Source organism: Macaca fascicularis, chromosome 7, assembly GCF_037993035.2.
Source record: "Macaca fascicularis isolate 582-1 chromosome 7, T2T-MFA8v1.1".
Classification (NCBI taxonomy): domain Eukaryota; kingdom Metazoa; phylum Chordata; class Mammalia; order Primates; family Cercopithecidae; genus Macaca; species Macaca fascicularis.
In genome coordinates this window covers 169,396,773-169,684,226 of record NC_088381.1, presented here as the reverse complement: position 1 = coordinate 169,684,226, position 287,454 = coordinate 169,396,773, and the positions used below count along the sequence as shown (strand labels likewise).

The 287,454-nt window shown below is 48.5% G+C and overlaps 2 protein-coding genes and 4 long non-coding RNA genes across 6 annotated transcripts; 4 read left to right on the top strand and 2 right to left on the bottom strand.

The window, feature by feature from the left end:
• Nucleotides 1-22,312: 22,312 nt before the first annotated feature.
• On the bottom strand, nucleotides 22,313-24,268 carry DIO3 (iodothyronine deiodinase 3). Its single transcript, XM_005595998.4, has one exon. It carries the CDS (start codon nucleotides 24,264-24,266, stop codon nucleotides 23,352-23,354), a length of 915 nt encoding a protein of 304 aa, XP_005596055.3. The 5' UTR covers nucleotides 24,267-24,268; the 3' UTR covers nucleotides 22,313-23,351.
• Nucleotides 24,269-29,096: 4,828 nt separating this feature from the next.
• Nucleotides 29,097-33,326, top strand: LOC141407330 (uncharacterized). The gene is made up of 3 exons (XR_012416138.1): nucleotides 29,097-29,412; nucleotides 29,849-30,301; nucleotides 32,770-33,326. It is a non-coding gene; the product is annotated as an uncharacterized lncRNA (long non-coding RNA).
• A 53,570-nt stretch (nucleotides 33,327-86,896) lies between these two features.
• Nucleotides 86,897-95,985, bottom strand: LOC135971683 (uncharacterized). Its single transcript, XR_010587938.1, has 2 exons — nucleotides 95,788-95,985; nucleotides 86,897-87,295 (listed from the first exon to the last, which is right to left on the bottom strand). It is a non-coding gene; the product is annotated as an uncharacterized lncRNA (long non-coding RNA).
• An 8,709-nt stretch (nucleotides 95,986-104,694) lies between these two features.
• On the top strand, nucleotides 104,695-116,008 carry LOC102125418 (uncharacterized). Its single transcript, XR_010576944.2, has 5 exons — nucleotides 104,695-104,833; nucleotides 105,180-105,291; nucleotides 112,773-113,104; nucleotides 114,900-115,046; nucleotides 115,747-116,008. It is a non-coding gene; the product is annotated as an uncharacterized lncRNA (long non-coding RNA).
• Nucleotides 116,009-116,420: 412 nt separating this feature from the next.
• On the top strand, nucleotides 116,421-119,629 carry LOC141407329 (uncharacterized). The gene is made up of 2 exons (XR_012416137.1): nucleotides 116,421-118,239; nucleotides 119,177-119,629. It is a non-coding gene; the product is annotated as an uncharacterized lncRNA (long non-coding RNA).
• A 13,805-nt stretch (nucleotides 119,630-133,434) lies between these two features.
• On the top strand, nucleotides 133,435-254,654 carry LOC123574614 (uncharacterized). The gene is made up of 7 exons (XM_065547616.2): nucleotides 133,435-133,525; nucleotides 133,658-133,785; nucleotides 137,009-137,112; nucleotides 138,261-138,407; nucleotides 141,045-141,340; nucleotides 250,640-250,791; nucleotides 253,898-254,654. The coding sequence occupies exons 1-7, from the start codon at nucleotides 133,435-133,437 to the stop codon at nucleotides 254,120-254,122; spliced, it is 1,143 nt and encodes a 380-aa protein (XP_065403688.1). The 3' UTR covers nucleotides 254,123-254,654.
• The last annotated feature ends 32,800 nt before the right edge of the window (nucleotides 254,655-287,454 follow it).

Genomic DNA, 287,454 nt, shown 5'->3' with positions numbered 1-287,454 from the left:
CGACAGGGAGGTTCCTCCTCTACGGAACTGGTGTCAGGGACTCCTGGACACAACTGTGCAGAGAAGCTAGGACGACACCGGCATGTGACAGGGTGGCGGGGGTCTGTGCCTTGAGCAGGAACCCCCAAGGCAGAGCCTGAGACCAAGCTTCGGTGCAGTTTTATTTGGGAAGTGGCCAGGGGGTGTAGTGGAGGCCAGGGGTGAAACAGAGGAGGGAGGGGAGCTCCTACTGTGGGCACCGGTGCTTGGCCCACCAAGTTCTCCCGGAGGCTGTGGCCAGGTCTTAGGATCCTCCTCCCTGGTGTGAACGGGAGCAAGTGTCCCCAGCTCTGTTCTACTGTGCTGGGAAGAAACTTTGGGTTGACATGTAATGCAGAGTGGATTTCCATGGAGAAGACCTTGGGGAGGGGTAGGAGGAGAGACAAGGGGCCTCCTGAGGCTCTGTTAGGTGTCCCCAGCTGCAGGTGAGTGGAGGCTCATGTGGAACTCGTGACTGCAGTCATGGCTGGTGTAAGAGGTGCCCCCAGAGGGTCTCCGGTGCTGGCCACGGTGTTGCCCTGTGCTGTGGATCCCAGGCTGCTTTACTTATTCTAAAACTTATTATAGAACACTTGGAAAACACAGAAGAGCCTAGAAAATGAAATGAAAATGACCTCAATTCCACCCACGAGGGAGAACCCCAGTGAAAACTTTGTTGCATTCCCTTCCATCTTTTCTCTCTGCATACGAACACTGCGTACATAGGCATATGTCTGTCTGTCTGTAGCTGAGACCATGCAGATTTTACAAGATTATCATGGATTTTCTGCAACTTTTCCCGTTTCGGGTCTGCTCTTTCTCTGCTTGGGGCCAATGCCTGCCCCTGTAATCCCCTGGACACCTCTCGGCCATCCGTCAACACTGGTCTCCTCTGAGACCGTCCCTGCTGACCAGCCCTACAGAGTTGTTGTGACTACTCTGTTGTGAGCAAGGCTCTTCCACTGGGGGTTGACACATCTGCCTCTACCCAACTGGACTGCAAGTTCAAGGGTCTACGTGGCAGTCCAACTGCACTGCTGTAACAAATAAGTGAGAAAATGTATGAAAAGTATCAAGAATGATTCTTGGCGCAGAGTGGCGACAGAGCGGTTAATGTCTGCCACTGAAAGAGGAAAGAGATACAATTGCTTGGATGGGGAAAGCGGGTTTTACTCATTGGTCTCAGCGCCCAGCATGGACCTTGGCATACAACAGGCACTCAATAAATGTCTATTGACTAAACACAGCCACAATGTATCTCATGGACTAAACACAGCCACAATGTATCTCATGGACTACTGCAAATGACAGAAACACAACTCAGACTACTTTAGGAAAAAACAAACAAAGAAAAAACAGGCTTCCAAAATGAGGAGCTCAGTGTGTGGCTCTGGCTTCAGGTACTGCTGAGTCTAGGAGTTCAGGGTGTTACAGGAGCTCAGTGTCTTTGTCCATCTTCCGGGTCTCTGTGCCTCTGCCTTGGCTTCTGCATGTGCGGGACAAGAAGCTCTTGGGGCTGTATTTTTGTTACAGTTTATGATCCCAGCAGACGAGATCTCCCAAGGGTCCATCTAGCCGATCCCCAGGCAGCCCGAGGAGCCGGGGCTGGGTCAGGCTCCCCGTCCTGTGGTAGGGCTGGGACTGGCCCCTTCTCCACACTGAATGAGGTAGTTTCCTACAGGAAAGGCGGCTCATTGTTGGAGGGAGGGAGGGAAAGAAGGGAGGGAAGAAAGGAGGGAGACGGTGCTGCGGCAAGTGAAAGCCAGTTCCATTAAAATCTCCATCTTAGGACACGGATTTGGGGAAGGGGCCGCAGTAAACACCCACGGAAGTGCCTGTAATGGCTACTGCCCGCCACGACTCCAGGCCAATCAGCAGCCGCCTACTGTGCTGGCAGGTGATTGGCTCTGGAGAGTCACGTGGCCCAGCCGTGGCCAATGAAACAGAGGGTGCCCTGAGAGTTTTCCGCGTCCGGGAGGGTGCCGGGAGCGAGGCCTCTTCCTCCGTGCAGGGCGCCAGACCTGCAGGCGATGACTGCGGAAAGGCTGCTGTCATATCGCCCCCAGCCCGTGGACGGCCCCAGCTCGGAGGAGTCAGGCAGCAGGACGCTGGGCCAGGGTCCGCATCCTGAGGCGCTCACAGTCGCCAGGAATGCTGTTGGAATCCGAGGCAGCCGGCGCTAGAGGCAGGAACCACCCTAATTGATTACAGCTGTCATGTTTTCTGCGGCTCCGAACAGAACTGAGACGTCTGTTTCACAATTTACTAGCGGAGTTCATGAGCTTTGACAGCTCGATCATATTTCCGGAAGTGATAAAAATGTTTCTCCTCGGGGAACGCGGGTGCTGGTTCGCGCCACCCCTGCCCGCCCCGTCGGCCCCGCCCTCCAGCCTCGGGGGAGAAAGGGTTTTGCTGCACAGATGGAGCCCCCAGGATGTGCAAATCATATTTATGTGAAAGGAATCCCATTTCCTTATCGACCCCCATAGGACTGCACAGACGCCCGGATCTGCAGACCTGGCTGAGCCTCGGCCCAGTCCAGCCACTGCAGGGCTCCCCGAGTTCCAGCTAAGGGGACACTGAGACTGGGGGACCCGCCACGGCAGTCCCAGGGCCCAGCCCGGAGTGAGGGGTCGCCAAAATATTTGCTGCAGCCCACTGGACTTTGGGTAGGAGAGAGGGACGGATGTATGGACTGTGGTGTTTGGATGGACGTATGGAATGATGAGCGTAGCTTCCCGAGCCGTTACCTGATTCTGGGAGAAGTGGTCAGAACTGGCTCTGATTCTTCTAAGGGTATCACAGCATTTTTGCCTCTAGTCAAGGAAGGAGCATTTCCCCACTCCACCCTGAGCTCTGGACACTCTTGGTCCTCTCAGGTGAGGATTCAGTTTGCTAACTCAGGGCCCAACACCCTCACCCAGATGCCCCCAGGCTCTGTTCCAAAAAACTAGGGAGGAAGGAGAGAAGAGGGGAGGTGCGGGACCTGAGCGTGGAAGTCTGTGGCTTTGAGTAAAAGGGGCCGTGTGTGTGTGTATGCATGTGTGTGTGTGGTGTGTGCAGGTGTGAGGGTTTGTGTGAGGGCATGAGGGTGTGTGCACATGTGTGTGGGAGGTATGTGTGCCTGTGTGCACACCTGGCCCGTGTGTTGTCTGTGCTTGTACGTTGGAATGTAGCATGTGTCTGCGTGTGATGCTGAGACTGCACCTGAGCATGGGGGGCCGTGTGCTCAGAAATGCGGGGTCTCTGGTGCCCTTGCAGAGTCTGCTCTGCATGAAAGGGAAACTCTTCCCTAGGCTCTGAACTCCACGTCTTAGATCCACGTACATCTAATAATCAGAAATCGTTGTCTGCTACGGGCCCCAGGAGCTGTTTCTGAATATTTGAAAACAAGAAGCCCCAGGTAGGCAGCTGAAAGTCACCCCAGCCTCAAAGGAGGGCTGTTTGAAGGATGGGGGTGGGTCTGCTGACTAGCCCAGTTTTGGGATGGGGGTGGTGGCTCCTAGTTCCCTCACCCTCAGCTGCAAGCTCTCCCAACTTTGGGAGGGCCCAGGTCCTCCCCTGTCCGCAGGGTCTGTCAGTCCAGGGTCTCCCACTGATCCTCTTACCTTGGGTCCCGGGGATCCCCTATATTCCTAGACCCTGTAAATCTTATGCTGTTTCCTATGGTTCTCTGGGCATTCTGGTGCTCCCTGACTCAGTTTCCCTTAGATGACCAGGTGGTGACTGGGCACATGGGCCTCAGTGGAGACACCCGCCATCTGCCACAGATAGATTCCTACTGTGGTCAGAGCGATCTTTTTTTTTTTTTAAAGACAGGGTCTCACTCTGTTGCCCAGGCTGGAGTGCAGTAGCATGATCACAGCTCACTGCAGCCTGACCTCCTGGGCTCAAGCCATCCTCCTGCCTCAGCCTCCCAAGTAGCTGGGACTACAGGCATGCACTACCACACTCGGCTAATTTTTTGATTTTTTGTGGAACAACTTTGTTGTTCAGGCTCGTCTCCAACTCCTGGGCTCAAGCAATCCTCCCGCCTTGGCCTACCAAAAGTGCTGGGATTACAGGCATGAGCCACTGCACCCGGCCCAGAGTGAGCCTTTTAATGGGTTTGGCAAGACATCTTGCTGAGAAGCCAAGGCAGGCCCTCCGCCACAGTGATAGCAGCTGGCCTTCCATGAGCGCTTGCTCTGTGTAGCCGGTTGCCTGCATTCTCTCCCACGAATACTCACAGTCACCTTAGCAGGCAGGTGCCAGGTCTGGGCTCTGAACAAGCCAGATCCACATGACTCCCATCTTCTATTCTGCCCAAATCCCTGCCCCTGGCGGCCCCCCCTCCCCCGCCACTGCAGCCCCATCTCTTGCCTGCTCTATTCCTTCCACATCTCTGACATATTTTCCCTCACTGTCTCATGGGGCAAAGCCATCCAGTGTTGGCCCACCTGGATCCCAGGTAGAGACCACTCTGATCGAGGCCGCTGTCTGTACAGCACTGAGGGAGCTTTTTCCCTTAGACCAGCTCCTCCAGCCTGACTCAGTGGTGCTCAACATCCTGGCCTTGGGCTTGGTGTGGAGCAGGGACCCAGGACACGTGGGAAGAACCAGGTTGGCCCTGAGAGATTCCAGATGAAACTAGTGCTACCAGACCGCCGAGAGCCGACCCCTCGAGGGCAGGGATTGGAGCCCACTGTCTGGCCCAGGACTCTGCTCTTTGCAGCTGGCCACTTGATCAGACGCTTCCCTCCTTCCTGTGTGGCACAGGGTGTAAGGAGCCCCAGAAGCCCCCAGGCTGATGTGCCTGTTGTCAGGAAGTACATTTGCCCAAATTATGGCTATGGAAAGAAAGTCATTAGGTGAAGAAAAGCCCTTTTCCCTCCAAGAGGGAGGGGAAAGAACCTTGCAGGGATGGCTCCAGCCCAGCATTGCGGAGAACCTCTTTTCACTTGTATCAGGCTCACAGCATGCCAGACTCTGTGACACAGCCCCCAGGTGACTGCTCTGCTTTCTTCCTGCCTCTGTGTGCTTTAGAAAGTCTCACTTATTTATAATTTTTCTCTTACAAGTGCTGCTGCTCACCTTTGCTGCCAGCCGGGGGCTGCAGGGATGTAGCAGGAGAAGGCTTTAGTGGGTATCACATCCCAGCTCGAACCACTGGCTGCTGGGTGGCCCTGTCACAACAGCATTCAGACATCAGGCATCCCCTGTAAGATGAGGGTCTTGGACAAATTCCTTTCTAAGCCCCTTTTTACTCAGGCATCCAAAGACAATTTATAACTCTAGGAATTGTGCTGAGCTCCCTCTTCCTGATAGCCACTGGCTGCTTTTCCTTCTCAAGTGGCCTGGACAATATTTGAAAGAATACAAGATGATTACTGGTACAGAAACAGACACATAGATCAATGGACTAGAATAGAGAATCCAGAAATAAAGCTGCACACCTACAACCATCTCATCTTCAACAAACCTGGCGAAAAGCAATGGGGAAAGGACTCTCCATTCAATAAATGGTTCTGGGATGACTGGCTAGCCATATGCAGAAGATTGAAACTGGACCCCTTCTTTCTACCATATACAAGAATTAAGATGGATTAAAGACTTAAATGTAAAACCCAAAACTATAAAAATCCTGGTGGACAGCCTAGGCAATACCATTCAGGACACAGGGATGGGCAAAGATTTCATGATGAAGATGCCAAAAGCAATTGCAACAAAAGCAAAAATTGACACATGGGATCTAATTAAAGAGCTTCTGCATAGCAAAGGAAACTCTCAACAGAGTGAACAGACAACTACAGAATGGGAGAAAATTTATGCAAACCATGCATCCAACAAAGATCTAATATCCAGCATCTATAAGGAACTTAAACAGATTTACCAGAAAAACAGCCAACCCACCCCTTTAAAAAGTGGGCAAAGAACATGAACAGACACTTTTCAAAAGAAAAATACATGCGACCAACAATCATATGAAAAAAAGCTCAGTGTCATTGATTATTAGAGAAATGCAAATCAAAATCACAATGAGATGGCATCTCACACTAGTCAGAGTGACCATTATCAAAAAGTCAAAAAATAACAGAGGCTGGCGAGGTTGCAGAGAAAAAGGAACACTTATACACTGTTGCTGGGAGTGTAAATTAGTTTAACCATTGTGGAAGAAAGTGTGGCGATTCCTCAAAGACCTAAAAACAGAAATACCATTCCATCCGGCAATCCTATTACTGGGTACATACCCTAAGGAATATAAATTGTTGTATAATAAAGACACATACACACATATGTTCATAGCAGCACTACTCACAATAGTAAAGACATGGAATCAACCTAAATGCCTGTCAACAATAGACTGGATAAAGAAAATGTGGTACACGTACACCGTGGAATACTATGCAGCCATAGAAAAAGAATGAGTTTTTTTTTTTTTTTTTTTTTTTTTATATCAGTGCTACTATTGTCCTCCCTTTTACAAATATGGACACAGGCACGACAGAACAAGCTCTTACTTGCTTACACAGTTCATAAGTGGTAGCGCAAGATTCAGCCTTGGCAACCTGGCCCCAGAGCCTGAATGCAGCGGTGACTGTGCTCTTTCCCTAGGAGGGGGAAGGAGTGGGGCTTCAGAGGTCCACAGCCCTGAGCTTAAATCCCACCTCTGCAGCTTCCTGGCAGTGTGAGCACTATGGACACCCCATTGCAGGAATCCTGCCTCACAGGGCTCTGTGGATGTTTGCTGGGGGACAGCCAGGGAGCTCAGGCAGGGCCAGCTGGGGGGATTGCCCATGAGGCTCTGCTAGGGATCACAGCAGAGGGGACAGGGGCTCTGGGAACATCAGGCTCTCCAGGGATCCCAGCTGGCCCAGGAAGAGGGAGGGCTTTCAGCCTTAGGGCAGAGTCTGGGCAGCTCTTCTGGCTCCAGGCTGTCTATTCACCCCTTGCACTGATGTGAGCACTGGGTCTAGGAGGGAAGGAGCTTAGCACACTGATGGTGGCAGCAAAATTGAGAGCAAACGCTTCACCAATGTCCAGCCCAGGCCTCTCCTGATCAGTAATGGCAACATATAGAAATTTCAAGGCCGGCTACCACGTACTGCTCCGGGAGCTTTTTGCAGGTACCAGCCCATTCAGTCCTTACACACCCAGTGAGGCAGGCAGGACCATCCCCATTTCACCGGGGAGGACAACTGAGGCATGGCGAGACAGCAGCTGCTTGTCCCCTGCACTTGCTACTCAGAGCCTGTGCAGTGGCGTCAGGGGCTTCCCAGGCTCACAGCTCAGTGGCTGTCCACCAGGTTCAGAGGAGTGGCTTGAACACCCTCCTTGTACATGTCTGTGGGTGACAGTGAGTGCAAGGCACCCCAGGAGTCACAGCGGAGAGTTGTCTGGACTAGGAGTCAAAGGTGATCACTGAGCCAATTTCAAAGTCCTCAGACCCTATCTGGGGGCCTCCAGGGGTTGTGGGGTTCACCTGTTATTTCCTCTTCCTTTGGCTCATCTGAGGGTGGGTGCTGGAAGTCTGTAGACATGAGGCTCACAGACAGTGGGTTGGTGAGGGCGGCACATATTCTGAAAAGGAAGTGCCAACCCCCAGGACTTCAGGTGCAGCCCAGGCAGACGTGTGCAATCACTTGGACTCAGGTGGGACAGTGTCTGGGATGCCAGGCAGGGTAGTAAATGCAGTCAGGCGTGCCCTTGGGAGCTCAGCTGCCTGGGGTGGAATCCCAGCTTGTCTCCTGCCACCTGGGTCATGTAACTGCCCATGCCTCAGTTTCCTCATCTGCAAAATGGGAGTTATAATCAGGCCTTCTTTGGAGTGTTGCTGTAAAGATGCACTTAGGGGGCCCAGCTGCAGAAAGCACCATGTGTCAGCTTTTCCTGGGGTGAGCTCCTCCAAGCCTGCCCGCCCTAACCTTGGCCCTGTGCACCACCCTGGGCGAGAAGGGCCTGAGATCTTCCCACAGAAGAGCCTCTCGGAGAAGCCTGACAACGTGCCAGCGCCAGGGTGCCTCTTTTTTGAGAGAACAGGGAAATGGGATTGGGTTCTGTTTTCTATGCTAAATTATGACATATTTCAAACATACCGAAAAGTATAACCCCATCCATGCCCACTACTCAGATTCAATGCAGAGCAACATTTGCTTTTGGTTTTTAAACAGGAAATAAACATTTGATTCGGCTGGAACCCCACTCCCTCGCCGTTGCCCCATCCTCTTTCAGAACTCATTCCCCTCTCTCTCCCTGGATGAGACACTCTTTTGAGGTTGATTACCACATTTCCTGTAGATGTTTTTATGTTTTTACTGTGTACATCCATAAATCCATTTGAGATTATTTGTGTACTTTTTCATACACATCGGTTCGCACATATCCTTCTGCAAATGGCTTTTTCCACTCCACATAATTTTCTTTTATTGAGGTAAAATTCACGCAACATAGAATTAAGCATTCTAAAGTGTATGCTTGAGAGGCACTCAGCACATTCACAACGCAGTGTGGCTGTCACCTCAATCTAGTTCCGAAATATTTCTGGCACCCCTAAAGGAGACTTCATACAATTAAGCAGTACACCAGCCCCCTGACCCGGAGTCCCCCTTCGGACAACCACCAATCTGCTTTCTGTCTCTGGATTTATCTCTGCTGGAAATTTCACATAAATGGAGTCTCCAACAGCCATGTGATACCTCTGAGGCTCAGCCATGGTGGGACGTGTTGATCCAGCTCCTTCATCCTAGCTGCTGTGAGGAGTCCACTGCTCTGTAGACCACAGGTGAACCCAACTACGCCCAACCCCTTGCATGCCATTCCAGGGCTTCACCAGTGGGGGGATTCTCCTTGTGCTTCTGGGGAAGGTCCCCGGTCCAGATTCTCTGATTTCCTAATGCTGCCTAACACACCACTCAGAACCCAGTGGCTTAAAGCAACCTGTTGATTATTTGTCTTGCTTCTGTGGCTTAACTGGGGTCAGCAGGCTATTCTGCTGGTCTCACTCACAGTCAGATGGCGGCTAGAGTGGAAGGCTCAGGGGGACACTGGGATGGCTTGGCCTCTCTCCCTCTCCCCGTGGCCACTCCAGCAGAGTAGCTGGTCCATCCATTGGGGTTCTGGGTCCACAGAAGTATGAAAGCAGAAACTGCCAGGCTTCCCTATGGCCCGGACCCAGACACCCAGGCTGTGCCTTCCCCTGGTTAAAGCAAGACACAAACTCACCCAGCACCAATGTGGGAGGGGCCCACACATGCGTGGCTACTGGGGGCCATCCCTGAGACCACACTGGGCTACAGGGCTCACAGTAGCTTCGCCAAGTTGTGGGTGTGGGCGCGTCCAGTGTCCTGGAATGCTGCTAAGCTGTTCTCCCAAGCGAGCCTCCTGTCCTGCACTCCAGCTTCTCTGTGTCTTGGACCCTTCGGTGTCACCTGTTTGGTGTGAAATGTGTGCCATTGTCATGTTTGTCATTTTTGTTTGCTTCTCCATGATTCCTGGTGAAGGTGTATGAGTTTCCTGTTGCTGCTGAAGCAAATCAGCACCACTTAGTGGCTTCAAGCAACATAGATGCTGTACTCTTTTACAGTTCTGGAGGCCAGATGTCTGACACGGGTCTCACTGGGCAAAGCAAAGTGTCGGCAGGACTGCACCCTCCTGAAGACTTTTGGTAAGAATGTTTTTCTTCTCCCTTCCCAGCTTCTCGAGACACCTCTCCTTGGCTCGTGCCTCCTTCCTCCATCTTCAAAGCCAGCAGTGCAGTGTTTTTAAATCTCTTTCCTTTGCTATGGAGACTTCTGTGGCGACACTGAGCCCACCCAGGTCATCCAGGATGCTTTCCCCATCTCAAAGTCCACTTCACCACATCGGCAAAGCCACTTTTGCCATACGCGGTGACACAAAAATAGCTTCTGGGGATTAGGATGGGACATCTTTGCTGAGTGTGGAAGGTGGCTCTCCCCGACGTGTGGTTGTGGGCCACTCCCTTTTCCACTAGGCAGTCAGCAGTTTTCACTCTGTCGTCTCTCTATTGTGTTGTAGACATTCACTGTGTGCAGACATCCCTGGTATCCTGGGGGATCGGTTCCAGGCCTCCCACAGATACCAATATCCACAGATGCCCAAGTCCCTGATCTAAAGTGGTATGGTATTTGCTTATAACCTATGCACATCCTCCCTGTGCTTTAAATCATCTCTAGATTGTAATAGACAATATAATGTAAATGCTATGTGCGTAGTTGTTAAAGGGTATATTTCAAACTCGTATTATTATTTATTTGGAGATGACATCTCACTCTGTCGCCCAGGCTGAAGTGCACGGGTGCGATCTTGGCTCACTGTAACCTCTGCCTCCCTGACTCAAGCATTCTCCTGCCTCAGCCTCCTGAGTAGCTGGGATTACAGGTGCATGCCATCACGCCTGGCTAATTTTTGTATTTTTAGTGGAGACAGGGTTTCACTGCATTGACCAGGGTGGTCTTGAACTCCTGACCTCAGGTGATCCACCTGCCTTGGCCTCCCAAAGTGTTGGGATTTATAGGCATGAGCCACTGCACCCGGCCTATTATTATTATTTATTTTAAAAAATATTTTTGATTCTCAGCTAGTTGACTCTGAGGATGCAGAGCTATCTGCAGATACAGAGGGCTGGCTGCATATCCTCCCATGGCTTACGTGTGCCAGGAATATGCTTCCAGTGTTGGCCTTATCCCTTTCTAACAAACAGGGAAACAACTGGCACCCTCAAATTTGGTTTTTGAGGAGAGTTTAAGAGAGGGACTAACAGCAAAGGCACTGAGAAACCAACAGGGGCTGCTGCAGTTCCCCAAGCAGGCACTGAGCCACAGCCCTGCCATCCCCAGGTCTGGAAGGAGACGGAGCTGCGTGCAGAAAGCTGCCCAGCTGGTCTTATGCAAACCCACATGGTGCTGTCGAAGGGTCCTGGGACTAAGATTCCTCACCTGGCCCTTCTCAGCCCTACAGCCTCCTGCCTGGGCTCCTGCTGGCCAAGTCCCAAGCCCTCCCACAGGGCCCAAGGAAGAGAGCTGTGGCTGGAGAGTCCAGACGACCACCTGTCTCATAGGGCAGAGAGATGCAGAGGTGACCACAGGTGTGCAGGGACAGGGGAAATGCAGTGCATGTCCCAGCTTTGTGATAGCATCTTCTGTTCCAGAGAAAATGTCAATTTGGTCATATAGCAATATTTCCTTTATGAGTGCTTTTTTTCCTGTTTTAAATAGGACAGTTTTCCCTATCCTAAGATTATGTAACACCACGAAGACATTATTTTAAAAAGTTGTATATACATATACAATTTGTTATATATACACACAATTTATTATATATATGTATGCATGTCTATGTATAATTTTTAATTGTGGTAAATTAAAAATCCCCAGAACTGTCTTCATCTTACAAAACTGACACTCTACACCCATTAAATTGCTCTCCACTCTCCCTTCTCTCTCTGCCCCCACCCATGGCAACCAGCATTGTACTTTCTGTTCCTATGAATTTGACTACTCTAAGTACCTCATGTAAGTAGAATCATACTGTATTTGTCCTTTTGTGTCTGGTTAATTCCACTTAGCATAATGTCTTCAAGATTCACCTGTGGTGCAGCTTGTGTCAGGATTTTATTCCTTTTCATGGATTAATAATATTCCATTGTATGGAGAGACCACATTTTGTTTATCCATTCACCAGTCACTTGGGTTGTGTGTTAGGCCGTGCTTGCATTGCTATAAAGGAAATACGTGAGACTAGGCAATTTATAAGAAAAAGGTTTAACTGGCTCCTGGTTCTGCACGCTGTACAGGAAGCATAGTGCCAGCATCTGTTTCTGGGGGGGCCTGAGAAAGCTTTTATTCATGGTGGAGGTGAACCAGCAGCGAACATTTCACATGGTGAAAGCTGGAGCAAGAAAGAGAGTGAGGGGCGGGGGATGCCACACTTTGTAACATCCGGGTTTCACAAGAACTCACTCACTATTGCAAGGGTATCACCCAACCATGAGGGATCCGCCCCCATGACCCAAACCCCTCCCACCAGGCCCCACCTTCAACACTGGGGATCACAATTCATCACGAGATTTGGGCAGGACATTCAAACCATATTAGGTTGCTCCCACATTTTAGCTACTGTGAACAATGCTGCTATGAGCGTGAGTGTACAAATATCTCTTCAAAACCCTGCTTTGAATTCTCTGGGGTATATACCCAGAAGTGGAATTGCTGGATCATATGGCAATTCTATTTTTAGTGGTTTGAGGAACCTCCATACTGTTTTCTATCACACCATTTTACATTCCCACCAAACTGCACAAGGGTTTCAATTTCTCCACATCCTCCCCAACACTTACCTTCTGTCTTTCTAAAAAATATAGTAGCATCCTGATGGGTGTGAGGTGGTGTCTTGTTGCAGCACACAGATACTCTTCTATGTATTTTTCTAGGAGTTAGAGCAGTTTGTTGTTCATATTCAGGTCTTTATCGACGGGCTACTTATTTCTGAGGATTGCGTGGGATTCCTCCACTGTGCTTTTCTCCTCATTGGTCCCCAGGAGATTTATGGAGCAGACGTCCGTTCCCGCTGATGACTGACAGTCCCTCCGCTGCAAGCCGCGCCCCCACATGCTGAAGAGCCTCTCTGCGGGCTCTGCTCTATCCTGCGGTCTACCTGTATATTCTGCGTGTTGCTGGGCCTCCTCATTCTGACTGTAAGTCGCTCTGTTCCCTTATGCTGGACTTGGCAGAATGTTTTTTCCAAAGGTGCCAGCCGCCATCTTTCTTTTCCCCATGCTCTTTCCACAGTGTGACCTTGGGACTTCTTCTATCAAATGGGGGTCCATGCCCCCTACCTGGAGCCAGGCAGACTCCTGTGACTGCCCGGACAAATGGAATTTTCAGAAGTGATGCTCTGTAACTTCTGAGGCTTAGCTGTCACAATGCCACCCGTGGATTCTCTTGGGATGCTCACACAGAGGGCAGGCTGACCTGTGGTCAGGAAGCCAGGTTGCCTGGAGAGATACCATGTGGGTATTCCAGCTTCAGGCCTCGGGAGTTCCCAGCAGCCAGCCAGCCAAGGCCACCAGAAATGTGAAGCCCTCGAGATGACACAGCCCAACAGCCATCTGACTGCAACTTTGAGAGAAACCTCCAGCACGAACCATCCGGCAGAGCCCAGTCAGCCTCCAGAGCTTCAAGAAATGGTGATAACATCCTTGCTGTTGGTTTAAGCCACTGTGTTTTGGGGTGATCCATTGCATATGAATAAATAACAAAATCACTGACCTTATTTTTCTTCATAACACCTTCAAACTATTTAATGTTGACTTATTATTACCACCCAAAGCTTATGTGTTTATTATTGTTCTCCCCTAAGCTGAGTGTGAGCTCCATTTGGGTGGGATTTTGCTGGTACTGTTTCCCGTGGAGCAGGAATCATGACTGGCTCATTTTAGGCCTTGAAGAAATATTTGTCAAAGGAAGGAATGGGAGCATAATGTCTCTCCAATTATTTCTTCTCCAAAATTTCTCCTGGCTACGCCTGGTCCTACTCTTTCATGTGAATGCTGGGATACACTTGTAAATAGCCCTCTTGGGATTTTGTGTGGAATTGCATTGAATTTAGAGATGAATCTGGGAAGACCAACAGTAGGCAAACTCCTGCAACCAGTGGAACTTTTAAGTGGAATCTTCTCTGGGCCTTCAGGGTATTCCATACAAGAATAGTGCTTTGTGGTTTCTGGTTCTGTATTGCCCTTAGAGGAGGATGGGTCCCCACTGGGATGGCTGTGAAGGTCGGGGTGCAGCCACAGGCAGGGGTGGTTAGAGAGGGCTCAAGTTCTTTCTCCAGGGAGAGTGCTGGGGGGCTGGGACATGTAGTACACATGGGGCAGAGCCTGGTGCTGTCCTCACTGCTGTGCACGTGGAGCTGAAGCCTGTTGCTGCCCTCACTGCTGTGCACGTGGAGCCGGACCCTGGCGCTGCCCTCACTGCTGTGCATGTGGAACTGGAGTCTGGCGCTGCCCTCACTGCTGTGCATGTGGAACTGGAGCCTGACACTGCCCTCACTGCTGTGCACGTGGAACTGGAGTCTGGTGCTGCCCTCACTGCTGTGCACGTGGAGCAGGAGCCTGGTGTTGCCCTCACTGCTGTGAATGTGGACCTGGAGCCTGGTGTTGCCCTCACTGCTGTGTTTGGCAGTCCTGAACTCTGCCCAGAGCATCAGGATTGGGCCCAGTAGTTCCAAAAAGTGGAGGAGGAAGTCCAGGCCAGGGAACACAGGGCTGCGGCCAAGATGGAGCTGGAACCCAGCATCTTCCTTCAGGTGATTAGGCCATCATGATGTAGAAGCAGCCTCTCAGCACAGATACCCTCCTCCTTCCCCCTCTGCTTATGTGCATGGCGCTTTCCTATCTCTCCCCTGGGCCTTCAAGGTAAAGCGTCAACTCCATACAGTGTCTTCCAGCCTCACCTTTTGTCCTTGCCCTCTCCCTCCCTGGTCTCATGGACTTCACTGCCATTGCCGACACCTGCCAGGATGTCGACACCTGCCAGGATGGCCCTCGCTGCCAAGGCTCCATACACGACATTTCTTCCATCCCGGAGGTTTTCCCCCAATTCTTCTTCATGATACAGCTCCTCCAGGAAGCCCTCCCTCACCTCCCTCCTTGGGTTTCCCACCTCTCAGGCTTTCTGTGTTGTTGATTTCTGTTTCTCCAGCTGTCCTGCCTGCTCTGTTGGGATGGCACTGGGGACAGGGACAGGCCTGGTGGGCATCAGGGACTCAGCAAGGCTGTAGAGAGTGATGATGTTATGTGGTATACCCCTATACGTGCTCACACACATGTGCAAAGACATGTACACATTAGACATTACACATCCTCACACATGAACACACATGCAGACACACATGCACAATCACACATGCATATGCACAAAAGCACACACATGTGCAGATACTTGCACATTACACACATGAACACATGAACACAGACAACACACACATCACATACAGGCACGCACCTGCATTACATCTCTGATTGAATGACGTGTTTTGCAGTTTCTTGGCCTTTGTATATACAGCTACGTCTCCCTGGTACCTTCCTCTGCCCAGCCCTGGCCATGACCTCCCTGAGTCACTGGTGCACTGTGGTGGCAAGCGTCCACTGCTGCCTATACAGTGCTCAGCCCAGGGACAAGCACACATCTGCCCATTTCTCCACCACCCTCAGCCCCTGGTAACTACCCTTCTACCCTCTGCTTCGATGAGTTCAACTTTTTTAGATTCTACACGTAAGCGAGGTTGTGCGGTATTTGTGTTCCTGTGTCTGGTGTATTTCACTTAACATGATGTCTTCTAGGTTCATCCATGTTGTCAAAAATGACAGGATTTCATTCTTTTTTTATGGCGGAATACTATTCTATTACATATATGTATCACATTTTCTTTATTTATTCAGTGATGGACATTTAGGCTGGTTCTGTATCTTGGCTATTGTGAATAGTGCTGCAGTGAACCTGGGAGGGCAGAGCTGTTTTTTGGCACACTGATTTCATTCCCTTTGGATATATACCTGGAAGTGGAATTGCTGGATTATACGGTAGTCTATTTCTAATATTTTGAGGAACCTCCGTACTTTTTTCAATATTGGCTACACCAGTTTACATTCCCACTGACAGTGTTGCAAGGGTTATCTTTCTCCATATTCTGGCCAACACTTGCTGTCTCTCTTGGTTTTTGACAGCCACTGTAACACGTGTGAGATGATGGCTCATTGTAGTTTTGATTTGCATTTTCCTGATGATTAGTGATGTGGGGCATTTTTGTTTTCACATATGCTCGCCCCTCTGTGTACACAGCGGATTGGGTCCAGGGATTGGGTCCAGGGCTCGCGGATTTACAAAATCTGAGTGTACTCAGGTCCCTCAGTTGGCCCTGTGGAACTCAAATAGACAAAAAATCAAGTTAGCCTTCTGTATATGCAGGTTTCACATCCTGCAAATGCTGTATTTTTGACCTGTGTTTGATTGAAAATATTCTACAGATAAGTGGACCTTTGCAATTCAAACCTGTATTGTTCAAGGGTCAGCTGTATCTGTTGGCCATTTGTATGTTTTCTTTTTGAAAGATGTCGATTTTTTTTTTTTTTTTTTTTTTTTTTTTTAGAGATGGGGTCTTGCCATGTTGCCCAGGCTGGTCTTGAACTCCTGACCTCAAGCGATCCTCCTACCTCAACCTCTCAAAGCTGGAATTACAGGTGAGCCACCAGCTTCAGCCTTTGCCCTTTCTTTAATTTGGGTTATTTGTTTGGTTGCAATTAACTTTTTTTGTTTCTTATATACTTCAGAGATAAACCCCTCATCAGATATTTTCTCCCATTCCTTAGGTTGCCTCCTCCCTCTGGTGATTGTTTCTTTTGCCTTTTAGTTTGATGCAATCGCCTTTGTCTATTTTTGCTTTTGGGGTCATATTTATGAGCCAGTTCCTTGCAGTAAATTGAAGTCTCTCTCTCTCTCTCCCCCCCCATTAGCTATGTTTCGCTGGATAACCCAGACTAACACATAATTGAAAATGTTACTTTTTCTTTGTTTATAATGAATTATATAGCAAATAAGCACCATGACAAGTTGAGATGCCATGGAAGAAAGGAAAAGGCTTTATATTTGGTACCTTTAATGGCACCCTCCCCTGCTTTTTGAAAAGGACCCCACATTTTCATTTTGCACTGAGCCCTGCAGCTTATGTAGCTGGCTGTGCTGATGGTGATTTCTTCCTTAGCCCCAGGTCATCAGATGCAGTCTCTGGAGAGTCTGGGGGCCTCTGTCTGGCCACAGGCATTCAACCATTTCTGAAAATTGGAACTGAAGACCTCAGGGACCATGGCTTCATTGTTCTCAACCCATCCTTTGAGCTCTGAGACTGCTCCTCCCAGGGCCTCAGATTATACCATTGTCCACTCTTCCTCCACTCAGGGCTGTTATATTTAGAAAAATAAACAAACAACCCAGACTGTCCAGCTGAATGTGAATTTCAGATAAACAACAAATCATTGTTTAGCACAAGTGTGTCCCAGATACTGCATGGGGTATACTTATACTAGAAACATTTTGTATTAATTGTTTATCTGAAATTCAGATTTAACTGGGTGTCCTGTACTTTATTCAGCAGCCCTTACCCCTGCCATCCCCCCAACCCCCCAAGCCTTTCACTGCCACAGCACCACCCTGCCCCCTCTTCCCTTCCCCTGGCCCCACCCCCCTATCTCCTACCCTCGGCCTAGCCCGGAACTCACCATCTCCAGCCTGAACCTGTGTCTGCCTCATGCCCTGGCCTCCCTGCCTCCAGGATTCCACTTACCAAAGCCACTGTTTTTGCTGTTTTGCATTTTATTTTTCTGCCATAAGAGGAATACACATTCACTATAGAAAAATCACAGGCTACATAGAAGCAACAAGAAGAAAGTAAGAAAACGCTCATAATCCCACCCACACAAAGACAACTACTGCGAATACCTCGGGGTAGATTTTTCTAGAGCTGTATGTGTGTGAGTGTCTCTGCAGATATTTAAAAAAGAGCACACACACTCACTGCCCCAGTTCAGACCTGCTGTCCTATAAGCTGAGTTTTCCTGTCACCCTAGAGTGCAAAATCTCAGTGTCCTGAGTTGTTTTAGCCTCTGGAAGGGATGCTGGGGAGCCTGAAGTGAAACCCCCAGACACTGGGGTCAGACAGGCTTATGGTCAAAACCACTTTCTAGTATATGACCTTGGTATTGGTTTGCTGGGCCTGCTATAGTAACATACCACAGGTGGGCGGCTTGAACAAAAGAAATTAATTTTCTTACAATTATGGAGGCTGGAAATCCAAGACCGAGATGTCAGCCAGGATGGTTTCTATTGAGGTCTGTTTTGGCTTGTAGATGGCCGCCTTCTTACTGTGTCCTTATATGGCCTTTCCTTTGTGTGTCTGTATCCTGATCTCTTCTTATAGGGACACCAGCCATGTTGGATCAGGGCCCACCCTAATGACCTCATTTCAACATTCTCACCTCTTTCTAGGCCCTATCTCCAAATAACCCTCATTTCCTCAGAAATGCAGGTTAGGACTTCAACATGACTTTTGGGGGAACAAAGACTTTTGGGGAACAAAGTCTTTGGAGGAACACAGGTCAGCCCGTGACGCCTTGCCCAGCTCACTCCAAACATGCCGAGCCTCAGTGTCTTCATCAGTGAAATGGGGTGAGTGATCACATTCATCTAAGAGGAGTGTTAGGATGACCAAATCAGGCCGTCCTGATAACTCACTTGCGTAGCACCTGGCCCCTGGAGCAAGTGCGCCAATGTCACTTCCTACTCTTCTTGCTCCCCTGCAGGTGGATCAGAGGGGTCCATGGACCTCCTGGTACTTCACCCCTTTGTTTACCAGTTTGGTTATTCCCTCCAGGTAAGTTCCTAGAGGAGAGTTGCTGGGTGGAAGGTGGAGAGGCCAGCCTGAGCCCTGAAAGTACACCTGCCTACCCTCATCGGGGTGGGTAGATGGATGTGCCCCCATTCCCATCCTCGGGCCTCCCATGGCTCCTCCCCATCTGACTGCCTGCCCCACCTTCCTGTCTGAGGCTCCTGTCCCCAAAGGCTCAGCAGAGTTGCAAGCTGGTTCCTAAGGCTCTTCCCAAGCTGGCTGGGCCCTTCTGCCTCTCCTCCTTTTCACCGCCCTTGTCACCCTGCTGCTTTGTAGCCACACTGGGGACTCCTTGCTTTCTGAACACGACATATGCCTTCAGGCCTCCAGGGCTTTGCACTGGCAGTGCCCTCTGCCAGGGATGCCCTTCCTTCTATCTATGCCGTCCCGGGAAGCCACCTGTGCCTTCAAGGGGCAAATAAGACCCTTTCTATGAACTCTTTTAATGCCCCTCCTCCCTCTCCTTGCTCAAGGCTAAACCATCTGCTAAGGCCACACTGGACCTTGAAAAGATACTAATTGTGAGGGTGATGATGACTGCGACACCAGCAATGGCTGTCTCCTCACCCTGCTCCCCACTGATCCCAGCATTCCTCAAGGGGCCTCAGCCATCCGGATGGTGCCAGGCACAAATCAGCCTGCAGGTGAAGACCTGCTCGGATTAGACGGATTGACAGGTGAGGGGGCCAGGGTGGGAGAGGCATGAGAACAGTGTGTGTGTGTGTGTGTGTGTGTGTGGGGGGGTGTCATCAAACACTATGTGGCGTGATCCCAATTAGGGAAAATATGTCTGAGAATGTGCTTGTTGTCATCTGAGAATATGACATATCAGATGATCAATATGTGAAATAGAATCTGGAGAGAAACACACCCAACAGTCAACAGGGGCTGTCCTGGTTGAGGGAGGAATGGTGATGATCAGGTGGTGGCTTGCAAACATTTTCGATCCCTCAGGAGAAATACGCTTCATTTCAACCACCTGGTACACACACATACATATGCTCACACATACACTCCCACATACACATAGGCACACACACACTCACACATGATATGTATAACTGAAGCCAAAGTTGCAGAAACTCCAGCTACCCTAGGTGAAATATACGCTGCTATTCTTACTGTGTTTATTTTATTTCATCCTTCCAAATGCTTGACTTGAGCTGATAAATTGATTTCATGCCCTGCTGCTGGGCCCTGATGAATAGTTTGAAAGCTCCCGCTCTGAGGGAGGCTTTGCATTTTCTGCTCTGTTCTTCTGTATTTAAAATTTAATATGGAGGATGGATTCAACCATTGTCTTTGTAATTTTTCACTTAAAAATAAAAGGAGAGAGAGGGAGCAATAGGAAAATACAAAACAATAAAAGTCAAACAGGCTTCCTGAAGGCAGCTCCAGAAAATGTGGCAAAACAGGTATCTTTAAAGGTGTACATACTTCTCTTCGGAGCTGCTTCACTTTAAGACATGTTACTAGCTGGGGTAACGGGGTACAGAGCTGCGCTTATAGGCTGCTCACCCCGACTTTGTTTGTAATAATGAAACATCCCTAACATCTGGGATGCGCACCCATGGACTCCTGCTGTTCATCCATTTGAGTGCGAGGCTCGGCCATTCAAGACTTATTTATGGGCATGGAAAGAAGGGTGCAGGAAAGAAGGGGTGCCCTGGGAGTAAGAAGATACTGGCAGGCTACAAAAGGATAACATCACCCTGCCCTTGTTTTCAAAATATGTATTTGCAAGTGTGAGGGAGAGGGACACAGAGAGGCGAGTGTGGAATGAGGGGCTCCACACTCATGAGGGAGAGGGACACAGGCGAGTGTGGAATGAGGGGCTCCACACTCGTGAAGAGTCGCCTTGGGTTGGTTTTAGTTCCTTCCCGGAGTTCTGTTATATTGGCAATGAGCGTGCATTGCTTTCATAGAGGACATTTTCAAGGAAAAGAGAGAAGAAAGGAAAGGAAGAAACAGAAAAAGAAGGGAAAGTAAGAGAGAAAGAAAAGGAAAGATGAAGGGGAAGAAGGGAGGAAGGGAAGGAAGAAGATGAAAGAAATAAAAAGGTGGAGGTTCTGGGACTTCCCTGGAGCTGCGACCAGAGCGTGTGCGGCCCGTGCGGGGAGTGGCTGGCGCTGCAGGTCCCGGCGCTGTGGCGCGAAAGCGCGTTTCGGAGTTTCCATCTGGGAAGCTCCAGGAGGCCCAGGGGGCGCGGGCTTTCCGGGTAGGGGAGGTCGTTTGGCGCGTCCCAGGAGACCCCCAAGCCACCGGTGGGGACGCGGAGCAGCTGGAGCGGTCTCTGCTGGGCCGGGAGGCTGACGCTGTCCCGGACCGCCCTCCGCGCCACCAAGCTCCAGTCCCTGCCAGCCGCGCAGGCGGGGAGGTCAGGCAGGGCTCTCCCAGGCGCCGGGCCGCGTCCCCGCCGCGATCTCTTTTTCTTCCTGGCGGTTTCGGGATGAGAAGGAGCGTTCGCGGAGGTAGGGTAGGGGGTGGTGGTAGTGGGGAGGAGATGCAGAAATTTCGTGGGTGCCAAATTTTTCTTTAAAGTTATTTTTCAATTGAGATACTTTTAGAGGAAAAAAAAAATCCACCAATTTAGGATGTCAGTTCCAAAAAGTTTTTACGGAGGAACAGCGTAGGGGCTGGGCGCAGAACTGGGGACGGCTTTGGCTGAACGGGGGCGTCTCTTCCATCCTGCCTGCCGCGCCCCTCCCCAACCCTGCCATGTGCACCCGCGCTCACATCCAAGCGCGCAAACCGACACTACTCACCCCCACCCCAGGCAAACCTGAAAGTCCTGGGTTCCCAGCCGTTGTCCCGGCGCGCCAGGGAAGTTCAGGGGCCCAGTGCCCTCACCTGGATCCGCACACTCCCGCCTCAGCGCCCTTCTCTGTGTCCCCAGGCTCTCACTTCCTGTTCAGGGTTTCACTGGCGCAGGGGCTGCGGGCCAAGCTAATCCCGAGCCCCCGGGGTCGCCCTCACTCCGGGCGCAGCAGGCCAGACAGTGAGGGCGGAGATTGCGCCGGAGCCCCTGGCCGTGACTGCAGGCGGGGACCTGTGCCTAAGGCCCCGAATCCCCGCCTCAGCCCTGGACTCCACCATTGCCCTCTCCCTGGTCTCTCTGTTCATCCCAGTGGTCTCCCACCTCTGCTTCCCAGCCCAGAGCGGGTGGTGGGGTTTGACTGGACCTTGGGGAAGCGGAGGAGGGACAGGAGGAGGGGGTCCTAGGCAGGGGGCACACCCAGCAGCACGCTGGCCCGGCAGTAAGAGCCGCAGCTGCAGTGTGGGCGCCCCTCTGCCACGGCGCGCTTCCCGCGGACCTGAGCAGCCTGGAGCGGGTGGGCCAGAGGCGAGGTTGCAGGTGCCGGAAGGGAGCCAGGGAGCAGTCAGGTGCGCAGTGGTGCCTGCGGCGGTCGGGAGCAGGGCTGTACCGGGTCCAAAGACCCTCTCGCCCTCCACCTCACCCGACCCCCTCCACACACCGCCGGATACTCAGTTAAGTTAGACGGGCGGCTGCAGGGGCAGCTGCATCTGTTCGGTGTGTGTGTGCGCGCGCGCGGGAGGAAGAGAGGACCCTCTTGCCTCTCCCGTGGCTCTCCAGGATCCCGCGGCGCTCCGCTACCTCGCTCTTCTTCCGCAGCTGAGCTCCCCGTCCAGGTGTGTGCGTGCGCTTGTAGGAGAGCCCCGGGCGCCGCCGCAGACCCTCTTCCTCCTCCATCCTCCTCCAGCGCCCCTGCCAGCCTAGGCTCCTTCCCGCTCCCCTTCCCAAGGTCACTATGGGGACGCGAGAGAGGGATTTGTGTTTAATTCCTGCCGCTATTCAGAGGGAAAAGAAAATAAAGGGACCAAAGGCAACCAGAAAGCAGTTTACTTTAAGCCTTTATTATTGTAGATTGAAAGAAGTTTATATACAAGAAATATTTCCAGCAAAACACTCACCAAATGGCCTTCGAATCAGGGGCCCTCCACCTCCCAGCCCCACAATCAGCAGCTCTGCCTAGGACTCCCCTCACTTGGGGACCTCAGGCTCTCCCCCCACCTCTCTTTCCCCGGACTCCATCACCCCAACATCATTCCCCAGGAGTCTCGGCTTTTTCTCTCTCTCTGGGGCGCTGCGAACCTCGCCAATGCCTCTCAAGCTATCTTCCTGTGGTCCCAAAGCAGACACCCCAACTTCCCTCCCATTTAAGGTGGCTTCCCCCACGGAAACCCAGAGCACTCTCCCCCTCAAGGTTTAGGTGCTGTTTTGAGGCCCCTGCAATTCAGAACTAGCTCGTGGTCAAGACCAGTTAGAGACAGTTCGTCATCAGCAGTGGGGCTCCTGTGCACCCAAAACAAGTGGGGGAAACTACCCTGCCCACCCCCTCCCCATCCCCGACATCCCTTCCCCTACCAGGGATAGGAAATAGACACAAAAGCAACAGGGAACCCCCTCTCCCCGCGCGACAGGTGGGTGCCAGGCAACTAGCTCAGGTGAGCTGAGAGTCTCCTGGAACCCAGCTGCGCTCAGGGCGGGCAGGCGTGGCCAAGGTGTCTGTGTGCTGCGGGAAGCACCCGGCCAAAGCACTTGGCTGAGGGCACGCTGGGGAGCGGGTGTAAGAAAATGCTGTAGAGGCAAAGTCCTGGGGGCATACGGACAAGGGCAAGCCGTATCCCGCGCTCAGAAGAGGATTTCCAGTGAGCCAGGCAGGTGTGAATGACATAGTTACAGAAGCAGAGTCCCAGGGAGGTAGGGGAGACTGTTCATTTGGCCGAGGTGCAGACTCAGTCTGAAATGGTGGCTCAGCACATCAGTGTCACTGGGGCCTCACCAAGCGTGACTTGGTTTGAGGCGCTTGCATGTGGGCTTCGAAGGCTCGAAGGCCCAGCCCACCAAGTTCAGTCAATTGTCAGTTGGATGTTTACACCCTCCGGGGCCGAGCGCCATGCAGTTGCTCATCATAGCGTTCCAACCAAGTGCGCAGCTCAGAGACCTGGTAGCCGTCGGGGCCACGGCCACCTTGGTACATAATAGTGCCACTCTGGATGACATAGAGACGCTCGAAGTAGGCGCCATAGGCCGAGCTGCTGGAGTTGGCCATGGTGTCGAGGACCAGAGCGCAGCCGGGCGCGCCTTGCTGCAGTACCCTAGCTGCGCTGACCCGGTCTTCCAGGCTCCGGTGCTGCGGGATGATGTAGGGGGAGTCAGTGGTGACCCAGCCGTCGGAGGGGTGCGCTTCCTCGATGTAGATGATGAGGAAGTCGACGTCGCGCTGGTACTTGGTGACCAGGCGCTGGAAGGCGCTCATGCGCGCCATGAACGGTGGTCAGGTGCAGCTGCCGAAATTGAGAACCAGCGGGCGGTTCCCTTGCGCGTAGTCGAGGATGCGCTGGCTCTGGAAGCCGTCGGGCAGAACCACCTCGGAGTTGGGCGCCGGACCGCCCTCGTGAGCCTGCTTGAAGAAATCCAACTTCTGGCCATGCCACACCGCCTTGAGCGACGCCAGGGTGCACAGGCGGTTGTCGTCGGACACGCAGATGGGCGGGTCATCGGGAGGCACCTCCTCGCCTTCACTGTTGAGCTCCACTTCGGGCTCGGGCTGCCCCCGGCGGCGGCGGCCCAGGAAATGCTTGCGGATGCACAAGAAATCGAGGAGCCAAAGCATGAAGGCCGTGCCGAGGAAGCGCGGGAAGAGCACGAGGCACGAGGCGGTCTGGGCGCAGAGCCTCAAGGAGTGAAGCAGCAGGGAGCGGAGCATGGTGGCTGCAGGCCCCGAAGCCCCCTGGGACCCCTCGCCCTCTCCGACCACCAACCGCGACGCGGCCTGGCTAGGCATCTGGGCTTCGGCAGTGCAGGGAGTTCAATTTATAGCCGAGGCTTCAATTGGCGGGAGACTCCACCTCCGGCCCGGCCCGCCCCCTTGCAACTTGAGCCCGGAGGGATCACCCAGCGGCGCGGCCAATGCCCTAGAAATCGTGGGCTGAGGGCGGGCGCAGGCGGGCGGAGGGCGGAGCGGCCGGGCCTGGGGCCGGTGGGGGCGGGCCCGGGCCCCGCAGCCAGCTCTCGGGGCCGGGGGACTCCGGTCGCCGCTGCCGCTGGGGATCGGGAGCCCGACCCGGGACCTGGGCGTCCGCTGGGGAGGTCCTCCAGCTGGCGCGAGCGCTGCACGCCGCCCTGGTCCCCGCCGCCTGGCTCCAGCCCGCGCCCCCCTCGCCGCGCACCTGAGCCGAGCTCCCCGGCGGCCGCCGAGCCGCGCCGGAGCTCCGGTTCGCTTCCCGCGCGCCGCCGCCAACGCCGCCCACGCCGCTGCCGCTCGTGCGGGGCCGCTGCCCAGGTGCCGCGGGAGGCCGGGTCCGCGGCCGCCGCTTCGGTGGCCCCGGCTCCCGCCCCACCGAGGACGCTGGCCCGCGAGGAGGCAACTTTGCGTTCCCGCCGCCTTCCCGGCTCGCCCGCGGGCGCCGCTCGCCTGCCGGAGCCCGCCCGCCCGCCTCCCGCGCGCGCTCACACTCGCGCCTCGCACACGGCCGCCCCCCGCACCGCCCCGCCACGCACACCGCGCTCCGCGCCCCCCGCCGCTGCCCGAGGCTGCCGCGCGCTGCCCCAGCCCGCGCCGCCCTGGCCGCGCCCGCCCCGTCCCATCTCGTTCCAGCGGGGCGCCGCGGTTCCTGGGTCAGCGGCCGCCGGGGCCCGGCTGAGAGGTGCGGAGGGCAGAGCCCGCTGGCGGGTTACCGCCGGGCACCGGAGACCGGAGGGCTGGGGAAAGCGGCGCCGGCCCTGCGCCCCCAGCCGACCCGGGCGCGGGGCGCCACGGGCGTGGGGCGCGGGGCAGCGGGCGCGGGGCGGCGCCGGCCCCGGGCGGCTCTCCCACTAGGGGTAGCTGTTGCCTGAACGCCGGAGCGCTCCCCTCTCGCCGCTTGCCTCGCCCAGCGCAGCCCCGGCCGCTGGGCGCACCCGTCCCGTTCGTCCCCGGACGTTGCTCTCTACCCCGGGAACGTCGAGACTGGAGCGCCCGAACTGAGCCACCTTCGCGGACCCCGAGCGCGGCGGCGCGACTCACCGCGGAGGCGCCCGGACGCGTCAAGTGCGTACTTTCAACCGTAAATGGGTGCTGAGCGTTTAGGGGTGCGGGGCAACTCCCTAACCCGTGGGGCCCTGGCCGGCCCTGCCGCGGCGTCCGAGACCTTCTGATCCCTCGCTGCGCGCGGCGCGGGGTTGGCGACTTGGGCTCAGGGGCGGCGGGGCGGGGAGGTGCCTTGACCTAGGGTCCCAGAGGCCGGGAGCAAGTCTCCTTTCGCATTGGACCGCTGTGTCCCCCAGGGCAAAGCCTGAACCAGGCCAGGAGGGTCTGTCCCCCGTCTGGGGAGCTGAACTGCCCGGGACACTGTAGCAGTCGCGGCGATTTGTCTGGAGCGGCGGGGCTTGAGCCCAAGTCCGAAGCCGCCGCCGCCAGCGTCCCGTGCGTCTGCCGCCCCGGGACCTGCCGCGGAACTTCTTCTCGGGACGCAGACCGCGCTAGCCGCCCGGGCCGAGGTAGGAGCTGGCTGGGCTCGATAGGGCGCGGGCGAATCGCTTTCGGCAGCGAAGGAACGTGTCGGGAGAAGCCAACCACAGGACCAGGGCCCTAGCGGGCGCGCGGAGACGCCTGCCTTGGGCGGAGGTCCCCCCCTCCAGTTTTCGTGGCTCTGGCAGGGCCCTCTGTCCCGTGAGCTCCCCACTGGACCTGTGGCTCCAGGCTTCAGCAGGTCAAGCGCCCGAGTGTGCTTGGAGGATTGGCGGCGGGGTGGCATGAGAAAGTGGCCCCTCTTCTCCATCTCCCAGTCCGGCGATTTCTCTGCTGTCTGGGGCAGGGGCGCACACCCCAGGAACTTACCACCTAGAGGGAAGCCAGCCTGGTCTCTCCCCCTTGCCTCAATGCTCCCAAGCTGCCCCTCACCACTCTGGGTAGGGGTCTTTCAGGTGGGCTAGGGAATTCTCCTTGGAAGGCCCCCTGTCTGCTGCCCTCCATCAGGGCACCTGTGAGTTAGCTGGTCATCTCCTTTTCTGGCCTTTTTTTTGCGGGGAGGAGAGTAGAGAGAGAAGCCTTCTACTCGGCGGGTCTCTGAGAGGAGGTTTGGGGGGACTTCTGAGGTTGCCCCTCCTGGGCAGAGTCAAGGGGTGTTGAGGGTTCCAACTTTTACTGGACAATCTCTCAAGCTCGGACTCCCTGATTTCTGGGAGGTTTCAGTGTAGGGCTTGTGTCCTGCCCCCACCCACACAGCATTTGGTGCAGGCACATAGGATGGTTCCCCAAGCCCTTTTTCCACAGTTAATTTCAGAAAATGCATAAGCCACCTAAGGCTGGGAGAGCCTTTCTGTGCTGCCTGAGATCTGGTGGCATGTGCATGCATGTGTGTGCAAGTGTGTGTGTGTGCAAGTGTGTGTGCGCATGTGCATGTGTGTGGAAATGGTCTGGGTGGCTGTAAGACTGGCCCCTCTAGTCCCCTCTGCAGGCCCAGCCCAATAAGAAGCACCTGATCCACACTCTTTCTAGCCCCAGGGATGCTCAGGGAAGCAGCCCTTCTTGAGGGCTGTCATCTGTTCTGGGGATCTATGGCTGCTTCTTGGGCCCACAGACTATACTCCATACCTCCGGACTCCATAATATTGGACAAGGCTGGAAGGCCCATTTGGCTCCTGCAGCCTCTTGTGCAGTTGAGGACAGACCCAAGGTGCAGGTGATACTGGCCTTTGGGACACAGAACCTGGCTCAGTAACTCCCACTCCGGTCGCCTTTTCCCTCTTCTCAACCCTCTCTCCTCCGGAGCAACACTTGTCCCTCCTTCCTTCCTCTCTCTAGGGCTGCACCCCCAGCTCACCTTAGACCTGGCCCTTCCTACCTGTTGCCCCTACTGTCTTGTCCTGTCCCAGTGGTCAGGAGGGAGAGTACTGGCCAAAGGCCCAGCTCCACCTGTGACTCAGGGAAGCACCAGGCATCACCCGGAGGTCTCGGCCCCCAGAGGCCTGGCAGGCTCTGCTGTGGGGGAAGCAGAGTTTGAACTGGGGCTGCTTCTCCTGCCCTGCAACCTGACTGGGCCTCCCCCGCCTCCCTTTCTGTCTGCCCTCTTACAATTCCAGCAGGGGGCGGGCAGGGGAAAGAAAAGGAGGGACAAGTTGGACGGGGTCCATTTGGTGTCCAGGAACAACTTGGAGAGAGGCAGGGAGGGGACAGGCAGCAGGGCCCTGGCAGAGCGAGGGGAGGGCTGGCCTTTGGATGGCCTTCTGATTCCAAACGCATCCTCCTGGGGCAGTCTGCCCTTGAAAGGTAGGGCTTGGTGAACCCTGGTGCAGAGCCCCCCCGCCCTCGCCACCTCACTGCCCCAGTGCGGGGCATGGTAGACGGGTTTGCAATGGGTACAGTCTCTCTCTCCATTCCAGTAGAGCAGCTCCCAGGGCCCAGAGAGGCTGTCACTGAGACTTCCCTCGGGTGGGGTGGGTCCTGGTGGCCCTGCGTTCCCCTGCAGGAGGACCTCCTGAGGCTTCGGGCAGGAGCTGGTGCACACCTGGAGGAGAGTGCTGGTGAACGACAGGTGTGTGCCTCAGTGTTCTTGCTGCCTGGGTGTCAACCCTGCTTCACCACTGGCCCTTTGTTTCCGTCCCCTCCACTGACCTCTTAAAGCACAGAGACCCTCCGGGTACTTTCCTTCCTCTGGGCTTCCGCTCATGCTATTCCCTGCTCCCTTCCTCTACCTGGAGACCCCCATTCCTCCTCCTTCTCCACTGCCCTCACCTCCACCTGGGCCCTCTCAGCTCCCGGGAGATGGCTGAACCCCACTCCCTGCCCGCTAGTCATCCTCTTCAGCGGTCCTCCCGGAGCTGTCCTCAGCATGGCAGCCTCCACAGCCCCTGGGTTTCACCCCTGGTTTCCAGTCTGTCTTGGACTCCAGACCTGCCCCTCCCACGCTGGCCCAGATGGATCCTCTGCAGTGACTAACCCGAACTGGCACCGGGTGAGGACCCAATAAACCTTTGTGAATGGAGTAAATGAGTGCAGTGTGTACTTACTGAAAACTCTTGTTTGGGGAGAAACTCAGGGTATTTCACTCTGTCCTTTCGTGCACCTGCAGCAGTGAGCCGGGGCAGCATGTCGGCAGCCAGGGCTGAGCACCATTGGTCAGGACCTGCCGCTGTGAGCAGACAACACTTCCTGGGAAGTCCCCTTGGGGCGTGGTGTCTGGTGAATGCACCTGTCACCTGGTCACCGGGCCAATCTGTTTCCCTTTCTGGGCTAAACAGGTCTTCCCGGGTACCTGGGCCCTCCCATGGAGGTGTTTACACTTCTCATTTGCTTCAAAAATGAATTCTTCTATCCACACGCTTGTCTAGGTTGAGCATGGGGACACCCTGCAGGGGATGGGGCGGGAGATGGCCGAGGGACCCAGAGCTCCGGTCTGAGAGGTGTCCTCAACATGACAGATCTTCATCCCTCTGAAAGTTTGAGGCAGGCATGGGGGAGGTGGCAGGACTCTGGGGTGACTGGGCAGGCTGGGATCCCAGCCAGGACGGCTTGTCAGGGCCCCAGGGCCTGGATCTAGCAGGGGTGTTTGGCAGCATTTGGGGGTTGGAGAAGGTCTGGGACTCCCGGCCAAGGAAAGGAGAAGGCCTAGGAGGCAGTGCTCTGGCTACTTGCTGTGTGACCCTGGGCATCTCTGGCCCCTTCTCAGGTCTCATCTGCATCAGGTGTGGGTTGGGTGGCGACTTTCCAGTGCCTTTCCCATGCAGTCATTCTGCAGGCCAGAAGGTTCTAGGAAGTTCTAGGAGACCCTGTTCTGGCCCTGCCTGCTGTTCTGCAGCTGCTGAGAGCCCCACTTGAGGATGAAGGTGCCCCAGTGCTGGTCCTACCTGGCCTCATGCTCTGCCACTTCCACCCAGTACCGCCTTTGTCTGCCCACTTCCTGCTGCAGCTCAGGGCCCTCCAGCCCGGCCTGGGCTCTGACTCGTTCCTGGTATGAGTGCTGCTGTGCTCCCTGGTGCTCAGCCAGATCCCAGGGCACAGGACAATGCCTTGCCAGAGGTTGCCTTTGGGTGCCTGTGTCCCACCTGGAGCTGGGTGGGGCACTGGGATGCTGGGCTACTTGTGCCAAGACAGACCCTGCTCTCAGCTGGGCCCTGAGGCTGGCTGGAGGGCCACCTTGCGAGTCAGTCCCTCCTTTCCATCTGTGATCCTCTCTGGAAAAAGGTGGGGTTCACCTGACCAGCAGATAGGCATCCCAAGTCCATGTGCTTCTCTGAGCCTCAGTTTCTTCACTGGAGAGGCGGGCCTAATGTTTGAATGTGTTGTGTTCACCATGACATGAGGGGCAAGTGTAAAGTCTATATGTGTGCATGTGTGAGTTCGTGTGTGTGTGTGTGTCTATTTACTTAAACCCAGCCTTGTTCCAGAGTGGATTTCAGGATTCCTCTAAGAAGCTTTGGAATGCCAGAAGATACCACAAGTGAGAAGAAAAAATAAAACAAGAGGAAGGACATACTTCCCATATGGGGACAAAGTACAGCCACAGTGTCCTCCGCTTGGGCCATGGAACAGCCGCAGGTTTTGCCCTGATTACCCTGGTGGTAAAGTCTGATTGGCTATGACTCCCAGTGTCCAAAAGATAAACACGGGCTGTGCAGTGGAGCCGCACACTGCCTGTGCATGGCCATGCCAGGTCAGAAACCCAGCCCCTCTGCTTGGGAGGCACACAGGGCTCTGGCTGAAGCCTGAAGCTTGCGATCCTCAGAGCACAGACGTCCCAGGGCTGTGTGAAGTTAGTGAGACGAGGTGTACAGAGAGAGCTCAGGGAGGAGAGGGAGTCTCGATTGCCGTCACCCGTGGCTCGGAGATGCCTGTGACAGGTGACAGTGATGTGTGTGGTGGTGTGTTCACTGATGATGCTACACTGTAGGCCCAGGGCTGTGTTGTGGTGACAGGTGTCCTCCTGAACCGTTTGACCTTTAGGGAGGCCCCCTTCACTCAAGCACTGGTCATGGAGGGGCTCTGGTCACACAAGGACTCAGGCACGTTTTTGCCCCCGAGGAGCCCCCAGCCTGTCAGGACCCAGGGGCAGGGCAGGGTGGGATGGGTGTGCTCCAGCAGGTAGCAGGGACACCTGGCAAATGGGGTCGAATTGGGAGGCGTCTCAGGAGGTGGCCATGGGCAGAGGGACAGGCTTCTGGTTCTTTGCCACTCTCCTCTTTGAAGTCCGGCGCCTGGGAACAGACCTGTGGTAGCTGCACCTGCTTGGGTAGGAAGCTGTGGGCTCTCTTCTCGCAGGGGGACAAGAGTCATTTGCGGTACCTTCTGAGCAGGTGGGGGACAGCAAAGGACAAGAGGAGGCTGTGCCTGTGCAGCTGTGTGTCCCGGCACAGGCGCCACTTCACTCCCACGCCACCACATCCTCACTGGGTGACTTTGGGCAAGTGACCTGAACTCTGTGCCTCCATCTCGTCTTCTGTAAAATGGATGGCACATCCAAGCCCACCTCCCGGGCAGGGTGTTATGAGGACAGGTGGGGGCACGTTCGCACAGTCCCCAGAATGGTGCCCATGGCACCGGAGTGCTCCGTAGGGAAATAGTGGCAGCTGGCACTGAGTCCCCAACATAAGCCAGCACTGTGGGCCAGTGCTACGACTCCTGCTTTTGGGCACTTCACAAGCTATGGCCAGGGGCCCACCACCTTTGGCCACTCCTTCCCCACAAAATTCCTGCCAGGGCCCTGCCAGATAATAAGTCACAGGACTTCTCCATCACAGAAGCCCAACTCTGTGACACCTCTTGGTCCCAAGCATTTTCCTATCCCCCATTCATGTGTTTTGCTAGGACCGTTTAGGGTTGCACGTGGCAGAAACTTAATCCACACTAACTTTAGCAACTTTAGCGAAGAAGGAATGTACTGGCTCCAGTCAGTGAAAAGTCCAGGAGGAGCCATGCCTTCAGGCACGGCTGCATCCAGGCACTCAACAGGTGCATCCAGGCACTCACCAGGTGCAGCCAACACCTTGGCCCGCAGGCTGTCAGCTCCTGCCTTCTGCTGCATCCGCGTCACTGTAGGTGGATTTCTCCGCACATGGGCGAGATGGCCCCAGGAGCTCTGGCTCATGGAGTCCTTGTAGCACCTGTCCTGGCCATCCCCAGAAGAGAAAGCACCATTTCCCATGGCAGAAATCTGGTGGAAACAGGAGAGAGGGGGTTGGCTCTCTTTGGTCGGATCTGGGTCTTGTGCCCATCTCTGGGAGAGAAAGGTCCTCACTCACAGAAACTGAGCAGATCCTGGATTGGATGGGGAGAGATGCTTTCAGACACACACACATTCACTGTACTCACTGCAAGGATAGTGACAATAGTAGAAGCTGCTCTTTCTTGAGAAGTTATGACGTGTGCCAGAAAATTCTACCTTTTAAGGATATAGAGAGGTTTTTATCATCCCCATTTTACAGATGACAAAACTGAGGCTCTGAGAGGTGAAGTGATTTACCTATGGATGCATAGCTAAGGTCTGACCCCACAATTCACACTCACAAGTTAGCAAGAGATGTTTCTTTCACCAGGGTAGTCTGGGGGCAGAAGGAGTCTGCCTGGTGAGGGAGGGGAGGTGGAGATGTGGGGAGTGGGGAGGCCAAGAGGAGGGGACGCCAGGACCTGGCCTCTGGCTTGCACAATGGGGAGGGAACCCTGGAGAAGAGGTTTATGGGGGAGGCTGCTGAGTTTTTTGGGCACATATGCTAAGTTGGAGGTGTCCATGGTCCTCAGGAGATGTTCGGGATTTGGGGGACAGAGGTGAGCCTCGGCATCCTGGGAATCATGGCTGTTTGCTTTGCTTTGGGAATTTCACAGTGGGTGGGGGAAGGCGGCTGCTGACAGGAAGCACTTCCCATTTGGTGGAGAAGGCAGCCAGAGCCTGCATGGCACAGGCTACGACCTGGGCCTGTGACAGCGTCTACGACCGGGGCCTCAGGTTCAAGACAGACGCAGGGCCTGAAGTTCTCTGGCAGTTGTTTTAGGGCAAACATGTTGAGAATGGCATTTCCAAGGGCCTTGGACTGTGCCGGGGCACCAATGCCAGTAGGCCGGGGCCATTCCATGAGGACCACGCCTTTCTGAGGGATGCTTGGAATCCCAGACTGGGGTTCAAATTCCGACTGTGCTTCCTAGAGGCTATGTGGCCTTGGGCATGTCTGGAGCCTCTCCGGGCCACAGTTTGCTTATCTGGGAAGGAGTCATGGTAGCTTCTTCTCATGGGTTTACGGGGAGCTTGGGAGATGGAGGGTGGGGCAGCACACGGGGCTCAAGCTGCAGCTCTTAGTTAACTGCTTTTCCTTTGCAGGTGTCCGATGGATCTGATGGAAAGGTGGCAGGCGAAATGCACCTGGCCTCAGCATCAAGGGCCGTGAATGCCGTGGCAGTCGTAGCTATGTGGTCGGAGTGGACTAGGATGGTCCTTCCACCAAGAAGGCTGGGCCTTCCTGCTCCTCGTTGTCCAGCTGCAGAAAGTGATTGGGCTTGACACAACTGCCCCTTCCTCCACACACTCCCAAATATACCTACCCCTCCCCAACCCAGTCCTCCTCGCCAGACTGTGGCTCCCGGGTGACAGGGCAGAGTTGGACTCACCTCTGTCTGCCAGGCCAGCTCTCCATGGGGGCAGGTCCCAAGAGGCCTCTGGATTTGGACCAACTTCAGTGTGAGCTTGAGCAAGCCCTTAGCCTCCCTCAGCCTCCGTTGCATGAGGCGTTGTGCTGGTACGTCTCAGAGCAGGTGGCGCTACCTGGTGAGCCTGTCCATCAGACAGGCTGTCCATCAGACAGAGCCTGGGTGGCTCTGCCCATCATCTTTGTCACTGTAATGCTGGTTAACAAATAAACATGAAACAATGAGTGGTCATTTCTCAGGTGCCATGGAATCGATTTAGTGGGTCCAGGGCTCAGCCAGGGCAGGCTCCCTGGTGGGCCCGGCTGGGACGGTGGCCGCTGTGCTCTGCTCCATACCTCTGATCTTCTGCAAACTTGCCCAGGCCTGATCTCATGGCAACGGCAGAGGCACACGAAGGAAGCAGCACCCACACCTGAGCAGCAGGGAGCCCCTTGTGCTGCGTCTACTCACCCTGCATGGGCTCACGGCAGCCGTGGGTGAGCACTCACATGGGAGCAGAGGGCCTGGCGAGGCTGCTTGGCCAAGGGTCTGGGTGCAGGGAGACGTGAAGACTAGGGCTCTTTGCAATCTGTCACAGCGAGTGAGCCAAGGTGTCACCCGGGGACTTCTGATGGTGATCACCCACCACCCGGGTACTCCAGCTGGACCAGACCTAGCCCTGTCTTGAGGGAAAGACAGATCCTTGCCTCATCTCTTACCACAACCGCACCCAAGGCTGGTGGAGTCCACAGCCGTAGGGAGGCAGCTTCGGGGACAGGGTGGGAGGCTAGAGGCCTCTTGTATTCCAAAGGGCACAGATGTATGGGACAAAGCAGGGAACGACCCAGCATCCCACTTGGTCATGTTCCTGCCAGGAGACTTAGGTGCTGTCCGTGGCTTCATCTCTACCACAGAGACTGGACTTGGGCTTTGTAAAGGTAGCCCCCAGGGCTATGGTTCAGTCTGTTTGTAGAGAGACAGAGAGTAAGGGTGAGAGTGAGCCATGGAGAGAAAGAGGGGGCAGGCCTAGTCTCTGCCTCTAATTATTTGCCTCTTCCTCTTCTGCAAGTCCCCCTCAGTGGAGGTGGGATGGAGTGTGCAGGGGTTGAGGACTGGGGGATGGGTATGTGATGTGAACCCTTTTCCATGGTTCTGATGGCCTCACCCTGGGAGCCTGGGAGCTGGTCTGTGGGGTAATTCCGTGGGCAGAAGGGTTGGGGTGGGAGTGGGGGATCCCTTGGAAGCAGGGCTCTGTAGCCTTGTCTCCCTTCCCTTCCTGGGGGGTGGCTGTTCCTGGGAGGGGCGGGTGGTTGTATTTGGAACAGGAGCCTGTTACAGTTAAGCAGTTCAAGATGCTGGAAATGGAGTTCCCGGGATGACTGGAAAATCCATGCTGCGTTATTTTTCAGGAGCACAGTGACAGTGGCACTGACTACTCTGCCTGGCAGACGGAAGTAGCAGGGATGTTTTCAAACTCATATTGAGCTTGGTGTGTTTTCACATGTTAATCCTGCAGTAGGGATCTCTGTGCCCTTTGTGGAGCTGTGAAATGAAGTCTCTTTGAGGGGAGCATGTGTCCAAAGTCCAACTAAGAGGTGGAGAGGCAGGATGGCATGTCTACCCACCCAGCCTTCAGGCCATTCATCAACCCATCCACTTATCCACCCACCCACCAGTTCATCCATCCGCCCATCCACCCACACCCACCAGTCCATCCATCCATCCATCTGTCCGTCTGTCCATCCGTCTGTCCGTCCATCCATCCATCCATCCATCCATCCATCCATCCATCCACCCAACCACCTACGTGTCCGTGCGTCCGTCCATCCATCCATCCATCCATCCATCCATCCATCCATCCATCCATCCATCCATCCTTCCTTCCATTTGTCTTTGCATCCACCTGTCCATCCATCCATCCATCCATCCATCCATCCATCCATCCATCCATCCATCCAACCAACCATTCATCCATTTGGCACCTGCAGCACTTTCACTTTTCTGATGACCTAGACCAGGGCCTGTTCTGGGGGCTCTTGCTCTGGGAGGTGAGTGCTGGAATGACAGGCTGGCTTGGATGCTGGCCCCAGAGCACCGACTGAGGGTCCAGGAGGAGGTGGCGCCGTAACCCAGAGAAGACTGTGTAGCTGTCCTTATAAACCCGTGCACAGCCTGGTCCTGAGTCTACCCCCGTGGCCAGCAGCACAGGATGACGGTACTGGGGGCTTCTGCAGGGAGTTGCTTCCTACAGGTAGTTTCATGACCTGTACAGCAATCTCTTTGCTGGAGTTTCATGTGATGCGTTTGGGGATGTAGAGGGTTCTGTGGATTCCCACTGGGGATGGGGCGGGGGACAGGCAGAATAGCCTCATGGCCACCCTGTGGTGGGGCTCCCTGAGGTCACCGTGGACATCCTGGCCCTGTGTCCCCTGGTGTCCTTGGTGGCTGGACCTGAGTGCTGTGAGTCAAGCTGGAGCAGCATCTGGGGCCCTAGCACGGGCACGGACCCAGTCTCTAGTGACAACCTCCCTCGTCTCACAAAGCAAATCTCTCCCACGGTGCTGTCGCCTCAGGTCCTCTAGTGATTCCTGTTGCCCTGGAGATAAAATTGCGGCATCTCAGGGTGGCCAGGAGCTTTCTCAGGGAGACCTGCTGGGAGGCCAGGAGCATGGAAGTCCCTCAGAAGGGAAGGGACGTGGCACATTTGAGGGAGAATCTCTTGGAGAGCCCTAGAGAGCTCACCCTGAAGGACGAGGAGGCTGCCACTCTCTGGGACGTGTCCCACGTGGATGAGAAAGGCTGCAGTCCCCAGGTCTGGGCACCACACCTAGGCAGGTGGGGCCTGTATCATTCCCCAGGCAGGTGCCGGGCACTCAGCGCTGTCCCCGGAGACACAGCCTTGGGGGCGATGGACTCGCTGTGCCTGAGCTCCAGCTCTGTCAGTTCCTTTCTGAACATGGAGGCCGGGAGTCCCTCCTTGGGGATACTGTGGGGGCCTGGGGAGTGGGTCCTGGGTAGGTTGGCCTTGATGGGCCTTCCAGGCCTGTGGGATACACGGGTTCACAATTCTGGGACATAGGCTCTAGGAGACCCGAGAACCGAGGCCTCCCGGGGGTCCCTGCGAGAGGTGAGTACAGTGGGGACCTGGAGGAGCTGAGGCAGCCTGGGGGAAGGGACTGGAACCCTGAAAGGGCTTAGTCCAGCTGCAGGAAGCTGTGGGCAGGAGATGCAAGCACTGGGTAGAGAGGCCAGGACAGGTGGGCCGCTGTTGGGCTAGAGCACATTTTCAGAGACAAGGGCAGGGAGGCATTTAGGCAAGTGTAAGGGGAGTGCTTTGGGACAGAGGGCCTGAAGGAAGAATGATGGTGTGTGTGGACACCGAGCCGCCACCTCCCCTCCCCCATCCTTTCCTCTCCTTCCTTCCCTCTCTTCTCTTTCTCTCCCTGCTTCTTCCTTCTCTCTTCCCTTTCCTCCCCCTGCCTCCTCTTCCCTCTCTAGCTCCTTCTTTGCCTTTTCCTCCCTTCCTCTCCCTTTGCCCTCCCCGTCTCTCCCTTCCTTCCCTCTTCCCTTCTATCTCATCCCCTCGTGCCCCTTCCTACCTGCCCCTCCCAGCCTCTTTCCTTCCCTCCTCACGTGGCAAGCAGTCCCTGCACCCGCCTCCCCGTGCTCCCCAGGGCCTGGCTCTGCAGGCATTAGGAGATGCTTACAGGGAGGGCTGTGCTCCTTACAGCAAGAGACTCCTGCAGCCGCGACCACTGGGGCCCTGCTGTCATGGGGAGGGTGGCAGTCTGGTGGAGACCGCGGACCACCCCCCAGGCACCTCCACCAGGCAGGCTCAGTGACTGTCCCACTCCTGGGAGCCACAAAGCCTGTCGCCAGGAGCCAGGCAGGGATAGCAAGTGGGGTCTTCTGAGGCCAGGGCGGGTGGTCCTGGGTTGGGGGACCAGGGTGTGCTCTGAGCTCTTGGAGTGCCCCCAGTGCTCCTTGTCCTGGGTGAACAAGGGTCCCCGAGACCTGGCCTCTACAGGCAGCATCCCCGCCCCCCACCCGGCCGGTGCTGGCCTTGGAGGGATTCCGGGGGCACCTCTGTCCTCAAGAAGGGCTCTTTGGAGAGGAAAAAAGAACACATTTCAACACCTCCAGATTCTGAAAATGGATTTCTCCCAGGGAAACAGAGACTCAGAGCATGTTCTTTTCCCTGAGAGGGAGCCAGGAAAACAGCAATGGTTGGGGGGGGAGGAGGGGTAGGAGGGGAGAGAAAGGCCTCAGCAAGAATCACCGAGAATCAGGACATGGAGTCAGAAGGACCTGGACTCAGGTCCTGCCGGCCACTGATGGGCCACGGACCCACGCGTGCGACTTCACCTCTCGGAGCCTCAGTTTGTTTCTCTGTCCAATGGGGTAACTCCATCTCTATCCCTGCCTTGTAAGGAATGGCTGTGGATGGGATGTGGATAGAGCAGTTCTTGCTCCTCACCCCTTCTGGAGACCAGGATGATAATGTCAGAGTGTTTCTGAATGACACCCCCAGCCCCAGGAAGGGTCAAATGGTGCTAGGTACACTGGTTCTGACTGCCGGACCCAAATCCTTGCTGTGTGACCTCAGTGAAGTGGCCGACCCTCTCTGGGATCCAGCTGCTTCTTCCATTGATTGGGCAAGGATCTCCACCTTGTGAAGTCATTGGGAAGATTCGCTGGGATGTGGATGTGGTGCCAGGTGCAGCCTGTGCTCTGGGATGTGCTCAAATTGGCTGGGGTAGGGGTATCTCTAGGCAGTGGTGGGGCTTGTCTGTCCCCGGGCATGGCCTGGCTTTGACTAGTCCCTTCTTCTGTGGCTGGTCCCCTCCAGGGCAAATCCTCCCCACAATCCCACTCCCTGGGCTCTAAACAGCTCTTGCTTTGGCTGGCACAGCTTTGGGCTGCCTCCTCCAGGAAGTCTTCCCTGACTGCCTGGTTGGGATGGAAGGGCTCCTTGGCTCTGGCCTGATCCCCTCCATGCTGTCTCTCTGGGAACTTTGCAGCTGCCTCCTTTTGGGTTTCTACATCTCTGATCTTATCTCTTCCTCTCTGTCTTCTAGATGTCTTCATGTTTTAGAGCTGCTCTCTGCCTGGGAGGCTGCCCTGCCATGGAACGGACTGCAGCTCTTCAAAAACATCCAGACTGCTTGGCCTGGCCTTCAGGGCTTCCAGATAGGGTCTCTGCTTCCCTTTTCAGCTCCAGCCCCTGTCCCTGCTTGACACTGAACTGACATCCCCCGCAAGGGAAATGTTGCCATAGCTGCCCCACCACATCCCCGCCCTCCCCAGTAGGCCTGCAAGGGAATGTACTAAGGACCCCCAGCCATTTAGTAAGGAAGCCATCTGAGGCTCAGGAAACCCAGGCATGGCTGTGCTGGCTGTGTGTCAGCACTCAAACTTGGGTCACCTGGCTCAAAGTTCAGGCTCTCTCACTGAGCTAGAATTTCCCACCCATACAAGTTGGTTACTTGCACCTTCTCTTGGAGTTCCCTTTCATCTCATCTTCCCAAGTCCTACCTGTCCTTCGAGGCTCAGCCCAAATGTCGGACCTCCCAGGAAGCCTCCTCTGATTCCTCATCCAATCACTTCTCTCCTTCCCAGATGGCAGTCACCCTTTCCCCATGACCTTGGCTCACCGTGGTCCTGGCTAAGGGGTGAAGACTGTGTCTCAGTGGCAGAGATTGCTGGCTCCCCACAGTATCCCTTCTCCTCTTCTTTCAAAAGTAAAGGAAATCCCAGCTTTGAGCTGGACACATGGCTGCTCATCTAAAGATTCAAGTTTTCAGCCTCTCTTGCAGCTACACATAGTTATCTGACCAAATCCTTGCCAATGATGCAGAAGAAGTGACCTGTGAAACTTTGGGTTCTTGCTCTTAGGGAGAAGAGAGCTGCCTTCCCCCGCTTCTTCTCCCTGTTCCCACTGTTGGATTAATGAGGTGATGGCAGGAGTGGGGCAGCCGTGGGACTATGGAAGGAAAGCTGGGTGTTGAGGATCACAGAGCAACAAGCTGCAAAGAGTCCGTGTCACCACTACGCCAGCTTAGACTGCTGAAGCTCAGTCTGCTATGTGCGGGGGGGCCTGTCCCGTGTAATCCCGGTATTTTGGCATTTCTTTACAGTAGCCGAAATGTATCCTAATTAAAATAGATCCAGATAGAGAAGTTGATCAACTGTTTGCGGAACGATCAAGTGGTTGCTAACCAGAGGTTGGCAAGCTGCGGCGTGGAGATTGCTTTTTAGGGCCTGTGGTGCTCTGGAGTTGCGGAGGGATGTCTGTGTGTTTGAGTGCTGGCCATGCCACGTAATTGTGGGATGCTGGGGATGTCAGGAATGGCTCAGTGACCTTGATGCCTCTTCTGTGACATGGGGGTGACAGTCCTCCTTGCAGAATGAGGCTCGGATGACATCACACACATAAGGGCCCGGCGACAGAGGCACTCCTGCATGTTGGTTCCTCTCCAGATTGAATTCTGCAGGTGAAAGGGCTTTAGTGGGAGCACCCTTCTTCCTCCACCCTCCTCTTTCCTGCAATCCCCAGCTTTCCCTGGACTGGGGCGGGGCGGAGGGCGGTGGAGTTAATGAAACCGAGTGGAAACATTCCATTTGTAACAACAAATATTTTCCACCAAGGCTTTCCTTACCCTTAAATGAAGGATCTTGGAATCCCTGGAAATGGCTATAGAGGAGGAAGGGGGCTTTTCTTTCCAGGAGTTTTGAATTTTTCAGAAGGATGGGCCCCCAGAGGCTGCCCGTGTGCCCCCTTAGCCCTGGCTGCCCCTTCAGGTGAGTCCCACTTACTGTCCCATCTGCCTCATCTCCCCCATACCCGTACTTCCTGGCTCTGTGGGTCATACCTCATCCCTCAGAAACCTCCAGATGAGAACAAAGGGCTCTTCCAACTCTGGCCAGGAAAGTCAGGAAAGGATGCGTTTGTCTACCTTTGGAGCCCTCGATTCAAAGACCCACCAGCCTGGAAGGGGCTGGAGAGGTGTGGAGATGGGAGTTCCAAGTGCCAAGGGTCACCCGGTGTGGTGGTAAGAGTGAGGGGCTGAGAAACTGGGCTCTGAGCTCCCATCTTGATATGGTTTGGATGTGTGTTCCCTTCGAATCTCATGCTGAAATGTGATTCCCCAGTGTTGGAGGTGGGAGGCGTTTGGGTCATGGGGGTGGATCCCTCACGAAAGGCTTGGAGCCCTCGCCATGGTAATGAACGAATTCCCGCTCTGTCAGTTCACGGGAGAGCTAGTTGTTTAGAAGAGCCTGGCACCCCCTCCTCCTCCCTTGCTCCCCACTCTGCCTTCCAGCATGAGTAAAAACCTCCTGAGGCCTCCCCAGAAGTGGAGCAGATGCTGGGGCCAGGCTTGTGCAGCCTGCAGAACCATGAGCCAAAGAAACCTCTTTTCTTGATAAATTACCCAGCCTCAGTATTCCTTTATGGCAAAACAAAACGGACTAACACACCCCACTGGACTAACACACCCCACTCCAAACTGGGCAGCCCTGCTTTCCCCTGCTTTGGGAATGGGGTTCCCTTCAGCTTTGGTGTAATACAGCAATCAACGGATACTTCCTTGACTGTACAAAATTAGTCTGAGTGGATGGTGCAGTTCAAAGCCACTGCCTTTTTAAAATTTTTAATTGTGGTAAAATACATGTAACATAAAATTTACCATCTTATCCATTTTTTGAAGAGAAAAACAATGAGCACTGTGTTGCCCAGGCTGGACTTGAACTCCTGGGCTCAAAGATCCTCCTGCCTCAGCCTCCTGAGTAGCTGGGGTGCCTGGATTGTGCACTGAGCCTGGCTACCGTCTTAGCCATTTTTAAGTAGCAGCTCAGTAGTGCTAAGGGTATTCACATTGTTGGATAACCAATTTCCAGAACTCTTTCCATTGTACAAAACTGAAGGACCGAAACATTAAGCACCAGCTCTCCATTCTGCCCTCCCCCCAGCCCCCGGCCAGCACCGTTCCATTTCCCGTCTCTATGAGTCTGACTACGTCAGGTGCTTCTTATTGGGATTTGTCCCTTAGTAACTCGCCTGTTTCACTTTGCTTGATGTCCTCAAGGTTCATCCATGTTGTAGCACGTCTCAGAATGTCCTTCCTTTTTAGGCCTGAGTACTATTCCATTCTGCGGATTTTCCACATTTTGTTGATCTGTTCACCTGTCGGGGGACACACGGGTAGCTTCCGCCTTTTGGCTATTGTGAACGATGCTGCTGCGAACATGAGTGCACAAGTATTTCTTCGAGAGCCTGCTTTCGATTCCTTTGGGCATATACCCAGAAATGGAATCGCGGGGTCATAGGCTCATTCTATTTTTAATTTTTTGAGGAGCTGCCACACTGTTTCCCATAATGGCCACATCATTTCACATCCCCACTGACTTAGTGCACAAGGGTTCCAGTTTCTCATCTTCACCATGATTCTTTCCTTCGCTTTCTTTTTCTGGGAGGATATGAGGTGGTAAAAGCCAGTCCTTTCACAGCTGGTAAACTGAGGCCCAGAGAGGGTAGGGACTTTTCTGGAGGCTCCTGTGGATCTGTGGTGCGTGTGCTTGGAATCCATACTCCCAGTCTCTTTTGTTCCTGACATAGGGCCTTGTCCTGCTGCAGGGAGTTTCATGCCCCTCCCGAGACCTCAGCCTCTGAGCTGACCTGTAGCAGCAGGTGACGGTTCCTGGCAAGGTGTCCTCGGTTCACTCCAGCACCTGCATCTGGAAGCATCCCTGCCCAGCCTGCTCAGGAACATGCCAGGCAGGCTGTCTCAGCAGGCCACACCCTCAGCCACCAGGGGCACGAGTGGGCCCATCTGAGGGTCCCCAGCGGCTGAGCCCCACTGGCCTAGTGTACCTCTCTTGGTTTTCCGCCCCCACCCCAACTCCTCCTCATCTTCACTTTCTCATGTGAGCTTCCTGGGTTCACTACCTGCACCCACATCCTCATCTCAGGTTTTGCTCTGGGGGAGTCCAAACTGCAACAGGCCCCACTCTGACCCAGGAGCCAGCCTTCAGGAACCCATAGTTGGGTGAGGGCACACAGGGGTGCCCATGTAAGACTTACTCTGACGGGGTGACTGAGCCTTGGGAGGTGGACCAGAGAGGGCAGGGGCACCTGCTAACTCTGCATTCCTGAAGTTCCAGCCCTTCCCTTGGCCCTTAGATCAGGGTGGAGCCATCAGCTAAGGGGCTTCACCCCATCTTCACCCGGGTGGGCACATGGCCCACGATGAAGCAGAACTTGAGTCTTGAGTGGTGATCCAGGGCCTGGGGATGGTCACTGCTAAGCCCTGAGCTGATGGGGGCCCTCCTGAGGAAGAGACACTGGGATGGGCATGTGGGGGAGGAGCTGCTGGCCAGGCCTGGGAAGGGTTGTATCAGGTCAAGGGGATCGCCTGAGCAAAGGCCAGAGGCGCAGTGAGCCCAGGGAAGTAGGGGAGCGGGAGCAGGGAAGAAGGAGCTCACTGCAAGCGGGAGGGGAGAGGCTCTTCCAAGGCTGGGACATCAACAGGGCTGGATCAGAAAGGCCTTGGGGACCTGGTAAGGAGTTGCCTATGGTTGCTGTAATAGCAAATTGCCTCAAACAAATGGGCTTAAGACAACACCAATTTATGACCTTACAGTTCTGCAGGTCCGAAGTCCACAGCGGATTGGCAGGGCAGTGTTCCTTCTGGAAGCTCCAGGGGAGATCAATTCCCTTGCCTTTTGCAGCTTCTAGAAGCCACCTGCGTTCTTTGACCCATGGCTCCCTTTCAGTGTCAAGGCCAGCGACACCCTGGAGTCTGACGCCACTCCCACTTTCTTGCCTCCCTTTCCATACTGAACAGAGCCTTGTGATGACACTGGGCCCGCCCAGATAATCTGGGATCGTCTCTTATCTCAAGATCCCTGCTTCATTCACCTCTACAAAATCCCTTTGGCCATGGAAGGTAATGCAAGCACAAGTCTAGCCACGGGGTCTAGCCTTATCCGAGGGTGACGGGGAGCCATGGGAGGCATCAGGAAGAGGAAGGCCATGGCCAGATGTGGATGTGGGTAACACTCCCTGGCCGGGCTGCCTCAGCCTGGAGGCCGAGCGGGTGGAGGGGCTAGGACGTGGCTGTTACTGATGGTCTTCCACGGGGCAGGGAGAGGCTCCTCTCCTTCAGGGCTGGAACCCAGCCTCTCACCTAAAAAGGGCTAGGTGAATGCTCAGAGGGTGAATGAAAGCACTGGCTGCAGCTGGGAGGCGGGGGCTGGCCTGGGGAGGGGCTGGGGGCCAGGATGCACAGGGGAGGGAAGGGACTTGGAAGCCAGGAGTCAAGGGCCACCTACAGGTACTGCTGGCTGAGACCCAGAACCACTCCGTCACGGAACAGAGGAGCTGAAAGATGCCTGCCAGGCTCGCCAAGGTCTGTCCCTGCCACTGCGGATGTGTCACCTTGGGTGTCATTTTAGAAATCAAAGTCAATCAGCTCTGGCCCAGCTCAGGTGCTGAGAAGTTCCACTCACTGCACCCTCCACACCCTCACCTGCCTGGTACCTACCCTGACCGCCCAGGAGATCTGGGCTCTTTGGGGAGCTAGGGGAGGTCTCTGATTGGATGAGGATGGGCACCTGACTTGAGGGCTGGACTCTGCCCAACAGATATACCAGCTAAGCTAAGCCAATCAGATGGCTCTATGTGGTTGGAGCAGGGATAAGCATGTCAGGAGCTGGAAGGGAGCTCACAGAGGGGCGTGCAGGGCCCAGCAGACAGCAGTGCGTTCAAGGAGTGCAGGTGCGGCTCTGCCAGCCTTGTGCCCACCCTCAGTGTCTGGGGAGGCTGCACCCGCTGCCTCATCAGCCATCTGTGCAGACCAGCTGCACTCCCAGGAATTCCCTGCCACGGAGCCACTCTCTGCAGGCTCCTTTCACCTCCCTCCCCCACTTCTCCTGGCACCTACTGTGTGGCGTGGTTTGAAGCACGAGGCTCTGTCGTCAATTCTGTGAGTTCCTGGGAGCAGGGCCTGGCATGGGGCAGCCCTGAGAACCTATTGAGGGTCTGGGGTCTGGAGCCTGGAGTGTGGGCCAGGAGCAGGGTGGGGTCAGCCAGCTCACCGGGAGGGCCCCAGAGGCCCTGCTCAGGGCTCTGGACTTGAATCTATGGATTATAGGGTCCCGATAGCATCCCCCAGTCCGGGATGACAATTCTTTCATGAGCAAGAGAAGACAGTATGGCCAAGCTGGGCCCGGGGCAGGGCAGCAGGTCCTCTGAGGGCCACTGGGGCCCAGGCTCGCCAGCTGAGAGGATGGCCTCTCTGCTCGTTCTCAGGTGTAGTTTGCCCTGAGTTGAACCAGCCTGTGGCCCCAGAGGCCCTGGCGGCTGAGGAGGGACAGACAAGGAGATGTCATGGGAGCCCCAGCATGGGGGGGTAATAATGGCAGCACCTTTGCCCCAACCCCACCCTGGGGCCGCTTCCCCTCACTTACTTCCTCCCTGGTCCCACTCAGTGCTGTGAGCTGCAACTCAGCTCCCAGTCCTGCCCCCGGCAGCCTCTGCTCCCACACTTCCGAGGGAAGAGAGCCCACGGTCCCTGGCTGCCCAGGCTTTCCTGGCTCTCTTTGGTGCCCTTCAAACATGGCTGACCCTCTGCCCACTGGATGTTTGGAGGCAGAGCTCACCTTTTCTGCCAGGTGGGTGCTGAGTGCTGGGAGGCTGATAACACGAACTTCACCCTCGGGGGGCTTCCAGCCTCTGCAGACACAGACAGTCTCACAGAATGAATAGATTCTTCCTGGGCCACCACAGGGAGGGGGCAGGCAGGCCAGGCTGGTGGGCTCTGGACCGCCTGGCCCCGTCCTGTTCAGCCCTCTTGTCCTGCTCCGAGTTGCTCCACCGGCAGCACTCCAGGGCTGCATCTTCAGCAAGGGCAGAGCCCCAAGGCTCCAAAGACGGCTCAGCTCTTTGTTCTCTCTGCTTTGAACGTCTTTCCTCAGGCTTCTGCGTGGCCTCTGGTGCGAGTAAGGCAACCAGGTTGGCTACCATGACAAGATGCAAAATTACAGTGATGTAGGCACGGGGAGATTTTAGTCCTTGCTCAAAAAATACAGGCCAGCGGAGTCTCACAACTTGATTTATGTTGTATTCTTGTATCGTCAACTTGATTATTTGCTTAGTTTTTTAAAAAATCAACTTGCTTTGTAAACATAAATACTGATGGCTTACGTGATAGATTCTGAAACCCTGGGTTTGATATGTTAGTTATGTATATATGTTCTCAACACTTACAGATAAACAACTACTGAAATAGAAAACAACTTTTTCTGGATACCCTTCAAAATCGTCGTTACTTCCTTTTGGGAAATTCTGGACTGCCCGGGTGGGGAAACGGAGGTTCCACGAGAACGTGTGCTGTACCCAAGCATCTGGGAGTTTCCGCTCCAGTTGCCCAGTCCCGTTTGGGATGTGGAGCTGAGGGTGCAGCCTGCCCTCAGCGGGAAGGGCTTACACAGGGGGAGGCCCCAAAAGACTGGCCGTCCTTGAGAGCTGCTCTCCCCCGACTCCGCAGGGTAAATGGATCCTGGCTCCTGCCCTGTGAGGCTGGCCTGTGCCTGGGAGAGGTGGAAGCAGAGAGTGGGAACAGTCTCTGTCTATTCCATTGCAAGAAGGTTCCAGATCGTCAGAGTCTCAGCCACCCTCCCGCCAGGAGGTGCCCACCCCAGGAGCTGGCTGCCTCCTCCCTGCCCTCCCTTGCCTACCCTGAATGCTCCCAGGGTGTCCTGGCTGCAGAATGCCTGGGGATGCGCTTGGTTGGGGGATTAGAAAGCCTCCTGTGGCATCTTCCCAGCTGTCTCCCGCTCCCCAATACTCCTTTTTAGGCCAATGAGGGAGCGATACGAGGACCATTTGTTTTTTAAATGTTTTGCAATTTTCTTGGAAATGTGAGGGATCCCAGAGGGGCCCGGGGCTGCCGCTTGGGCTGACCTCTGCACACTGTTGAGGTGACCTGGGCTGGGAAGACAGCAGTTCCAGCTTTCCAGGAACAGTTAGTCTTTCCAGGAACTGGTGGTCTGTGGCCAGGCCAGGCCCCCGGAGTTGCATGGGGAGTGGTGGAGGCAGCCCAGGCTGTGGCATTGTTGGCAGGAGGGGAATGGAGCAGTGGGGTAAGGAAGAAGGCACACAGCCCCCCTCCAGCTCTCTGGTCCCCAGATGAACCCCTATGGCGTTTTCAGACCAACTGGACCTCCCTGGGGGATCTGCTAGAATCTGCTAGCTGGGGTCCTGCTAGAAAGACAGTGACTGGGGTGACTGCACCAGGACTGGCACAGACCTGGCCTGCTGTGTGACCTGGGGGGAGGCTGTGCACCTCTCCGAGCCTCTGCTTCCCTGACTTCAAAAGGGCAATGGGAGTGTTTGTCCTGTGCCACCACCCGGCCAAGGGTTCCACCTCACCTAAGTGGGCCACCGTGGGCAGCCTTTTTCCCACTCTGGGCGTCGGTTTCCTCTTCTGTAGGATGGATTTTTGTGGGGTCAAATAAGATTGTGAATATGAAGCCTTTGTATAGGACCCCACTTGGGGTTAGCACCCCTCCCCCATGAGCTGAGAGTGAGGTGGCTGACCTGGGTCCCCTTCCCCAGCCCAGCTGTCACCTGGGAGGGGCCTGGGATGTCAAGGCTTGGGAGTTGGGCCTTGATGTCCCAAGGAGTGAACCAGACTGTGAACCTTGTCCCAGCCCCTCAGGCAAAGGGCTGGCTGTTCTCAGGTGGGTCGGCGGCTCTGCTTCTGGGCCTGCATCTGGGGACCTCCCTTCCTGTCTTCCTCCCCACCTCTTCCAGAGGGAGCCCTCAGGCAGGTTGTAGGAGGACTTACTGAGAAGGGGACGCTGCTGCCCCTCCCAGACAGCCTCTGCCTCTTCCTCTGTCCTCCCAGAAACAGTCCCTGAAGACAGTTTCCCTCCCCGGTCTCGCAGCGGTCCCAGCCTCTTCCTTGGAGTTATAGGAGGCACCCTTTGCACTTTCCCCTCCTTCTCGTGAACCCCGAAGGGTCCCCTCTCTCTCCAGCCTTTCCTGGCCCAGCCACCACTCAACACGGCCCTCTCCCTGTAGGTGGGTCCCACACCTCAGCCTCACCTGGACACCTCCAAGGGATGTTCCTTAGGCAGCTCACTCTCAAGAAGGCCCAACTCACCTCCTCAACCCACAGTCCTCCCTCTGCCAAATCCCACACTGGCCGTGCTGCTCTGGTGCTCCCCATCTCACAGGCAGCCCTATCACACCCCAGCCTCACTCAGGGACCTTCTAGAAGCCTTCTATCCCCAGCCACCCTTGGCCCAGGCCCCATGCCTCCCCTCCAGAGGGAAAGCACAAGCTGTTCCCTAATCAGTGTCCATGATACAGCCTGACAGTTGTCCCTCCACAGCCTCTCTCCCATCTTCCCTAATAACAAAATTCCTCCCGGAACCTGGCTGCCCTGGAAGATTCCTTTCCCAGCATCCCTTACAGCTAGATGTGGCCATGTGACTCTGTCTGGCCAATGGGATAGGAGCAGATTACCCACCCAGGAGGAGCCTCGCTCTGGGGAGTCCCCAAGACAGGAACGAGGCCAGGCCCTCGTGACCTGGGGGAGTAGAGGGCACCTTTCAGCTCAGACTTTTCCTTGAGAGGTAAACTTATTTTTTAAACCACTGTTATTCTGGGCCTGCCGCTTGCAGCCAAACCCACTGCATCCCCTCAGGTCCATCCTTGTCCCCGGCCCCAGGGCCTCCCACGTGTTGCAACCCGTTCTTGTTCCACAAGACAAACCTGGTCCCATTGCTCCTTGGCCCAGCGCCCCAGGGTCTTCCCGCACCCTCCACAGAATTGCAATCACATTGCTTAGCCCACCTGTGCCTTCGGGGATGCACCCTGCTTTCCTTGCCTCCTGGCTGGCCCTGGACTGGCAGATCCATTAGCTGGAAATGTCAAGGGCTTGGCCTGGGGACCTCACCTCCAGGAGGTCTCTCCTCACTTTCCTTCCTCCACATGCTCTTGGAGCTCCTCAGCCCCCAGTGGGGCCTCGATTACAGCACTTAGTCATTCAGCAGATCTTTGTTGAGCACCTGCTGTATGCCAGCCCTTGTGCCTAGTATTGTGGGGTACAGTGGTGGACGAAATGGAGCTTAGTGTTCTAGACAGAGATCGTTTATTTCTGGGTCTGTCAGTCCACGGGCTGGGAGCTCCTGGAGGGAAGCGCTGTCCCCAGTCCACCCTGTGCCCCCAGCCACTAGATCCAACTTCTGAAGATCTATCACAATAGGGCTGAGCACCTCCTTGTTGAATGAATGAACAGGTAATCAACTCATGAGTTGGAAGCGAGCTGGCAGGTCTTCAAATCCAACTCCTATCGAGGGCATGCATGCTCACTGCGTTTCTGGTGTATGAGGCAGGACTGGCACACCTCTGGGCATGGGGTGCCCCCTTTCACTGCCTTGGGCAGCTCTGTCCATGCTGAACACTGTCCTCAGCAGGGCTGTGCATCCTCCAGCCCATTTCCCTGCTGGCCTGGCTGACCTGCAGGCCCCAGCACTTGCCTGGATCCTGCAACAGGGGAAAGGGCTGCTTCTTCCAGGGCAGGGCTGGGTTGCCACCACCCTGGGAAGGCTGGCTGGACCAAAGCTGCTACACAGCAGGTGCTGCAGCAGGCCTGGCCCTGGGGAATGTGGCCAAGAGTGGCTGGTCTCTGGAGGTGGGGGTGGCGTGGGCACAGATGGAGTGGAGGCCAAGTTCTTTTGGTGAAATAGTTTCCTGCTAAGATTCATCAGTTGAGCTGGTTGCTTCAGTTCCCACAGACATGTTGAACAGAAGATGTGAAAGGCACAGAGGCTGTAGATACAGCCCTCCTTTCCTAGGGAGGCCCAGGGCAGGGCACATAGGTCCTGGGATCCAGGGGAAAGCGAGTCTAGAAAAGGAAAGACTTGCTAGAGGAGGGGCCCCTGAGGGGTGAGTAGGGAGTTCACTGCATGGAAAAGCGGAGGGAGGGTGTCCAGGTGAGGAACAGCGCGTGTGAGGGAACGGCGTAGCCAGGGAACCACAGCGTGGTTTGGAGTTGGAGCTGAATGAAAGGTGGGAAGGAAGGGGAGAGAAGCAGCCCTCCACCCCGTCCTGCGGGGCCCTGTGCAGGCAAGTGAAGGCCCCAGAACACCATTCCAGGCAGTGGGCAGGGAGGGAGGGGCCAGATCTAGGGAGTAGAAAGGGCAGCAGCAGGGGGTGGGGCTGAGGAAGATGGGCTCTGAGGATGACACCCGGCTTTCTAGCTTGGCAGTGGGGGTCCGATGTATGGGGAGGGGCCCTGGAGAAGACCTGTGTGCCACATCTTCTCTTGGGGAGGCATCACCCACGAGGTGGTCTGGGCCCAGCCCTTTCCTCCTGGGCCCCTGTCTGTGTCCTCAGTCCGAGAGCTGGGCCAGGGCTGGGCGGGTTTAACAGCCATCCGGAGCCTGTGGCATCTGCCTTGCCAACCAAATTCTGACCTTCTGGTGTTTAGGGTTGCAAAGTGTAACTTCCTGTTTTTAAGAGAAAAGGATTAGAAATACTTATAAAAAAGCCTTTTGAAAGGCATCAAAAGGCTTCCTGAACGTCAGATGACTCTTACAAAAGACCCAGTTAATGATTTAAGCAACATGAATGAGAACCATACTGGCCGCACCCACCATGGTCTCACAGCTCCTTACAGAGCCCAGGAGGGCTCAGTGGCCACATGCGGTGGGGATGGAGGGGACCTGGAGAAGCTAAAAATAGTGCTGGGGGCAGTGGACGTCCTTTCTCTGGACACAGGTGTCAGAGGGGATGGTCGGGGAACATGGAGCTTAGCAGTGGCTGGGCAGCCCTAGCCAGGTGAGCCCTAACCTCTTGCCCCATCGGCTCTCGGCTCCGGCATTTCCAACCTCCTCAGGTTCCTCAAAGTTCCACCAACCTCTCCCGATACTAGTTCCAGTCCATCTCGGCCGCCCACTGCCCTCTCCTCTGTGTCTAAGCTATTGACATCCAAGTGTCCCCTCGGCCTGGTGGACTCGCCACCTTGGTGTGGTCTGTCTTGAAGTTTCCCCTGACCCCCTCCCCAGCCCAGACCCCGCCGGCCATGGTGGCTGCCTCCCTGCTGGCCTCTGGAGCTGCCCTCTGTTCTGTCTGCTCATCCTCGGCCCTCTGCTGTTGCCTGGCATCCCTGTGCTGGATACAGAGGAGGTGCAGACCCTGTCCCACTCTTAGTAAGACAGGGTCTCCTCTACCCTGTCCCACTCTTAGTAAGACAGGGTCTCCTCTACCCTGTCCTGTGGTCTGGCCTCTGAGAAGGCGTGGGAAAGGCCTGGCAACTCCTTGCTGGGGGCTGGGACCACCCCAGGAAGCCTGTGGGCCACAAAGCTGGGCTTAATGGGGATTCCGAGCTGCAGACGCTAGCCCCCAGTTCCCTGGAACCCTGTCTTCACGGGGAGTGGGAGCTCTGAGGACCCCCCTACCCTCTGCATCTCAGGTATGGCACATCTGCCTCATCTCCCCACCAACCCAGAGGCCCCTGACTGCTTCCTCTGCCCAAGCTCTCAGGCTTTTCAGAACCACCTGCAGGCCGGGTCCTGCCCACTGAGCCAGCCAGGTGCCCCTCGGTCCTGCCAGCCTGTCTTCATTCCCACACCTGGGCCAGCTGACCTCACATGTCCTTCCAGGACTTCCCCAGTTAGGAATCTTTGCTCCTCAGTTTTGCTCCAAAGAGGGCATGCCGTTACTTAGGCAGCTATTAAACACTTCAGTGGCTCCCAGAAAATGCCAAGGAATTCTTGGAATAAAAATAACAATGAATAAAGTTGCCTGGAAATGAGGCTATGGGGCTGAATTTGATTACGCCCCATTTAGAAGAGAAAATTAGCTTATTACAGCTGAGGTGAGGCGAGGATTTCTGTCTTCTTCAGGAAAAAAGGCACTTTTTCAGCCTCTTCTCCCCCAGGCCCAGTGCCGCTGTCCCCCACCCACCCCGCCCAGTCCTGAGGTTTAAGGTGCTCTGGGCCTTAGCTAAGGTCACGCCCTCAAGGGCTAGCGCTCCTAGGCTGGGGCTGGCGGCTCTCCCAACGCATGGGCCAGTGTCCGGTGGCCACACTCGCCAGGTTAGCACATCCCCGTGACGGGTGTCTGTGCAGATGTCGGGTGGAGAGGTGAACGCTGTGGGTTTCCTGGTCACTCCTGCAAAGCGAAACTCACAATTCCCCTGCTGTCTGCCTGCACCTGTCCCAGGAACCTGCATGTCACCCCTACTCTCCCTCCCTCGCCACACAGACCTGCTCATCCCACCTCCTAGATAGATTTGTGTAGAGTCTCTCCATCCCTCTGTCAGGCCCGGGCCTCCTCCCCATCTCTCTTTCAGCCACGACACACAGCATCTCCCTCCTGCCCAGCCTCACCCTGATGTATCCCTGCTGAATACGCTTCTATGGCTGCCCACTGTCCTCGGGACAAAGGCAGAGCTCCTTATCCTGGCACACGAGGCTGTGTTCGTTTCCTTCAGCTGCTTTGATGGCTGGTTTTTATGTGTCGCCTTGACTAGGGCACAGGGTGCCCAGATATTCACACAAACATTATTCCGGGGGTGCTTGTGAGGGTGTCTTTGGATGAGCTTCCCATCTGAATCTGTGGGCTCAGTAGATTGCCCTCCTCAATGTGAGTGGGCCTCCTCCAATCTGCCGAAGATCTAAATAGAACAAAAAGGCCAACCTTCCTTTGAGTGAGAGAGAATGCTTCCTGTCTGTCTCTGAGCTGGGATATTGACTTTTTCTTGCCTTTGGACTTGGCTGTCATGGGCTGGATGGGGCGGCACCCCTGGGCCTTCTAGGAGCCAGTGTGGGAGTGGGGACTTGAACAGAAACATCAGCCTCTCTGGGTCTCGAGGCTGCTGGCCTTCTGGATGGAAACCACACTGTTGGCAATCCTGGGACCCTGGCTTGCCTGTCAATCTCAGGATTTGCCTGTCTCCATAATCTGGAGAGCCAATTCCTTACAATAAATCTCTTTCTGTTTCTCTCAACCTGTCTCCCTATACAGCCTGATGGTTCTGTTTCTCTAGAGAACCCTGACTATTGTAACCACTAACAAATCATCACAAACTTAGAGGCTTAAAACATCAGAAATGTGTTGTTTTCCAGTTCTGGAGGCCGGAAGTCCAAAGTCAGTTTCACTGGGCTCAAGTCAAGGTGTCTGCAGACTGTACTCACCCAGGTAGGTTTGGAGGGGAACCTGTAAGGACGCCTCCTCCAGCTTTTGGTGGCTGCTGGCCTTCCTTGGCTTGTGGCCGCATCCCTCCAGTCTCTGCCTGTCTTCACAGTTCTTTCTCCCTCTGCCTGGCTCTCATAGGGATGCTTGTGATGGTGTTTAGGGCCCCTTTCCGACAAGTTAGGATCATCTCTTCACCTCAAGATCCTCATTTAATCACATCTTCAAAAACTGTACCGTATGAGGTCTCAGGGATTCGAAACTGCTTGCCTGGAAGCCACCATTCACCACATTGCCTGTCACCATCCCCACCCCTGTCTTGGCCAGGAGATCCCCCAGCAGGCCACAGTCCAGCACACAGTAGGTGCTTAATAAACATTTGTGAAGGAATGAGTGAGCATGTGAAAAGCGGAGGCCTGTGTGGAGCCTGCCTCTCCCGAGAAGGCGTCTACACAGCCCTCTCAGGGAAGTGAGCACATTTCTGGGCTGGCGGAGTCTCCAGGCTGGTTCTGACCGAGCGGTTTCCTAAGATCTCAGCGGCCACGTCTCAGCAGCCTGCAGCTTTCCTGGGCACAAGTCACAGATGAGTCTTTCTCCTTCTTCACATTTTCCTTCATTTCCCAAAACTTTCTGCAGTATTACATCTTATTTTAATAATCAGGAGGAAAAGTTAATTGTTACAACTTCCAGATGCCCACGGCCCTGGGGAGGCCAGGCATCAGCGGTGCCCAGTGTCTGCTGCTGCCTCCTGAATGCTGCCTGAGGTATCCCTGACTGGATTTGCTCCTAAGGTAGGGCTCTGATGAGACCTCCCAAACGGCGCTCAGGTCTGGAACAGGTTTTGAAAATGCCAGTGCCTGCCTGCACTTCTTACTCCTGTTATAGGCCCATTAGTTGACTCAGTTCTGAGACCCTGACTCAGCCAGGGGGCTCTCTGGGGCCCTCACCCTCTCTGAGGCCTCTGCCTATCACCTGGCTAGATCCTTGGCTTAGTCACCACTCCGCCCCTGGCAGTGGCCTTCTTCGCTCTGCCCTGGCTCTGTCTTACCTCCTGCCCTCCCTCTTGGCTTTACTCCTGCTTTGACCCCAAATCCCCCTAAACCCCCAACCCTGGGTCCGATGGACCCCTGTGCTCCCTGCAGATGGGATGGGCAATGCTTCCTGGGCTCTCATCAACCCTCCCCACAACCCCATTTCCAGGGCACATCTCAGCCATAGCAGCAGCTGCAGAAACCTGGCTGGTGAAGCGCATGGGCTTTGGCGTCAGACCGCTGTGTTCAAATTCTGGCACACCTGCTTTCCAGGTCTGTGACCTTGGATGACTCACTGGGACTCAGTGAACCCGGCTGTAAAATGGGGATAGCATTAACCCTCGTGGAAATGGAAACCCCATTTCCACGAGGATTAAGTGGATAACGCATGTGAAGCATAGCATAGCCGGGCACATAGGCAGGGCCCAGTCAACATCAGCATCATTGGTCATCTCTTAACCTCTCCGCACCTTGTCTGTAAAATGGGGGTAGTAGCACTGCCAGCCTCACAGGATGACTGGGCGACTGGGTGATGGCCAGGATCAAGTAAGCAGATATGTGTAGAGTGCTCAGAACAGGATCTGGCCCAAGTAAGTGCCACATACATGAGGGTGATGATTGCTGATGTGATGCCATTACAATGAGATCCAGGGCATGGGCAGAAAGTAGGGAGGAGGTTTTGAGGATTGGAGATTCCCTGCTCATCATGCATGGATGTGGTCAGAGGGACCAGGGGCAGGGTGGCCTCAACAGCTTCACTGGAAGTGGTTGTGGGATCACTTGCTGTTTCTGGTTTCTGTCTGGTAGGCCAGGAGGGAGGCCGAGGCTGAACCCACGGAACAACCTCTGTACACAGACAGCAGGCTTAGAGGCGATGGGAAAGGACACACAGTTTGGGGTCAGCCGCAATTGAGGAGGCCAGGAAGAAAATGGGCTTTGGCCTTCCTCAGACTTCTGAAGGGGCCTGAGTGCTTGATGTTCGTGATGGGTGAGTGGGTGGATGGATGGATGTCTGGACCCATGGATGATTGAATGGGCAAAAGGTCCTAGGATGGGCACATGGGTGGCTGACTGGCTGGCTAGCTGGATCTACTGATGGATGGATGGATGGATGGATGGATGAGTGAACTGTGGGTGGATGGTGGATAGTGGATCGGTGGGTAGAGGAATCCATGGATGACTGGATGAATTGACAGATGACAGTGGACCAGTGGTTGACTGTATCAATGAATGAACAGAATTATATACAGGAATGGGAGGCTGGATGGACAGATGGATGGATGGACCCATCTGGATAAATCACAGGATGTTTATCAGCTGGCTGGTGGGGCCAATGAATTCATGGACTGAGGTGTGTAGGGACAGATGGGCAGATGGCCGTATGATGATGGAAGATGGAGAAATGTTTGGGATGCACTTTAGCTTCTTGCATTGAAGAGTTACTGAATTGATATTAATCACATAGAATGGAGTGGGAAGGAGTGGAGGGGTGTGGGCAGATAAGGTCCTAGATGACCTTCGCAGGTCCTAGATGACCTCTGGCTCTATCCAGAGGCCTGTGCTTGCTCCAGGACAATTGCGAGCCACCCTGTAGCCTGTAGCCTAGAGCTGGGGCCCCTTTCCTGTTTCCCTGGGGCATTCGGCTTTGCACTTGGCTGGCTGGGTTAGTCCTTCCTGCCTTTCTTAACTCTTTGTTTGCCTTGTTTTTGTGAGGAAGCTGCCTTTGGGGTTGGTGAGAGGGGAGGAGCTGCCTCAGAGGGGCAGATGTAAGCTTCACGTGACCTTAGGAGCAGAGACAGGACCAGCCTGAGGCAGATAGCCCAGCTGTTGCCCCAGGCTGGCCCAGGAGCTTGAATTCCCCAGAGGATGCTGAGCATAGAGGTGTGGGTGGGGCAGGGGTGGTCCGCAGAACTGCTTCTGTTCCCACCTGCTGTATGATCCGGACTAGTGCTTTCACTTCCCTCCACCTTGGGCTTCTCATATGGGCCATCATGGGTTGGATTGGGTGGTGCCCCTGTGCCTTCTAGGAGCCAGCGTGGGGATGTGAACCTCAGAGATAAACCAGAAGCCTTCTTTGCCCTCCCCCGTCATCTCTGTGCTGACCCCTGCCCCAGCCCAGCTGACAGTGATGGGAGGACCCTAGTGAGGACTGCCTGACTGTACCCGGTGGGCTGCTGGGGACTCTGGGGCAGATGGGGGAGCCACAGTAAGACTGAGGGGTGGGGGGCGGTGCAGGCAGAGATGAGGCTGCCAGACACGGGCTGGCGTCCAGGCTCTGCAGGGAGACCAGGCTCCAGCTAATTACTTCCCACCCACCCGCATCCTCCCTCCTCCCACACGCAGGCTCACGTGTGTGCGTGCTGCCGATGCACCCCAGATCACCCCGCCCCGGCCACCCCGGACCCTCCATGCCCCCTGCAGAGAGCCCCCACAGCAGCCGACCCCACGTGCCCCCACATCTCCCCTCCCACTGCCCACACTGCCTGGAGACACAATTGCAGCCTCCTCCTGAAAGACATCAGGCACCCCTGCGGTCACAAACACCCACCCAGCCAGCATGCCCTGTCCTCCACACAGACACAGCCCCCTCCCCAACCCCGCGAGGCCTAGGCTTGCCCCCCCATCACCCCTCGACCCCCAGGTCCTGCAGGCAGGGCTTTCCAGGGGCCTTGGTGGACCCCCTGCCCCAGTGTTCCTCTCCCTCCCTGCAACAAGAGCAGAAACAATCAAGCGGGGGACTTGTGTGTGAAGTGGGGTCTCAGAGAGGAATTTCTGGGTCCCGCAGGTCTAGGCCTTGGGGGTGGACACTCATCTTCTGCCTCTCTGAGCCTCAGTCTCCCCATCTGTGCAGTGGGCTGAGGATGCCCAGGGAGCCTGGATGTGCCCCATCCAGTGCCCCCCAACTTGCTAGTCAACACCCTCCTCCCGGCCCCTCTGGGGAGGCCCACCCCTCCTCCTCCCACCCCAGGCCACCTGCTTGTGGCTCCAGCCCCCACACCTCTGCCTTCCTCTCCCCTAGGACTTCGTGACCACCCTTCTACCAGCCACACCCTGCCCCCGCCCTACCTCAGTCTTCCTTCTCACCCTGCACTGGCTGTCTCCCAAGTCTCCAGGTCCCTGTGGGTGCCTCAGTCACCACCCTGGCCTCTCAGTCCTGGGCTCCGAGGCTCCCACAGCCCTCCCCAGTGTGCTTCCCCATCCCTCTCGTGACACACCACACTGCATCAACACCGGCATGCCCTGCCTCTGGAAGCCTGGGTCCCCCAACATCTCCCTGGCCGTACCCCAACCCCCAACTCAGGATGCCCTGTACCTGGTTCTTGCTGCCCCAGGCCCCCGTCCCCCACTTACCTTCTCTGAGTTTCCCTCCCACCCAGCCCTGCCATGTCAAGTCCCTCTGGGCGGGCTCCACCGAGCCAGTCCTCAGCTCCCTCACTGCCACCCCCAACTGGCAGGACCCCACCCCGGGAAAGCCCTGAGCCTGCTGCACACCGAGCTAGGCGGCAGGGCTGGCGGGCGCAGACTCCCCTCTGATGCAGACCAACCCTTCCACACCTCCTGCTGCCAAACCATCACACTCACCCGGGCCCTCCCCGTGGCCTGGCCGCTGGCTTCAGACCTACCCGCTCCGGCCCCCTCTCATCACGCTGTCAGTTCCACCACCTCCCACGTCTTCTCCAAATCAACTGTGTCCCTGCTCTCTGCTCCTGAAGCCATGCTCTCCAGGCACTTAGAAAACAAAAGCAAAATCTGCCCTCAAGTCTCAGCGTCCCCAGCTCCTACTAGCTCCTTCCTCCTTTTTGTGAAAGAATCTACATTCGAGGTCTTCCACTCAAGGTTCCTCCTTGCAGCAGGCTTCTGCCCACGGCTGCTGTGCACCCCTGGAAACCACTGCAAGAACACAGCTTGCTACCTGCTCCGTGTCCTGAGGGGGTCCCAGTTGCCCCGTGGTGGTGGAGGGCACTTGGGCCCACTGGCTTCCGCTTGGGTTTGCCCAGACACTGAGGGTAGAGAGTGAGTTGGGGTACTGATTCTCCAACACCCTCACCCCCTGCCCAAGTGTCGTGAGCTGGCTGCTCCCCTGAACAAAGGACCCACCCTCCCTGGGTCCTCTCCACCCGATTCCACCCTTGGGTTCCAGGCTCCAGTAACCGTCCCTCCCCTCATCCTTCTTTGCCTGGGTGGGGAGGAGCTGTCCCTGCTGTCTCTACCCTGGAAGACAAGCAGGCCCTGCAGTGCCCCCACCCTTCCCACACCTTCCTAACCCTCCTCTTTACTAGGCTTTCCTGATGTCACCTGATTTGTGTGGGCTGGGGTCTCTTACGGGCCCTGACTGGCATGGCTCCTCTGTCCTGCCACTCAGGGGTCCCTTCTCAGGCCTCTCAGTGGCCTTCGGTATGGTTATCTACATCTCTTCTCCTGAAACCTTCTCTTCTCCAGGTGCCTGGGACCTCATGCTCTGGTTTCCTTTCTCCCTGGTAGGCTCATCCTGAGCCCAGAAACCCGGGATGCGCGGGGTTCTGCTCGGGGCATTCATTTCTGACCTGCAGGGGCTGGGCCCAGGGGCCTCTGGGTCTTCGCTGCCTCTCACCTTGCCTGGGCCACCTTGCCCACTCTTGAACATGGATAGGCGCTGAACACTGTTGGCTCCAAGGCCTCCCTGCTGAGGTCAGGCTGCCCCATGCCCCCAGCTGCCCCTTGGATGCCTGTGCTGAGACATCTGGTGGGGGGGTTGGAAAGCCCAAATGCCCTGCTGACCAGCTTCTCTGGGCCACCCCCATCTCTCAGGTGGAACCACTATCCTCTTGGTTGTGCAAATCAGATCTTTCTCCTCCCGCTATACCTCCCTGTGTCCCCAAGTCCCGTGACTGCCCTCCACTGACCCCACCTGCCATCTCTGCTCCCATCTCCACAGGCCAGGTTCTTGCCCCTCCCCAGCATGGAGGCAGCTCCTCCCTGCCATCCGCCTGCCACCCATGGGGCCTGCCTGGGCTAACTCCCCTCCCTGGCAAGCCCCCTCTTCAGCCCCTTGCCACTCAGCCTCCCGTCTCGGGTGATTTCCACCCATGCATGTTTGAGGCCGTCTTTGACCCTGAGCCCTTAAACACAAGCTCCATGTGCATGGTCACCCTTCCTCTCCTGGTTCGCCGCCTAACACATCCCATCTCCGCTGAAGGGCCACCTCCGCGGCAGCTGCCATATTATTATTGTCTCTCAGAAGCTGCAAGGCTCACCACGCAGACGGATGGTGGGGATGAGGCCGCACGCCCGCACAGAGCACTTGGCGGTCAGTCGTGTTAAGGCCACGTGGTGGGACCAGGACCCCAGCACACTGTTCCGGAGCCCCGCCTGTGGCAATGATTAGGAAGAAAGGCATAGGCACCTTCCCTCCTCCACCCCATAGAGCTGGAATCCGCATCAGGGACTTCTCCCAGGGAGATAAATGCCTTTCTCCATCCAGCAGTACCAGGAATGCCCACGACCCTTGTGGAGTGAGGAGGACTTGCTGCGGTCAGGGAGAGGAGCCCCCAGGCCTCGCCCACCCTGGGTGCTCTTTGTGGCCTCCCCAGACCCTTTCAGAGTCCCCTTGGTGACGCCTGCGTGGGCGGCGTGGCTCCAGAAAGTGGCTGCTGAGTGTGTTCGCTCCGCTCCTCCCCGCGGGCGGTGGGCTGTTGTCTCATGCGCAGAGGCAGGCTTTGCTAGGAGGAGCAGGTGATGCCCGGGGACACCGGGCTGGGCGAGGCTTCAGGCCCTCAGCTACCCAGTAGTGCCTACCCTGAGCCAGCAGGCAGGGTCCAGGCTGGGCTAGGCCCCGCTGGAGCCAGCCGTGGCCTCAGATAACCCCCTCTCAGCCTCCTGTTCAGAAACACGGCAGTGGGGGGAGCGGGGCTTGTTGGCTCGGCGACGTGGAGTGTTTGTCATGTTCTGCGATGTGGTCGTGGATGCCTGCCATCATTTATCATTATAATTAAGTACAATTTGGCAAGAGGGTGGGTGGGGGAGCTGTCAGACCTGCTCGCTGCGCCTGCCCGCACCACAACGGCAGCACGAACCCAGTGGCACTGGTGGAAGGGGCCTGGGGGAGACTCCTCTGCCAACCTTTTTGTGCTGGCGAGGTGTGGCTGGAGTAGGGACTGTCCCCTGTCCCCGCCAGCTCCTGCCCACCCTCTTCATGGAGCTGCAGTCACCCTTGCATAAGAAATCAGCCCTGCCACCAGCCCCGGCAGCCTGGGGCCGACTGCCACCCACAGGGCACCTTGCTTCCCAGGGAATGGTCTCCTGGTCCCCAGCACAGCTGGAGGCAGACTCAGGGGGACCCAGCTTGGCGTCGGGTGCTTCCCCTCGAGGGCGAGTGTGGGGTCTGACCACAGAGAGAAGTTGGGGGCTGGGTACCCGCATCTGCTTCTCTTTCCCGGCTGAGGGCCCTTGGGCCTGCTCCCCTCTTGGGGCCTATGCAAAATGGTGGTTGAGAAGACCAATGAGAGAAGGTGGGCTCTGGCCACACATCAGAGCCTCAGGGAGCCCCCACTTCGCGGCCCCCTTCTTAAACAGTCTCCTACTTATGGCCACTTAATTACATGTATAACTGTCTCTTAAATAGTCTCTTCCTCACCAGCGTGTAAGTTCCAGAGGGCAAGGATGGTGCCTGGGAGGAATCCCTGTGCATCCCAGAAACATGCATCTGATCAATGAGGAAATGCATGAGCCGTGCCTGCTTGCAGGTGAGTCGGCCTGTCACTCCCTGCAGTTTCACTCACCTTCCTCTAGCCTGGGGTTTTGGGCTCAGAGAAGGGTCGCAGTGTCTTCACAGACTCAGAGACAAATATTTAGGCCGGTGCAAAATTCATTGCGGTTTTTGCCATTGAAAATAATGGCAAAAACCGCAATGAATTTTGCACCGACCTAAGTACAACACTGTGTGTTTGTTGATCAATGGAAGGAGAGCAGGACTGTTAGAACAGACACAACAGGGATCCCTAACTCACACCGGGGAGGAAATCTTAGGGGGACTTCCAGACGAGATGAAATCTGAGTTGATACTTAAGGAGGTGTTGGCATTAAACACACTCAGAAATAAGGAATCATCAGAGACAGCAATTTGGCAAACTTTTCTGAGGGTGCTTGCAGGGCCTGGGTCTTGTGGCTGGGTCATGGGGTTCTGGTCTGATGGGAGGACAGGCGTGGATGCAGTGCAGCCTGGGGCTCCTTGCCAGCAGGAGTCAGAAGTCACCATTCATGGAGGCTTCCCTTGGGGAGGCCAGAGATGGAAGAGAGGTTTTATCTTTTTTTTTTTTTTTTTTTTTTGAGACAGTCTTGCTCTGTTGCCCAGACTGGCGTGCAGTGACACGATCTCAGCTTACTGCAACCTCCACCTCCAAGGTTCAAGTGATTCTCCTGTCTCAGCCTCCTTAGTAGCTGGGATTACAGGCATGCACCAACACGTCTGGCTAATTTTTGTATTTTTAGTAGAGATGGGGTTTCACCATGTTGGCCACCTGACAGGTTTTATCTTACATGTTACTTTTGATCCAATGGTTGCCCTGTATACTGTGTGGAGAAGGATTCTGTTGTTTAATATGAGCTTAGTGGGAAAGATTGATTGGTGATTGATTGATGATGTCTGCCATGAGTACGGAGGGTACAAGCTAGGGCATGCATGCTGTAGGTTTAGTATTCCTGTTTCAGACTGTAGAGTGCGGACTCTCAGGAAAAGATGTTGGACATGACTGGGCTGAAACTTCTTGTATTATGGAAGGGGAAACTGAGCCTCAGAGAAACTCACAGGAAAACTGTGAGTAGGGACATCACAAGTCAATGGTAGAACAGGGCTCTCTTTCTTGCTGGCTGGGAGGCTGCCCCCGTCAGCAGAGGGATCTCAGGTGGGTCTGGAAGAGGATGTTTTGGGAGTTCCAGCCCCACCACTTGCAACTGCATGAATGGGGCAAGTCATGTCAACTCTCCAACCTCATTTGTACAATGGGGTTGATTAGGTTGTTTTAGGGCTAAAAGAGACCCTTCGGTTTATAGGTGTTTGTGGAGTGTTTGTTACTGGGCACACTTGTTGCTAGGATACACAGTTGAGAAAAACAGAACTGGATCCTCCTGTACATTGCTTACAGGGAGATAAACTTTGCTCAAATAATGACTCCTGAACGAGCAGAATCCAGTACACGGGTGGGCCCTGTGGAACCACTGTCAAGGCCCTGCTGCATGGTAAGCATTAAAATACAGCCGCCCTGGTGGCGGGATTCTCACTGCGGGGGTGTGCTGAGTGAGGGGTGAGGGCACTAGGATGCAGCCCATCCCCACATTCCTGTGGGCCCCGGGGGGTGGGGGCTACCTCCTCCTGGGGGAGGTGCCTTTCTCTAAATCCCACAGAGACATCATAGGGGCTGGTGACTGCCTTAGTCGCTAACTGTGTGGCTGTTGCCTGTGAGATCCTGCCCCCTAGACAAGCTGAGCAAGGCAGCCAGGTCAGACGGCTGCAGCATCTCTCTGGGAGAACACGTGGGGACCAGCTCTGTGGCCAGGGCCCTGGGTGGCCTTGGGGAAATGCTTCGTCTCTCTGGGCTTCCGTGTGCCCCTGTACAAGGGCACTGAGGCCTGGCATGCACATATCTGGTGGCAGCCCTGTTAGGAGGAAGGCCTTGCCACCCCACTCTGCCCCAAAGGAGCATTTCCGGGATAGTGCAAGCGTTCCTGGGATCTTCCTGGGCCCACAGTGCTGGAACCCTGCCCTAGACTCCACTGCTCACATTGTCACTAGCTGCAGCCCTCTCTGCATGCCCACCACACCGCTTCTCAACTGGGCACAGCTCCTGCTCTTGGCTTTGCCTGAGCTGCGCTTTACACCTGAAGTGGACCCCCTGCCCTTCCATCCTGCTCTCCTTTGAGGCCCACAGATGCCATGTCCTCCACATCTGAGGATTCTGGAGGCTGGCAGGGCTTCTGGACGAATCTGAGCGCTTGCACTCTGGAGGCCCTGCCACAGTGGCAACTGCCTACCACGGGCAATTCTGTAGACCCTGCTTAGAAGAGAGTGCCCATCCAGAACAGCCCTGCTCCTGCCCGGAGACTCAAGATGGAGCTCAGGAGTTCAGACTGTGTGGCAGCGGCTGTGGACTGCAGGGGTGATGGCCGTGGCTGGCACCTGAAGCTGCAGCTCTCAAGACCTTGGTCCCAAGGATGGGGGCTTCCACTCCCAACGGTGAGCTCACTTGCTGGGAAACTTGCCAAACCCCGTGTGTGGGTCTGGGCATCAAATGAACTTGCAGCCTCTTCCTTCATTTCCCTTTCCGGTATTTTATTGGGGGAGGGCCGTGGGCATCAGACATGCGGGTTTTGGGGAGGGAGGTAATGGCAGAGTGGGGTTCGTGAGCACCAGCCCCTCCTGCAAGTTGTGGGTGCTGCCGTGTGTTAGCCATCCCTGCTAGCTCCTTCTCCCACATGAGCCCCCGGGGTCCTCACTGGGCACTGGCCTCATTTTCCTCTGGGTTCTCCCAGGCCCTGCACACAGTAGGTGGGCAGCACACAGTCATGATGGCCATTTTTAACCCCACCACCTTGATCAAGACCTGGAGAGCTGGGGCATCAGAGCGGAGGTCAACAGACTCGGAGCCCAGCTCGCCTGGGGTTGAGCTGTTGTTGCCGACATGGAACCTGATCCCGTGATTAATGGGTCCAGGAAATGATCCCTAGCTCAGCTGGCCAGTCCGGTCAGCCTGGCAGCACGGGCCCACGCGGTTCAGGGATGGCCAGGAAGGCCTGCTGCGGGAGGGCTGGCGGAGGTGGCTGGCTGGGCTGTGGCTACAATGCTGGGGCCATGGGGGTCTGGGGGCCTCTTTCCAGGAATGCAATGACCGACTCCCTCCCTTCCCCCTGTGTCTCCCAACAGGGCCCCCCCTGCCCCTCTCAGTTTCTCCAGGCTTCCTGCCCACAGCCCTGGACCACTGGTGCCAATGTGGAGGCAGACAGCTGGTTCCCTAACCATTCCCGAAACCTGTCCGAACCCCTCCCCCACCTCCTGATTCTAGACCTCCCCATCCCCACCCCCATGCCCAAAGGCTCCTGGGAGTCTCCCGGGGCACCACCTTGCACACACACCATGGAGTCCTGTGGCCACCCTAGTCACACACTGTGCATCTCTGGGGGCAGGGCTTGAACATCCAGGGTGAGGGGTCCGGGTTCCAGGCCCCAGGGCCAGGCCAGGCAGCCAGGAAGGTGCCCTGAGCTTTGGTCCTTCAGGGCTTGGCACGAGTGAACATCTTCCCAGGCCATTGTGTTGCAATCCTTCTTGGCCACCGACCTCTGTTTCTCTGGCAATTGCAGGATTTTGCCGCTGTTATTTGGGCAATGTTTTTTTTCCTTCTAAATCACCACTCTGGAAGAAGGAACTCAGCTCAGAATGAGCTGGCTTCCATTGTTTTACTTCTTTCCACAAGCAGCACCACAGCTCCCCGCCAGGTGCCCCGTCCAAGTGTTTCCAGGCACAGTGGCAGCCTGGGGGTCACCCTGAGGTGGGGCTGCGGCCAGGGCTGGGTGGTTCCCTGGGTTATGCAGGTCTGACCTCTTGGGCCTGGAGGCTTCTAGCGCTTAGTGTTTGGGCTGCATCGTGGGTGACCTTGAAGCCCTCTCTGCTCCTGTGCCTGCTCTGGTTGAGAACTTCCCGAGCGCCTGCTGTGTGCGGGGCACAGGCCTGGCGCTGGTCTCCAGTATCATTCTCGCCCCACCCTGAGCTCTCAGAGGAGCAGATACCTGGCGAATGAACGGCAGGACTGGGCTTCTAGGCTGGGTCTGCACCCCCAGTCCCCGCCTCACATCACTGTGTGCTCAGGGAAGGCGAGCCTGGCCATGCTAGCTGGGATTCCTCCCAGGTGCACGTCCTTCACAGCTTCTAAATCCTTCTCAGAGCCGTCATCATCTAGGGCGCCGCTGCAGACTCTGGAGTCCACTTAGTGATGACTCACTCCCATTCCAGGCATCAGTGGCCTCGGGCTCAGAGAGGTCAAGGTGCTTACAGAAAGCCACACAGCTGTAAGTGATGGGGCAGGGGCTGGACACCAGATCTGTGTGACTCCTGGTGTGAAGAAGGCCAAACTGGGGCATCAACACCAACCTCTGTCCCAGGTGGGAGGTTTGGGAACAGCCCTGCTGTACGTGAAGGGCCCAGCCATATCTGGCCTAGCAAGGTGTCCCCAAAAATGAACCCCTTCATGTCCACCCCACTCCGTTATGGTGGGTGACAGGGGACTCGCCTGTCCCTACCCCACTCCGTTACGGTGGGTGACCGGGGACTTGTGGGGTCCTCAGGCTCATGTTTGGTTCCAGTGATGAGGAAACTGAGGTCAAGATGGAGCAGGGTGGGCTTGTGATGTCCTAGGTCCCTCCAGCGCTGCCATCCCGGGATCTCAGTGACGTCTTTTTCTGGGCCCCATGATGTTTGGGGCAACACCGAGAGGCTTCTCTGCTCCTTCCTCATGAGACCTTGGGCTCTGTCCAAGACCAACTGCAGACTGGAAATACAAAGAAAAGTTGGTCCCTGTCATCCTCAAGGGGACCCGATGCTGTTGGGATTCTTGGCTCCCCATATCTGCCTTCTGTGAGCTTGCTGTCACCCCAGTAGTGGACAGAGGGTAAGAGGGAGTCATGGCAGTACTGGACACAGGCACTCTCCTCGCCCCCTCGCTTCTGTCTGGGTCGGCGATTGTTCTGGCCCCACTACCTGGCAGGGCTGAAGGCAGAGGTTGGGGTGCTCACCTTGCAGCTCCCTCAGGGGTTCTCCAAGAGAGGCTTTCCCAGCCAGGCCCTGCCTCGGCTCCTCCCTCGCAGCCCTCCTTCCTCTTACAGGTCTGTGTGGTCCCAGTGCCTGCTAGGTGGATGCTTTCTGAATAAAAGCATAGACCTTCTGGGGTAGGACATGCCTATGCCGAAACCTATGGACATTTTAATATTTTGTCAACAAATGATACAAACTCACGTTGATTTTAAAAAAAACCCTGGGTCATCATTTCCCGCGTGAACACGCTTTGCTTGCTGTACGCAGATGAACGCTCAGAGGATGCCATGGAAAACTGTATTTCCAGTGGTTTTCAGAGCTGGCCCCTTGTGCCAAGATTTCAGAAGTGAGGGGCTGGGCTTGTGACTTCTGGAGTCCCTCCCAGCCAGCCACGGGCTGCTGGCCCTGCCTGCCTAGCAGCGCCTTCCAGGCACTCAGATGCCATGGGGTGGATGGGCCCGGCTGAAGTCCAAGCCCTGGATAATGTCAGGGAGGTCCAGGGTGAAGCTATCCTTAACCAGGCCAGGAGAGCTCTGTGGCCTTGGACCCCCACAGTGGGGGAGCCCCTCGGGCCAGCTGGGGCGGGTCACCCAGTCTCACTTCCTAGGGACAGCCACACCCTGCAATCTGCAACACTTCCCCAGGACCTGCTGTATGCAAAGCGCAGTTTTGAGGCAATCCCAAGAGTCCCTGATGTACGCAGAGGCCCCCTGCCCACCCACCTCCTCTGCTCCCTCTGGCCACAAAACTCCTACTGGCAGTCTTGGGGGTGACGCCAGGGGAGGCCGGCTTAGTGGTCCCGCCTCCTGTTCTAACCCTCGGAGTAAACAGGAACATTAAATCACTACTTGGGGGTCAGGAAACTGGAAATAATCAAAACACAGTGTCCTGTCCTCGGCCTGGGCACTGGGCCGCCTGTCACCAACCCAGCCTACAGCCTGGGGCTTTCCCAGCCCCACCTCTGCCCAAGTAGCTGCTCCCACGGACCGCCTCATGAGCTGGGTGTACAGCAGCCCACACCCCAGGGCACAGCTGGTGAGACTGGCAGCCTTCCTGTGCCCATAAGCGGGCGCCACCCGGCTGCAGAGGTCAGAAGAGGTCGGGCTTTGCAGCTTCTCCAGCCCTCAGTCCTCTTCCCCACCAGCCCTTGGACCCCAGGGGATGGGGATGGGCACAGGGGAAAAGGCCTCAGCGTGGGGAGGAGGCCTGGGAACTTGCTTCCATTGCACTGTGCTTGGGTCTGTCCCCACTGGCCTTCCGTCACCCAGAGGCCACGGGCCAGTTAGATGCGCCTGGGACACACAGGGTTGGGGAAGGGTCTCCTCTCCATCGTAGGGCCACACATGCCCTTCCTGACCTCCCTCCCTCCTAGTGTGTACTGCTAAAGCTTGTAGGTCTCCCAGGAGCCCCCGATGGCCAGTTCCTGAAGGAGAAACTGAGGCTCAATGAAGGAGAATGGCTGCAGGGCTCGGCCCCAGGCCCCAGGCTCCTTCCTGCAGCCCAGGAAGCTTCGAAAGGCTGGTTCTGCTTCAGCGAGGGCACCGGCTGAGAAGGCGGAAAGGAGGGAGCGCCTGGGCCGGAGGGAGCAGGTCCTAGCCCCAGTGTGGCCTCTCCGTGTCTCGTCTGACACTTCTCTGCCCTCTCGGGGCCTCCACCTTCCCACCCTCAGGTGGCCTCTCAGGGTCTTCCCGTCGCTTGGATTCCGAGGGAATCTGGGGAAGCAGACCTGGAATGTGCCCAAAGGACACCCTTGGAAGCCCTGGCCCACGAGGGGACAGACCCCCCAGGCCCCTGGTCCCTGAACTCCCGGAGTCTGAGATGCCTTCATCCTCATCCTGCCCTTTGGGGTTGGGGTGAGGCTGTCTGTGTGGGAGAAGCCCTGAGACAGAACTCACACGCGGGCTGGGCTGCTGAGCCCGAGGACCCAATCCTGCCGGAACACTAGTGGAGAAAGCACCCTCTGTGCCGGGCCCCAGGTGGGAAGTGGGGGCGGGCGCAGGCCTGCCTGGTGGAGCTGCCGGTCTTGGGGGTGGACTGGTGAGGATATGGACCCCAGCCCCGCCAGGGAAAACTGAATAGAGGAGGCCTGAGCAGGAAGCAGCCCTTTCTGCCTGAAGCCCCAGTCGGACAACATTTGGACTAGGCCTTGCACACTGAACAGGAGCTCCCTTTTCGAAGGAAGGCGTGGCAGCCAGGGTGGGCCAGCCCCTGTGGGGACCTGTGCCAGGAAGGCTGGGGCAGCCTGTCTCTTGGCCCCTCCAAGGTCTGGGGCTGAGCCTGGCTTGTTCGCCATTGCCTGGGCCTTCTGAGTTGGTGCCTTCCTCACAGCCAACCTGTGATGCGGGGTGATTGTACCCATTCTAACGAGGAGACTGAGGCCCAGCAAGGTGAAGGGGCTTGAGCCCAGCCTTGGTGGCTCCAGAGACCTCACTCCTTCCTTGTTGGGTCAGCCGTCTCCTACGCTGCAGTGAGGGGCCGGGCTTTCTGTCTGTCCTGGCCGAGTTGCCCTCCCTCTCCTCGGTGCCACAGTCTCCAGTTCCCCTCCCCAGTCCCTGGCAGTGGAGTGGGTGAGCCTCAAATCTCTGCTCTTCTGCCTGCTGGAGCCAGCGCCTGGGAGCGGCAGTGTTTTCTGGTCTCCATTTCCCTCCCTTCTTCTGTTTCCCCTTCCAGGGAGCTGGGGAAGGTCCCAAGGCCCAGAGCCACAGCAGGGGCAGGGGTTGAAGACTGACTCAGGGCCCAAGGCACGACTGGACTGTGATCGGGCAGGAATGGGGTTCCACCAGGGGAAGAAGCGAGTTCTCAGTCCCAGAGAAGGAGTGAGGCTGGGTCGGGCTGGGTTGAAGGTGGGTGGGGCGGAGGGGGAGGGGAACATCCCACAGGGCAGGTAGAGACGGCAGCCTGGACGGGTGTGGGGCCTCAAATAGCAGCGTGGGGATGCTGGAGGAGGTGGGTGCCTTGGGCTGTGGGGAGGGTGCCTGCTGTCCCATGCTCACTGTGCTCCTTTTGGCCTCACGTGGGGTGTGGGCTGGCCGCTCTCCCACGCTCCTGCTGCAAGAGTCTGCACCCTTTGCCCGAGGGAGCAATCAGGCTGGAAAGTCACAGGAACCAGAGAATTCACTCCGACCCTGCCCCTCAAGAAGCAGCCTTCGGGCCAGTGATCTTTGAGAGAGGAGGGTAAGTACTCAGCTCCCTTGCCCCTGGGGCGTGTTCTGCACCGGGGATGAGCTTGGGTTCCCCACCTGGTGAGGTGCTTTTCAGCACGCTCTTCTTAGCTCCTTCCTGCCGGGCTGACTTTCCTGCTCCCTTCCTGGGGTCCCTGCCTACCAAAACCACAAGCACTCCATTCCCTGACCAGGGTTGGCTTAAGGGGGATCTATACTAAGTCTGGGGGTTATCGGTGAATGGTAGGAGGAAAGGGTGGAAAGATAAGCAGAGCCCATTCAGGATGACTTGGAAGACAGATGAAGGAGCTTGAGCTTTTCCCAGAGAAGCCAGGGGTTGTGGAAAGGTTTGAATTTGAAAAATAACACTTTTCTTGTTTCATGGACTGGAGCAGGTGGGCTGGGGGCCAGGAGAGAGCTGAAGGGGACCCAGAGTGTGTCAGAAAAAGGTGGGGGGGGGGGAGGGCTGCACACAGTGATGCTGAGGAGGGGTTGGAGGCAGAGTGCAGTGGGGGAGCTGGCTGTTCAGGTGGGACTGGGGAGGGTACAGGTCTCTGGCAAGAGTGACAGGGCAGTGTGGTTCACCACTACGGATGCTGCCTTCCTAGACTCCCTTGCAGCTAGAAGCAGCCACGTGAAATAGTTATGGCTGATGAGATCTATGGGGACATTCACTGTGGGCTTCTAGGGAAGACTTGTCCTCCCTGAAGAGAGAGGCTTATGTGAATGAAGAAGAGTGCCCTTCCCACCCCTCTTCCTACTTCCTGCCTTTGAACACTGTTTGAATGTTTGGAGTGGGGGCAGCCATCTCGAAACAATGAAGCCAAGGCCAGAAGAAGCCACTAGGGCCTGACCTCAGGCCAGGGAACCCATGTCAGCAAGCACCTACAGGCTCCTTGTTATGCCAGAAAAACAAACCACTCTGCTGAAGCCACTCATTATTCACTGAGACTTCTGTTATTTGCAGCCAAAGGCATTCCTAAAGAATACAGAATTTGGTATCAATAGTGGGGTTGGAAACAATATTGTAGCACCCAACTAGCAGAGTCTGCCAGGTCAGAGGGGGTGGATAGCATGTCCATGTTGGAAATGTTGACTTGAGGCCCTTGAGGGTCATCCAGGTGAATGTGTCTGAATGCAGCTGGACACGCCACTGTAGAGCCCAGGAGACAGGCTGCCCAGGACAGACATGGATGGTGGCTAAGGCCATGAAAAGGGTAAGATTGCTCCATGAGAGTGGTAGAGGAAGGCCAGTGGATACAGGGAGAGCTCCAGGAAAGGCCAGCACTCGTGGAGTGGGTGGAGAAGGGAGCACCTCCCACAGCCAAGGGGGATGAGCAGTGATCATGTTCCCAATCAACGCCCCATTTACTGGACAGCTAATAAGCGTGAGTCACTGAGATTGACATCTACTGTCTTATCTATCTGGCCTCCACCACAGCCTTCCGAGCTAGGCACTACTGCTGTGCCTGCTTTACAGAGGAAAACACGGAGCCTCTGAGAAGGTGCCACCATGATTCAGAGCTTGAAGAGACCTTCTAGAGGGGACACCAGAGAGGCACTAGGGAGGTGGGGGTGCTGCTGGTCTGACTCTGGGACTGGGCAGGGTGAACAGACCCGGTGGGTGAGGGGAGGGGAGGCGGGTCACTCTGGGCACAGGGGACTGCATGAGTGAAGGGGAGGGTAGCATCTGGCTGGGTTTCAGAATGCAAGAGGGGTCTGGGAAGTTGGAGGATTTGGGGTCTTGAATACCAGTCTGTGGAGTGTGGTGTTTACTGGAAAAGCTTGGAGGAAGCAGGTTGGCCAGTGTGAGCTCGCCCTTGCCCTGAAGAGCAGGGAATGGTGAGGACGGGGCTCCCCTGGAGGGGCCTGGTGCAGCCACGCTTTCCCCCTTCCCAGATGTCTCTTGAGGAGAGGCAAGACTTCAGTTGGAGCTCTTGGCACGCGGCCACTGCAAACAACTTGTCCTCATTCTCGTTGAGTAACTGCAGTTAGACCCTTTGGTCTGTCCGGGCCATTTCAGGTCAGTGGGGCTGCCTGTAGCCCAGGTAGGGCAGCCCAGGACCCCAGGGTTCACCACCCCAGGCCAAGCCTCCTTGTCTGTGGGCTGGAGCCCAGACGTGGAGAGGGGCCGTGGGCTGGCGGGGCCAGGAGGGCTGAGTCTGCGAAGTGCCTGTTCTGGGGGTTGGCTTTCCAGTCTGCTAGGGGAGACAGGAATGGGGCTGAGGGGCTCACTGTGGCTGCCACAGGCTAAGAGAGATGCAGGGGAGCCCTCAGTTGGGGCGGACTGATCCACATTGGAGGCCAATGCCAGGATGTCTGTCCTTCCATCTGCTTCTGGCTGCATGGGACCAGGGAGGCCTCCATCTGAGCAGGGTGGGGGCTGGTCCCAGGACCGGAGGGAGCAGTGGGGTGGGGCCGAGTCAGGGAGGGAGGGGAGCTCCAGCCCCACCTCCATCCCCCAGGGTGCGAGACCTTGGCAGGCCCTTCCCTCCCATCACCTCCTCATCTGCAATGTGGGCACCCGGTGCCCCATCCCGTGGGTTCTGTTGTGGAAACGAAATGAGATGATTCAGATGAAGTCCCAGGCCCGTGGATTTCGCAAACAATTAAAATTTCAAAAATCAACTTTAGTTCCTGTCATAGGGTGCCAAGTTCATATTTTGCCAAGTTAAGAACATTGAAAACAAAAACAAAATGCCAGCTACCCTTGACTGGCACCGTCACTCCACAAAGGAATGGTATTTGGACACAAAAAGGGTTGGAGCCCATCTCAGGGCGATGGGTGGCCCTCTAGGTAGACGGCAGCAGCACGGGACATGCTTGACCTCACCTTACTTTGTCTTTCACCTCTGGGGACTGGGTTTAGGGGCCCCACACGGCCTGCAGCTCAGTGGGCACTCTCTCTGCAGGGCTGGTGTCGTGGTGCCTGCTCCTGCAGGCTGACCCAGGGTGGGGTGGCGGTGAGAAGCGCAGCCCAGGAGGGGCCCCGAGCACCTCAGAGGCTCTCGCTGGGGAGAATGAGATCCTGGGAGAGGCGCATCCTGCAGGGCTGCTGCGGGTCCCCTGCATGTGGTTGTTTTAGTCCATTCTGGCCCCAGACACTATCAAAGGCCCTCCTCACTATGATCCGGGCTTAAAGCCAGACTCCCACAAGGACAGGTGGCGGGAGAGCACTCAGTGGCTGCTTCTGCACTTCTCTGTAAGTGGTCTCTGATTGTAAGAGTCCCCTGCTCCATGTGATGGATCCAGATGCCTTCCCAGGTCCATCCCATCCAACTCTCAGCAAAGGTGGTGCAGTTTGGAAGAAGATTCTGGCCATGTGGGGGCTAAGAGATGAGGAGTCAAATGTGCAAATGTCTGACCAGCAGGTGTTTATGGTACCTGAGTGCCTTGCAGCCCTGGATGTTCTCCTGGGTGAGAACTAAGCCCCAGGGAGGCGGAGTCCCTTGCTTGCGATCACCCAGGAGGAGTATGACAGAGCTGGGGTCTCAACACCATCTGCCCTGTGGGGTGAGCAAGGCAGAGGATGGAAACTCAGGTCACAGCCTTTTCCCAGCAGAGCAACAGCCGTGGGCAGAGATGAGCATCCCTTGCTTCATTTCAAGGTCATGGACTCTGGTGCTTCTTCCTGGAGGCAGGGACTCCAGTATCCCAGCTGGACTTGGAAGGATAATTCAGGCAGGACCCCCAGGTCTGGGATCTGCATTACCAGCATCACACATGCTGGCACACACACAGCTAGCAGTGCCCCAGACGCCTGAGACCAGGTGTCCCTGGGCATCGGGAAGGCTTGTGGAGAAGGTCCTGCCCTCCACCTGGGGCCCGTCGGCCACACTGAGCTGCAGGGGAGGGAACGCCATCAGCAGCCAGGTCTGGGTTCCAGTCTCAGGTCCTCAGGTATTTCCCCACTCTGTGACCTTGGGCGGTCCCTGGCCTGAGCCTGGGCTTCCTCACCTGTAACTCCTGCACCCGTCGCTGGGCCTGGTGGATGGCAGCTGCTCAGGGTGGCCAGGCTGAGCAGATGTGGTGGACTTGGCTCTCCTGGGGCCTGGGATGGCTTTCCTCCTGGCCTGCCCTCACTCCCTGGCCTGCTCAGCCACCACTGCCGTGGACTCCAGCTGCCCCCCAACGAGGACGCCCGTGAGATGTTCCTGTTCCCACACCACACCCGAGGAGCAGGAAGCCGGGGGTCCCCCGGGAGCAGCCCTCTTCAGAGGCCTTCATTAGTGGTGGGAATGTTTGTGCAGCACACGCCACTGAAATTGGCCAAGGAGTTGCCCAGCTCGGCTCAGGCAGTTCACTTTACACCTCAGTGAGTCAGGGGGAGAAAAGCCAGCCGCTAGGGGTTTGTGGGGCATGGGGAGGACCCGGGCCGGGGTGGGGGGCGGTGAGAGCCATGAGGCTGGTGCTGTCTTACACGACGGATGTGTGCGGGGCTGGCAGTAGCTTTTCTGGGCCAGGAAGGAAAGGAAGGAAGCGGGATGGTGCAGAGGGCAAGCTGAGCTGCAGTAGAGTCTCACCAAGGTCTCCGCAACCCCGAGGGGGCCTCGGGAGCTGGGACAGCCCTTCAGAAGGGTTCTAAGTATGGCTGAAGGGGGTGGCCTTTATGCTATCACACTGACCAGTCACTGGATGTGGGCTGTCCCCAGGAGAAGGCATGACCGTGGGCAGCTTTCTTCAGCCAACTCAGTCCCAGAGGCCTGATATGAGGGTGGTGGACAGGCTGCACTAGCCGTTCTAGCTACCAGCATTCATGACAGGCCGGCCCTGACTGCTCAGAACCACCTCTTCACAAGCCTTCTGGGAACCTCTTCTTCAGGACTCTTCAGCCTCTCTTCCTAACAGGAAGACAGAAGAGGAAGGTAAATGGACGAACTCTAGTCTTCTGCTGCAGCTGGCCTCAGGGCTGCAAGTGACGTTCATCATCTTCCTTCTCTACTGTCCAAGTTCCCTTCAGCCTCCGCTTGCACTCTGCTCACCTCCATGGCTTACCTCTACCTATAACACGGCAGAGATGGGAGCCAGAACACAGCCCTGTCACAAGACTGTAAATGTATACTATTGTCCATTCCAGGCCCATGCAAACTGTCTTCCAGCCTCTTTTTTGATAGTAGTCGAAAAGAATGCAATGGCCCTATACCATGCACCCAAAGCCGTGTGAATCTTTGCTAACAAATTGTATCTGGCACAGAAATTGCAGTTGGGGCAGCTACATTGTTGGGTTTGTATTAATCTACTGCCATTGTTCAAGATCCCTCAGATTTTTCTGGAGCCAGGTCAGAAAATTAAATGGAGATATGCTGGGACCACCACCCCTGCATCCTTTAGGTCTTTAAAGATGATGTTCGTCTGTGCCATTCCCCCTGTTAGTGATGCTGTTTTTAGTTTACTCTCTTGACCCAGGTGGGGGAAGATAGTTTCAGACAAGGCCAAGGTGAGGGTTGTAAGAAGCAGGGAAGTAACTACTAGGTAGGTCCACAGATCCAAGGGACTCATGGGGACCCCACCTGGGTCAGGGCCCCACTTATTACGTAGCCTTCATAGGTCTCATTCTAACAGAGTCATTCAGTCTCGGGTATCAGCTGCTCTGTGTGGCCAGGCTGAGCAGATGTGGTGGACTTGGTGCTCCTGGGGCCTGGGATGGCTTTCCTCCTGGCCTGCCCTCACTGCCTGGCCTGCTCAGCCACCACTGCCGTGGACTCCAGGCTCGAACTCTGTGTCCCACAGTCTTCAAACAGTTGGGCATTCTCCCTTCCCCAGTGTAAAGATACTCAGATAAGTAGCCTTAGATTCCTATGGGGAAGATCCGGGGAGCTATTACCACGTACACGTGTGGTGGTCCAGAGTCCTTCCTCTTGGGTACTGGCTGCACCTTCAATCGATGGATCTTCATCTAAAAACTGGCTCAGGATCAGAAACCGGGCCAAGAATTGTGACCTTTGATTGGGGCCACTGTCTTCAGTATCCTGATGGCCCATTCTCGATTTCTTTTTATGGTGCAGACTGTGCTTGACTCTCATTGGCTGCCCATCCGTTTTGCCCATGTTCTATTGGCTAGATTCACCGTTTGCATGGTGCCCGGGCTGCCAGTCTGACCTTGCTGCTCACTGCAGTCATTGTTTCCCCTGGCTTCCGCGGTGAAGCGCAGCCCCCTTGCCTCTCTTGTTTCAGGACCCTCTTAGCTTCCTGGCTGCCAGCGAGTCTGGTTCTGACAGGGTATCTCCCCAGTGGGTCCCAGCTTCCAGAGGACAGCCGCCGCTGAGCTTCTCAGGGGTGCTGGTTCCTTCCTGGGTACTTTGGTAAATGGTGCATCTTCCAGGTCCTCCCATGGAAAATAGCTGTCCGGTGGATGTTTTGGCCTTCTGCATTGTACCCACGATAGCACGCCCACATCTCTGAACCTTTTGCTCAATCCTCCCACCATCTGCCACAGCAATTCTGGCATCGACACCTCCCTTAGTGTGGGCTGCCACTTTCTCCGTGCTTCTCGGTGCCATTCTGCCAGTGTGTCTGTACCATCCCCCATGCTCCTCGCCAGGGTGTTCTATCCCACACCCTGGGAAAGTGCTCCCAGAGCGAGAAACTCTCCCTCATCCAACTTTATGTCCCATTCCTGTGGCTAGCACCTTCAGAGTCCAGTCCTGTGCTGGCCAAGTGTGAAATCCTCTGCAGTCCGGTCCCCTCCCCTTTCCACCGTGATCCTGGAGAAGCTGTGCTGCGCCCTGACCTCCAGGCCGGGAGGGTGAGTGGAGGGGAATGTTGAGGGGGTGCCTGCTTTCCTGTAGTGAGGAGGATTCTGCAAGCAGGGACATTTGCCCTTCGGGGGGACAAGTGGGCAACTTCTGTAGGCTCCAGGAGTGCAGGGGGTTCTGGGAATTTGAGATTTGGGAGAGCATCAACTCAGAAGTCACTATCCCATGTGTCAGGGCCTTAATGGTTCTCAACCATGGTCTTGACCTTGGCAGAGCAGACCTTCCCGGGGCGGAAACTCCGCCTTTGGTATGATTACGTCCTTCGATCCGGGGCCTGCCAAGGGGGCCTGGTGGCTTTCCCCACACGTGGCCTCTCAATGCTGGTTAATCATGTCCAGTCAAGCATTGACTGAGCTGTGCAACAGCCATCCCATTCCCCTCTCCCTACAGCAACTGTTTCCTGGGATCCCCAAGTATGCTCAGATGCCAGCTGCATCTCACCACCCCCACTCGCCTTCACCAACCACCAGCCCCGTCTGCCCTGGTGAGCATTTCTGTGCCTGCAGGTCTTCCTCCCACCAGAGCTTCCTGTGCTCCACCTGGAGCCAGCAATAGGGGTCCCAGCCAGTTAGGGGGTGGGCGATCAACTCTCCAGTCCCATTTCCATGGCTGTTTGCTTAGACCACTCCTGGCACCATGCGTCGCAGGCCAGGCTTCCCGGGAGGCAGACTCCGAAGTGGCGATGGGCTTGACGGCCGCCTGCCATCAATTCCCATGGCAGGGTCAGGCAGAGGGAGAGAGAAGTCTGGCCGTGGTGCTGTCTCTGTGGGATCCTCAGGTGACCCCACAGGGAGCTCTATAGCTGGGAAGGCTACCCAGAGTGACCCAGGCCAAGGCGGGGGGCTGGGTCCTTGAGACCCCACCTGCTGGCAGACACTGGCTCTGGGCCCCTCTGGGAAGGGGCATGGTTCGGGTGAGGGAACCCTCTTCAACTGAGTCACCTTCTGGAGGGGGCCAGCAGCAGAGAGCTGCCACTCAGCTCACCCAGAGGTGGGGGAGGACATTCTTTTCCCAGATGGGGAAGCTGGGTGGCTCCCACGGACTTCCACTCCACCTCCCCTAGGGCCCTGGAGCCCCCACTGGGTGTCTCCGTCACCCTGGCAGAAGGGGGAGAGTGAGAGTAGACGTGTGGGTCATTGTTAGGAGCCAGGCTGGAAGGGGTGAGCGCACGCATTGCACCAGGTGGCACTCAGCCATAGGATGCTTCGGGCTATAGGGAAAAGGGAGATGGTTTAATAAAAACTCAGCCAGTCCCTGTCATCCTGCTCCAGGATGGGCAAATTGAGCTTGCCCCCATGGGCTGGTCTGTTTGGGTGTCAGCTAGGGGCAAGGCCGTGTGGATTCACAGTGACCTCAGACGCAGGCCTCCCGGGACACCCCCTGATCCAACATTCCAAGCTTTTCTTGAGATCCCCACTCCCTGCACGCCTCACTCTGCCTGAGGGCTCAGGATTCAGAGGGGAAGAGGCACATTCCTGCTCTCAGTGAGCTCCCAGCCTGGCAGGGAGGTCGAAGTTCGACTCCTGACCAGAGAATTGTCATACCCAGGCAGAGCCAGGCTGCTGCCAGAAGAGGGGTGGACAGGGAGGTGAACCAAGAGTCCATCCTGCCTACCCCTGAGCATTTGTCCTACAATCAGAGAGCAAGGAAAGGCAGAAGGAACAGCCTGTGCGAAGGCTCAGAGGTTGGAAAATCATAGTACAGGGACTGTGAGGCTGGTGAAGGGGCCAGGCGGAGAGGGTGGGGAATGTTCACTGTGAATCAGAACGGATGTTCCTGGCTCCGTCCTGTGGCTTGCCTCTCTCCACTCTGCCCTATGCTCTGTGGCTACCAGAGTAACCTTTCCAAGACACGAACCCTGGTTGTGTCACCACCTACTTGAAGCCCTCCAAGGCTCCCGCTGCTGTCCAGGTAAAGCCCACACTCTGGCACAGATGCCTCACCCCAGGCTGCCAAGTTTGCCTGTCCACTCTTCCTACAGCCATCTCTCTGCTAGGGCCAGCCTGCTCTGCCTTCACCGTCACACGTGCTGTGTCGCAGCCCTGCTCACAAGTCACTTCTGCTCACACTGTTGGCCTTTGCACCTCTTCTCCTGCCCTCTGGGATTTCCTTCCCTCATTTATTTTCTGACTAACTCCTACTCACTTAGGAGCCACCTCCTCTAGGAAGACTTCCTGGATCCTGCAGCTCTCCTCCGGTCCCTGTAGCACGGTGCTCAGCCCTCTGTTATCCTGCAAGATTGCCACTGTCTCTGGCAAGGACTGTCTCTGGCAAGCACTGTCTCCGGCTCTGGGTGGAGGATCCTTGAGCAAAGGTGAGGGGTACAGGCTGGATTCCTCTCTGGGGCTCCTGCCTCCCTCCCGCGGCACAGGGCTGTGCAGCTCACAGCCTGAATGGGAGGGAAATGAGGAGAGGACGCCCTTAAGCTTTGAAAAGACATTTTCCCAAGCAGCTGGCAAGGCCTCCACCCGCTCCGGGGGATTTTCCAATCTGCTCCAGAAAGGCCCCGTTCTGAGTGTATTGGGATCATTCTGGGACACGGCGAGGCCCACTTCCCCGGCCGTAGCCATAAGCAGAGCGCGTCTGAAGTGCGTTCCTCCTGTTCTTCCTCTTAATTGATCGGTAACAGCGTGATGGGAGATGAGGAAAGATTCGCCTTCTGGAGCCTTCCTCTCCTTGTCAGTCTCTGGCTTCCTCCTAGACCATGTCCCAGAATACATGCCGTCCTTGCATGGCGTGGGGCGGAGCCCTGGCCCTGGTGCCCAGAATCCCAAGGGTTGCAGTGACTGTGAGGGATGGGGGCGACTGTATCCCAGGGCGGCTGCCTGCCTGCTCAGTGAGGGACGCTGGACCTGCGTGTCTGTGGGGAGCCGGTGCTGGCTGCTGACAGCCGAGGGGCTGGGGTGGGCGGGGGCAGGGTGGAGAGGGACTTGGTCGTCTGTGGACGCAGCTGGTGCCAATGCGAGGGGCATCTCCTGGGATTTCCAGAGACCGAGCGGAAACTCTTTGCAAAAGGGGTTTGTTCCTTGCTCTGCCTGGCACTGGCTCAGATCTTCTGGGAGTTGTTTTGCTCTTGGTAATTGGTGAGAAGTTTGCTTCTAAAAGTCTGCCCAGAACCCCAAAGTGGAAGCAGGCAGAGGGCCAGTGTGAACAGAGAATCTTCTTTCTCAACACATTTTTAGAGAAGCATGTTTGGGTCTGCTCTTTGGACCTGATGAGTTTGGAACTTGAAGTCGTTTGAGCTGGGCTGGGCAGGGGCTCACCTTTGCCCTGTGGGCCTAATTTGTCCTGGGGCAGGTGACCAGCCTGCCAATCGCAGGCTTTTCTTATCTATGCACGAGGCCAGCCCCTCTGGGTCACTGGCTTGGCTGGGTCCTGGTGCTGAGGAGAGGAGGAGGGGCCGGCCTGGGCTCTCCTGCGGTCGGTTGGAATCCAGTGCCCTTTGTGAAGTGCTCAGCCAGTGCAGAAGCACACACACTGCCTGGCCGGTCCAGTTCTGCCCTCTGACCTGAACTCAGCTGGTTCCTGCTCTGCCCAGTTAGCCACCACCCAGCCAGACTGCCGTGCAAGGAGGGGGGCGCTCTGCAGAGGAGCGAGGGAAGTGAGGTCTCCAGCAGCCCCTGTGGCATAGCAGTGGGGTATTGCCTGGGCAGCAAGGTCCCAGGAGAACGGTTTCCTGAGCCTCTGGCAGCCCCACAGGCCATGGCCTCTTCTTGCCGGGTGATGGCATCTACTTCTTTGCCTGCTGGGCCTCAGTTTCCACATCTGTCAAGTGGGGAGAAGATTGGACTCATTGTTCTTTAAAGTTTGGTCCTACTCAACAATTTGGTCATGGGATTCTCTCTGCCTCAGTTTCCTACCTGTAAAAGGAGATAATTTGGGAAGCCACTTTAGAAAATGAGTGTGACGTTTTGTTTGCAGATCCTGGTAGCTCAGAGAGGACCAAATTAGAAAACGGTGAAAAGGGGGCAAGAGGGTTATTTCTAGCCCTCATGCGAGGAGCAAGAGCCCAGCCAGCGGGGCTGCTGCAACGGCCATGGTTATACAACCTCTCACTTGGAGACAGACCCCGGGAGCAACGTGTGTCCCCAGCCCCAGAGGAAGCTGGAACCCTCTCCTGGGTGCTGGTGGCAGCCTCTGCACCAAGCTGTTTACCTACCACCCTCACCCACCCCTAGAAGGGCGGGGCCTGTCTGCACTTTGGAGCATCTTTCCCTGCTAGATCCTCTGCGACTCTTGGATCTCACCAGGGTTGGGTGAACTGGCCACACTCTGGCTCTGCCCAGGCTCACGTTTGGCACGGGAGGCTCTGCAGTTCATGGTTTGTACTATATTCCAGAGCCTCGCTGAGTATAGCACAACCCTGGCCGGAGTGGAGCTGGCTGATCTCAGGAGTCTGGTGGGGCCGCCCCTGGGGTCACGGCTCTCCTGCTTCTTAGGCAACAGTAATGGTGGCGACCCTGGCTGAGCCTAGACCTCACAAGGCCAACCAACTGCCAGCTCTGCCAAGGGCTGTCCGTGGATTGCTGTCCTCCTTCCTCATGCCCGCTGTTGAGGGAGATGAGTGACTGGGGCCTGGGGACCTTCGGTAACATGCTCAGGTCATCCTGCCTGTGAGAGATGGAACCAGGAGGCCATCCCGGCCACCTGACACCAGGGTGTGAGCTGGCTGCCCTCCTCCCTCCTGAGTTCCCAACGTAAGGTGGGCCTGGTGGGTCCCAAGGCCACATCGAGGTGCGTGGATGGGTCTTTTGCATAGTTACGTATTTGTTTTCTCATTTATTAGAAAAAAAATAGCCCAGCAAATCTGATTTCACTGAGAATACTGCCTAGAAAAAGGCCAAGGTTTAAAAAGTGGCACTATTTAGGATCGAATCTAAAAGAAATATGAAGTAAAAAGTGGTCTAGAGTGGAGGATGGCCAAAAATCCGCCAAGCCCTGTACAAGGCCAGCGGCATTGGCCCCAGCCTCCTGCACCCTTGGGCTCCACTCATGCTCACGTCTCCCTGCCCCTCGTCTCTCAATGCCCCCTCCCAGACCCCAACCTCCGGCCAGCTTTCCACACCCCATCCTGTCCTGGGGAAAGCTCTCCAAGGGATGGTGTGCATGGAGTCACCCCCGTCTGTGAGACCCTCTGCAGCCAGGCTCCGGCTCCCTCCTCCCCCGCGGCCGCACTCTTAGCGGATCCGGTGTGGTCTGTCTTGAAGGAGAGGCAGCAGCCTCTTCTTGGTGGCCTTGACACAGGAGGCAGCTTGCTCTTGGGACTTCTGGCTCCCACACTCGTGTGGCCTCCCTTTCCCTCTCTGGCTGCTCCCCACAGGCTCTTCTGAGGCCCCCTCCCCTTCTAGCAACCTCTAAGCATGGGCGCAGTGAGAGGCCCACCCAGACACGCCTCTGCTGCATTCCTCCTCTCAGCGGACTCCATTGCCTCCCTTGCTATTCACTGCCAACTACAGGCTGAGAGTTTCCCCTAGACCCCCACGCCGTCTTCTGAAACCCACCTGCCTACTCGGTATCACCCCCGGTTACCTCCCAGCATCTTAGACTGAGCTTGCCCCAGCTGAGCACTGACCTGCCTCTGCCAGCTGGCCCTTCCATTAGTAGTCTCTGCTGCCACATCAGCGGCGCCAACTCAGCCCCAGCTGCTCAAGCCAAGGGTGGGGTTCAGCCCCGGGGTCTTCCTCACGCCCTTCTGCATCCATTGTGTCCTTTTCCAGAACGTGTCTGGGATCTCTCTGTTTCTCTCCGTCTCTGGCACCACCCAGCTGTAAGCACCACCATCTCTCACTCTTCAGAGGCCCAACAGTCCCCTTCAATCCACTTGGGTACAGCGGCCACAGTTCCTTTGAAAGACACACATGGGACCAAATCACTGCCCTGCTCAATGCCCTCCTGTCCAGTAGCCCCCATCACCCTGGGATACAGTCCAGCCTCCTCCATGGGGCCAACAAGGCTGCCCTGCTTGGGCTCCTGATACAGAAACACAGAGACAGCTGTGCTGAATCTGTTGCCAGGGGTGTGACCTAGGTTGAGTGTTCATGTCCCTAACCCTTGGTGATGGGATGCACCATCCAGGTGTCCAGCACAGTGGCCCAGCCTCAGCAGCCCAGGCTCCTTCCCTCTTGTGGCTCTGCAGCTCTCAGTGTGACTTCCCCCACTGGACCTGAGATGCTGTTCCAGCTCCTGCTGCCCCCAGGCGGAGGAGAGGGCACAACAGGGGCACTAGGCATGATCCTTCTGCTCATATCCAGTGCACAAATGTCACCACACGGTCGCACCTGGCTGCCCAGGTGGCAGGGAGAGATGATCTCGCCTGGGCAGGTGTGGGGTCGGTCAACTCACGTTGGAAGAAGGAGAGAAAAGAGCAAGAGGCCGGCCAGAATTCCTCTGCGGGAAAGAAATTGTCTCTGCCCTGAGGAATCTCCCTGAGCCTCAGTGCCAGTCTATAAAGTGGGCAAACCCTCTTGGTAAGGTGGTGTGAGGATCCAACAAGGGGCAGACAGGGAGTGCCTGGCAGGTAATTGGGTGCCTATCCACACATTACTCTCCTCCCTCCTGTCCCTGCCGCAGCCACCTCAGGCTTGGCATCTGTGGCTTATGGATCCTGGGCGTGGCTTCAGGTCAGCACTTAGTAGGGCCGGGCAAAGGTGGCTCCTGGGCATCCCCCTTTTTGCCTTTTCTGCGCCGGGGCTTCGGCACACAAGGAGCTTGGGGGCCTCGGGAGACGAGGCTGGCAGGGGTAGGCGCAGTTGGTGCGTGGCAAACCGAACCTGTCAATTCCAGAAGCTTTTGGCACATTGTTGAAGCGACTAGATGACTTTGAGAAGTGTCTGCATGTTTTTTCCCCAAGTGCAGTTATTTTTGCTGCTGTGAAATGTTCTGAAATCTGACAGTTTTGTTTTGAGTCTTAGCCCGATGGGAAGACGGAAAGGAACACTGCCTCCCAGTTCTGTGGCACCCGCTTCTCGGGGTCTCCTGAGGACACCCAGATCCTGGCAGAGGTGGCCAAGGAGAAGCCAGGGGACCAAGGTTTCCAGGGGGGAGTGCGGAGTGAGCTAGGCCAGGGAGCCCCTGGATTCCCTCGGAGCATGAGACCCAAGGACCCACTGCGTGCCAGGCCCTCGTCTGCTGAGCATGTATTGAGTACCTGTTACATTCATTTGTCAGATATGGACTGTGCACAGACTACATGCCAGGTTCCTGTCCACTGAGGATTTATTGAGCACCTACTATGTTCATTCATCAGATGCAGACTATGCACCTACTTCATGCCAAGCCCTCGCCCACCAGGCATTTACTAAGCACCTACTGCACAGTGCAGGGCTGTTGGAGGGCTCTCTGCAGAGGAGTGTCGAGGTTGCTTTGCTATGTTTTGTGGCAGGGAGGCAGGTGGGGAGGCTACTGAAGGAACAGAGACCCTGGAAGATAGAACGATGACTGTGACACAGTTCCTGCTCTTCTGGAGACCGTGGCTCAGGAGGGGATGGTGCTGGGGTGCATGAAGATGGAGAGATCCGAGTGGCCCTACTGTGAGACCCCGATAGGGGACTGGATGTGGTCAGCCCTGCCTCGCTGCTGCCCCATCACCTGTCTAGCTCCTCGTCGTCTTCCCAATGCCACGGCTTTCCAGGGCTTGGCCAGAGACCTCTCTGCTTCCCATCCAAACCTAGATGCCTCCTTCTAGTTGACGTCTTCACAGGTGCCTGAGCCTCCGTGGCTGCACACTGCTGTCTCCAGTCCCTCTCTTTTGGTCACCTCACCCGGCCTCGGGCACCTCTGGCACCTCGGACTTTGCATGTCCCTGATAAGCTTTTCTTATTTCCCTCCATAGCTGCCACGCTCAGCTTGGGTCCCTCCATCAGGCCTCTCCCTGGTGCTTCTATATGGCAGCATCTCAGATGCTTTCTGACTCGGGATTCCTGGGACCCTGAGCACTCAGCTGTGCTGGTAGCCGACTGAGTGCCAGGCCCTGTGCCAAGCGCCTGGCCCGCACCACCTCATTTCATTCCAGCCACCATCCCAAAAGGCAGCAACGGCTGTGAGCTCCATTTCTATGGATGATAAAAGTGAGGCACAGATGAATCAATTATCTGAGGATCCCAGCTTGTCCAGTATTTCATGAAAAAAACCAAACCCAAAAAGCCAATCATCTACCCAGCAGGTGAGAGCTGGGGGAGCCGGGCTCCAGCAGCAGTAACTTCATCCGTGTGTAAACCTGTGTCAGTTTCACAGAGCGCCTCCCGCATCGCTATGGAGACTGACGATGCAGCCTTGTCCTCTGTGAGGGAGACATAAGGAGTGGCAGAAATCACACGACAGTTTATTCCTGGTTAAAGATATACAAAACCCAAAAAACCCTCAAACCGCGCAGGGTCCCCTCCCTCCCCAGCCTGTGCTTTGGGACCTACGCGTAGCAGACACTGTTGCCGTATTGGTTAGATCACAGGGCTGGCCGCCGTGACAGAGATCCAGGTGCCACGCTGAGCATAACCAGGAAGGGTCTCTTCTTTCTTCCGACATGAGTCGTGTAGGGCTGAAGCGGCAGCTCCTTGGAGTTTGGGGCTCAGGATCCTTTTATCACAGCACTGCTGCCCTGGTACACCTCCCACCTTGTAGCTTGAGAAGGAAGAAGGCTCTGTCTGCCTTCAGACCCAGTGCAGCCAGCAGAAAAGGGAGAAGAGAGCTGGGGATGTATGGCTCTTTCCTTAAGGGGCTGTGTGTGCCACATCCCATCCCATCCACAGTCACCTCGAACTTCAAGGGAGGCTGGGGACATCACCTTATGGATGGCTCTGGGCCTTCTTAAAATGTCACGGGTCCTGTTACTAAAGAAGGACGGGCCAGATGGATATGGGGGGAATGGCTAACAATCATGCCCACCCCGTTGGGCCCCCTGCCCCGATATACACACGGACCCTTCCTTTGGGCTCTGAAGACACTCAGCTCCTTCACATGGGGCTGGGCTTGCAGTCCCCTCCCTGTATCCAGCTCTGAGTCCAGGATCTGTGGGGGACATGCAGTCCCCTCATCCTGGCTGGAGGCAGCGCCTTGGGAGCAGGGAGCGACAAACTCCAAATATAAAAGGCAGTGGTCTGCATTCCCTCCTCATAGATGACGCAGGGACAGGAGCAGCAGGACTGCTACAGAAACAGGCCGTGGAAGAGAGAGGAAGGGCCAAGGCCACAGTCATTGTCCATGGCCATGAGTGTACCCAGCTGGGCAGGGGTCAGCAGCTCAACCTCCATCACGCATTTCTGGCTTTTGCGGGCTTGGGGAGTCCAGGGATGTTTTAAGTGGGGGGAAGTCAAAATCAAAAAACACAAAAAACCCCACGCTTTTGAAAGCCACACTTGTGGTTTATTTGGCAATAGAATGTCCTCTAAAATGTCATAGGCTCCTGGTCTATTTGCACCTGGTCAGTTCTGTGTTGCACATGGCCTCACCTAAAGATCTTGTCTAGAGATGGATTTTTATGCTTAAAAAGTCTGTTTTTTAAAATTTCTAAGCCTCTGTTCTTGGCCCATCTTCTTCTTGCTCATTTAATGGTAACTCCCGGGTAGCGAGCTGAACCAGTAGGCTTGGGTGGGAGGACAACAGCACCTTCTAGAGATGATGGCCCCTGTGCCGGCTGCCCTTGCCCGGCTAAAAGCTGTGCGTGGGAGGCGCTTAGACGACGAAGCCTGCCTCTTGTCTCCTGCAGAGCCATCTTTGTAGCTCTCCTGTATCGCTTCCGAAAAGAAGCAGTGGCAGCCAACACACACCTACATTCTGAGTTCTCAAAACCAGTTCCAGAGTTCCAGGGCTGTCAGGATGTGGTCTGACTTCCAAGCGCCACAGGGAACGTTTCTATGAAAGGATTTCCACAGTGCAACAAGGGTCAACAACCGTCCCTCACAAAATCTGCGTCCTGGACTACTGAGGCCCTGGTCTATGGAGTCCACATCATGGAGTTTTGGTTGGGTTGAAGCAAAACCTGTAATAGCCAAGAAAGGAGCTTGGCTGCAGAGCAAAGACTCCCCCAGCCAGGGGCTCACACATGATGGAAGTGTATTTCTTTCTCATGTAACAGTAGAAACACAAGGAGTTCAGGATGATGCGGCAACACCAAGACCACGGGAGCCTGGAAGCCATCTAGCCTGCTGCGCTGCTCTCCTCAACAAGGAACTTTGAACTCATGGCGTAAGACGGCTACTGCATCTCCCTCCATCCCATGCATGTTCCAGCCAGGGCGACACTGAGAAAAGGAAGTGGAGGGAACGCCCCTGCCCCTTCCTTTTAGGTCTAGGGCCTGGAATGTGTACATGCTGGCCCACTTATACCCCATGGTGAGGAGGGATCTAGGGCTCAAAGAAGTCCGGCCTCTCGAGTGTGAGTGTATGTGTGTGCATGTGCATGGCCTTCAGGAGCGTGTGGGGCTATTTGCACACTAAATGTCCTGCTCCAGCCCAAGGCCACATGGCTTCAGAGGGGTGGAACTGGGCTCCAGCCCAGGTCTGCTGGCTCCTCTGTCCCCCTGCCCAGTTTTTTTCTTTTTTCACCAGGCAGCTCCTGGGAAAGAGGCAGGTCTGCGGAGGGAAGTGAGGGCTTCATTCTAACTGTGAAATGACCGCGTTCAGAATTGGGAACCCAGAGCTGGGAACGAGCTGCTGACCTGCTCCAGGCATTTGTGGCCATTAGCCTTGAGGGCCAGGACACCTGCATCAGAGCAGCTGGGCCTGACCCTGGGAGTCAAGCCTCCCTGGGTGAGACTGACAAGCCCCTCTGGCCATCCCTGTGGGGTCCCCGAGCCTTCACTTTCCTGCCCTGTCTTGCTCTGATGTTCACGGCTGTGTGGGCCTCAGTGGTTTTACCCATAACGCAGAATGAAACATTTTGTCTCGGTAATGACAAGCTTGCTTTGGGAAATCAAGATGGGATCATGGAGGTGAACAGGTGTGAGTTGGAAGGTGCTCACCAGGCTTGTGTGCTGTGCTCGGCTGAACCAGGGCCCACGGATCTTGCATGGAAAGATGATCTTGGATCCTCTGATGGGCCCAGTGTTGCCACAAAGGTCCTCATAGGGAAAGAGAGAGGCAAGGGGGCCACAGAGAGCAGGAGACGTGCCTGTAGATGTGCAGAGGTGGCAGTGATGTGCTCTGAAGATGGAGGAAGAGGCCATGAGCCAAGGAGTGCAACACCTCTAGAGCTGGAGAAGGCAAGGAGATGGATTCTGCCCTAGCACCTCCAGAAACAACCAGTCCAGCTCACACTGATTTTCGCCCACTGAGGCAATCCCAGTCTCCTCACTTCCAGAACTAGGAGATCTTAAATATATGTTGTTTTAAGCAACCAAGTTTGTAGTGATTTGTTATGACAGCGGCAGGAGACTCCTGTGTGCGGGGTGGAGTGGGAGGTGAGCAGGCTGAGATGGAGATGGTATGAGGGCCGAGGTGGGAAGGAAACCCACGACGAGAGGCCCAGGAGGGCGCAGGCTCTTTGCTGGATGGTAAGTAGCCTCTCAGACCAGTGTGTGGACACACAGGGAGGGGCTGGAGGATGAGGCTGGCCAGCAAGGCTGGGGCATGCTGATGGGGCCTGGAACGCCCTGTTGAGGGCCTTGGACTTAATTTGGAAGGCCTGGGAGCCCCTGAGAGTTACTGAGCAAGACAGACCTAATAGGAGGGCGGTGTTCAGGCCCATGGGGGTGGCCTCGAGGCCTGAAAATGACAAGGCCTCTGAAAGCAACAGGGAAACACAGCTTTGCGCATCGTCAGTGCTTGCGGCCACAGCACTGTGCAAAGTTCTCCTTGGGTCACGGTGCCTGTCGAGATGTGCCGGTGTGTGCAAGGCTGTGGAATGAACCTTGGGTCAGCAGGCCCAGCGCGCCAAGCAGCAAGGGGGAAACCAAAGGCAAAGAAATGAAACTTTTATTAACAAAATGCTTTCCGAGACATGCCACAAGTCTTCGTCCAGTTCTCTCTGGTTTTTATTGGGTCAGAGGTGCAAGACTCTTTGAAAAACTGACTTGGGAACGGTTGCTGGGAATTTTTAAGCGTGGCTCAGCCAAGATGCACAATAAAAAGAAATGTGTGACCGTGAAAGAGACACATTCAAAATTGCATGTTTTTCGTCTTCAGTGTTCACGGAAACACGCCCATTAGCGGGGGTGGGAGGGTGGGGGTGGGGAGGCACGGGGGGGATACAGCAAAGGGCTCTTGGGAAGAGGATTTCTGAATGCTGCAAAGACGCCACCCTGGAAAGCCATGTGTAGACATGAGCTTCCAACTGCCCCACTGATAGTTTCAGATCCTGCAGGGAAGAGAGAGAGAGAAAAAAATCGGAATTTTGCCAGGATGGTATTTGAATAAACAGTGTGGACAGCTGCTCCTCCCTGCCGGAGCCAAAGAAATTCTGTTGTTGTCCATGAAGAAAATGTATTTGACGAGGCACCCGTTAAGTAGGAGCTGAGCCACCCTTGCTAGAGGACTCCAGGGGCCTTTGAACTTCACCTTGAGCACTCTCCTTTCAGCTGACGGCTCTCCCTCTGCAGTCTGAGGAGCCGGACGGCTTCGGCCCCCCACCCCCTGTATTTGGGGTTCTTTATTTCTCCTTCTCAGAGAAAGTGCTAATTGTTCATGGAAGTGACAAGCGGTTCCCCTTGGAGCCGCTGCCTGGCTGGTATCCTAGGTGAGGATGTGTGAGGTGGGAGGGTCTGATGGCCCCTGAATGTGGGGGTAGGGGGTGGCCGATGGGAAGATGCAAGACACACAGCCCCAGAGTCCTGGGGAGGGGCCACTTGGAAGACTGGGGTCTCTGGTCTGGGTCACAAAGGTCAGAGCTGCACAAAGGGTCCCTAAATGATGAACAATCAGATTACTTCCTTTGGAGTGATCCGAAGTGTGAGAGCCTAGTTTCTCCATCGGCACAGTGCCTGGGGATTAATTAGTTTAATTGGTCCCTGCGTTAGGCCAAATAGTCAGTGTCAAAAGAGAAAAGCAAAAGATACTTTCCCATTTGGGAAGACAAAAACTGCCCCTGCTAATGGCTGAGGGTGGTAATGACAACAAAAAGGCTTTCTGGAGTTGACTCGAATGGCCTGGGAAGGCGGCTGGACCCTGTCACGAACCCCCGCCGCATACCAAGCAGAAGCGTGGAGCCCGCTGGGAAGGACGGCTGGGCTCGAGGAAGCCCCTGCTGGGAGTGGGTCCTGGCCACGGCTCTGCAGAAGCATCTCGGGCCAGTAGACTTCTGTTATCAGGCGGTTATGCCCTTCCCTGTCATGAACACCCCCAACCTCATCTGCAGGAAGCAGCAAGCAGGCCCGGGGGGTCAGCCTGTCCTGGCTGGACAGGCCTGGGGCTCACCCTGAGCTCGTATTTGCTTCCGTTACTTGTTGTGGGGCTGGGGCCTGATGGGCTGTCGTTAAGATGCAGGGGGACAAGTCCAGCGCGATGGAGGAGGGGCCAGACTCCACAGGGGAAGGTCTGGCCTGCTGCAGGACCCTGGCTAGTCACATGGAGGCTCGGGGGTGCGCCCACCGTCTGATGTGTACAACGGTGCCGCTCACCCCTGCAGCCTCTGCGTGCTGTTGTTATGCTGATGCTCTTGGAAGCTCTTTGTCACAGCAGTCAAGGGCGGCATGCGTGGGGGACGGTGTGCAGTCCCAGCAGAGCTGTGACTAGTGACTGATTCGCAGGGAGGCCTGAGGAGTGGTCCCAGTGCATTTTCCGAATTAAGGAGGGTTGACAATGTAGGATTAGAGAAAGTGTTTGGAGAACAAAACACATAATTACTTTAAAAACCAAACTGGTGGAAAATATTTATCTTTGCTGCTTTACAAACAGTGGCCTCTGGCCAGATGAAGTGGGGCCAGGTACACAGTGACTTTGGCCCATGGAGCTCAGAGGGTAAAAGAGAAAGGCGGTTCCTTCTGCAAAACCACTTTGGAGGGTCATGGACCAGGACCTGTCTTTTGGTTTGTTTTTGTTGTTATCGGTTTGTTTGCCTTTTACCTTTTTCTTTAACACACACACACACACATACACACACACACAATTGTGGTAAAATATACATAACAGTTACTATTTTAATCTTTTTTATTTTTGAGACAGGGATTCACTCTGTTAACCAGGCTGGAGTGCAGTGGTGTGATCACGGCTCACTGCAGCCTCAGCCTCCTGAGCTCAATTGATCCTTCGACCTCAGCTTCCCAAATAGCTGAGACTACAGGTGTGTACCACCATGCCCAGCTAAATTTTTAAATTTTTTGTAGAGATGGGGTTTCACTGTGTTGCCCAGGACAGTCTTGAACTGGGCTCAAGCAACTCTCCTGCCTTGGCCTCTCAAAGCGCTAGAATTACAAGCATGAGCCGCTGCGCCCAGCCCCATTGTAACATTTTAAGTGTGGCATTGAGTACCCTCACATTGTTGTACAATCATCATCACCACCACCTGATTCCAGAACATTTTTTCTTTTTTTTTTTAGAGACAGAGTCTCCCTCTGTTGACCAGGCTGGAGTGCAGTGGCGTGATCTCAGCTCACTCCAAGCTCCGCCTCCCGGGTTCACGCCATTCTCCTGCCTCAGCCTCCCAAGTAGCTGGGACTATAGGCTCCCGCCACCATGCCCGGCTAATTTTTGTGTTTTTTTAGTAGAGACAGGTTTTCACCATGTTCGCCAGGATGGTCTCGATCTCCTGACCTCGTGATACGCCTGCCTTGGCCTCTCAAAGTGCTGGGATTACAGGCGTGAGCCACCGCGCCCGACCTGACTCCAGAACTTTTTATCTTACCAAACGGAAGCTCCACCCATCAAACAACAATTCTTATTTCCTGTTCCCCACCTGGCTCCATGAATTTGACCCCTCCAAGTACCTCGTGTAAGTGGGATCTACAGGATTTGTCTATTTGTGTCTGGCTTATTTCACTCAGCACAAAGTCCTCAGGGTTCATCCATGTTGTAGCAAGTGTCAGAATTCCCTTGTTTTTAAAGGTTGAGTAGTATTCCGGGAGGCCTTCGGTTTTATTCTGTGGGGTGATTGCGGTGGAGAATTCAGAGAGCAAGGGGTTGGCTCTGACCCAGCGCCCCTCCCCGCAGCCTGCCCTGCTGGGAGCGTGATGGAGTGACTGCGATCAGCTCTGTGGGAGGAGTGAGGAGCACGTCTATTTCAGCAGCTGGAAACAGAATTCCTCAGGGCCAGAACGAGGGTGAAGAGAGTGAGGCACTTGCCTTGGGTCCAAAACTAAACCCAGTGATCTAGAAAAATCATAGGTTACTGCAATATCTAAGAACTGAAATCCAGAATGACCAAAATATCACAATTTTAAATAAAGACAGAATCAGCCTCAGTGGTTTCGCCCCCTTGGTCTCAGGCTCCAATATGGCTTGGCATGGCACTGATCTTGTCTTTATCTAAAATTTCAATTTTTTTCATCATGGGTGTTTTGCATTACTTTTGTATTAAAGTGGTAAGACGTACACAACATAAAATTCAGTTTTGACGATTTTTAGGTGTGCATTAAGAATGCTTGCAATGTGTGCAATCATCCCCACTATCCATTTCCAGAACTTTTTCCATCTTCCCAAACTGAAACTCGACCAACTGCCCACTACCACCTCCCCTACCAGCCCCTGGTAACCTCTGCTTTACTTTCTATCTCTATGAATTTCACTATTCTAGGTCCCTCATGTAAATGGAATCGTACAGCATTTGTCGTTTTTGGAGTGGCTTATTTCATGGAACATAATTTCCTCAAGTTTTATCCGTGTGGCAGTGCATGTCATTATTTCATTTCCTTTTAGGGCTGAATAATGCTCCACTGTGTGAAGAAACCACATTTTGTTGATTGGGTTTGTTTCCACGTTTTGAGTCTTATGAATAACGCTGCTGTGACGAACATGAGTGTGCAAGTATTCCTTTGAGTCACTGATGTTTTCTTTTGGGCATTGGGATTTGCTGTATTACAAGGTAATTCTAGGTTTGCTTTTTTTTTGGAGTCTCGTTCGGTTGCCCAGGCTGGAGTGCAGTGGTGTGAGCTTGGCTCATTGCAACCTCTACCTCCAAGGTTCAAGTAATTTTCCTGCCTCAGCCTCCCAAGTAGCTGGGATTACAGGCATGTGCCACCATGCCTGGCTAATTTTTGTATTTTTAGTAGAGACAGCGTTTCACCATGCAACTTTTTGATGAACCACCACACTGATATCCACAGTGCTTGCAGCATTTTGCTTTCTCATCTGTAATGGACAAGGGATCCCGTGTCTCCACATCCTGGCCAGCCCTCATTCTCTGTGTGGATTCACTAATTTATGGCAGCCATCAGGAATGAGTATGAGGTGGTATCTCGGTTTGGTTTTGATTTGCATTTCCCTAAAGACTAATGATATTGAAGATCTTTTCATGGGCTTATTGGCCATGTGTATAACATTTTTGGAGAAGTGTCTGTTCAGGTCCTTCACCCATTTTTGAATCAAGTTGCTAATTTTTTGTTGTTGAGTTACATTTGTGTCACTGAAATAAAATGTTTAAATTTGTGTTTGTTTTAGAGCAGTTTTAGGTTCATAGCAAAATTGAGAGGAAGGGACAGATTTCCCACAGACGCCCACCCCCACACCTGAACAGTCTCCCCCATACCAACACCCCAGCAGGAGTGATGCGTTTGTTGCGCTCAGTGAGCCGGCACTGACACAGCGTGATCACCTGGAGCCCAGGGTTCACCGCAGGGCCCACTCTTGCTGTTGTACCTTCCATGGGTTTGGACAAATGTGTCCTGGCAGGTATCCACCATTTTCACATGACTTTTGATTTTTAAAAATATTGGTTAAAATGTGACATCTTCATCACTGAGACTTTTTATCAGCACCATCTTAAATGTTGTGTTTCCCCGCCCTGCTCTTCCTGGGGAGGAACATGCTGGGGGAACCGCTCCAGACGGGAAGGTGAACCCCTCAGCATGGGGTCCTGGAGGGGCAGGGTGGGGGCTGGGAAGGTCAGGGCTGCGGGGTCCTCAGGGCTGCCCTTCCTGCAGTCTTCAGCGCGGACTATGCTGCAGTGTGGGCCTTCTGAGGGGCTTCTCAAGGAAAGGAAGGAAAGGATTTGAGTTCCACATTGGGGCCAAAGCCTGGGAGATGCAGAGGAACCACTGCGAATGGGGCACTGAGGCTGCTGAGGATGTCCAGGGGACCTTGGGAGCTTCTCAGGGAGGCTGGGGTGTGGGCCGAGATCCTCCGAGGAGGGAGGGGTGGCAGCGAGGGGGCCCCGCCCCTGCCTTCCAGCCCTGGGTGGCTGCAGCATCCTGGGCCAGTGGGTCTTCATGAGAGTCCTTAGCCCCAAGCTCCGACGGCTCCTCCTTCCCTTCCTGTTCAGGGCAGCAGGTGGCTCACCCACCGTGTGGCAATGTCTGGAGGAGGTGGGTGCTGTCCTACTCTCCATGCAGCTGGGAATCACAGGCCCCTGCAGGAATCCAGTGCCATTAACACAGAGCTCTCACCAGCCGCTGGCAAGGCCCAGTTTGCTCAGGCCCTCAGCATTTTAAGAGGTGGGGTTGTTGGGTCATTCATAATACATCAGTTGCCCTTACGCTCAAAGAAAGAAGTGCCTTTTCCCAGTGGCCCAGCTGCGACGCACACGGCTTCCTAAGGCACACGAGGGCGTGTGTTAACTGTTAAGCCCGTTTATTAGAGCTGCGGAAACAGGCATTTACATTGGTTGCCAGCTGTCCGTCCAACATCTGTGATGATGCTGCACCTCCAGGGAGAAAAGCAAGGCGAGATCGCACATGGTGTGCCTAAGTTGGGAGATTTCCCTCACTCCTCATCCTGTGACTAGATTGTGTCCGTGTCACCTAATGGGAGAAGCCTGCTGTAAGGCTTTTTCTCTCTCCTGGAAGGACCTCAGCTCCACCTCCACTGGAAGGCCCTAATCATTGCATGATTGGATTAAAGTGTTGATTGGTGCATTCTCCCCGAGCCGGTGGCAAAGCTCGCTCTCAAGTGTCTGTGTAGATCTGTCAGGGTGCTCAGCTGCAGGGGATAGGAGACTCCACGCAACTTCGGGCAAGCAACACTAACATTAGAGAACAATGTGTTGAGCCAGGCATGGTGGCTCATGCCTGTAATCCCAGCACTTTGGGAGGCTGAGGTGGGAGGATCGCTTGAACTCAGGGGTGGGGACCAGCCTGGGCAACATAGCGAGACCTCACCTCTACAAAAAAAAAAAAGAAGAAGAAAAAAAAAAAGAAAGGAAAAAAAAGAGCAATATGTTGACCACAAACACTGACCAACTGACCATCACATTTCAGACTTGATAGATCCACAACTCCCTGTGCCCTTCTGTAAGATTCTCACTCCTTTTTGCTGCTCAGATCTTCCTTCTGGAGTCACTTTCTTTCTTCCTGAAATGCATCCATTTCAAAAGTCCTTTTGTGAGAGTTGTTGGTGGGACAGTCTCTCCTTTTGTGTTTATCTAAAAAGATCTTTGTGTTTCTCCTTGAAATATAGTTTCACCAGGTATATGTCTAGATTGACTATTGTTTTCTTAGGCACCTTGAGGATGTCCTCCCACAGTTGTCCAGTGACTCACTGTGTAGTCTGTTCACTTTTCTCCCTGCAAATCCATCCCCGCCCCCAAACTAGTCTCCTTTCTTCTCCAAGCCCCACTCTCCCCAGTCTTCATACTTAGCAGTAACCTTGCTTCTGGCTTCACTGACAGAATAGAATTATTCAGAAGGGATCTTCTGCAGATGCCACCTCCCTGAATCCTGCACCAGGTGCTGCAAGTGACAAACCCCTTTCCTAAGGTAGGCCCTCACCTTGTGGGCTGGATCCAGGCCCCTCCCACCTGCCCGGTGGCGTTCCGCAGCCCATCTTCCTCTGGTTCCCATACTTTCCCTCAATTTCCCTCATTCCCGTCAGCCTTCAGACCTGCTGTTGGGTTAAGTTTGGGTTCCCCAGAAACAGATTCTGAGACAGGATTCCAATGGAAGTGGTCTATTTGGGGGTGCAGGGAAGGGAAGTATCTTGGGTGGGGTTCAACTTGGAGTTGTGTGTACTTGCTGAGGAGAGACAGCAGCAGGACTGGGCAGTGGGAGGAGTTCAACAGCGGTGCAGCTGCAACCAGAACCTTAGTGGAGCCCACAGAGATCCCTGGACCTGGAGTGGCCGTGCCAAGGTGTCCTGAACTGAGGCCAGGGGGCAGGCGTTTGCATCCACCTGGATCAGTCATTGGATATTCCCACTTTCCATGCTAGCTACCATCCCAATTTTTCTCCTCTTTGTAGAGAACAACTTCATTAAGGAGTTCTCTGTAGTTTCTGTCTCCCATTCCTTTTCCCCCTTTTTCTTCACCCCAGAGTCAGGTTCTTGGGACCACCATACTGTCAGACCCAGCGGTTGTCTACCATGCCCTGTTCTTCTTGACCTACAATGCTGCTGCACTGTATCCTTCTTTCTCACACGCACTGTTCACTCTGCTTCAGGACTCAAAGCCCTCCTGGTCCTCGGCCCTTGACTGCTCCTTTTGTCTCCTTTGAGGAGCCCTCTTCCATGCCCCAGCCTCTCAGTATTAGATTTGGTTCTTTCTCTTTATCCTACACTCACCCCAAATTTGTGTCTCCAACCTACACTCACCCCAAATTTGTGTCTCCAACCTACACTCACCCCAAATTTGTGTCTCCAACCCTAAACTCTGCACAAACTCAGGACTCGTATATTTAAAGTCCCAGCTTGACATTTCCACGTGTGTGTGCCTCGTAGACATTTAAGCTCATGTCTCCAAACAATTTCCCAATAACCCCAGATGTGTTTCATCCACAGACTGCGGCATCTCAATGGATGGCAATGAGATTCTTCTAGTTGCTCAGACCCAAACTTTGTATCATATTGACTTTTTTCTTATTTTCTTTTCTTTTCTGTTTTTTTTTTTTTTTTTTTTTTTTTTTTTTGAGATGGAGTCTTGCTCTGTTGCCCAGGCTGGAGTGCAGTGGCGTGATCCCAGCTCAATGCAAGCTCCGCCTCCCGGGTTCACGTCATTCTCCTGCCTCAGCCTCCTGAGTAGCTGGGACTACAGGTGCCCGCCACCATGCCTGGCTAATTTTTTGTGTTTTTACTAGAGACGGGGTTTCACCATGTTAGCCAGGATGGTCTCAATCTCCTGACCTCGTGATTCACCTGCCTCAGCCTCCCAAAGTGTCCTGTTTCCTTACATCCAGTCTATCAGGGATTTCTGTAAGCTCTACATTCAAAATTTATCCAGGATTCAACCATTCATTTTCTGGATGGCTGCGATGCGATAAGCCCTTAGGAAGTCTCCGTGCTTCCGCCCTTGTACTCCCACTGTCTGTTCTCAGTTCAGAAGCCAGAGTGTTGCTTTTCAATTGTCAGTCAGATCATGTCACTCTGCTGCTCAAAACCCTGTGTCGGGACAGACGTCTGCTCCCAACCATGATGAATGAGCAACAGGGGCTGCATGACCTTCCTCTTTACATTGGGCAAGAGAGACAAGCAACTGCATTCCCAGGAGATGAGTGGGAAATAGGAGGCAGCCCTGTCTTTGCCTGGCTTTCTGTTTGGAGGTTTCCACACTGCTGTGTGGGGGTCAGGGTGGGGGTGGGAAGCTAAGCAGAGCACTGAGGCTTCTCCAGGGGGTCACCAAAAACCAGGGGTCATACTTACAAAAAGGAAAGATCTATGCAAAAAAGAGCTGCAGAGTAGGAGCAAAGGGGTCCTCTTGAATCTTTGCTGATACCATAATAATAATAATAACAAATAAATACATAAAAAATAAAGCCTGAGTCAGGTGAAACTCACCAGGTCACACAAAGAGTAATTCACTGGAGCTGGATTGAACTGTTCGTTCATAAAGTCCACCTGAAGACAGGATCGTTCAAGTTCTCAGTTGCAGTTGCAGTTCAGAATTCCTTCTTGCTCATCACCGGGCGTTCGGTAGACACCTTAGAAGAGCCACACTTTAGTAGTGGGCCTAAGCTATCTCTAGAGCACAGGATACTCTAGACCTGTCCTATAAAGCTAAAAACAAGCCTAGAAAGTGTGTAAGTGAACTGGAAGTAACTAAACTACCAAGCAGGACAAACCCCAAAGCTCCTTAAAAGAGGATGGCAAAATCCAGACATTCAACAATGAAACATTCATGACATTCAGCATCTGATCAAATCTACATGCCAAAAAGCCAGAAAATGTGAACCGTAGCCAGGGCATAAGACTGTCAATAGAAACAGACCAAAGGATGATAGAAATAATGGAAATGCCAGGCAACAATGTTAAACAATTATTATAACTATGTTCAAATACTTAAATGAAGAGATAACCATAGTGAGAAAAGAAATGGAAGGTATAAAAAGAAACTACATGGAAGTGGTAGAGCTACGTCTAAAATGCAAATTTCACTGGATTAGCTTGACAGGTGATTCAAAGACTAGTGAACTTGAAGACATAATTCTAGAAGTGATCTAAGACAAAGCACACGGAGAAAAAAGGCTGGAAAACAATAAACAGATTCTCAGCGACTGTGGTGCAATAGTAAGTCATCTAAGGTATGGAAAATTGAAGTCTTCCAAAGTGAGGAGAGGACACAAAATGTTTTAAGATATAATGGATGAAAAATTTCCAAATTTGAAGAAAACCATAAATCTATAAATCCAAGAAGTGCAATGAAGACCAAGCAGGATAAATACAAAGAAAACCACAGCAAGCCACATCATAATCAGTTTTCTGAAACCAGTGTTAAGGAGAAAATCCTAGAAGCAGCCAGAGAAAAATGAGACATGTAACATACACAGGAACATGGGGAAAATGATAGCAGTGTTTTTTTTGGAAACAATGTAAGCCAGAAGTCAATGGGGTAACATTTCAAAAGAAGCACAAGAAAGAAGCTATTAATCTAGAATTCTGTATCCTACAAAAATATCTTCTAAAAATGAAGGCAAAATAAACATTTTAAGGCATCATCAGACTTGTACCACAAGAAATGTTAAGGAAAGTTCTTTAAGCATAAAGAAAACAATACCAGGTAGAAACCTGGCTCTATGAAAAGGAATGAAGACTGTGAGAATGGCAATTATGTAGATAAACGTAAGAAAGATTTTTAAACAAGTAAAAGCCCACTTAAAGAATGGTTATTTGTAGGCAGTGTGGTGGCTCATACCTGTTATCCTAACGCTTTGGGAGGCTGAGCTGGGCAGATTGCTTGAGCCCGGGAGTTCCAGACCAGCCTGGGCAACATGGCAAAACCCCATCTCTACAAAAATACAAAAAATAAAATAAAATAAAATAAAAAATACCAGAGCATGGTGGTGTTCGTGCCTGTAGTTTCAGCCACTTAGGAGGTTGAGGTGGGAGTATTATCTGAGCCTGGGAAGGTCAAGGCTGCAATGAGCCGTGATCATGCCGCTGCACTCCAGCCTGGGCGACAGAGTGAGATCCTGTCTCCAAAAACAAAACAAAACAAAACAAAACAAAACAAAAAAACAAAAAAGATAAAAAAGATTGGTTATTGGTATTAATAATGATATTTGTGGTAGTGGCATTCTGGTGGTTCATAAACATTCTAAAAACTTGATTAAATATTTTAAAATTACAGATGTGATGCATGTTCATTTTATTCTAAACCCTTCCAACCTATTACCTGAAGGAAACAATGTTTTACATATATATACACATATATATGGAATATAAAATATATGGAATATAAACTGGTGTTTTACATTAACTATTTACATTATTCTGCTACATGCATTTAAAAACATCTATTAAAAGACTTTTTTCTCACTTTTTAATGTCTTTAAAAGACAATTGACTGTTTTAAACAAAATGTCAACTATGTACTTTGTTTTGGGCTTACAACATATTAAAAAGTAATATCTATGACAACAATAACATGAAGGATGGGAGGGGTAAGGTTGAAGTATACTGTAGCAGGAATCTGACATCATACATGAAGTGATAATATAATATCAATTGAAGGTAGATTGTGATAAATTAAAAATGTATATTTTAAATAATGGGGCAAACACTGAACATTAGAACAAAGAGATAGTTTTCTATATACTAGTGAGGAAATAAAATCCTAAAATCATACTCAACCCTAAAGAAGCAAGGAAAAAAGAGAAAAAGTAACAGAGAGCAGATAGGATAAACAAAAAACAAATAGCTAGATGATAAACTTAAATCCAATGATACTGATTAATTGTATTAAGTGTAAAAGTCAAAACTCTCCAATAAAAGGCAGAGATTGTGACACTGGATAAAAAAACAAGGTTCACTTTTGTGTTGTCTATAAGAAACTCATTTTAAATACGCATAAATAAATTGTATGTCTATATGCTAGCAAAGAACAGTTGGTGATTGAAATAAAAAATAACACCATATGATAAACAAACCATATACTCAAAAACCAAAGAGATCATGGATACTGAAAGGACACAGGAACCAATTTGAAAGAGCTCCCAACGGGCAAAGCCACAACTTGAGCAACAAAATAAACAATAATAATATTGGATTATAACCAAAATAATAAAATATTTTCCTCAGGTTATTTTACATACACACACACATATATACATAATAAATACATACTTTTAATATTTTATATTATATAAAATAATGTGCAATATATAATATTAAATTATAAGTATCAACATTAAATAAATAGTATATTACTTATAGCAGCTCACACTGATCTGAATAAATAATAGAAGAAGTAAATAAATGGGAGAAAAGGAACAAAACCTTGTTAAAGAAGAATTCTTACTAACAAATGTAGAAGAAATGAGGTAAATAGAAAAATCATCATTGAAATTCCACAGCAATAATTGCTGGAGGCAAGTTACACCAATGGATGCTAAAATTAGTGGGCAAAAGTTTAAGAAACAGGACATTTGCACAGTCTCAAAGTATCTTTCCCAAGAGTTACTAATTACAAAAAGAAAAGTAGTAACTGCACAGTGAAGGAATAGGACAGATACTATCTTTACCAAGTTACCAAGGCTCACATCACTAGTAATAAACAAAGTAACTGTCTAATCTGATGCACTTAGAAGGGCACAAAACTCCAGTAGTATTCTTGATAATGTGTGACCAGGAATAGTTGTGAGAAACGCGGTGGCTCAAGCCTGTAATCCCAGCACTTTGGGAGGCCGAGACGGGCGGATCACGAGGTCAGGAGATCGAGACCATCCTGGCTAACCCAGTGAAACCCTGTCTCTACTAAAAAATACAAAAAAAAAAACTAGCCAGACGAGGTGGCGGGCGCCTGTAGTCCCAGCTACTCGGGAGGCTGAGGCAGGAGAATGGCGTGAACCCGGGAGGCGGAGCTTGCAGTGAGCTGAGATCCAGCCACTGCACTCCAGCCTGGGCGACAGAGCGAGACTCCGTCTCAAAAAAAAAAAAAAAAAAAAAAGAAAATATCAAATCAAACCCAATTGAGAAACGCTCTACAAAATATCTGACAGAGCATCAAGCCATGAAAACATCTTCAAGTCATGAAAGAGAGGAATACCGAAGAACTGTCACAGATGTAGAAGACGACGGAGACACGCCAACTAAATACAATGTAGGATCCTGGATGGGATCCTGGAAGTGAAAAATAACATGAGTGGAAAACTGGTAGAATCCAGATAAAGTCTGTAGTTGAGTTAATAGTATTGTACCAATGTTAATTTCTTAGTTTTTGTGATTAGATTGTGATTATGTAGAATGTTAGCATGAAGGCAAGCTGGGTGAAGAATACACAGGGAGTCTCTGTACTATTGATGTGAGTCTTCCGGTATTTTAACATTACCTCCAAATAGAAAGATCTTTAAAAACGATACTCCTTACAATAGCATAAAAGGTATGAAATGTCTAGAGATAAATCTCACAAATATGTGCAAGACATGTACACTAAAAACTACAAAATATTGCTGAGGGAAACGAAAGAAGGTATAAATAAGTGAAGAGATATACCAAGTTCATGAATCTGAAGGCTCAATATTGTTAAATGTCTAGTCAGCCCTCAGTGATCTATAGATTCAACTTAATCTCAACAAAAATTACATCTGTCTTTTTTGTAGAAATGGACAAGTTGATGGTAAAATTTATATAGAAATATAGTGAGCATAGAACAGTCAAAGCAATTAAAAAAAAGTGAGGGGGACTTACAGTATTCAATTTCAAAACCCATTATAAAACTATAATAATTAAGGTAGTGTGGTAGTGTAAGAACAGCTCAATGGAACAGAATAAAGAGTCTGGAAAAATACATATAGTATAATAAGTCTTTATATGATGTATGTATTTTCAATTGACTTTTGAAAGAAGGGCCAAGCTAAATTATTGGGAAAAGGGAAGACTTTAAAACAAATGGTGCTGGAATAATTAGCTATTCATCCATAAAGATATAAACTTCAACCCTACCTTAGACAATACAGAAAAATTAACTTAAGATGGACCACAGGCCTAAACAAAGTCAAAACCGTAAAACTTCTAAACACTTTGTTACCTTGAGGAAGACAAAGGTTTCTTAACAGAGAACAACAATCCTACCAGCATAAAAGTTAAAACAGACAAAAATGGACATGATCAAAATAAACAATGTCTGCATTTGAAAAGACCTGTTGAGAAAATGAAAAGACAAGTCACAGACAGGGAGAAAATATTTGCAATACATACATCTGATAAAGAGTTATATCCAGAATATATTTAAAATTCTTACAACCCAATAATATAACACATGCAACAATTAAAGAGTTGGACAAAAGGTTTGGACAGACACTTCGTAAATGAAGGTACACAAATGGCCGGGATGCCCTGGCTGCTTCTCTTCCTGAGAGACACTCTCCCATGTCTTGGTCTCATCAACTCCTTCCTCTCCTTCAATTCCCCTCGCAAATTTTACCTTCTCAATGAAGCCTCTCTTGAAATTGCTTTCAGGTGTAATATTAAAAGTTGATATGTAGTAGCTGTGCATACTTTGGGAGTACCTGTGATATTTGGATACCTGTGTACAATGTGTAATGATCAAATCAGAGTAATTGGAACATCCTTCATGTCAAATATTTATCTTTTCTTTGTGTTGGGAACATTCCAGTTCTTCTTATCTAGCTATCTTGAAATGTACAATAACTTGTTAGCTATAGTCTCCACACTAGACTATTGAATACTAGAACTTACTCCTTCCATCTAACTGTATTTTGTAGCCATTGGCCAACTTCTCTCCCTCCCTCCTGCCCTTCCCAGCTCTAGTAACTACCATTCCACTCTCCATGAAATCCACTTTTTTTAGCTCTCACATGTGAGTGAGAACATGTGATGTCATACAGCCTAAGTTCCGTTGCAGTAACGAAGGCGCCCTCTTACTGGCTAAACCCAACATAGGCTTTATTTCTTGCTTTTACGGCTCCTGCAAAGTTTGCTGGGGACCTGAGTAACTCTCCAGGGGAATGCCTCCACTGGAGCAGCGTGGGTCCAGGTTACCATTTTCAGGCTCGGCCTCCACACGTGCCACAGGAGAGAGATGGCACTGCCGAGTCTGGTGGTGTCAATGGCTGTAGTCTAGGAGCGAGTCACATCTCTTCCTCTCAGAGCCCTTTGGCCAGAGCTGGTCCCAAGCCCAGGCTGATTGCTGGGGTCAGAGACTGTGTTCCTCTGTCGCCTGGAGGAAGAAGAGCATTTAATATGGGTAAGTGGTAGAAGTCTCCACTCGCAGCAGGTGGATTTTCTCAAGTTGCCCCTTCCCTGGCGTTAGAACCTCTGAGGTTCTGGTTTGGTGCAAGGATGGCAATTCTGCCGTCCCACCTTCTTTCTGCCCCTGGATGGCCACTGAACGCTACTGGGACTGCTTGACGCCTGAGGTGGCTTCATGCCAGCAATGACTTAATACTCTCACTCTTGGCTTTCCCCTGCCTTTGGCCTCTGGGGAACTCCTTTCCTTTCTTGTAAGCTCAGTTGCATGTGGCAAGTGATGTTTAGTGTGTTTTATACAGCACCCTGGGCACTTAGTTTTGGGAGGTATTCGTATTCACACTTTATAGAGGAGGAAAGAAAGCAGAAAGCTTCAGTGCCTTGCCCGAGCCACACATCAGGGATGTCCTGGAGCCGTGCTTCTCAGCCAAGCTCTCCTCTTGGGAGGCATGGTAGTCTCCTTCCTACAGAGAGGGGAAGGATGGGGTCTGGCATGGAACTTTGGGGCAGGCTTCCCAGAGGAGGTAGCCTTTGACCTGGGCCAGAAGGACAGACAGTGGGTCAATGGGAGGACATGGCGGAGGATGGAGCCTGGGCAAGGGCCTGGGGGTGTGAAAAGGCGGAGACACATGTTAGATGCTCAATCAATGTTTGCTGAATAAACGAATAAATACATAGCCAGGGAGAGGAACGGGAGGATGAATAACGCTGTTGGTAAAGCATGAGTCAGTTTCTTGCAATGGCTTGTGTTTGACCTGCCGTTTTTCTACCTGCTCTTGCCTAATTTCCTAAGCTAAACAAACTGGGAAGAATTTGTGGGAATGCCAGAGAATGAGTCTCTCTTCCAGTCTTAGCAATTGCAGTTACCTAAAATTACAAGCCTGTCTGATCTCATTAGCAAAATAAGACTCAGCAAGGACCCAAGGTGGAAGTTCAGTCCTGACAAGGAGACGCTGAGGTCTTTTCAGGGCTCCAGCTCCCCGCTCCCCACTCCCGGAGCCCCCCGCCCCTGCGCCCTGACTAACATCTCAAATCTCTGGCAGCTGGAGGCCTGTCGAGTTAGCTCCCGCAGGTCTGGTCCATCAGCACGCCTGGGGAGGAAGAGAAAGCAAACAGGGAAATTCCGAGTTCAGCCTGGACTTCAGTCAAACCCCCTTTCCTTCATAAACACCCTCCCTTGTGCTTATTACAATGAGGGAACTGGAGCCAGTGGCCCGGAGCAGAGATTAGATGATCCAGAAAGGGCCACCGAGGCATCTGTCGATGGGAAAGCCAGCGGAGTGTGTCTCAGCCAGTAAGTGATGGCTCTACACAGCACTTAGAGGAACGTTTAGGGGCCTCAGACACTATTTAAGGACTTTGAGTTTCAGGTAATGAGAGAACCACAGACATTTAAGCTCGCAGAATAAAATCAAGAGGTCGTATTTGTAGAGTAAAGCGGAGGCTCTCTTGGGATCGTTTTAGAAGACAGAAACATGTTGCCTGCTCTGATGGCTAGGGTGTTTCGCAAGAGTAGTGCTGCTTTATTGATCGCCTCCTGGGGGCCAGGCTGGAATTAATGCTTTTACACCCATTAGCTTAAGCAATCCTCATAAAAGCCCTGCAGAGCAGGTATCATTATCCCTGTTTTGCAGATGAGGGATTGAAGATGAGGTGGTTAAGTAACTTGCCCCAGGTCACTTAACTGGTAAGTGTGGCCTGGACCAGCCTGTCCATTAAGCTCTGGGGGCCCAGGGCAAGGATGTCTGTCTCGACCTGATACCTTTAGGGGTCCAAGAACATCTCTCTAACTTTGCTTAAACCAGAAGAAAAATGTGGAAGCATTTGAAGGTTTATTAAATTGTTTTTATTTTTAAATTTTATTTATTTATTTTTTCATACTTAGGGACATTCACTACCATTTCTCCCCTAGCTTTGATTTTAGGTTCAAAGGTACATGTGCAGGTTTGTTACATGGGTAAATTGCATGTTGCTGGGGTTTGGTGTACAGATAATTTTGTCACCCAGGTCATCCGAATAATACCTGAGAGGTAGTTTTTCATCCTCAGCTTCTCCCCTCCTCCACCCTCAAGTAGGTCCCAGGGTCCCCTGTTCCCTCCTTTGTGTCCATGTGTGCTCAATGTTTAGGTCACACTTATAAGTGAGAACATGCAGTATTTGATTTTCTGTTCCTGCATTAATTCGCATAGGATAACGGCCTCCAGCTCCATCCGTGTTGCTGCCAAGGACGTGACGTCGTTCTGTTTCATGGCTGCGTCGTATTGCATGGTGTATAGGTACCACATTTTCTTTATCCAGTCCACCACTGATGCGCATCAATGTTGATTCCATGTCTTTGCTATTGTTGCATAGTGCTGCAAGGACATGTGCCTGTCTTTATGGTAGAAGGATTTGTATTCCTTAAATATGTTTTTAAATACAGGTATTTTTATGGTGGGAGAGGCCCATGAAAATCGCAGTGCCCTCTGGGGAAATCTCATAGAGCCACTGGTTACTTCCCAAGCTCAGGCGCTCGGAAAGGCCCAGGAAAGCTCCTCAAAGGCATGGCGACGACGAGGTAAATAACCACAGGGGTGCGGGTGCTTCTGGCTCCTCTGACGTCCTGCACAGTCATCACAAGCACCATCAGATGAGGTGCCCTGGACAGTGTTTCCTTTTCACAGCCCTGGGGGATGGAAGTCATGCCTGTGTCTGTACCCAGACCTGGGGGATGGAAGTTACGCCTGTGCTGTACTCAGCCCGCCCCACGTCAGCACTGCTGCCCAGTACAAGCCCCCGTCAGGGTTTGCAGACCAGGTTCAGTGTGTTCCTTCATTCCAGCCTGTCTGAGGGAGGCTGTGGCTTGTGGCCAGGACAGGAGGGACCGAGGTGTCCCTGTGAAGAGCAGGTTGTCCAGAGGTCCAGTTAGTGGCCTTGGAGAACACTGACAGCAGCACAGCCTCAGCCTCACTCCCTGGTATGCAACGTGGTGGCTTCTCTAAGGAGGATGGGGGAGTTTTCTTAGGCCAAACATCCAGGGTGCCGTCCTGCAGGTGCCCACTTTGATACCTCACCTTCACTTTGTGGCTCAAGACAAATGGCCTGGGGAAAGATGGTGTTGAAGTGGAGGCAGCAACCACAGGCAGCTGGTCCGTGGGACTCGTCTGTACAGGGAACCGAGACGGGGCTGCAACTGGAGGTGAGCAGTGGGGTGTGGGGCCAGGCGGGTTTCTGAAGACCGGGAATACTCACTCCAGCAATGGGGACACTCTGCCTTCTCTTTTGCCCACTCAGTCCCATTTGTTATTTTGTTTTGTTTTTACAAACTTTTTATTTTGGAACAATTTTAGATTTATAGAAAAGTTACAAAGATAGTACAGAGAGTTCCCGTTCGCCCCCCACCCGGTCTTCCCTTTGTGAACTGCGCACATTACTGTGGTACATTTGCCAGCACTCAGAAGCTGACATTGGGCCATTGTTAACTCAACTCCAGACTTTATTTGGATTTCGCTAGTTTTCCCATTAATGTCCTCTCTCTGTTCCAGGACCCATGCCAGGGGACCTCATTGCATTTAGTTGTCACGTCTCCCCCGGCTCCTCTGGTCTGTGTCACGTTGTTTTTGATACCTGCTCGGGGCCAAGACTAGGACCAGAGAGGTGAGTGAAGAGAGCTCTGGTGGCTCCGGGCCAGGGGTTGGGCAGACAGGGCGCCCTTCCGTGGTGCTGGAGAGCTGGCAGGACAAATGGCCTGGGCTCGCAGGGATGGCCGGCAAAGGCAGGCGCAGGGGGCTTTGGAATTGCTTTAAAAGGGGGAGGGGGTTCTGATTGAAAAGCCAGCCTGAATAATAACATCCAGCACTGTATTTTGATGGGATAATTGTTTTATATTTATAAAGATTCTTAATTATCTCCAGCAAATGCATTTAGCTCACTTGGTAATTGAATTAAGGAAAATGTCTTTTCAAGCATTGTAAGTCATTGCTGTAATAAAAAAAGAAGGAAGAATGACTTTAAAGTACCTCCCTACATGACCTAGACAAACTTGTTATTACTGAAAGCTGAGTAATCCCATTAAGGCCTCAGTTCGTTCTAACAGAACAGGCGCTCTGGAGACGCCACACGAAAATTGCAAGAGATGGGGGAAGCTTCCTTTCTTTGGGAAGCCTCTGCCGACCCCACTTCGAGCGGATCCTGCCCTCCTGGTGCCCTGGACATACTTTTATTTTTGTGCTTATCACACTGACCTGTGACAGCCTCCTGGTCAGCTTCAACTCCCCTTTATCCCCCACATGTCCTGAGAGCTCAGATGGACGGCATTTGCCCACTTCAGTATCTCCCAGCACAGTCAATAAAGGAGCACGTGAAATGCTTCCCAACCTGCGTGATTACCCCTCCTGCCACAGCAGGGAACAGTCCTTCATAAATTCTGTGTCTTTGGAGGAACGTTTTCTGGTATACTGCAGCAGCTGTGGCTTGCAATGTCTAAGTTACCAGGACGTCGGTGAGGAGGGCCCTGACCAGGGCGGAGTAGGGGGGACCTGCGGCATTTGGGAGCATGACGCCTTGGTGCTGGAGTCTCCAGGCTTGCCAGGCAGCTCTGGGGCTGGGGGTGGGGCTGGGAGGAGCCCAGACAGATAGGCCCTGAGCTTTGAAGAAAAATCAATATTCACCAGGGAGTTGATGGTATCGTAAAAGTCTCGAGTTGCACTGCCATTTCCTGGCCCCTGAGTGGCTCAGGGTGAGCGCTGCTGAGGAGGGAGCTGCCCTGCCTGCCCCTCCCCTGCACTGCCTGTCTGATGTCCCAGAAGGAGCAGGAGAAACCCAGCAGGCATCTTAGGTGGTAGAGCCACTGGAGTGAGCCACAGCAGCGAGGCGAGGACGGTGGCTCCCTCTTTCTTTCGGAGGTGCATACATTCAAAAAAATAACTACTCAATGCCTGCTATACCCAGGCCTGGGGCCACGCTCTGGTGATGCGGCCAGGAGCCCAGCAGACAGCATGCTGCCTCCATGGAGTCTACAGTCCTGCGTGGAGATCAATGTTGAACGGGGAAATGAGACAGGAAACTGGCTAAGTAGAGGCTGATAAGTGTCATCCAGCAAAGCAATGAACAGGCAGGTGGAGGCTCAGGAGGGCTGGTAGGGCTGCTGTTGGGTGGGGCTGTGGGCACTCAGCGGAGCAGGAGCCTGGGCAGTGGGGGGGCCGGCTCCTGACACAGCCACTCCCCGACCACTCTTGGCTTCTCTGCTTCCTTCCTTCTCTCTCTGCCTCCTTCCCACACCCATGCCCAGGTGCTCCTGTAGCTCTGGCATGCATAGGGACACTGAGGTGCCCTATTGCCAAGTGGCCCATCGCCTTCATTTCATAGTCCAGATGCTCTGACAGTGACCCCAGGTGACCACCCATGCATCGCCTATCCTGGTGGGGACCGCCCTGTGCCATGCAGCATGCACGACACGGCACAGCATGGCTCATGGCTGCCCAGCACCAGGGGCCGAGGGGGTGATGAGCATAGCAGTGAGCATTCCATGTGGCCATCACGCCTGGGATTGAGTCCTGCTCGCCTCTATCAGGGGATGTCTTTAGGCAAGTCTCTTAACATGCGTGTGCCTCAGTTTTGTCACCTGTAGCCCAATGCCTCAGGGTGCCAAGGGGATCACACGCATGAAGCCCCTGGCAGGGTGTGCCAGGCACGTGTGCACATGCCCCCTGGAGGGGATGCATCAGCGTGGGCGGAACTCTGCCGTTCCAGCCTCCTGAGGGTCCTGTGGGTCCTGAGGGTCCTGACGCCTCACCAGGCCGGGAGGCAAAGGGGTTTGTAACTTACATAACCGCAGAGAGAGGCAAGGTTGCTGCCCACAATGGTGCTTTCACAGGGCAGCTCTGGGACAGCATCCTCACCCGACTATATGGAATTCCACATCCTTTCCGAATCTTGGTGTTACACAATAGTCACTGAGATATCATGTACCCCATTAATGTTGAGACTTTTATGTATTTACAATTCAGCTTAAATTTTTACCCAGAGAAGTTTTCAAAATGTAACATGTGTTAGTCACTGCGTGAATTGCGAAACCAAGGAAATATCTCCAAAGTGCTGGCCTTGACAATGTAATCTGGCAAGGCTTGGGGAGGAATAAAAATAACACTTCTCAGCATCGCCGTCTCCGAGGGCAGGAGTGATCTGGAGCCCTCCTCAAGCCCACAGGTGGTTGGGCAGCACGTGCGGGGCTGGGTGGCCGCCCTGGGGTCTTCTCCCCCCTTCTCCGGCCCCTCCCCGAGGCCAGGACAAGTCCTGCCTGCCCTCAAGTGGGGCGGTTGAGCCCAGGTTGGGGTGGTGGTGAGACAGGGAGACTGGGCAACTGGGCACCCTGATGGGGGTTCTGGGTCTGACGCTCACCAGCCTGGAGGTCCGGGGCATTTCCCTAACCTCAATGTTCACGGAAAGGTTCAGGGGCCATGCCCCGGGTGGCCACAGCAACGGGAAGCTTCCTGGCTGCCTCAAAGGGCTGTTCTGTGGGGGAACCTGGTCCAGGATGATGGAGGGGAGGCAGCAACTGGACTTTTCCCCTTGCAGCTGTAAGGATAGCTTGATTTTTCTAAACACAACAACCCTGTGTCTCCCCACTGAGTTACAAGCCTGCAGGTGGCTTGATGAACATGTGGTTTCTGGATGTGACATGAAAGTTAGCATTTGCACGCTCTTTGTCTGGTTTCCCTGGGTTTGTTTTTCTTGCTCTTACAGTCCTGAACTATTCCCAATCATGTTTATGTTGAGGCAGAAGACATGGCTGTGGAGTGTCGGTGCACCAGGGTCTGCCGGGCCCCCGCCTCCCCATCCTTCCAAGAGGCACCAGCTGCAAGGCACGTGCACGTGCCCTCCCGACACCCCAGTCCCCGAAGAGCCTGCTCCTATCACTCCAGGCAGGCACTTTTGCTGGGATTCCAAGGCAGCTGAGCGTAGAGCCCACTGTAGAGGCATCGGCCCCCCCCAGGCCTCTAGGAAACCTGCTCTTCTCCTCCCTCCACAGGCATCTGCTCACAGCGCCAGCGGTGCCTCATGCTCCACCTGGAGCGCTACTGTCTGTCGGGGACATGGGCTCCCAGGAGGCTGCATGTGAATGATTTCCGACCTTCAGAACAACCAGGAAGTAGGGACTGGGATTGTTCCCATTCTGCAGATGAAAAGACTGAGGCTTGGGATAACATTGCTTGCCCAAGGTCACATGGGCAGTACAAGACAAAGCTAGGGTTGCAAATGGTCACGCTTCCTACGCTTCCTATTTTAACGTTCCTTTTCTGCCAGCTCCTCCTCTGAGTGCTGGCTTTCCCTGCTTACCAAGCCCCCAGCTCCTCACTGCAGTGCCAGAGCACCCAAGAGCCTCCTCTGGCAATGCCCATGGCCCACAGCACACTCCCTTTGGCTCTATCAGGCCTCCCTTTTGGCGTAAGTGCCACCCACTCGCTCCTCTCCTGCTTTCTGGCATCGTTATTTAATTGTCCAACCCTGGTCTGCCCAGTTAGATTGTAAACTCCGAGAGGACGAGGAGTCCGCACCGGCTGCCCCCGGGCCTGGCCTGGGGCTGCCACGTGGCTGAATCTCAGCCACACTTGCTGTAGAATGATTTGTTGTTATTCTCTGAGGCTGGGTTTCCACGTGTCTGGGCACAGGAGGACAGAGTCCCCCTCCCCGTCCAGGTCCTTGGCTGGCCAGCATTTCAAATGATATTGTTTCATATTAAATTATTTTAAATTCCATGGACCCTGGTTTCACAATCAAATAATTCGATCTTGTTTACAAATGGAATTTTTACTTTTTGACGGTTTCTTGCTTTGCTGGGCTGGACGGTCAGTGAATGCGTGTCCTCCCATGCCCTCCAGTCCATCTCTGTTGCCTTCCCTGGGATGCCGTGGAGGCCGGGAACCATCCCCAGGAGCAGGGACGTGGTCGGGGGGGTGGGGTCAAGCAGCTCCGTGCAGGCAGGCAGCTCACTGTGCTCAGGGCCTGGAGGCCGGGGTGTTCTCTGCTTCCCCTCTTCCAGCTCTGGCCGTGAGAAAACCCACAAATAACAGAATTGGAAGGGACCTTTGACACCGTGATTCCAACATCCCTTTTTACAGGTTAGGAAACTGAGGCACAAGGTCCTGGTTCCTGGGGTCGGGCCTCGGACCCAGCACTGGGTCTTTGCACAGCCTCCTCAGGGCTGATCCACACTTTGTTCTCTTCTCCCCCAACCCCACCACATCCAGTCAGGTGCCACTCACTGCTTTCACTTACTGAGACAGAGAGAGGGAAAAGTGTGACCTCTGACCTCTAGGAGCTAGGAACTCGGGTTGGGAGGGGCTGCGGATGAGGAGACAGAGGAGGCACAATGAGGTGAATCCTACGGGATTGGGAGGAGCTTGGAAGGCAGTTCAGAAAGGCCACGCAGGAGGCAGGGCGGGACGGCGGGATGGCAGGCCAGGCGCATCCAGCAGCATTTGCAAAGCTGCAGACGTGGCCAAGTTCAGTAGCTGTGGCCGGACCCCATTTGTGGCGGTTGATGAGAATCTTGTGACTATTTTAACCAATGTGTTAAACTTCACTCTCTCCCTGTGCGTCTCCTTGTCGCCTTGGAGAGTGTTATTAGTCAAGGTTCTCCAGAGAAACAGAACCACAGAATGTACACACACACATGCGCGCGCATGCACACACACATATGCACACACATCACACACACACAAAGAGGGATTTATTGTAAAGAACTGGCTTGTGGAATAACTGAATTGATAAGTCCCAAGATTTTCAGTCAGCAAGCTGGAGACCTGGAAGAGGCTGCTGGGGACTAGATATGTCCCCCCAAAATTCATATGGTAAACCCCAGCTTCCAATGTGCTGGTCTTAGGAGGTGGGGTGTTTTGAAGGTAATTAGGTCAGGAGGGTGGAGCTCTGATTAATGAAATTAGTGCCCTTATAAGAAGAGACAGGACAGCTCTCTCTCTGATCTCTGACACCTTAGGACATAGAGACAGGAAGGCCAGCAGGAAGTAGGCCCTCACCAAAACCAAACTGGCAGCACCGTGATGCTGGACTTCCAGCCTCCTGAACGATGGGCAGTAAGTATTTGATGCTTAAGCCACACCAATAAATATTTGATAGCAGCCCGAGCTTAGACAGAGCTGACGTTTCAGTTCAAATCCAAAGGCAGGAAAAAGCTAGATATTCAGCTCAAAGGCTGGCAGGCAAGAGGAATTCTGTCTTACTCAGTGTACAGGATCCCCTTTGTCCTATACAGGCTGTCCACTGATTGGATGAGGTCCACCCATATTAGGGAGGGGAAGCTGCTTTACCTGGCCCACTGATTCCAATGTGAGTCTCGTCCCCAAACCCCTCACAGAAACACCCGGAGTGATGTCTGGTCAAATATCTGGGTGCTGTGGCCCCGCCAAGTTGATGCTGAAATTAACCCTTGCAGAGGCCACTTCTTTATCATGGGACATATGCTTGGAGCCACTCTTCTGGAACTTTCTCTAAGCGAGTGATGGTATGGGGCAGATGAGTGTCATTGCTCTGTGGTCACTTGATGGGTGACCTGGGTTGGTCCCATCAACCTCCTCACTGGGCTTGGCTCAGAATGGCATCAGGCTATTTTCACAAGTCAACCGGCTCTCCAGGGTCAGGACCAAACCTGCTGAGGAGATCGCAGATGGCCCTGACTCCATGCGCCGCCCCCAAAGGACCCTAGGGCAGGCGTCTGAGCCAGTCCCAGGCTGTAGAGGTTGACTCAGGAAAGCACCAGGAAAAGTTGGTTGTTAACATCCCAGTCCAATTTTTTTGATTGGGCCTAAAGGCAGGGACTTCCTTCTATAAAATCTGGGAGCTGAGTGCAGGGCAGGCCTGACAAGGTGCGAGGAGCTGGCTGTGGACTTCAGCTCTCCCTGGGTGTCCAGGAGCTGCCCTGGGCCCTGGTGGCTCCTCCTCATCCCCACCTCTCTGCTGCACCACTATGGCCTCAAGGCCTGCACTGCCTCACAAAGCTGTCCCCAGGCCAGGCTCCTACGAGCACGCCGGGCATCAGAACTCTGGCTGGTGGACCCACAGAGGCCCGGGGTAATAGCAATGAGAAGAACAGGCCACCACCACCCAGCCTGCGGGATGGCCAGGGACACTCATCCAGGGCCATGGGAGTGTGAATCAGTCGAGTACAATATGCATAAGCAGTGTGGCCAGAACCAGAGCTTCGAGGTATCTGACTCCCGGTGTCCTGCTACCATCCCAGCACTGTTGGTTAATGGCGAAAGATGGGGCACTGGGGGTGGGAGGTCTGTGTCTACGCTTGGTGGCACCTAAGAAAGAGCAGCGTTTGTCTGTAAGGATTGAGATGGACAGGTCTCTAAAATAAACACGGCAAAGAACACAAGAGGCTGAACCCAAAGTATGATCCATTTGGGGGCTAAAAAAATAGATGGTATAGGCTGCGTGGTAGCTCACGCCTGTAATCTCAGCACTTTGGGAGGCTGAGGTTTGTCAGATCACCTGAGGTTGGGAGTTCCAGACCAGCCTGACCAATATGATGAAACCCTGTCTTCACTAAAAATACAAAAATTAGCCGGGCATGGTGGCGCGTGCCTGTAATCCCAGCGACTCAGGAGGCCGAGGCGGGAGAATCGCTTGAACCCAGGAGGCGGAGGTTCATGCCATGATCTGCAGTGAGCTGAGATCATGCCACTGCACTCCAGCCTGGGTGACAGAGGGAGACCCTGTCTAAAAAAAAAAATAATAATAATAGATGGTGTAGATGCTTTTGGAAGAATATGCAGTCACTGCTCACCACAGCATGGAACACGTAGACGGGGGTTACCGCCTGGTGAGTCTCTTCCAGGTCCCTAAATGCAGCTAACTAAGCGAGTCCTGAGTTCCCCAGGAGGCAGGCATTCCCATCCTACTCGCTTGGCAGATGGAGACACTGAGGTACTGGGAGAACTTGCCCAGGCGATACAGGTGGTATGTGGTGGTTGGGGGATGTGAACTTGAGCTGCTGACCAACTCTGCTGCATGTGCTGATGACTCGGGCTCCTCTGGGAGAGGGGCAGGGGCCGAGGTGGGGTGATTTAGTTTTTGTTTTTGGCCTTTCTGAGTCCTCTGTGCTTTCTTCACAGGTGCATGGATGACTTACTTTGAGAAAATGTCGACAGGGTGCTCTGCAGAGAGGCATGGGCTTTTGTGCCTTTATCATGCTTTTCTGAATTAAAAGAAAAACACAGTCATGTGATTTTAGAAACGGAACCCATGGAAGAGAAAATACTGGGTCTGTGGAAAGTCAGCTGAGGAAACAGCCAGAATGCTGGCAAAGAGGGAAAGATGCCCGGGCTTGGTGGTGGCACCTTGGAGCCTGCTTACGGAGCCAGCTCTAGCTCCAGTGATGCTGAAAGCGGAATGCTGGGCATGCAAGAACCGTGAGCCGTGTCCAGTCCACTTCCTCGTTACACAGGTGGGGAGACTGAGGCTGGGGGAGGGGCTCTCCCCTGCACAGGTGTCACCCAGGGTCCCGCCTGCACCCGAGCCATACCTCTGTGCCCTCCACCCAGGCCCCACTCAGCTGCCCCCAACTGTAATCTGGAAAAGATGAGAGTGGACCAATTATTTCTGTACCATGGTTGCATGATTATCAAGATCAAAAACGCCCGAGGAACTATATTTAGTACAGGACAGAATTCAAAGACTACCTGGTAACAGGAACGTCTGCCTGCAAGGCCAGGCACCCACACGACCCCTCGCTTTGTCTCTTTCTGTCTTGGAACCCAGGCCGTACTTGAGCTCCCATCTGCTACCCCACACCCCACTGGCTGTTGCAAGAGTGATGTTGCCATTGGTGACCGCAGGTCTCCCAGCAGCCTGGTGCCGAGAGGCCACTTCAGGCTCTAACGGGGGCCCGGGTTTCCACGGGAGACGGCAGAGCCACGGTGTGGCAGGCGTCCAGCTCTCCCCCTGATCAATTCTGTGACTTGTCAGAAGACCCCCTACCCGTGGGCCTCGGTTTCCTCATCTGTGAAACAATGGGAGTGACCTGGAGGGTCTCCGCCAGTCTCAGTCTAAGCCCTTAAGACAGAGGCAGACACTGTCGGCCTGTGAGCCCCTGGCTTTGCTCTTGCTTCAGGTCAGACAAAGAAAGGACTGGTGGTCTCTGGGCATCCTGAGCCTGTCTCCATGGAAACCAGCTCGCCCACCCCCTCTCTGGCAAGTGTCCTAATGGGTGCCATGGGAAACTGTGGGCTCCAGCCCCAGGCCGCCAACTGGTTGGCGGCCTTGCATTTGAGATCCCTGGCCCAGAGTAATGGAGGGGACCTCATCTTATAGAATATACAGCGAGGGTGTGGAGAGGCTGTGGGGGAAGCACAGCCTGGTCAGCAGGCACTGGGTATCCTGGCTTGAGCTCAGGGCACCTTTGTCCCAGGGCAGGACCCTCACGTCTCGGGCTGCTCCATCCCCATTGGGGTCTCCCTTCATTCTTGATGAATGTCCACTCACAGAGGGGGCCCCATGCCTCTCCAAAGACCCCCACCCTCCAGTCCTTGTGTCCCTGAGGTTGGCCTCCTGATGGCCACCTCATGGGGAAGGCCCTGGACACAGGGGCCCCGGCCTAATGCAGCATGGCTTCATCTTAACTAGTTATGTCTGCAAAGACCCTGTCTCCAAACAAGGTCATATTTTGGGCTTCTGAGTAGAAGGTGATTTGGGGGACACTCATCAACCCAGCACAACGCTCCCTCTCACCATTCTCTTTCAAGAGAAGGCTCTTGGACACCTGGAGGCCACCAGTCCATTCTGGATCCCCAGAGGCCACCAGTCCTTTCTCCCTCTGACCTGAAACAAGAGCTAGCAGGGGCTAGCAGGCCAACTGCATCTGCTGCCTTTTTAGATACTGGCCCCAGCCGCAATGCCCAGGACTGAGTCATGGAGATTCCCTCAGAAATGGTGCAGCCCAGTCTGTCCACAGAGCGAGGTGGGGACAAGCCTGGTGGCCCCGGCTTCAGTGCAGGCCATCCTTTCCACCTGTTGTCTCCTCTTGGTCTCACAGGGGACCCAGTTCCTATCCTCTGCCCTGAAGCATGGCTACGACCCTCATGGGCCACAAGCTTGACACCCTCAGGCGGCCAGACTGTACCCCAGATCTGGGGCTGGTAGCAGCATGGGTGTGGTCAACTGGCACGCAGTTGTTACCCGGACACCCTCCCATCAGCACTTTTTTGGGGGGTGAGTGACAGAAACTCAACTTGGGCTTACAGGTGAATTTACTGGTTCCTGTGATCACAGAGTTCAAGGTTTAGCTGGACCCGGTGCCTCCAAGGACGTCACCAAGTCTGTCTGTCCGTCTGAGTTCAGCATCCTCCAGGTCTTCGCTCTCCAGCAGGCCTTCTCCTCAAAGTGGCCAGGTGACTGTCAGCTCTGTGGTTCATTCTACCAGTTTTATCAATCTCCACTCCTCATTTTGCTCAAATTCAGCTGTGAGTAAACTCCCAAGCAGATCGCAGTGTCCAAAGGGAGGGCCCTGGTCTCATGTGTAGCCGGCAACTCTATGGGTTCAACTCCACCCAAACTACGTAGACCACAGCAGGGAAGGAAAGCCAGGGATGCCAGGATGGCCAACACCACCGCAGAAGCCTATGGATCCTGTGCAAAAGAGCTCCAGTAAAAGGAGGGCTTTGGGGCCCAGTGTGTTGGCACACGCCTGTAATCCTAGCACTTTGGGAGGCCAAGGCGGGTGGATCACCTGAGGTCAAAAGTTCTCGACCAGCCTGACCAACATGGGGAAACCCCGTCTCTATTAAAAACAAAAAAATTAGCCAGGAGTGGTGGCGCATGCCTGTTATCTGAGCTACTTGGGAGGCTGAGACAGGAGGACCGCTTGTACCCAGGAGGCAGAGGTTGCAGTGAGCTGAGATTACATCATTGCACTCCAGCCTGGGCAATAAGAGCAAAACTCTGTCTCAAAAAAAAAAAAAAAAAAAAAAAAAGGGAGCTTTGGTCTACAGAAAGTCAGACACCATCACAGCATCACAGGGACAGGCACACAGGCTGCAGGTTCCCGTTACATCCAGGACTCCATCCTTCTTCTCTCCATCGTCCCCACAGGCTTTTCCCACAGGCCTTTGGTTTCCTCTGGATGTCGGCGTGCCCCTGTACCAGCACTGCCCTGGATGTCGGCGTGCCCCTATACCAGCACTACCCTAGATGTCGGCGTGCCCCTGTACCAGCACTGCCCTGGATGTCGGCGTGCCCCTGTACCAGCACTGCCCTGGATGTCGGCGTGCCCCTGTACCAGCACTGCCCTGGATGTCGGCGTGCCCCTGTACCAGCACTGCCCTGGATGTCGGCGTGCCCCTGTACCAGCACTGCCCTGGATGTCGGCGTGCCCCTGTACCAGCACTGCCCTGGATGTCGGCGTGCCCCTGTACCAGCACTGCCCTGGATGTCGGCGTGCCCCTGTACCAGCACTGCCCCGACTTGTCACTCCAGGGACAGTGTGTCCACCCCTGGCCTAGCTCGTCAGAAACCTTTGTCTTCATGTCATCGTGTCCACTCATGATGTCCAAGGTCCTTCTGTCTTTAGAGAGCATGGGGAGGAGGGGCATTGTGCCAGGCTGATGCGTGTCCCCCAAATCCACTTCACTCAGAAGCTCAAAATATGACCTTATTTGGAGACAGGGTCTTTGCAGATGTAATTAGTTAAGGTGAAGTCATACTGCATTAAGGTGGGCCCAGGGACTGGCAATCTTATAAAAAGAGGAGCAGACACAGAGACAGATGCAGAGGGAGGGCGGCCATGGAAAGACAAAAGCAGAGAGCAGATGATGCAGCCACAAGCCATCGGATGTCCAGGGCCACTGGGAGCTGAGGAGGTGAGGAAGGACGCCCCCAGGAGCCTACAGAGGGAGCACGACCGTGTCTGACAACTTCAGACTTCTGGCCTCCAGATCATCACGGCAGTACATTTCTGCTGTTTTAAGCCACTCATTTTGTGGGCCTCTGCTGCAGGAGCTCAAGTAAACTCATTCAGGTATTCAGGATGGTTGCGCTGGGTCAGGAGACGGGCCACACACGGTCTCTGGGCTGAAGGAGTGGGCACCAGAAACGCGTCCTCAGTTGACCACATCTTGGCACTCAGCTTTGGTGACTCCCCCTGGTGTTGCTGATGTCCCACCCTGGCCTCTAGGGTATTCAGAGTCCTGCACCCCAACCCTGCTCCCTTCCTGCCCTGACCTCATCTCACCTCTGCAGTAGCAAGACTTTTCTGTGGCCTGAACCTAGATCCTCTGCCACCTCTTCATTCTTCTCCTTCAGTGTGGGCTCACCAAGAGCCATGAGAGTCCCCAGGGCTGCAAGGGCACACAGAAAACCCACAGCTTCATACACTGAGCTATCACTCCTCATCGACAGGACCTCAAGCCTCCAGTCCCAGCTCAGTCTAATTCAATCTCTGTATCTTTGCTCAAACTCTTGCAAGGAAATCTGACCGCCTTGGCCTGGCTGGGGCATCCAGCGCTATACCTGGGGTGTGGCCTGAGACCCTTCCTTCCTTGGTAGGACTCAGCCAGGGTTAAGGAAAGGGTAGATTCCTTGGAGAAGCATGAGGAGGTAGTGCTTCTGAGGACACTCATGTATGTGAATGCCCAGTGCAGCCGTATGGAAATGATGTCATCTACATTTAGCCCCATCCCTCTAGGGTGGGTGTCATCAGATTCCCATCCCAGTTTGCAGCTGGAGCCTCGAGGCTTGGATTAAGTGCTCACCAATGCTGGTAGAGAAGACTGTCGCTTCCCACCACTCTCAGCACTTGACAACTTGCGAGGTCTCATGGCAAGTAAGTCCTGGCCACCCTGGTCGCCTCATAGAGGAAGTGGCTTGGGCCAGACGCCCTCCTCTGAGGTGAATCTTGAGCTGGAGCTTCGGTGTGCACCTGGAGCACGTGGCTGGGGTGTTCAGCAAACCCTGGGCAGGGAGGACAGGCCGGCCAGGCCTCAGGCCCCGGCATCTGCCTCTGTAGCGCATTCATCCACTTTGGGGGTCTTTGTGTCCCTAAAAGAGTCTGAATATGAATCCACACTCAAGCAAAATCACGAAGGAGATCAAAGCAGCTGCAATGACACCGGAGGAGGCTCATTCTCGTGGGAAACCTCAGAGTAAGAGACATCGGGGAGGCGCTGGCTACAGGGTCATGACGGAGGTGAGAGGTTGAGGGTAATGGACAGAAAGCAGCATGCACCCAAGTCCAGGTGGCAGGGAAAACAGAGAGCAAGGAGGAAGCAAGACTGTGAGCAAAACAGGCCAAGAGAGGCCAGTCAGTCACAGATGCCAGGCTCCAGCCCAACCTGCCCAGACCCTGTGTCTCAGAGGGCACCTGCCCTCCTCCATGCACCCAACCTGCCCTGTCCCATCTGTGTAGGGCCCCGTCTGTCTCCCCTGCAAAGTCAGGTGGTCCTCACTGGAAGGTAGGAGCTGGGCTTCACCATCTGGACTGCGCAAGACCTGCCTGGCCATGAGAGGAGAACAAAGAGTTTTCTAGAAGGCTGGCTTGCTCACACAAGTAAAGAACTGCCCAGCAGAAGTAATGCTTAGGCAAAGCAGGTGGGTACTGGTGGTGGTCACAGATGCTGGGGTGAGCCACAGGCCTGAGCCATCCATTGTGGGGGTCTGGAAGCCAGTGTGGCTCCCACACACAGAGGTAGACAGTTCCTGGAGAACACCAGAGTCTAGGCCCCAGGGGCTGGGCGAACCTCAGAGGGCGTCCCACGCCAGCTTAAAGGCAGCTTGGAATGTGGCAATTGATCAGTGGGTGCTGGGCAGCTCGCACCCCTGTGCAGACAGCCTTCTCCATGGGCCAACAAGTGTGTCACATGCATGCAGATGCGTGTGCATAGGGCCATGGGGGCCCAGGAGCCTTCCTACTGCAGAGTTCAAAGATGTGGGCTGAAGGACGTTTGGAGAGCATCCCCTGCCTGTGCTTCTGTTTTACCTCCGGGCCCCAAGCCTCCGCTGGGTGGTGGGTGGGTGCTGCTCCCAGCCTCCCATGCAAGGGGCCCCAGAGGGAGGAAAATGGCAGGCTGGGACAGAGGCACCACGTGAGAGCAGCTTTGTGATAAAGCTGCCAGATACACAAAGCAACAAATAAAAAGGAAAAAGGGAACGGGACTCAGCACAATTCACAAGTCACAAGGGGATTGGCTCCAAGGAGCAGGTCCGTGGCTCAGCGGGTCCACTGGGGCTCTCTGGGCAGAGGGGCCTGGTGTTTCAGGTCCCTTCCAGAACCTTCACCCTGAGTGGCAATGACATTCCGTAGCCTTGAGGGGCAGGGACTCAGAGCTCGGTACCCTGGGGCTCTGGGGTGGAGGATGAGGATGATCCAGAATGGGGAGGCAGAAATAGCCCCCCATTCCTTTCTACTAGTTCTCATGCCTCCAGCCCCTTGCTGCAGCCACACTGGCCTCAGTTACACTGGTTCGTTCCTGCTCCTCACCTGTACAGGGCCAGTTCCTGAACTGTGGGGGGGCCTTTGTATATACAGGCACCAGAACATTCCTCCAGAGCTTCACTGGAGCCCTCCTCTTCAGCATGACGGTTCCCGGCCACCTGATCCAGAGCTGGCGGCTCCCAGGCATAGCCCATCCCTGCTGCGGCCCTGCACTACCCCAGTCCTCACCTGCATGCAGGGGACTGTTCACATGCTGACCGTCTGTCCATCTCCTGTAAGGACGTCGGCTCCTTCCATGTCTGCTGGGCTGAGGATCCCTCACAGCCTCCCTGACCTCAGAGCCATGAAAGACTTGCAAGGCTTGAAGCAAACTCTGAACGGACCCTTCACAGATAAATTCTACCAGGTGCATGTTTCAAAAAATTTTATTATCTAACCCAAGAGTAAGTTAGCAATCGATTTCCTAATCTTTATTGACTGGCGGTGTGCAGGCTAGTGTGATTAAAGGTGTGAGAAAGACTTGCCAAACAAAATGCATGAACAGCTTTCATGAGCTTAGCTCCAATGTGCAGAGTGATAGGGTCAGGGAAGTGTGCGTATGTGTGCATGAGTGTGTGAGATCAGGGTAGTGTGTGTGTGTGTGTGTGTGTGAGACATCAGGGCAGTGTGTGTGTGTGAGATCAGGGCAGTGTGTGTGTGTCTGTGTGTGTGTGACATCAGGGCAGTGTGTGTGTGTGAGATCAGGGCAGTGTGTGTGTGTCTGTGTGTGTGTGACATCAGGGCAGTGTGTGTGTGTGAGATCAGGGCAGTGTGTGTGTGTCTGTGTGTGTGTGACATCAGGGCAGTGTGTGTGTGTGAGACATCAGGGCAGTGTGTGTGTGTGAGATCAGGGCAGTGTGTGTGTGTGAGATCAGGGCAGTGTGTGTGTGTCTGTGTGCGTGTGACATCAGGGCAGTGTGTGTGTGTGAGATCAGGGTTGTGTGTGTGTGTGTGTGTGTGTGTGTGAGACATCAGGGCAGTGTGTGTGTGTGAGATCAGGGCAGTGTGTGTGTGTGAGATCAGGGCAGTGTGTGTGTGTCTGTGTGTGTGTGACATCAGGGCAGTGTGTGTGTGAGAGATCAGGGCAGTGTGTGTGTGCGCATGAGTGTGTGAGATCAGGGTAGTGTGTGTATGTGTGTGTGTGACATCAGGGCAGTGTTTGTGTGTTTGTGTGACATCAGGGCAGTGTTTGTGTGAGATTAGGGCAGTGTTTGTGTGTGTGTGTGAGATCAGGGCTGTGTGTGTGTGTGCGCATGACTGTGTGAGAGCAGGGTAGTGTGTGTATGTATATGTGTGTGTGTGTGACATCAGGGCAGTGTGTGTTTGTGTGAGATCAGGACAGTGTGTGTGTGCATGAGTGTGTGAGATCAGGGAAGTGTGTGTGTCAGGTCACCACAGTGTACGTGGGGGTGTGCGCGTGCACAGGGAGCACAGGGGCAGCCATTCCAAGTACACCCTCTACTTGGGTAATCTGGGAGTAATGATCGCTCCAGCAGTGAGAGCTGGCGAGGGTGGTGCAGGAAGACTGGGGCCTGCCCCGCGAGGGAAGCATTAAAAAAACAGTCAAAGGAAAATGAACTCAGCTCTCCCGGGGTGGAGGAGGTGGAGGTGGAGGTGGGCGGCCAGGGAACAAATCTGGTTGCTGCGAGGCTGTCAGAAAGGGCCCTAGTGCCCTGCCAGGAGGAAAGACTCTGGGCCATGAGCATGATGGTCTTTGAAGGCCAGGAGAGCCAGTCTGCCCCTGCTGTGCCACTAACTGTGCGACTCGCGGTCACATGATGATACCTCCTGGGCCCCATATACTTTATCTGCAAATGGGGAGAAGCACAGCCTCCATGTCCACAGTGCTGTTGAGGTTGGATTGGGGCTGACTGGCAATCAGGCACGTGTCTATAAACGCCGGCGAGCCAGGCAGAGCCCAGGCCTAAGAGTCCACCAGGGCGGCTGGTCTTAATCCGTACTGCATGGATCTGTGAGTCCCCAAATCTGCAGTGGGGATTGAGGAGGAGCTGGCCCAAGGAGAAGACTGGAGTGGAATTGGAAGGGGGAGGAGGATTTTACTGGAGGGCTATTGGGGGGGTGGGGGGGCAGACATCCTGGGCCCCAGGGAGGCACAGGAGCAAAAGTGACAGGTGATTGTCAGGTGCTAGCCTGGGCAGACACATTGAGTCAAGACCTGATCTGGTACATGATCTCACTGAATCCTCTGTAAGACCCTAGCAGGGAGCTGTCCTCCTCGTTCTAAGAGGAAGAAGCAGAGGCTCCGGCTCAGGAGGGGAGGTGGCCTCTCAATGTCACAGTAGGAAGTGGTGGCCAGAATTCCAGCAGGAGGTTCTGACTCCAGGGCTGGAAGTAGGGGCAGGAGATGCAGCAGGAAGGAACTGTGGGTCTCCCTCCACCCGGGCTTACCCCACACAAGCTCAGCTCTACAGGGTGGTCTGCAAACTCCACGCTGCAGGCAGCCCTTTAGGATCATGGGATCGTTTCGGGGGTGGCAGCCATTATTTGGAAAAAAGAAATAGGATGAACAGATATCAGCATTCATGATGTCTAGTAAGATAACCGTTCTTTCGCAAAAATTGTGTTTCGGTTATCTAGGTATAGTTAATTACTTATTTTATACATAGTTGTCCCGCTTGCTGTGGGCTGAGATGCACAATGTATTTCTTACCCCAGCCACGGTCAGCAAGCTTTGAAAGCCACTGCTTTCAGCCTTTCTTGGTTCTGCAGGGGCCTCCGGGCCTTTGTTCTCTGAACAAGAACGCCAGTGCTGGGCACAGGACAGGAGCCAGGACCTGCTGGAGGATTTCCGCAACATGTCCCTTCCCACACATCAACGCAGCTGGCTAGGCAAGGCACCATCTCATGGGGTCCTAGAACTTGGGGTGTCAATGTTTGGCTGCAGCATGGGGGGTGCTAAACAGGGAGTTCCAAGGCCCTAATGCTGGGCTCACACGGGCCAAGCTTTCCTTTCCTTATACATTGCATAGGGTTCCTCATCTGCAAGCTGGGGTACTCCTGAGGCCTCCAGAGCCAGGCCCCAAAGCAGCTCCACCAGGCTGGCCTGCTCTGACAAGCCCTGAACGCAGTGTGTTCATGGGCAATGGGCAGAGAGGGAGCCTCTCCCACCGCTGGGCCAGTGTCGCCGACAGGGGCGAGTGTCTTGGGGAGTAAGGGATATCAGGGTGGCAGGAGGGCACGGGCCAGGAAATTCTAGAGGTAGGGCTGGGAGGCCACTGGGGAAGGAGGCCGAGCTGCCTCCTGCATGCAGCAGGTGGATGCAGGAAGGCTTTCAGTGATCAGGTTTGTGTTTCAATCAGGTAACTCTGGAGGGGGTGTGGCCAGGTTTCTGTTTGTCTGGCATTCTTCAAAGAGAGCTGCTCCGACCAGAGATTCTGGTGTGGGTGAGAACCGCAGCAGGTGCATTTCCAGGTGTGGCCTTCTTACCTGCCCCAGGTGATCTGCTTCTCCTTCTCCCCTGGGCATTTGTTTCTAGTGTTTATCTCGTATCACAAATTCATCCTTCCTGGGAATGGGCTTTTACTCTGGGCAACACTAGACAACACAAAACCTTCAGTTGTAATAAACAAGCACAAAGCAAACTGGCATTCCAATGTGAAGCCATGTCTCCTCCTGACCTGGCTGGCTTTCCTGTTCGCCGTACTGGCCAGCCCAGGTACCCCCAAAGGGACCTTTGTTTTCCCAGAAAAACAACAGAACAGAAACAGCAACAACCCACCCCCCCCAACACACACACAAACCCAACGCCCACCCGTAATCAGGACTGAGGTTGAACGTCCTATTGCCGGGCTCTGTAAGAGGTCAGCAAATCTATCTTCTCCAGGTGGTGACTCGATGTGACAGGTAAGCTCAGGGACATCTCAGATCCCAAGTTTTGGTCCACACTGTGGTCTTTTGTTTTGTTTTTATGAAAAATGACTGGTGGGCCCCCAACAATGCTGCTGAGTAGGCCACTGGGGAGATTTTAAAGGAGAGAAAACATAAAATGTACCTTTCATGTCATCAAGCTGGGACTACAACATGGACACAGAGGGTATCAGGATGGGAACTGCCCAGGCTCTGGCATGCCCCAGCGTCTCCTGTGCTCCCACTGCACAATTGACCCACCTGCCTTCCTCTTACAGCATGATTATACACATCGAAACCCTCAGGGGTCAGCGCTAAGTGTCTGCATAGACGTACCCAAACACCCGGGGCCTGGCATTCCAATAAACTCTCTGGAAAGAGCAGCATCTCCTCTTCACACAGTGAAACTAACTGCACCTCTTCTCCTCCTGGATGTGCAAGCGTCCACAAACAGGTATTTTCCCCATTTCCTGTTCGGTTCAAAGGTTATTCCTAAAAAGCAGTCATTGACCTGTTTTTGATTTTTTGACTGAGAAATGTATTGACTATGAACGCACAAAATATTTGCTGCACTGTATGCTCCTCTCTTACTGACACAAGATCACTGGAAAAGCCATCTCAGAAAAAAAAGGAAGATTTCAGGAGGAGCTGGAGTGAAACAAACCCAAGGTCGTTCAGCTCATTACATGTTAGTTAAATGTTACAGTTTCATATATTAAAAAAAAAACCCAGATATTCCCTTAAAAAATTAGTCTTTTCCTGTGTGTATTTTATCTCAAATAAAAAAGGATTCTAATTTTATCTGTGTTCATAAGCTGATAAAAAAAATGGTTAGGCTGGGGTTGTTTACTTTTTCGTAAGATTCTCTGAGCAGCAGAAGGAAAGAAAACCAACCCAAGTCCAGCATTTTCTGAGCACACTGAAACAGCCAGGTCCCTTCAACCCATCTGGAAAGAAATTAATTAGTTCTCTGTGTTAGTTTAATATGAAATTATTTTATTTTCACTGTTTTTTTTTCTTTCTTTCTTTCTTTCTTTTTCTTTTTCTTTCTGGCTATGAGGAAGGGGAAAAAAAAAAAAACGGTGTGAAGGACCGGCTATGGTTCCTTACCGCCCATTTTCTCTCCAGGCTTTTCTTGGTTCCCAGCTTTTGCTTTTTAAATTTTTCCCTGTCTTTTTGGTTGAAAATGTACAAAATGTGTATTTTAAATATCAAAAAATTATACATTTTGAACATGACAAAATCTTAGATCCACAATACGTTTTTACAAAAATATTATTTTAAAAATACCGTCTGCTTTCCCTCTACTTGAATTAAAATGTCATGTTCATTTCTTATCTTCTGATCTGCTCAATCTGACATTTGTTAGATGTGAAAAAGTTCTGCAGACTGTTTCAGAGAATATTTGAAAAATGTGAACAACCGACATGTAAAATGTCCGCGGGAGCACGCTTGCGGAGTTCACATTCATTTTTCAGACGCTGGGGTGCTGGGAGCGGCGAGCGTCCTTCCTGGGCACCGCGGGGCGGCCGTCCCGGACCGGGTCCCCTTCCTCCTCGGGGCGCCGACGGCCTCTCCTGGCCCGGCTGAGGCCGGCTCGGCCCCGCGCGGCCTTCCGGTTTGCTAGCATTTTCCTTCTGGGACGCGCACGGAGGCTGTGGAGAGACCCGGCCCGGGCCCGAGGGCGTGGGCGGCCCTAGCGCGGGTCGGGCCGCGGGTCCCACCTGCCACCGCCGGCCCCGCGTGCCCCGGAGACGCTGCCGCCGCCCGAGCGCGCGGCCCGGGCCACCTGATGGAACGTGCAGAGCTCACTCCTCCACCTGGCGCCCATTTGGCTTTTTATTATCTGCCTCCCCCATCCTAACTGGTTCCAGATTTGCAACCTCAGAGGCGCAGACACCCGGCTGGGCCACGCTATCGATCCCCCAGAGACCCCGAAGCAATTACAGCCACTGCATCGCAGCAGCCCGGCGCCCTTGGGGGCTGCTTCAGACGGCGGGCCCCCGCGGAGCTCATTCCAGGGGCTCAGGCCCTCCCGGGTGAGAGCACCGTCGCAGGCGGGGAGTCGGGCGCCGGCGCTGGCCCTTCAGAGCTGGGACCCGCTGCCCGTGCACCCGGCCCGGCCTTCGCCGAGCGGAGCGGACAGCCTCCACCAGGTCAGGCCGGCTTGGAGAAGGTCCCCGGGGCCCTAGGGCGCAGGGCACGAGCCCGCGGGCGACCTCGGAAGCTGGCGCGGCGAGCAGCGCAGCGCAGACACTCGCTCTCAGGCCCCGCGCCCCGGGCGGCCAAGACTCAGAGCCCTCCCGGGCGGGCGGGACCACCCACGCCGTCGCAGACGTGGGAACCGGGCAGTCGCTGAGGTCGCGGGGGGCGCCGCGGGTCGCAGGCTCTGCGTAGCCGCAACACAGCACCAGGGTCCAACAGTCCTGAGTCACTGTCTGTGGAAGTGAGACCCCAAACGCGACCTGCTTCGGGCCCTCCAGACCCCCAACGCCTGGCACCCCCGGCTTGCCCCCGTGGCTGGGCCCCGCCAGCGCCGGGCACCGGAGGGGGAGGGCCCCGAGGGCCCAGGGCGCAGTTCCAAAGGCCAGAAAATGGAAACTGTGCGAAAAGAATCCCCAAATCCGGCCGGGCCCAAAGCCCACCGGCTTACATAAAGCCCCGGGAGCCCGCCGGCCCGCCCGCCTGGGGGTGAACAATCGGCGGGCACCTGGCCAGGCCGTCCGGGGCTGGCACCGTCGCAGACCCCCGACCACAGGCCTGGCGTGACCCTGGGGAGGGGGCAGGGGTCTCGGCCTCTTCCCACTCCCTGCTCGGAGAAACGTTTAACTGGCCTTTAATCACATTAGCAGCCGGCCCCAATTAGGGCCGCGGGAGGGGGAGGCCGGAGAAAAGCGCCGGCCTGGCAGTGTCACTGGAGGATAAAGATCCTTTCATGCCCTCGGCCTGGTCATGAGCAATGCGGTGGGCCGCCACCCCCGGCCTTTGATGGCCTCGCCGACGCCGCCCTGGCTTTGCCCTCTCCACCCCTCGGCGGGCATCGCGGGGCCACCTCCCGGCCCGCCCGCGGGACAGAGGCCTGGAGGCCTGGCCCGGACATGCGCGTGTGCACCTGGGGCTCCCGCAGCGCTCGAGGGGCGGCTGGGGGCTCGCGGAGGGCAACGCCTAGCCTCCGGCTCGGACCTGGTAAGGCCACTGCCCACGGACGGAGTGGCTCAGAGGGAGGGTGACCCGCCGCCAAGGTGCCCGCGCAGGTACCCTGGGCCCTCCTGAGCCCCCCCGAGCGGGGAGAGACGGCCCTGAGCTGGGCTCCATCCTCCTGAGCCCGGGGTGAGGCCCAACCTGTGCCCGGGCCAGGCCCGTGCTTCCCTCCCGGGTTCTGGGCCCGTCGGGGACACCGGGCCAGGGCATCGGGGCCGGACTCGGGCCTCCCCGTCGGTCGTCGGTCCGCGCGGCGGAGAACCGGCCCGTGCGCCCTGTCGAAGGGTCGCCTGGCGTCCAGGCTCCCGGTCACAGCTCCCCGCGCCACGCTTACCTTGCTGGCCCGCGGGGGCTGCGCTCGCCTCGCCCCGAGGGTTGGTGCCGGGGCGCGCTCTGGACGGGCTGGGGTCGCGCGAGGACAGCGGCCGCCCGCGCCGCCGGAATGCTGATGCCGCAGGCGGCCGCGACGCCCGGTGGCCGCCCGGGACCCCCCGCCCCACGGCGGCAGCTGCAGCCCGGAGCCGCGTGACCCCGGGCCCGACCTCCCCGCGCTCGGCTGTTTGTGCGCACACAAAAGAGAACACTCATATTTTTCTTTTCCCGGCACAGACTTCACACCCGCCCGGTCTCCCCTCCCCCGTAACCCCCCGCCTCACACACGCTCCGCTGAGAACCTCTTTTTCTCTGCGCACCCACTGTGCCTCGCCTTTCTCTCCTCTTTAATTCCATAGTTGTATTCGAGGATGTCAGCATAGCTTAGAAAGTTTCATAGAAAGTCAGAAAGCAATTAGAGAGGCTCTTTTATTGGAGTCTCGTTGGTGCCATGGAATCTTTTAAAGGAGAGCCTGAAGGACCGAACACAATCCCATTAAGCCGCCAAAACTCCCACAGTCTTCAATAGGGGTGCTCAATACTTCGACAGACTTTCGCTGGCTCATTGGGAACCACGGGGTTTCAGTTCCTAGTTCCGCAGCGGACTCACAACGGCGCGGCCTTGAACCCCTCGTTTCTTCCTTTCTCATCGGAATTTCCATTGGTGAAATGGCTTCCAGGGCCGGAGCGAACATTAATTAATGTCTGCAGAGCGTTCCGAGGTCTCTGTTTGACCAGCGCTATGAAAACTTGAAGCGCTTTAATACAGTAACACCACGTCCTGACTGTTTATTTGAAATTAAAAAAAAAAAAAATTTCCAGTCAGTTTCTAGAAATGCGAGCTCGATTTTTAAACAAACTTTTACCTCTCTGTGCTTTAAAATCGATCGACTAACATTTGGAAAATGGGTCAAAGAAATTATGCTTTGCTGGGAAAAAGATCACGTATGACCAACGTTTCAGCTTAATTGAGTTTTAGTGCCAAATTATAACTCACTGAATAACTGGACTTGGGCGAAGGGGGGTGGCGAAGGCAGAGAGGGCAGGACAGCCAATTCTAATGGAAATACAGCTATCCTGGGCTGGGGTGGTGTGGCTACCATCAGAACAAGGGCTGCAGCCGCCACCAACAGCCTAATTCCAAAGAGGTGAGGTTATCAGACTGTCGGCTCTTTGTGGGAAAATTGGGGATTGGCCCCTGTTGGATTTGTGGATTTTGATTCATATTCTGGTTTATTATTTAATGTAGCAAGTAACTTTTCTATAGAGCATAGTTCTTCCTTTGCTATTTTAGAGAATAACTTCTGTTCCTGCCAATAAAATTTAATCTCTTCCTTTAAAAGTCAGTATGTAAAGAAAGCAGGTGTTTAAAAGAAATAAAGTATTAAAAAAAAATAGGTATTTGGTTGTCAAAGCAAAGTGCCAGGTTTAGAACGATTAGGATTTTGCTCCTGGTGTGTGATCACAGATGTTCATTTTATTAAATGTAAGTTTGTGTTTGACAGTTTCTGGATTAATTTTTGGAAAGGACAGTAGGTGATAGTCTTATAATTAAGGAATTATAATTTAGATGCTAATGAAACGACTACCGGTTATGGGGAAAATAGATTGTTTTCTAACTGTAAGGAGATCATTAAAGATGGGTGTGCAAAAATTGAATATTGGAGTTTAGACTGCTTTCTCTTAGTCATCAATTATTTTGAAATTTTTCTCAAATTTCATTGTCCCTCCTGGTCCTGCTGTCGCAGGGATCCGCTCCTTGGCCTCTGGTGTCTGGTTTTGTGTCCATGCTGCCGCCCTAGCCTGCTTGTTGACCCTGCGTCTTCTCAACTGGGATACATCAAGGCCTGGGTGGGAAAGGTCAAGACTCCCAACTCCACATCCACCCTCAGGCACTTCTCAGCCCTGCCTCCTCCTCCTCCGCCACACTGGGTTCTTCCCTGACTGCCTAACCAGCCTTTCTCCCACTGCCTCTGGACTCCCCTTCCTTCCTTTTCCCTACTTGAAATGCCTTCCACCCTTCTCTCCATCTGTCCATATGGCACCTCTCAGACCCAGCTCCCCCATCACCACTCAGACCTACTTTGAGCTCCCCCCGAAACTGTGGACTCCCCTGGGATTGTCTCCACCTCTTGTTCCTCACAGAGGACCTCGCAGTATTGTCTGTGTTTCATTGCACCATGCTTATTTCTCACTGTGTAGCGTGACTCTGGGAATGTTTCTGGTTGAGCAGAAAACAATGGGAACCCCTGGTGAGCAAGTATCATTTTACGCACTTCTGGGGGCTCTGTCAGCACCTAGCACACAGAAACCAGGTCATCCGTCAGTCAGTGGGATGCTGAGTTATAAATCAGACTCATATTTCAGCAAGTCGGAAGGAGAAACACAGTTAAGAATGCGCCCGTTCAGCACTTTGGGAGGCAGAGATGGGCGGATCACCTGAGGTCAGGAGTTCGAGACCTGCCTGGCCAAGATGGTGAAACCCCGTCTCTACTAAAAATAAAAAAATTTAGCTGGGTGGTGGTGCATGCCTGTAATCCCAGCTACTCAGGAAGCTGAGGCTGGAGCTGGAGAATCACTTGAACCCGGGAGGCGGAGGTTGCAGTGAGCCGAGACAGTGCCACTGCACTCCAGCCTGGGTGCCAGAGCAAGACTTTGCCTTAAAAAAAAAAATAGAATGTACCTGCACCGGTTCACCGAAGTCACAGGCCATCAGTGGACATGCTTCTTCACTGAACTCACTGGACCCGCCACTGGACTTTCTCAAACAACATAACACTATTTTAATAACATGGAATCTTAAGTTGTTTAAAAAATGAATGTGACTCAGTTGGACTGCAATAGAAAGTAGAGAAAACACAAACAAAAGCAAATCCAGAAATCCAAACAGTTCTGTCTGCTTTGGATATTCTTGACTTGCCTAAGAAAAGGAACAGACTCTGGAGAAACAAACAAGACATTCCAACAGTGGTGCCATGTCATGGTGAAGGCTCCTGGAAAGGATGCCTCTTCAGGTTATCTGTTCCTGGTCACACAAGACCCTCTCCTTTGAAGTTGCCTTGCACCAAGGCAGGTCCTGGGAATTTTGGGAAAAGTTCCTCTCCAGTGACGTCCTTGTGTTCCTGGGTGGGTTGGGTTAGTGCCCCTTCCTCAGGGGAGCATGACTTATGCTGAATCATGCTGAAAAACTGGCGACAGGGCTTGCTTGGAAGAGGATGACAAATTCCGCTCTTGTCAATACGCACGTGATTAAAGTAACAAGATAAAAATGACACGAACACAGCTACTTTTAAAGCTCTTCAGGGAACAAAGAGATGAGCAATGGCTGTGGTACAGGAAGAAATGAAAGTGATGAAAATAACTCAAGAATTTGAAGGAGGAAAATTTGGCATTTAGATTTTACTGCAAATGTGCGAACCATCCATCTACAAGCAAGGTATCATTTCATACCACTTAATCAAATTAACTAAATGAGAAGTATTAGCATATAAAGATGGATTGCTGTTCTCCCCTGAACTTCACAATTCCTGAAGGAGGCCACACCTGAGTCTTCATCTCCAGCTGAGAAATTGAACTTCCTTCTGGAGTATCAAATTATCAGCTCATCCTTGCAAGAAACAGTGAGATAATCACAAGAAAAAACAGGTATGTAAAATAGAGAGCTGGGTTTGGAGTAAGGCTGGGTAAAAATGCATACGTGGTATGATTTCCCAGCTGTTTTAAAAACTTAAACGCTTTCTCTCTTTTTTCTCAAGGTCAGGGTTTCAAAAATGGATGGGTTGTTTAAGCCCTTTCCATCCATGCGATGATCTGACCATCTTGTGTCTTTTCAACCTGGGGCCTAAACCGAATGAAATCCCAATTTCATTCCTGCCATTTTTGGAGAATATTTTGATGTTTTGATTTTGTTCCAATTCAGTAGTTTAAGAAAAATATGTAGGTTCAGGTGTCATTTGAAATTGGTTCACTAGGTGTCCTGATGGGGGAAAAAGGAGAAACAAAACAACAAAAATACCCGCTTTAGATTAATGGTTTAACACAGAATTGATGTTGGAGCTTCGGCTGATGATCGGTGAACAGGTGTGGTATGTTTGCGTGTCTGTTAAACACAGCTTTGGGTCAGAGCCAGGCTCTGAGTTTTAACCCTATGAGTCACCGTCCTTCTTCACTGTAGCTTGGGTACGTTCTCACTTAATGGCATGCCAGGCCCCTGTTTATGTCAGATTCTAACTGTACCTGTGTGGTTGGATGTTTTTCAGAATTGAGATTTTTTTTTTCTTTCAATAGAAAGGGAATACAGTGTCAAGACTGTAATATTCTAGAATTCTCCAGCCTGGGGTTCCTTTCTTCCCAAGTGCGTGGGCGTGTGGATAGTGAACATAGGAATGGTCACTCTAAGTGGAGTGACAGGAAGACCCTAGATATCCACATGTCAGGGTGGGCTGCAAATTTTAAGTAACAACTTTTGGTTTTTAGAGCTTTTTGGAGTTTTGTACTTTCATGTAAGAGATTCTGGACTTGGATTTCAAAGCCTCTCCTCTTTCCCTCAAAAACAAACAAGCAAATAAACCCAAAAACAACAAAAAAGAAAAGGCACTTGTTCCAGGGGCCTTCCAGACCCTTTCCATTGGTCAGTGTTAATTGTCACTCTGGTATTTAAGTGTTATTTGTTTAAAGAATGCTTGTATATGTTCAGGTAATTCATAAAACCTTATGGACTAAATGCCATGCTCTGGTATATTGAACATGCACTGTGCTAACATACAACATTTCGCAGGCTAATTTCCATATGTCCTACTACTAGGTAAGGGAGTGAATGCAGGGGGCCTGTGGCCAGCAGGACATAGTGCCGGGGATGGTGGATGACCTCTGATGACCATGTCTTGCCGCTCCCCCTGCCAGGAATATCTTCCAAGCTTAAAAAGGCTGCAAATGCCTTTATTAATATTTGCCTCTGACTTTTAGAACCAAAATAAACTGCACATGACAAGTAGAACGTAGGTACCAGAGGTCCTTCAGATGATGAAAGTGAACCAGCAGCGTGTGGACGGGATTCCTGCAGGAGAGAGACGATTCCATAGTCCTAGCCAATTTTGACTCAGTGCATCTTGCATGACCCATGTTCACTTCTAGTAAGCATCAGCTCTCTCAAGAAATAGAAGCATTTTGGGTAAAAATAGTAAGCATTCTGATTTAAATGGGAGTATGCTGTATATTTTAAATATTAGAGAGATTTTTATTTTATTATAAAAGACGGTGCGTTTGAATTTGGTTGAGTTTTTTTATAGGATACATACGGGCAAATGAAATGCACACGGGTTGTGTGCACTCCCGGGCAATGTCGGAATTCCTCATGCGATTTCATATTGTGTTGGATGCAAGTTCTCAGCCTCCACGAATGCACTTCTGAAATTAAAATGGAAGCCATGGGGAAGATGATTCACTATGCCAGGATTCAGTTTTGCACCTGACTGTTCCGGAATTCATCTGGTGCTCAAAGTAAAACAGTCCTGTTTTAGCAATGCACATTTTTAGGGGGTCCTGGAAATAACTTGGGGTTCTATAAGTGTGCAGCCAACAGCATTGGCCTCCCAGGGACGGCACCTTACACCTATAAAAGGGGAAGAGGGTCGGAAGCCCGGCAGTCCCTAGGTTTGAAGGGTTGGAATGGGTAGGAGCAGAGGCAGCAGGCAACTCGTAGGAGGGCTGCGAGGGAGAAAACCCTCCAATAAGTGCCATTCTGATGCCAATCGTGGAGCTGCCAAAAGTGGCAGGAAAGGTGGCTGAGGCTGTGGCCATCTCACCTCCTCTGTCTCCCCCAGGCCTGGCGTGGGGACTCGATGCCTGACCATGGGCAGGTTTAAATCCAGCAGGCAAGTTTCAGCCTCTGTTGGAGACAGCGCCCACACCAGCCTCAAAGCAGTATTTTAATCTTAAGTTGCTCTTCCTGTTTTTTATGCTTGCACTGTTTCCCCTGAAGACCTCAAGGTGTTGTACGCAGCTGTTCGCCTATGAAGCATCTATTTAATTTTGCATAATTAAAATCTGGGGAAGTGGCAAAGGCCCAGGCAGGGGGAAAGGGAGCAGGATGCAAGAGAGGGCGGGAGGCAGGAGCGACAGCAAATCCTGGCACTGCTCGAGGTCCTCACTCAGCAGCGGCGGAGATATTCAAAAAGGAAGTGATCAGGTCTGGTGTGGTGGCTCACACCTGTAATCTCAGCACTTTGGGAGGCTGAGGTGGGAGGATCCCCTGAGGTCAGGAGTTCAAGACCAGCCTGGCCAATTTAGAGGAACGCCGTCTCTACTACAAATAAAAAAATAGCCAGGTGTGGTGGCAGCACGCCTAGAGTCCCAGATACTTGGGAGGCTGAGGCAGGAGAATCACTTGAACCTGGGAGGTGGAGGTTGCAGTGAGCTGAGATTGTACCACTGCACACCAGCCTGGGTGACAGAGTGAGACTCTGTCTGAAAAAAAAAAAAAAGGAAGACAGTATGTCTGTCCAGTGAGGGTAACAGCATGGTATGCATTCACACCAGGTCAGGCCAGAGGGGTCAGGGAACGTGTCCTTGGAGAGGTGGTACCTGAGATGAGTCTGAAAGGGTGATTTAGCGTTGGCCAAGCAGAAGGCAAAGGCAGGGGTGACAGGTGGGAGGTAGTCATCCAGGAAAAAGGAACAAATGGGCTGAGAAGGGAGGTGTGAGAGCCCTGGGGTCCCACTCTCCACGTCGAGGCCTCGGATCCTCAGCCCTGCTTTGCATGGCAAGTAATCTCTTTCCACATGGCCTGTGTCCCTGGTACCGTGCTGTACTGCACTAGGTCAGTTCAGGTTCTGCGGAGCACCTTTTAGAGGAAGTCAAAAAGAGAGACCCTGATGGACAGCTTTCCCAAGGTCCTGTGCACACGGATGCTGGATGGCCTTCATTTTCAGACTGTTTTGGCTTTCTCTCAGGATGTCTGTATCGGTATTGTCTTTAATTCATTTATTCAACAAACATTTCTTGGCATCTAATAGGCCCAGAATACTGGCCCAGGTATTAGGGCACAAAAGGAGGGCACAGTTTCTGCCATAACCTCATGGGGCTTACAATCTGCAGAGAAGGACATTTCCCAGCAACAATTTGGCCCAGGTGACTATTTAATGCCTGTTGTTTTAGCAGCTCAGAAGGGAAAAAAAGACCTTCAGCAAGCATCCCTGGGAGCCCTGCTCTGTACCAGGAACTGTGTGAGGTGCTGGGGAGTGTGCAAGGTGGTCCTCCATGAGTTTGGAGCCAAACTGGGTGAGACAGGCAAGGCCATTTTAGTGTTACCAGTGGTAGATGTCTTGGGGGCACACAAGATGGGGGGATCAATGCTTGATGCATGGGGTAGACCAGGTGGAGAGAGGAGCACCAAAAGGCTGAGTATCTCTAGGAAACCGTCAACCCTAACGGGGGCTGGGGTGTGGGGCAGGTCGGGGCAGCAGCAAGGGTAGAGGGAACAGCAGGTGCCAGGTGGCTAGATTACGCCGGCTGCAGATGTCTGGCCGAAGATGTTTTCTACTGAATTAAGTTCACATGAAGAGAATATTCTATGATGTTAGGTGCAACTTGGCATCTCTTTAAAAACATGTGATTTCTCAAGCATAACCTGGATAGCTGCTTCAGTGTCAGGCTAGCCTCCTGTTGAATAGAGACTGGGAATGTGGAATACATAGAAGTGGTAGGGACTCCATGCCCCAGACAATCACGACCCTAGCTTTGGGTTAGAAATGCAATGTGAAATTCACCAAGGATAAGTAAATGACATGAGTCACGTTGATGCACGTATTTCCTGGGCCATGGCAGGGGGGCCCTCACGCCCTGCGTGCGTGATCACATGGGTGGCTCTATCTGGCTTGCCTGAGCGGCCTCTTGGGATTCCATTTCTGGGATTGTGAGGGAGGAGCGAGGGGTGCGGACGGCAGGAAGCGTGCGAGCTGCTTCCACCTGTACAGGAGACAGCTGGTCTGCTCTGCTGCAGGGAATCAGGTGACAGCAATTTCTGAGCTTTGTTTTCTGCAAGTGTTATTCCCCGCTCTGGGTGTGGCTAAACCTCCACTTTGAAGATGTGGATACCAGCAGTGGCTGAAGCAGGTGGCTGCAGACCTCCTGGAAGCCTTCTGTTTCTCAGACCCAGAAAGTTGCCTGTCTAAATAATGAAATCGATTTTGAGGCTCTGTCAAATATCTTTTTTTTTTTTTTTCCAAGAGAGCAACCAGTTAGTAATTAGTTGTTCAATTCAACTGTTTTTTCTGCTTTCTACAAAAAAAAAATTTTTTTTTGAACGTGGTAGACTTTTTTTTTTTTCCTGGGCAAATTCTTAGGATTTAATTGCACTTAAAAATTGTGGAGCCTGTCAGAATAAATTGCACATAGAATAGTCTTACCCAATAAAACTAGTCCTGTGATTGTCACCGTTGTCAGGCTTCTCAGATAAAGTTGTGGGAAGGACAATTTAAGTCTACGTGGTGAACCACACTTCAAATCAGTATTCAGCATGAAGCTCGTCGCACTGAAAAACAAATACCCAAGTTTAGCAGTCGTGATGTGTGAGGCATCAGACTGATTTTAAAATAATTCCAAAATTTGCCCCTGAAAAGAGCAGGAAAAATGTCTACCCCATTGGTTTAAAGTTAAGGCAGTGGCATTAAATCTGTAAAAAAAAAAATATATTTTTTTTGAAAAGACAAATAGTTTTTATAGCATATTAAAAATAGTAAAGCATAAACAGTATTACTAGCTTCATGCAAAATTGCATCTGCTATTTGGCTCAGTCAAATTGTTGTTTATTCCTGGTAGCAAAGGAGGATGGCTATATGTCAGGAGCAGACATGGCTAATTCTTTGGTTGTTAGAAAAAGGACTACGTTTAGGGTCTGAAAACCCCCAGTGCTCTTATTTTTTGCCCTAAGAAACACTTTCATTATTTGACCCTCTATGTTCGATACGCGATTAATCAACTTATTTTCATGGAAAGCAAGTGTTATACCACACACATATCTGTGTGATCAGTGTGAGTTCTTGGGGAGCAGAGGGTGCCCACTACTTTTTATTCTCCCTCCCAGAACTCAACCCTGGTGTTGGCCAATGATAAACCTCAGCTAAACGAGTATTGAATCTATGAAGGATGGAAAGAAGATACTCTATTGTTTGACGCCATTTTTAACTATCAATTACCGACATACAACTTACATATATATTTTCATATAGTTCCCTAAATACCCTCATGGATAGGGAAAACACTTCACTTATAAGAAAGCATTGCCAGGTGTGGTGGCTCACGCCTGTAATCCCAGCACTTTGGGAGGCTGAGGAGGGCAGATCATGAGGTCAAGAGATTGAGGCCATCCTGGCCAACATGGTGAAACCCTTTCTCTACTAAAAATACAAAAATTAGCTAGGTGTGGTGGTGCGTGCCTGTAGCCCCAGATACTCGGGAGGCTGAGGTAGGAGAATCGCTTGAACCCAGGAAGCAGAAGTTGCAGTGAGCCGAGATCGTGCCACTGCACTCCAGCCTGAGAAACAGAATGAGACTCTGTCTCAAAAAAAAAAAAAAAAAGAAAAGAAAAGAAAAGAAAGAGTCACTTCTACTTTTTGGCATTGCGGAGAAGGTGAGTTGGATTATAGACTGCTGAGTTGCTGAAACTTTTAAGAAGCGAGATGCTTAATGAGAATTCAAGCAGAGCTTAGCAGTTGGGAATTTGGCTTCCAGAATGGGACTTCCTCAGGTCCAGTGTTGGCTCCTCAGCTTTGTGCTGTGTTGTGCAAATTATCTGGTTTTTCTATCCCTCAGCTTCCTCATCTGCAGAAGATGTGGACATCTGTGTGTTCATCATGTAGCTCTTGGAAGGATTACACAGATAATCCAAGTAACCTACTTAGCACAGTGCATGCTGCTTAGCAATCAATTGTTAATAAGAAAACAGGATTTAACAAAAACAAAATTAGAAAAATTAAGCTGGTTGAATATATTTTTTCAAAGGGCATATTAAGAGTATGAGTATGTTTATGTATGCATAATAAGTAATGTGTTAATGGATTATATACATTCTCCTTATCTAAATCCTAAAGAAATTTGAAAATTTATTGCCCATGGAAGTTATTAGTTTATTAGTATGATGTGTAGATACATACACACATGTATTCAGATATGTGTGTGTGTGCACACGCATGCAAGCACACACCTGCATCTGGCCAGTTTGTACATTTTGCAAGCTGTCAAATAACAGCAGAGGGCTGGTATCAGCCCTACACTGGCTCTGGAGCTGCAAGGATCCCTGTAGCCAACTTTAGCTTGGACTCTTTCACTTAGAAAAGAGGACCATAGACACTGCTGTTGAAATAGAAAATCCTGGTGTGTTAGTCTGAGTCAGAAGCACAGGGTGCAGTGGAGGACAGGTTCACAGGTCATTCCCTTCTGGCACCACAGACTCTGCTGGCCTCAGAGGCCACTGGGGATGTGGGCCTCTTCCTCTTGGTGGGAGTGGACCGCCCTAGCCCCAGGCCAGCCAAATCCTCAAGTTCCCCTGGCAGGTGCTGTTTTGGTGCCAGGTTGGTTGCTGCAGAGGGAGGCATGAGCAAGGTGGACGGGTAGGAACGTGGATCACAGATGGCTTCCAGGCAGACCTGGCTCTGTCTTTGGCCTTGGAACCTTCCAGAGCCTCCCAATCCTGTTGTGTGAAGATGAGCTTGTGTTGCCAGGATTAGCTGCAGGAACAGGCTATCCCTGTTTACAAGCAGGCGAGGCGATAGATGTGGTAACACCTGTCCCAGCCGACAAGAAGGCAGTTGCACTCGGCAGCAGTTTACTTTGATAAATGCTCGAAGCAGATAAAATGATAGAATGTCTGATATAAGTCAACGGTAATGTGAATCAACATATTTTGTCCAGTTCTGCCTTGTACAGATCTGTTTTGCTGAAGATGTCATTTTTCACAAAGTGACATTTTTCCACCTCTCAGTTATCTTTGTGTGAGAAAGGAGAGGAAGCCAACTCAAACTATGAGTTGTTTGTGTGCGTAAAGGTCCGCCCAAACTCTCCTAGCAAATCAGGGCCTGAGAATTGTTTTAAAAATCCAGAAGATTCTCAGTTTATTCTGGATAACTGAGCTAGATAATATTGAAAATGTTGACAGATGTTACTTATCAACACTTGAATTGGCCAAGTGTTAAAATATCCTACATATTTAATATTTTAAAAAGTGAGTAAATATACTATTTTTAAGCTACAAAATTAGGTTCAGATATGTCTACTAAAAACCCATCTGATGACATATTTAAGGTTACTTGGTAAAAAAATGTTTAGGATTGGGTCCACAAACAAAAGCAGTTACACGTAAAACATTGTTAATTATCGGTTGTTTGACTTAATCTGGGTAACATTTAAAACTGGCTTGTGTGTGTAGACAGAGTCTAAATGTGAATCTTGTTTATTAAAAGACAACATTTTTGATTAAAGTTACGAGTAAGGATTATGTAATATGTCATTATAAAATGGATTAAAACTGCTTAAATGTTTTCCCCAAAGAAAACCGCATGATAAACTCTTCTGCAATTCTGTAAGTGTCTCCGATTACTTTGTCTTGAAGCTAAAGGAATTTAATAAGAAGAGCTAGCATTAATTACATGCTGACTGTGTCCAGTGCTGGAGGGCTTGGCCTGTGCTTCCTCATTTATTCCAGGTACCAATTCAGCAAGATAGGTGCTGGTGTTATACCCATTTTACAGATGAGGAAACCGCCGCTCAGTCAGACTTCCTCATCCCGGGTCAAGGGAGAATTCAAAGCAGATGTCAAACTCGAAGAGCCTGTGTGCTTCACGACTGTGCAGTACCACTCCTGAGTATTCCAGAGGCTTGTGGGGATGATGGCAGCATCTTATTACATCCCAAACTATACAATAATAAATACAAAGGGATGTAAATTAGTACCACTGGGCAGATGTCACAGTAGCAAGTGTTTTGAATTTCCGCCTGACGTCTCCTTCTGTAATGGGCAGACAGCCTGTTACAGCTGTGGGATTTAAAAATGTTCCTGCAGTTTGAACAGAACCACTGCATGACAATTAGAGGATGTTTCCAAATGGAATTTGTCCTGTGGAATTTTAGGGCAGAACTAAGGTTATATTATAAATACAGACTCGACATACAATGCAAACTGCTATCTAACAGCTAATAGGGGAGAGCTAAAAACAACTTCAATGTTAAAAAAAATCATTCAGTGTCTATTGAGCCTCTCCTGTGCGCCAGGCGCCGGGATACCCAGGGTCCTCTTCCTGGAGCGCCAGGGTTCTCCGGCGGGAGACAGAAGCACACCCAGAGAAAATGAAAATATTTCTAGATGGAGGTGAAGAGAGTTCTACGTGTGAAAGTGATATATAATGAAGGTTTAAAAAGGAAACATTGGCCAGGCGTGGTGGCTCACGCCTGTAATCCCAGCACTTTGGGAGGCTGAGATGGGCAGATCACCTGAGGTCAGAAGTTCGAGACCAGCCTGGCCAATATGGTGAAACCCCATCTGTACTAAAAATACAAAAATTAGCTGGGCATGGTGGCGGGTGCCTATAATCCCAGCCACTCGGGAGGCTGAGGCAGAAGAATCACTTGAACCTGGGAGGTGGAGGTTGCAATGAGCCGAGATCGTGCCACTGCACCCCAGCCTGGGCAACAAGAGTAAAACTCCGTCTCAAAAAAAAAAAAAAAGGAAACATTTTCAAATAACAGTCTTCTGGCTCATAAGAATACCAGTCGTTTCAAAAGGAGCAAGTTAAACTTGGGGAAATACTAGGAATGAATAGTAACACTTAATGAAATATTGATTGGGGGTTACATGCTATTGAACTGAAATAAGTCCCTAGGGCTTCATTCCCCAATCACAACCAGGACAGACCAACAGACTTTTGAGTGAGTAACAGCATGCCACATTTCTGACACGTGTGTATTTCAACACATTGGATTTATTGGTTAAGTGAAGTCACCGATGATCAAATATCCTTGATGGGAATCCCCAGCCCTCCCCACTGCCATCTGCATTTAGAGAATCCCAGGAATCTATGTGGGTAGAAGGGGGCGGGCAAAGAATTAGAGACTTTTAGATCCAAGTTGGTCCATTAGGGAATTAGATGTGTTTGTGCTCATTTTAAGCAGAAGAAATACACAGCTAGAGGAAGAAGAGAATCCCAGCTCAAATCCTGCCCACTGGAGTCCATGGCACAACTTCCAGATGGTGATATTCAGATTCTTTTGATATTTCTCCAGCTAGGGATATGAAATACATAGAAGAAAAAAAAATCTTATGCCCTGGAAGAAAAATAAGCATATCCTAACTATTGACATTCTTGTGTGTGTGTATTTAATGAAATGATCGCCTCCTATTTGAATGTCATGAGGTCAGTCATCGGGGCCACTAGAGTCTAAACTTCATACAGCAACATGAGGATCTGTGGGCCCTTCTGTCCCGTTCACCCAGCATTTCCGGTGCTTCAGACAGGGTCTGGGATGTCACAGGTGCTCAGAACGATGTCATGGTCAAGTGACGTGATGATTGACAGAGATGAATGTAGAATGGGGCTATTCGAATGAGAAGTACCTTTTGGGCAGCAAGTTAAAACAATGGGTAGACCCTTGAGGAGTTCATGGTGTCATTTGATGATGCAGACTTCCTGACCCGTTCCCTAGGTGTTTTTTTTTTTTTTTTTTTTTTTTTTTTTTGGAGAGGGAGTCTTGCTCTTGTTGCCCAGACTGGAATGCAATGGCGCAATCGCGGCTCACTGCAACCTCCACCTCCCAGGTTTAAGCAATTCTCCTGCCTCAGCCTCCCAAGTAGCTGGGATTACAGGCGCCTGCCACCACACCCGGCTAATTTTGTATTTTAGTTTCTCCATGTTGGTCAGGCTGGTCTCAAACGCCCGACCTCAGGCGATCCGCCCGCCTCGGTCTCCCAAAGTGCTGGGATTACAGGCGTGGGCCGTCACGCCCGGCCTTGGAAAGAATAACGAAGACCCAGGAAGGGATTCCAAAGAACACATGGCTAATTCACAGATAAGGGAGAAATACAGTGTTTAAGAAATTCAGTAGCACCCAAGAGCCGACTGAAAACAAGTTGGGAAGTGGACTCTCTCACGGAGCTCAAACACTCAAGCAGCATTTGCATCTCAGAAGTAATTTTTGAGAATTCATTTGAAGAAGGAAGGATTTTCCTTTCCTTTCCTTTCCTTTTACAGGATGGTTCCCCCTAATGAACTGTTTTAAGCGGACGAAAGAATTCATTTGGCACGCTCTTGCTTAAAACCCACAGGAAAAAAAGCAAAGTTCTCTTAAGGATGTCAGCTCCAGACTAGAGCAGTCCGTTTGAAAAATCTTGGTTTTGAGAAAGTGGCAGAATTACATAATTATTCACAACTCATAAGAAATTAAAATACTTCTTCCAAATATGAATTTGTGAGATAACAAAAACCACAAATTCTAGACTTGCGGAGGGTGTGTGCATCTTTTACTCTCCCACACACAAACCCACATCAAAGAGTCTGGGTGGCGCTGGGCCGGAACTCGTGGCCGCGCTCGCCTTGGTGCGCCTGGGCCACAGGAGGAGGCTGCTGGGGCCGCTCTTCCGCCGCACCTCCCTGAAGGAGCTCGGGGGCAGCGGGGATGCTGAGGACGCAGCGCCGGAGAGGCAGGTGGCGGCCCCTGCGAAGAGGTGGTCCCCGCAAAGCACACGGAGACCACGAAGTTCCTTCTCGCCCACTCACAGCAATGCTGCACGAGGTGAGGAACGACCTGGAAAAGTCCCAAAGTAAAGGCATCGGGTGATGAGAGGAATCTGGGGGTGGAGAAGTGGTCAGACGAAGCCCAGGGCTCTGTCATTCTGGAAGGGAGCCCCTGCCCCGGCGTCCTGTGTGGGCATAACTTTGAAAATCAGCGTACTTCATTTAACAAGACTCATTTTTAAAAGCTCATGTTGCCTGTTGAAAACCCAAGGGAGAGTGACCTTTGGCGGATGGATTAAGCGCCACTAAATCAGTCCCATTTTACGGAAGCACCTGCCTCAGCCCCGTATGAGGCTGTGGGGATTCCAAAGTCAAGTCAAGCAGATGGGGTTCCTGCCTGCAAGGAGCTTCCCACCTAGCAGGGCCGTCCGGTGGGCAAACCGTGGGCACTGGATGAGCAAATAGCGCATGGTGTTGATGACAGGAGATGCGGGGGGGGGGGGGTGCCCAGGAACCCGAGAGGAGGGCTGTGGTGGAGGGCAGGAGAGGAGGGGTCGGGTGGAGGACAGGAGACAAGGGGTGGGGTGGAGGGTGGGAGAAGAGGCTGAGCCCTGGAGCGTGGAGTGGGCATGGGCCAGGGGTACTGAGAGAGCAGCCTGCGCAGAGACGAGGGGGCAGCAGAAAGGCCTGTGTGTCTGAGGAGGGGAGCCTCAAACAGAGAAGGCTGAGGAGTGGGTGCAGGCAGGAAACTGCTGGGACTGGCCGTGGGGAACCGCGGATGAGCGTCAGCTGGGGAAGACAGTCTAGCAGTACTGGACAGGCAGGACTGTGGAGTCAGATGGGGGTGGAACTGGTCAGCTAGGAGACCCCCAGAGGCTCAGCAAGAGGTGCCAGGGCTTGAGCTGTTGAGACGGAGAGAAATGCCAAGGATGTGGCCTGGGCAGGGCCCAGAAGGACCCGGGTCTCCCTGCATAGGTGCCTGGCAGTGCCCTCTCTGTGGTGGTACCAACTCCCGGGCAGAGGCGAGGAGATGGCTGGTGAATACAGCCTGCTGGCAGGCAGCATATTTAGGATTAGGACCTGGGAGAAAAGTCCTGGGCTTGTAGGTGGGAGCTGAGGCCACCACAGAGTTGGGGTTCCTGGACAGTGGGTGTTTAGAGGGCAGGGGAGAGCCCGGGAGGAGCCGGAGATGACCTAGCCTCTAGAGGTAGGCCCGGGAGGTGGGGGAGGAGCAGCCGAGAGGGTGGGAGAAGCCTCCATGGGGAGCAGCACCACCACAAGGCTGAGGCAGTGGTGGGAAGGCCACTGAGACCTTCCAGAAAAAAGGGCTGAAAAGTCTGTGGAATCCTCTGGGTCAGAAGGTCCTGGGAACCATTGCCCAAGCAATTCCTGGAGACAGAAAGAAGCCTCACTGCACTGGGCTAAAATGAATGGAGCTGGAGGAGGGAGGATCGTGGAGCACTGAGGCTGTCACTGACTCATTTCAGGGTCCACTGTAGTGCTTGGCACACAGTGACTGCCCAATCCATACCTCCTAATTGGAAATATTTCCCTCTATTTCCGCAGACCTCCATTAGCAATGCCCTTTCAGCAGTGCTATCTTATTTAACGTTTATAAAGGCATGTACCCTCGAAACAGGAAACAGGCTCATGAACTTGACCGAGGAAGAGTAAGTGATCAACGGGCAGACCCATCCATTTGGTGTTTTTCCATTTTTCCCGTTGGTCTTCATAGAGTCTCCGCTGTTGAAGGCGTCTTATCTTTGCTTGCATGTTAACTGCCTAAGGCGCAGAGTTCAAAAAGCAATTGCCATCTTGTGCTTTGAATACCTGCCTCGTGCCAGAACCATGAGGGACATGGGGCTGCTACCCTTTGGGATCTCACAGTCTCGTGTCTTTGCTTAGCATGGTGGAAATTGGATAAAATCAAATTCTCTGAAAAAATGATACCCTAAGAGGAGGTATGGCCCAAGGAGCATCAACAGCACCCCGTTTGTATGTGGAACCCCTTGAAGGGGCCAGCTAATCAAGAGAACTGTGTGACAAGAAAACAATGGCTGCAAGAATAGGGGCACTGTCCTTCATAAAGCTCACCTCTGGAGAATTAACTAACCTTATGCCAGAGTAGCTGTGACAGTGAAGGGGTTAAAATAACAAATAAATGACTTTATTTAGATTTCAGCATTTCTGGCATTTTTTTCTAGCTTTTTTTTTTTTTTTTTTTTTTGCCGGAGTATTTGATGTGACAGGTTTTGTTTGCTCACACTTGTCTCTCTTTTAAAATTCTCATATCAGCAGTAAAAGCTATTTCTTTTTCCTGTAACATCTTGAGCTTGGTATCCAATGATGGGAGAAATTGCTCTTGCATTCCTTGAAATTATAATATTATGCCTAATTTTGGGGGAGAAAAATTAGGGTAATTTAGATCTGGATCCACTGAAGCCTGCAGGCAGGTCAGTTGCAACATTATTGCTGATCAGTTATCTTAAAAAGTGTTTTTGCCCCAGGGCATGCTCTGCCATTTCTGGCATTCTATAGAAAGGCTGATTTCAAGGCCTGTCTGGCCGAGGAAAGGATGGTCGTCACCCATTTTTGAGGTGGCAGTCTGGGCTCAGTGGGCTGTGGTTAGGGAGTGGAGAGCCTCAGACCATCCCCCGATTCACTGTTAGGGAGCAAGTGAACAAGTGGGAGCAGAGCAGGGATGCTCTCCTGGCTGTCTTTGTTAAGCTGCCTATCACTATCGAAAGCATCACTGTCACCCTTGGTACCACTGGAACTCTGAACGCACAAGTGCTCTTGCAAAGGATGCCTCTTTGAAGCAGGTGGTTGGCTTCCGGCTCCGAAGATCTGGAAATCACTGGTGCAAGCGGAAAGGTTACGGAGGGAAGTCTGTCTTTTCTTGACTCTGCGAGATCATGTATAGACTAGAAACAAACCAGAATGTGTTGCTCATCAGTTTAAAAGCAAGTCTGAAGTTTACTCATAGGAGTGACACTCTGCTGTCTTTTCCAGTTTCCTTCACTTTCCGCAGGCCTCTTTGGGTCACTTCTGGTCCCCGCAAGGGTGCTACCTCTTTGGCCACTGATTTCCAGGTGAGCGTACACATCCTCTGTGTGCGTGGCTGATGGGAACTCTTAGCTCCTTACATCTTTTGGTGGGGCTAGGTGAAATGCATTCTGCAGTTTTCAGAGTGGAGGGCCAACTAGTCTCAACTGGCTGGTATTTCCTCAACTTCTCTGTGTATATCGCTGAGAGCACTGCAATACCACTCTAAAGAGGAAACTGGAGAGCCAAATGCCAGTGGAATTCTGTAATGTGGGCTGCAGTGTAAACTGTGGTAGGGTTGAACTAAGGACTGTTCTAGAAAAACCTGTAAGTAATTAAGTTCTCCCTCCAGCAAGGTAAAAGCTGAGTCTGAAGTATATTAGTACAAAAAAAGAGTGAAACCTTTGTTGGTGGTTGTATTATTTTTTTCTCGTTTTTAATGTAAATAAATAAAGAATTCTGGCAAGACAAAAAATCTCATATCTCCTTACTGACCTAAGGAGAGAAAAACAAAAGATGCAGCCATTGTTGGCTGCATGTTTTAAATGGCTGAGGTCAGGATGAAACTTACATTACCCTGTTTCAGCAATTCCCAAACCATGGTTCTGGGGAATATAAGAAAGTTCTTGGGGTGGGGGGGAGGGGAGAGGAAGATTTTTGTAGCCAACTGTATTTCAGAAACCTTGTGTATTGTATTTTCTCCTTTGGAGATTCTCAGTGCACTTTAGTGTATTAAAAAAAAATGCAGTGTACCTTTGATTAACCGAGCATTTTCTCATCCACTGTGACCACAGAATCCTTTTGCACAGGGCGCCTGCTCACATCTTATGGGAATGACTACTTACTTCGTCCACAATGGAAACACCATCACCAGCCATTGTTCTGCTTGCCAGCCTCTCTGTCTTTCTCTGAGCTGGCTTCATAACACTTTATTTGGATCTGTGTTGTTATGCAGTCCACTGTGATGTGTGTATCAAACTTCCCAGATAGACTGCCTTTGTGTATCTTTTTCTTGCATTGTTTCACTTGTTATAATAAGATCAAATTATTTTTTGAATTGGAGAATACAAATAAGTAAATATTTTAAAAAATTAAAATATAAAGTGGTTGAAATAAGAAGAAATATTTTTTTGGAAATTGCTTGGCCTGTGGAGGCGTTCATCAAAGATTCCTTTTCGTGTTGCGACCCATTTCATGGCCCCCGTTTTGTGGCCTGGTGAAGCCTACAGACCCTTTCTCAGACTAATGCTTTTAAATGAATAAAGTACCAAGAGTCACAAAGGAAACTTGTTCTATTGAAATAAGGTTATAATACATCAAATGCCACATTTGTGATGTATATTCATATGTGCTTCTTTACTAGTATCTTAAATAAGATCTAGTGGTGTAAATCTAACAACTACTATGATTTTGACGTAGTGATGAGTGTGAGTAATAGTTCGAGATACTTGCAACAACTTTAATGTGTTAAAACATTTGTGATTTCTATTGACAGCAAAGTCACAGGAACTGCAAATACCACTGAAGTTTCTTGCCTAACGTTTATAATTGAAGCAAGTGTTCTAAATGTCTGTTAGAGAGTATTGAAAATAAAGGTAGAATTTTTTTCCCATTCAAGTTTACAAACCACCTTGAGGCATATGGTAACTACCAACAGGTCAAAGTTAAGTTTGCTTCATTTGGGGAATGTGAGTTGATAATTTATAAAATCAAATCTTGGTGTGTAAGGGGACAGGGCAGGGCAGCTTGGGGACTACTCAGGAGTTAGGCTGGCCAGCGGGGTAAGCCTAACTTGAGGTGGCCAGCCAAAGTCAGCAGGATACAAGGTAGCTGGTACCTTGTGCCAACCCCACTGGAGCCCACCGAAACCCACCAGATCCCACTTGAGCCCACCAGATCCCTACAGCAGTGCATTCAGTGGTAACGAATGCACACTGCCCCACGCTGTTTTTTACAGATTCTAAGTTTTAAACATTTTTCTGCTTTCATGCATGTATTCTCATTTTTGGGGGAATACATTTGTAGCCTGTCTTGGTAGTCGTTTTCTGGAGGGATTACTTTGAGCTAATCTTTGGTCATTCCTGGCTGCCCTGAAGTTGTCAATTCACAGGATTTTTTCAGGAGCCCAAGGATTCGGGTAAACACCCTCACAACAGCACCTTTGTATCCATTCCTCTTTCTCCCACGGCCCTTTTGAGGGATTCGACATTTGTGAAGGAGGATTGGGTCATTTGCCACAAAGTCTAACCAATTGGAAAGTTCAAAGACCCAGAGCTAAAGATCCAGGCCCTTCCAGCTGTTTCTTGGATATTCTCATAACCAGCTCATCACTCAATTATTCATCGAATCACCTTGCTGGAAGCTGTAGGGCAGTGGCTCTCAAACTGCGCGTCAAAACACATTAGTAGGTTAATCGAAGTAATTTAGTGAGTTGGGACCAAAATTTAAACAATGAAATAGAAAACAATAAAAATAATTACTAGTAAAGGTAAATATTCTTTTTTTTTTTTTTTTTTAGATGGAGTCTCACTCTTGTCAGGCTGGAGTGCAGTGGCCACTGTTAACTCTGCCTCCCAGGTTCATTCGATTCTCCTGCCTCAGCCTCCCAAGTAGCTGGGATTACAGGCATGCACCACCACGCCCAGCTAATTTTTGCATTTTTAGTAGGGATGGGGTTTCACCATGTTGGCCAGGATGGTCTCGATCTCCTGACCTCGTGATCTGCCCACCTCGGCCTCCGAAAGTGCTGGGATGACAGGCGTGAGCCTGTAAATAGTAGCTTTAGGCCTGACCCAAAGGTAAATATTCTATCATGAAATGTATGTCTCAGATGTGCTGGCACACACACAGAAGCATGTGTGTACTAGATTACGATGCTTCGTATATTCAGTTCTTATTCTGGGTCATTATCAAAAAACTGGAAAATTCCTGCCGCAGGGACTATTCAGCAAACATTAAATTTTAGTCTGCTATGGTTAAAGTTGGGGTTGAGTGGAGTAGCTGACACATTAACTGAATATGTATGAGAAGCTAATAGCACAGGGGCAGCTGTGTGGCTGTTTGACACCTGGTGGAGCACCTGTCGCAGGTGAGATGCCGTGCCACACGGTGCAGAGGGTAAAGCCAGGCTCACAATTCTGTGGGAATATTCATGTCTGGAGGTCAGAGCTGGGTTTTGTTGTATTCCCTGCTTGCAGGACAGAACGAAGTTTAGCATGGACACCTTTTAGAGGCTGGAATGTGATGGGGTCAATCTTTGAATTTCACAGGCCATGTGAAGGGGCCTCATGTTATCTTCAGCACAGGGGAGGCCACCCACAGGCACTAAACAGGGAAGTGACATGATGAAGTGTGTGCTTTCGGAAAATGTCCCCCGGATGCTCTGCGAAGCATGAACTGAAGAGCAGCCAGACTAGGGGCAGGAGTGCCCTGGGAGAAGTTTTGCAGAAATCCAGGTGGCAGTTGATCCGGGTGGGCTGGGTGCCAGGAGTGAAGCTGGAGACAGGTAAATATGGGTCTAGAAGAGACTTAGAAAGTGGAAACTAGAGTACAGGTGGCAAACTTTTTCTGTAAGGGGCCAGATGGTAAACAGTTTGGACTTTGTGGACTACACTGTCTCTGTTGTATACACTCAGCTCTGCCACTGTGGTGTGGAAGGGACCACAGACAAAACAGAAATGAACGGACATGGTCGTGTTCTAATAAAACTTTATTTGCAAAAGCAAGCAGTGAGCCGGATTTCCACGGCTGTAGTTTTCAGACCCTGGATCTCAACCAGTGGTGATTCTGCTCCCCGCAGGACATTTGGCAATGTCTGGAGATGTTTTTGGTTGTCACCACTCAAGGAGCGGTTGCTACTTGCGTGTAGTGGGTAGAAGCCGGGAATGCTGATAAACACCTTGCAGGGCACAGGACAGCTCCTGATGCCAACAGTGGCACAGAATCATCTATGGATGTGGTGAGTGAGTGTTAGTCAATCCTGAAATGAGGTTCAGGGTTTTGCTGGCACTGATGTTACCTTTCCTTTGCAGATAGAATATATATGGTATAAAAATAATAAAATTTAAACTTACTTTAATAACTAACAACATAAGCAGGATTGGCTCACCTTAGTAACTTTAAAAACATTTCTTTTTAGTACCTCTAGATAGATACATGTTTATAGGCAGTTACTTAGGTTTTTACCAGCTGTGGATGTTTTGTTAAGAGCATATGTGCCCCACACATTCGGAAAACATAAAATGCAATTGTGCCATTCCGAGAGTGCTTCTGTGGTTTCCTTAAGCCTTCTCCAGAGACCCCAGATTTCCAGCCACACAGGACTGTTGCAGTGGTCAGGCTCTGCAGGGTGAAGAGACCAGGGCTCCCCCAAATGCTGGAGTCTCTGTAGTCTTATTCCAACTCTGGTCTGGTCAGTTTCATGCTAGCGCTGGCGATCTCTGCTGGAATGGTGGTATGTGATTGCCTGAGTTGACTCGTTCTCTGGGGCTGTTTATTCAGCATCATCCTGGCTCCCCACTGTCTCTGAGGAAGGCTTAAGAAAGGGATCATCAGGCTGGGCTCATGCCTATAATCCCAGCACTTTGGGAGGCCGAGGCGGGAGGATCACGAGGTCAAGAGATCGAGACCATCCTGGTCAACATGGTAAAACTCCGTCTCTACTAAAAACACAAAAATTAGATGGGCGTGGTGGCAGGCGCCTGTAGTTCCAGCTACTCCGGAGGGTGAAGCAGGATAATCACTTGAACCCGGGAGGCAGAGGTTGCAGTGAGCTGAGATAGCGCCACTGCACTCCAGCCTGGAGTCAGAGCGAGACTCCGTCTCAAAAAAAAAAAAAAAAAAAAGGAATCATCAGATGAATTGGATGAGCACTTCACCAGTACTCCATGCAGGTAGGGGCCCAGGCAGGTAGCAACACTAGAATTCTTATCCCTCCTCCAGTTTTCAAACACACGTTTGGGGAGCTGTAAGAATCACTTATATGTCCATCTCTCCCTGTCTAAATGGCCATGGGGAGCTAGGGTGGAGTGTGCAATCTCTTTTCTCAGGCCTTTTCTCAGGCCCTCTCTACCACTAGACTCAAATGACTTTTCTTTCATTTCCTAAATGTTTTTGGAATGAAAATGTCTGTTCCTTTTGCAATATTGTCAAGTTATTTGAATGTTTCACCATAAGATTCAATATATAAGTCTTTACATTATAATATTGACTTTTAAAAAGAATTGTTACATAACACAATTAAATTGACTACTTAAATGAATTGATACCTAATGTCAATAATTTTAGAAGTATATATGCCTCTTTCTAATTCTCAAATTTTTATTTTTCCCCTTATATTTCTTTTCAACATATCCCACAGATCTTTTAAAAATGAAACTTGCCACCGGGTGTGGTGGCTCACACCTGTAATCCCAGCACTTTGGGAGGCCAAGGAGGGTGGAACACGAGGTCAGGAATTCGAGACCAGTCTGACCAACATGGTGAAACCCTGTCTTTACTAAAAATTAAAAAAATATATTAGCTGGGCGTGGTGGTGGATGCCTGTAATCCCAGCTACTTGGGAGGCTGAGGCAGGAGAATCACTTGAACCTGGGAGGCAGAGGTTGCAGTGAGCCAAGATCAAGATCGCACCACTGCATTCCAGCCTGGGTGACAGAGCAAGACTCCACTTAAAAAAAAAAAAAAAGAATGAATGAAAGAAACTTGCATTTTAGAATAGTTTTAGATTTACAGAAAATTTTCAAAGATAACACAGAGTTCCCATCTACCCGCTACCCAGTTTCACCTAAGATTAACATCTTACAATAAGTATGGCACACTCATCACAATTAATGCACCAATTTGAGCACATTATTTAAACTAAAGTCCACACTTTATTCCTATGGTTTTAGTTTTCTCTCTTTAGGATCCAGGACACCATGTTATGTTTAGTCATCATGTCTCTGTCAGCTTCTCTTGGTTTTGATGGTTTCTCTGACTTGCCTTATTTTTGAGGATCCTGACAGTTTTGAGGAGTCCTGGGCAAGGTAGTTTGTGGAATGACCCACAGCTTGATTTTGTCTGATGTTTTTCTCGTGATTATACAGGCTTATGGGTTTTGGAAGGAAGACTACAGAGACAAAGTCCATTCTCATCACATCCCACCCAAGGGTGCCCACCATCAACATGGCTTGTCACCGTTAATGTTGACCTTCGTCACCAGGTGGACGTAGTGTTTGTCAGCCTTCTTCTCCGGACAGTCACTCATTCCCCCTTACCCATACCACCATCTTTGGATGGAATTCTGTGAGCCCAGCTCCCACGTGAGCAGGGAGCTAGGCTCTATCTCCTAGCTGGCAGAGAATCTACGTAAAGTATTTGGAGTTGTTCTGTGTGGGAGATTCAGCTCTTCTGTCCTCCTTTAGTTATTTACTCTGTCATCTATTTCTATTAGGATAGACTCATGGATATGTATCTTATGCTTTGGGCTATAAGCCAATACTGTGTTATTTGTTTTGTTGCTCGAATTGTTCTAGCTCTGACCATTGGGAACATGTTCAGTTGAATGGAGACACTACATATCAGAATTTGTAGGATGCTGCTAGAGGAACACTTAGGGGAATTTTGTTGCAAGAAATGCCTATATTAAGAAAAAAGAAAGATCTCAGTTTCCACATTAAGAAATATAAAAGTGAAGGGCAAAATAAACTCAAAGTAAGTAGAAGAAAGGAAATAAAAAAAGACCAGAGTGGCAGTCAATGAAAAAATAAAAACAATAGACAATAGAGAAAACAAATGAACCCAAAAGCTGGTTCTTTAAATAAAACTCTCTACAGACTGATCAGGAAAAAAGAGAGAAGAAACAAATTACAGTATCAAAAATGAGAACGGGCTGGCAGCAGTGGCTCAAGCCTATATCCCAGCACTTTCGGAGGCTTTGGTGGGAGGATCACTTGAGCCCAGGAGTCCAAGACCAGCCTGGGAAACATAGTCTCTACAAAATTTGGTCTCTACAAAAAAATTAAAAATAAAGAATTAGCCAGGCATGGTGGCCTGTGCCTATAGTCTCAGCTACTCAGGGGGCTAAAGCAGGAGGACTGCTTGAGACACTGGGAGGTTGAGCCTGCAGTGAGCTGTGATTGCACTCCAGCACTCCAGCTTGGGTGACAGAGTGAGACCCTGTTTCCAAAAAAAAAAAAAAAAAAAAAAAGGTGAGAAAGGTGGTATCACTATAGATTGTACAGTTATTTATAACACAATAAGGGAATAATATGAAAAATTTTAGGCCAATAAATTTACAACTTAGAGGAAATGGACAAATACCTTGAAAGATACAAATTATCAATGCTTACCAATTAAAAGTTAAATAACCTGAATAACACTATATCTACTGTAGAAATGGAATTTGTTGTTAAAGACTTTCCCACAGTGAAATGTCAAGCCGGATAGCTATACAGGTGAATTCTACCAAACATCTAAAGAAGAAATAATACTCGCTCTCTAGAAACGTTTTTTTAAAATTGAAGAGGAAGGAACCCTTCCCGGCTCACTCTATGAGGCTAGTACTATCCTAATACCAAAATAAGACAAAGACATGATAAGAAAAGGGAAACATAGAGACAAAAATGCTAAGTGAAACTTTAGCAAATTGAATGAAACAATATGCAAAAATGAAAGCACATTATGACCACGTGTGGTTTGTTAGGAATGCGATGTCGACTTCACGTCAGAAAATCAGTCTACGTTATATAGTGTATTACCTTATACACTATATGAACAAGCTGAGAAAGAAAAACCAAGCAGTCATTTCAATAGACACCCTCCTTCTCTTTACCCAAAAACACATTTAGTAAAATCCAATATCCATTTCTAAAAAAAACTCTCAGCAAACTAGGAATCGCAGGGTTTTCCTCAGTGTGATATTGGGCATCTACAGAAATTCTTTAGCTTATGTCAAAGACTGAATATTTTTACTCTAAGATCAAGAGCAAGACATAGATATGTTCTCTCCCTATTTCTATTCATTATCGTACCGGAGACCCTAGCCAAGACAATCAGGCAAGAAAAAGAAACAAAAGACAACTTGATAGGAAAAGAAGAAGTAAAACTGACCTTACGAACAAATGATGTGATTGTCTTGAAAAATTCTATGAATCTGCAATAAAAACTTAAATAGCTTAGCAAGGTTGCATTACACAAAGTCAAAACACAACTATCAATTGCATTTCTATATATTAAGAATAAAAAAATCATAAATTGAAATTCAGGAATATCATTTATAACAGCATCCAAAATATAAAATATGTAAGGATAAATTTGGCAGAAGATGTGCAAGTTGTATGCACTGAAACATACAAAACATTGAGGAGATAAATCAAAGAAGACGTCAAGTGGAGAAGACATACAGTATGTCTATGGATCTGAAGGGTTCTTACTATTCACATGTCAATTCTCCCAAAGCTGCTATATGGATTTAACACAATCCTCATCAAAATCCAAGTAAGTTTTTTTTTTTTGTAGCACTTGACAGACTGATTCTAAAATTCCTTTGGAACTATAAAGGACCTAAAATAGCCAAAACAACTTTGAAAATGATTAGCATTACTTGATTTCAACACCTATCATAGACTGATGGTAAGCAAGCCTGTGCAATATTGGATTAAAATATACAAATATATCAGTGGAACAGAATAAAGTTCAGAAACAAACCCACACTTATATGGACAACTCCCCAAGGCAATGGAGGAAGAATATTCTTTTCAACAGTTTGTGCTGGGACTTTTGATCTAAGCATATAAAAAAAATTAACTCAAAATGGACCCTAGTCCAAAATATAAAATCTAAAGCTGTAGAATTTATAGAAGAAAAATAGAATAAAACCTTTATGATGTTGGGTTACACAAAGATTTCTTAGTTACAACAACAATAATATGATCCATAAAATAACAAATTGATAAATTGAACTTCATCAAAATTAAAAACTTCTGCTCTTCAAAAGATATTCTTAGGAAAATGACAAGGCTGCAGAAAATATTTATAAATTGTTTATCTGATAAAGACTTGTATCTAGAATGTGTAAAGAACTCTAAATCTCAATGATAAAAAAATTAATTAAAAATTAGGCAAATCATATGCAGAAAACTGAAACTGGACCCCTTCCTTACATCTTATACAAAAATTAACTCAAGATAGATTAAAGACTTAAATGTAAAACCCCAAACCATAAAAACCCTAGAGGAAAACCTAGGCAATACCATTCAGGACATAGGCGTGGGTAAAGACTTCGTGACGAAAATGCCAAAAGCAATTGCAAAAAGTGTGAAAATTGGCAAATGGGATCTAATTAACCTAAAGAGCTTCTGCACAGCAAAAGAAACTAGCATCAGAGTGAACAGGCCACCTACAGAATGGAAGAAAATTTTTGCAATCTACCCATCTGACAAAGGTCTAATGTCTAGAATCTACAAGGGACTTAAACAAATTTACAAGAAAAAACAACCCCATCAAAAAGTGGGCAAAGGTTATAAACAAACACTTCTCAAAAGAAGACATTTATGCAGCTAACAAACATATGAAAGAAAGCTCAACATCACTGATCATTAGGGAAATGCAAATCAAAACCACAATGAGATTCATCTCACTCCAGTCAGAATGGTTATTATTAAAAAGCCAAGAAACCACATATGCTGGTGAGGCTATGGAGAAATAGGAATGCTTTTACACTGTTGGTGGGAATGTAAATTAGTTCAACCATCGTGGAAGACAGTGTGGCTATTCCTCAAGGATCTAGAACAAGAAATACCATTTGACCTAGCAATTCCATTGCTGGGTATAAACCCAAAGGAGTATAAATCATTCTAATATAAAGACACATGCACATTTATGTTTATTGCAGCACTATTTACAATAGCAAAGACATGGAACCAACCCAGATGCCCAATGATAGACTAGATAAAGAAAATGTGGTACATATACACCATGGAATACTACGTAGCCGTAAAAAGGAATGAGATCATGTCCTCTGCAGGGACATGGATGAAGTTGGAAGCCATCATCCTCAGTAAACTAACGCAGGAACAGAAAACCAAACAGCATATTCTCACTCATAAGAGGGAGTTGAACAGTGCGAACACATGGACACAGGGAGGGAGGGGAACATTACACACCAGGGTCTGTTGAGGGGTGGAGAGTGAGGGGAGGGAACCTAGATGGTGGGTCAATAGGTGCAGCAAATCACATGACATACGTATATCTATGTAACAAACCTGCATGTTCTGCACATGTATCCTGGAACTTAAAGTTAAAAAAAAAAAAAAAAATTAGGCAAACAATTTGAATAGACACTTCACCAGAGAAGATATATGACTGACAAATAAGGGTAGGAAAAGATGCTCAGTGTCATTAGTTATTAAGGAACTGTAAATTTAAAACATAGCAAGATAGCACTTAAACCAGTTGAAATGGATAAATAAAGACTGAACATAGCAAGTGTTGACAAGGATGTGGCACATCTGAAACTCTGTAAGTGGGCTTGTGAGATGAGTAAGACACTTTGGAAAACAGTGTGACAGCCATTCCATTTCATCCAAGAGAAATGATTTGTGTATGAGTTATGTATGGACATACATCCATACAAAGACCTGGACACAAATACTCACTGTAACTTTATTTGTAATGGCCAATATCTGGAAACAACTCAAATGCCTATTCACAGATGAGTAGAATAACTGTGGTATATCCAGACAGTGGAATACTACCACTTGACAATAAAGAGAAATAGACTATTAACATGTGCTACAACATAGATGAATCTCAAAATAATTACGCAGAAGGAAAGAAGCCAGACAAATAGAGTACATACAATATGGGTTCACTTAGATGACATTCTAGGAAATGCAAACTAATCTATAAGGACCGCAGATCAATGTTTGCCTGAGGATGATGGAAGAGGGGAGGGGCATGGCAGCATCACAAGTGTGTATGAGACCTTTGTGAGGGAGAGTGAAAAATATTTTTATTATCTTCAGTGTAGCCATGGTCTTGCATGTTTGTTGTGTGTGTGTGTAAAAACACTTAAACATCTAGTACACTTAAATATATGCAGTTTATCATGTACTTATTTTAGGTGAATACAGTTGAAAATTCAAAAAGCACCTCTCAAATAATGTGATCAGCAAATTTGTTTCCCCTTAGTTTTCCACGATGCCCCCCAGCCTTCATTGAGAACACTGGTTGAGAGTATTGAAAGAATCATCATTGAGGGTTTACTTATTTATCCTTTATCCTCATCATTTTGGCCAGGTCCCGAGAGACATGGTCCTGCCAAAACTCCATGCTGTGGTTTGAGCTTATTCCCCATCCCAGGGGCATTCAGGTAACTGTTAAGTCCTCAGGCAGTACCACTGTGGTTGCAATTGTTTTATCCCACAACTAAAGACAACACTGAAGGCTGGTCCTTGGTTTTACTGATGTCGTCTAAAGCCAACCCATCTTGAGGATCTTGGCTTTCTTGCCCATGAATTCCACTTTTCTAGGTCTGATTTACTGATGTCCTACATCTCAGTTCTGTTCTGCAGAGAACCATGACTGCTTTAAGGCAGGAGGAAGATTGTATTCTGTTGCTAATTTCTTAGCATCTAGCCTAACAAATGCTGTGTTGAACTGTTAGTGATTTTAGCATATAGCTAGATACTGTATTGTATTTTTTGCTAATGACTTTGTGTATTTACTCTCTCTTCTTTTCCATATCCTTGCCCCTAGCATAGACTTAACACAGAGGAGGTGACTGATACTTATTGATTAAATAATTTTGAGGGGAGCATAGATAATTTATTAATGCTAATAAGTAGCCTTAGAACTTTCTTTCCTATGTTAGGACCCACTTATTAAATACGAATGCCTTAATAATATGCTTGACTGGACAGAACCATTCTCTCTTGTAAAAAACAAAAACAAAAAAGCTAATGTCTAGGCCTGTATACACCAGTTACTTCATTCCCCAAACATCTGTTGTTTTTATTGGCTGTGGTATGACGTGGTCCAAGTAATACTAATTAATTTACCTACAAAAGCAGGACACTAATAGGTATGACTACATATGTTGTTGATTTAGCCTTAAGCACTCCAGTTTTACATAGTATTGATTTTTATGGTAGAATCTGAATCACTAAGATTAGCGTGGATTTCAATTTATTTACCAAATTCAAAAATATTAGAACCAGAGAGGAGAATCTAAAATATTAAGGAGGCAGTTTTATAATATATAAAAAGAAGAGCAATTGTATGCAACTTGTTACTATTATGCAACTGTTATGTCCAAGAGATAATGCAGCCTAAAAATGTGCAATTTCAGAGATTTAGGTGAACAGAGGAATGATCACTCCACAGCTGGCTAGTAGAAAACCTCAAGAATGTTCGGAGGTGGGGGTAACTTTCTGTTCTCTTGCTGACTGATTCATGGGAAAGCAGGGAAAGACTCAGTAATGGACTGGAGAGATCTTTGGCTTGATATATTGACTACAAATTAAATGCATTTTCCCAACTCTTGCATATACACAAAATTCATGATTATTGGAGTAAAGTGAGAAAATGCTGAAAAGTATAAAGAAATAGATGACTCATTTATGTCTGTGGTCTTTTTAATAAGTATACATTTATTTTTCTAATATTATAAAAAATTTTAAATATACAGAAATATTGAAATAAATTTTCAGCAAATACTCATATACCCATACCTAGATTCTTCCACTGACATTTTATTACACATGCATCATTATATATTTATCTATCTATCCATCCCTTTATCCTTCCATCAATTCATCTTTTTTATTGATGCATTTCAGTATACTTCTCCCTAAACAATTTGGCATGCATATGTAGAGTCCAATCTACCCTTTCCTTTTTATGTCAAATGCCCAAATCTGAAGTGTGCATTCTCTGAGTATGGTGGATATACCTAAGGTGACCCCTAATGATACTCACATCCTGGGTAATCCCCTATAACTTGCTCATAACCGGTAGCAGATGCATATGGCAGAGGTGGTGAGATGTCACTCCTATGGTTATGTTAACATTTTGTAAGACTCCCTTTTGCTGGTAGGCTGGAGCTAGAGACTCCTTGTGTCCTTCATGAAGCAAGTGACCATATTAGAAAAGCCCATGTAGCAAGGAACTGTGTCTTGCCCCCAGAACCTGAGGTTAGCCTCTAGTCAACAGCCAGCAAAATGCTGGGGTCCTGGGTCATACAGCTGCAAGGAAATAATTTTCAAAACAACTGTAAGAGTAGGCTCAGGCTTAGATTCTCCCCCAGTGGAGCCTTCAGAGGAGAGTGAAGACTTGTGGAGTTCTGAGCAGGGAAGCAGCTAAGCTGTACCTGGACTCCTGACCTACGGAAGCTATGAGATCATAAATGTGTCTATAAGAATTTGTCACACAGCAATAGAAAACTAATACAAGTGTTGATACCTGGAAGTGCATTGTGGCTGTTAATAAATATCTAAAAATGTGGGGTGGTTCTGAAACTCAGCAGTGGGCAGGGGAGCAGAATAGAGAAAGCTTAAGTCTCCCTGAAAAGACTGATGGTAATAGAAGCCTGGACTTTAAGGACACTGCAGTCGAGGGCTCAGGAGGGAGTGAGGAATGCGTAATGGGAAACTGACAGAAGGGAGAACCTTTGTTAAACAGAGACAGAAAGCTTAGCAACATTGTCGTCTGCAGTTATGTGGAAAGTTGAACTTGTAGATGATGAACTTGGTTATGTAGCAAATGAGAGTTCCAAGAAAAGTGTTGAAGGCATCCCCAGTCTCTTCTGGCTGTTTACAGTAAAATGTGAAAGGAGAGAAAGATAAATCAAGAGAATTCTTAAACAGAAAGGAACTAGGACTGGATGATTTTGAAAATTTTAAGCCTCTCCAGATGGCAATAGATTCTTAAATTAAGATAGTGTGGTCTAGAGAAAAATTAGAGGGTGTGACTGTGCAACCCTTTGCTAAAACCTGAAAGATCAAAAGGTGAGCATATTTAGTCACAAAAGGGTATCTTTTAAGAGGGCATGCCTCCCAGATCCTCTCAATCAAACCAGAGGACCTCTAGAAGGTCTAAGGGCACTGTCCATCAGCACCTCCATCTTGCTAGCAGACAAGACCAGAGACTCTTGTGAGTTGGGTGAAAAAAGTGGCCTTCTGGGAGAAACCTGGATTGCAAAGGATGGAGGGCACTTTCTAGGAACTGTGGGCTCTAGGACCTAAGGATGGTCTCCAGATGATAGCCAGCTAAAAGCTAGTGCCTTCAGCCTAGTAACTGCAAGGAAATGAATTCTGACAACCACCTGAATGAACTTGGAAGGTTTTTCCCCAGTCAAACCTTCAAGTGAGAACACAGCCTGGCTATCACGTTGATTGCAGCCTTGCAAGATCCAGAGAAGAGGACCCAAGTAAGTTGTGCTTGAACTTCTGACTAACAAAAACTATGAGATAATAAATGTGTACTGTTTTAAGTCTCTACATTTGTGGTAATTTGTTATGCAACAGTAGTAAATGAATGTACTGAATTTTGACAACTTCATACTCTGTAATCCAAAGCCTAGCCAGATGTAGAACATTACCATCACTCTAGAGAGCTTCCTCATGCTACTTCCCAAATTGTTCCCATCCTCAAACCCCCAGAGAAAACAATTCTTCTGACACTGCTAACCCTATGGCTTAGTTTTTGCTTGTTCTAGAATTTCATATAAATGGAACCATATGGTATATCCCCTTTTTTTTGGTCTTGCTTCTTTTACTCAGCATATTTTTGAGATCTATCCATCTTGTTCCATGTCTTAATAGTTGGTCTTTTTTGTTGCTAAATCTTCTTCTGTTATATGAACATATTAAACATGTACCCCAGAACTTAAAGTATAATAATAAAAAAAATTGTTCATCTGTTTTTCTGTTAAAGAACACAGGGATGATTTCAGTCCATTATGAATAAATCTGCTATTTTCTTTTGCATAGGCCTTTTTGTGAATGAATGTATGTTTTTATTTTCTTTAAGTAGAAATCTAGTTGTGAACTCGCTGGATCACAGGTGTGTGATTAGTTTTTTAGGAAACTGCAAGGTATTTTTCCAAAGTGGCTGTATCATTTTACATTCTCACCAACAATGTCTGAGAGTTTCAGTTGCCCTGCACCCCACCAACACTTGGTGCTTTCATTATTTTTAATTTTAGCTATTTGAATAGATGGGTAGTGGTATATCATTGTGGTTTTAATTTGCATATGCCTGATTAATTTGCATATGCCTGATTTCTAATGATGTTGAGAACTGTTTGTTGTGTATATTGAACATTTGCGTATCTTCTTTTGGAAAATTTCTTTTTAGAACCTTTGCTCACTCCAGTTTTTTGAGGAGATGGGTTATTTATGCTTTTGTTGTTGGGTTGGCGGGGTTCATTATGTTTCCTGGGAACTGGTGCTGCTATGTCAGATGCTTGTTTTACAAATATTTTCTCTCAGACTGTGGCTTGCCTATTCATTTTCCTTAGAATGTCAATTGATGAGCAGAAGATTCTAATTTTGATGAAGTCTACCTTTACTTTTATGATTGTTTCCTGTGACTTGTGAAATAAACCTTTGCCTATTCTTAAGTCCTGAACATATTCTCCTGTGTCTATGTGATTCCACAGTGTCTGGACCACTGTAGAGTTGTAGTATGTTTTGAAGTCAGGTAGTGTACGTAAGTCCTCTAGTTTTTTTTTCTTGAGTTTTTTTCAAAATTGCTTTGGCTATTTGAGGTCAGTGCCATCCAACAGAACTTTCTGCAATGATAAAAATGTTACACATCCACACCATTTAAGAAGAGTAATCACTAGTCACATGTGAGTATTTAGCCCTTGAAATGTGGTTAGTGTGGTGGAGAAACTTAATTTTTAATTTTATTTAATTTTCATTAACCTACATACAAATTTAAGTAGCCATATGTAGTTATTGACTACCATAATGTATGGTGCAGCTGCAGGTTCATTGCATTTCCATATAGATTTTTTAGAATAAGAGTGTTAATTCCCACAAAACAGGTGCTGACATTAAAATTGGGATCACATTGAATCTAAAGATCCATTTGGAAAGAATTGACATTTTAGTCTTCTGGCCCATTATTATGGTATATCTCTCTACTTATTTATACCTTCTTTAATTTCTCTCGAAATGTTTTGTAGTTTTCAGTGTACTAGTCTTGAACATATTTTGTTAAATTTGTCCCTACGTATCTTAAGTTTTTTGATAGGATTATAAGTGGAATTATTTTTAAAATTTATTTTTTTAATAAATTTGATTTTTTCATGTTTACCTTCTATTCTTTGATAGAAGGATAGATTTACAGAATTGCTAACTTCTTGAATTAGTTCCAGTAGTGGTTTGGTTGATTCTTTTGGATTTTTCTATGTAAACAATTATGTTATCTGAAAATAGATACAGTTTACTTCTTCCTTTTTACTCTGGATGACTTTGTTTGTTTATTTATTTACTTATTTTTGTCATCTTATTGTACTGGCTAGAACCTCCAGGGCAATGTTGAAAGAGAATGGTGAGAGTGGACATCCTTGCCTTTTTCCATATCTTAATGGGAGAAGTTTAAGTCTTTCATCATTAAATATGATAGCTCTATGTATAATGTTATTTCTAATTTTTGTCATAAATGAATGTTGAGTTTTGTTAAATGTTTATTCTGCATCTGTTGAAATGATCATATGGTTTGACTCTTTACGTCTGTTAATAATGTGAATTACATTGATTGATTTTTGAATGTGAATTTAACCTTACATTTCTGGGATATGTCCCCACTTCATCATGATATTAGTATATCCAATATAAAAAAGTATATCTTTTTTACATATTGTATTCTATTTACTAATATTTTGTTAAAAATTTTGCATCTATGTTCATGAATGATATTGGCCTATGATTTTCTTTTATTTTGTAACATCTTTGTTAGGTTTTGATTTTAGGGTTTCTGTGGCCTCATAAAACAAATTAGGAAAGGTTTCCTCCTCTAGTTTTAGGAAGAATTTTATGTGGTTGGTGTTATTATTTCCTTAAATGTTGATAGAATTAACTAATAAAGCTACCTGGGTCTAAAGTTTTCTTTGTGAAGATGTTTTTGATAAAGAAGCTAATTTCTTGATAGATATATGAGTATTGAGATTTTCTGCTTTAAAGAATTCGCCCATTTCGTCTAAGTTGTCCAATGTGTTAAAGTCAGCACAGTCTTTTACTCTATCTTTAAAATCCATAGCACCTGCAGGGATGCCTCCCATGTCATTCTTAATGTTGGTAATGTGTACCTTTTCTATTTTATTGATCAGAATACTAGAGTTATACAACTCATATTTATCTTTCAAAAACAAGCTTTTGATTACATTTTTTGGTACTTTTTGTTTTCTAATTACATTGATTCCTGTTCTTATATTTAGTATTTACTTCTGTCTACTAACTTTGTGGGTTTCCTTTGCTCCTCTTTTTCTAGTGCCTTTAGTTGGAACCTTGGATTCTTGATTTTAGATCTTTTTCTTTTCAAATATAAACATTTAAAACTATTAATTTCTTCCTAAGCACAGATCTAGGTCAATTCCACAAATTTTTATGTGTTTTTATTATCATTCCGTTCACATATTTCCCCATTTCTCTTGTGACTTATTCTTTGACCCATACATCATTTAGAAGTGAGTTGTTTAATTTTTAAGTATTTGGGATTTTCTAGATATTTTATTGTTATTTGATTTCTAATTCCTTTGTAGTCAGAGAACATACTTCATATGATTCTAGTGAGACTTGTCTTATGTCTTGATGAATGTACCATGTACGTTTGAAAAGAAATATATTATCCAGGTTTGGGGTGTAATTGTCTGTAAATACTCAATTCCTTTTTTTTTTTTTTGAGATGGAACTTTGCTCTTGTCACCCATGCTGGATCGCAGTGGCATGATCTTGGCTCACTGCAAACTCTGCCTCCTGGGTTCTCCTGCCTCAGTCTCCCAAGTAGCTAGGATTACAGGCACCCGCCACCATGCCTGGCTAATTTTTGTATTTTTAGTAGAGACGGGGTTTCACCATATTGACCAGGCTGATCTCGAACTCTTGATCTCAGGTGATCCATCCTCCTCGGCCTCCCAAAGTGCTGGGATTAAAGGCATGAGCCACCGCACCCAGCCGCAATTCTTGAAGCCTATTTTATCTGATATTAACATATTCACTCCAGCCTTCTTATGCGTCCTTATAATAATGTAGACTTTTTCACTAATTTGCTTTCAACCTATCTGTAGCTTTATATTTAAAAAGGTGCTTCTGTTACAGACAGTTTATAGATGGGTCCAGGATTTTTTCCTTTTAAAATTCTATTTCTATTCTAGTTCTGCCTTCTAATTATTTAGTGAATTAACATTTAAAGTATTTTTATATGGTTGAATTGAGGTCTACCATTTTTGTTTGTTTCTTGTTTGTCCCGTGTAGTTTTTTGTTCCTCCAGTCTTCTCTTCAGCCTTCTTCTAAATAATTTGATTTTTTAAAAAAATTTCAGCTTAATTTATCTATTGACTTTTAAGCCATTTATTTCTGTATTTTTAATGATTTCTCTAAAGATGACAATATGCCTCCTTAACTTATCACAGTCCACTTAGTGTTAATATTGTAGCTCACCAAAGTGGAAACTTTGCAGCTACGTTGCTTCATTTACCTCCATTTACTTCACGCTATAGTTACTGTACACATTACATTTACAGTGTAAACCCAACCAGACAATGCTATAATTTTCACTTAGTGTGTGTGTGTGTGTATATATATATATATAAAATTTTATTTTATTTTATTTTTGAGACAGGGTCTGACTCTGTCATCAGGCTGGAGTGCAGTGGTGTGATTTCGACTCACTGCAACTTCTGCCTCCTGGGCTGAAGCAATCCTCCTGCCTCAGCCTCCTGAGTAGCTGGGACTACAGGTGTATGCCAGCATGTACAGCAAAATTTTGTATTTTTTGTAGAGATGAGGTTTCACCATGTTGTAGGTTTTGTAGAGACAAGGTTTCACCATGTTGCCCAGGCTGGTCTCAAACTCCTGAGCTCAAGTGATCTGCCTGCCTCGGCCTCCCGAAGTGCTGGGATGACAGGCGTGAGCCACTGCGCTTGGCCAGTTATACATATTTTTAAACAAATCAAGAAGAAAAGTTTTTTATACTTGCCAGTATTTCATATATTCACCATTTCCAGTAGTTTCCCTTTTCCCCAGAAGATCTGAATCTGAATTTCCATGTGATATGATTTCCCTTCGGAATAAAGAACTTCCCCTAGAGATCTGCTGTCAGTGAATTGTCGGCTATCTTTTACATGAACTTGTTTTTATTTTGTCTTAATCCTTGAAGGATATGTTTATTTGGTATCGGATTCTGGGTTAATAGGTTTTTAAAGTTTTTCATTTAGACCTTTAAATATATTGTTCTAGTATATTCTGGCCTTCTGTAATGATAAACTGGGTCATTTGATGTGGTCTTCTTCTGTCCATTATGTTTTATTTTTCTCCAGTTGCTTTCAAGATGTTCTCTTTCTCTTTGCTTTGGAACTGTTTGACTATAGGTGATTGGGTGTGGTTTTCTTTGTAGTTTTCTGCTCGAGGCTTTCTGACTTTCTCATCTGTCAATTTCCATCTTTCATTAAATTTGGGAAACTTTTTGGTCCTTATTTTTTCAAAATGTTTTCCTCTTTTCCTATTCTCACTTTTCCCTCCGTTCTACCATTTACATTGAGAGTAGGTTGTTGGTATTTTCCCACGGGTTTGTGAGGCTCTGTTAATATTTTCCAATCTTTTTCTTTACATTTTTCAGATTGAGTACGTTCTCTTGGCCTATATTCAAGTTCACGGACTCTTTTGTCATATCTATTCTGCTATTAAGTCCATATGAAGAATTTTTTAAGTTTTTTTTTTTATATTTATTTTGTTAGAGTAGTTTTAAGTTCAGAGCAAAACTGAGAGATTTACCATATACCCCCCTGCCCACCCTCCACCCCCATGTACCCCTTCCATGTTATCAACATCTCCCACCACAGTGGTACGTTAATTACAATTGATAAACCTACATTGATACATCATTATCACCTAAAGTCCATAGTTCACAGTAAGGCTCATTCTCAGTGTTGTATATTATATGGATTTAGACAAATGTGCAAGGACATGTATCTAACATTATAATATCATATATATATTGTATTTTGATGCTCTAGAATTTTCATTTGATTCTTTTTTATAATTTCTATTTATCTGATGATGCTTTCCATCTCTACAGGCATGGAGAACATATTTTCACTTCTGACCTTAATTTTAAATTCTTATTTAATAATTTTTACATTTGGGTCATTTTAGAATTGGTCTTCATCTATTATTTTTTCCTTATGGATAGGTCATTTTCTTGTTTCTCCTATGTTGCACAGTTTTGGATAATATCCTGGACATTGTGAATGCCATCTGGATTCTGTTATATTTCTCAGAAGAACACCGATGTTTTCGAAGGGGCAGATAATTAACTTGATTGGACTCAAACTGAAAACTCTTTCCCTGGAGCAGTTCGAATCTTAGTTCAGTTCTTTATCCTCAGTTTAGCTGCTTTGAATCCACCTCTCACATACAAGGTTCAGGTTTCACTTAGAGAATTTGGGGTGCTTCTTCTGTGCTTGTCTCTTTTCCAGAATTACTCCCTCACCTTCCAGTGATCCTAGTTGTTCTTGAACTCGGTCGTCTGTTCTTCAGCCCAGAAAAACAAAACATTTTCTTTCTTTTTTTTTTTTTTTTTTTTTTTTTTTTTTTTTTTTTTTGAGACGGACTCTGGCTCTGTCACCCAGGCTGGAGTGCAGTGGCCGGATCTCAGCTCACTGCAAGCTCCGCCTCCCGGGTTTACACCATTCTCCTGCCTCAGCCTCCCGAGTAGCTGGGACTACAGGCGCCCGCCACTTCGCCCGGCTAGTTTTTTTTTTTGTATTTTTTAGTAGAGATGGGGTTTCACCGTGTTAGCCAGGATGGTCTCGATCTCTTGACCTCGTGATCCGCCCGTCTCGGCCTCCCAAAGTGCTGGGATTACAGGCTTGAGCCACCGCGCCCGGCCAAAACATTTTCTTTTAGAGATTTACTCACTTACATGGTGACAACTTTGACTTGCCCTCAGGCTAAAAGCTATAAAAATGGGAATTTCACTTCTTGGTATTTTTTTTCCTCTAGGTTACTGCTAGAGTCTTCCTGCTTTTTACTCACAGTCTTGTGAACAGAAGCCTTATTTTTTATTTTTATCCAAAGTTGGTAGTTGTTATCTGCAGGAAGGTCTAGGGAAAGCTTACTTGGCCATATAAGAAGAAAAATGACTCCACCTTTTCTTGAAGTTACATGCATTTTATTATAGAGAACCTGCACAGCATGTTTTCTTCTTAAAAACAATGCCTAAACTACAAATAGATCAAGGTCGAAGTAAGCGAGGAGTTCAACATGACATCAGTACCCTTTTCCAAGTCCTGACCCACTTTGGTTTTTACAAGAAAGATAGAAAATAGAATTTTTTTTTCAGAATTTACAAAATTTTCTATTGCTTGGTAAATCTTTATTGAATTATATATTAGATCATATTATGGGCATCTTCTATATCATAAAATAGTTTTTTAAATGCAGTTTTTGATGTCTACATACCATTTCATCATATAGTCGTATGTTACTTAACTATTTTCTCATTGTAAACTTATATTGTTTCTATATTTTTGCCAGCATCAGTTACTATTCCAGATGTTCAAACATCTTTAAACATAAACCTTTGATGACATATTTGACTACAGAAGGAACCCTCATAATCACTGTTTCCCTGCATTGTTTTGCTGGATTCGCTGACGTCTTCTATGCCTTTGGTAAATATGCCGCTTGCATTGGGAAACCTCAGTCTTCCTTCTCTTACTATTTGGAATAAGGGCTTACCAAGAGTTAATTACCGTGTTTGTCCTCCAACCTGTTTATGACAGTTGTTGCAATGTTATTGGTTGGAATACTAACCTGTGAAATATGAGTGAGAAAAGAAAGAGTGTGGTTGCTTCTATATAAACTATAAAAACTGAGTTGAATGCTTTGGGGAGACTCAATAAAGTGAAGTAATAATACAGTTGCTATAAAATTAGGTAATGAGCCAGGAAACTGAACAATTTGAGAAAATAAAATGGTAAAATGGAGAAAGGGTCTACTTTCAGATTGTCCTCCATATATTTAAGTTTGTGCTCCCCTTTAAAGAAACCAAAACTCAAAATTAAGACCATGAATTATATAGGTGTGTTTTGTGCAAGAAAGAGGGCACATAATTCTAATCAGAACATGAGTGATACTCAGAGAAGAGCCTTGGTCCTTTATTGCAAGACTGGTGAGAAAATTCATATTTTTATATTGTAACTTACAACAACGTATTTATGGTGTATTTACACCACTGTTTAAGATTTCCCTTTTAACTGGCTTTTCAATGAGCTGGCCAGATTGTCCAATTGCTGGTCCCAAAAGCATGAAAAAAGGGTACTTCAATTGTGTTTCCTCAGGATAGAGTCTTAGAAATGTAATTACTTTGTATACTTTAGACTGTTTTAGGCTACTAATCCCTATTATCTAATTTTCCACTTTAATTGTACATCCTCAGGAGAGATTCCTAGAAACATAATTACTGTGTATTGTTGAGACTATTGATACATATTACCTAATTTTCCACTAGTGAGGTTGTATCAATTTATGTTCTCACATAAATTAAGCTTTAAAGTTTGTGCATGAGCCACGAATGTCTTCTCTCCAGCTTCAACCAGCAGTTATATGGTGTACTGGGAGACTGGGTGACTTGGCCTGAAACTTCTTGAAAAAATTTCTAAGGCTGTTCTTTGTTCCAGTGAAGTGGATTGGATTCCTTTTCTGTCAATACTGGATGTTTTTGTGTGAATTCTAGCCTCAGAATAAAATCCTAACCATAAAAGCATTGAGATTGTTTACTAAACACAGCCCAAACTTCATCTATTGCTTTATAATATTCAGATGATCATAATTTTTGTGTGCTAGAAGGAACCATAGGGTTCAGCTTAGTAAACCTTTCTTTTACAATTTGAGCCCTGGAATGAGGCATAGGGAAAAGTGTTGTCTTCCGTCCTGAAGCTTAGTGGCATCTCAGCTGAGCTCAGAGCTCAAGTCTCCTGACTGCTGTCTACTGACTCGTTTGTGTTTATTGTGATGCTTCTGTTAGTGAAGAGAAGCAATGCCACAGTTTACCACGTGAAGTTCACATTTCCAAGGGTGGGGGCGCTGTGCAGAGTGTTGTCAGATAATGTCTATAATATGAATCTACAATATGAGCTAACGTTTAATGAATGCTTCAGTGAGCCAGGTACTATTCTAAGTGCTTTATCTGGGTCAAATTACCTTATTATCCCATGTAAACCTCATAATGGCTCTCTGAGGCCCCATTTTATAGATGAGGAAACTGGGCACTGAGAAGTTCCCATGGTTTTACAGCTAGTAAGTGGCGGGGTCAGGATTTAATTCTCACAGCCTCACTCTACAGCCTGGATTCTTACATGTCCTTTGAAATTGCCCCTCTATGTGTTGGGAGAATGAAAAGAAAATGACATTTATTTGCTGTCTACTTTGAGCCAGGCATTTTCAGACATTTTACATGCTTAAAAAGACTGATCTTCGTAATCTCATTGCCGTCGGGAGAAAGTAAATATCAGATACATTAAATGACTCGCCCAAGGACACAGCTAGGAGGTAGCAAAACAAGAAATTAACCCAAAACTTGACTAACTCTGAAGCCAGTGGTTTTGTCAGAAAACCATGCTGCTGCATCATAGAGATCAGTGGTTCTCACGGTCTTGGCTGCACACTGGAATAACCCAGGGAGGGTTAAAAATACCCAGGTCTGAGTCTACCTCCAGAGTTTCTGATTTAATTGGGTTGGGGTGCAGCTTGGGCAGTGGGATTTAAAATTTAAAAACCCCAGGGAATCCTAACATGCAGCCAAGGATGCCGCCCCTGCAAAAGATGCAGATGGTTTTGGTCATGCCACACGATTCCATTTCTTTGTCCAAATATGGGAATAGGGTTGAGCACATCAATAGGGTTGAGCATGTTTTCAGCAGCGGATTAGGTTCCGAGGGCTGCCGTGACAGATGACCACAAACCGGGAGCTGAAACGACAGAAATGGATATTGTCACAGTTCCGGAGACCAGAAGTCTGAAGTCAAGGCATCAGCAGGGCCGCGCTCCCCGAGGGCTCCTCGACCCAGTTTCTGGCATTGCCAGCAAGCCTCGGTGCTCCTCAGCTTCACAGCTCTGGTCTCTGGCTCCACTGACACGCCATGTTCTTCCCTCTGTGCCTCTGTCTCCCTGTGTCCATCTCTTCTACTTATGGGGACACCAGTCATTGGATTTGGGGTCTGACCTAACCCACTATAACCTCCTCTGAACGAATTGCATCTGCAAAGACCCTATTGCCAGAGAAAGTTACATTCTGAGATTCCAAATAGACATGAATTTGGGGGTTACTATTCAACCCAGTGCAAACAGAAAATCAGGTAACATGACATTCTGGAAGAAGGCATGAGTCTCAAGGGATAGCGAAGATGAAATTCTTTATCTTTTGGTACCATCCATTTTTAAAAAAAAATATTTAAAATATCTTAAGCATCCTCCTCCTCCCCTGAAAAAACAGCCATCTTGGTACACGTGTCACTAAGTTATAGAAAGACTTGTATCTGCCGACCCCCTTGTTGTCTCCAGATCCCTTTGGTGTGTTGAGGAATGCAGGGATGCCACTGGGGGGTAGAAGACATGGCTTGCTTGTCCAAATTGTACAGTAAAGCTGTGGAAAAGGTCATTGTCCCCAGTGGGGAATTTTTGAAGGAAAAAAAAAAATCAGTTCTGATTCTCCTTCTACTGTAAGGTGACAGAAGAAATTTGTAACTCTTTGTCAGTCATCAAAGAACTATCCACCATCGTTCCAAATATGGTTTGTAAGACCTTATGCATTGAAGCAACCAAAATTTGGAATTTGGTTTTAAGACCATTATTTTATTTCATTTGCTTAATTTTTCTAAAATGGAACCTTGATCATAATTGAAAGTACAGTCATTGAAAATCTAATGATATGGTTTGGCTGTGTCCCCACCTAAATCTCATTTTGAATTGTAGCTCCCATAATTCCCATGTGTGGTGGGAGGGACCCTGTGGGAGGAAGTTGAATCATGAGGGGCAGGTCTTTCCTGTGCTATTCTTGTGATGGTGGATAAGTCTCATGAGATCTGATGGTTTTACAAAGGGGAGTTCCCCTGCACATGCTCTCTTACCTGCCGCCATGTAAAACGTGACTTTGCTCCTCATTCACCTTCTGCCATGATTGTGAGGCGTCCCCAGTCGTGTGGAACTGTGAGTCCATTAAACGTCTTTCCTTTATAAGTTACCCGGTCTCGGATATGTCTTTATCAGCAGCTTGAGAACAGACTAATACACCTAACAAGCTGATTCCTTAGAGGACATTTATAGATCAAAATTCTACAGCCAGAAATCTACCCTTATTTATTATTCATCCCACCATTTGGAAATAAATACCTCCTACAAATAACACCACTGTTTCCTTATACCCTGGCTTTCTGTAGAGAACACCAGCTACCCAATTATTTCCATCTCTAATTGATCTTGATAGTTAAGCTATGTTACATTTTGATAAGCTCCTAATTTTCATTTTAGAAATGACAGAAAGGATTTAGTTGCAGGAAATGGCCTATTTTCCTCAGAGGTTATCACTGGATTCCCCCCACCTTGGCATCACAACCATGATCAAATGCTTTTTCCACATCCTGCTTATTTGTGACACTTCTCTTGACCCTGAGCAGAGTGATATAGACAAATATGACTCATAGAGGGGCAATTCACCCAAGGTAAACATTGTAATTGGTACAGAATCAGTGGACTAGCTTTGTTTTGTGTGTTTTTTCCCCAGTACACCAAGTGAGTCTTTATAAAGCCTCGATAGCAACATTTAGGCAATTGCTTAAGTAATAAATATCCATTCCTACTCGGAGAAAAATCTTGGCCTTTCTGTCTCAATTTAGCCTTCCTTAAAAAGGTTACATGTGGATCTAACTTGGATTCAGCCAAGTCCTTAGGCAAAAATTAAAGGATATTCAAAAATGTATTCCTCAAGAAGTGCCACAGAATCAAATCCTCAAAAGCTCACCAGATGATGTTATTGCAAACAAGTAGTCCACTAGATGTGTGAAACTACAAAAATACCAGGACGGGTTATGTGTTTCTGAACTGGTACCTGACAAGGACTTTGACAGCCATATGCACTGGGAAGACGGAGATGCTGTTGCCATGGAAGGCACGCCTGCTCTAGATACTGTCCAGCTCTTCAGTTAATGTGCATTGAGGGGAACCACAAATCCCTAATAAGCCACAGCCTAGTATGGAGTTCCAAATTACTTGCCCACTAAAGAATGACCTTGTGCTTCTGTTGTAGAGCGTTCTCTTTGGGGGCCCCCAAAAGTCATGGGACTGCTTATGCCATAGAGAAATAATTAGCCAATGCAATGTGTCATTTTACAAATCCACAACAAAGTGATTCCTGCAGCTTTTCATTTAGTGAGTTTATGAGAGGCTGATATTAGTGAACTGAGAAGTAAAATATATTTATGTCTGAAATACGACTTCTCCAATTCTTTGGGGGTGCTGAACAAAACCCTGAGTGCACCCCAAGCACAGTGCAGCTGGAGAGCAGACGTTGCACGCAGTTCGTTTGGATTTGGCTGATTCCAGCTCGATCACGGTCATGTGCTGGTTGGGGGAAGCGGTGAATATTACAGTCCTGGCATCTGCAAAAATGGTTTTGATGAAGCCCTAGAATGAGCCTCCAAGGACATCAGTACAGCACGTGGCAGGCGATATGGCGAAGCTGCTGGGAAGGCCACCGGTCTTGGACCTGAGCCTGCAGAGAATCCAACCAGCGCCTGCTTGGAGAGTGCAGAGACTGGCCCTGAAAATGCCCATCTGCGTGAAAAGTCTGGCTGTTTCTCACTGACCATGATGAATAGCCTGCTGTTGGGACTGGACATTACGAGGTTAGACTGTGGCAGTTAAGCCCGGTGAGTGCTGATGAACACAGTGTTCTTCAAAGTGAGTGGTAGTAACATGTGGCAGGCGGGGAGACCCACGCCAAGAGCTGTGGTGTGAGGGCGTTCACGCTGAGGCCCATGGTCTTCCTTTGCACACTTGCTCGGTGGGAGGTTTAAGAAAGACTTACTGTGTTTGTTTTCTTGGCGACTCTCGGGGCTGGGGGCAAGAGGAGCAGGGTTTGAGCCCGTGCTGGTTTGTCCAACGCCCCTGTTCAACACCCCTTGGCAGAACCCCCACCGGGCTCGTATTGAATCCCAGGCCCTCTCTCTGGTCCCTGCCCATGATGAGCAGAAGGAGGGCAGCCGACTTCCCAAGTCAAACAGTCCCCAGGACTGGGTTTCAGAACCTTAATAGAACAGGGCTTCCCAACCTTGGCTTTTAGTGACATCTTGGGGTGTCTTCGGTCAAGGAACTTGCAAAATGAATTTTGATTTGCTTGTGAAAATTCCTGAACTTTGAAAGGAAGATGCATGTCCTAAAATCAAATGACTGTGTCAGGTGGGCATGGAGATGAGTGAGGCATTTGTGGAGTTGGTGCTTTGGTTACACTTTCACTGGGCGCCACTTGAAATCGTGGGACCAGCAGGAGCTTGAGTCAGTCCTGGGTTTGACTCCTGGTTCTCTCACTGCTGGTGACTCTGGAAAGTTCTTTACCTCTCTGTCCTTCAGTTTTCGAATCTATAGAGTAGGTGCGATAATGCACCTACTGGAGAGTTAGAGGGTTAAAATGTGATGCACACAGAAGGTTCTGGCATGCAGTAGGTGCTTCAGAAATGGTACCATTTTTCATTGTTATTATTAGCAAAATTTCAACCACCCTCAATGCTTGTCCTTATTCAGTCTAAAACAACCTGCACAGATTCTGAAAATACTCTCTGGCATCGGCAGATAATTGGAGAAGAACGGGTCCCCCTGAACAAGGAGGAAACAGACCCACAGGAATAAATTCCCACAGCTTGTCTACATGAACAATAAAGGAGAAGTCTTTCAAGATCTCCCCAGTTCCCTTCAACTTTATAAGGAGGATGCTCATCCCCCAGGGAGCCGGCGGCCCTTTCAAGAAGAAAGCCATAGACAGAAAGTTAAGTGGATTTAAATGTAAGCAGGTCCACAAAGAAAACAGAATCTCCTCTTCAAGGCTTAGGAAAACAATTAGAGATAAACGAGGCCAGAAAGCAGAGCTAATAACAAGAAGATGAAGACTTTCAACCACTTCATGAATGCTATCGAAAGGGGAAGCGAGAGAAACCCCACCGGAGTCACCCTGACCTTGCCGTAGACGTTCTGGTTTCTTGTAACTCCTACCCTTGCCTCCTGGGGAATTTTCAACTTAGCTGCTCCATGGAAATGTTTGTTCTGCTGCTGGGGAGAAGATGCTGCCTCTGCAGGTCACACTGGGCTGGGGACAGACCCTTTCGTCTCTCTGCAACTCTCCTGCTATGGCTCAGGCTGGGGCTCCTCCGGGACTTTCACTAACAGGACTTGGAAATGGGAAATTTGCCCCTCTTTAAGAAGAAAGCGTGCATGATGTTTGTCCTCAGCAGCAGAGATATCACTTTTCTTCTTCTTCTTTTTTTTTCTTTTTGAGACAGGGGCTTGCTCTGTCACTCAGGCTGGAGTACAGAGGTATGATTTCGGCTCACTGCAGTCTCAACCTCCCAGGCTCTAGCGATCCTTCCACCCCAGCCCCCAGAGTAGCCGGGACTACAGGCGCACCCCACCACACCCGGCTAACTTTTTTATCTTTTGTAGAGATGAGGTCTTGCTACGTTGCCCAGGCTGAGATCAGTTTTGACTCCTGATGCGACACGGGAGAAGAAACATTCTGGTGCCTGCCATAGCAGATTGATGTCTCCCTAAGCATCATGGTTCCTGTCTCCTGGAGCTCGCAGGGAAAGGAGAGGGATGACTGAGAGCAGGTGGCTTTCTCTCAGGGGAGGGCCTCTGCTCTGGGTGGCTGTCCTCGGCTGGGTTTAGACCCTCTTCCTCTGGGCTTGCATTGTCCTTGACTAGGCTTTCCCGACTGTGGCATGGGCAAGTGCAGGCCACACCGCATCATTTTTGGTTTAAGTCATCTGAGTGTGAGCACCCTCGAAGACAGGGTCAGGTTTCAAGTTTCAGGCACAGATCCTGGCTCCGCGGTGATGCTTGATTATATTTCCTGACTGGACCATAGAGGAATCTGGCCTCTCATTCCTCGGGATGGGAAAGTGCCCTTACAGATCTTCCGAGGAGTCTGAGAAGCAAAGGCAAGCTGGTTTCTCACCATATTCTTTTCTTGCCTTGTCAGTATTTGCAGCTGTGGCTTTTATGGCCATGCCAGGAGGGGCCTCGTGAGACTGGCAGAGGCCCTGTTGCCGTGGCCAGCCCCACGCTGTTAAGCAAGGCGTGGCCTGTCCATGCTTTGGTCCCTGCACACCGTCTGTCCCATGGATCTCGGCTTGTGGTGTACTGAGCTGGCCCTTCTTCGGATTCCATTGCCATTTGACCGTGGAGTTGGTGACTGTGACGGTTCTTCAGCTCGATGACCATTTGTTGTGCAAAAGTGACCCCCGGGATCCTGCACTCATCCTGAGGATGACAAAGCATTTTTTAAATAACCATTGCCAACTCAATTCAATGCAATAGGGCAACCAAGACACAGCAAACAAGTCATAAAACAATTTAGCAAGGAGGCCAACAGGAAAATTAATGTCAGTGGCTGTCTGTTCTGAACGTCTTGCACCGCTCCATGCTTCAGAGAAGGGAGAAAGCAGAACATCGCTGTTCGCCAATCCAAGGCAGCCTGGTAGGACCTGCCATTCCGTGACCCCTAACCAATGGATATATCCATTACACCGAAGACTGGAAGGAACCACAAAATGGGATACATATTTAAGGAAATATGTGCACAACTGGGTTTATTTTTCTTATCTGATTTTTTTTGTTTCTGGTGCAACATGAGTACTGTTGAATACTTGGCAGCTGGCTTTCCATACTTGAGCTGTTTGTCATTTCTGGGGCCGCTGATGCTGTTATGATCTCCCTTTCGGGAGGAATTTACAGGCACATGTTGACCCAGCTGAATGGGAACAGGGAGCAACAGGGAGTTTATGAACAGGGACCATCACCTCCTGGAGAGTGCGCATTCTTTTTCTGGAGGACGCCACCAGCACAAGCTGCTCGCCATGCTGTCAGGCCGGCCATCGAATGCGCTGCTGCTCCAGCCTCCAACACGCAGATCCTCTCCCCTCCTGGCCTTGAAATAAACCTGCCTTTCCTTTCAATAATATCTGGGAGTTGTAGTCGGAGCGCCGTGCTTTATTGTTGGAATACCAGGGACGTTGGCTTTCGGTAGCAACAGTTGCTAGGCAAGGTGCGATTGCCTTGAGAGCCCAGCAGAGAGAGGACGGAGGTGAACCGGCAAAAGGGCCAGGTGGGAGGGAGGCAGATGGGGCCCGCACAGGGGCTAGGGTGAAGCGTGTGAGGGAGCCCCTGTCTGCTGCTCACCTGCCCTGCCTCCGTGTTCTCTCAGCAGCCTGTCTTTCCAACATCCACTCCTGCCTCCTCTCTCCCAAGACCCAGTCCATCTCATTCCCACACAGCCACTCAGGGACTCATTTGCCACCTTTTCTAGATGTCTCCAACCTGCCTGGGCTGGGGGTACAGAGAGAAATTGCTGATGGGGTCTGCCTCCTGTGGGAGAGGCAGACATCACAGTCGCAAACCCACTGTGTGCCTGGCGCCCTTGCGGTCACCCCACGTGCCACCAGCCCTCTGCCCACATCCCTCTGTTCCACCCAGAGGCCACCTGCAGGCATGGTGGGTGGTTGCTGTGTGCAGTGATGGCCTCCTGGGAACTCTTGCTGGCCACGGAGTTACCCAGGAGGGACCATCGACCTTGGAAGGCTGGGAGCTGCCGAGACAGTTCCGAGCTGCATTCCAGGCAGTCACAGGGATGAGTTCCTGTGTCCCACAGTCGAATGTGCTCCAGGATGAGTCTGTGATTGTCCTTCTTGCCCTCCCTGTCTTGTTCTACCACATCGTTATGGGCTTCCCGGGCCACCCCCTAAGTATGCGACTTGCAGGTTTGTTTTTGCGCAAACCGAGGCAGCGAGTATGCCAGGAGGCTGCCGTGAGCGTGGGGGCAGGCAGCCTGCCTTGCCTGGAGAAGGCGGCTGGCAGAGCCTCTGCAGAGGGTGTGTTTGCTTTGTTTCTAGAAGGGTAATCTCTCCAGGGGGAGAAGGGTGTCCTCCAGGCAGGAAGGAGTGTGGTTTTCAGGAAAACAAGGGTAGGTACACAGGGTGGGGCTCCGTTGGGGTAGCACTGGAAAGGCTGGCCGGGGCAGGCAGTGAGGGGCCTGGGGTCCCACCTGGAGCCTTTGGAACTCTGTTTTGCTGAAGGTGGGTATCCTTGTGGGTTTACCAGTAAGAGAGGACCAAGCAGATTGGAGTTTGGGCGATTCCCGAGGCAGCAGGCGTGGGTGCCGGGAAGGCAGGCTGGAGGCCTGGGAGGAAGAGCCGAGCCAGGGGAGGGCAGGTGAGCAAGGAAGGGGACCAGGGAGAAGCGAGAGTGTCAGGAGCTCTTAGAGACCAGGGCACCTGCGGCAGCCACCCAGGTGTCCCTGGAGGAGTGGACAACCAACCAGAGGGTTCTACTTTAAACTGGAAGGAAACCCTGACACACGCTACAATACCAGTGAACCTTGAGGCTGAATGAAATCACCTCTACCCAAAAGGGCTCATTCTGCAGGACTCCACTCTAGCTGCCTTGAACCGTTCATAGACAGAAAGCAAGATAGTGGTGGCCAGGAGCTGGGGGAGGGGAGAAGGGGGGTTTCTATTGAATGGGGGCTCTGGAGATGGGTGGTGGGGATGGTTGCACAATGGTGTGAATGGACTTAATGCTACTGGAGTATACATTAAAACATGGTTAAAATGGTAAATTTCATGTTTTATAGATGATACCCAAATAACAATAATTTTAAAAATACTTAGTGACTGGGTGTGGGAGGTTAGGGAGAAAGAGAGGAAAGGAGAAGGCAGCATCCCCTCAGAGAAGTCAGACACACAGGCCCAGAGCCCAGCTCCCAAGCCCAAGTCCTGGCTTCCTGATCTCTAGCAAACCCCTCAGCTTCCCAGGGCCTCTGTGTTCTCACCTGTGAAAAGGACCATCAGCAGGCCCTACCTTGCCGAGCAGCTCTGAGGAGTAAATGATGTGTTACTGTTGAGAAGCTAGGACGGTGTATGGTGGCTAGCAGGATGATTGCTTCGGTTTTCTCTTATATTGATACATAATATTTTACAGGGTAAAATTTTAGGAGGTATGTGTGGGGTTCCATGCACAGAATGTGGGGCTCCATGCACAGAATGTGGGGCTCCATGCACAGAATGTGGGGTTCCATGCACAGAATGTGGGGCTCCATGCACAGAATGTGGGGCTCCATGCACAGAATGTGGGGTTCCATGCACAGAATGTGGGGCTCCATGCACAGAATGTGGGGCTCCATGCACAGAATGTGTCATCATCAAATCAGGGTGTTTGGGGTATCCATGGTGAACTCCTTTCTCCAGCAGGGCCCTTGATACGCCAGGCCTAGCTCCATGATGATGCCTCTCTCCAGATACCTCATGACCTCGTGATCTGCAGAGCCCAGGAGGCCACAGCCCACAGCCACTGCCCCAGGTGTCCATAAGCATCTCAGCCCCTCCACAGCCCATGCATCTCCTCTTCCATCGGCTCATGGGGAGTGAAGGACAATGTCTGAATTAAATGCCATGCTTTAAACTGAAAGGGAAACTTAGCAAACAGATGAGAGTAACAACACTAGATCATTGGCCAGTGTGGCTGCAATTCTTCCTTTCCCTCCAGATTTCCGTTTAACCTTTAAATCTCATTTCGGCATGCCTCTTGGTCCTCCTTGGATTGCTATTAAGTTGTACACAGGCTACTTGTAAGACGATGAGAACTCTTGCCGATATTTTACAACGGCTTACTCTGAACTTTCCCCTATTCTTTCTGCCTAGATGCATTATTTTCAGGAAATCTATGTTGTAAGACAGAGGTAGGCAAACTATGGTTGCGGGCCACGTCCTTCCCACAGCCTGTTTTTGTAAATAAAGTTTTATTGGAACGCAGCCAAGCTTGTTCATTTACACATCATCTACGGCTGTTTCTGTCCTGCGATAGCACTGTTGAGTAGTTGCAACAGAGACCACGTGACCTGCAAAGCCCAAAATATTTACTATCTGACCCATTACAGAAAACTTTGCCAATATCCTGTTGTAAGATATGCTGAAATGTTTAATTCTTTGAGGACTGGGGCACAAAATTATGTGTTTTTTTAATCCACCATGCTAAAAGAAGGAAAATTCATTTACTGTAATATGTCCTGTAACGGTCATGAAGTAATCTCATGAAACTGTGTCCCAGGGCGAATACTAGTAAATTTTAATGAGTACCTATCAGCAGATTAATGAAACCTGGGAGAGGATGTGAAAAGAAGACAGTGACACATTCCATCACATTTCTCTCCATCTCACATCTGGGATACAGGCCAGCATGTGAGGTAATCAGATTGAAAGACATTTGGCAATTTTATCTACATCCTTAAAAGTTTATATGCATACATTTTGGGGGAGGGATCTTTCTGTTTGGGAATTCTTCCTAAATTCAGGCTTCTTGGTATCACCAATTGTATATATTTTTGCATGTTCCAGTCTAATTCTATCCAAAATGATAGCAGGAATCTGGAACATCATGATGGACAAAAGGACTCAGATCTGAGCAGAGTCCCCATGTGCACACCACTTCTATGGGGCACTCCGGGGTCCAAGAGGATTCCCCTAGAGCTGTGCGACTCCCTGGTGTTATCTGTTCAAAGTTCTCCCACCATTTCTGATCAGTTAGACCAGGGTTTCTCAACAAGGGCCATACTGACATTGGGGACCAGATCATTCCGACTGCCTTATGGCTCAAACACTGCCTCTTCCCACCACGTCCCCACCCCCCCGGTTCGGATAACCCCCACCATCTCCACACACTGTGAGATGTCCCCTAGAGGGCAAAATCACCCCCAGGTTGGAACCTCAGAGTTAGTTCAGGTGAGGTAGGAGGCGGGACTCAACTCTGGAGGCAGGGCTCAGACACTGGACCTAATTGAGAACTAATTATTAAAACAGGTAGGGGGCAGGGAGGAGCAAGGTGAGTGCTACTCTCCTTCCAGGGGCTTTCACAGGGCCTCTAGCGCCTGGCGCTGCCCTGAGGAGCCAGAAGCTCTCTGAGTCTGAATGGTGACATCTTGCAGCAGGCTCTTAATGGTTCTGGTTCTTCCATCTGTCCAGGGAGGAGATGCTTCCTTCCTGGGTGTCGTTGATCAAAAATGCTGGTGGAAGAATGAGTGTCTCTTTAGTTAAAAAGAGGTATGAATTATTTCAGTGATGGAGAAAGCTCAGTAAACACACACAAATATCTAAAATATGTAGGTATTTTTTAATTGGAGAAACTTTTAAAAGAAAGAGGTTAAATCAAATAAAATCCAACAGTTAATAAACTTGAGGGTAAAATGTTTGGCTAGATAGACAACAACCGAAAGGCTGGAATGCCTAAATGCTTCCAAGAGAACTGATAATTAAATGACTTTCAGAAACTTTATTTCTCTCTGAGTACCATTTTATGTAATTTTCTGACATCGAAACAACAGCTCTTCTCCTTGTTGGAAAAAAAAAGAAAGAAAGAAAAGAAAATCAGTTCCACCTCACAATCAACAGAATCATGGTTTTGACTAATCTCTATAATCAGAAGCTAATTTGCCTTAAGAATAATAATAGTAACAATGTGCCTGTTATGAAAGAGTGTGCTTTTATCGTTTTATTTGCCTGTGATTATGTAAATTCTAGATATATGGTGTGGAGAAGCTGCAGAATCTGCCCTGTGTTTTCTGTGGGAGCCAAGGGGAGCCGTGGAGAAGGGCCTTCTGCTGAGGAGAGAGCCAGATTTCACCCCCCTGTGCAAAGAATTTATTTTTTGCAGATTGGCTAAAGCATTTGATAGTTTAAATACAATATGTTGGAAAGATGGCTGAGCAGAGTCTTCCCTGCTGTCCGTACCCTCTTTCCTCTGTCTCAGAGCATCATGAATGTTCTCTCTCATGTGTCTGGCTGGAGAGCCCCTTAACCAGAGACGAGAGTGCCCCAGTCTCCATCCTTCCCCTTCCCACCACAGCCCTGCTCCGGCCACACAAAGCTCTGTGGCCCCGGCTCAGGGCCACTGCTTTATTTTCCATCTGGGAGGCTGGAGTCTGGCTCCTGCATCCTTCCAAAGGGTGACCCTGGGAAATTCCACCCTCTGCTCCCTCCAGGCCACAGTGTGTTGACCTCAGAATGAGAAGATTGGGCCAGAGCAGCTCCTCTGGCCCTGTGAGTGTCGGGGAAATGTGCAGGTTCACTGACCCCAAGACTGTCACCCTGTGTGTCTTGGAGGTGGGTACTGAGCTCTGTTGGGGACTGTGCCCTCGGCTCCAGCCAGGGCAGAGAAGGTGTGCCACTCCATGTTACCAGGGAGGCTTCCATAGAGGGAACCTTGGAAAAGTAGCAGCCAGATTATTTTTGCAAATCACTGCTTTCACTTGTGGATGTCCCCCATTTCAACATCTCTGCAAATATCTCCTCCTGGTTAAATCACCGTGTTCCGGTTACTCAGCGCCCTTGCAGATCAGTTGTGGCCAGTCTGCAGTCAGGATTGCACAGTGGCTGAGAGGGCAGGCCGCAGGCAGATGGAGGGCTTGCATCTTGGCTCAGCTGCTCTCTGGCTGTGTGGGCAAATTACGTGACAGCATTGTGCCTCAGTTTCCTCTTCCGTGAACGGGAATGGAAACCACGCTTCATGGAAGTGTTCTGTGGAAAGGGCTCCATAAATAGCAGTGGCCTCAGGACTCTTACTGTTGGGGCACCATGCCTGGCTAAAAGAATTCTGATCTCATTTCTGTTAATATTGAGCAATTCTAGGTCAATGAAATAATTGAGATCCTAAACGATGATTTCCAGTGGGGCTTTACCTGCTGTTGCATGGAGACTTGCATCTAAATGAGTGTTTTCTCCACAGCAGCTGCAGGGCTCAGCGCTTTGCTTACATTAGTTCACTTGGTTCCCACCACGAAGAGTGAGGGAAGTGGGTGTCTTCATTAGATCCATTTACAAGGGAGGACACTGAGGCATGGAGAGGCTAAGTAATTGCTCAGCATCACATAGCCATTAAGCGGCAGAACCAGGACCCAAACGAAGGCCTCCTGGCTTGAGGGCCACACCCATCACCCAGGTGTCAGGTGTTGTGGGGGCATTCTCACCCTATCTTAGGTGGCAAAAAGGCTGCCACCTTCATCTTTCCATGATTCTTCTCTATTTTGAGTCACCTTCCATCCAGGGACAGAACATTCTATGTACATTGGGAGCATTAAGTGAAGTCAGAGGAGGCATTACTATTTCACAATATCCCGACTTGGCCTTTTGGTCTGCTTGATCTGATTTTTTTTTTTTTTTTGCCCAGGCTGGAGCACAGTGGCGCAATCTCACTGCAAGCTCTGCCTCTTGGGTTCGCGCCATTCTCCTTCCTCAGCCTCCCAAGTAGCTGGGACTACAGGCGCCCGCCACCATGCCCAGCTAATTTTTTTTTTTTTTTTTAGAGACGGGGTTTCATCGTGTTAGCTAGGATGGTCTCGATCTCCTGACCTCATGATCTGCCCTCCTTGGCCTCCCAAAGTGCTGGGATTACAGGCCTGAGCCACCGACCTGACTCTGATCTGATTAAATGTCCTGGGCTGGGCACCTGTGCTCCACCCTCTGTTTCTTTGGTGCTGCCTCTGCCTGGCCTGCAGGGTCCTCATCCTCTGCTATTCATCCATGTGCTCATTCACAATGATGAAGAGGGAAGAGGGAAGAGGAAGAGGAAAGAGAAGGGGAAGGGGAAGGAGAAGAAGAAGCCGCTGCCACAGCCTTTCCCTGTTTCCTGTCTTTGCTCATTGGACAGTTTCCATGGATCTCTAAATAGCTTGAGGACCAAAGGTCCTAAGAAGCGTGGGTCCCAAGAATTCGCTGCAGGCTGGGGCATGGGGGGGTATCAGGGCATGCGTTTCAACACAGAGCTGAGCTGGCTACCTCTCCCAGTTGCTAGAAAACGCTTTGTGAAAACACATATTTGGTGAAAAAAGAACATTTCACTAAAGACAGTTCGAGTTCTGAAGACAATTTTCTCCGCTATGGCTGAAAACCACATTTTCCCAAACCAAATTACAGTGAAGGTAAGCCAAAGAAGTCCTGCTTTTGTTGAAAACTTGACTTTAGGGTATAATTTTGAAGTTTTAGAGTGTTGAAAAAATTTCTAATTACAGAACGCAGCATAGGCACAGAATAAAATGTGTAAGAACCTGGAGTCAAGGACTAGAGAAATGGAATAATCACATCCCATCCCTCCAAAAAGCCGAAAGTTGCTCGCGGCCCATATGCATCTTGGTGTGTTTTATTTTCTGCGGAGGTTTTGGAGTTAATTAATTTTCAGTTGGGTCATTTCGTCTCTGCCTGGCTGTCAGAGTGGTTCCCCTAAAGCCAGCCAGGAAATCCTACGTGCACAGGGCCTGCCGGCCGTTTACGATGACGCCTGAGGGAAACGCAGTCAGAGATTCCTCGCAAAGCTCAGAGAAAGATCTGGATTCCGAAATTTTCTCCTCCACATCCTGAGAGGCATTCGGGGACAGGGCAGAGAATGAGAATGCTAAGGATTACTCATCTCAGCTCTCGGGCTGCTCTGCAATTATAAGGAATGTTCCGGAGGCTCTTGCTGGTTGGGGGAGAGACTGGATTGCAAAGCAACAAGATAATTAGGCACAATTGAATTAACTAAAGAATAAGTGTCAGCCTTGGTTGCCATCGTCCTCATTTCATTATGCGCAACCCCCTAATGCCTTTTTTGTTTCGTTAAATCATTTTTAAGCAGCACCAAAAACACCAAGAAGACGGCTAAAAAAGTGAAAACAAATGAGGAGAATGTGGACACCATTCGCTCCATCTAGAAAATATCGAATTGGATGAGCTGCATTCACTGGTCACTCCAGTGGAATTGTTACCTTACATACAGTTCATACCTGGCGATCACTGGGGTGTGCGTGGGTGTGCCTGCACGCGCTGGTGGGAGCTTTCCTCTCTTTCAATTCTGCCTCTCTTTGGTGGGTGTGGGTAATCTGGGCAGAAGATATTTTCTATAAGGGATGAAAGTCCAGCTCTGAGAGCATTTCCCAATGCGTTAGCTTTTCCACCAGAAACAGGGAGCGGATGTGAAGAGTGCAGGCAAGGGCTGCGGTGCAGCCTCCTACTCTGCTGGCCAGGCTGTGGGACCTGACGCTACTTCTTCCAGGGGAAAGCGGGCCGTGTTCCAACTGGCACAAGTCACAGGTGGTGTCCGCTCACTGACCTCTGCATCTGGGAGCTGTGCGCACCTGAAGGGGACACCTGTCCTGATTCCCATGCAGGTGCTGTAGGGACTGATGGTGGCTCTGAGGAAGGGAACAGGCTTCATTGGTGAGCATTTGTTGAGTGCCTTCTTGAGGGCCTTGGTGGGCATACAGGGGCATTTTCAAAGATGTCCAATCAAAATGGGATCCCATACTATCACTTTCCTTCCTTCCTTTCCTCCCTCCTTCCTCTCCTCTCTCCCTCCCTTTCCTCCTTCCCTCTTTTTTCCTCCCTCCCTCTCTTCTTCCTTCCTTCCTTCCTTCCCTCCTTCCTTCTTTCCTTTCTCCCTCCCTCCCTCCCTCCCTCCCTCCCTCCCTCCCTCCCTCCCTCCCTCCCTCCCTTCCTTTCTTCTTTTCTGCCCTCTTTCCCTCCTTCCCTCTTTCTTTCCTCCCTTCCTACTTCCTTCCTTCTTTTCTTCCTTTTCTCCATGCCTCTCTCTCCCTCCCTCGCTTCCCCTTCCTCTCTCCCTCCCTTCCTTCCTTCTTTCCTTCCCTCCCTCCCTCTCTCTTTTCATCCTTCCAATTCAGTTCTGCTCAATGAACACATATCAAGGTCTTCTTTGCCCCAGATAATGTGCCGAGACCTGGCCCTGTGGGTTTTGAAAGGTCAGGCGGGTAATGTAGAAGGAGGGGGTCCACCAAAATTGGAGATTTCTTCAGAAGCAGGTGCAGTAGATCCAACCAACCAGAGTTCTTTGTGGGTGCATGGTGGGTGAGGAGCTGGGATGAATACAGAAATTATCTCACTACATCTTCCTTCGAGTGTGCATGTAGTGTTACTAGGGAATGAGCTCTGCTTCCCCTATAGAGATCAGAGCACCTTTTGCCTTAAACGTTTTCCTATAACTTAAATTTTACAAAACGCTTGCTTTGAGGCATTGTTTGGTAGAATGAGCCCCCCATCCCTGGTCTTTGAGGTAGGGTTGCCGGATTCAACAAAAATAAACAAATAAATAGACCACTCCCCCATCATGCTAGTTAAATTTAAACGCCAGATAAGTAATGGGTAATTTTTTTTCGTATGAGGAGGTTCCCTACACCATTTGGGACACACTCACGCTGAAGTCTGTGTGTGATCTGACATTCAGATGTCACCCAGTGCCCCGCGCAGTAGCCCCTCTTGCCTGTGGCTTTGCTTTCTGTGGTTTCAGTCACCGTGGTTATCCGAGGTCTGAAAATATTAAATGAAAACATTCCAGAAGAAGTAGTTCATAAGGCTTACATTGCGTGCCGGTCTGAGTAGCATGATGAAATTTTGTGCCATCTTACTCCATCTCATCCTGGGTGCGAATCATCGCTTTGTCCAACGTATTCACTCTGTAGACACCACCCATCCATTAGTCACTGAGTAGCTGTCTTGGTGATCAGACTGGAAAAAACAAACAAACAAACATGGTTTATATACGTGCACGTATATGCATGTGTGTAGATATAGACATATGTGTAAATATGTATATACAGAGTTCAGTACTATTTGTGGTTTCAGGCATCCACTGGGGATCTTGGAACATATCCCACAGATAAGTGGGTGCTACTGTATTTTCTCCGGCAACTTTTCCCTGAGAGGACTCAGTAGACATTCATTAAAACCAGGCATAGATTAAGAGATACTGAGGTTTTATGCCTCAATCTTTTTACTTTTGAAAGAGAGTTGAAATACATACGATTTAAACGTTGTAATTAAAAACAGCAGTGTGGCTGCAGAGTTCGTGTAGCGTAGTGGAAAGGACACAGGCGGTGTAGTTGACTAGACTCACGTCCCATTCCTGACTCAAGGACAGCTGCTGTCCAGTGTGCCAGTCCTCAGGACTGGCCACCAAATACGTCTGGCTCTCTCTCTGGACACACAGTGGGATTTTCTTTCTTCGTTTTCTCTCCATTAGGAAAATGGAATGAAACACGAGATGAAAGCCATTTTTGCAAGGAGATGTTTGTTCTACTAGGCTTGCTATGCCTTGTGGAACATGAGTGGGGGCGAAGCCAGGTGGCTGTGCAAAGTGCCAGAGCCCCGCTGGCCCTGCCTGGCCTCTGCCACGGTGACCCACAGTGCTCCACGCGGGTGCCCCATCGTCAACCTCTGTAGAAAGGGTGACACGATGCCTCTTGGACCAGAGCTCCAGCCCACCAGAGGGAGACATTCAGACTGGGGACTGTGCCAGATGCAGTGGCTCACGCCTGTAATCCCAGACCTTTCAAAGGCCAAGGATGCAGGAGTGCTTGAGCCCAGGAGTTCAAGACCAGGTTGGGTGACATAGCGAGACATTATCGCTACCAAAAAATACAAAAATTAGCTGGGCGTGGTGGCGCATGCCTGTGGTCCGTCCCAGCTAGTCGGAAGATTAAGGTGGGGGGATCACCTGAGCCGGGGGAGGTGGAGGCCGAGGCTGCAGTAAGCATAGATTGCACCACTGCACTCCAGCTTGGGGACAGAGTGAAACCCTGTCTCAAAAAAAGAGGGGGAGAGAAAGAGAGATTGTACTCATGCAGCACCATGGAGCTTACCTTGATGGGCACACTTGGGTGAGCCTCCTACTTTCCTTGATACTTGACATCCATATCTGAAAAAATAGGGAGGATATGACCAAACTTCCAGAATGTAAGTCTTTATTCTGAAGTAGTTTAAGACTCACAAGAAGTTGTGAAAATAGCACAGAGTTCTGGTGCAGGCTGGGGCTTACGTAAAGAGAATTCAGCATAGTTTGTGGAAAAAGCTGGCTGGGTTCACCTGAGGCCTAAAATTTCCTGGTAATCAATGGCTATTCCAGAAGTCACCAGGGTTAAAAGTTGTTCTCAGAACGTTCGTGTGGTGTACCTGGGAGGCCAGCAGCTCCTGGAGCGATTGGCCGCCCGCCGCACGGCCAGGGTGTCCTACGGCCCGCCTGCGAAGGACAGTCCTGCTCGTGATAAGCCTGCTCGCTGTAGCTGCAAGCTGACATTTAAGGTTTCTCGTCTCCCGAGGAGCTAGTCCAAAGGGTTATGTAAGTTTTCTGTCTTAGATACACTCAAAAAACACATCAAAACAATACAAAATGTCTACTGAAACTGCATGAGCGCTAAGAAGGCAGGAAGCGCTTCTCCTTCCATTTATAACCAGCCTTCCCTGGCCCAAGGCCTTTGGCTGAATCCTTTGAGGAAATTTTGTCTTGTTTCAGGGCTGCCTGGTGGCAGATTGGCCTGTGCCACATTTTGACCCAATGGTATTAGCTGATTTTTGCCCTTTCTTTTTCTTTTCTTTTTCTTTTTTCTTTCTTTCTTTCTTTTTTTTTTTTTTTTTTTTTTTGAGTGGGAGTCTCACTCTTTGCCCAAGCTGGAGTGCAATGGCACGATCTTGGCTCACTGCAACTTCGGCCTCCTGGGTTCAAGCAATTCTCCTGCCTCAGCCTCCCGAGTAGCTGAGATTACAGGCCACTGCCACCACACCCGGCTAATTTTTGTATTTAGTAGAGATGAGGTTTCACCATGTTGGTCAGGCTGGTCTTGAACTCCTGACTTCAAATGATCCATCTGCCTCGGCCTCCCAAAGTGCTGGGATTACAGGTGTGAGCCAGCACGCCCAGCCAATTTTTGTCCTTTCTAGAGGTGCTATTGAGACAGAGCTAGCCCAGCAGGGTCCCCATGGGCTCAGGGACAGAAGAGCATCAGAGAGGGATGAAATGGTTCAGGTTTTCATGGGTACCTGTGTCCAAGAAGGCCCCTCCTGACATCACGCGTTCATGAAGCGTCTGGTCCATCTCTGTGTCCTCAGACTTCAAAATGAAAGGTCGTAGCTTTTCTTTCCAAGTTTCCTTCTAATTCAAGAACTCTGTGTTTGTGGATCCTCCGACATTTGGAAAAATTTCCCCAAACCAGGTCTCTAAGTCTGTACAAGACCTTGTCAGCCATTGACTGCCTGTGCCAAGTAGAACCTGTGCTTCCCGGCCAGAGCTGCTCCAGGGGCCCTGAGGGAAGATGTGGGCGCCCTAGGTCTTTGATTATTTTATCCATCTTATCTCACCAGCATTTAAATCATCTCAGTATTTAAGCTTTTTGTTATATAAAGATAAGACCAGACCCTTGAACAAGTGAAAATGGAGTGAAACGGGAGTGAAAACCATCTTTCTAAGGAGCTGTTTATTTAAAGTGACAATTTAAGCCCCTTACAGATACCTGCTTACCTCTTAGCTGAGTTTCAATGCCTGCAATGGATGAATTTACCAGCTTTCAGCCTTGTTCTGTACTTAGAATCTTGTGGTGCGTAGACCATTGCTTGGTTCTTGGGCTCGTTTCCATGTATTATATAATTTTTTTCTGGATACGCTTATTTAATACCATGTCTCAATGCAGAACTTGGTCTCCGAAGCTGCCAACAGTTGTCTGTTCTGCTCTTGGATGTATTTCAAGTTGTTGAGAGCAGTGATTTCTAAGGCTGCCTGGGCTGAGGATTCTTACACAGGTAGTGGAGAGTGGAAACTCAGCCTGTGGGGAGCAGAGACAAATTATCTCTGAGAATCCAGCCTTGAATTTAGTGAGATCCAATTGTATCCGATGAACTTGGGGCATGATCAAAGATGAGCCGGGTGCACAGTTGGGGTCCTCCTGGGCGTCTTTGAATTGTCCGTGTTGATATGCATCCGCCTGCCCCACACCCTGCCTCCTGACAGGTCTTTATAGCAGCCCTACGTACTGAATGACATTCCCGTGTTTCCTTTTTCCCTCCCACATTCAATAAGCACCTACTGTTTGCCAGGATGGATGCTGGGACTACAGACATTGGTAAGACTTGGTTCCTGCCTTCTTGAAACACACGTTCTGGTCAGAGGCTGACACTGAACCAATCTTCATGAATCCATGCAGTAAGGGCTGAGCTAGAGACATACGCTGACTGTTCGCTTTCCAACTTGGAGGCTTGGGAGGAGTGTAGGGGTTCTCCAGAAAGCAGAGGAGGTAGAGAGGGCCCCAGGAAAACCATGGCAGCATGAGAGCACAAGGTGTGTTTAGGGAGACAAGATTGACCTGTGTTAGGTTATGGAGAAGCGGCAGCAGGTGGACAGCGGATGGGTGGGTGGGCTCCACCATGGTGGATCTCGAAAACTGAGCCAAGGTGGTTTGGACGTTATCTAGTAGGTAAGGGGACAACTTTCCGTGTTGGTTTCTTCTTTTTTTTTCTAAGTATAGGAGTGACATGTTTTGAGATACATCTTAGGAGGAACGCCCTGGAGTGCTGGACTGCGGAAGGGAGAGGCTGGAAGTTGGACGTTTGGTGAAGGGCTTGGTGCAGTGTTCACCAGCGTGAGTTCAAAGAGCTCTGCTCCCCAGGAGAAGGAGCTCTGTATTTGATCCAGCCTCTGAGGAGTTGCTCAGGTGAGATGTGCTCTTTGCCCCAGCTCAGGTGTCTTTGGCGGCCGTTCAAATCTACTTTGGCCTGTTCTATTCAGTGAATTTCTTTAATGTACTTCAAACACCTCCTGGGTTGCTTATGCTCACACGTATGTTCTGCTACAGGAGAGGTAAAGAAACTTTTATCTTGTTTGAGCTACTGTTGTCCTGGGGTCTCATTTGAGCAGGTGATCTCCTATCCTAATCCAGCCCTCTGGTCCTGTGTGCTGCCCTGGTTGTTCGAGCCATCCTTCTCTTCCAGGTCTCTCTGGAGCATCAGTGCACTCCTGTCAACTTGGTGTCCTCGGGTTCCCCTGGTGTGCCCATTCTCTTTTCTCTACCCACCCATAGTTGGTCAAGCTTACGAGGCCCAGCTCAGGAGGGCAGTTTCCGATGGTGCGATTTGGTCAGGTCACCTGGCCTACATGAGCCTGAGTCTTCCCGTCCGTATAATGTGAATGACCATAATAGTGATGTTTCAGGCACTGGTCTGAACCACTTGCATGTATCAGCACCCCGAATCCCTACGGCAGCGCTGCTGGTGAGGGCTCCTTATTATCACCATCTCACAACCCATGAAAATAAGCCACGGGAAGCCCAAACAGGAAGAAAACAGCTATGCCACAGTGTGGAGAGGAAAAACAGGGTGGAAAATACAGAAAAGAAGCGTGAGATGTATGGGAAATAGTCAACATGCCTAATATTTGTGTAACTGAAGTCTGCAAAGGAAAAGAAAGAGAGAGAGAGAATGAGGGAGAAGCAGAATTTGAAGTTAGATCAGCTATAGTTATCAAAAAATGTAGAAAACACAAAGCCATAGATTCAATAATTACTATGAACCCAGCAAAATATACCTACAAAGAAGAGTACACTGAGGTACATTACAGTAAAATAGCTGAAGAAACAATTCCAAAGAGAGAAACTTAAAAGAAGCTAGAAATAGAAGATGCACTCCCTTCAAAGGAACAGCACTAAGATTTAAAGGTGACATCTCAACAGAAAGGATGGAAGCTAGAAAATGATGGAATGCTATCTTCAACATACTCAAAGAAATAACCAAAGTCTATGCCAGTGAAATTATCCTTCAAAAGAAAGATGAAACGAAGGCATTTTCAAACAAATAGAAACTGAGAAAACTTGTGGCTGGCAACCACACACTAAAGGAAATACTAAAGGATATTTGTTAGGCAGGAGGAAAATGATCCCAAATAGAACAGCACCAATGCAGGAAGAAATAAAAGCAACACAGAAGGCAAATATGTGACCAAATCAAAATGGATGTTGACTATATGGAGCAACCAAAGTAATAATAACGTCCTGTGGAATTTAACATACATAGCAAATGAAGACACATGAAAACAGTAGCCAAAAGGCATCAAAGAATTAAATTAAGTCAAAGTGTTCTAAGGTCCTTGCATTACCAGGAAGTGATAAAAGTATTTACTTTATTAGAGTAACTATACACTTTATAAGAGTATCTGTTAAGAGAATAGTAAGAATGAACAGGTTAATAAAGGAGGACACGAGATAATAAAATGCACAAAATTAATCCAAAAGAAGAAAGAAATGGAGAGAAAAAGAACATAAAACAAGTGTGAACACATCAAAACCAGAAAGCTAGATGGAAGGTTTCAATGGAAAGTTCACACTACTGGTACATGAGGGAGCTGGGACTGAAACCCACGTAGTTGGCATATGCTTTCCATCATCATGATGCACTTTCTTCACAAAATGTTCATAGCAATAAATTACACCTCACAAAGTTATTTTTAGAATGAAATATGGTGGTGAACATTTCTTGCAAATTATGAAATGTCACATGGTTATTAATTGTGCAATTGTGAAAAAAAGAATCAGTATTTGTGTCCCTTATAGCATCTGACATAGCTCTGAGCACATAATGGAAGAACTTCTGCTTGATACAGCACCATCTCTCTCTCTCTCTCTCTCTCTTTATTTTTTTTTCCAAAAGCTAATCCACATCTCGCATTGCTTTAAAGATTCAGACATCAGAATTTTGCTCTGACCATGAAAGAGTACTGTGTCTGAGCTTACCCTAGCACTATTAACAAAATGAATAGTAGATAAAATGTATAAAACAACTTTCTCATACATTGGACATCAATAAGCATAGGATTATAATCCAAGGGAGTACCAGACAGGAGGGGGTTACACAGAGAAAGACCTACAGAAATTGCCTAAGAGTTCCTTGAGTCTTTGGCCAAATACTTTTCTGCATTTGCATAAGGTTAAGCTCTATGAGGCCAGGCTAAGAACAGTTTCTAGGAAAGGGTAGTTACTAGGAAGCTGTAAGGTGATAATTTTCAGACCTCATGCAGGGTTTGGAATGATGTAAGACCCCACCAGTAAAAGAAGAGAGGCTTCATTGGATACACAGGGCATTCAATAAAGAACAGAGGGGCCTTGCTGTAGCAGTGGGGCTACCCCGGCCTTAAGGAAAGGCTGTTCTGAGCCTTCCTTAAAATGGCTTCAAAACGAGCCTCAAAAGGCTCAAGGAGATTTGCAGGTAACTTAACTGCCTGCTACTTTTTATAGGAATAAAACAAACTCTGGTACATGCAAACATAAAACTCACAGTGTCTATCATCTGATCAAAATTTACTAGACATGTCATTATGTGGGAAAACATGACCCATAAACAAAGGAAAGATCGGTCAATGGAAGTAGGCTCAGAAATGACAAAAGATGATAGCATCGGCATAAAAGACATTGAAACAGCTGTTAGAAATATGTGTAACATGCTTAAGGATGTGAAAGATAACATTAGCATAATGGGGAGAACAAGGGACGATATAAACAACGAGAACCAGGTGTGACTTCTAGAGATGGAGAATGGAATAACCTGAGATAAAATATTTACTGGGTAAACTTACAGTAGACTCCACACCGCAGGGGGGAAAAAAAAACCCACAGCAGAGCAGTATATGTGAATATGTAGCAACAGAAACCATCCAAAATGAAGCCTATACAGAAAAAAGACGGAAAGAAAACAGAGTATCAGTGACCCCTGGGAAAATATCAGCTGGTCTAGCAAACACGTAATTAAAATCACAGAAGGAGAAGAGTAGGGAACAGAAAAGTATTTGAGGTAACAATGGCTGAAAAAAAATTGTCTAATGAAAACTATAAACCCACAGATCCAAGAATCTTTATAAAACTCAAGCAGGACACACACATATACACACACACACAGACACATACACAGACACACACACACACAGACACACACACAGACACACACAGACACACACACACAGACACACACACATACACACACACAGACACACACAGACACAGACACACACACAGACACACACACACACACAGACACACACAGACACAGACACACACACACAGACACACACACACATACACACACACACAGACACACACACATACACACACACACAGACACACACAGACACAGACACACACACACAGACACACACACACATACACACACACACACACACACACACACACCCCAGGCACATCATAATCAAATTGCTAAAAATCGAGGATGTAAAGAAAACGTCTTTAAAGCAGCTAAAGACTAAAGACACTTTACATATAAAGGAACAAGATAACAATACTGCTGATTTCTAGTGCAAATTGGAGACAATGAAATGACATCTTTAAAGTGCTGAAAGAAACAAACAAGCAAAAACACTGTAAATCCAGAATTATATACCCAAAGAAAACATATCAAAAATAAAGTTGAAATCTGTACTTGTATGGAAAAAAAATATCTGTATAGATGTGTTGTGAGCAGACCTGTCTAAGAAATGTTAAAAGGGCTGGGTGTAGTGGCTCACACCTATAATCCCAACACTTTGGGAAGCTGAGGCAGGAGGATCACCTGAGGCCAAGAGTGCGAGACCAGGCTAAGCAACACAGTGAGAACTCATCTCTAAAAAAATAAAAATAGGAAATTATCCAGGTGTGGTGGTGCACACCTGTAGTCCTAGCTATTCAAGAGGCCAAGATGGGAGGATCATTTGAGCTCAGGAGTTTGAGGCTGCAGTGAGCTACGGTTGTGCCACTGCACTCCAGTCTGGGCATAAAAGCCAGACTCCACCTATAAAAAGAAATAAAAATAAAAAAGTAAAAAAATAAAAGATAAATGTTTAAGGAAGTTCTTCTAGCAAAAAAGTATGATACTAGATGGAAACTTGGGTCTATACAAAGTAATTCAAAGTTATGGAAATGTTAAATATGTAAGAAGATATAATTTTTCATTTTAAAATTTCTTTATAGGTAATTGTCTAAAACAAACATTGAATTGTGGAGCTTATTGCCTATGTAGGAATAAAATTTATGATAGCAAAACACAAAGGACAAGAGAATGGGAAGTAAAACTATAGTCGTCCCTTAGCATACATGGAGAATCAGTCCCAGAACCCCTGAGTACACCACACACACTCAAGTCCCATAGTTGGCCTATCCCGTGAAAGCCGTATTTTCTATCTGAGTTTGGTTGAAAAAAAAATCTGCGTGTAAGTGGATCCACGCAGCTCTAACCCATGTTGTTCAAGGGTCAACCGCACTGTTATAGGGTTCTTAAGTTGTATGTCACATGGTATAATGTTATTCAAAGGTGACTGTGTTAAGGTAAATTGCATATTGCAAATTATAGAGCACCCCTCTAAAATGATAAAACAAAGAGGTGTAGTTCATAAATCAATAACACAGATAAAATGGAAGGTTAAATACAGCTAATTAAAAGAGAGAAGAAAAAGAACAAAGAACAAAATGGATATATAGAACCTACATAGCAAGAAAGTAATGTAATGGATATGTATATCAAATAGAAATGGTTCAAATGTTCTAATTAAATGGCAGATATTATCAGACTGAATTTGTTTTAAAAGTTACCTATGTATATTCTGTTCATCACAAACCTATGTTAGATATAAAGACACAGTGTTAAAAATAAAAGGATGTAAAAAATTATACCATGCAAATACTTAATCGTAAGAAAGCTGGAATGATTATGGTGAGTATCATTCAGAGTAGACAGCAGAACAAGGAAGATTACCAGGCATACAGAGAGATATTTTATACTGATAATAGGGTTAATTAATTAAGAATTCATAACGATGTCAAATGTGTGCACACCTAATAACAGAGCTTCAGAATGAAGGAAGCAAAACCTGTAAATATTGGAAAGAGAAATAGACAGATCCACAACTATGTTTGGAAATTTCAACATTCCTGTTTCAGGAACTGAGAGAGTATATAGAAAATTAGTAGGGATAGACAAGACTTGAACAACACACTAAACCAACTTGACCTAATTAACAATTATGAAAAACTCTATCCAAAAACTATAGAACATATTCTATAGGTAAACAGAACAGTCACCAAGATAGACTGCTGGGTCAAAAAGCAAACCTTATGAAATAACAAAGGAAAGAAAACATGCAGGATACATTTTCTGACCACAATGGAATTAAAATAGAAATCGACACAGAAATAAATTTGCAAAACCTCTAAATGCCAGAATTTTAAACACAATCTACACTTCTAACAACTTATGGGACAAAAAAGGAACCACAGAGCAATTACAAAATATTTGAACATAGTGAAAATCTAAACAATGTGTGAACTGCAGTGAAAACATTGATTGGGAAAAATTGATCGCTTTAAATGTTTACAGTAGAACAGAATAAAGATCCTAAATCAATGATCACTTTATGCTAGAGGGAAAAAGAGCAAATATAAGCCAAAGTAACTAAGAAGAAGAAAATAATGATGGTAGAAGGAGAAATAAATGAAATAGAAATCAGAAAAACAGTAATGAAAATCAATACAATCAAAACTTGATTCTTTAAAAAGATCAATACAATTGATAAACTTTTAGCTAGAGTGATAAGAAGAGAGAAGGCACAAATTACCAATATTGGGACTGAAAGAAAGGGATCTCACTAAACATTTTACAGTCATTAAAAGGAACATAAGGCAATACAATAAACAAATTCAGGCCATAAGTTCTTCAGCCTACATGACATGCACGTATGTCCTGAAAGATGCAAATGAGTGATGAAATAATTGGTACAACAAACCCCCATGACACATGTTTAGCTAGGTACCAAACCTGCACATCTTGCAAATGTAGCCCTGAGCTTAAAGTGAAAGAAAAAAAGGATGCACATGATCAAAACTGATTTAAGAAGAAATAAAACAACTGAATGGCTCTATATTCATTATTGAAATTGAATTTGTAATAACACACTTTCCCATAAAAATTACAATGCAGATTACCTCATGGGTGAATTATAGCAAATATTTAAGTCATAATTAATAGCAATCCTACATAAAGTCTTTGAGAAAAATAGAGTAAGATGGAAAGATTGTCTAACTCATTTTAAATAGAGTAGGATGGAAAGATTTCCTGACTCTGTATAAGTTCAATACCAAGCCCAGATGATGCCTTTATTGGAAAATAAAACTAAAGACCAATAACTCTTGTGAACTTAGAAGCAAAAATTCCTTAACAAAATATTATCAAATTAAGTCTGGCAATATATCAAAAGAATACTATGATCAAGTAGGATTACCCCAGAATTGTAAGGCTGGTTTAACATTACAGAAAATTGATGTAATTCATTATTCATAGAACGAAAGGGAAAAAAACCATATGATTATCTCAATAGTTTCAGAAAAGGTATTTGATAATAATACCCTTTCACGATAAAAGCTCATAGTAAACTGAAACAGAGGGGAATTTTCTCAATTTGATTAAGAGCATCTCTGAAGATCCTATAGCTAACCTGATACTTAACAGTAAAAGGCTGAATATTTGCCTCTTAAAATGAGAATCAGAGCAAAGAGGTTCACTCTCACCACTTTTATTCAACATTTTATTGGCAGTCATAGCCGGTTTAGTAAGGTAATCAGAAGAAATGAAAAGCATACAGATTGAAAAATATGAAATAAAACCATCTTTATTCACAGATGACTGAAGAAAATCCTAAGAAACCTAATTTAAAAGGTTTCTAGAACTAATAAGTGAATTCAGCAGCATTATAGGAAATGTACATTTCTGTATGCTGGTAAGTAATTTATGGTAGATAAGAAAAACTTGGAATAATTAAGCATAAATTCACCAAAGTATTCAAGGACACTAAAAACATTACACTTCTGAGTGAAACTAATGTAGACTTAAATAAAGAGATATACCATGTTTATGTATTTGAAGGCTCAATAATGTAAAGATGTTCATTATCATCAAGCTAATTTATAAATTCTGTGCAATCACAGTAAAGCCCCCAACGTAACTGCTTTTTGGTAGAAATGAATAAAGTGTTTCTAAAACGTATATGGGGTTGCAAAGGATGTAGAATAGTCAGAGCAATTTTGAGTAAGTATAACAGTGTTGGAGGACTTAGACTACCGGACTTTAAGACTTACTATAAAGCTTCTGTAGCAAGATAATGTAGACTTCTATAATCAAGACAATGTAGTGTTTGGCTGGCCATACACAGAAAACTGAAACTGGACCCCTTCCTCATATCATATACATTCATTATTGAAACTGATTTAGTAATAACACACTTTCCCCCAAAACCTTATACAAAAATTAACTCAAGATGGATTAAAGTCTTAAATGTGGCTGGGTGCAGTGGCTTATGCCTGTAATCCCAGCACTTTGGGAGGCCGAGGTGGGCAGGTCACCTGAGGTCAGGAGTTCAAGACCAGCCTGGCTAACATGGTGAAACCCTGTCTCTACAAAAATACAAAAAGGTAACCAGGCATGATGGTAGGTGCCTGTAATCCCAGCTACTCAGGAGGCTGAGGCAGGAGAATCGCTTGAATCTGGGAGGCGGAGGTTGCAGTGAGCCGAGATTGCGCCATTGCACTCCAGCCTAGGCGACAGAGTGAGACTCAATCTCAAAAAAAAAAAAAAAAAAAAAGACTTAAATGTAAAACCCAAAACCATAAAAACCCTAGAAGAAAACATAGACAATACCATTTAGGACATAGGCATGGACAAAAACTTCATGATGAAAACACCAAAAGCAATTGCAACAAAGCCAAAATTGACACATGGGATCTAATTAAACTAAAGAGCTTCGGCACAGCCAGAAAAACTAGCGTCAGAGTGAACAGGTAACCTAGAGAATTGGAGAAAACTGTTGCAATCTACCATCCGACAAAGGTCTAATAGCCAGAATCTACAAGGAAGTTAAACAAATTTACAAGAAAAAACAACCCCATCAAAAAGTGGGCAAAAGATGTGAACAGACACTTCTCAAAAGAAGACATTTATGCAGTCAACAAACACATGAAAAAAAGCTCAACATCACTGATCATTAGAGAAATGCAAATCAAAACCACAATGAGATACCATCTCATTCCAGTCAGAATGGCAGAATGGCAATTATTAAAAAGTCAAGAAACAATAGATGCTGGGGAAGCTGTAGAGAAATAGGAACACTTTTACACTGTTGGTGGGAATGTAAAATAGTTCAACCATCGTGAAAGACAGTGTGGCAATTCCTCAAGGATCTAGAACCAGAAATACCATTTGACTCAGCAATCCTATTGCTGGGTATAAACCCAAAGGAGTATAAATCATTCTACTATAAAGACACATGCACATGTATGTTGATTGCAGCACTATTTACAATCGCAAAGACATGACATGGAACCAATCCAAATACCCAATCAATGATATACTGGATAAAGAAAATGTTATACATATATATGTCGTACATGTATGAATACTATACAGCCATAAAAAAGAATGAGATCATATCCTTTGCAGATACATGGATGAAGCTGGAAGCCATCCTCCTCAGCAAACTAACATGGGAACAAAAGCCAAACACTGCATGTTATCACTTATAAGTGTTAGTTGAACAATGAGGACACGTGGACACAAGGAGGGGAACATCACACACTGAGGCCTGTTGGTGGGTGGAGGGCAAGGAGGGGAAGATCATTAGGAAAATGTCTAATGCATGTGGGGTGTAGAACCTAGATGATGGATTGATAAGGGCAGCAAACCACCAGGGCACATGTATACCTATGTAACAAACCTGCACATTCTGCATGTGTATCCCAGAACTAAAAGTAAAATAAAATTAAAGTAAAAAAATAAAAGGTGACGTACTGTTGGCATAAGGTTAGACATATAGATAAATGGAACAGAATAAAGGGGTCTAGAAATAGACCAGGCATATGTGATCAATTGAGTTTTGACAAAAGTAGTAAAGTTCAAGGGGAGACTTAAGGTGCAGCAAGTGTTGCTGAAACAACTGCATATCCACATGGAAAAATGTAAAATTTGACTCTGGTCTCATGCCATATTAAAACAAAAGCTAACTTCAAGTGAGGTATAGACCTATACCTAAAATCTGAAAGAATAAAATTTGTGGAAGAAAACATTGGAAAAATCTGAAGTAGGCAACGATTTCTTAGATAAGACACAGATATGCAAATCCTAACATCTAGAAAATTAATTTGAAATTAATCAAAATCATAAACTTACTCTTCAGAATATACTGTTAAGAATATTATAAGCCAAGACAAAGAATGGAAGAAAGTGTTCATCATACATAACTTAACAAAATCTTGTACCTGGAATGTATAAAGAAGTTTTAAAACTCTGTACTATGAAGTCAAAAATTGTATTAATATTAGAAGAATTTTCTGCAGACTTAAAATAGGCTTACATTACGTTGTACCCTGTAAATATGCATAATTATTATGTGTCAATTATAAATTTTCAAATTAATTAAAAATGCATTTTCTAAAAAAATTATACCTTTAAGCTCAAGGGGCAAAAAGTATTTCTTTTGATATTGCTGCTTCCACACAAGATAGAGTCCCAGGGGCTCTATTTACTCCCTGCCTGAAATGACGGAAAAATTAAAAAGTAAAAACCAGACAAAGATATGAAACAACAGTTCTTAAGTCCCTGGATATCAGGCAACAAAGGACATAGGTTCCCAAGAAATGGGAAATGATTGAGTGAGCCCTAGGATTTCCCCAGCTTACTTACTGTCTTGACAAAGTTTTCAGGCTGCAGCACAAGGAAGGGGGACCCAGATGGAGGCTGGCTGGCTTGCTAAGTTGAGGACAAGGAGCTGAGAGCCTGGGGAAACCAAGGTATCTAGAATTTGCAGTGCAGAACAGTGGGGAGGAGGTAAGTACACAGGATGAACTCCAGAGAACTGCAAAAGTTCCCTCTGTAGTATTCAGCAGAACTCTGATGAGCATATGCATGTGACGAAATTACCTGAAGTTGGGGGAAAACGCTCAAAAGGCATGCGTACAGGGCCAGGAATAATGCCTGATTCCACCAGCCAGACTGGAAAAACTCATAACTCATGGGCCACTGGTAGAATTCTCAGAAAAGTCTTGCTTCAGTGGTGGGGAATAATTAGACTTAGGCTGAGCACTGTTCCAGACCCACCTAATAAATCATAAAAACAAGACCTGAAAGGATCGACTGTTTCCAAGTAACTTAATGTCAACCTCAAATTATGCCAAGAAAGTTCAGGGATATTTATAGAAATAAATAAAAATACTTCTGCACCCAACAAGGTAAAATTCACAATGTCTGGCATCTGATCACAGATTACCAGACACGCAAAGAAGCAGAAAAACATGACCCATCATGAGGAGAATAAACGATCAATCAAAATTAGTCAAGAACTGGCAAAGTTGTTAGAGTTAGTAGGCAAGGGCATTAAAATGGCTGTTATAACCGTACTCCATATGTTAACAAAATTAAGTAGAGACATGGAAGGTATATAATATATACAAACATGAAGATGACAATGTGTGAGATGAAAAATACAATGGATTGGATTAACAGAAGATCGGACATTACAGAAAAAAAGATTAAGGAACTTGAAGACATAGCAATAGAAACTATCCAAAATGAAACACACAGAGAAGAAAAGAACTTGAAAATAACCCCAGAGCATCAGTGATTTGTGGAAAAACTTCAAGTGGCCTAATATAAGTGTAACTGGAATCCTTGAAATTGGGGGGAGTAGGGGAGACAGCAAAGACATTTCAAGAAATAACCCCCAAATTTTCCAGTTTCTATGAAAACTGTCAACTTACAGATCCAGGAATCTCAATGAACCCCAAGGAAAATAAATATGATAGAAAAATATGTCAATAATTAATCATAATTAAGTTGGTCAAAACCAATAAAGAAAGTGTTATAAGGGGTAGAGAAAAAAAAAAGATGCAGAAGTAGAGAGGAACAAAGATAAGGATGACAGCAGATTTATCATAGGAAATGATGTAAGTGAGGAGACAGTGGAGCAACATCTTTAAAGTACTGAAAAGAAAATACTCTCCACCCAGCATTCCATACCCAGAGATTTTCAAATTTTTCAAATGTGAAGGGGCAATAAAGTTGATTTCAGACATACAAAAATCCAAAATAATTTATTATTAGTGACTGACACTACAGGAAATATTAAAGAAAGTCCTTTAGGCAAAATGAAAATGGTATCAGATGGAAATGTGGATCAACTCAAAGGAATGAAGAAGACCAAAAATGATAACTACATGGGTAAATATAGAAGATGGTTTCTTATTATTTCAATCTCTGTAAAGATAGTTGGCTATTTGAACAAAAATAACAATGAAGTTTGGGGTTTGAGATAAGTGTAAATTAAATGTATTAAATAGCATCAAGATTGAGTTAGGAGAAATACAAGTAAAGTTCTTATATGTGAAATGGTATTATTTGAGGGTGATAATATAATAAGTGAAGATTTATGCTATGGACCCTCACACAACCATTAAAATTCAAAACAAAGACATATAGCTAATAAGCCAACAATGAGGATAAAATGGAATTCTTTGTATGAATCGCTGTAAAGACAGATCTAATGTATAACAACAAATCTAATGTACAATTTTTGAATGGGGTTGTCATTGCAAGGGGAAGAAGCAGTTGGCTGAAAATGAGTTTATGGGAATTTTCTGGAATGATGGAAATATTCTATACCTGGTTACTCAAGTATAAACAATCATCTGGAGACTTAAAATGAATCCATTTTATTGTATAAAAATGATACCTTTAATCCTCAAAGTGGACTAAAAATGCTTCTTATTTGTCATCACTGTTATCATCATCACCACCATTATCAACAGTAACCACAACACTAAGAGTAGTAATATTTACTTAATACTCATTATATGCCAGTAACTAAGCTAGGTGCTTTCTTTATATGTGCTAAATCTTTTAGTTGTCATGTCATAATCATATAAGTTAGTGTCTTTGTGATGCTGTAACAGCATAACTGGTAATGGGTAATTTATAAGCAACAGAAACTGACTTCTCACAGTTCTAGAGGCTGGGAATTCCAAGATCAAGTTTCCAGCAACTGGCAAGGGCTGCTCTCTGCTTCCAAGATGGCATCTTGAATGCTAAGATCTCTGGAGGAGAGGAACGCTGTGTCAAGCCCTTTCATGCTGACATTAATCCATTCGTGAGAGCTCTGCCCAAACACCTTTCAAAAGGCCTCACCTCCACCACTGCACTCCAGCCTGGGCAACAGAGCAAGACTGTGTCTTTAAAAAAAAAAAAGACCTCATTTCCTGACACTGTTGAGTTGGGAATTCCAGCACATAATTTTGTGAGATACATTCAGACCCTAGTAGAGAGGTAATTTTATTAGCTCTGATTTATTGATGAGAAAACTCAGGCTTAGTGAATTTCAAGGTGGGGATTTAATTTCTGGCAGTACAACTCAAGAGGCCAGTAGATTAACTGTCGTGCCCTTCCTTGTCCATAGGAATAACAGTTATATTTCTCCCTGGAAAAGAATCATACAGCTCAAACCACAATATAAATGCAAATTGCTGATTATTATTGCAAATTCCCTTCCCCCAGCTGTACTGTTTCCTAAAGTGCCCATCACCCCGTCTTGAGAGAGCTCATTGGCTTGTGTTCGGCTCAGGATAGTCTCTGATCTGAAGAACTGTGAAAAATTAAGAAACAAGGCAGGTCACAAAGGATTGTAATGAAATGATTACCACCCTAATCCTAGCATAGGATAAAGCTGATGTGGTCGTAGGCTCTGAAAAGAAAGGCAGAGAGCATTATCTTCGAAGTGAGGGGAGGGAGCCGTGTTTTTAAGTCAAAAAGTACTTAATGACTATATGTACAAGAAGATCTCAGGTAGTAAAATACATATATAAACACACACATCAATACATAGGGACATGTACACAGATAAAAAGACTAGAAGGAAATGCACCCAGTTGATACAGCTATTATTTTCATAGGTTGGGATTGCATATGGTTTATACTTCTTTCCTATTATTTATCTGTATTTTTCATATTTTCTTGAGTAAACATATGTTACTTGTACACTCAGCAAAGAGTTGATTTTTAAGGAAATGAAAAGTGCTTTCAACATGAGAAATTAAGTGCTATGGGTACTGAATTTCAGTCTTAGAAGTAAGGGCTTAAGTAAAATGAAGATGTATTCCAAGCACAGGGGAGTGGAACGGTCCAAGACAGTCTCTGCAGTTTGTGCTGGCCCCTCACAGAGGCTGAGCCTACCCATTACAGACTTCTTCTGGGGTCTGGGATGTGTGCTCTTGTTCATGGCTGCTGATGTTCACAGTGTTCTTCTGAAAGGACTCTTCAGGAGTTGGTGGCTAAATATTTAGAAAAATGGAGATTTTCCTTCCAAAATCAAAAGGCTGGGTTACATAGAGCTTTGCACTTTTTACCCATCGTGGCCAGTGAGAAGTTTCGGATGTCAGGTCTGCAAACTCGTTCCAGGGGTTTGAGCCACAATCATTTTTATTTTCTCTGTTCATTTTCCTCTTTTACTTCTGCTGGTTTGGCCTGCTATCACTAAAGTGGAAGATATTTGGAATTGACATAATTTGATCTTTCGTTCTACTGCACAGCCCTTTCTTTTTAGGGAGCTCATTAAGCATTGTGAGAAAGTGTTGGAGGGGAGAGTGCAGTGCACGAGGTGAGACAGGACTCTGGACCTTTGTCCCCAGCACTCTCTCTTGTGGCCTCCATGGCCTTGAACAATGACTTAACCTCTCTGTGCTTTGAAGACATGAATCATACAAAAGATGATGTTTGACATGTATTTAGACTGCAAAGCAGAGGGAGAAACAACCTACAAACCAATAACTTGCACCTATTTGCTCCCTGCCTCTCCCAGAGATAATCACTACTTTCTATCAATTTCTTATATACCCTTCCTTAAAAAAATGTCAGTCTTATTTTTATGCCTGCTATCATATGGGGATGTTTATCCCCTCCAAACCTCATGTTGAAGTTTGATTCCCAGTGTTGGAGGTGAGACCTCATGGGAGGTCTTAGGGTCATGGGGACAGATCCCTCATGAATGGCTTGACACTGCCACACAGTGATGAATGAGTTCTCACTTTATTGGTCCTCACAATATTTGGTTGTCAAAAAGAGCCTGGCCCCTGCCCTGTCTCTTGCTTCCGGTCTTACCATGTGATCTCTGTGCATGCCGGCTCCCCTCTGCCTTCTGCTGTGAGTGGAAGTGGCCTGAGGCTCTCACAGGGTGCCCAGTCTTTCAGCCAGAAGGGTGTGAGCCAAATAAACCTCTTTTCTTTATAAATTACTCAGCTTCAGGTATTCCTTTACAGCAACACTAAGCAGACTGAGGTAATGCCTAAGGATATATTGTTTAATTTTACTTGCTTTTGAATTCTATAAAAATATTATGTTGCTTCATGTAGCTATAGTTTATTTATCTTCATTGTTGCATTATATTCCATTGTGAGGGGTGTTTGGTTAGTTTCTCTTATAGATATATACCTAGGAGTGGGGTTGTTGGGTCATTAAGTATGCAAGTGTTCACCTTTACAAAATAATGCCAAATTGGTTTCCAAAGTGTTTGTATCAACTCATACTCCTACTAGCAATGTAGAAGAGTATCTGTTGGGCCAGGTGTGGTGGCTCATACTTGTAATCCCAGCACTTTGGGAGGCTGAGGCAGGAGTATTGCTTGAGCCCAGGAGGTCGAGGCTGCATGCAGTGAGTCATGACTTTGTCACTGCACTCCAGCCTGAGCAACAGAGAGAGACCCTGTCTCAAAAAATAAAAAAGTATTTGTTTATATTTTCTCCAACACCTAATGCAGTCAGACTTTTTAATTTTTGCCAAGAAAGTGTAAAATGATTGATTATTATGACCTTATATTGTGTTATTTTTTTCTGACTACTGATGATACTGAGCCCTTTTTATAAATGTATTGGCACTTGTGCTTTTTCTGTAAAATGACAATGTGGTTTGCTCATTTTTAATATAATTTTTTTCTAACTGGTTTGAAGGAGTTCCTTATATATTTTAGATACTAGTTCTTTGTTCCTTATATGTGTTTCAAGCATTAAATCCCAGTTTGTGGCTTTTCTTTCCATAGTTTTGTGGTGGCTTTTGATTAACATAAATTGCCTATTATAATTATTTAAAGTTTATTAATTTGTGTTTTTTTTGGAGGTAGGGTCTTATTCTTTTGCCCAGGATGGAGTGCAATGCTATGATCACAAAACACTGCAATTATGAACTCCTGGGCTTGAGTGATTCTCCCATCTCAGCCTCCCAAGTAGCTAGGACCTCAGATGTGCCAACAGACCGCATTACTTTTTAAAAAACTTTTTGTAGAGATGGGATCTTACTAGGTTGCTCAGACTGGTCTCAAGCTCCTGGCATCAAGCAATCCTCCTGCCTCAGCCTCCCAAAGTGCTGGGACTACAGGTATGAACCACCATACCTGGCCTAATTTTTTATTTTATGTTTAATATCTTTTGTGTCTTAAGAAATCTTTCCTTACATTAAGATAAAAAATATATTGCCTTATATTTTCTTAATTTTTTTTCATGTTTAGGTCTTTTAATCCATTTACAATTGATTTTTGTTTATGACTTGAAATAGCGATCTAATTTCATTTTCTCTTAAATGGATAGCTGTTTGTACCAGCACCATTAACAAATGGCCTAGGAGGCACAGTTCTCCCCTTCTCACTAATCTGCAAAGCAACCTCTGTCATATCCCGAAGCTCCATACATGTGTTGGTCTTTTTCTAGTGCCTCTATTCTGTTCCAGGGGCATTTTTTCTGTCCCTGCACCAATACTACACTACCTCATTTGCCCTTACTTTATGAATAAGCCTTCATATTAGGACAAATCTCTAATTCTTCAAGAGTACTTTATCCATTCTTGACCATTTTCTTTTCCATATACATTTTCAAATCAGCTTGTCAATTTCCACAAAATAACCGGCTTGAAATTGTCATGGGATCATAAGCCCCCTTTGGGGGAAGATTGGCACCTTCATGATATTGAATGTTCATAGTTATAAACATGGGCTATCTCTCTGTTTACTTAGGTTTTTTTTTTTTTTTTTTGAGAAGGAGTCTCACTCTGTTGCCCAGGCTGGAGAGCAGTGGCGTGATCTCGGCTCACTGCAAGCTCCGCCTCCTGGGTTCACACCATTCTCCTGCCTCAGCCTCCCGAGTAGCTGGGACTACAGGTGCCCACCACCACGCCTGGCTAATTTTTTGTATTTTTAGTAGAGACAGGGTTTCACCGAGTTAGCCAGGATGGTCTCGATCTCCTGACGTTGTGATCCACCCGCCTCGTCTCCCAAAGTGCTGGGATTACAGGTTACTTAGGTATTTTTAAATGTATTTCAATAAGTCTAGAGTTCAATAAAGTTTAAGGGATAAAGATCTTATGCATGTCTAATTAGAATCATTTCTGCATACCTTTTGGGTTTGATTGCTATTACAAAAGGTAGACACATTTTATGGTCACTTATTTCCCACTGACTCCAAGTGTTTGCTGATGGTGTACAGAAATGCAATGTATATTTGTATGCAGCCAGCACCTTGTTAAACTAATTAGTCTAGTGATATTTTATAAATATAAAATATCTTAGGTAAACAATTGCTTCATTTTCTTTATTTTAATATAGTATAATGATAATAATTCACCTGCTTATGAGTTATGAAAAAGTTAATACATGTAAACTTCTGTTAAATGTAAGCTATATATTGTTGTTACTGTTATTATTTTTAAAGTAATGGCTTTATTGTTTTTATAAAAGTTTTGCACAAATGTTATATAAACTAAAGCAAAACAGAGAAGTACAAACAGGAAACCAACAAATTGCTCATTATCCAGAAACAGAGTTAGTGTTTGATGAACATCATGCCAAATTTCTATGACTAGACAGAAAAACAGATTAATATATATACACACATATATATGGTAAAATTTAAAATAATATATACATACAAGGTAAAATTATTTTTTAAGTAGCATTATATTTTACATGATTAAAATATTAAAATTTAATTGACTTTAAAAGAAGGAAAATTCTGATGAAATAGCTGACTTTAATTTCCTTACCACAAGAGATCTTAGTCTGTAAATATCCTGCTTAGGTTAAGAAAAAAGATTTCAGAAATTAATAAGCAGTTGAGTCAGTAGGTTGTTTTTTTCATTATGCTTTAATTTTTTTTTTTTTTTTTTTGAGACAGAGTTTCACTCTTGTTGCCCAGGCCAGAGTGCACTGGCACGATCTCAGCTCACCACAACCTCCGCCTTCCAGATTCAAGCGATTCTCCGGCCTTAGCCTCCCAAGTAGCTGGGATTACAGGCATGCACCACCATGCCCGGCTAATTTTTTGTACTTTTAGTAGAGACGGGGTTTCTCCATGTTGGTCAGGCTGGTTTCGAACTCCCAACCTCAGGTGATCTGCCTGCCTCAGCTTCTCAAAGTGCTGGGATTACAGGTATGAGTCACCACTCTCGGTCTCATTATGCTTTAATTTTTTGCAGTATGTCTAAACTCCTCACTGTAGAAAGTGAGCTGAGTGGCTTCCTTACACCACTCCATTCCTCCTTTCTCAATCTACCTATTTTTGTTGCTTACATTACTTTTGCTTTGCTATGTGTGCAGGCTTGGATTCTTCAAGAATAAAGGGAAGTGCAAAGGTTATTAGAGAGTAACGCTTGTGAAAGAAAAGGGCAGGGAAAGCAGTCAGCCTCTGATGCAGACCAGGAAACTCTGCCAGTCCAGTGAGAAGCTCCAGAGCAAAGACTGTCCCTCAGAGGAGACCCATGTTGGGCGGAACAGGCCAGGCCCCTCCATCACTGTCTTGCTCAGTCACTGGCTGGGAGCTGCCCTAAGAAGAACATGACTTTGGCTCAGAAGCTGAGAGTTAACAGCTGGAGGCTGTTGCCTAACCCCTCACAGCTGCATCCTGAAGCTGGGATCCTCCATTAGGTCCTGAAGGGGGGTCTGAGAGGAGCAGCTCCCTGTCTGCTGCATCGGAGTTTATAATATTTACCATCAGCAAAGCATCATTCTCCATTGCATCATTTCTGCTGTAGTTGCAAACATCTGCATTGCCCACTGACACCTCTACCATGGCTCACCTATACTAGAGTTTTTAAAATTTTACTCACCTTTTGCTTAGCTGGATTTTTTTGGTTCAATGTTTCCTTTGAGAAGGATTCGTAGGTTTTATGTCACTGACTTCTTTAACGTTTGAGAATGTTTGCCTTTTGTTTTCTTCTTGAAGGGTAATTTGGCAAAGTAAGAAATCGCTCTGTTGTCTTGTATCACTGAATGATTCTGTGATGTCTGAGATTAACAGATTTTTTCACCTTGTAAGTTAATTTGCTTTTTTTCTAGTTTTATGCTTAAATAATGAACTCTTCAACATTGATTGATGCTTAGTAAAAAAGAGGGTATATCTGAAGTCTTCCTGGTATATAAGTAATCTTTCAATTGGCATATCCCCTTCTTCCTTCACTTCAGGAAAAATGTCTTGCATTATATCTTGGAATAATGTCTTCTATTCCATTTAGTGAGTTGTCTGCTTGAGGGACATTTGTTTTCCTTCTGTTTGAATGCCCTGCTTGTCTTCCATATCCATGATCTTCTCTTTAATCACTCCCATCTCTATTTTTTCCTTCTGCATTTTCTGTGATGACCTCAGATCATAACTCCATGTCATTAATTTAGTTTCCAGGTGTTAGATCTCTTCTTGTTTGTCATTTATTTATTTGATTTATAAACTGGCTCTAAGTTAGGTTTCTTAGCTGGTCAATATTATTCTTTTATTTTATACTTGCATCTTTTGGTTTTTGTATAATTGTATTCATGTATACATATATACAAATGTACACACATATACTATATGTAGATATAGATATGTACATGCATACATATCTGTCTATATATCTAATTTATCGATCTAATCTGTCTATATATCTAATTTATCTGTATCTATCTGCCTATCTATCTATCTACTTTTCTATCTATCTATCTGCCTATCTATCATCTGTCTGCCTATCTATCTGTCATCTGTCTATCATCTATCTATCATCTATCTATCTATTTTTCTATCTGCCTATCTATCTATCTATCTATCTATCTATCTATCTATCTATCTATCTATAATCTATCTATCCGCCTATTGTCTATCTATCTGCCTATCATCTATCATCTATCTGTCTGTCTGTCTGTCTATCTATCTATCTATCTATCTATCTATCTATCTATCTATCTATCCATCCATCCAGCCATTCATTCTTTGGTATGCAGCACTCACAGGGAATCTGAACCTGTGTTTTCTCCCAGACTTTATTCTTCAGCGATTTCGCTCATTCCCTTCCTCTTTGTTCTCTCTCTCCTCCCTTCCCATCTTTCTTTGGGTAGTACATGTGCATTTATTGCCTTGCTATTTTTCATTCTTTTCATGATATGTGGCAGAGGCAGCTCCATCTAGCCTTCCTATTTGTATGATGCATTCTGTGATATGTTTTCTCATCTCACCGGGGGCTAGTTTGTTATTCTCTCCTTGGCCTGTACTTTGAAGACTACTCTCAATCCGATATCCTGTTGTCTAAGTTTGCAGGGAGTGAGGGGTGGCAGAGGTGGTCCCTGTTGGACACCTCCCTTGAGTGTTCTGTCCCAGGACCACTTCACTCAGCTGCGGGCATGTTCTCCCTCCCGTGGGCCACAGATTGTTATTCTAACTCAGCACAGTGCCCTGGTGGACCTGCCAGATAAAATACAGGATGCCCAGTTGAATTTGAATTTCAGATAAACAATGTGTAATTTTTTAAGTATAAGTATGTCCCCAAGGGGACCTTTTGGCACCTTTTTATGTGCTAAATCTGGCAGCCTCGTGCCCTGGAAAATGCCAAACGTGTTTCCTTTGCAGAGCGCCCATTGTGAAGTGCAGGGACTTCTACTCCTGTGAGCTCTGACTTTGCTTCTGCCCGGCTGTCCCTGCAGCCCTGCCCCGCAGGCCGCCCACTGCAGGAGTTCTGAGGGAGTTCTCAGCCTCCGTTTCCTTCCTTAGGAAAGCTTCCAGGGGTTGACGGTGGGGTTAGGAATCACACGACCTTGTGCCAAACCAGCATCTCCTGCTTTTCCCTTGGCTGGCTTTTTCATGTTTATGGCACGAGGTGGTTATTGCTAGTGAATTTTGCTCTTACGAATTTTTTTCCCTTGGTTGGGTCTTGGAGAAGGAGGAGGAGTCTGTGGTTCTTCTTCCTCCTGCCATCTTCATCTGGCAGTGCTCTTCTGTAATTGTTTATTCATTCACTGAGTACTTACTGAGTGCTTACTGTTCAACGTCTGCCGTCGAGGGAAAGTAGACGCAGCAATTATCACCTCGTGACAAGGCTGTTATAGACACTAGTGAAGGAGGTTGAATTCTGCAGTTGATTTTGGCTGCCTAGGTTCCTGTCCCGTCTTCCCGTCAGACAGAGAGCTCCTTCAAGGCAGGAATCGAGTGTCGGGCATCTTGGTCCTTGTCTGGAGGGGTGGTCAGTGTTTGTTGCGCTGACGATGGAATGAGTGGATGGGATGCCAGGTAAAAGGAGGGCTGTCTGGGCATGGTAAGCATATGAGTGCCTTGATCCTCCGACTGCCAGAAACAAAGATAGAGACAGCTTGGCTCTGCCCTTAGTCACGCGGTGGTTAAAGACAGGGTGTCACTAATCACGAACTGAGCATTCCAGGTCTGGTTTAGTCTTCATTGCCATAAATTAATGGTAAATTTGTTGAATGAATCTAGAAAATAGCTGTCAAGGCAAAGGTTTAAAAGGAGGAAAACCGTACTGGGCAGTGGAGATTCAGGATCGCTGAGACCCAGCTGTGGTTTTAAGTGGCATTTGTCGTCTGGTAGGGAAGACAGACAGGCAAGCCCACGTGGGGCAGAAGGCTCAGTGTGGGACACAGGACCTGAGTGGACTGTGGGCCACGTGGGAAGCCGAGGGCAGCCCAGCCGCAGCAGCGAGGCAAAGGTAGTGAATGCTGAAAAGCAGGGTCTACCTGAGAGGTCACTGAGCTCCGAAGGAGCGTGGGAGGCAGATGAGGCTGTCTACAGACATCAGACGGCAGAGGGGCCTGCGTGCCATGTTAGGGGGTGGACTGAAGTCCAAGTGGAGTCCTGGACAGGTGGGAACACAGGTAATGGGGCCCTCCTCCTGCTGCCCCATCTAGGGAGCATGAACAGAACCACCTGAAAGAGCCAGGCACGCTCCACTCTCCTGACAGTCGCCAATCTGTTCACGGCAGCCCTTCCGTGGCAAAATCCTGACCCTCGGGACAAGGTGTTATCTCATACACGTTTTGGAGGTCAAAGAAGGAGGAGAAGAGGCCACTTTGCCTGCACAGCACGCTGGAGGTTGGACGTCTCCGGATTATCTTAGCGACTTCTCTCAACCACACTGTCTCTGACCTTTCTCTGTGGTGACTCAGTGGGTGTAGGTGGCTGTACTTTGCCCTTTGGGTTCTGGGTAATTCTATCATCTTCCTCCAAATTGTAATTTAGCCCACTGGAAACACAGTTTCAGAATTCTCATTTTGTGTGCACCTAAGATGGCATGATTTTCTCTAAAAGTGTGTTCCCAGAAGAAAGCCTGTGGGACTTAGCTCTCCTCCGGGCAAGGTGGGCCCGGAGAAGTCACGTGGGTATGTGTCAGACCCTCTCCCATGTGAGTCTCAGTGAGTGGTGTCGAATGATGGGGTGTCTGTTTGCAGCCTGCGTTGGCACCAGTCGACAAGCATTTGATGAGGACTTCTGACCCTGGTTGCTGGGCTGGGCTGTCTGGACACAGGACTGAAAGGCTTTGTTACTGACGCCCCAGGAGCTCCCAGTCTGGAAGAGAACACCAGCCAAATACATGGGAACCAATTGTGGGGCTGTACAAGATGACGCTGCCTGTGCCAGGTGTTCTGCTGTGCATGCCACACCCTGGGCCTGGGGTATGAGGTTCCTTCCTTCCAGAATCCCAGGATTCCCAACGGGAGCAGGCAGCGGACCAGACCCTTTATTATGAACTTGAGAGGGTTTCTTGCTGCATGGCTCAGCTTCCTTCTATTCTGAGGGAACCCAGAAATGACGGGCGGTGGTTGAAGAGTGTCCTCCAAAAACGTCGTGTTCACCTGGAACCCCAGAGGGTGACCTTATTTGGAAATAAGGTCTTTGCAGGTGCAATTAAAGAAAGGATCAGGTTGAGAACCTGCTGGGTTAGGGTGGGCCCTAAACCCAATGACTGGTGTCCTTATAGAAGATAGAAAAGGACACATGGAAACAGGGAGGCTGTGTAGAGATGGAGGCAGAGGCTGGAGTTCTGTTCCCACAAACCAAGGAATGCCTGAAGCACCAGAGTCTGAACAGGGCAAGGAACCTCCTCCCCTGGGGTCATGGGAGGGGCACACTCACACACAATAAAATACAATCCCCGTGTGATTCTAAATGGTGGCCTCTTTCATCTTCCAGAGGCTCGGCCAGGACTCAGGAAATGGGCAGCAGAAAGGGAAGTTGAAAGGCTGGCCTGGGCAGCAGAAGGAGGATCAGCTGGCTGGCCTGGGCAGCCCCTGCCCCTGCTGGCTCCCTCTCTAATTCTGCTCTCAGCCTTTCCTCTCTGCTGCAGGGTTCTCCTCGCTGCCCTCTGCCCCTGCTCACCCCGCTGTGGTCCTGACGTTTTTAGGACCAAGAGTGGTCGATGGTTATCCTGAGTTCCGAGATAGGACAGATGACCAGCACTTGCTCACAGCACTCAGGTAGGGTTGCTGAAAAGCTCAGCGCAGACCGCAGTGTTCCTCCAGAACCCTCTTACTGCACCGCGCCTCTGGAGGTTCCTGCACCGCGCCTCTGGAGGTTCCTGCACCGCGCCTCTGGAGGTTCCTGCACCGCGCCTCTGGAGGTTCCTGCACCGCCCCTCTGGAGGTGGCCTGCAGAGGGTTGCTCAGAGACTGGGGGAGTGCAGTGTGGCAAGACCTGGATTATTACGTCAGGAAATCTGTGCCCCATGGGCCATGCAGGTAACCACACATCATGCTCTGAGTAAGTCTCCTCAGCTGCAAATTAAGAAACAAGGTGCCTCATGAGATTGACCTGAGAACTAAGTGAAACAAAGGATACAGAACCACTTCACAAACATAAAAGCAGTTGCTAAATGGAAGCTTTTATCACTGTCATCTAAGGAGCTGCAAATATGGGTCAGGTGTGTGAGACCACACTCCAGTATTTCCAGGCCCCATATGCAAATTGTCCGCTGGACACCAGCCAAGATGTTCAGGGAGATGTCCGTTGCCCCCCAGTCAACTCAGCTCTTGCAGACGAGCCTGGAAATGCAGTCTGCACCCCACCCTGCTGCTCAGGGGGACCTACTTGCCATCTCTGCTCAGGATCAGAGGAGCATCAGACCCCGGCCAGAGGCCATGGCAGCGTGGGACTGGGGAGGCTGACACCTGTCCCATGTTTATGTGGAGCGGGGGCCAGCCCACTTTCTCTGCAAGGGCCAGATGGTGAACATCGTGGGCTCTGTGGGTCTCTGTCACAGCCGACAATTCAACTCTGCCACTGTAGTGTGAACACAGCCATAGGTGATATATAAAGAAATGGATGTGGCTGTGTGCCAATAAAGCTTTATTTACAAAAACCAGGTGGTGGGTTAAATTTGGCTCTTGGGCTAGAGTTTGCTGACTTTTGTTGTAGAGGGGTTTGGGGAAAACTTTGGCTGAATTTTGTGTTTTGGAGTAGTTTGATTCTTGAGATTTTCATTATCAAGCTAAGTCACCAGTATGATACAACTCGACGCCTAGAAATGGTGACTTCTTTGATGAGTGTCTCTTCCAGGAGAGCCACCCAAGAAGGAGAATTGCATTTACTGTGTCTTTAGTGACCAGGTCTTGCTCACAGATTGAGGGAAAGCCTTCACCGTGCCAGGAACTGGGACTTCTTTCCCGAACTGGCGTGTCCGAGTACTGCAGTGGCCTGACAGCCAGTGGTTTCTGGAAGTGAAACAGAACAGAGCTCCTGCAGAGGAATTTCTGATTCTACTTTTCCTCCAGGTCCGACAGAGCAGAGAAAGCCAGTAAACATTTGCCAGGGACATGGTGGGGCTGGCGAACATTGTGGGCTAATTCACATTTTTATTCGAACACAGATGGCTGGGCCCCTAGGAAACCTGGATGTTGCTTCCCTGTTAGTCTGACTTCAGAAACACTCCTGTGTCACCAACTCTTTGTTCTTATTATAAAATTATTACTAATGAGAGCGGCCATTTATGAAGTCAGTTCTCTGAGCCAGGCTCTGTGCGAGGCACTTTCCACTCATCTCAGTCTTGACAGCAGCCCGGTTGAGGTAGGAGGTCTTGACCCCCTCGACAGTGAGGGGTGGAGACTTATCAGGTGACACAAGTTCTGTTCATCAAACAGCTGTTGAACGATGAGACTAGGGGTGAGACCAGGGTTGTTCACCTGCGAAATCCATGCCTTCCACAAAGCCATTTCCACTGGGATCTGAGGGGTGCCTCCGGTACTACTCTATAGTGATCCCCGTGGCCTGGGTTTCCGCTGGGAAGACCCCAGCTCCAGCCCTCCTTCCTCTCTTGTCTGGCTCCTTCCCAAGCTCTGCAAGAGGATGTGCAGGGTCAGCTATGCGGAGTGCATGGTGGATCCTCATCAAGGCTCGAGGCCCACATTGATGTGGATGTCACCCAGGTGCCCCGAGGTCTCCAGGGCTGATGTACCTCATGGGACCTGGCGTGCCAGGCTAGAGAGCTTTGCTCTACCCTGCTGGGCACCTGCCTCACTTCTCAATGACACCTCACTTCTCCATGGCGCCTCCCTACTCCTCACCCCGGCATCCTTCTCTCTGCGCACAGGGCCACCCATGTGTGCTCCTTACGTGGTGCCCTTACCACACAGAGGCAGCTGTTTGTTTCCTCCCCAGCCAGACCACGAGCACCCTACGTCCGGGATCTGGGTCTCTGTCTCTGGGAATCCCCCGTGCCTAGCATGGTGCCTGACGCACAGTAGGCTCTCAGCCTGCGTTTGGTGACTGCACGAACAGATGTGTGAACTTACACGAGCTGTCACGTGACATGATTTAATGTCATTCTTATAACAACTCTGAAGTGGGCAGAGTGTGTACGACTGCCCTCCCTTATACAAGAGAAAGCAGGGCCCCTTCTGTGGGGCTGGCTGAGGACCCGATGGTGGGTCGTAGACTGAAGTCATGGTACTGGTGATTGCATCCTTCCACGGAGCTCGCAGCACATCTGAGCACTGCTTTAGGTCTTGGACCCAGCAGTGTGCATCATTCTTTAACCTTTACGAGACTGTAGAAGTCTTACCTTATTCCCGTTCTATGAAGAAACCAAGGCACAGAGAAGCTGAATATTTTGCCCTGGTCCTGGAGCTCCCTGAAGTTAATGCCCAAATGGGAACCCTACGCGAGGGCACTGCCTCAGCCGCGCAGCCCCAGGCAGTAGTGAGAATGAAGAGAAATGCCTGGTTTGTGCTAGGCTGGGGCCTGGAGGCCCCTTCCCTAGCTTCTCCCAACCAAGAGCTCCTGTTTCTCAACACCTGCCAGGGACGGGGTGCTGGCGGAGGGCGTGGCCAGTGTTGTGACCTTGGAGGTGGAGAAAGGAAACCAGTTCTGGGTGCCTTCCCCCCTAGCATCCCTGGCAGCCCTGGTCCTTCTCAGAGTGGCCGCAGGAAGCCTGGTGTGGTTGTGGATGGGGTCTTGGAGAGGGCGATGAAGGAGGAAGAAATGGCATCCTGGCGAGTCCTCTCCTGCTCCTTTAAGGCTTGTGGAGAAAGGAAATTCACGTGGTGGCCGAGGAGGAGCTGACGTGGAAAGATTGCTGGCTTCCAAGCAGGAGGCTGTGGTTTCAGACTCTCTGATTTTGCGGCCATGGGCTTGTTTCTGAACCTCTTTGAGGCGCAGTAGAGTTATTTGCAAATCAGGGATACAAGTACATGCCCTGCAGGTCGTCTCTGACGCATTCTGAATTCCAGACTTTGAGGATGCTTTGGTGGCCTCATTCACTGGGACTGACTAGCGGGCAGAGGCTGTGATTATAATGGAGGCCTACCATGCATGGGGTGTTTCTCTTCATCCTCACTACCGCCTGGGAGGTGGCCATGGGTATTTCCATTTTACAGGCGAGGAAAACTGAGATCCCAAAACCTAAGGGGTATGCTTAAGGCCATACAGATCTAAGTGGCAGAACTGGACTCCGGGCCCAGCCACGCCATGGACCACCTTCTCTCGGCCTGGCCACCGCTCACCCCAGTGCAGCATGTCCTATGCCCGAATGGGCTGGCTGATTCCAAATATGCTTTGAAAAGATTTATTGGACACATCAGGAGTTTTCATCAGCTGGAATTTTTTTTTTTTTTCCTTTCTGGGTTGTTGTTATTTTGCATCAGGAAAAAATGAAAAGAATTTAATTCATCATTAAATGCTGGGAAGAAAGAATGCAACAAGAAGAAAGCACCACTGCCAGGGAACAGCGTGAAGCCAGAGGGTGAGGAGGGCGAGGCCTGACAGAGTCCACCGGGCAGGGATGCAGAAAAAGTCTTGCCATTGGTGACTGCTCCCCGGGGCTCACGAGGCTTCTTCACGGACCTTCTTGGCCAGCTCATGAGATCTCTGGCCAGCTGGCCACTTGGCAAGTGTCCACAGGCAATGCTTGTTGTAAGGAAAATTAGAGGCCCCCAACTCTGAGTTTAGCAGGTGCTATGGCTAGAACATTTGTGTCCCTCCAAAATTCGTGTTGAAGCTTAATCCCCAATGCAATAGTCTTAGGAGATGGGGCCTTTACAAAGTGATTAGGTCCCCAGGGCTCCACTCTCACAAATGGCATCGGGGCCCTTGTGAAACGGCTCCAGGGAGCCTGCTTGTCTCTTCTGCCCCTTCGTCCGTGAGGACCTGGGACAAGCGCCACCTCAGAAGCAGAGAATTGTCCCTCCAGATGCTGAATCTGCCAATGCCTTCATCTGGGACTTCACAGTCTTCAGAATGGTGAGAAATAAATTCCAATGATTTAGAAATCACCCATCCCAAGATATTTTGTTATAGCAGCAGGAACGGACTAAGAAAGGGGACCATGTGGTGTTTGTGTGACAAAATGTTTCTGGTTCTCGACTGGGACAGCTGCTGGGCACCGAAGGCCCAGGAGGGAGGCAGGCAGTGAGGTGAGTGCTGCTCCCCACACCGGCCCTTAGGACAGAGGTAAGCAAGGGCAGTACCTGCACCTTCCATTTTTCTTACATATAATCAAGGGTCCTAGTCCCTGCCTCAGGGAATGTGCAGAAGAGAATAGCCTGTCTCCGCATGCAGTGGTTTACACGTAAATGTGTGTCTCAGGCTGCCGTCCTCACCAGCGTGGTACCTGGGGCTGGGCCACATAACCTTCTGAGCACGTGCTGAGCTTATCTGTGAAGAAAGGAAGTTGGCTTGTCTATGGGCGTCCCACAGCCCCGTCTGGTTTTATGATTCCGTGCCCTATTCGTGCGCATGTCATATTTGACCAAGGGGTGCAGCAGAGGGACACTGACTACTAAAAGTGTCGTCACAGAGGGTTCCCCAATTCCTCCTCTGTTCTGTGCCCACCTCCATCACTTCCCTCTCTTTACTGGGCCATGCCTGTGCCTTGGCATCTGCCTCCCCGCGTCCAGGAGCTCCCTGTGGGTGGGAAGCTGTGTATGGCTCCTGCGATTGCACTAAAGAATTCAGAGTCATTGCGACACTAAGGACAGCCACGCGTCCACCCAATGGCAACTGGGGCATGAAACGGCCCAGCAGGGATCAGCACAGAACACTGATGTGCACAAGGGGCGCTCGCCGTCCCGCTCGCCGTCCCGCTTGCCGTCCACATGGAATCCAGGGCAGAGTGTGAGATGGATTTGGAGAGACGCCCTGACCATCCATGGGCGCATGCTTAGCAGGCCCCACAGCAGTGTGGACCACTCCGCCTCCAGTGGTGACAGTAACGGTCCAGTCACAGAGACCTAGGACGGTGCCACAGGCCTCAGTTGGCTGTGCATCTTCACCGCATGCCTGCTGTGCCCATGGAGGCAGTGGGGAGCGGGAGGCAGGGGCTGGAAGGAAGAGGAGGGGGGATGGGCAATGGAGGGTCTTGAGAGCTACAGGAGCAGGCTCTCTTTCCATCAGCTCCCGGAGCCCTCCCCTCACCCGCTCCTCTTCTCCACACCTCTGCTTTCATCCTCTGAGACCCGCCTCTATCCTCCTGGCTTCCAGCAGCCGGGGGCTGCCCTGTGCTTCCTGGGCTGTGTGTGTGCAAACTCCTGTTTGCCTTTGCGCTTCCCCAGGGCTTCCGGGGGTTTCTTACTCTCTAGCTTCCCTGCTGGAGCCAAGGTACTGGATCCTGCTGGGGCTGCAGCCCTCCTTCCCCAAGAGCTATGTCTTGGAGAGTGAGGAGGAGTCAATGGGGAGGGGACACAAGGCACCCAGAGGGATAAGGAAACCATGTCCTCTGTTCACCTGAGGCTGCAGACCTGGTGGGGGACCTGGTTCAAGTCAGAAACATCCATAGGTTCAAACTCAGGAAGCCGAGACCAGGAACACCTAGAAGGGAAGTGAGTTGCCTGAAGATTTTAAAGTCTCTGTTGGAGAAAGTTTTAGCTCATTTCATGGGCGATTGAGTCACAGCTGTTTAAAGTTATTGTGAAGTGATGTGCAGACATGATTTAGTAATCACCAAACGTTAGATATATGCTGCAGGAAGGTACAAGGGGTGATGCCAGTTCTCCCACTCTCCTCCAGCCCCATGCCACTCACTCTGGGCTCCATTCTTCTGATGAGTTTTTCCCATAGCTCTAATTAAAGTATTTGTCCTGGGCACTGATTTAGCTGTTTAAACCCATCTGTGTACCCCCCACAAAACACGCTAGAAAAGACAAGACTTGGCTCAGACTCCCCCCCACACCACCCAGCTTCTCAATCTTTGTTATTGTTTTTATGTTTAAAACATTAAATGTGTTTATGCAATTTTTACACAGTTTATATATATTATGAATTAAATTCTACAAACAAGGTCATGTTTATATAGAAGTGTAGTCTATCCTTTCTTTTTTTTTTGAGTTTTTTGTTGCGGTGCAATCTCACATAGGATTTACCATTTGACCCATTCTCAGTGTACAGTACAGTGGTGTTAAGTACATGTACGTCCCACCATGCATCTCCAGAATGTTTCATCTTCCCAAACTGACATTCTGTCTGTTAACATAACTTATCCTCCCCTCCCCTGCTCCTGAGAGATACCAATTGCCCTCTGTGTCTGCAAATTTGACTTAGGTGAGGTACCTCTAGAAGGAGGAACTCTACTGGATTTGATCTGTAGTCCACTCTTTCTGAAATGACCAACTTTTTTCTTTTTTGTTGAGATGAAGTCTCACTGTGTCACCCAGACTGGAGTGTAGTGGCGTGATCTCAGCTCACTGCAACTTCCGCCTCATGGGTTCAAGCCATTCTTATGCCTCAGCCTCCTGAGTAGCTGGAATTACAGGTGCCCACCACCATGCCCGGCTAATTTTTGTATTTTTAGTAGAGATGGGGTTCGCCATGTTGGCCAGGCTGGTCTTGAAGTCCTGACCTAAGGTGATCCACCCGCCTCGGCCTCCCAAAGCGCTGGGATTACAGGTGTCAGCCACCGCCCCCAGCCTTGAAATGACCAACTTTCAACTGTGTGGGTGCCTACTCGCCCTGCCACATGAGATGAGGACATCAGCCATGTGCCAGGGTCACACAGCAACTCAGCTGCAATTCCGGGGGTCACGCTTGGGTTGTTCCGACTCCAAACAGCCTCCGAATCCCCCTCGTCCTGGGATCTTGCCGTGATTAGGCGTCAGGACTGAAGGGAAGGGAGGCTCTTGGGGAAGTCCCGTCTTACAAAAGAGACACATTGCTGGCTGGGGTTTGTGTCAGAGCCCTGAGGGCTGGCAGGCACTGTCCTGCTGGCCCCAGGTAGCTCGAACGGCTCTGTGCTGTGTGAGGAGGAGAGTCTAGGATGTGGAGGGTAAGGAGCCGTTGTCTTGAAGCCTGGGCCCTGCCTCCTGGTGGCTTCCGACTCCAGGAATGCAGACAGAACTCCTGGCGGCTGGTGTGGTGCAGGCCTGTTTTTGCAGGCTGTCTCCTTGTTTATTCCACTTGTACCATTTCTCCTGGCAAAGACCTTCCCCAGCCATGGCCGGAGTCATGTTGGGACAGCTGACCCCTGGGCTCTCTTGAGCTGGCTTAGGAGCCTGGATGCCGCCCTCTGCGTTGAGTAGCAACATTCCTGGCCAGACATGAAAGGAGAGATTATAACAGCCCATTTTCTCCAGGCAGCTTATCCCGATTAAGTGAGAATCAGGCACAAATCCCCACCCTCAAGTCCTTTCTTCTCATCCTGCCCCACCAGCCGCCTCACCCTGATGAAGTCTGACAAGACCCAGGGGGGAGTCTCGGAGCACGTGGAGCTCCCGCCAGCGCCCCATATAGGTGCGGGGCCGAGCCCCCCGGCACAGCCACTCGCCGGCAGCCGAGGCCCACGGTGGCACAGGCAGCCAGCAACGGCACTGGCGGGAAACCGTACCTGCCCAGGGCAGCACCTATGCCCCTTCCTCCCTGCTATTTGCCTTCTGCGGGCCCGAGGGGCTGAGCTTCGCCTGTACATGATGTTCTCTGGTCACATCAAGACGAGGTTGCATAATCCCCGGACTGTGCGTGGGGTGTGGGTGCCTGGGTGTGTGGCCTCGGGTGTGAGGTCAGGCTCAGCCAGGCCCTGATCCCGCCCAGCCCGCAGCAGCCCCCTCACCGTCGTGCAAGCCGGAACGGGAAGTGCCAGCTAGAAGCGGAGGCCAGGCTGATTTACGAGGATGGAGCCTTCGGGGAGCTCCGATGCGGCCTGGGAAGCTCCTATTCGTGACGCTGCCCTGGGCTGGCCGTGCCGCTCGCTGGCCTCCGCCCACACCTATTTTGAGCATTTTTAATATTTTCATAAGGACTCTGGGGCAGATGATTTATGGCTCCCTCTCCCCTTCCAACCCTTGTACATGGCCGTGGCAAATGCATCTGGAAAGGACAGGAGAAAATACAGATGAGTGAGAAAGGCGCCAATGAGGCGATCTCGGCCACACTCACTTGAGTTAGAAGGGTCAGGCCTAGCCCCTGGAGCCCAGGGCAGGAGCCAGGCTGAGCAGCTGTCTGTGGCTCTCCAAAGCATCACAACGTTAGAAATGAACTTTGGAGCGCGCAGACCTGGCAGACGAGGCTGCTGAGGCCAACTCTGAAACAAGCAGTTCAGAGGGCAAAGCGATTTGGGCCGCGTTTGGGCCGTGCTGGCACTCCCCCGGCCTTTCCATTTGAGAGCAGTAATTCATTGTAAGATGGAAACTACTTAGAGATAACTGGAGAACATTGGCCTTTAACACACATAAACAAAGTGGTTTCAAAGGAAGGGCGCTTGTTGGCCCTCCAGCCAGCCAAGGCAGAAAGCCCTGCTCCAGCTCGGAGACCTGCAGTGAGGCCTTCCCAGTGCCTGTGGGGTGCCAGGAGCGGGGATTCTGCCTTTTGTCCGGGGCTATATCTTGCTAGCAGTGTGCTGGGAAGGCAGGCTGGGACCCGGACCCCCACACACCCTTGAGGGCCTCCAGCCTGCAGGTCCCTAACCCCGGTCCCAGGCAGTGTGGGCCTGCTTGGCAGGGTTGGTGCAGGGGAGGAACGATCCATCAGGGAGGTCCACAAAACTGACCACAGTTGGGGTGGGGGTGGGGAGGGCTCTTGGGAATGCAGGATGATGGACAGCAACAGGGAGGTGAGGATGGGCCATAGGTGTGGTGTGTGAGGTAGATGGGAAATCGGGGGTGGGGGGGCATGAGGCAGCATCTGTGGAGGTGAAGGTGAGGAAGACAGATGCCAGGTCACAGGGATACCTGAGGCCACACTGAGGATCCAGGCCACGCCTTCAGGGCAAGGTAGCCGATGGTTAGTTTTGGTAATTGACACATATTAACTGTATATATTATATATTTATAAGGTACAATGTGATGTTTTGATATATGTTTACATTGTGGAATGTTTTAACAAGCTAATCAATAATCTTTCACCTCACATACCGTTGTTCTTTTGTGGTGAAAACATTTAAAATCTACTCTTTTAGCAATTCTGAAATATACAATGCATTAGTATTTATTCTAGTCACCATTCTGTGCAATAGATCACTGAAACTTACATTTCTTATCTAACTGAGATCTTGTACCCTTTGACCTTGTCCCCTTGCCCCATCTCCCAGCCCCTGGTAACCACCATTCTGCTTTCTACTTCTAGGACTCTTTTTAGACTCCACATATTAAGTGATATTTCTCAAAAGAAGACATCCAAGCAGTGAACAGATCTATGAAAAAAAAAAAAATGCTTGTCATCACAAACCATCAGGGAAATGCAAATTAAAACCACAATGAGACATCACCTCCCCTGTTCGAATGACTTATCAAAAAGATGAAAGACAGCAAGTGCTGGTGAGGATGTGGAGGAAAGGGAACCTTGTGTGCTGTTGGTGGGAGTGGAAAGTCATACAGCCACTGGGTGGTGGGAGGAGAAAATGCAGTGATTCACTCAGCAGATACCCTCATTCATTCAGTGTTGACCAGCTGCTGTGCTCCTGGTCCTGGGTTGGGTGCCTACTAGAGGATGCAGAGACAGCATTTGAGCTAGACTGCTCTGGCACTGGCCTGGGGGCAGGGTGGGGGAGCGGAAAATGGTCATTCCTGTGAGAAGCTGGGATGGAAAGGAGAACACAGATTGGGGATGGTAGGAGGCAGAGGGGGCAGGCTTAGAGATCACATGGGTGTGGACACGGCAGATGGGGTTGGCTGGGAGAAGTGGGTAGGGAAAGGTAGCACCAAGATAGCAAGTTCTGGTAGGCAGATGGCACAGTACTTCCCAGAGATGGAGACTAAGGAGCTGGTGAGTGCCCCAGGCCTGGATGTGGAACACATGAGGTCATGAGGAGCAACCACAGCAGCCATCGTGTGGGAAGCTAATATGTGAGTCTTAGGAGGAGATGGGGTGCCAAGGGTCAGTGGTGTTGCGTGTGTGAGTGCAGAGAGGAGGCCGTGGGAGGCCAAGGCAGTGGTCAGGATGCGAGGGGTGGAGGGAGCACCGAGGGCCTGGTGGAGGAACCTGAGGGGCGGACATTGCCATCTCACTGGCAGGTCAGGGAGAAGGTGGCCAGTGGCAAGGGCGTGCCTTGGGTTATAAGGAGGGGTTCCTGTCCAGACTCTGGACATGTGTGGTTGGGAGACTTTGGGTAGCTTTTCTGAGCCTCAGGGTCCCTAAGTTAGATGGGGGTGATGATGCCTCCCTCACAGGATGTGGGGGATTAATGGGTCAACCTTGGTGCTGACGTGCATAGAGTGTGCAGTGAGACCCCAACCTCAGTGGTGCCTCTGCCCCCAGATGCAGCTGAAGGTTCGCACCCACCGACTGTAACATCATAAGGGGGCAGGACACACCCAGATATTTAGGACAAATTAGAAATCCTGGTTGGATGCCTCTTTCTGTGCATGTGAACACATTCTGGTTGGGACAGGGCCAGGGGCCTCTCAGAGCAACGGATGGGGCGGCCGTGAGGGGAAGGCCTTGCTTGCTGGGTATGCCCTACGGGTGGGCCTGAACTTTGTGGCCCAAAGGCCAGAGCCCCTTTTGGAGTAGCCCCTTTTGAAACGGTAAAGGGTTTTAGAAGGGATTCGTCGATGTGACGGTGGCTGAGGTTCATCTGTAAAAGCTCCCTGAGGAACCAAAGCCCAAGACTCACTGGATAGGAGATGTGTTCAGTGCAAACCAGGGTGCAGAGAACCTGGCATCAGGTCCCAGTTGCCAGTCGCCAGGCCAGCCCATGATCAGACAGCCTCAGGTGGAGGGAACATAGCTTCTGTGTCCCTGCCTGAATGAACGGTGGCACGGGAGTGGAATTTGAGGTGCCCTGGGAAACATGTAGAAATGCTGGAAGTGGGTGGGCAGGAACAGTCTTGGAGCACTGTGTGGACCTAGTCACAGACAAGCCCGGCTCACGTCATGCCTCATTCTGCTTATCTGTGTTGGCTGACCGCCTCAAGGCCAGCGAGGTATCAGGACCTACAAGTTTCCAACAGCTTTGCAGGCTCTGGAGGACAGCAGAAAGGTCACTGTCCACAAGCAGGCACTGCCACCGTGGAGAGGGGACACAGGTGTAAGGGACATATGCCTGGGTGGTTCAGGAGTACCATGGTTAGTCCAACCCCGCCACCCTACAGAGGAGGAAAACATGCTGAGGAGACTTTCAGGGACTTGTTTATGCCCCAGTTAATGATTTTCTCAACTTGGCATCCCCTGGTACAAGGTTTCCAGAAATGTCATCCTTCAGATGGGATATGGGAATACCCAGGTCCCGACTGCTCAAGGTTTGTCAAAGATTTCCAGGCCCGCGTTGAAGACAGCGGAGGGGCAGTGTCACCGGTGTTACTCGTGGTTAGACGTCTGGTCAGCACTTTCTCTGCCATTAGAAATGTCATCTCCAGCTCCCACAAATGTTGCTTCACCGTTAACCGGGGTGACGTCGGGCGGTTGCCTCTGCTCTGCTCTGGAGTCAGGATTTCATTTCTGCTTTTTTAACAGGTGTAAGTCTGGGTAGTTAACAGGCATGGCCCAGGAACCCAAGGACATCTGTTGGCACCACGGCTGCCTGCACACAGGACACAAACTCCAGACACCGTGTCTTTCCCCATCCACTCCTGCGACCCAGCCACGAAGCCCGACCAGTTCTATTCCCTGGGCCTCTGGGTGATTTCTGACCCTAATCCACCTCTTTGGGGAGGTTTATTAATTACTGTACTGGGGACAGCTCCGTGCCAAGAAGTTCAAAGCATCTTCCAACCTTGACCCATTAATCCCTTTAGCATCCCAGGGAGAGTGGAAGGCGATGGCTGAGTCCTGTGATTCCCGTCGCCTGCCGTTGCACACATGGTGGGGGATGGAGGCGGGGGAACTTGAGCAAGGAGAGCTTGGCCTGCACGTCTTCGGTGAGTCAACAGCAGGCCTGGAAAAGAAGTTGCGTTTCCCGACTGAGGCCAAGGGCCTCACTGCCAGCACAGGCTTCCTTCCTTACAAAACAGTTGTCATCCATGCCTCTCAAGATGTACCCGTCCCTCAGCACCCCATCCCCCAGCACAGGCCGCCTCAGTATCTTAGTGCCAGCAGCACTACCGCTGTTTACATTGAGCTCTGGAGAGCCGCGTGTTATCATCGGGAGCAGCCAAACGCGGCCCTCTCCCCTCTCTGAGTATCCTCTGCAGAAAACACCCTCCCCCACAAAAGGGTTTGGTCTTGGAGCAGAGGCCACATCCGTCACCTGTTCGGGGAGCACCACAGCTGTGCGGTCCCCGAGGGGGCTACCTACCAGGGCAGGGCAGCTCCCCGGGGTGCTCGGGGGACCCCCAGCCAGAGGCAGCTGGATAAGGAAGAAACAAGATGTTCTTTCTCCTGCCTGTATTTGCCCTGTACTCTTCAGATTCGACATTGTTTTTAATTTTCAGCCTAATTTTAGTCCAAGAACTTGGTGAGGCTGGAGAAGAGTCTTAAAACCTTTTTTTTTTTTTTGTAAACAAGTGTACTTTTCTGGCCAGATGTTTCTTTTTTCCTGGTCTTACGGGGCTGCGCCATTGAGCTGTCCGGCTGAAACTGAATAAATCTTTGTTTTACGGCTTCTTTGGTCCTTTACAACTAAGAGCCTCAGGAAGGAATCAGATATTTTAATCCTCCTGGTCTTAGCCTTGAATGACCTTGCAAATGCACCATTAGCTAAGAAATCTTAGAAATATTTTTGTGGCTGACCTGAAAGCACATTAGCAAAGTCCCAGGCCCTAACGATGGGATGGTTAATCACCCCTGGGATGGAATGACCAGGCAGAGGCTGTCCCAGCAGGGTGCCACAAAGCGTTGAAAACATTTCTTTTTCATGAGCTGTATGTCTTGCATGATTAAGTCTTCTTAGCAGTGACCAAGACGACCGTTACCTTCTGTCTCCAGCTGGATATCCTGTTTAAAATCCGACCCTGCATTTAAACGTGTGCAGAATGGGTCCTCAGCGCAGCCTCCTGAAGTTGCTCGGACGGGTTCCTCCAGGAGGTGTGCTGGGGTGTGGGCTGACACAGCAGTACGTCGCAGCTTGCGGTATGGTGAGATGCGTTCATCGTTTAGGGAAAGCAGAGGCTTATTCCAGCTATTTTCACTTCTAAAAGGGTCCTGGCAGAAGGACAGGCTTGTAAAATCTGCTGTGAGTGATACAGCTCCGGCCAACTGTGGAGCCCTCCAAGTGCTGGGGAGAGCAGGCAAGGAACCGGGCCTGGTTCTTGGACAGGTTTTCATGTCCTAGGAGGAAGAACAGTTATTGCTTAATCTTGAAAGTTGGGCTTTAGACCCTCAGTGTCACAGCAGACCACAGGGCTGGCGAAGTGACAGATGAGGCAGGGCCCCGCTGCTCCTCCTGATTCCTCTGCCTCAGAGGCCTCCCTCCATGGCCCCAACCCTACCCCACGGCTGCAGCGTCCCATGCTGCGATGTCTTAGAACTTTGAGCAGAATGTCCCGTCTCTTGTTGTCTTCTCTGCGGAACTGTCTTTCCCTGGCCCCCTCAAATGGGCTTGGGGCCATTGCCTTCCCTGTCATCCTTCCCTTTCCCTCCTCACTCACCACCCTTCCTCCCTCTCACGTCTAATCAGTCTTCGAACTGTGTCAGTTCTACGTCTGTGACATCTCATCACCATCTCTGCTCAAGTCTCTGTTACCTGGGCCACGTCCACAGCCTCCTAATGGCTTGTTTCTGCCTCTGATCTCTCTGAACCGCCTCTGCCTGCATGTGCTGCTGTTGACTCTTCCCAAGCTCAGCCCTGGCTGTGGCATGCTGCATTCTTCCAGGAATCCCTGTTACCCCGGCGTCCAGTCCCTGTGTCTACCCTCACAGGCTCAGGCCCCTCGCCATGCAGCCCCAACTCACCTTTCTGGACAAGAACTCTGTACCTTCTGACCACTCTGGATAGAGGCTCTTGCTGCTCCTGTATCTTTCTTTGCCTACTTGATTTCTCCCGCCTGCATGGAGCCCCTGCCACTCCCAACCCAGCTGAATGTCCAGAGGCCTTGCTGTTAGCTGCTGAGAGGAGGAGGTACCGGACCCAGATAGAAGAAAGTGTGGGAGGCCTATGTAGTTCTGAAACAAAAAGAAATCTGGAACCACACCAAAAACCAGGGAAGATATTTTGCTGTGGCTCCTTTAACACAGCTGTTTAGATATGGGGACATTTTGACAAGTCATTCTATGTTCAGCTATATCATTCTACTAAGCGTCACGTGACACGGACTCTCTGACCTCCCTGCGTCTCACCCCACTTTTGGGCTCACGCCAGACGTGAGAAGGGTGGTGGGACACAGGGATAAAGTGGAGGTTAATCAGGCGTCAGAGAACCGGGCACCTGGGGCTTAGCATGCAATTCCCTGGAGCACGGCCGCAGCTTCTCTGCAGCCCCTCCCCTCAGGAAGTGGAGTCTGTTTCCTCCACCCTGGAATCCGATGGGTCTGTGACTTGTTCTGATCAACAGAATGAGGCTGGGGTATTTCGAGCCCAGGTCTCCAGGTGCCTTTCAGCTTCTCCATCCAGCTGCTCTGTGGATGCAGGCTAGCTTCACCGGGGGATGAGAGACCACGTGGAGCAGAGACCAGACCTCCCAGCTGCTCTGTGGATGCGGGCTAGCTTCACTGGGGGATGAGAGACCACGTGGAGCAGAGACCAGACCTCCCAGCTGCTCTGTGGATGCGGGCTAGCTTCACTGGGGGATGAGAGACCACGTGGAGCAGAGACCAGACCTCCCAGCTGCTCTGTGGATGCGGGCTAGCTTCACTGAGGGATGAGAGAACATGTGGAGCAGATACCAGACCTCCTAACTGAGGCTCCCCAGCCGAATACCAGCATAAGAGGGAGGGTCTAATCTATCATTCAGCAGCCATTGGCCCACCAACAGACCACAGACATTTGAGAGCACCCAGTGGAGATCAGCCAAGCTGGCCCAGACCAGAACAGTCCAGCTGACCCACACAATTGTGGGCTTCATAAAGTGGACATCATTTTAAGCTGCTGGATGTTGAAGAGGTTTGTTAAGCAGCAAAGCTAACCATAGCAGTGCCACTGGTCATCTGAAGGAAGGCCTGTGCTCATTCTGTGTGAATTGGCCTACAGTAGTGTCATCTGTGTTGAGGATGGTCTGATCTCTCCTGTAGTATTCTAGGGATCTTGCTCATTGATTTATAATCAAGATATGGAATTGGCTGCTTAATAGTGGAAATTATTATGGTGTCCATTTGATCTCTGCTCTTTTTTGGCGGTAAAGTACAAATGACATATTTTTACCATTTTAACTGTTTTAAAAAGCACAATTCGGTGGCATGAGGTACATTCATGATGCCACACAATCATTGCCACTATTTAGTTCCAGAACATTTTCATCAAACATTTAGTTTTCTTCATAGGCATGAGTCCACCGTAAGACGCCCTCCACGATGCCCTGAAGGCGGTGAGGGTAGGGAGAGTGGTCTGCACCCGTTCCCTGGCTCTCCAGCCTGGGGCTTCTCATGCAGCTTCCTGGCTTCCCCTCTGGATGAAGCAGAAAAGCCCCTTACAGACTTGGAAAAAGGCTGACTATGGATTGGTCCTCACCCCTCATGAAACTGGAAAGGAAACCCCATAGCCATTAAGCAGCCATGCCCATTATTCTCTACAGCCCCCACCCCATCCCAGCCCCCAGCAACTAGAAATCTACTTTCTATCTCTATAGATTTGCCTATTCTGGATGTTTCTTTTTTTTTTTTTTTCTTTTTTTGAGATAGTCTCACTCCATCACCCAGACTGGAGTGTGGTGGCACGATCTCAGCTCACTGCAGCCTCCACCTCTGGGGTTCAAGCGATTCTCCTGCCTCAGCCTCCCAAGTAGCTGGGATTGCAGGCATGCACCACCACACCCAGCTAATTTTTGTCTTTTTAGTAGAGACAGTGCTCACCATGTTGAACTCCTGGCCTCAAGTTGTCCACGAGCCTCAGCCTTCCAAAGTTCTGGGATTACAGGTGTGAACCATTGCACCTGGCCTGGATGTTTCTTATAAAGGGAATCATATGAAATGTGGTCTTTTGTGCCCGGCTTCTTTCACTTACTCACATTCATCAAAGCTCCCTCCTGGCATGTGCATCAGTGCCTCACTCCTTTTTATGGCTGTACCTTCCTAGGGCCCCTGTGCCTTCCTGGCTGCTTGTATCTGTCAGCTGTATTGGGTTGTGTGTGTGCTGATGGCTGTGACGTGCTAGGTGCCTCTCTGGGTGTCTCACCTGGTTCACCTCTTTCACTCCTCACAGTCACTGATGAGCTCACTGTTGTTCTCATTTGCATTTGACAGGTGAGGGAACTGAGGAACAGAGTTTCAATACTTGACCCAATGCCATGCAGCTGGCACAAGGTAGCTCAAAGATTCCAGTTGAGGGAGTTTCATTCTGGCACAGAGCTGTCCTGCTGGTTCCTGGATTGTGAAGGACATGAGGAGACTCTCTCTCTGGACCCTGTCATTCTCAGCTTCACGCTGCCTGGGAAAAAAAACCATTGAACTGGTAGCAGTCCATTACATCCACAACACAGTTGTGTTATATATTGTAAGATATTTACCATTTTTGGATGATAAAAATAATGCCCACTTACAAGAATCTAGACAAATCACATGTTAAGAAAAGAGAGAGCTACTGATAAAAAACAAAAAAGAAAAGATGTAGAAAATGGAACTGGAAAAGTGAAAGAAATACAGAAAATACAGGGGAACATCTATGATAACATAACTGTGGGGGTAAATGGGTTGAAATGTCCAGGAGACCTGGATGAACATTAACTGGTAAAAGAATAGACATTAAAAAAAATTTGACAAGGCCATTTTGACATAGAAGCATCAAAAACTTTCTGGTATCAGAACAGCCCTGTTAAGAGTCACTGGGTTAAAATGGACACACTGGATGCTCAGAGAAAGGAGGGTAATATTAACGGGAGCTGTCTTCCAACTTCTGCAGGGCTCAAAAAGAGGAAAATTGCACCAAATGGTATGTCAGGAGTCTGAATCCCAGGCACCTTGCTCAATGCTTTTACAGGTAATATCCCATGAACTCTCCCCAGCCTCTCTCTAGGTTGGTGCTGGCACCTCCAGCACATAGGCGTGGGCCCATGGTGCGATGCCCTCCCCAGTGTCTTGGAGGTGCAGATCTGCACCCATTCCTGGCTCTCCAGCCTTCCACTCTTCCTGCAGCTTTATGGCTTCCTCTCAGGCGAAACAAGTAAGCCCCTTATGTCCCCACTGAGCTGGGGAAAAGGCTGAGTACGGATCGGTCCTCACCTCTCATGAGAAGTCCAAAACAGTTCAAAGATCACGTTCTACTCATGATCTCCTCCATGTTCATGTTACTTGCAGGTCAACGAATGTTAGCATCTTGTCTCCACCTTCTTGTTGCTTTTGAAACAATGTTCCCTTGTCCAACCCTGTGAAATGCCTTCCTTGACCAGCCCACGCTCTGGTTGCAGTCGATTTATTACTATTTCTCCTTTGCTCCCCAATGATTAAGATGGGCTCATGAAATCTATGCACATGTGAAAACAAGAATAGATCAAGAAAGCAAGGCACATGGAGGCAAGGGTGCTTCCCAAGGAGCCCAGGAGAAGTCTGAGCACAGGGAGAAGAGCTGCCTGGGCCTCACAGCTGCTGGGGTGAGTGCTCAGCACACTGAGCCCAAAGAGGGCTGTGTCCACTCACAGAACAGCCACGGGTTTTCCTTTATTTGTTCTTCATTGGCACTGAGGTTTCTTCTCTAAGCCACTGACCAGGAAGGCTGGGGTGGATCCAGGCCACACAGGCCATGGTTGCACTGATGCAGCAGCATCCCTGACAGGCTGTTTGGCTGAAGGACACACACATGGTTGTGGCTGTGGTGACTCTAAATGATTACTTCATATCACAGGACACAGCCAGGGCTCTCTGCAAGGACACAGCAAATCACAGAGCACCAAAGAAGCCAAGAGAATTAGGGGTGCAAGTGGGGAAAGGCCCTTCATCTGGGGATGGGGGAAGGTACAGGAAGAAAGCCTAGAGAAAGCCCCAGGGAGGGACACCATGCCTTGTGCAGCCATCAGCACACTCATCAAACATAGGGCCCATTGGGTTTCCTTGAAAATGGATGGTGTATGTGTATGTTTTAAATATCTCTCTTTTTCCTTTTTTTAATAAAAATAATTATCATAGAGCAGATGGAACTTATGGCCAAACATATTGCCATGCATTTTCTAAAAATAGAATAATTGTCGTTATAAAACAAGAACATAAAGCAGAGATGCAGCTCAGGGAAGGTATGGCAAGAGAGAAGGAAATGAGGCATCCTCAAACTGGCAGAACTCAGAAAGATGTGAAAGGGAAACGTACAATCATTTACAGATATAAAGAAGAATGGACACTGTCAAGAACATAGCATGTACATAGAGGACAGGATTGTGAAGAAAGTGAACAAAAGAAAATGGAAGTAAAGAGACATTGAAAGGGACTTGAGTATGGGAAGGCAGTAAAAAGGATCCCAAATGTTTGTACTTGATAAGTCTGAAGGATAAAAGAACTAAGATCATGAATGAAAAAATTTTAAATTAAAATTATAACTTAAGAAACATTTCTGGAAATAAAAAGAAGACCTGAACCTATAGATTGAAAGAAAATATTGTGCCCCAGAGAAACTGCATACAGAGGTCATCACTAAGGCATTTCTGATGAAAGTAACTAAAACCTGATCCCTTTCCCTTGACTCTCTTTTTATCTTTGAAATCTGACTTGAGTCTTCTTCCCAGCTAAAAGAGAGAGGAGCTGGCCTATGATGTCCTCAAGAAAGTTGCTTTGTACCTAACTGTATTATGCCATTCATACACTGCTATAAAGAAATACCTGAGGCTGGGTAATTTATAAATAAAAAAGGTTTAACTGGCTCACTATTGTGCAGGCTTTACGGGAAGCATAGCAGCATCTGCTTCTGGGGAATCCTCAGGAAGCTTCCATTCATAGCAGAAGGCAAAGGGGGAACAGGCACATCACAGCAAGAACAGAGCAAGAGAGAGAGTTGGGGGAAGGTGCCATACACGTTTAAACAGATCTCATGTGAACCCAGAGCCAGAACTCACTTATCACCAAGGGGAGGGCACAAACCATTCATGACAGATCTGTCCCTGTGACCCAAGTACCTTCCCCCAACCTCCACCCCAAACACTGGGGATGACATTCCAACATTAGATTTGGGTGGGGACAAATATGCAAGCAATGTCACTAACCAAACTGACATGCAAATGTAAAGACAACAGACACCTTTGAATATGTAAGAATTCAGGAAATACGGTTTATTTGAGCCTGTCTTGAAGAAACTAGTAGCCAAAGAATTTTAGCCAACCAAGCGACGAAAGAGGAGAATTAGCTTGGAGCATTGAATCCATGTAACTCTAGGGTTAAGATACAAGGTGGGCTGGGCGTGGTGGCTCCCACCATAATCTCAGTACTCTGGGAGGCTGAGGCAGGTGGATTGGTTGAGCCCAGGAGTTTAAGACCAGCCTGGGGAACATGGGGAAACCTCATCTCTACAAAAAAACACAGAAATTAGCCAGGTGTGGTGGCAGGCGCCTGTAATCCCAGCTACTTGGGAGGCTGAGGTGGGAGCATGAGGTGGGAGGATCACCTGAACCCAGGAGGGTTTGGTGATCAAAGGTTCGATGATCAAAAATGCCATGAGTCATGATTGCACCACCACACTCCTGCCTGGGTGAGAGTGAGACTGTGTCAAAAAAAAAAAAAAAAAAAGACATAAGGCGATGAAAATGTTCCAGGAGAGAGAGCGTGAATAGTGAGGGGGAGAAGAGCGAATGGCTGGAGAACACCGTGCGGGGGATGTGGGATGGCTCTGGAGCACAGGTGGAACTGCCTTCAGGTTGGGCATGAAACATTTCTCACTAGCCGTGGGAATGGAGGCTGAGTGTGTGGGTGCAGATGCCGGCATGCGGCTGGATGTGAGGATAGACATTTGGGAGAGTTCTCTGCTGGCTGCTGCTATTTCTCAGCAAAGTCTCAGCTGAGAGTGAGTATGGGAGAAGAGAGCTTGGGACATTGGAGGAGAAAGGGGAAGATATGAAATGGCCATTTGTGTAGTGGTGTCTAATTTACTGTTTGATCATCTATTATGGTAATTATTTCTGAAATTGCATTTTTCATCTCTCCAGGTTCCCAAGTTCTTCTTGGTATGTTTTCTTTCTTTCTTTCTTTTTAGAGATGAGGTCTCACTGTGTTGCCCAGGATGGTCTTGAACTCCTGGGCTCTAGTGATCCTCCCAGCTCAGCCTTCCAAAGTGTTGGGATCACAGGCCTGAGCCACTGCGCCAGGTTTTCTTGGTACATTTTCAGCTCTGCATGCTGGTTCTTTATATGGGCTCTTGGCCTGCCTTTAGAAATCCAGCCATGTTTTCTTTAAACATCACTATCCCATCTTCTGTTTCTGCTACTTCTGGTGTCTTAAGTCCTTAGGGGCTAAGTCTTTTTGCCGTTTCTACTTGATTCTCACCCATGTGGCCACCTTTTCTGTGCTTGGTGACCTTCATAAATCGGTATCTGCTTCTTTGGGGTGTGTGAGAATTCTGATAGCCCAGACTAGGAAGAGTTTTTCTCTAAGAGCAGCCAGCTCCCTGTCTTCGAGGGTCCTGATGCTGCAGGGGCCCCAGGGCCAACCCCCACCTGCTGCTGGCCAGCTCCCTGTCAGGGCATGCTCCCGTGGCTCGCGTCTTCAGGGAGGCCTCACCCTTCCCACATGCCTGTAGCTCTAGGCTGGTTCTGGTCCGGTTCAGTCCAGTTCTCTTCTTATTGGGTGTGTGTTTTGGGGTTGGGGCGAGGGGTAGAGAGTTGATCTTTAGGAATTTCCTTACTTCCTGTGAGTCCAGCAATGTGTTTTCTTTTTGTCAATCCAGGAGCTGGTTGTCTCTCAGAGTCTTACAGAGATGAAGGAGAAAGCTTTGTTTTTACTTTAAATCCATTGGTACCTTTTGAAACTTGTACCATGGTTCTGTATCAGTCATCCTATCAAGATGAGAAACTAAAATGCACTAGACACATGGTGAATTATAGCAATGGTGCACACGAGTCAGCACACAGAACACTAAGCAATACTTTTGGCTCTGACTCTGAGCAGGCTCCTGGCTGGCCATTCTGTGCCCCCAGCCCCCGCGTCCACCCATCACACTACATGTTTTATGCAGCAACCTCACCCTTTGCTTCCGTCCCTTTGCTCACATTGATTCCTTTTCCTAGAATAGACTTTTTCCTGGTCCCTGCCTTGTCTGGGGCCACCCACTCCATAAAACCATAGCTTAGCTCACGTCCTCCTGCAGCCTGTCCTTCTCTCCCCATGCCTTGCCCTCACAGGCCCTGCCCTCCGAGTGTCTCTAGACCAGGACTTCTCTCTCTTCCCCTGTCTCCTGCAGCACCTGGGGGCTACTGCGTCTGGGCTTAGTAACACCCTTACCTTCTCCAGGTGATGCAGGACCCAGCCAAGGGAGGACGCATATTTTGTTGGAAGAGAAGAATGAATGTGGGGTAACTTCAGGGCCCCCCATTCCTTTTCAGTCTTAGCCACCTAAGATGCTTTCTGGTGCTTCTGAAACAACTGCCTGCAAAAGCAAAACATGGAATGCAGAGAGGAGTGTGTTCTGGAACTTGTCAGGCCCGGGACACCCGAGTTACTGGCATCAGGAAGGGCGTTGGCTGGAGGTGCAAGTGGATTCCCATGAGGGTCCTCTTGGCGGTGCTGTTCTGGGGACTCATGGGAATGTGGGGGAGAGAAAGAATGTTCAATGAAGAATGAACTGTGGTTTTTGGGGGCAGAGTCAGACGGAGTTGCACTCCGCCTTTCTGGAACCCACAGAGGGGCCTCCATCCAAAGGGGAAGATGTTACATGAGTCAGCTCAGCTCTGGTCAAAAGCTGGAACCCATTGATCTGGATTTTTATCTATTTTCTGGCATCTTGGGGAACAAACAAGGGATCATTACAGCTCTATCTAACTCCTTGCCTCACCTCATGAAAGCTGGTGCTGGCCTAGTCTCTTCCACACCTTCCCCTTGCAATTCTTGGGAAGGCCAAAGATCCCGGTGCACGCCTGAACTAGACAGAGGGAATGCACAAAGGGCTCCTTTAGAGACACAAATGGTTCACTTCTCTGTCCCTTTTTTTTCTGAGCAGCAGGAGGGTGGCATCTGGGATGGATGGAGATCATGCTTCCTGGCTCCTGGCTTTCTATCATCTTAGCTGTTTCTGCATCTTCCAAAAGGAAGCCTTGTTCAAGCCCTTGTTGGAGACCTATCCCTATCCTTGTATTTACTGAGTCCTGTATTTACTGAGCACCTTTCTAGGGCCAGGTGTGGTACTGTGCACTAAGCCTAAAAGAACAAGCTTCCCAAAGCACCCCAGGAGTGATCCATGGATGAACAGTCACTCATCTCAGACCAGGCTGATAGTGAGTACCAGGCAGGCAGATGTCTCAGACCCAGCTGCAGGATCCAAGAAAGGTGTCCAGGGGGAGCTGACTTTTGGGCTAAGTTTCTTCAATTCAATCAACAGCAGTTAGCTGAGCAAACGGTGGCAGCCAGGCAGGGCAGGCAGTGTGGGTGGGGGAGCTTGTATTAGCCCAAGTCCTTTTTAGCTGCCTGTAGAGTAGGCAAGGGCTGGATCCTTTAAGACCCACAAATATGCCATGCTGGCCGCAGCAACAGGCCTAAAAAGCTGGTTTTCTACTCCAAGACTATTTTTTAATATGAAAATGGCCATGGCATCACCTATTTGATAGGGTTATACATGAAGTTTTATAATTCATGTTTTGTAGCTTTACTGCAGTATAATTGGCTTTAACAGTAAGCTGTACATATTTAAAGTGTATAATTGTGTAAGTTCTAACAACGTCCATGAAACCATCACCAGGATCAAATGATGAACATAACCAACTCCCCTCAAAGCTTCCTTGAGCTCTTTTGAAATCTATCTCTCCATCCACCCCCATCCTCAGATAAACACTGATCTGCATCCTGTCATTATAGTTTTTATTTTCCAGAATTGCATGCAAATGGAATTATATAGTAAATATTTTTTGTCTGACTTCTTTCACATGGCATATTTATTTTGATATTCTTCTATGCTATTGATGGCAGTTGGCCTCTCCCTGCTCCCGGCACTTGCTCTGATTTCAGAGCAAAGTTGAAGCCAAGCCCAGGCACAGTCACAACCCAGCCAGGAGCACGCATGCTTGGGGTGGCACTGACATGCCAGTCCCCTGCCACCACAGCCCCCTCTGGACTTTGGGCACTGATGAGCATGGGAGGGAGGCCAGTGGGGGCCTGAGGGTAGCTTGGCCTGGGCCTGCAGGTGCCCCTCGGCACAAACAGCCTGGGTGCCATGGATGACATGTAGATGGCCGCAGGAGGCAGACAAGCTTCTGGGTGGAAAGGGGTGGGTCCCTGGTGAAGCCCCACCTTCAAGCCAGGGATGATCTGAAGCATGGGGGCTGGGCTGTCAGTTCCTGGTGGAGTCCACAGCCTGGAGTGAGAACTTGTGGTGCTTTTTCCATGCCCACTCATGGCTGCCCATGAACCAATCAGCTCACACTTCCTCCCTTCTGAAGCCCATAAAAATCTCAGACTCAGCCAGGCTCAAGCAGACGTTGGGACAACCTGACTGCAGAAAGGAGCTACCCACTTTAGGTCTCCTGAGAGCTGTACTGTCACTCAATAAAGCACCTCTTTGCCTTGCTCACCCTCCAGTTGTCTGCATACCTCGTTCTTTCCAGACATGAGACAAGACCTTGGGGCCTGCTGAATGGTGGGACTGAAAGAGCTGTAACACAAACAGGGCTAAAACACATCCTCTCCTCTTGCCACGTTGTGAGCGATGAGGAATGAAGAGCTATGGCCCTTCAGGGAGCCCAGACCTAGGGGCTGTGACACCCTCTTTGGGGCTCTGTGGCTTCTGGCATCTCCAAGCTTCTGGGCACCACCATGTTCCCCTCATCCAGATGTGGGTGTCCACAGTGGAAGCTGCTTGTGGTGCATCTGATCCAGCTGCAGGCTTGCATGGAGCCAGTGCCTGTGCCAGAGCCTGGAGCTATCTGCCCTGCTGCAGCTTCTAACATGTCTGGCTGTGTGCAGTGACTAGACCTGCATATGCTCACTCACACACCCCTTACTGCTCCACACTTGGCTACCTCTTGGCAGGCATGGGATCCAGGCTGTTAGTACAAGCTGAGCATAGCATGCCAGGCCAAGTGGGCAGAATGAGCTCAGTGGGCCTGAGCAAAACCCAGACCAAGGTGCTACAGACTACAGAGGCTTCTGGTTGGAAAAGTGATACCCTGAGGATCCTGTGACACTATCATGCATATGTTCATTCCTTTTCTTTCCATTGTTAAGTAGTCTTCCATCATATGGATATACTGCAATTTGTTTATCTGTTCACCTGTTGATGGACATTTGTTGGTTCCAGAGTCTCACTATTACAAATAAAGTTGTTATATTTGTGAGCAAATCTTTATGTGGCCATATGCCTTTATTTTTCTTGAGTACATACCTAGAAGTGAAATGGCTATATCATATGATAGGTGCTTGTTTAAATTTTTAAGTAACTGCCAAACCGTTTTCCAAAGTGGCTTATACATTTTATAATCCTACCAGTAGTATATGAAAATTTTAGAAGCTCCACATCCTCTTCAGCACTTAATAGGCCAGGCACAGTGGCTCATGTCTGTAATCTCAGCACTTTGGAAGGCCAAGGCGGGCAGATCATTTGAGGTCAGAAGTTTGAGATCAGCCTGGCCAAAATGGTGAAATCCTATCTCTACTGAAAATACAAAAATTAGCCAGGTGTGGTGGCGGGTGCCTGTAATCCCAGCAACTCAGGAGACTGAGGCAGGAAAAATGCTTGAACCTGGGAGGTGGAGGTTACAGTGAGCTAAAATCATGCCATTGCACTCTAGTCTGGGCAACAGAGTGAGACTTCGTCTCAAAAAAAAAAAAAAAAAAAAAGAAAGAAAGAAAAGAAACCCTTAATATAATCCATCTAATTTAGCCAATCTAGTGGATGTATCTTCTTGTAGTTTTCTTTTGCATTTCCATAATAACTAATAATACTGAATATCTTTTAATGTGCTTGCTTGCCATCTTTTTTGATAAAGTATGTAACTGAATATTTTGCTCATTTTTAATTGGATCACTGAACTGTAAGAGTTCTTTTTACATTCTAGATTCAAGTTCATTGCTGGATATATGCTTTTTGGATATTTTCCCCCTATATTTGAAATATCTTTCAATTTTATAGGTCTATTTTGAAGAGTTTTTTTAAATGCAAAAAGTATCCTATTTATTTATTTATTTATTTATTTATTTTTTTGAGACGGAGTCTCGCTCTGTAGCCCGGGCTGGAGTGCAGTGGCCGGATCTCAGCTCACTGCAAGCTCCGCCTCCCAGGTTTACGCCATTCTCCTGCCTCAGCCTCCCGAGTAGCTGGGACTACAGGCGCCCGCCACCTCGCCCGGCTAGTTTTTTGTATTTTTTAGTAGAGACGGGGTTTCACGGTGTTCGCCAGGATGGTCTCGATCTCCTGACCTCGTGATCCGCCCGTCTCGGCCTCCCAAAGTGCTGGGATTACAGGCTTGAGCCACCGCGCCCGGCCTATTTTTTTCTTTTACATTTCATGCCTTGTGTGGTATTTAAGAAATATTTGCCAAACCAGGATCACTAGAATTTCTTCTAGAAGTTTTGTAGTTTTAGTTTTTATATTTAGGATTATGCTCCATCTTGAGTTAATTTTTCATGTGGTGTGAAATATCGAAGCTCATTTTTTTAACTTTGTATATGGTTATTCAATTTTCCTAGCATTATTTATTTAAAATATTCTTTCCTCATTGGTTTACCTTGAAACTTTTGGTGGACATCAATTGGCTATATATGTCTGGGTCCCTTTTGGGCCTCTGTTCTGTTGCATTGTTCTGTATGTCTATATTTACATCAATACTATAGTTGTCTTAACTATTGTGGCTTTGTAATAAGTCTTAAAATCAGATGGTTTAAGTTGTCCGACTTTATCCTTTTTAAAAAAGGTTTCATTGTTGTGTGTCTATTCCAGGTGCATTTTAATACAAATTTAGAAATTTGTTCATCAAATTTTATAATAGGCCTATAGAAATTTTGATTGGGATAATATTGAATCTGTACATTAATTTGGGGAGAATTGACATCTTAGCGACATTGAGTCTTCTAATCCATGAATGTAGTATATCTCTCCATTTACACAGGTCTTCTTTATTTCTTTCAGTACTGTTTGGTTGTTTTGGGTGTTGTTTGCACATCTTTTATCAAATCTAATCCCAAGTATTTTATCTTTTTTGAAGACGTTGTAAATGATTTTGAGTTTCAATGTCTTTTTGTTTGTTTTTAATACATAGAAATGTAATGCATTTGTACTGACCCATATCTTGCAAGCTTGCCAGACTCACTTCTTAGTTCTAGTGGCTTTTTTGGTAGATTCCTTAGGATTTTCAATTTAGAGAGTCATTTCATCAGCAAATATGACAGTTGACTTCTGCTTTTCAAATCTATATGTTTTTTATTTCTTGTCTTTGCCCTATTGCGTTAGCTAGAACCTCCAATACAACATTGAATGAAAGTGTTAAGAGCAGACATCCTTGTCTTGTTTCTGAACTTAGGGGGGAAATCATCCAGTCTTTCAAAATTAGATATGATGTTAATTTCTAGATATTTTTGTTGATGCCCTTTATCAGGTTGAGGAAATGCCTTCTAATATAAATTTGCTGAGAGTAGTTATAAGGATGAGATATTAGATCTTGACAGATGAATCTCCTGCATGTATTGAGATGATCCTATATGGTTTTCTCCTATATTTGCCAATATGGTGAATTACATTATTTGATTTTCAAATGTTAAGTCAATGTTGCATTACTTTATAACTCCCCTTGGTCATGGCATATCATTCTTTTTGCGTATTGTTTGATTCAATATGCTCAGATTTCTTTAAGAATATTTGCATCTGTGTTCGTAACATATATTACTCTGTAGTTTTTTTGTAATACTGTCTTCTTGTTTTGGTATCAGAATAATACTACCCCATGGAATAAGTTGTAAAATATTCCCTCTTCTTTAGGTTATTGAAAGAATTTGTGTAAACTTGATTTTGTTTCTTTCTTAAATGCTTGGTGTAATTCTCCAGTTAAGACAAGTGGCCCTGGGATTTTCTCTGTGAGAAGATTTCAAACAACAAATTACATTTCTTTAATAGATAGGAAGCTGGGCTATTTGGATAACCTGTTTTTGAGTGAGATCTGGCAGTTCATGTCTTTCAAGGACTTTCTCCATTTCGTTGAAATTATTGAGTTTATTTATAGAAAGTTGCTCATAATATTCTCTCAGTCATTTGCAGTATTTTCAGTGATATCCTTTTTCTCTCTTATTTCTGATACTGGCAATTTGTTTATTTCTCTCTCTTTTTCCAGGTCTGTCTGGAGAGTGGTTTATCAATTTGATTCTTTTTTTTTTTTTTTTTTTTTTTTTAAGAGATGAGGTCTAACTATTTTTCCCAGGCTGATCTCAAACTCCTGAGCTCAAGTAATCTGCCTGCCCTGGCCTCCCAAAATGTTAGGATGACAAGCATGAGTCACCATGCCCAGCCTTTTGCTACATATATATTTTTTAAATAGAGGTTGCTTTAGGACTTTCAGTACAAATCTTAAATTTATAACAGTCTGTCTTTGAATAATATTAGACTACCTCCCATACAGCACAACCATCTTACCAAGCTGCACTCCTGTTTCTCCCTTTCCAGGCTTTGTGCTATTGCTGTCATGCCTTTCATTTCTTCATCTACTTTAAGTCTCATCATTAAGCTTACTTGAAATAGTCAATTATCTTTTTAAAAGATTTTTTAAATAAGTGAAAAAACCTTTTATATTTATTCAATATGGACCATTTATCATGTCCTTCGTTTCTTTGCATACATCTAGATTTCTATCTGTTATCATTTGCCTTCTGCTCAAAGGGCTTACTTGACCATTTCTTGCAGTGAAGGTCTGCTGGTGATGTACTTCTTCAGCTTTTGTGTGTCTGAAAAGATCTTTCTTTTTTGCCTTTATTTTTGAAAGCTAATTTTTCTTGGTGGGTAAATAATTCTAGATGGACAGTTGTTTTCACTTTCAGATGTTGCTGTATTATCTTCTGGCATGCATTGTTTCTGACAAGAATTTGGCTCTCATTCTTACATTTGTTCTTCCGTACATAAAGCATTTCTCCCTTCCCTATGCTGGCTGCTTTTAAAGTTTTCTCTATATCACTGCTTTTGGGCAATTTTACTATGATGTACGGTGGTTGAGGTTCTTCAAACTTCTCGTATCTGTGAGTTTATAGTTTTTATAGAATTTGGAAACATTTCAATCATAATTTCTTCAATTTTTTCCCATCTGCCTCTCCTTCAGGGACTCCAATTACATGTAGATTGGGACATTTGAATTTGTCCCAGCAATGCTAATTCTCTGGTCAGTCTCCCCTTCCGCCTATCTTTCTACTTTCTTTATTTTATTTTGGGTGGCTTGCATTTCTGTGTCTTCAGGTGCACTACATTTTTTTTTTCTATAATGTAATCTATACTTCATCCTAAGCTTTAAAAAAAACTCTATCAATTCAATTTGTATCTTCTTTTCTGTAACTTCCAATGCCTCTTTTTCAATATTCTTAAGTTCTCTTCTACCTTCTTTACATACAAAATATGATAACTTTTTAACATCTTTGTCTACTAACTCTACACACAAATGATAACTTTTTAACATCTTTGTCCACTAACTCTATCATCTGTGTCATTTCTGGGTCTGTTTCTATTGATTGATATTCCTCATTCTGGGTCATATTTTTCTATTACTTTGCATTCTTTTTAATTGGATGCCAGCACTGTACATTTTATTTTGTAGGTGCTGGATAATTTTATATTCCTTTACATGTTCTTGAGTGTTATCCTTGGAAGCCATTGTGTTACTTGGAAACAGCCTGATCCCTTTTGAGGTTTACTTTAAAGCGTTGTCAGGGGAAACCAGGATGGCCATTGGTGCAGGGATGATTTTACTTTGCTCTTGCGACAACAGCCTTCTGAGTACTCTACCTGATGCCTCGGGTATTACAAAGTTTCTCTGCTTGGACTGGTGAGAACACAATCTGTTCCTGGCCCACTGAGCCTCACACATTTTTCTGCCTGTTCCTTTCTTGTGGGAGTTTCCTGGCCTCGGTAGTTGTCTTGCAGGCATACGTCCATCGGTACTCCGTGGAAGTCTCTAGGGGAAGCCTTGTTGAACTCTGCCCTACAATTCTAGCTTCCTGGGCCTCCCTGGGTTCTCAGCTCTGCCTCCTCCTTTGAGGGAACAGCAGGCTCTATTTGGGTCAGCTTTCCCTGGAACCTAGCCTGGAAAGGATTTCTAGGTGGTAAGTGAGGACCATCATAAGGCTTGCCCATTTGTTTCCCTTCTTTAAAGTATCTCTGTTCTGTGCGGCCTGTTGTTCTGTGTCCAAAAATCGTTGTCTTTTTTTTTTTTTTTTAATAGTTGTTTTGTCTGGTTGTTTAGTTGTTTAGTATGGGAGGGCAAAGCTAGTTCCTGTGACTGCATCATGGTCAGAAACAGAAATTCTACCTATGGGCAGAGCACGGTGGCTCACGCCTGTAATCCCAGCTCTTTGGGAGGCCAAGGCAGGTGGATCACTTGAGGCCAGGAGTTTGAGACCAGCCTGGCCAACATGGTGAAATCCCATCTCTACTAAAAATATGAAAATTAGCCAGGTCTGATGGTGGGCACCTGTAATCCAAGCTACTCGGGAGGCTGAGGCAGGAGAATCCCTTGAACCCAAGAGGCGGAGGTTGCAGTGAGTTGAGATTGCATCACTGCACTCCAGGCTGGGCGACTCTGCCTCAAAAAACAAAAAAAGAAAGAAACCTTACCTATACATTTCGTATTGTGATAAAATATACATAACATGAAATTTACTATCTTAGCCATTTTTATGTGTACAGTTGAGTGGCATTATGTACATTCACAGTGTGGTGCAACCATCACCATCATCCACTCTAGAACATTTTTATCTTTCCAAGTTAAAACTCTGTACCCATTAAACAATAACACCCAATTTCCACCTTCCACCCAGCTCCTGATAACCACCATTCTACTTTCTTAATCTTGAAATAGTACAGTATTTGTCCTCTTGTGTGTGGCTTATTTTATTTAGAATAACATCTTTAAGGTTCACCCATGTTGTAATATTGTGTCAAATTTTCCTTCCTTCTTCAAATGTTTAATTGACTTGTAAGAATTGTACATGTTTATGGGATAGATGTGATATTTTGATATGTGTATACAATGTGTAATGATCAAATCAAGGTAATTAGTATATCCATCACCTCCAACATTGACCATTTCTTTGTATTGGGAGCATTCAAAATCTTCTGACTGAAGAATATTCCACTGTATGGATGTACCACATTTTGTTTACCCTTTCGTCTGTCGATGGGTACTTGGTTGTTTCCAGCTTTTTGTTCTTGTGAAGAAAGCTGCTATGAACACAGGTGTACATGTATCTGTGTGTGTTCTTTTCAGTTCTTTTTGCTATCTACCCAGAAGTGGGATTGCTAGATCATGTAATAATTATGTTATATGTCAACTATTTTGAGGAACCACCATACTGCTTTCCACAGTGGCCGTACCATTTTACATTCCCACCAGCAATGCACAAAGATTCCAGTTTCTCCATGCCCTCTTCAATACTTCTTTTATGCTTTTTGATAGTAGCCATTCTAATGGGTGTGAAGTATCTACATTGCAGTCTTTAAACTTTCTTCTGAGAACACAAAAGAATGGGTTCCCAGTCAAGCAGGGCTGGGGGATAGTGGGCAAGGCACTTTCCCAGGGTCGGGGTGATTGGAGCTGGGTCCAGCCCTCTGCAACGTTGCTTTACATTTACTCAACTGTGAACTGTGAACTCCCCGCAGCCATCGCTGTACGCAGTTCTCATCACAATGCCCAGTGAGCCCTGAGTGCTTAGTTGGTTGGCAGACATGGCAGTGTAGACAGCCGAAGGCTTTGGAAACTGATTCAGTGTGACTGCAGCAAAGGAGGTGGGGGGGTGAGCACAGGGGATGAGGCTGGAAAGTGTGGGGGAAGGTCACACTCAGGATGTAATTTGTATCTTGAGAGCTATGGGAGGATCTTCAGTAGGGGCCAATATGGACAGATTTGCCTGTTTCAAAGATCACACTGACCACAGGAGATTGTTCATCACCTGCGGAGAAGCGACTCTACAAAACCAGTGAAGACATAAGGAATGGAGGATCAGGTTGGCAAAGTGGGGATGAGGCCGAGGCGGAGTGTCTTAGGGTTCTCCAGAGAAACAGAACCACCAGGGGATATATCCAGTCATGCCTGGCTTGATGACGGGATACTTTCTGAGCTATGTGTCATTAGGTGATTTTGTTGTGCAAACATTAAAGAGTGTATTCATATGGGCCTAGATGGTAGCTCCTAGGCTGGAAAGACATACAGCATGTGACTGTACTGAATACTGCAGGCAGTATTTGTGTAAGTATTTGTGTATCTAAACATATCTGATCGTAGAAAAGGTACAGTAAAAATATGGTATCATCATCTCATGAGACCACTGTAGTATATGCAGTCTATCATTGATTGAAATGACATTATTCACTGCATGACTCGTGTGTGTGTGTGTGTGTGTGTGTGTGTGTAGGAGCCTTATTATGAGGAATTGGCTTGCACGATTGTGGAGGTAAGAAACCGCATGATCTGCCTCTACAAGCTGGAGCCCCAGCAAAGCCCCAGGTGCTATGGTTCAGTTGGAGCTAAAGTCCTGAGAACCAGGGTAGCCAGTGGTGTGAGTCCCAGGCCAAGCGCAGAAGATGAGACCTTTTTTTCCAGCTCAAGCAGGCAGAAAGAAAGAAAGAGGGGTGAATTCCTTCTTCCTCCACCTTTCGTTACATTCAGGGCCTCAAGGGATGAGATGCTGCCCACTCACACTGGGCAGGATGATTTGCTTGACAGAATCTGTCCACTCAAATGCTCACCTCATCCTGAAACACCCTCATAGGCACACCCAATCATGATGTTTGATCTGGGCCGCCCGTGGCCTGCTCGAGTTGACACATACAATTAGCCATCACACAGAGGATGGGAGAGTCAGTTCCCACCTTCCTCTTACGACGATGGCTAAGCTCTAGCCCAGGAGACCCAAATTCAGTCCCTGTTGGGAACTCACAGATGATACGAAAAGAGACTAACATGGGAAAGGGGAGAGGAGTTTGTCTCAATCTGGGCAGATATCTTCCACTTCTAGAATCTGCGAAAGTGATAAAAGAACTTACTGAAGAAGCACACGTTGCTCATCTCGGTAGCTGAGCAAAGGAGTCCAATGAGATTAATTTCCCTGCTGCTGAAAATCTGTTGCATGAGTTTTGGGTTTCCCTTTGTCCTTTTCCCCCTTGGCTTCTTGTATGAAAATGACAGCCCCACATTTGCTTGACACTGTAGAAACTATGGAGTCAAGAAAACAGAAGGCTTCCATTTGTTTTTTGTAGGAGCGCTAATGGCCTCTTCTCAGATTTGTGTCCGCCTCTGGGTAAATGGCCAGTGCCTTTTGCCATGAAATTAAAACCATTTGAAGCACATGGGTATTATAAGTGTGCGACTATTATCGAAATGCATCTTTAAATTTCATAAGCTCATAATTTTGGATACGTTAATTCAGGGTACATATTATTTTAGGTTTGTGGAGTTTTTCAAAGGGTATTCAAGCTTAAGGAAGGGAATTGAAAAAGATCCGACTGTATTGAGAAATAAAAACAAAATCCTAAGCCCCCCAACTGACCAAATGGATCTCCTCTTGGCCAAAGAGACCCCCAGAGAACCTTAAAAGTTGAGTTCCCGGCCATAGCACGGATGGGAGGTCAGACACACCTCAAGATAGCCCCTCCCTCACTAACTGCCATTAGAGTTTATTTTTTAAGAGTTAAACAGAAACCAGCCCTTTTGAAAGATTTGCTCCACTGCTGATTTCAACCAATCACCTGACGTTACAGCCAGACCCCCCGCCTTTTGCAGTGTAGACACAACAACTGACCAGCATGAATGCTAAATAGAGATAATCAGACTGATGACAGGACACCAAATTGTAAGTAAGACCGGAGGCCGTGGCAGGCAAGGGTTAAATCAGGTACCTCTGTGCTTTGGAAATAAAGGATGCTGTCACTGCCACAAGGTTTTGTCTTTTTTCTAATAGCTAAACAAACACTGGCCTCAAGATAAGCAATATTAAAACAACGGCAGCTCCACCAGATGCTGACTAACTGACTCCTGTTCCGCAAGCCATAACTACAGCTTCCAGTGAACAAGAGACTGATTTCAGTAACCATTCCCTGATGGGAGACCACCGTCCCTCTGGGGACTGGTTCTGGCTGGTCCATGGGGACTGTGCACTGAGTGCCTTGGACTCCCAGCTGCGCCTTTCGACATATAGGGCCAACTGTAAAACATTTAATTGTGAAGTCTTCACTCCCAGGTGAACGTGTGTGTGTTGACATATGTAACAAAGATGTTTGCTTACTACACGTGCACACAGGCCCTCTTCATGAATCTTCCTAGCTCCTCTTATAACCTGTTAAATCTGTACACTTAGCCAACTCCTTCAGCATAGTTTCCTGTCTTACTGTTCCTTCTTCAAAATACCTGTTTCTGGTTTAACAGGTTGTTAAAACCTATAGGTTATAATCGTTTATAAAAAATAAAACCCCTCTTTTCTAAATGTATAGATCTCATGATTTTAAGTCAATAGCATCAATGGCAAAATGTGTTACCTGTCCACCAACTCCCCATTCCCATTGGTTTCAAAGTTTCTGGACAATTTCTATAATTAAGAAGAAGCTCTGTGGCTGGGTGCAGTGGCTCACGCCTATTATCCTACCACTTTGGGAGGCCAAAGCAGGCAAATCACTTCAGCCCAGGAGTTTGAGATCCGCCTGGCCAACATGGTGAAACCCCATCTCTACCAAAAATACAACAACAACAACAACAACAGTAGCTGAACGTGGTGGTGGTGCATGCCTGTAATCCCAGCTACTGGGGAGGTTGAGGCCAGAGAATCCCTTGTACCCAGGAGGTGGAGGTTGCAGTGAGCTGAGATCACACCATTGCACTCCATCCTGGGCAACACAGTGACACTCCGTCTCAAAAAGAGGAGGAAGAAGAAGAAGAAGAAGAAGAAGAAGAAGAAGAAGAAGAAGAAGAAGAAGAAGAAGAAGAAGAAGAAGAAGAAGAAGAAGAAGAAGAAGAAGAAAGAAGAAGAAGAAGAAGAGGAAGAAGAAGAAGAAGAAGGAGGAGGAGGAGGAGGAGGGGAAGAGGAAGACGAAGAGGAAGAGGAAGAGGAAGAAGAAGAAGAAGAAGACGGAGGAGGAGGAGGAGGAGGAGGGGAAGAAAAAGAAGAGGAAGAAGAAGAAGAAGAAGAAGAAGAAGAAGAAGAAGAAGAAGAAGAAGAAGAAGCAGCAGCAGAAGCAGAAGCTCCATGACACATTACCCCACCCGAGACTCCCCAGACCCTGGTCCGCGGAATCGCCTCTCAGCGACCTGTGTGCCGTTCTGCAGCTCCTTTCCAGCCTCCGTCTTCCATCCTTCTCCTGCCTCCTACCTTTCCTCTCATTCTCTCTCTTTTTAAGACCCGATTTACCTGTTGCTTACTTCTCTTGGAATTATTTTTGCTGCTTATGAAGATTGGTTGTTATGTTTTAGTAGCAATGACAGATATCCAAGCCATTTCTTCCTTGGAGAATTTCTCTGCTTTTAAAACAGGCCCCTGGATATTTGATAAAAGCAGCTGTAGAAGCTGTGAAGAGTGGCTGACACCTTTGTTTCTAATGATATTTTAAAGATGTTCCCATTGGGAAACATGGAACTGTGTTTGAGAGGAAAAAACCCAAAAGCTTATAAACAATGACATTAATGATGATGGAGGCTTTCTTCATAATTAAATAAGCAGTCCTAATTTTATAAAATACAATTGTCAGGAGTTTAGATTTTTAATCTCCTGTGTATTTTGAAGCATGGCTAAAAATACAATAAATCTGAATTGATTTCTTCCAAACAAGCAAAGCCTACAAAAATCCATGGAAAAAATTTACCTTTAAAAATAAATATGAAAACATCCCCACAAATTCACTATTTCCCAGCAGAAAAAGAACTAGCCTTTTAGAGAAAGGACCCTCCTTGGTCTCCAGGAATGACACTAAGAGGGAGCAGATCATTCCTATTCAGAAAATGTGAGGTGAGCCTTGACATTCCCTTTTCTTCTTGGAGCAGAGGCCTGCTAGTGGAGGTCAGAAGACTGAGGTCCTAGAATGGGGAATTCAGGCCATGGAGAAAAGGAAGCAAAAATCGTATGACTTGATGTTAAATGTTTTCATGGCTGCGGCAAATAAACCCGTAAGTTCACCCTACAGCACCTTCCTCCACACTGCTCGTGTGGTTGTTTCTTCAAACCAGACTGATGAGCTATTTATTTTATTAATTTGTTAAATATAGATGGATGCTGGGCAGACAGCAATGAATAAGACAAAGCGCAGCCTGCTGCCTCGATGGGGTTTATCTGCCACTGGTAGAGACGTCCCACTCGCAACTAAATAACAACCAATGATTTCATCTCATTTGCCACCAGCGACCTGCAGGAGAGGCTGCAAAGCCTGGAATGAGTGGGCTTGACCCCAGGTTGAGGCTCGGGAAAGAAGGCTTCCTTGAGGAAGTCATGTTTGAACATTCGAAGGATACAGGCAGGTGCACACGAGGTGGGGAAGGGTGTTTCTGGCAGATGGCATAGCATGTAAAGGTCCCCAGGCAGAAAGGGCAGAATGAGGAAAGACAAGGCAGACAGACAGTGTGGGTGTAACTGGGGGAAAGGAGAGCAGTTCATGGAGCCAGCCTGCAGGGGAGGGCACTTATGGGTGCCACGTTGCCTCATGGCGGCAATATTTTGGCACCTTCCTCCAGCCACAGCAACTCCTCAAATGTTACTACTGGCTGAGAAGAGCAATTTTGTCTTCAAGGTCTTGAAATGCCTTGGAACGGAATCATGTGGCCTGAGAGCATAGGACCCTCCTCCCCTGAGCAGCAGTCCCAGCCCGCTCACCTCTTCCCCTGGCCACTGCTCATATGTTCCCTGCAGTCTGAGGTACTTCTCGAAGAGACGATGGCAACCAGCGAGGAGCTGAGGAGTGTCTTCTTCATCCCTGACATCTGTTCCTGATACACCATCTGCCCTAGACAACAAGCCCACGTCTTTCTTCTTGTTCTTCCTTCTCCACTTCTTGTTTGGACTCTGGGAGTGGAGGAAGTCATTATGCCTCACGCTCGGGGAGCCTGCAAACATTCTGCAGAAGAAAAGGGGCTTGGGGAATTACTCTCTGGGTTCCTATCTTCCCTTCTTGACATTATTTGCCTGGGGGCTCAGCTTTCCAGCTGGCTGGAGCAATTCAGAGAGGTCTGTCCTTCCCAACAAATGGAGGGGAGGGGTTCAAGGTTACTCTGTCCTACATAGGTGGACATTGGCCCAGCAGGCTGCAAATGTAGATGAGATTTTACACAGACTCTAAGAATCACCATGACATTATCTAACATTTAAAAAAAAATCCTACAAGCAAATTGGACAGAGGACTGAAGCAGGGAGAGATGCTGGGAAAACCTGTTTTCTTCTCAAAGCACTATCAGTGACATGCCATATGGTTTTTGCCAAACCATTTGGCTGCTTTAAGATTTTCTATTCCCAAATGTAAAATTGAGCTAATAGAATTTGCCACCCTACCGGGATATCACAAGCACTAATCAGAATGTCTATAAATGCCTTTGAACTCCTTTGGAAAAACACGCAACCAAAATACCAAGTGGGATTTACATAAATGTCATGCTAACCCCAGATCTTCATCTCGACAGTGGGAATTTAGGGCTTACGTGGATGCATTTATTACAGTTCTCACCGAAATTACACATGACTGGATGCCGTGAGCTTTAATTTTTTTTTTTTTCACAAGACTGTGCAACCTGCCAGGTTGAAACTCAGAAATTTTTCCAATGTGAAGTCCGTTACAAAGAACAGTGTGCACTGAAGAAGTCTTCTGTGACTATTTGGGTCTATCCCATATGCCATGGCCATTGAGGTCCTGTCAGGATTTTTGGTTTCCTTGAACTGAAAATAAGACAACCTGATCTTTTATCCTCAAATCTTTGGGGTGTGCTACGGTGCATTACCTTAATACTCATGCATTCTCTCTCCTTTCTGTTGGGAGAATTGAGAAAAATATCTCTATCGACATATCTACAAAGGTTCATCCTTTAGAAAGCCCCGTGACTGTTTATTTGACTCTTGGATAATTATACTTAAATCCATGTGTTTACTTCGGAGATCTCCAAAAAGAGTAGAAAAGATCTAGCAACCCCAAATTAGTTTAGGAACCAGCATGTCCCTTGCTTTAAGGAACACAGTAAACATTTCAAAAGAGCATGCCAGCTCATTATCTAACTCTCTCTTCAGTGACTTCAGGGAAAACAGCAGCAGTTAAGCAATGTTTGCCAAAAGCAAATCTGGGGACGGGTGTTGATTTTAAAAGAGAAGGAAAGAAGAGCTAGTTGCTCACTGCAGGTTCTCCTGGCTCGGCGGTGCGGAGGCAAAGGCCTGTTTCTGCAAAGACTTTGAGGACCCATGACTCTTCCTCAACCTCCAGACCGCTGGAGGTCCCTGATAGTTGAATAAGCTAAGTGCAGTGTGCCCGCCTAGTTCTTTCCTGGAAGATGAAACGCAGCTCCCGAGTCGGGAGACGGAAGAATGGATAAACATTCCTCAATTGCTGTTGATAGGTTCTCACCCCAGAACCAGGGCAGTCGGCCTCATGCTCCAGAGTGCAGGTCCCGTAAGGCGTGAGTATGGGGGTGTTTTCCACCATGACACCATGTGCATCCCCACACGGCCCCCAAATGTAATTAACATGTCCTGTGGCTGTTGGAGATTCTGGCTTGTTTAGAGAACTGGCTACCTGGCACTCCAGGCTCGACTGCAAAGAAATGCTCTTTTGTGATAACGCGTCTGGACATCCAGTGCAAGAAACTGAGCGTTAGCCCCCCTGACCCTCCCACCGCCCAGAAAGACTCCAACTGAAAGGTTGCACAATGGCTGATCAAAGTCCCCCACATTTCTTTCCAGGGCTACGATTTTGTTCTGTCTCCACTCTGGGGAGTTGGAAGGCTGGAGCACGGACCAGCCATCCCTCCCCCTACCTCCTGGTGATGTTTGGAAATCTTAATTTTGTTTTATAGGTCACAGGTCAGCCCATCCATGCGGATCCTTGTAATTGGACAGGACGTGCTTTGTGTGGTCTGATTACATCTTTTCTTTCAGACCCAAGGGGAGCCGTCAATTAGAGCCGTGCTTGAGCCTAAGGCTGACCTGAACCGTTTGAAGGCAGATCTTCTATGGAGCGCCCCGGTACTACTTCATTTCCAGGAATCTTAATTACAAGGCATTACTCTGATGGATTGAATGTATTAAGTAGCCTCAATTCACCCCAGTTTGCAGCCCTTTGGGAGGCGGCTCCCGTCCCATCATTTTCTGCCCCCCTTTGCTGCCCCAGTGCCATGGCACCCGGAGGGCTTTGTTCCAAACCAACTTTGAGTCGTGAGTATTATCTGAAGCCCCTCCCTTGCCTGGAGGCCTTTCAGAAACTACTTTATCTCTTGCAGGTCCTTTTCTGGAAAGGTCAAAGGGACGAGAGGGGTCTCTGCAGTGTCCTGGATCTGGTTTCAACCTCACCTTCTCCATGTATGAGAAAACAAGTCACTTGGATTCACTGTGCCTCGGTTTCCCCAGATGGCGAGCAGGACTCAGTCTTTTGGTGAGAATTAGATAAGACTTAGAATGAGATGAGAATTACATGTGAGTGCACAGTTGGGATGTGGTGCGCATCTCACGGTGGGGCTGTGACTGCCACGCAGACCTGAGATTGCCTCTGAAGAAATGCCGCTGGCTGGTTCGTGGGCCATCTCGGCAGGATGTGTGCTAGGAGCAGGTGCTCCTGACCTTCCTCTGTGGCTCTTGCTAAGTCCTCAGTGATACAGAATGCTAGCCAGGCCCCTGGGGGAAGGGACACAGGGCCCCTCTGAAATTTCAAAGCTGGTGTGCACAGCAAGTTCCAGGAGAAGGTGGGCACATTTGCATAGTCACCAAGGAGCCTCTTTGTTGGAAGGGAATCAAGACAGGACCCTCCTCCTTTTTGCAATTTAATAATGAACAGCCGGGCATGGTGCTGACTTGGGGCTGCTGGCAGGGACAGGCACCAGCGTTGCCAATGGAGAGCTAGCTCGCTATGACAGAAATTCAGGGGCAGTGCCGGGGGCTGAGTGGGGGTGCCAGCAGTTCAGTGTGTGCTGGATGGGAAGGGGGGCTGGGAGGCCTTGCTAGGAGCAGTGGCTACCGATGTGTGAGCAAACCAAAGGAGTTGTCACCCTGGAGCCTGCTCAATAGAGCACCCTGTGATCACCCTGCTAGGACATCCTTGTGGCTATGGACAAGTGCCCACTGGGCGACACAGGCACCTTATCAGAGCCCCTCCCCAACCCCACGCAGTGAGTGCAGTCGGATTCACTCTTTACCAAACAGCAGCTTAGCATCCACTTTTCTCCCTTTTTCTTCTGCGTCGCCGGAGGGCTCAAGTGTGACTAGTTGCAGATGTAGCACTTGTGGCCGTGGGAGGCCACACGTGGCTGATGTGGAAGGGGCACTGCAGGTGTGATGGAGGCAAGGCATTGAGGAAGCAGCTGCATGCCCTCTGGCCTCGCCAGTACAGTTTGCCAGGTGCCGTCTCACACTCTAAGCTGGCCAAGCCATCCTTGGGGATGGCCCTGGAGCAGCACCTGCCTACCTGCCCGCTGCAGAGGTGACAGCATTTCATATGGCAAAAGCTTCCCAGGGGCCAAATGGAGAGGTCATCAGAACCTTGTGGTGAGAACCAGGTCCAGATTTGGCTTTCTGGAGATGAATGGCTAACATGATCCACCTATGACCACAGACTGTTCCCTGAAATAAGTCACAATTTTGAAAGAATGAGTGAGCTTTCTCCTGGGATTTGATTTGGTGAGAGGATAAGAAGCACACTGCTTTGGCCATACTGTGGGTCTCTAACATGGTCTCCAACCCTTTGTTTCATTTTCTCCCCTCCCTCTTCCCCTTGTCCCCCTCTTTTACTTTCCTTCCTTTGAATAGCACCTGGTCCATCAGAGGACAAGCTTTCATGTGTTAGCCATCACCTCCGTCATCACCATCATTGTCATCATCATCGTCCTCATCACCTCGACACACTGAGCTTTGTAGCTTAAAAACAAAATGCCTTTAACAATGTGTAAGATGCCACCTTTGGGATCAAATGGGAGTTTGGGATTATTTCTATTTTCTAATCGTTCAGCCCCCTCCCACTAAGTGTGAAGCATAGAGTCATTAAGTTGAAATGGATTTTGTTCATCACATGGGCCCTCAAATCCTTTCTGGAACAAGAGTGGATGTAAAAATAAATCAAATAAATACATTTTCAGCGTGTGCAGCCCAACCCAGAGCTCCTTGCAGATAACTTCTTCCTTTAAAGCACGTGGAGCCCAGCCAGCGCCACTGGGAAAGTGGCAAAGAGAAAAGCCGGCTCTGGCCCCGGGCTGCATCAGAGCAGTCGATTGAGCTCTTCGATTCCCAGCACTTCAACACTGCTTGCCTCTTAAGGATTTTCTGAAGGTCACTGATGCTGACAGGGAGTGTGGAAAAAGGATGTTTATACCTGGGGCTGGGAGATGCCCTCTCTCAGGCTGGGAGAGACTGGCAGAGCTGCCTGATAACGAGAACAGTGCCATCCACGCCGTTCTGAGCACATGGTAAGCCTCAGGCACATGGCACACGTGAGAGGCGCTTCTGTGTCTCCTGGGTTGTTTATGACAATCATGACAGGTAGCTGCCACCTTCCCATTTCGCAGTGAAGGAAGCGTGGTGTGGGCAGATGCAATTGCAATTTGTATCCAAGGTAGGAAAGTGGCTGAGTTGCAGGCTGGACTTCTGTCCATATTATTATGGGTTGAACTGTGCTCCTCCCCCCCAGATTTATATGTCAAGGTCCTTCCTCCCAGGACCTTGGAATGTCACTTTACTTAGAAGTAAGGTAGTTGCAGAGGTAATTAGTTACGATAAAGTCATGCTGGAATGGGGTGGCCCTCGTCTAATAGGACAGGTCCTTATCAAAAGGGGAAATTTGGAGACAGACCCCACACCCAGGGCAGATGCCACCTGAAGATGGAGGCAGAGGTCAGTGTGGTGCTTCTACAAGCCAAGGAAGGGCAAAGATGACCAGCGAGTTAGGAGAAGCCAGGAGAGGCCAGGGACAGATCCTCCCTCACAGTCTTAGAAGGAAGTAGTTCTGCTGACACCGCGATCTGGGCCTTGCAGCCTCCGGAACTGTGAGCGAGTACATTTCAGCTGTGTAAGGCACATGGTCTGTGGTGCTTTGTGAATTACTGCCTCCCTGGGAGACTGACACAGACATCAAACCAAACCTGTCCCCTTTCCACTATGTTTCCTTGAGCTTTAACGGAGCAACGAGAAGACTTTGGAGGCCACCTTGAGTCCTCTACAGGGCAAGGATGGGAAAGAAGCAGGCCTGGGGCCCAGGGTTCCAGGGCACTGGGAGTAGACTCTTGGGTGCCTGCTGGTGGCTATTTCCTCCTCCTCTCTGTTGAGGCACTTTTCCCATTTCTGCACTTGCACTTGGGCTGAGACTCCTCAAGAGGGGACTCCCTTGTGCCGCCATCTGTGGCCACGGGAGGGATCAGGGTGGCTCAGCGGCCATGCAGAGGGTGTGCAGTGCTGGAGAAGTCGTGGAGGTGAGCCCCACTTGTGAGGCTTCTGAAAATGTTCACTGTTGGATAATGAGTTTTTGTTTTGTTTTGTTTTGTTTTGTTTTTTTTCAGGAAACTGATCTCTTACTAGAACCAAGTCAACAAGAGCTACCCTTGGACTTTAGATGCCTGGGAGCGTCTGGAGTCGTCGGGCAGAAGGAGAAGGTGGAGCGGGTCTTCCCGGAGGCCGGCTCCCACAGGGGCGGCCAAGGCTCTGGGCCTCTCGGCGTGCCTCTGTGGATCCTGTTGGATCCAGAACCGTCTGGATCACCTGAAGAGTTATTTGAAACCAGCTGATTTTCCAAGGGGGCAGTTGACATGGGTGGGGATATCACAGGCAGGCGCACTGGCTTCAGAATTAGAGGCCAAAAGTGTGGACTCTCTCTGTCACTAACTCAGTTCTGCTCTCCAGCAAAACCCTTCGCAGCTCGGGCTAACCTGTCTGTGAGTGGAGGTGGGCAGCTCCTGTCTCAGAGTCCTGGTGGGGGTGAGGTGGAAGGCCCCGGGAGGGCACCCTACAGTGAATTCTGTAGCTCCCTCCCCTTTATCTCCCACGTCGTTTACAGTGTAGCTGGGGGTCAGCACGCGGTCCCTACTTTATATGCTTTGTTTGGTGATTTCGATATTTAAGCCTCTGTCAATTCAATCCAAACTTTGCTACAGAAAGGGCAAGATGCCAGGAAATGCTGATAGTGGCTAAGCATTGTTCTTCATCTTGAACAGTGGTTCTAAGTTGACTCTGTGGTGTATTTCTAGTGGCAATACTAGATATTTTCCTTCATGGCAAAACTGAGAATCTTTATTAAAACAACTACGTATTATTATTTAACATCCTGATTCCAAAGTGACAGCAGTATGGCACGGCTTATTAAGAAAGTTTATATCTAGGTGCTTTGACAGTTTACTAAATCTTTTTTTTAAAAGTTATTATTTATTTATTTTTGAGAGATGGGATCTTGCTATATTGCCCAGGCTGGTCTTAAACTCCTGGCTCAAGCAATCCCCCTGCTTTGGCCTCCCAAAATGCTGGGATTGGCCAGGTGAGGTGGCTCAAGCCTGTAATCCCAGCACTTTGGGAGGCCGAGACGGGCAGATCACGAGGTCAGGAGATCGAGACCATCCTGGCTAACACGGTGAAACCCCGTCTCTGCTACAAAATACAAAAAACTAGCCGGGCGAGGTGGCGGGCGCCTGTAGTCCCAGCTACTCGGGAGGCTGAGGCAGGAGAATGGCGTCAACCCGGGAGGTGGAGCTTGCAGTGAGCTGAGATCCGGCCACTGCACCCCAGCCTGGGTGACAGAGCGAGACTCCGTCTCAAAAAAAAAGAAAAACAATGCTGGGATTACAAATGTGAGCCATTACACCCAGTCCAGTTTACTAATTTTTTATGATGAAAGGCTTTATAGCCCTAGTCTCACCTCACTCTTTAATGCCTGCTTTCCACCTCCGAAGCTAGAATGCTCCTGACGCATACGTGTGGGTCTAGGGTGGTGAGTGGGCGTTCTCTCTCTCTCTGATCTCTGCTAATAATGTTGAAGGATACAGGCCTAGTTTTTCAGCATCCTTATTCTGAGCTAGGGAGGAAGGAACGAGAAAGAGAAGCGGGGAGTGGAGAGAGAGAGAGAGAGTGAGAGAGAGAGAGTGGGAGAGGAGGCAGGCAAAACTGTCTATGGGCCATTTGCGTGCCTTTGAGAATGTTAATCCCTGTGGCTTCCCCCAGAGAGAATGAGCAATTTTCCACTCTCATGAAGAAAAAAGACAATTTCCTTGCTCCCAATAGGAGTTCGCAGGGACCCTGCGCTGCTCTGGAAATTGCACGAAATGTCAATACTATAGACGGACATACGCATCAAGCTCTTCTTAGCCTGGCTCCTTAACAACCACTCTGGTGTCCACAGCCCGCCTTAGCGACACACTGCATTAGCGGTGCAGTCCAAGATGACAGGTTTTAAAAAGAGCTGTGTCCTCCTGGCGCGGACAATCTCATGGTGAGAATGTGTTAGGCAGGAAGCGATGTGGGTCTTCAAGCAGAATTCCCGTGACTCTGAGCTGAGACTTACCACGTGGACCCTGAATTACTTGGAACCTTGTACTTTTAGTGTTGGAGGGTGCAATGGGGTGGGGGCCGTCTCTTCTAGCAAGATTTTAAGTTCATGAGAGGCATGTCCTGCCCCGTGCCTCATTGCTAGCATCCTGTGTAACCCTCTAGAACCTGAAACTTACCATACCTGTGTGGGGAGGACCTGCCAGAGGGCGTGGCTTTGACACTTGTTTATGGGGCAGGCAGGTGTGTTGCAACCCTGTTTGCAAAAATGGGGCTGATTTTATTCTTACTGTGAAGGTCTTTAGCTGTTTTCTTCCAGAGAAGTACTACCTTTCCTGCTCTCTCTCTTTTCTGAACGTTTCTTTGAAATATACTACATAGGCAGAAAAGTGCATAGGAGTGTACAGCCTGATGCCTTTTCATTGACAGAACACACCTGTGTAACTGGCATCCAGACCAAGAGACAGAACATCCCATAACCTCTGAAACTGCCCCACTCCCCTGTTACAGCTCCTGCTCCCCACCAGGGTAAATCACTAGCCCGCCCTCCAATGACACAGAGCAGTTTTGCCTGTTCTTGTACTTTACATAAATGGAGCTACACAGTATGTGCCTTCTCAGCGCCTGTTTCTTTTGTTGCAACATTTAGTCACTTAGTCAGATTTAGCCACAGTCTTGCCTGTGGTTTTAAATCCTTCATTCTGGCTGTTATAGGGTAATCCACTGCATGAATGTACTACGGTTTATCTGCTCTACTGATGAGGGGCACGTAGTTAGCTTCCAGTTTGGGGCTATTACAAACAGTGCCGCTGGGAACATTGTAGTTGACACTTTTTGTTGCACGTCTGTGAGCGTGTCTACTGGAGGGCATACCTGGGAGTGACATGCTAAGGCCAAGGCGTCGTTAATCTTTAACAGACAGATCCAACCAAGGCCGTGCCAGTTTGCAGCGGCCAAGAGGGAGAGTCCTGCTTGGGTACATCTTGGCCATACATTTTGGTCCACACTTGGTGTTTTTCTTGTGCACATTTTTGTTGTTGGCCTTTTCTTTTTCCTCCCCTCTCCTCCAGAAATACAGCCATTTGGATTGACAAAGATGCAACAGCAATTCAATGGGGAAACAGTAAATAGTCGGTTCAACCAGTGATGCTGGAACAACTGGACATCCATATGTAAAAACATGAACCTGGGCTGGGTGCGGTGGCTCACGCCTGTAATCCCAGCACTTTGGGAGACTGACGCGGGCGGATCACAAGGTCAAGAGATCAAGACCATCCTGGCCAACATGGTGAAACCCCATCTCTAGTAAAAATACAAAATTTAGCTGGGTGTAAGGGTGCACGCCTGTAGTCCCAACTACTGGGAGGCTGAAGCAGAAGAATCCCTTGAACCCGGGAGTGGGAGGTAGCAGTGAGCCAAGATCTCGCCACTATACTCCAGCCTGGTGACAAAATGAGACTGCGTCTCAAAAAAAAAAAAAAAAAAAAAAGAACCTGAACTTGAACTTCACTCCTCATATACTAAGAGTGCGTGTATGAGTTCTTTTCAAACACCTATGGAATATTTACAAAAATCCTGTTAGGAATAAAATCTCAGCAAAGTCCCCAAGGCGGAACTCACTAGGCTAATTTTTCTGACTTCAACGGAAGACAATTAGAAATCAGTATCCAAAGAACGGCTCTAAGAGGCAGAGGGTTTTTGTTGTTGTTATTTGTGGCTGTAGTCCCAAAGCCTAGAATAGTGCCTGGCATCAATTTTTGAATTAGTGAAAAACGTAATGAGGCATACTGATTAGAAAGCATCCCATAAAAATTAGCAGAGGAGCTAAAGTAATGATATGTATTGTTCGTTGAATGTCTAGAGGTGCCTTTTCCAGGCTCTAACATCCTCATGGAGAATCCAAGCCCGTTCCTTCTGCAATGTATTCTCATTGCCTTGGCCTCACGGTCCCGAGATGATGATGATGGCTGTAATAGTATTAATAACTATTATTATTGTTATAATGATAATGAAACTTCATATAACTTTCTTTGTGCCAATTGTTGTTCTAAGCCCCTGATGTATTGTCATACAGTCCATGCTCACATCTGTCCATGAGGTATGTGTTATTTTACCTCATTTACAGATGGGAAAATAGAGGCATAGAGTGATTCAGTAACTTGTCCAAAGTCATACAGCTAATAGTTAGTATAGCCAGGAGCTAAGCTCAGGCATAGCCCATAGTCTGTGCTTACTTTCTAAGTTTTATTGTAACTCCAGGTGTTGTATTTTCACAGCCAACGTAGGAAGAAGGAGGCCACACGAGGCCACGTAGCCACACCAATCTCAAGGGAGGCCAGGAAATCGAGTATCTGACAAAAAAGAGCAGGAGTTCCACCTTAGATGAAGCAGGAGCCGAGCCTGAGAGCAGGACGCACTGCCATGGGGAACAGAGGGCCTGGTCCCTACAGCAGGAAGGAGTCAGGGATCACAGATGGCATTGACAAACGATATCTCTGCCTTATTAAAAAACTATCTACCTACAAATTAAAAAAAAATTCTAGATAACTTGGGTTAAAAAGAAAATAAAAAACTATTTAGAAATAATTGGGAATAGATTAAAATTCAGAAGAGGAGAAAAGATCTAAAGAAGGGGAAAAATCTAAAGAGAAGGATAACCCATAGAAAAAAATGGAAGGAGTAATCAGAGAGGACTACAGGCCCACACTGCTGTGCAGGCATATTCTGCATTTCCAAGGAATAATGACATTCATATTAATATTATACTTACAAGAACTATTCCACAGAATATAAAAAGATGATCTCCAACTCATTCAATAAAGCTAGTATTACCCTGACACCAAATCCAGACATAACTAGTGCAGAAAATATATAGGCCACCCCGCTTGTGCAAATGACTCAAAAAAATTCCAACTAAAACATGAACAAATACAAGAATGCGATGTACTAGAAGATCACATTTTTCCTAAGAATGAAAAGATGGTTCGAGGTTAGGGGACCTATCAGTGTAATTTCCGGCAATAACAGTTAAAAGAGACCGACTATGTGACCATCTCAACAAACGTAGCAGATAGTGCGTTGCTGCTCCATCTTCCACCTGACCTTCTGAGGTCTTCTTGCAGGGATTAGAAGTCTGGAAGCTCTGTTTCCCAGGCTCTCTGGCAATGGTTCCAGTTTAGTTTCTATGACTGAGAGGTACTCATTAGTTTGGCAAAAGTGGAAGAAGGCTGGACTGGAGATGTGAGCGCTGTTGGACAGGCCACAGACTGCCTGAGCCTGGTTCCACACCAATCACATGAGACTATTGTGGGAATCCTCCTCCTGGAGCTATACAATGGGTACACTCTGACTTGGGGCGGGGAGGGGTTGTGCAATATAATTTTTGCAGAAAAGAATGGCCATCATCTTTTCAAAGTATTCAGTACTCAGGGTTCCTCCTGAAAGATGTAAGTTCCCTTCTGTTGGCTGAAATAATATAAGAAATGGAAAAAGTACACTTCCAAGAATTTCAATTTAGATACTGTTTGTATTTGTGTGTGTGTATGCAAAACAGTTCTTGTGTTTTTCTGTACAAGATTTGGCATAATAACTGCAGATTTTTTTGGGGCTATGGATAACATTTCTGGAGCGGTGTCTCACTTGTTTACGTAGATTACTGACTTGCGGGCATTCTTGGCTCTGTGTCAAATGCCTCTGTGTTAACTGGTTAGAAACGAAACAAGTTAGACCTGGCAGGCTTCAAGTCTCTGTAGGCAATAATAGATGTTATCAGTTATTGATATCGAACATCTTTATGAGCAAGCATTGTGTAAGTTGCTTTAAAATGTCATCTAATTTAGTCTTTGCTATTGATTGATTGATTCAGTGAATTTTTGAGGGGTAACTCCTATGCAAAAAACACTGAGCTAAGGCCAGAGGATGAATAATAAGAATGATAATAAGCCAAATGCGGTCTCTGCCCTCATGGAACTTACAATGTGTCAGAGAACAATCTATGAAAATATAATTGGGGGCTAGGTGTGGTGGTTCACGCCTGTAATCCCAGCACTTTGGGAGGCCGAGGCAGATGGATCACAAGGTCAGAAGTTCAAGACCAGCCTTACCAAGATGGTGAAACCCTGTCTCTACTGAAAATACAAAAATTAGCTGGGCATAGTGGTGTGCACTTGTAATCCCAGCTACTCAGGAGGCTGAGGCAGAGAATTGCTTGAACCTGGGAGGTAGAAGTTGCAGTGAGCCGAGATCGCACTCCAACATGGGTGACAGAGCAAGACTCTATCTCAAAATAAATAAATAAATAAATAAAAACATGATTGGGATCAAGATGAGGTAAGTACGCTCCCCTGGGGCTCCAAGGAGTGAGTGAAATGGAAGCCCTGGACAGGAGGCGCAGGCAGCCCTCAGGATTCCTGGAAGTAGATGGTAGCAGGCTGACTGGGGGAGGAAGCTAGAACTGAGAGAACTATTGTATCAGCAGCAAGTCTCATTTGACACCCTTAGTTCTTCTTTTCCCTCCAGTATCTTCTAATTTTACCTCAAATGCAGCTGAAAACCAGGAATTACATATTGAGTGTGAACAGAAAACTCCCAAGGCAAGCCCTCTGGTTCTAGTCTGAAAGACAGGAAAGAGGGACCCTACAGTTCAGAAAGGATGGAGGAAATTATTTTCCCTCTCATGTGTTAGTGGTTGTCCTTTCTTGTCCTTTTTGGGAACAATAACTCCAACAACTGCAGATTTCTATCACACGCCCATGAGTCAGTGGCAGTGGGATGGCGTTTTTTTAACTGCTGAAAGAAAACTGTCAACACGGAATTCTTTATCCACTGAAAATTTCCCTCAGGAATGAAGATGAAATAAAGACATTTGCAGAGGAATGAAAACCAGGAGAAATTCTCCCCAGCAAACCTGCTTGCTTATTTGATTTTGGTACCTGTCATTAACCCTCATAAATAAAATCTGCTATTGTGATATTATGGAAGTTGCTAATTCTATCCTTTTTCTTAAAAAAATAGTGTTAGAAATACATTTTCAGTGCTGCAAAAGAAATAGCACTGGAACACAAATTTAATTTTCTCAGCAAGGCAATTTTATTTCTATAGAAGGGTGTGACTCATAGATGGAGCAATGGTGAGAGCACACCTGGACAAGGGAGAGGAAGGGGTTCTTATCCCTGATGCAGGTAGCCCCTACTGCTGTGTCATTCCCCTATTGGCTAGGGCTGGACTGCACAGTCTAAGCTAATTCCGATTGGCTATTTTAAAGAGAGCCAGAGTGGCAGGATGAGTAGTTTGCGGGAAAAATGGTTACAGAACAGGTGACTCAGGATGACTAAGAACAGAGCAGGTGACCAAGGATGATTAAGGTCAGAGCAGGTGACCAAGGGTGACTCAGGACAGAGCAGGTGACCAAGGGTGACTCAGGACAGAGCAGGTGACCAAGGATGACTCAGGATGGATCAGGTGACCAGGGGAACAGATGTGAACTACTGATTAGAACTGGTAGGTTGTTTACTGAGACTAGGGGCAAGAAGACAAGGAGAACAAGGAAGTTAACCTTCAAAATGAAGAACAAAGAACAGGGGAGTTGAACATAATGATAAATTGGTTCTTCGGAGAGGATCTTAGAACTCATTGTACTTAACAATTTACAGACTAAAACCTTTGAAGAGGAATTTATTATATCCTACCATTTCCCCCCTTCCAATTTTCAAAGTCTTTCCTCTTCAAACCTTTATAACGTGTCTTGGCTTTGCTGCTCGACTTAATCCTCTAAAAGAAAAAAAGCTGATCTGAATAAGGTGGAGGACAGTTAAGGAAGGTTTTAGTAAGTGCTGCTTTTATAAGTCTTTGCACTAGCCCACAGATGCAGGGTATGACACAACACCTAACAAGAATGAGTACACCTATTACAGCTGCAAGAGAAGTAAGAATTGAGGCTATGAGTTCTTTCCATTTAACGAAATACTTTTCTAGCCACCCTGAGAAAGGGTTATTGACTTCAGAATTTTTAGCTAACAGGTTGGATAAAGCAGTAAGTCTTTGTAAGGCCCTTGTTATGCTCCCAGAGGGGGCAGTGTTTTTTGGGATAAAGGTACAACAGTGAGTTTTAATCATCACACAAACACCACCTTTTTCAGCTAATATATCTAGGGCCATTCTGTTTTCCCAGTCCATCTGGCTAGTGGGCCTCAATTGTTCTGCTATTCCTTTGACAGCATCCCTGGTGTAATTAACAAACCACTGCTGATTATAATAGGTGTAATTTATCCAGTCTACGTTTTTATTGTCACCCATGAAAATATTGAGTCAAATCCTGCAGCTATTTGATCTTGTGCTTTAAATTTGTCTGATACTCCTCACGGAACTCCAATAGCATTTATATAAACATGGGGGTCAAAGGACCCATGCTGAACACTTCTTCTATGATTTTCTTAATCATATTGACGGAATGCTAGGGTGAAAGGGATGGCCAGCTGGACTAGAGCCCAAGTGTTGCTCTAATTTCTTGCAAAGTACCCAGCAATAGTCCCCTGCAATACCACCACACACATGCTTGAGGATGAACAAAGGCAGACTGATTGGTAAGCTCTTGAAAAGGCTTGGTTTCAATGCACCCTGTTAAGTCTCCAAGGAATGCTAACTTTTCCTCCTGCCGTGAAAGGCATGAGATGAAGTTAATATCAGGGGCTGGAGGCCGGATGGCCCATGGGGACAGACCTACAGGGCTCTTGACCTTAGGGAACATCAGTGAAAGAGTCTTGCATGACTCATTGCCCCAGACTGTGGGGTTCTGGAAGAGAGCTACCGTACAGCTCATGCCCGGTCCGTGAGAGGACCACCCAAGTGGAAAGGGGACAATTTGGGTCTCTGGCCTGCCTGTCGCAGAAGCTTACCGGTTTGTTTTGTTCAGCGTGCAGACAGAATATTTAATCTATTCCAGCTAAGAATTTACATCCTGATACCCTGTCTCAATTGCTATAGTTTGTTTTAAATCTTTCACCTTTACAACAGCTACTTTGGTTTTATCATTGGGTATATAACAAGAGAAGGTTTGGTTAGCAGAGAACCTAGGAGACGGAGAAGAGGGTGCAGGAGGTGAGGAGGCAATGAAGTACATTTCAAAAGATCCTATGGGGTCCTTCCCTGAGACTTGTGCTCCTACACCAAAGAAATGGCTTGATGAAGGGGACGAACTCTGGGGAACAGAGATAGTAGTCTGTGCTGGATTACATTGGCTCAGCTGACAATGGGGAGGGGAAACTCCTCTAGTAAAATGAATATGTGGTTTTAAGAAACTGCAAGTACTAGTTGGGGTGGTCCACCCTTCTTCTGTAGTATTTATAGAGCATTGGACCAACTTTGGCAGAGAAGCTCTGTTCTAGGAGGACAAGATTCCCAGTTCATACTGGAATCTTCGTCAAACTCCTCACAAATTAACTTATCCCAGTTAACGATTTGCAGTCTGAGGAGAGCTAGGAAGGATAAAGATACTTTTCTGAAGTGGAGAGTTGCCTCTAGTTTGGCAGATCTTCACAGGGCATCACAAGGAAAGCATCAAAAGTAATGGTTTGGGGTGAACTTGACCTAGTTACATTACTAACGAGAGGACTAGCAATAGAAAGGGAAAAGAAAGAGATGCAATATAAGAGGATCAAACCTGTTTTCGCGTTAGCTTGGTTGGAGTTGGCCCTGGAATAGCTGTCCGTGATTCTGGAGGGGGTGTGCTCTTTTGACCCAGGTGTGATGAGTCCATCCCCTTTCTGCTGTTCGAACTGCAGGCTCGGTGCTTAGAAGCACTAGGTAGGGTCCTTCCCAAGCCAGTTCAAGTTTTCCTTCCTGCCAACTTTTGATGAGGATGTGGTCCTCAGGCTGATGTCGGTGTACTGGAAACTCTAGGGGTGGTACCTGTGCTAAAAGACCTTTAGTTCTGAGGAAAGAGAAAGTGGAAGATAAACCAAGTATATAATTTCCAAGAAACTGATCTTTTGTTTTGAAGGTGGGAACGTCAGCAGTGGAGAGCAAACAGGGCAACCTATACAACACTTCATAAGGGGATAAGCCAACATCTCTTGGAGCAGCAGTTCAGATTCTCAACAGGGCAATGGGAAGGCATCTAGTCCATGGCACCTGAGTCTCTGAGACGAATTTGGCTAGGTGGTTTTTTTATAGTTTGGTTCATTCTTTCCACTCTTCTTGATGAAGGTGGGTGCCAGGGAGTATGATATTCCCATGTTATATCCAGTACCTGGGCTAATTTCTTAATGGCATGTGCAGTGAAATGAGTCCTATTACCTGCATAAATGTTTTCTATTTATCTAAACTGGGGTATAAAATTTTCAACTAATGCCTTGACTACATTATTAGCAGTTGTACTTAAAAAGGGAGTAGCTTCTACCCAATGAGTAAGATGATCTACTATTACTAATAAATACTTTAGACGACCAATTGGAGGCATCTCTATGTAATGAATCTGGGTACTTTGGAATAGCCTTAAGCCTGGACTCCTACCCGCAAAGGGTAATCTTTTTATAGTTTGTTTATTCGTTTTCTTGTACACTAAGCAACTGTCTGTAACCCGTTTGGCCAGGGTATAAATTCCTGTGCACCCATAAACTCTGAGGACTGCGCCACACATGGCTTGGGGCCCCCACTGGGTCTCTTGATGCAGTTGGAACAAGATTTCCCTCATAAGGGGTTTGGATAACACTTCTCTCTGGTCTGGCGATATCCATTTTCCTTCGGAATTCTCTTTAGCACCTATTTCTTACTAGTTTTTAGACCAAAGAAAGCCAAACACCATTATATATTTGACAATGCTTCCTGTGTGATTTTATACCAAACAAGCTGAATTTCACCTATATATTAGTGTGCTATTAATGTTAAACTCAATTTTAATAAAATCTTGTAGACATAGTTATCCAGTTTGAATGTCTGATCATAAGGTAAGATTTTTATAAACTCTTTTTAACCCTTTATAATTTTTGTTAAAGAACAAGTTAGTGCATTAAGAAAAACCCATTGTGCTTTTATTTTAATGTCCAGTTTACAGAAAAACTGGATGATACCCCTTTAACTTTAGCCAATATGTTTACACAGTACTTCCTTTACAATTAACTTTTCAAAACTTGCTTAAACCTTGAAAACAATTTTTAACCTTTTAATGTAGGTAAAAATCCACATTCTTATGCCTCCTTATAATCCTTTTACCAAAAGTATATTTTACTTTCCTTACACACCTTGCACATAACTTTACTAGTTCTACATTGAGGAGGCCTAATTCCTTTTAAATTATACATTTCTTGCATACATTCTCTTTAATAACATTTTTCACAACTTCCACAGACAATCTTTGACATGCCTTAACTTTCTGACTTCTTGTAAACATCCCTTTCTTTAAACAACCAGTCAATTTATTTTAGGGTAAGAATTTACCATATAAGATTCTTTTTACATAAACTCTCCTTTTTTTAAATGTCAAAGATGATAGCCATTCTTTTCCAAAGCAAACTTCCTTCGTATCTGTGGACTAGACTGCCTAAGGTCACAAGGTTAGAAGTTAGAATAATACATGTTACACTGCTAACTTTTCGCATACTTTACTTTTGTTGAAAACCTTGAAAGTTTGGGATTTTAATTATGTGCTGGGTTTAGAACCTAGACAGAAGTGCAGATAAGGTCTGGCTTATTCTAGAATTTAACTCCATGTGTCCTAGGTTTTACCTAGCTGCAAAGCAGGCCAGTTGTACAGCTAAGGAAAGGTAGCCTGTTTGGCTATCTGATCTGCTAGGTTATTTGCTAGGTTATTTCCTCAACTTCCAAAAGAAAGGCGTTTCTGGTGTCCGAGGCCATGGACAATAGCTATTTCTTTTGGCATTGAAGGTTATTTAATACTTGGGTGATTAGTTCCTTGTAGACTAGGTCTTGGCATTTGCTATTAATAAGAATTGGTTAAGTCCAATTTTTTCCAAGTGTGTAAGCCACTCCAAAGGCGTACTTAGAATCGGTATAGATGGTTCCTTCCTGGTTCTGTAAGTACGTTAAGTCTTGGTTGAGTGCAAACAGCTCACACGTTTGAGCAGACCAATTATTAGGCAATTTTTCTAACTCTATTTCTATAAGAGTTTCTCTATCAATTACGGAATCCCAATTGTGTGTTTTTCCCTCAACCACCTGGGAGGAACTATCTATAAATAAGTGTTCTCCCATCCTGAAGGAGTTTCTCCTAGGTCTGGTCCGACCTTTGTATGGTAATCAATTAAATCTAACACGTGCTCCCTCTTTAGATTTGGATCCCTTATTAGGAAACCTTCTGGGTTAAACAAATTATCAGTGGTTGACGTTAAATCATCTTTTTTCTAACAGAATAGCCTCATGCTTTAAGATTCTTGAATCAGTAAGCTACCTTTTTGCTTTCTGACTTAGGATAGTTCTGACCTGGTGAGGTGTGCTCACAATGAGGTTTCCTCCAAAAGTTATTTTTCTACATTCTTCTGTTAGCAAAGCAGTTGCCACTACAGATTGAATGCATTTGGGCCATCCGCAGGTTATGGGGTTAACGATTTTTGATAGGAAGGCTACAGGTTGCCAGTGACTTCCGTGTTTTTGGGTAAGTACTTCTAGGGGTACACCCTTGTTCACATTGACAGAGAGATGAAAGGGCAGTTCTAGGGAGAGTAAAGCTAGGACAGGGGCAGTTACTAGCAACAACAGGGTTGGTGGTTTGGACTACCTGATTCATAGCTCTAAGGTCTTGCACCAACCCGTATGACCCGTCCGGCTTCTTTACAGGCAGTATTGGAGTGTTATAGAGAGACATATAGAGTTTAAGAAGCCCATCACGTAGAAGACCTTCAATTATCAATTATAGGTTTTAAATTTACCCTGGCTTTTAAAGGAATAGGATATTGCTTTCTCTTTACTACTTCCCCAGGGGTTTCTAATTTAACGTGAATCAGAGGAATCTGTAACTTTCTTCCATTCCTGTCCACACCTCGGGATGAATGTGTTCTTTGTCTGTTGTGGTAAGCAAATTTAGGGAGGGGAGAAATTTTCCATGATTGATTTGGAGGTGTAAGCCTAATTTTAGCATTAAATCTCTTCCTAATAGATTTGTCCCTGCTTCCGGAATTAACAGAAATTTAATACTAACTGATCAGTTTTTATATTTCACTTCTGTCTGCTCTAAGACTTTTGCTCTAAATTCCTCTCCTTTTACCCCAGAGATACAAAGTTCTTCTTGTGAACAAGTTACACTAGATGGAAGATAAACTGAGAAGTGAGCCGCTCCAGAATTGATTAAAAAGGTAATAAGCTTAGGTTTAGGCCCCACTTCTAAATTTATCAAGGGCTCTTGGTGGGACTCAAGATAAAAAGATAGAGCCCCTGACTTCCTTAGTCTTCTTCAAAAGCCATAAGTGGGATGACATTTTCGTCCTTTTCCCATTTGGGACATTGTCTTTTAAAGCGATCTATTTTTCCACTTTTGAAACATCTGTTCCGTAATTTCTTAGTAATGTCTGGACAGCTATGGGTAACAAAGTGGAGCTTTAACATTCCTGTCTAAGGTGGTCTTCTGATTCTAGGTCAGCGTATTTTCTCTTCTGCTCTTTAAGACTTTCTAAAAATTCTATTGGTCCCTCATCTTTTCCCTGTTTTATATTAAAGCCCTTGCTAAGATTCTGGGTGCGGGGCACCAATTCTCAAATTCTTTTTATTACCATCTCCCTAAGGTCTTTCATATTTCCTCAATGGGCTATATTGTTGTTATCCCATTGAGGATCCTGGGCTGGGAATTTTTGTTCAGCTGCTGGGACATTCTGACCAGGAGGGTGTTTATATCCCCAAATGGTCATAGTGGCCCAGCATATCATGCTCCTCTCTTCTCCTGAGAATAAGATGCCTAAGATAGACATTAACTTGGCCCAAGTATATAACTGGGGTCCTAAAACTGATCAATTTGATCTTCCACTCCATAAGGGGCATCTTAGAGTGGTTTAAACTCCTTTTTTTTTTTTTTTTTTTAGATTTAGGGGAAGGGTCTGGGGTGGCAGCTGGAGAGGAAGTTTCTTTAGTCCAAATCAAACAGCAGTGTTTTATCATTTGCTACTTTTTCTTGTGTTTGGACCTTCCATTATCTTTCTAATATTCATTCTAACATTAGGCCTAGAGGACTGTTAGAGGGGATATTATCATGATCATGATCTTTCCTATCTTTGCTTGCTGTATTTCCCATCCTGGAGAAAGTGTTTTTCCCTGAGTCCGTGGGGGCTCAATCTCTCTTATTAGAAATTTCTTGCAGCCTAGCAAGTCTGTAGGGCTTAACCTCTCACCCTCCAGCTTCCGATTCATCCTTGTCCGTCTGCTTCCCTTGTGGGCATTTTCAGGTCCTTCTTAGCATAAGCCATGTGAGGTGCAGATCCGGACTCTGCACTCGCTACACACTCAGTTGTGTGTTTCACTCACACACTTTCAACCTCCAGGATGCCCTGACCACCAAAGAATACCTCACCGCCCCCCATGGCTTTTTTTACCTTGATATGTCCCAACCAAGGAATACTTCACTGCCCCTGCGGCTTTTCTTATCTTGGTCCTGACCACCAAGGAAATTCTTCACCGTCCCTGCGGCATTTCTTACCTTGGTCTGTACACAGTTACCTGGTCACCGTGGTATGTATTTGTGGGACTTTTCTTCCTGCGTTGCTGAGATTCTGGCTTTATTCATGACACTGGGTGGGTCCCAATTCCTTACCCCTGAGGCCACCGCAATGTGGCAGCAGGGTGTGCCTCCTCACAGGAGAGGACGGAACCCTTCCCCAGAGGAGAATGGGAATCCTGGGCAGGCCCGCAAATGTGTTAGAAATAAATTTTCAGTGTCGCCAAAGAAATAACACCCAAACATAAATTTAATTTTCTCAGCAAGGCAATTTTATTTCTATAGAAGGGTGTGCCTCATGGATGGAACAATGGCAAGAGTACACCTGGATAAGGGAGGGAAAGGGGTTCTTATCCCTGATGCAGGTAGCCCCTACTGCTGTGTCGTTCCCCTATTGGCTAGGGCTAGACTGCACAGTCTAAACTAATTCCGATTGGCTATTTTAAAGAGAGCCAGAGTGGCAGGATGAGTAGTTTGTGGGAAGAATGGTTACAGAACAGGTGACTCAGGATGACTAAGAACAGAGCAGGTGACCAAGGATGACTCAGGTCAGAGCAGGTGACCAAGGGTGACTCAGGACAGAGCAGGTGACCAAGGATGACTCAGGATGGATCAGGTGACCAGGGGAACAGATGTGAACTACTGATTAGAACTGGTAGGTTGTTTACTGAGACTAGGGGCAAGGAGACAAGGAGAACAAGGAAGTTAACCTTTAAAATGAATAACAAAGAACAGGGGAGCTGAACATACTGATAGATTAGTTCTTTGGAGAGGATCTCAGAACTCATTGTACTTAACAATTTACAGGCTAAAACCTTTGAAGAGGAATTTATTATATCCTACAATAGCATTGCATATTTCAGACCAAGAAGTCTAGAATTATTATGAGCCAGCATTAACTGACTTGTCTGAAGCTACACATCTGGTTTGTAACTAGGCAAGGTTCGGACGTAGATTTTCAAGCTCACTCATCCAGGGTGCTGATTTACACCAACGTACACTGGCCAGGGGCACCAGGGCAAAGAATGCCAATACTGGTTTGAATGATCATCTTTTTGGGTAGGCACTTCTCGTTTGTTGATTAAATTTTACAATCAATTTGGAACTTTTATGTTGTATTTCTATGCTTTTGGTTGCTTCTCTAATTTGGCTTTCTTGCAGCCCATTCCATTGTGAAAGATATAGTTGCAAGCCATAAGTATTAATAAACAATAAGGAACAGAGTTTATTCACTCACTTTGAAGATACTCTATCTCTTCCCAAAATAATCACCTATTTTAGTATACATTAAAATATTTTTAATTGACTTGATTGAGGTATGATTTCATGAGGTTTGACTAATCATAGTGAAATCTTTGTCACCAAAAGTTCTGCCATGTGACCTTATAGTCGACTCTCCCTACCCTGTGGCCACAGGCAGCCACTGCACTGCTTTCTGTGAAAAGATGGGCTCCTGCATTAGGCATTGTTTGTGTCTGGCTGATTTCATTCAGCATAATATTTTGGGATGTTTATCCATGTTACTGTGTGTATCAGTAGTTGGTCCTTGTTTATTGCTGAGTAGTGTTCTATTGCATAGATATGCTCTAATCACCAGTAAGTAGGCATTTGGGTTGTTTCCAGTTTAGGGCTATTAGGAATGAACGGGCTTTGAACATCTGTATATAAGGTATTTTGTAGACATGCATTTTTCATTCCTCTTGGGGAGATATTTACAAGTAGGATTTTTGGGTCATGAATAAGTACATATATGTTTAACTACTAAGAAAGTGTCGGCTGGGCGTGATGTGTCACACCCGTAATCCCAACACTTTGAGAGGCCAAGGCGGGTGGATCACCTGCGGTCAGGAGTTCCAGACCAGCCTGACCAATATGATGAAACCCCACCTCTACTAAAAATACAAAAATTAGCTGGGCATGGTGGTGTGCATCTGTAATCCCAGGTACTCAGGAGGCTGAGACAAGAGAATCACTTGAACCCGGGAGGTGGAGGTTGCAGTGAGCTGAGATCATACCATTGCACTTCAGAATGGGCAACAAGAGCGAAACTCCCTCTCAAGAGAGAAAAAAGAAAGTATCAAACGGTTTTCTGAACTGTGTACACCACTTTGCTTGTCCACAAGCAATAATGACGGTTCCAGTTTCTGCACATCCTCACCAGCACCTGGTATTCTGCAGTGGTATCTCATTGGGGTTTCTCACTTGCATTTCACACGTGACTCACGGTGCTGAGTCTCACCTGCTTACTAGGTGTGTATGTCTTCTTTGGTGAAAGGTCTGTTAAAATCTTTTATTCAGTGTTAAAACTAGGCTATTTGTCTTTGTTACTTTTTAAACAGGTAAAACAAGGCTCAGGAAGCCACCCATATACAGACCCACAGACAGGTGCACCCAGGGACATGGGACACACAAAAGGAGGGACCTTCACACAGGCACGCCAGTCCTCTCGGGGAGATGCGTATGCACATAGACCCATGCGGGAGGGCAGAAGGGGGTGCACTTCAATCTGACAGCATATCCTCACATACGCAGGCACACACATGCACGCAGACATGGTGGAAGACGTCCAGTCACACAGCCCGGTGCCGCTCCTGTTCCCCTAACAATCTGGGAAGGTTTGTATCGAGGAGGGATGTGGAAGGTGAAGGAGGACAAGGTAAGGTTCCTTGCCCTCCAGTCCGCAAACCATCAGCCCTGGAGAGTATTCTGCGTGCCTGCAATGGGCAGCAGGAAGAAATAATAGATGAGTGCAACGAAGGAAGAGCCACGAAGGCATCGAAACACCAGCTTCGAGGGACTACCTGAGAGAGCAGCCCACGGGAAGCCTTCCCGGCCATGTCGCCTACTTTGGAGGATGAAACCAACTTGGGGGCAGATGAAGGGGGCTCCACGGGAGGGAGAGCAGAGGGAGAAGCAGGTCAGGGCAGGTGTCTTGGCCTGATACCCATCGGCCCTCCCTGGCCAGGGATGCAGTGCAGACCACCCTGCAGGGGCGTCAGACACAGAGCCACTTACACAGGGGCCTCTCTCCACAGCAGGAGGCCACAGGAGGTCACAGCTAGTGTCCCATTGCTGTACAGGGCTCCAAATGCAGGTCCGGGGACTGGAGATGAATCTTAGAGACTTTTTTCCTCTTTAATTAGTAGGCTTTTTTTGGTTTGTTTTTTGTTTGTTTGTTTGTTTGTTTTTTAGAGTAGTTTTGATTTTACAGAAAAATTGACCAGAAAGTATATAAAGTTCCCAAATATGCCCAAGCACAATTTCCTCAATGATTTCTATCTTGCATTAGCATGGTATCTCTGTTGCAATTGATGAGCCAATTGATACATTATTATTAATCAAAATACACAGTTTACATTACGGTTCACTCTTAGTGGTGTGCATTCTGTGGGTTTTGACCAGTGATTATGTCGAGTATCCATTGTTACAGTATGCTCACTTCTTCATCCCTCCTTTTGTCCCTCCAAATCCCTGGCAACCACAGATCTTTTTACTGTCTCCATAGTTTTGCCTTTTCTAGAATGTCATTCATTTGGAATCATGCAGTAGGTAGCCTTTTCAGATTGATTTCTTTCACTTAATAATATGCATTTAATATGTCTGTTCATGGCTTAATAGCTCAATTCTTTTTTTTTTTTTTTTGGTTGGGGGACAGAGTCTCATTGTGTCACCCAGGCTGGAATGCAGAGGCATGATCTTGGCTCACTGCAACTTCCACCTCCCAGGTTCAAGCAATTCTCCTGCCTCAGCCTCCTGAGTAGCTATGATTTCAGGTGCACACCACCATGCCCTGCTAATTTTTGTATTTTTAGTAGAGACAGGGTTTCACCATGTTGGTCAGGCTGATCTCGAACTCCTGACCTCGTGATTCGCCTGCCTTGGCCTCCCAAAGTGCTGGGATTACAGGTGTGAGCCAGCGTGCTCGGCCGATAGATCAATTCTTTTCATTGCTAAATGGTATTCCACTGTGTGCATGTGCCATAGTTTATCCATCTCTGCTTTGTCTATCTTCTTTGGTGAGGTGTCTGTCCAGATCTCTTGACATTTTTAATTGGGTTGTTTTCTTATTGCTGAGTTTTAGTTTTTTGTGTTTTAGACACAAGTCCTTTATGACATGTGTGGTTTGAAAATCTTTTTCTTCCAATATGTGGCTTGTCTTTTCATCCCTTAACAGTACCTCTCACAACCAGATGTGATGAATTTTAATGAAGCCAAACTTACCAATTTTTTCTTTCATGGATCATGCTTTTGGTGTGGTATCTAAAAAGTCATTGCCAAACCCTTAGGCTTTCTCTTATGTTATCCTTAAAAGTTTAATAGGTGTGTGGTTTACGCTTAGGTTTATGATCCCGTTTTGACTTATTTTTTGTGAAGCGTGTAAGTCTGTGTCTATATGCATTTGTTGGCATGTGTATCTGGTCATCACAGCACTGTTTGTTGAAAAGACTATATTTCTCCATTAGGCTGCCTTTGCTCTTTTGTCAAAGATCAGTCGATTATATTTGTAGAGTCTATTTCTGGGCTCTCTGATCTGGAGGAAAAAGATCTGTGGTTGCCAGGGATTTGGAGGGACAAAAGGCATGATCTTGGCTCACTGCAACCTCCACCTCCCGGGTTCAAGGGATTCTCCTGCCTCAGCCTCCTGAGTAGCTAGGATTTCAGGTGTGTACCACCATGCCCTGATAATTTTTGTATTTTGTCTATTATTTTTCTAATACCACACTGTCTGTTACTGCAGCTTTGTAGCAAGTCTTGAAGTCCTCTAAGTTTTTCTCCTAGATGTTATATTAACTATTCTGAGCCTTGCCTTTCAATCTACGTTTGAGAATGTGATTGTCAATATTCACAAAATAACTTGCTGGGATTTTGATTGGGATTGTCCCTAATCTGTGGATCAAATTGGGAAGAACTGATAGCAATATCGTGTCTTTCTATCCATAAACATGGAATATCTTTCCATTTATTTAGATCTTTAGAGTTTTGTAGTTCTCCTCACATAGATTTTGAACATGTGTTGTTAGATTTGTACCTAAGTATTTCATTTTTCTTGGTGCTAATATAAATAGTATTATCTTTTTAATATCGAATTTCAACTAGTCATTATCGATATATAGAAAAGCAATGACTTGTGTATATTAATCTTGTATCTTGCAACCTTGTTATAATCATTTATTAGTCTCAGGAGGGTTTTTTGTTGATGTGGGGGGATTTTCTACGGATACAATCATGTCATCTTAAAAAAAAGACGTTCATTTCTTCCTTTCTAATCTGTGTGCCTTTTATTTTCTTTCCTTGTCTTATTGCATTCGCTAGGACTTTCAGTACAATGTTAAAAATCAGTGGTATAAATGTAAATAATTACTATTTATTGTGAAAGAAAAATATCTTGGGCCCCCAACATCACTAAGCTAAAGGGAAAAGTCAAGCTGGGAACTGCTTAGGGTAAACCTGCCTCCCATTCTATTCAAAGTCATCCCTCTGCTCACTGAGATAAATGCATATCTGATTGCCTCCTTTGGAGAGGCTCATCAGAAATGCAGAAGAATGCAACCATTTGTCTCTCACCTGCTTGTGACCTGGAAGCTCCCTCCCCCTTCAAGTTGTGACCTGGAAGCCTCCTCCCCCCTTCAAGTTGTCCTGACTTTGCATAGATTGTGGACCAAACCAATGTTCATGTTACACATGTTGATTGATGTCTCCTCTCTCCCTAAAATATGTAAAACCAAGCTGTGTTCTGACTGTCAGGCCTCTGAGCCCAAGCTAAGCCATCATATCCCCTGTGACCTGCACATATACATCCAGATGGCCTGAAGTAACTGAAGGATTACAAAAGAAGTGAAAATGGCCTGTTCCTGCCTTAACTGATGACATTACCTTATGAAATTCCTTCTCCTGGCTCATCCTGGCTCAAAAGCTCCCCCACTGAGCACCTTGTGACCCCCACCCCTGCCAGCCAGAAAACAACCCCCTTTGACTGTAATTTTCCACCACCCACCCAAATCTTATAAAACAGCCCCACCCTATCTCCCTTCACTGACTCTCTTTTCGGATCCAGCCCGCCTGCACCCAGGTGAAATAAACAGCCTTGTTGCTCACACAAAGCCTGTTTGGTGGTCTCTTCACACAGACGCTAGTGAAATTTGGTGCCGTGACTCAGATTGGGGGACCTCCCTTGGGAGATCAATCTCCTGTCCTCCTGCTCTTTGCTCCGTGAGAAAGATCCACTTACGACCTCAGGTCCTCAGACCAACCAGCCCCAAGAACATCTCACCAATTTTAAATCGGGTAAGCAGCCTCTCTTTACTCTCTTCTCCAACTTCTCTCACTATCCCTCAACCTCTTTCTCCTTTCAATCTTGGTGCCACACTTAATCTCTCCCTTCTCTTAATTTCAGTTCCTTTCCTTTTCTGGTAGAGACAGAGGAGACGCATTTTATCCGTGAACCCAAAACTCCTGCACCGGTCACCGACTCGGGAAGACAGTCTTCCCTTGGTGTTTAATCCCTGCAGGGACGTCTGCCTGATTATTCACCCACATTTCATTGGTGTCTAATCACTGCGGGGATGCCTGCCTTCGTCATTCACCCACAATCCCTTGGTGGCAAGTCCATTGCAGGGACACCTGCTTTGGCTGCTCACCCACATTGCAGCCCAGGGCTGCTCACCCCACCCCTTCTCTCCGTGTCTCTACCCTCTCTTCTCTCCACTTTCTTGGGGGGCTAGCACCCCCCACCCCTTCTCTCTGTGTCTCTACCCTCTCTTTTCTCTGGACTTGCCTCCTTCATTATGGGCAAACTTCCACACCCTCCATTCCTCCTTCTTCTCCCTTAGCCTGTGTTCTCAAGAACTTAAAACCTCTTCAACTCACAACTGACCTAAAACCTAAATGCCTTATTTTCTTCTGCAACACGGCTTGGCCCCAATACAAACTCGACAATGGTTCCAAATAGCCAGAAAACAGCACTTTCGATTTCTCCATCCTACAAGATCTAGATAATTCTCGTCATAAAATGGGCAAATAGTCTGAGGTGCCTGATGTCCAGGCATTCTCTTACACATGAGTCCCTCCCTAGTCTCTGTTCCCAATGCAACTCGTCCCAAATCTTCCTTCTTTCCCTCCCGCCTGTCCCCTCAGTCCCAACCCCAAGAGGTGCTGAGTCTTTCTAATCTTCCTTTTTTACTGACCCATCTGACCTCTCCCCTCCTCCCCAGGCTGCTCCTCGCCAGGCCAAGCCAGGTCCCAATTCTTCCTCAGCCTCCGTTCCCCCACCCTATAATCCTTTTATCACCTCCCCTCCTCACACCCAGTCTGACTTGCAGTTTCGTTTTGCAACTAGCCCTCCCCCACCTGCCCAGCAATTATCTCTTAAAAATGTGGCTGGAGCTGAAGGCATAGTCAGGGTTAATGCTCCTTTTTCTTTATCTGGCCTCTCCCAAATCAGTTAGCGTTTAGGCTCTTTTTCATCAAATATAAAAACCCAGCCCAGTTCATGGCTTGTTTGGCAGCAACCCTGAGATGCTTTACTGCCCTAGACCCTGGAAGGTCAAAAGGCCGTCTTATTCTCAATATACATTGTATTACCCAATCCACTCCTGACATTAAATAAAACACCAAAAATTAAGTTCCGGCCCTCAAACCTCACAACAAGACTTAATTAACCTTGCCTTCAAGGTTTACAATAATAGAGAAGAGTTGCAATTACTTGCCTCCACTGTGAGAGAAACCCCAGCCACATCTTCAGCACACAACAACTTCAAAATGCGTAAGCCACAGCAGCCAGGTGTTCCTTCAGGACTTTCTCCCCCAGGATCTTGCTTCAAGTGCTGGAAATCTGGCCACTGGGCCAAGGAATGCCCGTAGCCCAGGATTCCTCCTAAACTGTGTCCCATCTGTGAGGGACCCCACTGGAAACTGGACTGTCCAACTGGCCCAAGGCTGTGACTGACTCCTTCCCAGATCTTCTCAGCTTAGGCTGAAGACTGATGCTGCCCGATCGCCTTGGAAGCTTCCTGGACCATCCCAGACGCTTTGGGTAACTCTTACAGTGGATGGTAAGTCCATCCCCTTCTTAATCAATATGGAGGCTACCCACTCCACATTACCTTCTTTTCAAGGGCCTGTTTCCCTTGCCTCCATAAATGTTGTGGGCATTGACAGCCAGGTTTCTAAACCCCTTAAAACTCCCCCAGTCTGGTGCTAACTTGGACAACATTCTTTTATGCACTCTTTTTCAGTTATCCCCACCTGCCCAGTTCCCTTATTAGGCCGAGATATTTTAACCAAATTGTCTGCTTCCCTGACTATTCCTGGACTACAGCCACATCTCATTGCTACCCTGCTTCCCAACCCAAAGCCTCCTTTGCGCCTTCCTCTCGTATTCCCCGAACTTAACCCACGTGTATGGGACACCTCTACTCCCTCCCTGGCAACCAATCACCAGCCTATTACTATCCCATTAAAACCTAATCACCCTTACCCCATTCAATGCCAGTATCCCATCCCACAACAGGCTTTAAAGGGATTGAAACCTGTTATCACTCGCCTGCTACAGTATGGGCTTCTAAAACCTGTAAACTCCCCTTACAATTCCCCCATTTTACCTGTCCAAAAACTGGACAAGTCTTACAGGGTACTTCAGGATCTGTGCCTTATCAACCAAATTGTTTTGCCTATCCTTGTGGTGCGACACCCATTTACTCTCCTATCCTCAATACCTCCCTCCACAACCCATTATTCTGTTCTGGATCTCAAACATGCTTTCTTTACTATTCCTTTGCGTCCTTCATCCCAGCCTCTTTTCGCTTTCATTTGGACTGACCCTGACACCCATCAGGCTCAGGAAATTACCTGGGCTGTACTGCTGCAAGGCTTCACGGACAGCCCCTATTACTTCAGTCAAGCCCAAATTTCTTCCTCATCTGTTACCTATCTTGGCATAATTCTCATAAAAACACACGTGCTCTCCCTGCTGATCATGTCTGGCTAATCTCCCAAACCCCAACCCCTTCTACAAAACAACAACTCCTTCCTTCGTAGGCATGGTTAGCTACTTCCACCTTTGGATACCTAGTTTTACCATCTTGACTAAACCACGATGTAAACTCACAAAAGGAAACCTAGCTGACCCCACAGATCCTAAATCCTTTTGCCACTCCTTTCCATTCCTTAAAAACAGCCCTAGAAGCTGCTCCCACACTAGCTCTCCCTAACTCATCCCAATCCTTTTTCATTACACACAGTCAAAGTGCAGGGCTGTGAGGTCAAAATTCTTACACAAGGATCGGGACCATGCCCTGTGGCCTTTTTATCCAAACAACTTGACCTTACTCTTTTAGCTTAGCCTCATGTCTGTGTGTGGCAGCTGCTGCTTCCTTAATACTTTCAGAGGCCCTCAAAATCACAAACTATGCTCAACTCACTCTCTAGAGTTCTCATAACTTCCAAAATCTATTTTCTTCCTCACACCTGATGCACATATTTCCTGCCCCCCTCCACTACCTCTCAACAAGCCAAACTCATTGCCTTAACTCAAGCCCTCACTCTTGCAAAAGGATTAAGTGTCAATATTTATACTGACTCTAAATATGCCTTCCATATCCTGCACCACCATGCTGTTATATGGGCAGAAAGAAATGTCCTAACTATGCAAGGGTCTTCCATCATTAATGCCTCTTTAATAAAAACTCTTCTCAAAGCTGCTTTACTTCCAAAGGAAGCTGGAATCATTCACTGCAAGGGCCATCAAAAGGCATCAGATCCCATTGCTCAGGACAATGCTTATGCTGATACGGTAGCTAAAAAGCAGCTAGCATTCCAACTTCTATCCCTCACGGCAGTTTTTCTCCTTCGCATTTGGCCACTCCCACCTACTCCCCCACTGAAACTTCCACCTATCAGTCTCTTCCCACGCAAGGCAAATGGTTCTTGGACCAAGGAAAATATCTCCTTCCAGCCTCACAGGCCCATTCTATTCTGTCATCATTTCATAACCTCTTCCATGTAGGTTACAAGCTGCTAGCCCATCTCTTAGAACCTCTCATTTCCTTTCCATCGTGGAGATCTATCCTCAAGGAAATCACTTCTCAGTGTTCCATCTGCTATTCTACTACTCCTCAGGGATTGTTCAGGCCCCCTCCCTTCCCTACACATCAAGCTCAGTGATTTGCCCCTGCCCAGGACTGGCAAATTGACTTTACTCACATGCCCCAAGTCAGGAAACTAAAATACCTCTTGGTCTAGGTAGACACTTTCACTGGATGGGTAGAGGCCTTTCCCACAGGGTCTGCGAAGGCCACCATGGTCATTTCTTCCCTTCTGTCAGGTATAATTCCTCGGTTTGACCTTCCTACCTCTATACAGTCCAATAATGGACCAGCCTTTGTTAGTTAAATCACCCAACCAGTTTATCAGGCTCTTAGTATTCAGTGGAACTTTCATACCCCTTACCATCCTCAGTCTTCAGGAAAGGTAGAACGGACTAATGGTCTTTTAAAAACACACCTCACCAATCTCAGCCACCAACTTAAAAAGGACTAGACAATACTTTTACCACTTTCCCTTCTCAAAATTCGGGCCTGTCCTCGGGATGCTACAGGGTACAGCCCATTTGAGCTTCTGTATGAACCCTCCTATTTATTAGGCCCCAGTCTTATTCCAGACACCAGCCCAACTTGGACTGTGCCCCAAAAACTTGTCATCCCTACTCTCTTCTGTCTAGTCATACTCCTATTCACCGTTCTCAACTACTCATAAATGCCCTGCTCTTGTTTACACTGCTGGTTTACACTGTTTCTCCAAGCCATCACAGCTGATATCTCCTGGTGCTATCCCAAACCGCCACTCTTAACTCCCTCTTAAAGTAAATAAATAATCTTTGCTGGCAGGGCTATGCTGAACCTCCTTGGGCACTCTCTAATTGGATGTCCTGGATCCTCCCAATTCTTAGTCCTTTAATACCTGTTTTTCTCCTTCTCTTATTCAGACCTTTTGTCTTCCATTTAGTTTTTCAATTCATACAAAACTGCTTCCAGGCCACCACCAATCATTCTATATGATAAATGCTCCTTCTAACAACCCCACAATATCACCCCTTACCACAAAATCTTCCTTCAGCTTAATCTCTCCCACTCTGGGTTTCCATGCCACCCCTAATCCTGCATGAAGCAGCCCTGAGAAACATCACCCATTATCTCTCCATGCCACCCCCCAAAAAATTTTTGCTGCCCCAACACTTCAATACTATTTTGTATTATTTTTCTTATTAATATAAGAAGGCAGGAATGTCAGGCCTCTGAGCCCAAGCTAAGCCATCATATCCCCTGTGACCTGCACTATACATCCAGATGGCCTGAAGTAACTGAAGAATCACAAAAGAAGTGAAAGTGGCCTGTTCCTGCCTTAACTGATGACATTACCTTGTGAAATTCCTTCTCCTGGCTCATCCTGGCTCAAAAGTTCCCCCATTGAGCACCTTGTGACCCCCACCCCTGCCAGCCAAAAATAACCTCCTTTGACTGTAATTTTCCACTACCTACCCAAATCCTATAAAACGACCCCACCCCTATCTCCCTTCACTGACTCTCTTTTCGGACTCAGCCCACCTGCACCCAGGTGAAATAAACAGTCTTGTTGCTCACACAAAGCCTGTTTGGTGGTCTCTTCACATGGACGTGCGTGAAACTGACCACTGTGGGCACATGTCATCAGGACCTTCTGAGGCTGGGTCACAGCCGTGTGTCCTCAAACTTGGCAAAATAAACTTTCTAAATTAACTAAGACTTGTCTCAGATTTTCGGGGTTCATATTATCAATTAAAAAACAAAACTTAAATATAAAAAAAGAGGAAAGCAGTGTTGAGGGGGGCATCCTTACCTTGCTCCTAATCTTAGCAGGGAAGCTTCAAGTTTCTCACCATTAAGTGTGACCACTGTTGGCTTTTTGTTGAGTTTTGACAGCTGCAGGCTCCTTATCAAGTTCCCCTCTAGTCCTCATTTGCTGAGAGCGTTTATCATGAATGGGTGTTGGATTTTGTTAGATGATTTTTCTGAATCTGCTATGATCATGTGACTTTTTTTCTTTAGCCTGTTGAGGTGATGGATTACATGACTAGATTTTCAAATGCTGAACCAGTTTTGTGTACCTGAGATAAATCCCACTCTGTTGTGGTATATAATTCTTTTTATGCATTGTTTGGATTTGACTTGCTAATTTTTCATTGAAGATTTTTGCATCTATGTTTATGAAAGCTATTGGCTTATGGCTTTCCCTTCTTGTGTCTTTGTCTGGTTTTGTTTTTAGGGTAATGCTGGCTTTATAGAATGTGTTAGAAAACATTCCTTTTGCTTCTATTATCTGGAAGACATCATAGAAAATTACTATCATTTCTTCCTTAAATGTTTGGCAGAATTCATCAGCAAACCCGTTCAGACCTGGTGCTTCCTATTTGGAAGGTAATTATTTATTGATTCAATTCCTTTAATGCATACATACCTATTCATATTATCTATTCTTTCTTGTGTAAGTTTTGGTAGATTGCATCTTTAAGAAATTGATCCATTTCATCTAGGTTATCATATTTCTGGACATAGAGTTGTTATGGTAATAATATTCTATTATTATCCTTTACAATATTCCTCTAGGATCAGTAGCAGTGGCCCCTATTTTATTTCTAATGCTAATAATTTGTGTCTCATTTCTTTCTTTGTTAACTTGGCTAGAGGTTTATCAATTTCATTCCTTTTTTTTTTTCAAAAAACCAGCTTTTGGTTTTGATTTTTCTCTAGTAGGTTCCTGATTTCAGTTTCACTGATGTCTGCTTTAGTTAATTTTTTCTGTCTACTATGTTTTTAATTAGTTCTTCTTTTCTAGTTTCTTGAGGTGGAAACTTAGATGATTTGTTTCTGATCTTTCTTCTTTTCTAAAATGCCTTCTTTCAATGCCATAAACTTTCCTCTAAGCACTGCTTTTGTTGCATCTCACAAATTTTGATAAGTTGTATTTTCATTTTCATTTATTTCAAAATATTGCTTAATTTCTCTGGAGACCTTTTCCTTTGACTGATGTGTTATTTAGAAGTGTTTTGTTTAATCTCCAGGTATTTTTTAATTTTCCAATTGTCTTTCTGTTATTGATTTCTAGTTTTATTGTGTTCAGAGAGCATATTTTATTTTTTAGTTCTTTTAAACTTGTTGAGGTGTGTCAGGGCTTAGAATCTGGTCTGTCTTGGTGAATGTTCCACATAAGCATGAGAAGAATGTATTTTGCTGTTGCTTCATGAAATATTCCATAGATATCCAGTAAATTGGCTGAATGACAGTGCTGTTCTGTTCAACTATGTCCTTACTGATTTTTGGTCTGCTGGATCTGTCCATTACCGAGTGGTGTTGAAGTCTTCACATATGACAGTGGATTCTTCTACATCTTCTTGCTGTTCTATCAGATTTTGCTCCAAGTACGTGACACTCTGTTCTTACATATTAGAGATTGCTATTTCTTATCAGAGAGTTGACTCCTTTATCATTATCCAGTGCCTTTCTTTACTTCTGATAATTCTCCTTGCTCTGAAGGCTGCTTTGTCTAAAACTAATGTAGCATCTCCAGCTTTCCATTGAATAGTATTAGCATGGTATAACTTTCTCCATCCTGTTACTTTTAATCTATCTGAGTCTTTATATTTAAAGCAAGTTTCTTGATTTTCTTTTTTATCCACTCTGACAGTCTGCCTTTTAAATGAAGTATTTGGACCACTGGCATTTGAAGTGACTAGTGATGTTTGGATTACTATCTATCATATGTGTCACTGTTTTCTAGTCCTTGCCTTTGTTTTTTGTTTCTTTTTGTCTTTCTTCTTCTACCTTCTCTAGTTTTAACTGAGCATTTTGTGTGATTCTATTTTCTCTCCTCTCTTAGCATATTAATTAAAATATTCCCCTACTTATCCACAGATTTGCTTTCTGTGGTTTCAGTTACCCACTCTCAACCACAGTCTAAAAGTAGGTGAGTATAGTACAATAAAATATTTTGAGAGACAGACCATATTCACATAACTTTTATTCCAGTATATTGTTATAATTGTTCTATTTTATTATTATTGTTGTTAATCTCTTACTGTGTATAACATATAAATTAAACTTCATCTTAGGTATGTATGTATAGGAAAAACAACGATAGTCTATATAGGGTTCAGTACTATCCACAGTTTCAGGCATCCACTTGGGATCTTGCAATGCATCCCCCACGGATAAGGGGGGACTACTATATCTTTCTTTCTTTTTGTCTTTTACTTTTAAAAATGGCTGTTCTAGAGTTTGCAATGTACACTTGCAACGAATCCAAATTCGTCTTCAAATAACGCTATACTGTTTCATAGGGAGTGCAGGTACTTTGTAATAGACCACTCTCAATTCCTCCCTCCTGTCCCTTAAAACATTGCTGCCATTCATTTCACTTATTCTAAAGCATAATCACTAAATGTATGGTTGCAATTATTTTGAACAAATGGTTGTTTGCTAGATCAATTAAGAATAAGAAACATAAAAGATTTTATTTTACCATCACATATCATTCTCTAACACACTTCTTTATGTTGACTCAAGTTTCCGACCTATTTCACTTTCCTTCCCTCTAAAGAATTTCTTTTTAACATTTCTTTCAAGGCAAGTCTAATGGTGGCAAATTCCCTCAATTTTTGTTTGTCTGCAACATTTTTTCTTTACTTTTGGAGGATAACTTTCACTACATACAAAATTTTAGGTTGTTGGATTTTCTTCTTTCAAACTTAAAATGTTTAACTCCACACTCTTCTTGCTAATGTACTTTCTGAAGAAAAGTCTAATGTAATTCCTAATCTTAATCTTTGGTAATTTTCTTTATACTTTTCTCTCAGTTACTAAGAGAGGTGGGTGGAAATCTCAAATTAATTGTGCATTTTCATTTCTTCCTTTAGTTTTGTCGGGTTTTTTGCTATACATATTTTAAAGTTCTGTTATTAGGAGCATACATATTTTTGTTGTATATATCTTGAACTAAACATTTTGTCATTGTAAACTGTCCCTATCTTTTTCTGGGAATATCCCTTGTCCTGAAGTATTTTTGGTCTACTATTCACACAAACACCCCGGTTTTCTTATTATTAGTGTCTGTGTGAAATCTCCTTTCTCATTGTTTTGTTTTCATCTATGTGTGCCTGTATACTTAAACTGGGATTTTTATAGACAGCATATGGTTTAATCTTGTTTTTTCTTACCTTTTAGAATATCTTCTAATTAAAAAAAAATAAAAGCCCAACACAATGTATCTGGTTATAATAACTGAGGCATTCAGCCGTTAGTGTGAAGTTTTAGGTTAATGTGGCTAGGAGTTGAACTGTGTTTAATGTTTGATGTAGTTGTAAATTCCAGAGGCTTCAAATTCCTCTAGTGTTTTTGTTTTTGTCTCTCTCATTGCCCTTCTGTTTCTCTAAGAACTATTTCTTAAATACACTTCATGCTTTCTAGCTCTTTCACCTATAATTCACCGTTATTACACCGTAGCCCTGTTGATGTGGTTGTCGAGTATGGGAAGGGAAAACATTCTATCATCTTATGATTATTCTTTTGGTTTTTAATGAGTTTGTATCCCTAGGTTGTGACTTTCACAAATGTTTCTTAGCTTTGCCCTTTTCTCCCCACCTTGGGTAAGACAGGAAGACCAGAGAGGGTAGGAGTTGGGTAATTGGCTTGGCTCCTGAAATAAGGCTCTGCTAAAGTTCTTTCCCCTGCTGAGTAGGCCTTTGTTACGGACATGCTCTGAGACTATTTCAAAATGATTAATTTTTCTCTTTCCCTGGTTGAGATGTGAGGGGATTTTTTTCTTGGCTATTCAGAGTGAAAACTCAGTGGGATTAAAAATAAAACCTAATCAAGTGGAGGAGGGGTGGCTAGGAATGTGACCCCCAGAAATGTCTCACTCTTATGCCAGTCCACATTCAGCTGCTGGAAATTTGTCACAATTGCCATTAATATGTTCCCACCAGTTTGTGACTCCAGTGGCTTTTGCTCCAGGTGAGCAGATCTCAGCTGTGAGTCTCTGCAGCCTCCTGTCTCTGCCATTCCTGAGTGGAGGCTTCCCTGGGACCTCAATTCTCTGATGGGTCTAACAAAGGCACCGATTTTCACTTTGTCGAGCTTTTTTTTGTAGTAAAGATGGGAGTGATTGTTTTCAAATAAGGAAGTCTCCAGTATTGCTTTTTTATTAAGTCTAATAATCTTTCCTTTTAATTTAGACCATTTACATTTTCAATTTAATTCTATAATCTTGCTATTTGTTTTCTCTTTCCCAACCTCATTATACCTCATTCTATGTCCTTTTTTCCTGTTCCTCTTTTTTCCTGTATTCTTTTGGATTCATTTTAGCATTCCATTTTCTCTCCTCCATAGGCTTATCAGTTATGCCTCTTTGCTTTATGCTTTTTAAAGCTTGATCTAGGATTTATGATATGCATGCTTAATCTATTGCAGTTTATGTTCAAGAAAAGTTACTATTGTGTGATGTCGATCGAGAAAAATGATGAGACAAGTCTCAATCATTTTAGGAGGTTTATTTGCCAAAGTTAAGGACATGTGCCCGGGAGACAGTTCTATGTCTTTCTTTGAAGATAATTTTGAGGGCTCTAAATTTAAAGGAGAAAGGGTGAAATATTGTGAAGTACACGATTTCCATGTAAGAAGCAGGTAGGGAAAAATAGCCATTCGTGCCTTTGTCTGGCTCAGTGAATCTGCATTTTTTTTTTTACATAAGATGACACAGACAAATGGGGCAGAGGAAAAATGCAGGGAATCTGGATTTTACGCGAGATAACATAGACACAGCGGGGCAGGGGAACAGTCAGATATGCAGACGTGTCTGGTGGGCTGGTGGGCCACGGTGACTGCACCTGTAAAGATAAGCTATCAGTTTACATTGCCATGGTGAAATTTTACCAGAAACACCTTAAAAGATTTTGCAGCTCACTAGGAATTTCCTTGTGGGCAAAATATAGGAGAGGTATGTAGCTTTTCATCTTGTAGCCGTCTTATTTAGGAGCCAAAAGGGGGAGGCAGTTTGCATGTCCCACTTCCCAGCTTGACTTTTCCCTTTGGCTTAATGAGTTTGGGGTCCCAAGATTTAATTTCCTTTCCCGGTGTATTCTGCAAAATATATAAGCTGTATATTTGTGTTTCTCCCTCCTGTCCTCTGTGCATTGTTGTCCATATATTATTCTACAGATGCTAAAAACTCCTAATACATTATCATTAATTTTGTTTTAAACAGTCATTATTATTATTATTATTTAATTTTTGTTTTGAGACAGAGTCTTGCTCTGTTGCCCAGGCTGGAGTGCAGTGGCGCAATCTTGGCTCACTGCAACCTCCGGTCTCTGCATTCAAGCAATTCTCCTGCCTCAGCCTCCCGAGTAGCTGGGACTACAGCCATGCACTACCATGTGGGACTAATTTTTGTATTTTTAGTAGAGATGGAGTTTCACCATGTTGGCCAGGATGGTCTCAAACTCCTGACCTCAAGCGATCTGCCCACTTTGGCCTCTCAAAGTGCTGGGATTACAGGCATGAGCCACCGTGCCTAGCAACAGTCATTATTTTTAAAAGAAATTTTAAAATGAGAAAACAATGCCTTTTAGATTTATTCACATTTTTGCTTTTTTTTTTTTCTGCTCATTTCTTTGTGTTGATCTGAATCTCCATCTCATATAATTTTCTTTCAGTTTAGAAACCTTCCTTTATCATTTCTTATAGTGTAGATTTATTCATGGTGAATTTTCTCAGCTTTTGTTTATTTGAAAAAGCCTCTACTTCAGCCTGATTTTTTTTTTTTAAATACGGATTCTCATTCCATTGCCCAGGCTGAAGTGCAGTGGCACAATCTCAGCTCACTACAACCTCTGCCTCCTAAATTCAAGCGATTCTCCTGCCTCAGGCTCCCAAGTAGCTGGGATCACAGGCACACACCATCATGCCCAATTTCTGTAGTTTTAGTAGAGACGGGGTTTCACCATGTGGGCCAGGCTGGTCTCAAACTCCTGACCTCAGGTGATCCAACTGCCTCAGCCTCCCAAAGTGTTGGGATTACAGGTGTGAGCCACTGCACCTGAGCTTCAACTTGGTTTATGAAGGATACTTTCAATGACTGTAAAGTTCTATGAGGATATTGAAACTGCCTTTGCAAAATCGTGACTGAGACAGTGAAAGAGATCTAACTTAACTGACTCTATCTTGCTTCTAACCTCCAAGCTGTCTTTGTTCGGTCCTAGGCGTAGGTTGAACTAACTCTGGGAGAAACTTAGCTTATAGTTTAAAACAAAGACGATCACAACCCTTTCCCAAAGCAGACCGCCTTGTCTGGGGACTAGACTGCCTTCGTAGGACTAAGAAATTAGTCACAAAATTAGAAATTATGGTTTAGAATTCTTGCAGCTGGAGGCTACAAGAGTCTGACCCTCCCTAAACTGCTCCTAAGATCAGTGCTTGAGATTGCAGACCCTGTGCTTGATGGATCAGCTGGCACTACCCAGATCAATAAACTGACTCATGTAATCTTGTGGCCTCCCACCCAGGAACTGACTCAGTACTAGAAGACAGCTTCGACTCCCTGTGATTTCATCTCTGACCTGACCAATCAGTACTCCTGACTCACTGGCTTCCCCTCACCCACTAAATTGTCCTTAAAAACTCTGATCCCTGAGTGCTCAGAGAGATTGATTTGAATAATAACAAAGCTGTGGTCTCCCGCACAGCAAGCTCTGTGTGAATTACTCTTTCTCTATTGTAATTCCCTTGTCTTGATAAATTGGCTCTGGCTAGGCAGCTGACAAGGTGAACCCATTTGTATTACATTATTTAAAAGATGTTTTGCATTGTCTTGTCTTGCACTATTTCTGATGATAAATCATCAGCCATT

Coding starts and splice junctions, on each gene's coding strand:
- LOC123574614 (XM_065547616.2), top strand. CDS start 133,435: ATGGACAGCTTTCCCAAGGTCCTGTGCACACGGATGCTGGATGGCCTT. Junction 133,786..137,008: donor TGCTCTGTACCAGGAACTGT/GTGAGGTGCTGG, acceptor CTGGCACCACAG/ACTCTGCTGGCCTCAGAGGC. Junction 138,408..141,044: donor GTGTGCTTCACGACTGTGCA/GTACCACTCCTG, acceptor CACAAATTCTAG/ACTTGCGGAGGGTGTGTGCA.